The 246,069-nt window shown below is 45.0% G+C and overlaps 3 protein-coding genes and 1 pseudogene across 14 annotated transcripts; 2 read left to right on the top strand and 2 right to left on the bottom strand.

Moving 5' to 3' along the window:
• Positions 1–21,220: 21,220 nt before the first annotated feature.
• On the bottom strand, positions 21,221–21,847 carry IFNK (interferon kappa). The gene has a single exon (XM_036262115.1). The coding sequence runs from the start codon at positions 21,845–21,847 to the stop codon at positions 21,221–21,223; it is 627 nt and encodes a 208-aa protein (XP_036118008.1).
• An 11,411-nt stretch (positions 21,848–33,258) lies between these two features.
• Positions 33,259–201,090, top strand: MOB3B (MOB kinase activator 3B). Of its 12 annotated transcripts, XM_036261890.1 has the most exons (5): positions 54,061–54,300; positions 54,392–54,434; positions 79,251–79,866; positions 168,000–168,202; positions 201,046–201,090. In XM_036261890.1, exons 3-5 carry the CDS (start codon positions 79,449–79,451, stop codon positions 201,073–201,075), a joined length of 651 nt encoding a protein of 216 aa, XP_036117783.1. In that variant the 5' UTR covers positions 54,061–54,300; positions 54,392–54,434; positions 79,251–79,448; the 3' UTR covers positions 201,076–201,090. The 12 variants fall into 12 exon arrangements, with proteins under 12 accessions (XP_036117792.1, XP_036117789.1, XP_036117791.1 ...); XM_036261899.1 differs by lacking the exons at positions 54,061–54,300; positions 54,392–54,434 and adding an exon at positions 33,259–33,277; XM_036261896.1 differs by lacking the exons at positions 54,061–54,300; positions 54,392–54,434 and adding an exon at positions 35,250–35,395.
• LOC118630162 lies at positions 70,432–70,922 on the bottom strand (annotated as a pseudogene).
• Positions 201,091–227,770: 26,680 nt separating the features above from the next.
• EQTN (equatorin) lies at positions 227,771–236,563 on the top strand. Its single transcript, XM_036260374.1, has 6 exons — positions 227,771–227,855; positions 229,709–229,795; positions 231,260–231,310; positions 232,525–232,584; positions 235,797–235,947; positions 236,413–236,563. Exons 1-6 carry the CDS (start codon positions 227,771–227,773, stop codon positions 236,561–236,563), a joined length of 585 nt encoding a protein of 194 aa, XP_036116267.1.
• Positions 236,564–246,069: the final 9,506 nt, after the last annotated feature.

The raw sequence follows: 246,069 nt of genomic DNA, 5'->3' as shown, positions 1-246,069 counted from the left end.
TCCTCCCAAATATCCAGTATAGGTGTCCAAAATGAATGTGGGAGGATTCTAAACCCTTTAATTCGGAAAGCAAGTAAGATTTGGCAGTTTTACATCAGGAAAAAGAAATTCATAGATACAACAGTTGAGTTGAAAAGTTTCTTTAAATGAAGATATGATTTGTCACATAGCTAAGATTCTCAAAGAAGAAACCAAACCTTATGATTTCATTTTTTCTCTTTTGCTGGCTCATTAGCTGTAACTCTTTGTTTTGTTATTTTAGGGATATAGCAAGTGATATACCACTTGTCATATTCTCTTAAGTGTATAGTATAAGAACCTTATCATAGTATACTTACATTTCTCCCTTCTCATCTGTGTGCTGTTGTGACCTCACATTTTCCTTCTACATATAAGCTCCATACTTTATTTGTATTTTTGCTTAAGCAGTCAATTATCTTTTAAAGGGCTTAAGTATAAATACGCTAAACGTCCCAATGAAAAGGCAGAGATTGTCAGATTGGATTAAAAAAACAAAAACAATATCCAACTATATGCTGTGAACAAGAAACTCATCATAAAAAATAAAGGGCAAACATTAAAAGTAAAAGGATGGAAAAAGATATTCCATACTAACACTAATCAAAAGAAAGCTGGAATGGCTATATTATTAATATCAGGCAAAGTAGATTTCAGAGCAAAGAATATTGCCATCAATAAAGATAAGTTTATAATGCCAAACATCTTGCTGATGATCTGCAAGAGGCCATAACAGTCCCCAAGTGCTTGTTCATCTAACAACATCTTCAAGAATACACAAAGCAAAAACTGATGGACCTGTAAGGAGAAATAAATCTACAATTACTGTTTAGAGATTTGAATATCCCTCTGTCAATGTTTGATAGAACAGGAAAACACAAAATAGGGATAGAGAAGACTTAAACAAACTATCAACCAACTTGATATAAGTGACATTTGTAGCACACATCAGTACCTGACAATAAGCAATTACACATTCTTTTCAAGAGCATAAGGAACATAGTCCAAGACAGACCATATTCTGAGCCATAAAACAAGTCTCAATAAACCTAAGAGGATTCAAGTTATATGAAGTATAGTCTGATCACATGGAATTAAATTAGAAATGAATAACATATCTAGGGAAACCTCGAATGGCTGGAAACTGGCACATTTAAAAAATTAGATAATTTCTAAGTTGTGTGTTGGGGATAAGGATGGATTGGAGATTAGAAGGGAAGGCAGTCAGTATTATGGCATGATTTTTTTTTCTTTATTGACTTTAGAGAGAGAAACATCAATGAGAGAGAACATCAGTTGGCCACCTCCTTCGTGCCCTCACTGGGGATCAGGCCCACAACCTGGGCATGTGCCCTGATCGGAAATCGAACTGGCAACCTCTTGGTGCATCGATCACTGCTCAACCGCTGAGCCACACCGGCCGGGCGTGGCATGATTTTTATGAGTGGAACTCATCCTGCTTTTGATGTCTGCTCCCCTGTACTCATATTTCACATGGATAACAGCATGATCCTTGTAAAGTTAAATCTGATGATCACTTCTGTGTAATGGCTCTGTATCATTTATGAAATTAAATCCAAAATCTTTGCACCACAGTTTCTGTTCATTCCCGGAACTTCACTTTTCACTTTCTCAGCCCCACTTCCCAGTACGTTCTTCTGTTGCATCTGTTATACTGTGCTGCTCTGTCTCCACCAGCACTCAAGAACAACATCCACGTCCTTTTCATTTCTGTCCAGTGCCTACTGTGGTGCCAGGCACAGGGCAAACGTTGAATGAATGTAATGAGTGTATTAAACATTATTTTCTTTATCCTCTCCAAAAAGAGTTCCTGAAAATTAAGGAAATTGCTTTCTTTATGTAATCAGGAACTCCCCCCCCCCCCAGAAAGTCCTTCATTAAAATTGAGCCTATGCACAACCTAGCTCTAAAATTTCAAAGACTTGACGGCAGTGATTTTCAGTCTTTTCCAAGTAATAATACCCTATCATTTTCTGTTTCTGCATTTGTGCCTCACTATCTCATCTCTTGCTGAAATATTTTTTTAATTAATAGCTTGATAAATTGCTAAGCAGGCTTTCATCAGACCAATTAGGACAGTTGCAAGTATCTATCTTCAGAGTGTGGACATTAAGAAATTTGATCCTGTCTTTAGAAAATCATTCCCGAGCTCAGAGTTGGCTCAGACTGGCACCTTCTGGCATTTGCTTGTGGGTGGGGAATGTGGAATGCTTTGAAATCTGAATGGATTTGTCAAGTTTCAAAATACCCTTATGGCTAAAGGAAAACAACATTCATTGTTTAAAAACACCATTGTTTGTTTTTTCTGCTTTTCTGTTCTTTGGAGCCTGAATCAGTAAAAACATTCACGCCCAACATTTTGCTTCATGTACTACCTCTCCTTGTACATTTCTGGAGACATGAGAGGCATGGAAACCTTTTTTGTGATTGTTTCAGAATGTTCTGAACAAATTGAAAAAGTTCTTTTTAATGCTTTTGGTGAATTTTATGGAGCAGGAACATATTTCTATCATTGTAGGCATACCGTAGAGTTGATAATTTGGGTCGTTGGAGTCAGACTTCCAAGGCTTAAATCCCTGTTTTTCATTTAGCTCTGTGACCTTGGACAAGATATTCAACCTCTCTGTGCTGCCTGAATGTCCTCATCTATAAAATAGGAATAAGAATAGAACCTACACCATCGGGCTGTGTGAAGAATAAGTGGGTTAATACATGCAGAATGCTTGGAAGGGCAACTGGCACAGAGTAAGAGAACAATAAAATTTAGTCATGGCTGTGATCATTTTATCATTGTCATTATCATTAAGCAACTGAATGTAGAGTTCCCAGTATCTGATTATTAAACCACAACAATTCCACAGTCGTGATTCTAGGTGATGCCATATCAGTAGCAGGATTATCTTATTACCCTGTACCCATCCCTACATCATAAGCAGAGAGTTTTGCTTTAGGAGAAAGTCATTCTAGGGAATGAGAGAGAGGGCTGGTGAGGTGCTATCCAGAGGCCTCCCCCCAATTTTCAAACCTGTCCACTCTGTCTCCACTGCACTATTAGAGCTGCATCGCTTCTCATCCAGGTTAACTCGACAGCTTTCTCCCTTCCAGCCTCCGTGATTCCACCCACTGACCACTGTCACTCCTCTTGCCAATCCATTTCTTCACGGAAGGCAGTGTGAGCTTTCTAACATAGTCTCCCCTTTGATGTCCTCACTCACTTGCTTTTAAAACCCCCCCAGTGACAACCTTTGACATGACATAAAGCCTGCAACCCGTGGTGAAGCACGGGGCTTAGGGGTCTGACACCAGCAAACCTCTCCACCCTCTTCCTCACCATTCACCCCGTCATGGGAGCCCTGATGAACTACCTGCAGTTTTCCTGCTCACAATCCACTCACCGCTGGCCGATGTACCCCCTTCCCATGGGTAAATGTGCACTTGTCAGTTAGGATTCACCTTAGGTTGGTGCCATGTTTGTCCAGGCCCCTCCCTCCACTTCAGATCTAAAGCATTCCAGACTTCAAGCTCCACAAGGCAAGGACCATGTCTGTGCACGAGCTTTTACCTAATTGCCTGGCACATCATGTTTATTAAATATATGTTGAATTAATTACCCTCTATTCAGGGCTCTTGTAGGTTTCTGTGCTTATAGTCCTAACATACCAGTTAACTCACTATGCATCATTATTATAGGTTGCTCGTTACACTGAGCACCACAAAGGCTGGTTCTTGGGATTTACATCATTGTGTGCCCAGTTTCCACCACACTGTCTGCCGTGAAGCAGGAACTCAGGAAGTTCTGAAAGGATGAGCAGTATCTACATATCATCCGTCTCTGGTTTAAAATGTCCCCAAATTCTGAAGCAAGAGGATTTATGGACCCCCTTGGCAGTTCATGATGTTATCCTGATGATACCCCTCATAGTGTAAGCCAAAAGTTTGCATGTTATGTACATTCTTCTGGGCAGAGGGTTCATAACTGCCTTCAGATTCTCAAAGGAGTTTCTGATTCCCCCAAAAGATAAGACTCTATGTCCTAAAGAGTTATTTAAAAAAAAAAAAAAGTGAAATAAAGTGTTTACAAGGTAGTTTGATAAATCAGCCCATTTGATCCAGATAAGGTAGAGTGTTTCTGTCTATAACCTGACCACCTCCAGCTGTCTGTCTGCTGCTGGACTGACAATTGCAACTGGCTGCAGTGGGTGTTTCTCCTGGCTGAATGTCTCTTTGTGGTGCCCTGTCCCACACACACCTGTAAGAGCAGTTTGAGACTCATTTGCATGGCTTTGGTTCTAGAAGCATCAAGGATTTCAGCCCTGAGATGAGCATGACAGTGTTTTAACCTAGCTTTCTGTTCAAATTGAAAACTGTGACCCACTGTAGCTAGACGTATTGAGGCTTCCATCAATACACATGACATTTTTTGCTGGCCTAGACCCACACAAACAAGGAGACTAGAGCTTCTCTAAGAAGCTAAAACAAACACATTTTTTAAATAACTTAAGCAAATTAATTCATTCTGGTGAAAGCTACCCAGCTACATAAAATAAACTTCTTTAGAGTTTCGCAATAATAGGTCCTGAACACGTAAACAACCCAAGGTCCACATGAGCTGAGCCACTTGCCTGAACAGAAAGAGTCCCTGGCCCCAATTCTGCTGAAATAAAGAGCACCTTGTAAAACTAGGAGTCAATGACCATCACATAAGAACAAGATGGAGATGGACAGTGGTACCCAACCCAAGAGCAATGAGAATTCCCTTGACTAGATACTCAAAATCCTGATTCTGCAGACCAAAGCTAGGATGATGGATGGGGAGGCCTATGCCTCACATCCTTGCTCAGACCCTACCAAACCCTCCTTTCCCCAGGGAAGTCCAGATGCTCGCTCAAGTCAGAGGAAACCCCTTCAGGTTTGTCCACATGTTCTGTTGACAAGATAATGGATTCATTGAAACTGTAATAACATACTTGGCCAAAGGAGTCCACACTATTATAGTAACTTTATACCTAGTCCTAGTTTTATTAACATAAGTTCTTTCTAATGAAGTCTGTGCTGTTCTAATGAACTTACGCTGTGTTTATCTATGTACTAGAATAATACTTGCTATAAATAGCAAACACAGTAATGATCATTTTATCTTTGTATAGTTCCCTGTCCAAACAAAGTATTTTCTTTTTTCTTAGTAGTATCCTCTCTATGCGGGGAGCACTGTGCTAGAATCCATATCTTAGAATGGACAGAACTTGGAGAAATTCAAAGAAAGCGCACAGGAAACATTTTTTTTTAAAAAAACAAAAACCTAGAAAATACAACTTATCGAAAAGGGTTAAAGAACTTGCTATTATTTATCTCAGAGATGTGGGAAATCTTGGGGTGAACCTCAATATCATGTTTCAGGTACACAAAAAATCATGGTCAGATTAGCAGCATATATTGAGCATTGGCTATGTGCCAGGTGCATCATGAGCAAATTCTCACTTGACCCTCACAACAAAGTTGTAAAGCAAATACCTCCTTGGTCCAAAAAGAGGACACTGAAGCATATGTTCAGTGGGGTGGACGTTTTTCACACAACTATCTGCTTTTTTTCTCTTTCTTTCTTTGTTCACCTGGAAGTTGGAACTCAGGCATGACCACATGACTCTCTTTAGCCAATGAAATTTCAGCAAGTGATGCATAGCTTTCATAAAGAAGGTTAGAGCCAGTTTCAGCTTTGCCTCTCTCACTCTGCCGCAGTGATCATTAACATGCTCAAGAGAGGCTGCTCCACAGCCTTGGTCCTGCAGGGGGAGCTACAGGAACAGAGACCTCTTTCCCACCCCCATCAATTTAAGATGAGAAAAACATTAACCTTTGTTTTAAGCTTTGAGGTTTGAAGTTTTCAGCTTTAAGTTTTGAAGTATTAAACCTCAGCTTTAAGCCACTGAATTTGGGGGATTGTTTCTATAGCAAAACCTGACTGAAGACCAATTTACCCAGTGGACTAGAACTTGACCTGCCTCTGTTGCCCACAGCGTATTCTTAACTAATATGCTGTGCTTTCTTCCAGGTGCCGAATGACAGCTTCATTGGTTCTCCACCCTCCTAATGCCTCGACCCTTTAATACAGTTCCTCATGTTGTATGTGGGCGTGTCTTTATGTGGGCGGACCTGCCTGGAAGTGGATAGAGGAGCAGGTGTCTCGGTTCCTACGACCATCGGAAATAAATGTTTCCCGATGGTCTTAGGCGACCCCTTTGAAAGGATCATTCGACCCTCAAAGGGGTCGTGACCTACAGGTTGAGAACCACTGGTAGTGTCTTCTACCCAAGTTTAAGGAGCAAGAGAAATAGGTATTATCACCAGAGATAAGAACTGAGATTCCCCAGGAGGCAGACAAGACTGGTGGATAAAGAGAAGTGAGGAAGATCAAGGGAACTTCCACCAAAGATTTACTCAGCAAAGCTCAGCTGGTGTGGCTCAGTGGTTGAGCGTCAAACCATGCACCAAGAGGTCACTGGTTCGATTCCCGGTCGGGGCACATGCCCAGGTTTTGGGCTAAATCACCAGCAGGGGGTGTACAGGAGGCAGCCAGTTAATGTTCTCTCTCATCGATGTTTCCATGTCTCTCTCCCTCTCCCTTCCTCTCTCTCTAAAAATCAGTAAAAAAAAATTATAAAAATAAAAATTTTCTCAGGAAAAAAAAAACAACAATTAATAATTTTGATGCATTTTCTTTTAGGCATGTTTGCTGAACACTGCATATATTTCCTCAAAGAGAGTTCTACAGCACATATGGAAAAATTTCTTAATAGAGAAACTCCATGGCTTGGAATTGTTTTCTCTGTTTCAAGGTCTCACTCTGGTTTAGTCTGAACATATCTTCTTACAGACCTTACCAAAAATAACCTTCTTCCCTACTATTCAGCACCCAAGATGTTCTGTATTTCCGGTCTACTAAGAACCCAGTTATCTTGCTTTGGATTCCCCCAAAATCAGAGCTTGAGACAAGAATGTGAGTGCAGTTAGTTTATTTGAGAGGTGACTTGAAGAAGCAGGAATGAGAGAGCAGACTGACCAGAATAAGGAGAAAAAGCCAATATAAGAATGAAATGACAAGTGGCTGCTTCAGTCTTAGATCTGTAAGACACATCAAGAATGCCTCCTGTAACTGTCCACCCCAAGGACAAGAGGATAGAACGTTTACTCGGCTCTCATTCCCACTGGCTATCCCTGGGGGCTGTAACTAGCCCTCCCTGCTGTACTACAAACACTGCTCACTCCTGGGCTGAGTGGACTCCTGCAGCTGTGGAAACAGCCTAGAGCCAGACAGTGAACTGATACCTGGTCTATGATGGAGACACGGGAATCCAGCCGCCGTAAGTGCACTGGAATCAGCCCTGGGTGGTTTGGCTCAGCAGTTAGAACGTCAGTGCGTGGAAAGAGTCTCGGGTTCAATTCTGATCAAGGGCACGTACCTCGGTTGCAGTTTGGTCCCCAGCACCGGTCAGGGTTGTGTAGAAAGCAACCAATCCATGTGTCTCTCTCACACGATGTTTCTCTTTCTTTCCCACTCTATCTGAAGATAAATAGAAAAATATCCTCGGGTGAGGAATGAAAAAAAAAAATGCACTGGAATCAGAGATGTGTCCAAATATGTGACAAGAGACACCAAGTATGTCTACCAAACCCTTTCCCTAAACTCTACTCTCAGTTCTTATAGGGTTGATGGATGCAGGGTGAGAAAAAGTTGAGACTAAGAACATCCAAAAAGGCCTGTGTGAACCCTGGGTAAGTTTCCTAATCTCTGTGAGGATTAGATGAGCTAATACCCAGCACAGTCCCTAGGACATAATAAACACTCAATAAATATGAGTTCCCTGCCCTCCATCTCCTGTAACCATCCTTGAGCTGTGCTAGATGTGGGGCAGATGGTCTAGAGGGACCTCCCCACTCTTACCTCGTGCTTTCCTTTGGCTTCTGGTGCTGACTGTCCACAGTTAAGCAGCAATGAGGAGGAACTTCAAATGAAAACTTGGTTTAGCATCTACTGAGAAAAACAGAAAACACAGGAAAGCAGAAAGACAAGGAAAGGGAACGATAGTATAATTCAATTTTGTTAAAAAGGAGAATTGTTCTAGTAGAAATATTGATGAGTTACCTAGTTGTCACAAGTCCTCTTTCAGACAAAGTAACAAAGGAAGGAAGATAAAAAATAAAAAAATAAAAGAAGGAAGGGAAGAGTGAGGGGTGGAGCGAGGAAGGGAGGAGAAAATGAATAAAAGAAGGAAGGAAGCGAATTATCCATTCATCTCTGTTGAGCATTAGGCAATAAGACTTGGGGGCAGTTTTAACAAGCTTTTCTAAAAACCTTTAGGGAGATATTTTTTCCCCCAGAAAAGTGTCATCAGGGTTGTTCAATACCCAAGGCAAGCCTCTTTCATGTTACTGGACATGAAACACTATCACTTTTGAGATCTGCCAGAGGCCATTTGGAAATTCAATAATTATTCCACCCAAGGGGCTTTCCAAATGGTGTAGTAGCTTCTGAGGAGGAAATTAATATTGAGCAGTGTATCAAATCTAATTGGAATCTTGAGAAAATAGGGTCCTGAGTAGGTAAATCAGCTGGAGGCTAAAATGGGTCAGGATGAGTGATACCCTCACTTTTGTGTCTTGACTTAATTATGATGGGAAAAGAGAGATCTTGTTTATTTTTATGCCAGGAAGGCTAAGGGTGGTTTGGAGAGGCTCCTCATTCATCAACAGCCACCTCCAGTCTGACAGTAGAAAAATTCACTTCTTCCATTGCTTTCCACACAGACCATCAAGGATTGCTGAGGAGGCACAAAAGACTTCTCTTGGTTTGCCATGCAGGTCAGTGGAGGGTTCGTGACTGACTGATAGGCCTTGGTAGTAGTAGGCATTGATCACAGAGGTGGTCAGGCTGTGTCCCCCACCCCCCTTCAGGAGAAAGTCCATTTGAGATCCTCATCGTTTTCTGTGTGGAAGAGGGAGGGTTGGGATCCATCTTTGATACACCATTCTCTTCTCTGTCCTCCTATGGTCTGAACTTCCCATTTGAGAAAGGTGATGAAGTCTCACTCTTAAACTGATTTGGGGCATCGGGCTATGATGTCTTTAGATGAGACTACCTTAGACTGTCCTCCTGGCAGCTAGCTCTCCTGGATCACTGCGAAGCTGCCTGGTTTTGTGGTGAGACAGTTCCTCTCTACTACTGAGGACACCGCAGCTGACCACAAGTGGGCCCACCTGGCCTGGGTCAGGCCTGAGCAAAAGCATCAGGATCACCTCCTGAGAAGAGTCACTTATTACACAAACGACTGAAACAAAAAACACCCACAATCTAGTAGGGAGATCTGAAGGGGCTTTGGGTCACTATGAAAAATTCAAATGGATTCTAAGAGCAGGAGAAAAAATCGCAGTCTTATTTCAATAAAATTAATTAAAAACAACTTGGGGAAGAAAGTTCAACCTTATTCTTATAAAACCGAAGTGGATAAATGTCCATTATGACTTCAGATGGCACCGTCGTGTTACAACCTGGAACAGTGTCATGGGTTCAGCCCTCAAACCTGTCTCCTCCCTGTGCTCAGCTCCACTCCTCAAAGTGGGATTGATGTCATGTGGGTTTCAGAGAAAATGTCTAGTGTCATGATAAATGTTAAGAATTATGCTAGCAGAAAACATGCTTTAATATAACATATGGATTATGTAATGGTTTGAAATGTCTAAAGTTATATATATATTATATATATAAAGATACTTATATATGTTTTATATATTTAGTGTATATATTTTATATATCTATATTTTTATGTTTATATATCTAGTACATATATAAAGATACTTATATACATGTTTTATATATATCTAGTGTATATATTTACTTTATATTTCTATATTTTTATTTTTATATATCTAGCATATATATCCTTTGCTTGAATTGCCATTATTTCAGTGCTTAGCAGGGAGCCGTGCACATTCGCATCCAGGGCCCAGAGATTTCCTATAAAACACTGAGACAATCTCTTCAGCCTTCTGACTAATCAGGGTTTTGAAAACAAAATCAAAGTAAGGAGGAAGTGTGTCTTACTTCAGAAACTCTGTTAAGTAGACACTTCGATTTGGTAACTCTCATTGCTCGGGATAGAAGGAAGGGCTCTGAGAATGTCTGCTGTCAGCCGGTAAGTGCCTGTAACTGTTGCAGTTAGCGCACAGTGACATGGGCAATCAAACTCAGTCAACATAAACAGGAATGCCCTCTCACCAAATCCATCTGAATAGCCCTTGAACTCTGAGCAGTGCCCTCCAGAGCAGTATCGCTGTGGGTCTGTTTGTCAATGACTGCAAACATGCTTTTCCACTTTTACTCCACTGTAATCTGTTATGATGTTGCCATGGTGACCCCCTTCTGATATCCCTTTGCTCTTTGGTGCCCTCTCAGAGGAAGCTGTAATGAGGTGGTTTGGCAACAGAATCTTTCTGAGATTTTTCTTATATACACTATTGAAGACCAGCATGACTTTCCTCTTACAGGAAATGTATAAACCATTTGAAATTGATGAAAAGTAATTTTCACTGACTTGGGCAAAGAAAGTGAATGTTATTCATTGTACATCAAACTACCCAGAAATATTCTCTTTTTGTTCCCAATTGCAGGAAATGACATCCTAAGGGACGGTGAGGCTTTTGAATTCAGTGTGGAATGTAAGATGTGCTGGATTCTGGGGATTTTTACCTTCATGAGGGTTGTATGAGATGTGCTGCAAAGAGAAAGATGTGGTGTTTCTTGAACATGTACCATGTGACAGGCACTGTGCTAAGCACCATACATGCCTACCCTCATCAATCCATACAGCTACCTATATCATTATCCCCACTGTGTAAGATGAGGTAGCTGAGACCCAGAGACATTAGGCTGAGCTAACATGAGCCTTTCAGAGTCTGAAGCCTGTTCTGTTAATCACCATGCACTCTGTCTTCTGTAAGGCATCTTTCAGGGGATGATGATTCCTCTGTTTCCCTAGAAGAGCTTGGAAGGGAGATTCATGAGTGCTCCCCTCCAACGTTCTCATAGGAATCTGGAGAGGCTGTCTGAAGCAGTCTAAAAGCTGACAACTCTGCCATTATGGAACAAATGCACCATTGTGGCTTTTTCCACTTCAATATATGGATATGCAGAGCACCGATGGTCATGAGACTCAGAATCTATGTCCCAACCTTACTAGTTTTGTAATCTTGGGCAAGTCACTTAATCCTTCCTGCCTTAGTTACTTCACCTCTGAAATGGTGAAAAGCATTCCTGTCCAAAGGTCAGAAGTAGGCAATTGTCTCATTGTCTATTTTTTGTCTCCTTTAGAACCTTTGAGTCTAAGATATAAGAGCGTGTGCCCTGGACTCAGAATCAGAGGTCCATTGCCCTTTTATAATGTGGCAAACAGAGATAGCAGTCTCTAAAACATTTTACCCAGCAAGTAGGTCATGATTCTTTTCTACTCATTGCCTTTTGAGTTACAGCTGCATATACCACTTGACAGCTCCCTCAGGTAGTTTTTCTCCATTAATAACTGTTGACAAGAATTATTAAATTTTGGGTGGAATCCTAGCCCTTATCATCTAACTACACATCTAGTCCTCATACCACCTAGATTAATCTTGATTTCCAGAACACAGCTAGCACTTTTCTACCTCCCTGTATTTTTATTTTTGTGGTACATCTATCTGAAACAGACTTTGCATCTAACTCCAACAATGCCCACCATCTGTAAGTCCAGCTCAAATACCACATCCTTCCTGAAGCTCCCTACAATCAACTTACTCCAGAATTAAACTTTCCCTTCTCTATGCTACAGAAATGTGTTGGCCTCTTTTATATTAACCACAGCCCCCCCATAGTCTTCGTCATATTATAGCTATTTGTGTGTTTCTTGTCATTCTTATTAGATTGTAAGCATTTTGAGGACAAGATCCAGGATTGCCCATTGCCACATGAGAATGGTAAGGGAGTATCAGGGTTGCAGTCATGGGCTTAAGGCACACTGCCAACTCTAACACCTGCTTACACAACGTACTAGCTGCATGACCTTAAGCAAGTTACTTCAGTTTTCTAGTCTATAATTTTCTCACCTATACCTACCACAGAGGGATCTTGTGAGAATTCAATGAGATATTCCATGTAAAGTGCTTAGCAAGTGTCTGGCATATTATCTGTGCATAATAGATGTTCACTATTTACAATGCCTATGAATGAGGTCTCTTCATTAATCATTCAATAAATATTTATTGAGTACTGCAGTAGTCTGCACAAGCAGTTATAAAAAATATGTACCATTGCCCGGCCAGTGTGGCTCAGTGGTTGAGCATCAACCCATGCACCAAGAGGTCACCAGCTCAATTCCCAGTCAGGGCACATGCCCAGGTTGTGGGCCAAATCCCCAGTGGGGGGTATGCAGGAGGTGGCCAATTGATGTTCTCTCTCATTGATGTTTCTATCTCTCTCTCCCTCTCCCTTCCTCTCTCTCTAATATCAATGAAGAAAAAAAATATTTTTTAATATACTGTAGACTGGATGGCTTAAACAATAAACATTTGCTTCTCACTGTTCTAGAGGCTGGGAAGTCTAAGATCATGGTGGCTGCCCATTAGGTTGCTGGTGAGGATTCTCTTCTTGGCTTGTAGATAGCCACATTCTCCCTGTGTCCTCGCACAGAAGAGAGAGACTGAAGAGAGATCACTCTTTTGTCTTTTGTCTTATAAACCCACTAATCTCATCATGAGGGCCCCACACTCCTCAATTCATCTAACTCTAATTACGTCCAAAGGCCCCATCTCCAAATACAATAACAGTGAGGATTAGGGCTTCAATATATGAATATGGCAGGGGGCGGGGGGCACATTTCAGTCCATAGAAAGTACCTATACATTTATTGAGCTAGTCTAGGGATGGAGCAATAAGCCAACAGACAAAAAGCCCTGTCTCGTGAAATCTGTATTCTAATGGGAAGGGTAAGGCTGTGTGGCAAACAAAATAATGGTACCCAAAGATGTCCATACTCTTATCTCCATGACCCATGAATGTGTTACAATACGTAGCAAAGAAAAATTAGATTGCAGATGGAATTAAGGTTGCTAATCAGCTGACCTTAACATAGGGAGACAGTCCTAGATAATTTGATGGTCTCACTATAATCACAAGAGCCCTTATAAGGAGAAGAGAAAAGCAGAAAGGCCAGACTGATGTAATATGAAAAGGACTCAACCTACTGTTGATGGTTTTGAAGATAGAGGAAGGGGACTGACTGTGAGTCAAGGAATGCAGGAGGACTCTGGAAGCTGATAAAAACAAGGAAACTGATTCTCCCCCTTTTGACTTCAAAAGGAATGCAGCCCTGCAGACACCTTGATTTTAGCCCTATGAGAACTGAGACTTTTAACCTTCTGAACTCTAAGATCATAAATCTGAACTGTTTTAAGCCACTAAGTTTATGGTAATTTGTCACAGCAGCCCTGGAAGGAAAGGCAGTATATATATCAGATACCAGATGCAATAAATTCTATGGAGAAAATTGGAGCAAGGAATGTGGATGGGGAGTGTTAGAAGGGGGTGATTGTCATTTTAAGTGGAGTTGAAAGGGGAGGCCTCTGGTGACTTTTGAGCAAAGAGCTGAAAGAGGTGAGCTAGTAAGTCATGAAGTATCTGAGGAAAGAGGGTTCCTGGCTGAAGGCACAGCAAGTGTGAAGGCCCTGCAGTAGGAGCCCCCTGTCCCTGGGGGGAACCGCAGAGGGCGGTGTGGATGTAGTGGAATTTGTGCTGAGGAAGGTGGTAGGAGACAGGGCAGAGACAGAGAGGTGCCTGTTTGTGTTGGTTTTGTTCTGAGTAAGGCAGGAAAGGCGAGGAGGATTTGAGTCGCAGACTGACACAGGGTGGAACCGCACTGCTGCTGCACTGAGGACAGGACACGTGGGGCAGGGGAGAAGCAGGGGCGCTAGTTAGGAGGCTGTTGGTACTTGTGGCTTAGACCGGGGTGGTACCTACGGAGGTGGTGAAAAGAGGTCTTCTCTTAGATATTTTTTGAAGGTAAAACCGCCAAGGCTCTTATCAATGGGATTAGTGCCTGTATAAAGGAGGCCGGAGAAAGCTTCCCCGCCCCCTCCTATGTGAGGATATAGCAAAAGGATGGTGATGAGGGAATCTGCTGATGCCTTGGTTTTGGACTTCTCAGGCTCCAGAACTGTTGGGAAATAAATTTCCCTTGTTTATAAGCCACCCAGTCTATGGTATTTTGTTATAGCAGCCTGAACAGACTAAGACACAGGAGGAAAAAGGAGGGCTTGAATTTTAAATGCTGGCCCACCCTCTAGCCACCAGGGAACAGGCTGAGAAGCTGCACAGAGTTGGTGAGAACTGGAGCGCCATTCACCACACTGACCCCACTCACCGGTGAAAATTATCCAGGAAATACCCAAGTCCCTCCCAATCACCAGCTTTACCATTCCTCCCCAGGGAAGGAGCTGCTAAGGGCTAAGGGCGTAAAATTGGGATACAAGTTTTCTTTTCCCTACAAGCAAGGTGAAACAGGAGAGAGGCTGAGACAGTTCCATTGGTGTCCGTGATTAGACTCCAGTGCCCTCTTCACCCTGCAAGCCCTGCTCGTCTGCACCCTGGAGGGCGATCCTGTCTCTAAGGGTAGAAGTTGGATCTCAAAGTTTTGCCCTAGTTTCTGAGGCAAGAAACTTTATTTTTCCTCCATTCTGGACAGGACAGAAAAGATCATGTAATGAGAATTCTTGGGTAGGCAACAGCCTCTTCCTAGTTAGGGACTACTGAGTGACCATTAAAGGTCAACTGGAGTAATTAACGACACTTCTTCCTAATTGTTCCGGATGATGAAGTTCACTGATTGCTATGAGGCTAAAAGATTGAAACACTTTAAAAGCAGTGACTGAGATTTGGGGCAGTTAGGAAATGGGATTGCATTACTCACTGGTGAACAGAGACATTGCTTAGTAGCTAGATTTTTGTGTCTGGCAATTTTTTCTTCTTCTCATGTTTGAGTTTTGTATTCACAATCTCTAATATCTTTGCACTGCCCAAATGACACAGAATTAAAAGGAATCATTGAATTCAGGGTTGATGTTATTAGACCATGCCTATATATTAAATATTTCCTGCAATACCAGATAAAACTTGACATTGCAAAGGATGTGTGTGGTTTTAGAGGGTCTCATTTACCAGTAGTGGAACCACTTTGAGGGGTGGTTTTGAGGGGAGGGATACTTTCTCTATATATCCCAATTTCTATTTAATATATTTTCACAACTCTTTAAATTGTGTAGTAAGAATTGCAAAATGCAGTATTTGGTCATTTGGTACTCCTCAATTAATATGTTTTAAGATGCAATCATATGGGAAATAAAGAGATGTGGAAGTCTCATTCTTTCCTTTAGGAAACTTAATACTTAATGACTCCTAATATGAACCAGGAATACTTTCCATGTTTAGTTTACCCCTTACCACCACCTGCAGGTAGACAGTGCTCTCTCCAATTTACAGAGCAGACTATTGAGGCCTATCAGTCATAGACCAAGATCACACAAGTAGAAAGTGAGAGGTTGTGGGTTGGCCTTCAACGTCAATGCTCATTTCATTACTCCCAGCTTGTTCTAATACATCCAGCAGAATCTCAAAGTGTTTCCCAATGATTAATGCTCCCCTTTGTGAGGTAGTTCTTGGCATTTTTCAAGTCAGAAATTCTTGGAGAAGATAAGAGATTACTCCCTCTCTAGGTCCCTTTGTGCCTTGGATGTGGCCTTGCGGACCCAGAACCATACTTTCTGATGTGGTATCTTCCTCCTCGCCCTGGTCAGAAGGTGAATGGCTTTTCTTTAAGGCTGCGAGTCCGGGTAGACTGTCCATTCCCCACTTCTTTCCCAAGGGAAGATGACCCGAAGGCGACCTGACATCTTTCTCCCACCGAGCTGCCATTCCGCGAACCGCCGCCAGGAGGTCCCCGCTCAGCGCCCCCGCGCGACAGCCGCGCGCTGAGTGCATGTGGGGGCTACTCTGCAGCAGCGGCGGCGTAGCTGGAGCCCAGCACTCGCTCGCTCGCCCGCGCGCCGCTGGCCCCGCAGCCCCCGCAGCCCCCGCAGCCCCCGGCGTGGATCCGCAGGAGTCGTCCCGCTACCTCTCGCGTCGGCTGCAGCTTTCCCCGCGCAGGAAGCCGACAGGGCCCCGGGCTGAAGGTAAAACCCCACGGTGAGTGAGAACCGGCTCCAGGCGAGGGAGGTGGCGCCGCCCGGCAGCTGCTGACTCCCGGTCGCGCCCAGGCGGGCAGAGGTGCCGGGCGCACCTGAGGGCGGGTGCAACTGGGGGGCGGGAGGTGGCGACCCCGCTTCCTCGCCCGCCCTCGCGCGCTTCCGGGGCTGGGACGCGCTTCGGACCCCTGCCCACGGCTTGGTTTCTGGCCGGCTCCTCGCGCGTCCTTCCTCGTCCCCACCCTGGACTCCGGGGCCTTGATTTTAAAAGACAAATCAGTAAAATCCATCTTCTTTCGGGACATAAGTCTGTCCCGGAACTCATCCCGAGTCGCAGATGACTGCAGGGTGCGTGTTGGGCTGTGGGTGGCGGGAAGACAAACTTTTACAAAGTGCGCTTGGGCAGGGGGAAGACGGTTGGGGCGTCTGGATGGTGGAGGAGGAGGCTGGGCTTGGGCTGCGACGGGGAACTCCGCTCGTCGGCCAGGTCGCCCCCTGAACTGTTGACGCTTCTCGGGGGGAAAGGGTGTGTAAAGGACACACAAATCCTGCTGAACCCCGGGGCGAACAACTGTCAAACATCTGGAATCCCAGCCCTTCCCTTTCCCTCTACTGAGGAAAAAGGTGAAAACCTTTTAACTTTCCTTTGATTGCTCCCCGGTGCCGGAAGGGTAAAGGGCCGACCCCCGGCGCTTGCCAAGTAAGTACCAGAGACCCCGAAGTCCTCAGATCTCCCTTCACCCATCTTCCTGATCCTCCCCCGCCCCCCAGACGTCCTTTCCTCGGGGACCACGCGACAGAGGCCATTGAGATCGTAGCGAATGGCCTTTTGTTTCTCCGCGTTCCCCCTATTGTGTTCCTTCCCAACATCTGGCGGGGCTTGGGGCGAGAAAGAAGCCCCTAGCGTCCCCCACCCCCGCCTCCCACGCGAGCCACCCAGCCTGCCCGCCCGGGACGACCCCAGCGAGGCAGCCCCACCCAGGCCTTGCGGTTAGAGGGCGGAGGGAAAGTTGTTCCTTCCCCGCCTCCTCGGCTGCCTGTGGCCCGGGGCGCATTTTTCAGATCTTATCCCACACGCGCCGCAAAGGGCGCAGATCCTACAGGGGTGCGCTTTCGAGAGAGCGAAAGCGAGGTTCCGCTGCAATCCAGGGTGTCCCTTGGTGGGTTCCAGCGGATTGCAATCTCCGCCTACAGGCGTGTGGCTGGGCCGCTGCCGGGGCAGCCTGAGGGCATCAGGGCCCCTCTGGTAAGCAGAAAGCCGAGGTTCTTCAATCTGCGAGTTTCCGAGGACTGGGGAGCAAGTGAGCCGTCTTAAAGAGAATGATAAGGGAAATAACCTAGGGAGGCTCAAACCTTTGCCAGAAGTTATGGTGAGGTGGCCCCCTACAGAGTGAACGTGGAATTCTGACTTCGCGAAGGGTTCGGAGTTTAAACCCCAGGTCCCCTCTCCGCAGTCAGAAAAGGACGACCTGGACATAGCGCAGACTCCGCCAAGGCAGTGTTCAAGCTTCCAAGTCCCTGCGAACCGGTGGCTTGGGAGTGGCCCAGTTTCCCTGTGGATGTGTGCCTGTTAGATTATAGGTGGCCCTGTTGCCCTGACTTCCTTCACAAGCCAGATGCTTACAGGCATGTAGTGCTTGTTCTTAGTGAGTGTGGAGTATTTATTAAGGAATGAGGGCAAAAGCAAAACAGCCACTTTGAGAAGGCAGGGTCCTCCTCAGATGGTGCCCAGAAAGTGGCTTTGCCTGAGAGGGAAGACGGAGTCTGTACACCTGTTGCTATACCTACTGATAGCCCCACATAGACTGGTGTTGCAAGCTTTTTCTGTAGGACACCCAGTCAGCCCCTCTTCCAAGGAGACTCGGTTACACTCTGTTATCCCCCACCTTTTAATCCTGCCCCATGCCAGGGGAAGGAGGAAGTTGTCTGAAGGCTTGCCACCTGTGTACCCACTCAGGCATTGTAAGTGCACTTGGCTCTGCAGTTCTAGTTTTCCCTTTACCTAACCTAACAGAACTTGGGAGCTTACACTTAATAAAGAAGAACAGAGGAGCCTGCAAATCCGAAAGGTTGGCACATAGAGCACTTTCTTCAGCACTTTCTGGATATTACCCGTGGGACCAACAAAAGAAAAAAGTAAAACCTTCGAAGCACCTGAAGACACTTTACAAACACTTCATTATGAAAATGATCCCCAAGGAAGGATTCCTTTGAAATTTAGCGGCAGCGGCTGGGGAGAAGTGGCAAGAAGGACCTTGGTAGCTCAAGAAGTGCCCAAAGTCATCCTTCAGGACATGAAAGGGCACTGCTGGTCTCCACTTCCCCAGTAAGGAAAACAGGGTAACTGTAGTGGTAATTATAGATAAGGTAATTGTAGATAAGTTTCTACAGTTTTTAATTTTAGAATTAATACACCCCCCCCCCCCAATTATTGCAGAAAATACAGAGAGGTGACAATGAAAATCAAGGGAGGAGCAATATTATAAACAAGGCTCCACTGAACAGTCTTATTCAGTTATTTCCTTGGAATAAATTTCTGGAGATAGGACAGCTAGGTCAAAGGAATTACTGCCTTTTTAGGATGTTCTAGAGCCTTATGGTCGTGGAGGAAGCGTGTGCCAGTTTACCTTCTCCCCAACAGTAGACAGGATTTTTTCTCATATCCTGTACCCCACTACACTCTCTAGTATCATTCTTTTTCATCTCTGCCGGACAAATGGGAGGGGAGTATCTTACTGTCTCCTTTTGCATTTCTTCAATCATAACTGAGATGAAACACACTTTGTCCGTTAGCATTTCTTCCTTGGGGAAGATGCTAGTGTGTGTCCTTATGTATTTTTTCAGTGGCCATGTTCTCCTTTTTCCGCCTAGAGGTGCTCTTAGTAAAAGCATTCTGTTCTGACTTCTGCCCCTGCCTTTACGATCAGATGATCTTGATTGACTTGAAGTGCCAATTCTCTTCCTTCTTGGGAAGCAAACATTTGGAAAGACTCCAAACATAAATTGCTAATGTAACTGACATGATCCCAGTAGAGTTATTAGAGAGGCCACACAAAGGCATTATTATAGAAATTCATGAAAAATACTAAGTGTATACTTTCTGCTTAGTAGCTTGCATGCCCCAACTCCTTTACAGCTTGTAATGCTGTTGTTTGTTTGTTTTCCATGTAGAACAACTCTGTTGATGAGTTGTTTTTACTGCATGGATGATACTAACTCATTTTGCGGTCTGATCCTTCCTCTGATAACTAGCGTATCATGATCCACAACTTGTTCTTTTAACTGAAGAAATTTGCCTCAGTTTTAACATAAGACTTTCTCTGTATGGCTGAACTGTTTGAGTCCTGTACTTGGATGAATCTTCAATCTAAGCACTTCAGCAGCACACTGTTAAAACAACCAGCAGGAGATGTCTCCAAGGGGCTGACCATGTACATTTCACCCTCTGTTGTGAATTTGTCTAGTCACAGTCTCAGTGTTAGGTCCTGCTTGAAGGAGGGCAGATGATTCTGAAATGGGTTGAAGGAGAAGGAGGAAGAGAAAGTTCATTTCAGCTAGATGATGGATTAATATAGAGGAGAGGCCACATGGAAACATTTTAGTAAGTAATCTAGGTAATCTGGGTACAAAATAACTTTTTAAAACATAAAATATATTAAAGCATCATATGTTATTAGAATAACTAATTTACTTAATAAGCTGAAAGTGATCTTCTAATTGGGAACATTCAATGTGAAATTCTTCCATAGTATGATGGTAGACATTTCGTTTCAGACACACAGGACAGTGAAAGCAGAATCTACACTTTTCTGCATCATTTTCCATACCTTTAAATGTAGAAATCAAGTCATATGAATTAGGAATGAACAGCACTCTCTGCATGAGAATCATAGGCTCTTAAAGGTTGAGCAAGAGCTTAATGGTCATTTAAGTCAAAAATCCAATACCAGAAAGTGGATCTTCACTCTCATAAAATAATAAAATATCAGCCCTGGCCAGTTTGGCTCAGTGGTTGAGCATTGGTCTGCGGACCAGACATTCCCGGGTTCGGTTCCTGCTAGGGGCACATACCATCAAAATAAAATAAAATATCATCTCACAAATTTTTTATCATATAAAACAAACCAATATGAGAAACAAATGGGACAGAAATTTCAACTTCTTTTTTGAGTGAGTGGAGAGAAAGGGAGGGTTTTAACTCTATGGAACTTTGTCCTCACCTGAGGACAATTTTTCATTTTTTTGTTCAGATAGAGTGGGAGAGAAAGAAAGGAAGAGAGAGAGAAACATCGATGTGAAAGGGACACATCAAGTGGCTGCCACTCGCACGACCCAACCAGGGCTGGGGACAAACTGCAACTGAGTTACGTGCCCTTAGCGGGAACTGATCCCGGGCCTCTTTGGACCACAGGCCGATGCTCTAACCGCTGAGCCAAACTGGCCAGGGCTATGGAACTTTGTATAAGCTCTTTAAACAAGCTGAACTTTAGACTAAACAACCTTGTCAGCAAGACGGTTAAGTCATTGAGGTGTTACATTTTGAAACATTCTCTGATCTATATTCTCTAGTAGCTATTGGCTTGGTGAAGTTTAAAGGTGAAGTTCAAAGCAAGTATAAAATAGAAAAAGGAAAGAAAAACAGAAGAGTAGAAGATGGAGAGGGAATCTCAATCCTTTCCACTGTCTTTAGGGCTTTGTAAGAAGACTCTTGGTCACCCAGGGGATGGACGGCATCACCTTTCTTAAAGAGGTAAATGCCGCTGACGTTGGAAGGCCAAACTTTGGAGACAGTGAATGTTACATACACCACCACCAATCTAGCCGAAAGCAGGCTTAAAGGACAGCACAGTAATTCTAAAAAAGAAAATAAAGGGAAGGAGATTTTGGAGAGAAATGGAATTTTAGTTTTAAAAAAAAATCTACCTTATTTTCTCCTGAGTAGTGCTATGAGTTTCTGAAAGTAGTAGAAACATCTTCTGATTTCCACTCGGACAATCTTCCAGGCACAGTGACTGTATTTCTTGTCTTTCAGGAAACTGCTTATCCTGTGGAAATATCTCCTTAGTTCTAAGTTGCTCAGTGGGGGGACTTTAGCTCCAGGGAGCTGTGTCTCGTCCTCGTCTGTCTCTTCATTGCCTTCATTTCCCTTCCCCTCTTCTTTCAAGCATTGTTCCAGGTACTGCAACTGCTGATCAAGTCCAGTTTGGATTTGTTCCAGGTATTTCTCTTCCCAAGTGGACTGGAAGGTGGGCTGAGTGAAGATGTTGAAGGCCAGCATGAACACTTCATAGAAGACCTCCTTGATGTCTCTTTTCAGAGGCTGGGTATATGATAGGACCTCTTGGGGCAACTCAAAAGCTTTGTTCTCTCTTAGGCACTCCACAGGAAATGACTTGCTCATACGGCTCAGAAGTCTCAGATTTTGCCAGGTGACTCTGTGCAGGTAAACATGCAGCAGGTTACAGTCCAGAGAGAGGGTGCCAGTGATGAACAGACCCACTAGGCACGCAGGCCACAGACACTTTTGAATCACCTCGGGCTTGGTCTTCATTTTTCTTTCGAGTCAAAAGATTCACAAGAATCAAGGTTAACGCCTATGTTCTAGGTCTTATGTACGACTTTGTGTGTGCCTTTTATACGCCTGAATATTTTCAGTGGGGAGGAGTTTTCTCATTTGTCATTATCTGATTCTCAGGGTTTCAGCCCCTTCCCTTAACCTCTGAGGCTTTTCCCTTTTTTTTTTTTTCACTTTGGGTGACTTTGGAAATTCTCAGATACCTGGATGATCCATCCCGATATTATAGAATCATCATAACGAGACTGATGCAGAGTCTTTCAGAAATAACTGAAGGCTGGGTGACTCTACGCACTCACTCATCCAGTATGATTACTTAATGAAAAGCGATCCTCCAAGAACTGAGTTAATCATAGACATTGGCCAAATGACTGTGATTATTTGATTGTGAGGCATATCTTGTTAAATTAAGCTTTTATATTTGGACATTTTCTCTTTTTATTTGATTTTTCGGGGTCTCAGAAAAGATAAAAAACAGAGTTGGTCAGTTGATCATGGCACTTATCAAAAGCCTAAGCCAGCTTGGTTTTCTGTTGCCCATAAAAATGTTGACATTTGCCAATTATCCTTTACTTTACTTTTTACAAACTGAGCCAGCATGTCTGTCTGTCCCCACCTAGCATTTCACAGGCTTTTGACATCTTTCATAGAGTCCTCTACGGGGTTGTATATTAAGGAATATTTTTCTGCTTCATTGACTTCTCTCTTACAGTATCATGCATTTTCTTTACTTTTAGACATGGTATTTTAAATTTAGATACAGTATTTTAAAGCTTTTGCCTGACGATCTTTCCTTCTTCTTTGGAAGTTCTTGACACTGTAAAGGTTTTTGTTTGTTCCCATTTATTTTTCACCGAGGAGGTGTGTGAGCAGGTGATGAACCATTTTCGCCAAGCGGCATTACACCTAAACCAGTGTGTCTGTGGGAATGGTGACTAGCCACGATTGGGGTTATTCTTTGTTTGCTCAAATAACCTTCTTCTGTTATGGTCACGGCAAGTGGATCCTTTCTCCAGGAACATGAAGTGGGATGTTTTAAACAAGGCTAACTTAATTATCATCTTACTAAGAGAAATACATTAATTGTTAATAAAGTCATTTTAAGATGGTAAGCGACCATGTTTCCACAAATATGACAGACTTTGATTGGAAAATTGGCTTAAATTTTATTGTTTAAAGCAGTTGGTTGTACCAAAGGCTAACTGTGGACAAGTGAGATTTCTTGAAATCCTAATTTTTGACTAGTTTCCAATGAAAAGAAAAATTACTACATGTATTACTCTAAATGCTTTCTCTCTATAAATTCTGACTTCACAGATTTTGTGGGGTGACTACCTTGGAAAAATAAGTGGAGAAAAGGGATCTTTTATGTAAGTTGACACAACCTTTGTAGAGAACAAACTGGTGATATGTAGCAAAAGCCTTAAAAATGTACATAATCTTTGCCTCAGCATTTCTCTCTCTAAGAATTTATGCTCAAGAGATAATGATGAATGTCTTGAACGACTTAGCTGTCAGGAAGTCTTTCACAGCAAAAAATGGAAAACAATTGACATTTTTAGCAATAGGTACTTCATCAGTTAGAATTTCTGCACAAGCATTAAAAATGTTGTTACAGGACTATATTTGGTCACTTGAATAGGTTCACTTTGTAGCTTAAGAACAAGAGTATATCGTAGTGTATAGAGTCGGATACCATATTTGTTATATATTTACATATGTTATATATTTAACAAATATGGTTATATGTGCAGAAATATCTAGAACTGTATATGCTATAAACATGGAGTCATTATTTCTGACTGATTTTTATTTTTTTTATTTACCTATGTTTTTAAAGTTTTTTGTAGTCAGCAAGCATTTCTTATTTAATAAGGCAAACTACTTTTATTTATTTTTATTTATTTTTAAATTTTTTTTTCTTTATTGATTTTAGAGAGAAAGGGAGTGAGAAGGAGAGGGAGAGAGAAACATCATTAAGAGAGAACATCTATTGGCTGCCTCCTGCCTGCCTCCCACAGAGGATTTGGCCCACAACCTGGGCATGTGCCCTGACCGGGAATCGAACCGGCATCCTCTTGGTGCATGGGTCGATGCTCAACCACTGAGCCACACTGGCTGGGCAAGGCATACTACTTTTAAAATAAGATACATTAAAAAAAGAAAAAATATTATACATCTTCAGTGGGACCAGTACTACGTTAGTTAAACGTTTCCATTCTAGAGAAGGAAATGTGGATGTTCTCTCAGACTCAGTTCCAGTGTAGTTGAATATAGAATACATGGGTGTTCAATTTACTGTTCTTGCAACTTTTCATTTAAAAGCATAATGTGTTTATTTATATATACACATATATTTATAATCACACACGCAGCCTCTGTAATGTGCAAAGCACCTTTGAGGGCCATACCTTCTTATATACCTCAGGTAACAACGTCTAACTAATGGCTGTTGTTGACCATCTTTAAATTCCCTGTATTTTCTGCCACGTATAGTTTTGTTATTTTATTTCCTTCACCCCAGATTTCCTGCTTTTATAATCATTCCACATCATATCCTCATTTACTCAAAACTGGATTTTTAGCACCTAGCATATGCCATTCACTGGGTGACATCTTGAAGAAGAAGGAATAAGAATAAGGTTTAATCCAGGAGCTCAAGGGGTCCGTGATGGAGAAAGCAGGCACATTGTGAGCATTTCAGGTAGCAGGAGTAATTGCTAGGCCCTTCCTGGAGCATGGACCTCACTCCCCATGCCTTGTAAGTGTTCATTGATGCTGATGTTAACAACATTCATGAGAAAGAGGAAAAGGTGATTGACATGCATCTCTTCCCCTCTTCCACTGTTAGGATTGCCTGATTGGGCAAATAAAATCATGGAACACCTGTGCAATATTTGGGATGTACCTGTGAAATTATTTATTGTTTATTTGAAATTCACATTTAACAGGGTTTTCCCTATTTTATCTGGCAGCCTTGTCCATCAGCAAGCTCCCATTGACCTCTAGAGCAGAACTCAGATATGAAGTCCTCTGCAGGAAGCTTTTCCTCTGAGCCACCTACCTCGTGCAGAGGTGCATTCAGTTGCTTTTCTCTGCACTGGCGTTACTTGTGGACATATCGCTAACAACCATGCGCACTCCAAAGAGGGAAGCTGCCATACTGAAACGAAATTGTACACACACACTCACACACACACACACTCACACACACTCACACATCACACACACTCACACACACACACATAATGGTACTGATCAGAAGCATTATTGGGTGATCAGTCATCAGTCATACCTCTGTTCCTGAAAGCCAGACCATCTGAATATAGCTCAAAATATAATCGGAAAAGTGAAAGGAATGACAGTATAAGGAAACATTTTTGTCCCAAAGTTTGTCACAACTGCCCAGTCTGTCACAGGTGGCCAATGTGAGGACATGGCTAATGTTTCCATGATGTTTGTTCTTGAGATTATTTATGTGCGGTCAAGCTTACCTCAGAGGGGAAGCTGGTTAGCAGGGCTGCTGTTGTCGAAGAAACCGTGGGAAGTCCACGTGGATCACATGGTTAACAATAATGGGCAAGACACAATTTGACAAAATAGTGATGAGACATTTCAGTCTAGACGCGGTAGCTGTGATTCAGCTTAGGGGCATTTGGCATCATCTTCTGGTAAGACTCATTGCTCTCCAAGTAAAGGCAGGTTTCAAACCAGCATCGAGAGGAGTACATCGATCATGCATGTCACTCATGCGGAGACAGCAATCACTGCAAAGTGGGTGCAGCTGTTAGCTCCCAACCAACCCTGATGCTCCATGAACTTTTCGTTTCTCTCCTGCCTCCCACATCAGGCTCAGCCTCTCCCTGGCCCCCTTCTTGGCTCTTCTCTTGGTGATGTACCCTGGTGTAGAAATGTATAATGACTACACAGGTAACACATGGATGTGGCCATATTGTAAAAATTCAAACACTTCAGATAAAGTGAACGCTTGGCCAGCTCAGCCTCGCGTCATGCCCGTCCTCCCGCAGTGGGTACAGGCGTCCGTGTGGTACACTTCCTCATTTGACATCTGTTTCCACACCAAACACAAAGTTTTGTGAGTGCAAGAGCAACAGCTGGCCTGTTTTCTGCTCCCTGTTGAGTGCCCAGCAGACCCCAAAGAGATCAAGACAGACCTGGATCAGTTCCATGAGTGATGTGCAGCCTGGGAGTCGGGGGACTTGTGTGTATATTTTTAATTGTTCAAACAGGATTATAAAAATTGTAATGTCCTTTGAATTTTAATCCTGTAAGTGTATCTCTGTGACTGTATGTATGTTATCATTTGGAGAGGATATTTTTTAAAATCTATATTATAAAACCCTTCATGAATATGAGGCTCAGGGTAAATCGGTCACCAGCCTTGGAGCAGAAGGCACGTAGTAGGTGCTCAGAGATTATTTGTTGGATGACTAAAGGAAGATAAGGAAGCCATGTGTTAGTAACAGGGAAGTTAGTTCGTGGGTTAGTTATTTTGGTGTAGAGATACAGGGAGGACAGTCAAGTGTTGGGGATAATCATTGAGTTCACGGAATTGGTAGGTGGCCGCACAAATATCCATTCAGTGTCCCTCTTATTCCCATTGCTCTTCTCTGGGATTCCCTGAGGCCGCTTAGGTTGTGAGCACCTTTAGTCTAGTCATAGTTTTATAATATTTGGTTGACTCACATCTCTTTCCCTCCAGACAAGAAATGTGTGTTGTTCAGTTTTGTTTCCATGGCATCCCTTACAGAAGACACTAACTGCTTGTTGAATGAAAGACTGCCTGGGATTTCTTATGGTTCTCACATTTGGGTATTAACCTGTGAGGCAAAACTGCTGAGGGGTTGTAAGATCCCCCCTCCCCTCCTCACCCCCAGCACTGTATTAGATGCTCCCAGTAGCTGTCATGTTATCACGTCACCCTTAGGGAGACTCTTTGGACAAGCTCCCCCTTGGTTTATTTTAGAGCCCAGCTTTAGGTTATATCCATCGTCACTTCCTACGTAGGAGTAATTTGAGCTCTTAGAAAATGATCCCCGATTAAATAAAATTTACCATGGTGGAATAAGTATTTAAATAAATAAACACACACCATCAGTAAAACCTACCCTCAGCTTTTGGATGCCCAGACAGCCTCCATCCATGTGCTTGTCCCACTCTTGTTTCTTCCGGTCCATTTGAACCCTAACGGAGCTTCCTTTTCTGGAGCATGGGAAGTGTTTCAGGGGGTGGCAGTGAAGGGTGTTGCTGATGGAAATTCTCCTCTTTACTCACTGGGTAGACGTGGACTTCTCCCAGGCTGCATCTGGGAGTGCCTGTGGTCTAGAAAGAGACGACGAGAGTAGCGTGGGTGATGCACAGGATGGCCACTCGTCTAGGACAAACACTTTGAAAGGAGTTGCTGCCATTGCACAGATGAGGACAGTGTCTTCTTTTAATTACTGTCAGCTTGCACGTGGTCATAAGGTTTCTTGACATTTATAAAAAAACAACAACAAAAAGACATTATTGTGGAAAAATTTAAGTGGGCGTCTTTGAGACTGACAGAAGTCTCACATGCTCCAAATTTTAGGATTTTTTAAGTGTTTGAGCAATGCCTGAGTGTGGGGGTGTTGTCTGGGAAAAGGAGCTGTGGAAGGTATTGGTTTCCTAGAACTGCTGTAGGAAAGTTTCCACAAACTGCGCGGCTTAAAACAACAGAGATTTATTCTCTCAGAAGAAGGCTGTAATCAAATCATTATGACCATGTTTCCTCAAAACCTTTGAAGGAAGAATCTCTCCTCACCTCTTCCAGCTTCTGGTGATGGCTGACAATCTTGGGGTTCCTTGGCTTGTAGACACCTCTCTACAACCTCTGCCTCCCCAGTCACCTGCCATTTCCACGTGTCTGTTAACCTGTGTGTTCTAGACATGGCCTGGAGGTATTCTTTGGTAACAAGCTGCATGACTATTAATAATAATAAAGGATACTATTTACTTAGTAGTTACAAAGTACCAAGTCTTTTTTTTTTTTTTTTTAAATCCTCACCTGAGGATATTTTTTTCCATTGGTTTTTAGAGAGAGTGGAAGGGAGGGAGAAAGAGAAAGAGAAACATCGTTGTGAAAGAGACACACCGATTGGTTATGCCCCAACTGGGGTGGGGATTGAACCTGCAGCTCATGTTCGCGCGCTTGACCTGGGAATCGAACCAGACACTCTAACCACTGAGCTGCTGACCAGGGTGAAAGTACCAAGTCTTTATATTAATTATCTTTAGTTCTCTCAGCCACTATATAATGTAAATGTAATTATCCTCAATTTAAAAAGGAGGAAATGAAAGCTTGGAAATATTAAGTGACTGAATCCACAGACTCAGGACTCAAAGCTAGGTCTGTCTGAGGCCACAGTGTATTTTTACAGGATCTAGGGTTGTAAACGCTTTGGTGGAAAACCCACTGTGTACATCTCTGCAGTAATAGCCTATTTCATTCCCAAAAGGATTTGAAGCAACTTATAAGAGAGACTCTGCTCGAGAGGATGCAAGTAGTTCAATCAGAGTGGAGGGAAGGCGAGTGCAAGAGAAGAAATGGAGCCAGGGTACAGTTAGAGCCGAGAATGCTGTCGCGTGCTGCAGATCTGCGGCCCAGAAGCAAAGAGGACATACGATCTGTTAAAGTAATCACAGTGTCCAAAAGATAAAACAAACCAGTCACACAGCTACATCCTCAATAAAAGCTATTTTTCTTGGTATTCAGTCCTGGAAGGAGTTTATCCTGTGGGCCTTCAAGAAGAGAGCACTGTGGGGTTTCTTGGGCAATGGCCCCAGCAACTTCCTTATAGAGGTAACACCACCGCCGCTGCCACGTGGGGGGCAGGGCTGCGCCTTGTAACGTCCCCCCACATGGCCAGCGCACAGCTCCTTGGCAGGCATGCTGTAGGGGCTTGTTGGTTTTCTCATGTTGAGCTACGGAATGGAGTTCATAAGTTCGGCTGGATCAGGAGAGCGTTTCTCATCACGGCTCAGAGTGGGGAAAAGTGTGGTCACACATGTTGGCATTCTCAGAGGTGTTCGGTGTGGACAGGCTGCCTTGACATTTCCAGAGCCCCTGCCCAGATTCAGTTCTGGACTTCCTATGATTTGTGCAGAACAACTTTTGGGAAAACTATTTGTAGGCCTGACTCTCCTCCATTTAGTCAGAACAGGAAAAGCTAGCTGTTCTATCATATTGACCCAGTGCCATCAACAAAACTGAAGTGTGCGCTGGACTTCCATGCAGTCTGGGCTTCATTTACTTGTCCCCTCTGAGGGCCACAGCCCTAGAAGTGGAACCTCAAGGAGGTGGCTTGTGGTTTTGCTCCACATTGAGATACCCCTCCCACCCTGAAAGGGCTTTTTCATAAGTTGAATAGCAATCAAAGCCAGGATAGCCTTGTGTCCCCAAATGTTATAATGAAATATTAAGGCACATCCTCTTGGGATTATCAATTTTGAAAACTTGGGTATTCTTTCTTCAAGGGGAAAACTAGCTGTGTGAAAAGGGCCGTATGAATGCCCCCAAAGCTACAACTTTGTATTCCCAAGAGGGATGAATTAAGAGAGCAGAAGTTATATTGCCTTCTTCTGGGGACAGTGTGTACAGACATTCACATGGGTCCAACATTGGACACATCCTTGGAGGCTGTCCTATAACACAGCTCCAAGATTACAAGGCTGTCCTGACCCCTTGGTAACAATTATTTATCTTTATACCAAGAAGCTTGGGAAAACACCGACATCCACATGTGATATGTGCGTAGGCCGACTTCACAGAGTCTGTGCTGTGAGACCTACAGTTCTAATAGGGTTGTCTAAAACGAAACAAAAAACACATCAGCAGTCCTATGGTGGACCCATTGTGTTAAATGTGTCTGCAATAGGATCAAACATGCTTTCTTTATTGAGGAGCAGAAAATCATTGTGAATGTGTTAAAGGCACAAGTACAGAGCACAGCAAGCTAAATACAAAAATTTTTAAAAAGCTTTTTGAGTAATGAGAACAATTAAAAGAGAAAAAGAAATTGGGATTGCCCTATAACCACCCTCACCAGGGCAGGGGGATAGGGCCGTAACACTTATTGCCAAATGTGATAATACAGGTTTTTATGGATGGCACATGGGACAGAGAATCTACTGCCTATACATTGCAACCACCCACCATTTATTTATTTACCCACCTTTTTATCCATTCATCCATCCATTCATCCATCCATCCATCCATCCACCCACCCACCCATTTATCCATCCACCCACCTGTTTATCCTCCCATCCACCCATTTATCCATCCATCAATGTATCCATCAGTCTCTGAGAATATGGTGCCTAAAACAAGGTAGTAAAAAATAAAAAGTTCATGTCCTCATAGAGTTTCCAGATTTTCAGATCATAAAGACTAAAATTACAGAGTGTTATAAGTGCTATGAAGGAAATAAACAGGGCAAGAGGGTAACTGAAGAAGGTGATGGCTGAATTGAGACTTGAAGGATGAAGACAAGTCAACAATGTAAAGAGGTGGAGGGCGGGCATTTCAGGCAGAGAGAACCGAAGGTCCAAAAGCCCTGATGGAAAAGAGCCTGGAATATTCAAGGAACATAAAGGAGATTAGCTGGGTTGGAGTGAAGGCAATGGGGAGGTTGGTACCAGGATAGGTTGGGATTTGGCAGAACATGGCAGGCCATGATGGGGTGTCAATTTTATTCTAAGACCAATGAAGACACATGAAAGAATTTTAAGCAAGAGAGTGATGTGATATGGCATGTGCTTTGAAGAGTTACTCTGAGGATGCTTTGCAGGGGAATAGTTTAGGGAAGGGACAAGAGTGGAAACATTGAGCTCAGGTGGAGAGCAGATATTTCAGAAGACTCGGTGAGTGCGGTGACCTAGATAAAGGCAGGAGCAGTAGAGATGGAGAGAATAGACTTGTTTGGGAGTATTTTTAGTAAGTTACTCATGATGCATTTGGGTCCAGGCTCACATCTGTGATGATCACAGGCAGTTTTGCAGAAGTGCCATTGGTAATCCATTTGATTGTAAGGTCTTTACTGTATTAACGCTATCGTTTTTGGATAACCAGTAAATAACCTCATTTGGCATTACATCTTTAACTCTATGGTCTTAAACTAGGTTAGGTCTCTCATACTTTGAGCAGCAAAATAAATAATTTACTTAATTGGTCTTAGATTGGGGTTGAGGCTTGAATTTCCCAGGGTTAGGCTGAGGATTAAATTTCTGAGAATGTCCCCTGGTGTATTTCCTGTGGGTACACAGAACAAATGCATATCCCTGTACATTTTAACAGTGAAATAAAATAATGTATTTTGCGATCAATTTCAAGCATGGATTACTATCCATAGTAATCTCATAATGGAATATAATCATATAATTCTGAAGTTAAGAAAGCGGTGCTAATCTGTTATTTACTAAATACAGATGAGAGCCTATAGCTAACAACTCCAGTTCTCTCAAATTGATTTTTTTTAAATCTCAGAAATGTCTGATTGTCAGAAATGTTATATGAATTAATGCTCTGACACAAACTATGCTCCCCCAAAACACTCTTGTTTAACAGGCTGAACCAAGATGGTCAGTCACTGAAGTCCAGCAATACCAGACTCCCCTTGTGCCACAGAAAAATTAAATAAATGAATTGAAGCGTCTATATTTCAAGGTCTTCAACTACATTTTTCTTAAACTTTTGGCACCTCTGATGGTTTACCTAGTGTAGATACTAGTCTTCTTGGTTCTAAATTATTAATTTTTTTTATGAGCTAGTGCCTGATTTGGCACACTCATACTTTTATAAATAAGCTATTAGTACTTCATAATTTTGCAAAAATCTCAGGACTTCCAGGTGCTTCAGGTACCGGCTACTGTAACAAACAGTAACATGGCTCAAGCATGATGGAAACATGTAAAGTTTGGAGCAGAGGTACTTGAGCTGTAGTTGGCTTTCTTCCAGGCCATGATCAGGGATGCAGATGCCTTTGATCTTGTGGCTCTGCCATCTCCTGTGGCTTTCCAGGTGGGGTAAAATGGCAGGAGCTGGAGGGTTGTACATAGGAGCATTATTTGGGCTAGGCTTGAAGGGGCACACATCACTTCTAGTTGTATCCCACTGACGGGAAGGTAGTCACATAGTCACAGCTAAGTTCCAGGGATGCCAGGAAACTTAGTCCAGCCATGTGCCCAGGAAGAAGAGGGGATAGTTTGATGAACAGCTAGCCCATCTCTGCCAGCCTCATCCATTTGGAAAAGAGTCTAGCGATCCAAATGTATTGGCTCTGGTGCGAGTTGGCTTAGGGTTTGGGCTGGCAGGATAATGACACAGTGTAGATACACAATAAAGATTTTTAAAAATCCAGTGGAAGAGAATTGAAGTTGTCAGCCCTAGGCAGCTTTCTGTTGGGGTTCTTCTCTTTTTCCGAAGAGTAGAAGAAGAGGTATTATTGAAATAACAGAAGTTCCATTTATTTTTCAAGGCCATACAAATAAGAAGAGAAATTATTAATTTGGTGTCTTTTTTTTAAAAAAAAAAACCCTTTTCTTAAAAGAAATCTATTTCTGTAGAAAGATGCTTTCTTTAAAAAAATAAAATAAAATAAAAACAGAACCCATGGTATTTATTTCCCATGGGAACCCGCACATAGAAGAAGATGCTTTAGTACCATCCAGAACTCACACTGCCCTGGTCATTAACCACACAGCAAGCTCAGTATCACCAAGGCTGCATACATTGTTTCACTTCATCACCAAAAGACTCCTGTGAGGAACCAAGGCTGCAAATGTTGTATAAATTGGCCAAAGCCACACAAAACTAAGGTTTGCCCGATTTTCTGTTGAACTGTTACTAAAGTGTAAAATAAGTGTCTCATGTAATTTTTTTTTAATAGAGACGAAAATTTGTTACTTAATAACATCACAACAGTAACCTCACAAAAACAGCTTTCTCGAGAAAGATTGTAAAGATTCCGCTGGCTTCTGACAAAATAAGTTGAACACACTCGGGTCCCTTTTTCTGCCCGTGGAGAGCGAGGGCCTTTTCCTCTTCATGAAGTCAATTTAGAGGCTGTTTACCAGTCCCTGCAGCTTGACCAGACACAGGGGACCAGGCCAGCATGATTCCAGGGTGTGGCTGGAATTCACTTCTGGCCTCTGTGCCGAGGGAGGAAAGTCCTGCTGCCCTGTGAGAGGGCTGAGCCGGGCCTGCCGGTCTGCCCTGCAGCAGACCCAGCACCCCAGGGGGCCTGCGCGGCACGGCTCCCAGCTCACGTCAACCCGAGGGTCCTGCTGCAGACCCGCCTGTGGATAGGACCAGAGCATCATGCAACACGAAGAGGCCACAGAGCAGCTTCAACGCAGCATCTTCAGGTGCAGTACTCAAATCAGTTTCCCCAGACTTTGTTCCAATGAAACACTAAACTTCTTGCTGTCATGAAATGAGTCGCTCGAAATTATAATATTTACTCTTTTCAGGAGACGTCTTAAATTTCCACTGAAGGAAAAATACAGGTATCAGTCAAGTGCATATTATCAATTAAAGGTATTACATACACTTACTGAGTGGATCGTTTTATTTGCTGTTTCTTTAAATTTGAGAAACTTGGAGTATATCATCTCTCCCTCCCCCTTTTCCTCCCTTCTTTCCTTCTTTCCTTTGGCAAATATATGCTAATACGTAGGCCTGGCATTGAAATCACGAAACTCAGTATCTCTTAATGTGTGTGTGTGTGTGTTTATATATTTTTTATTAGATAAATATATATATATTTGTGAATAATGAACATTAGCAAAACTAAAAACATTTATATTACTCGGCAATTCTGACTGTGGACTTCAATGGTGTGGCGTGGCCTACCGGGCAGGTGTGGGGAAGCAGCACGTGGACGCGCACCCTTGTCATAGCGCGTGGCAGGTGCACTGATCCCAGCACTCGCGCTCGCTAAGCCCAGACCCGCTGCCTCCTCTGATAGACCGGCCAGCACCACAGAGCGACTGGGACGAGCCGCTTGCTCTCCCTGGAGTGATGGAAGGGTTACAGGTGTAGGAGACCTGCTCTGATGAGTTATCTGACCTTGGGAAATGGTCTTGGTGGGTTCTGTTTTCATTTCCTTCATATATTTAGACGAGGGGATTTACTATATTGTTTTGAGCATCCACATTAACTTTGTTCCTCTGTCTACAAAGAACTGTCTCGGTGGCAAATTTAATTAAATGAAGCACATCAACATTTGGTATTGAGAGTTCAACAGATTCGATCAAAAGACAGCGTGCTTCAGCTCAGTGATTTTTCAGCCTTTTGCATCTCGTGGCACACATAAACTAATTACTAAACTTCTGTGACACACTAAATATATATTTTTTGCTGATCTGATAAAAAATAGGTATAATTTGGATTCATTCACACTAGACCGCTAACGTTGTATTTACTGTTGCCATTTTCTTATTTGAGAGTCTAAGGGAGAAGAGGTCAGTGCCCCTGACTAAATAGGTTTGCACGTTTTAGAAGTTCGTGCGGCACACCTGGGTGTCCGCTGTGGCACACTGGTTGAAGATGGCTTTAGCTGTAAGGTATTTATTATGATATGGGTGAAATAGTTTCTTCACAAATTGCTCACAGTATTTGAACGTCCTGGGTGCATATTACAAAGAAAGTCATATCTCCCAAGTGTATTCTTTTGTTTCCCCCAAATGGTGCAGGGCTCTTGGTTGGAACCAGCTCATAGTTACCCATGGGTACCCTTTTTCTTAACACCCTAACAGGTGACTTTGAATTCTTAAAAACAAAAAAGCAAACTCATCAGCTTGCCAAATTTATCCCCAAAGAAAAAATTATTTATCATTATTTATTATTATTGACTATGACTACTTAAAGAACCTAAAGCTTCTCCTGGATCAGTTATTTCTAAGAATTACTTTAGAGGTAAAGGAGGTTATAGTTTCTAAATGCTGAATCTGTAGGACAAGACTTTGTTTGTAATTGGTCATTATTTAAAAGATATTTGTTGAACCCTGACCAATGTGGCTTAATTGGCTGGGGGTCGTCCCATGAACGGAAGGGTGGCAGGTTTGATTCCTAGTCAGAGCACGTGCCCAGGTTGCAGGTTTGATCCTCAGTCAGGGCGCATGTGGGAGGTGACCAAACAATGTTTCTCTCACATCGATGTCTCTCTCTCTTTCTCTTTCCCTTCCTCTCTCTGAAATCGAATTTACAAAAAAGAAATTTGTTGAGCACTTTGCTAGATGTTGGAGAGTCAACTCTAACTTAGAGGTTCTGTCCACCTTGGCTTCACCAGTAGACCTGAGGGGTTTGGTCTAACAGCCACCCTCTCCCATGGTAGCTCCTAAAACAACCGCCAAGGACACACTGCTCAGTTTACGCACCAGCACTGAATGCCACGTGTGGCTGCTCCCTGAAACAACCAAGAAATCAACCGAGACCCAGGAGCCCTTTCTGAACAGCAGGCTTTCTTGCCAGTCCTGATCGCTGTAAGATTTATTCTAAAACACTTATGTTCTTACATGGGTGTTATGAGCAGCATGCTAAGGGATGCAAAGTAGTGTAAGAGATGCCCGGTGAGGAGAAAGCAAGCACTGTGCAGAACATGACGAGGAGCAAGAGTGGGATGAGGAACAAACACTGTGAACTCAGAGGTACACAGAGGACCCCCCGGCTGCAGAGACCTCAGCAGAATGAGGGCGTGAAGGGTGAGTAGAAGATACTCATAGGTGTGGATCCCAGCCCTGCCTCTGACTAACTTTGTGACTGAGGGCGAATTTCTTACCAGGTGGAAACCTCAGTTTCTTCATTTGCAAAAAGGAACCGTAACATCTGCTCATAGACGTGATGGTAAAAATGGAAGTGCCTAGATTAGCACTTTAGTGTTTGAAATGGGGAAAACACTCAGTAAATCATATCAGCAAATTTAGTAAAACACTCAGTAAATAGCTTTGTGCATGTATTTGTGTACACAGTAGCAATATTACATCCCAGGGCGGTGGTCAAGGTGAAATAAGGTGACATACGGAGAAGGCCTGGCATAGTGTCTACCATATGGTAGTCATGCGGAAGTATTTGCCGCTGTTATTAATGAAAATAACAGATGAGAGAGGACACCTTGGATGCAGGGAGGAGGCACACAGCCTGGCCTGGGCTTGGCAAGTTACCCGCGGCTCTTGGACGCAGGAATTATTCAGTTGAGTAGTCATTGAAACATACACGAAGAGCCTCTTACTTTGGGAGATTGATGGAAGAATCCAGAATTTCCAAAGAAAATCAAATGAGCAATCTCTACGTTCTTCTGGCCCTGAGACTCTGTGGTTCCTGGGAAACTGTTAGTGATTCCTGACAAGTGCGCTAAATATCCCTCGCCCTGGAGATCCTGGGCGAGGCAGCGAGCGCTTGCTCCTCTGTTTTGACAATAGCAGCCCATGTGCTGAGCGAAGAAAATGTTCGTTTTCCTGTGGCAGTCTGCCCAAGTATTTGATTCGACAGGTAAGAGAGGAAAGCAACGCCCATGAATGTGTTTGATAGCTTGTTATTTCCTGGTCATTTTTTTCCCCTTTAGTTTGAGATCCAGAGTCAAGGAGAGAAAAAAGCGAAGGAAAACCCCAGCTCTCCGGAAATGAGTCTTCAGGCAGAACTGAGACACACGAAGAATATGCCCTTCCTATACTGTGTGCGTGCGAGTCAACAGGCAGGTGCTGGGTTTGCCGCAGTGCCCCCGCCAGGGCCGGTGCGGGAGAGGCCCCCCCTCCACGGCGGGGTCGCGTCACACACCTTTGGCTCTTAGGAGGGTCCAGAGAGGTGTGTGGACTTCCTGCAGAGCTGTTTCCAAGGCACTGGCCAGACTCAGAGGCAGCCTCCCACAGTGTCCCATGAAAGGTTATGTGAAAAACAAATTGCAAAACTCAGGGCTAAACAAGTCAAAGAAGTTTCTTAGTTCAGGACTTGTCAGGGCCTCTGATAGGCAGTGAGAACTGTGGGCATCCAAGGAGGGAGACTATGAGTACCCTCCCCACACTCACCGGAAAGGTGTCCTTTTTGATGGGGAATGCATCTAGGGACTGGGGGGCCTGAGCAGCCACGTGGGCAAAGTGGACTCAGGGTCAGGACCACCAGTGGAGGTCATTTTATTTATTCATTTATTCATTTATTTATTTATTTTTGTTACAGATGTTTCTCATTTTTCTCCCATTGACTTCCTCCTCCTTTCCCCACCCTGCCCCATCCCCAGCTTTGTTGTCTATGTTCATTGGTCATGCATACATGCATGTAAGTTCTGTGGTTTATCTCCCCCCCCCCAAGCTCCCATTCCTCTGAGGCTTGTCAGCCTGTACCCCACCTCCATGTCTCTGGGTTAATTTTGTTCAGCAGTTTTTTTGGTTCATTATATCCCACAAATAAGTGAGATCATGTGATATTTGTCTTTCTGTTTGGCTTGTTTCACTTAGGATAATACTTTCCAGGTCCCTCCATGTCGTCTCAAAGGATAAGAGATCTTTCTTTCTTGCAGCTGCATAGTACTCCATTGTGTATATGTACCACAGCTTTTTTATCCATTCGTCTACTGATGGACACTTGGGCTGTTTCCAGATCTTAGCTATTGTAAATAGTGCTGCTATGAACACGGGGTACATACATTCTTTCTGCTTGGTGTTTCGGGTGGAGGTCATTTCTTTATCCTTGCCCTCTCCCAGGGGGCTCCAGATACAGACACAGATTTTTGCAGGCATCTTAACCTTTCTAGTAGCCAAATGGGGGTCACTGTCCAGGAGAACTGTCATTGGGGAAAACATGATGACGTTGGCAGGCAAAATAATGGACTTCCAAACACGTCCACATTCTAACCCCCAGAACCTGTGAATATGTTACCTGACATGGCGGCAGAGACTTAGCACATGACATTCAGTGAAAGATCTCGAGATGGGCGGTTATCCCGGTCGTCAGGGTGGGAGCAGCGTGATCGTGGTGGGGAGGAGCTTTATAAGGAGGAGGCCGGTGGGTGAGAGTCTGAGCAGATGCAGGGACTGAGCAGAGGTCAGAGTGATGGGCCCAGGAGTCAGGGAGCGTGGGCAGCCTCGAGGCACTGGAAGAGGCAAGGACATGGGTTCTCTCCTGGAACCTCCAGGAGGAACACAGCCCAGCCACCCATTTTAGATTTCTGACCTGCACACTGGGAAATAATAAATTTGTGTTGTTTTGAGCCACGAAGTTTGTGGTAATTTGTTACTGCAGCGCTAGGAAACCAATGTATGGGTCTGATATTGGTTCCACCTTTCCTGTGCTTGCAGGTGGATGGGTTAACATACCTAGTACCCTTCTAAAACCCTGTGCCCTCTCAGGACACTGACCCTCAGGGGCGGCCTGCCAGTAACCATCATCTGGCCAAGCGCGCTCTGCCTTCTGGCTGTGCCCCCTCCTCCCCTCCACCTCCCAGGGCCCAGCATCCCTCCAGCTCTTGCTTGTTCTGCTCCCATGTGCAATGACTGTCACCGGCAGCCTTTGAAAGAAGCAACTGGATTGGTCACTGGTCGTGATGCACACCTGCTATTTACACAGTGATCTGTGGACTGAAGAGCCGCCTGTCGAGTCCGTAGGCCGTGCGATTACAAATGTCCGGCAGTAACTGGAATCTGAACCGGCTGCTGCAGGGCTGGTGTTATTCACTAAACCCTGGTGGGTGACATGCCTGCGTGTTAGGACTGTGCGACCCTGGGGGAGGACTGCATGTGCTCAAAGTGTGGCACGTACCCTGCAGTGCAGTTGTGATAACGACGGGAGGGCAGCTGGCCGGGGCTCCATGCATCTGCTGAACACGAGTCTGAATACGGCCAATGCAAGGGTCAGGGCTGTCAGGAAACCGTGTGTGTCATTTCTGATGATCACAGGTCAGCTCCCCAGGAAACAGGCTCCGGAATGCTGAGATGTGTATGTAGCAGGAATACGGGGACCGCTGACAGCAACAATGTCTCTCAGGGAAATGAGAGCAGCAGAACTGGGCAGAGGAAGAAGTTGACTGTGACCCACAGTCAAGGGTTGGGAGTGGGGTACTGGAACTGGGAGGGCACTAAGGCAAGGGGCCAGGCCTTTATGTGTGTTCCTCCATCAGTCAGATACTGGATGTGAGCTGTTTAAACCCCAGCAGATACCGTCCTCCAGCCAGGTGCCTCTGTGTAAGAAGTATAAGCCCTGGAGAGGCACTCAGCCGAGAGCAGGCAGCAGCTAACACTCCCAGCAAAGGGGGGGCGGGATTTCCACAGCACATTCCAGGGTCCACTGCCCAATAATTCTATGATTCCAGTACTGCTGGACAACCAAATTTTAGAGGGGTCCAATGACTACTTCAAGCAAGGTTCAAGTCAGAATCTGGGGCGATGTAAACAGGAAAATAGACAGAGGTGCAAGAGCTGACAGGTGGGGACTGCCAGGGGAAGAAGACGGCTACCTTCTAGCCGCCCCCCCCCTCGAATAAAGAGCAGCAGCTCGCTGGGCCTTGATTGCCTCCACATTGTCACTCAGGATAGCATGTTAATTCGAGAGAACATGAAGGTCTTGTGATTTTGTCTTTTCTTGACTTTGTAGGGCACCTGGGCTCTGAATGGGAGCAGATAGAGAGAGGGACAGAAGTCAGATGAAAAGGTGCTGGGTTTGACATTTGTGGTTGATTTGTTCCTCAAGTGAAATACAGGTATCTTATAAAGAAAAAATTAACTTGTTTTTCACTCCCTTCTCTCCCCACCCTCCTTTATCCCATTGGTTCTTAGATTTTATGCATACATCAGGTTTGCTGTCCAATTTAGTCACCCAAACTTTTTATTTCTGAAGAATTAGATGGCTGGAGTCTGGCCTCTGCGTCCCTGTTGGGAATTAGTAGGGTCAGCACTTCTGATTCTTTCAAGTGACTCATCAGCTCACACTTATGGTTTTGAGAACCCCACAATCACCAAAAAAAGGGGAGGGTCAGCAGATCTCTCAGGGAGGCTCCCAAGAAATCAGCAGGGCGATGAACAAGGTAACGGAGGGCTTTGTCGCAGAGGGCTGTTTTGGAACTGCTGATCTCAAAGCTCAGGTTAAACACTAAGTAAAAAATGACTCCTGTCTTCTACCCTGTCATATTCTCTTTCAAAAGTCGGAAGATGCTCCTGCCTGTAAGAATTTAGTTTTGGCTTCCTGGTGGACTGAGGGTTTGGAGGCCGCCTGACAAAGGCCTGGGCCCAGCAGGAGTTCCTGCCTGGAGAGTCTGAATGAAGAAATAGTCTGAAGGCAGAAAGAGCTCTGATTGGCTGATGGCTGCCCCGCCTGTGCGCAGGGGGGGGTGGGGCACACACACACACACACACACACACACACACACACCTGCTGTCTATTGGGTCCTTTCTGGACCAGAGTTTTCACCAACAGTCCTCAGTTGGCTAAAGGGTGTTTTGTTTTTGGTGATATCCAATGCTTACCTTTTAACCCAGTGCAGTATGTATTATAGTATTTGTGTTACTCGTAGGTAAAATACTGCATGTAGGATGATACATTAAAGAGATAACTCTCTAGTCCCTAGACTTTAGGGGAAAGATTAAGGGTAATTCAGTCCCCAAATGAGCATTTGAATGGGAAAGAGATAGTGGGATTAAAATGAATAAGTATTATTTGGTTTTTATATTGCATAGGAGACAATGATTTGTGCCTCCAGCAAGATCGTTCTAGGTCTTGTGAATCTGAAGCTGCTTGTTTGGGTTTGGAATGGAGAATTCTCTCTTCATCTCAGATCTGACAGCAGACAGTGGAGAGTGGAACTCCTAGCACCTGCTTAGCAAGTCATGATTGGACACTGGAGATCTACCCAGCTGGGAGGAAGAGGGACGGTGTGTGTTCGGAAGAAATAAGGTCGCTGAACTGGCGGCACAGGAGCAAAGGGCAGACAGGGCTGCAGTTCAGTGTTTGCCTCTTTGTTGAAGATGCTGTTCCTGAAAGAGCAACGAGGACTGCGGGTAAAACGAACTGGGGTGTTTCCACTTCCTTTTGCTCAGTCACTTCTCTTCTGGTCAAGCAACAAACCCATGGGCTGCCCTTTCGAGCCTCTGACACTGTCCCATGCTGGAAGTACATTACTTTGCTCAAGTCCTATTGCTGTAACTGAAGTTTCAAGCGAGCATTTTTTCATCTGTCAAGTAAGGACACCTGCTTGTGCTTCCTGCAATGTGGGTTGTGTAATAAGGCAGCACTGCAAAGGAACTTAGTATCCCTCACAAGACACTTTGTAGGTAAGCCGCAGTGTTGTTCCAGTTGGAATTTGAGACATAGATAGAAAGAAACTGAAGAAGGTGAACCAGACTGAAGGAAATGTGTCTCCCCTGTCTTGGGTTTCTGGTTTCTGGTATGTTCACGTTAATGGTTATTTTTCAATCCTTATTTGGAAGTTCTCAGCACTTCCCAAGTCTGGTCAAGTGTGCCCCAGCATTTTAAGAACAAGATTCAGTTAAGTTAGGTGTAAAAAACATAAATTTAACTCAAGGTTGCTTTTGACTAAGACTAAGTAAAAGGTGAATTTTAAATGAAAAAAACTCATAAACTTCGAGTATTATAAATTATTTCAACATAAAACTTAATGGTAAAATTATAATTCAATCCAACATAAGATAAACAATGTCTAGAAAAAATGATGCCCCAGCATTGAGAGCCTTTAGTATTCTAGTACATATATTGTTTTCCTGTACACACACACACACACACACACACACACAGCCATACATTTCCTGCTTTAACTTGTCCCTCAGAAGGTGGGATAGTGACATGGTATGACTCATTTCCCTTTCTAACCAGAAATGGCATGGGTGGAAAGAAAATTAGTAAATATTAAAGTGTCTGCCCTCTGAAATGTACATTGGATTAGATGTGATTCCAGTTATTAGAGACAGAGATGTCTTAGCCTGACACATTTCCTTCTTGTGTGTCTGCACTGAGGGCCTGCGTTCATCTTGCTGGGACTATTAGAATAGTAATTTGTGCCCATGATGACTTGCTTTGTAAGCCTGAAGGGTTAATAGGCCTGCATTCTCAGTCATTTTTTAGAGGAGGTTCTTACTTCACTGTTGAATCATAAAGAGACAGGACTCCGCTTCCAGACTCTTCCTCTGGCCTCCGTGGACTTTTCCTTTGTTCCTCAGTTTTTTCTTGCATGAAAGAAGTAAATCATTAGCAGTGTCTCTGAAGTATAAATATAAATGCACTTGCTCTTGTAAGTCCTCAGATAAAATGTATAAATTGTAAAACAGTGGCATGTGATTTTTTTTTTTTTTTTGGTTAGTTCTCACCTGAGGATATTTTGTCCCTTGATTTCTTTTCTTTTTTTTTTCGTATGCGCCCCTAGCGGGAACCGAACCCAGGACTCTCTGGTCCGCAGGTTGATGCTCCAACCACTGAGCCAAACCGGCCAGGGCTGTTCCTTGATTTCTTTAGAGAGAATGGAAGAGAGGGAGGGAGTGGGAGAAAGAGAAAAAGATCCATGTGAGAGAGACACATTGATTGGTTGCCTTCCGTATGCCCGCCTCCCCCCCACCCCCTTTTTGGGGCCAAGGATGGAACCTGCAACCCAGGTATGTGCCCTTGACTAGGAATGGAACCCTTGACCCTTTGGTGCTCGGGCTGATACTCTAACCACTGAGGAACACAGGCCAGGGCTATGATTCCTATTTTATTTATTTTTTTACTTTATTGATTTTAGAAAGAGAGGAAGGGAGAAGGAGAGAGAGAGAGAGAGAGAGAGAGAGAGAGAGAGAGAGAGAGAGAGAGAGAGAGAGATTGATCAGAGAGAACATCAGTTGGCCACCTCCTGCATGCCTGCAACTGGGAATTAGGCCCACAACCTGGGCATGTGCCCTGACTGGGAATCGAACCAGTGACCTCTTGGTGCAGGGATCGATGCTCAACCACAGAGCCACACCGATCAAGCTATGATTTCTATTTTAATAAAAGAAGGAAAACAGACCTGAAGTGAATTTAGGAACCTGATTGTAGTAAATTGGTCAGGCAGTTTAGGATTTAAATTTACGATTCTTTTCTAGTCCATGTGTTGGATGGTAATTTATGCATATGCCAATGAATTTAGTAACACCCACTTTGTAAATTCCAGGTTAAGATCATGTTCTTTTGAGTCAGAGGTTGCAAACTGGCAATCCATGGGCCTGCATTGGCCCTCGGAGATGTTTTCTGGGTCATTCTTTTGACATTAGTAACTGTTGCTAGTGCCAACACCCCCTCTAATGGTGTGGGTGCCCCAGCACCGGCTCCCTTTGTCTGCAGCGGCCAGAATCATGAGTATGAGACCCTGATTGCACATCAGGGTTTTCTGTTTGTCTAGATGAGGAAATTCTGGCATTGAGCAGAAGTAATTTAAGCATTAGTAAGTGGTTTTTGTATTCAAAGAGATTAGGTACCTGAACAAAAACTTAGGGTATGGCTGCCTTGAACTTCTAAAATAAGACATAAGTTCTCCCAACTTCTGCTTTCTCTTAAGTTTGTCCAAAGGAGCGTTTGCAAGTGGTTTTCCAAGGCCATGGCAGAACCAGCCTTCCCCTCTCCAACATACATACCACATACTTAATTCCAACATCTCCTCTAATTAATGGTCCAGCACAGCTCAGAAGATTCCCAGAGCCAATTAAACGGCGTTCACCCTTGTACCTCCCAGTAGATTGAGGAGTAGCTTGGCAAACGCTGTGATTGATATGAAAAGTAGCAACGTCTTCTTAAGCACTGTGAGCCCTGTGGTTATTCTATGAGGCACTAGCTTTCAACACAGTGGCCTTTTATCCTCTGTGATTTCTGAGTGTGAGAACAGCGTGAAGGCCACGTGCCCCACAGGGACCCTGGGGGCTGGGAAAGGGGGCGGCAGCAGGGGAGCATGGGAGAGGGAGCTGGCAGCTGTCTTTTGAATAGCATTTCCCTCTCCCATTATCCTGTTGTGCAAAAGCTCCATCCATTCCTATTCATGGTCGCCACCTCTCTGTATACCGCCAAGGCCGGCTTCCTTTGCACATTTTATTTCCTTGTCTCCCTTGGATATTCATTCAGATTTACTAAAAATCATCAAACTGCTTCAGAAAAAAGGATCAGCTAGTGGAAATTGGAGCTAGTTGGTGAGAATCTACCCAGAGGAGAAATTTACTTAAATATAAGAAGTTAATGCCAAATCTATATAGTAAGTTAACTTTACGTTCACTAATCTTTCTTTTTCCTACTAATCTAGTAATTAATTAGTTCTCTCTATATAAAGACAATATTTTTGCTGATAAGAGGGGGAAAATGAGGAAAACATTTTACATCCTAATTATAAAAGTGGGACATATTTAGTGTAGAAAACATAAAACTTGAAAAATTCAGGAAAATAAAAAAGAAGAAATTGGAAAATTATTCTATCTAGAGATAATTATCATTCACTTCTGATTTTTTTTCAGTCAAATATAGTTTTTAGAAAACTGAGATAATTCTAGACATGCTGTCACATTCTACACTTAATTTTGTAACACTAAATCATAAATATTTTTATATCTTTAAATTTTGTTAAAGCTTTTCAAAGGTCTCTGTAGAATAACATTATATGGATCCTTCGTGATTAATCTATTTTTGAAAGTGGTTTCACCAAATTTGAGTGATATACATTGTTGTAATACAGACACTCATAAGTTTTCATTTGTGCACATCTATGAATTTCATTTGGAAAAATTCTCAGAAGGCATCTATGAGTCAAAGGTTATAGTTGGGCTTTCCGCCGACCTTCAGAAAGGTTGTAGGAACTGACTCTCCCAATAGTATTTTAGGAAAGCCCTAAATAGGGAGCTTTTCTAAGAATATCTTTCTGGGAAGCTACTCTGAATATTTGTGGACTACTTTTACCTCGATATTGTTACCCCACGAGGAAGACTCATCATTTAAGTTTCCTGGGTTATAGGAAGAGGAAGTTGAGAGCTGCCAGCTTTGAGAATATCTGGGGAAAATCTGGGTCATCTTAACCATCATCCTAATCAATATTTGTGGTTTTTGTTTTTTAAATATTTTTTATTGATTTTTTTTTAGAGAGGGAGAGAGAGAAACATTGATGTGAGAGCAAAACATCGATCCGATAGGCTGCCTCCTGCACACCCCTTACCTGGGATCCAGCCCACAACCTGGGCATGTGCCCTGACCAGGAATCGGACTGGCGACCTTTTGGTGCTTGGGACAATGCCCAACCAACTAAGCCACACCAGCCAGGGCAGCATTTGTTTTGTATCATTAAGGGAAAACCAACTCTTCTGTAAGAAAACATAAATAAATGTCTGCTGGGGAACATGTCTTTTCTTTTAGAACCTTTAGGATTAAGAAAACAAAATGTAAAATGAGGCCCCAGGGGTGCCAAAAGCATTAATTAAAGAATTATTTCAAGTTCCTCAGAAGCCTTAGGGAGAGTGTGCTTTCCAGAAGGATTCAGTTCAGAAAAGGTGGATCCCTTTACTGACAAAAGGTAACATGTCTGACTGTCTGGGGTGACTTAATTAAATTAGAGCTGAATTTTTAAAACACATCTAATTAAGGTTTCTTCTGTTATAAATTTAATGCACTGTTTATCAAAGTCCTAGTATTCTATTGGAAAGATCAACCACAGCTAGCCACACTCATAGTTTTGAACATTTAGGCCACAAAACTAACATTTTAAACATATCTGGAGAGGTTGCGAAATGGAGACTATACTGTCCACATGCACAATATCCCTGTTTGCAACAAAGGAACCAGACAGACAGCCCTGAACTGACCAGTTGCATTAGAACTTGAGGTTCTGCTGAAAAGAATCATGTTATGGCCTAGCCGGTGTGGCTCAGTGGTTGAGTGTCGACCCATGCACCAAGAGGTCGCCAGTTCGATTCCCGATCAGGGCACATGCCCAGGTTGTGGGCCAAATCCCCAATGGGGAACATGCAGGAGGCAGCCAATAGATGTTCCCTCTCATTGATGTCTCTATCTCTCTCCCTCTCCCTTCCTCTCTCTCTAAAATCAATCAATAAAAATCATATTTAAAAAAAAGAATCATGTTATGTAAATAGATTAAATTTGAACAAGTGTTTCTTGGTGTTATCTAATGAGTTTAAGAGGTTTCTAACTCCTGGTAATAAAACTCGATTCTTCCATAGTAGTTTACTTAGCAAACAAATCCCCGTTGTCCATTCAGTAAGATGAACTATGGAAAGACTCACGGCTTGACTGTACAAGCTGAGGCTGATATGAAGCCCCAGTTGGAAAACTTGCTATATTTGGTCATAGAAGCAATGAATGGTTTAAGTGGCCCTATTACTTAGAAAACCTATGAACTGGAGTAGCATAGAGGATTAAATCTGTTCCATGCCTGAGAAGAGAATCTCTGCTAAGTCTAACAATGTGTTGCCAGCATGATTATTTTGTAAGAGACATTGTCTCTTTGAGGTGTTGGGAACTATAGTTACAGTTTCTCGAAAACAGGTGACTTCACTTGAGAGGAGAAGGAAGTTCTGGGTCTTTTTTTTTTTTTTATGCTATAGTGAAGGGAGCTCTTGAAACTTTGTATTTCTAGAGTGAATGTCTGGGATTGATCTTTCCTGATGGTTCTTTTGCCTGAATATCAAGCTCAGTGAAGAACCTAATCTCAGCAATACTAATAATCTGTGAAGTTAGCTCAGTCATTTAAAAAAATATAAAATTCAAACCTATTAGGCTTTTAACATTAGCCAACAGCCATTTCCCTGAATTTCATTCATTCACCACATTCATGGATCCATTCCTTCATTGACTTACTGACTCATAACTGAACTGAGTGTCTGAACTGGGCAGCAGCCACTCGGGGCCACGAGGATGGGCCCTTGCTTCGCAGATGCTCCCAGCCCAGCAGAGCAGGCAGGAGAATTCCAGGACTGTGAGAAGTTCTCCAAGTGGAAGTGCACCCAAAGTGTGCAGGCGCAGGGAGGGCGTGGCTAACCCTGCCTCAGCATCCATCCCACCTCCCTCAGCTTCATTCATTTTATTTTAATTTATAACTGATTTACCCTAAAGCTTTGTTATTCTGATTGAGGCACACAGGCCAGCAGCATCTGCATCACTAGCAGTTTGTAAGAAATACAGCATCTCGCCCTGGCCAGTTTGGCTCAGCGGTTAGAGCGTCGGCCTGCGGTCTGGAGAGACCCCGGTTAGGTTCCCGCTAAGGGCACGTACTTCGGTTGCAGTTTGTCCCCGGCCCTGGTTGGTCGTGTGGGTGGCAGCCACTCGATGTGTCCCTTCACATCGATGTTTCTCTCTCTCTCTCTCCCTCCCACTCTATCTGTACAAAAAATGGAAAAATATCCTCGGGTGAGGATTAAAAAAAAAAAAAAAAAAAGAAATACAGCATCTCTCCAGACCCATAACATCCCCAGGATCCAAATTTCATCACATGATTAAAACTCCTCATATGTGGATGGGGGTGGGGCACCATTACAAATGTATGTTCCTAAAGAGTGAGCAGAGAGGCCCCACTCTTGATCAATGGGTGCTGGAACGATGTTGTAATAACAGCTCCCTTTCTTATTGCTTGCCAGTGTGGCTGCCAGGTGACTTAAACACGGGCTCTTACTCACTTCTCTCTCCCACCGCAAGAAAGGAATGCCCGCCCCTCTTTTGCACGTTAGAAAAGCCGTGCAGAGGAACAGCGGAGGCGGAAGGTAATGCAGGACTCCTTGGTCCCATGCCTCACTCTTTTCCCTGAAGAGCTCACACAGACCCGCAGGACGGGGACACGTCTCTGAAAGCTCTATTTACGCTCTGTCAGTTTCATGTTAGAAATTTAGTGCACGAAACCCAAACAGTGTAAAACTGGAGTGAAGTTTCTTCTCCAGGTACAATTAATAAGTGCTAGCATAATACCTGACACCTGCCAGTTCCAAAGGCCGTTTCAGTCAGGGGCTGAATCCCATTGGTCTGCTTATTTCCAGTGCTTGATATTATTAGATAACTTACTTTTCTGAAAACCTTCGGGTATCTCCATCTTGGGCATCATTTGGGCAGCACGTGGCTGGCACATTACCTGTTGGATACCTGGGCCTTCAGAAACTATTTCTCTACTATGGGCTGTATTTTACTCAGGGAATCCTTAGTGAATCAGTTCTTAAAATATTTATTTTTTAACTCATGGGATCTATTTTTTCTTGTCATGTTTTTTCTATTCCATTAGAAAAAAAGTGTGGCATTTTATGATTATTGCAACAAGCGTGAACACTATGAGAATATATGAAGAAAGTTAACAATGTCTCCCCTCATTTTCCTTCCTACGCTTCCTCCCCAGACTGACTCCCATTGTTCCACACCTTCCTCCTTCCTCATGCAAACACTCACACAGATATGAGCATATACAGGGTTTTCAGTCGTACGAGAAATACTCTGCAATTTGCTTTGACCATGTCATGGACACCCCTCCCTCTATTCTCAAATCTCTCAAGGCTCTGGGTTTGAGTGGGGGAATGAGAAGCCTGCTCCCAGTGTAGGTATCGCAGAATGCAGTTTGGGGAGCTACGCCTCTAAAAATGGTGATTCCAAATAAAAGGTGCTTAGAAAACATGAAAGTGCCTATGTCGATCCTGAATGAATTAGTTTTCAAATCGAGATTAGAAAAAGAATGGTTGATCCTGACCTATGTCTTTACCCTCATTCTCCGAAATGAAGCAGTTTGACTCACACTGCCTGCCTTGGGCATGAAAACAAACCTTATTCTGACAAAATTATTGTAGGGCCTCAAATGTCCAAAAGCTATGCTGCGCTCGTTTCTCCACGCCTGTCGCTTGCTGTCTTACATAACTTCAAAGCCCTCCCATCATTTGAAAGCAAAACCGTTTCTTCCTGAATAAGCAGCGTGAATATACTTCCTTGCTCTTTTCTAACCGTCTGGTTTACAGGGAACTGTAACATCTCTCAGCACGAGGGCATCTGTTTTATGGGTTGACACCCATGATAGCCTCAGTTATAAATAATGTATCTTGTTCCTTTTGGTTACCGACTGCATGGGAATTTCGTCCATGCTATAGAATTCTCTTATCCTTGTGATGAAATAATATACATAACAGAGGATTTTAAAAGTGTCAAGTACTAGGAACATTTGTTGCAATTATTATCACTGCTGTTACCATCTTTCTCTGCCCTGGTATATTTTACTTTCTACATTAAGGAAAATGGGGCATTTGATGTGTTATTTGGGGCTTGGACAAATAATCTTTATATTCAGGCCATTGCCATTTTTTTTTTTATAATCACTTTTCCAAACCGGCCAGGGCATATAATCATTCACTTTTCTAGGCTTCCATCTGGCATCTCCTCGAGCCTCTCATTGTGCCACGGCATCTGAGGGCTTTCACGGAACATGATCCTGGTTTCCCATGGCTGCCTTTCATGGGCAATAAAGGCAGTGAGGACCCAGGACAAGAGCCCTGGAAGGAGGCTGAGGAGACCGGGTCAGGCGGCCTTGGCGCTGTGTTACTTTGAAACCTTAAGCAAGTCAGGTAACCTCTGCAGACCGCTCCACCCCTCACCGCCGTGCCTGGGCCACAGTCCTGTCTTCCCCCACCGGGCAGCGCCGGGCTCTGCCCGCCTCCGCGTGGGCTGCTGCTCCTGCCCCAGACACCCTTTCTCGGCTCCCAAACTCCTCCTTGTCTTTAAATGACCACGTTCGAATCTCATGTCCTGTGGGAAGCTTTTCTTGAGTTCCCGTCTTAAATACTGTTCCTTGCTCCGTCTTCTTTAAGCAAATTCATCATTCTGCAAACACTCAAAATACTATTTTTAATATGTCGTGTGTGTGTGTGTGTGTGTGTGTGTGTGTGTGTGTAAACCTCCCTCATAAACCATGAGCACTTTGGGGCAGAGGCTGTGTCTCATTCATGGTTGTCTCTCTGGGGCCTAGCACTTCCCCTGCTACAAAGTAGGTCTATGCATGTCTGTTCACTGAAGGCATGGGCCTCAGTTTCCATAAAGAAAACTGATTCTTCTTTTTATTTGGTGTGACGACCTCCCTTCCCGGGGGCCTGTTCCCAGCCAGGGAAGTGTGCGCTCTGCACCTTGCAAGCTACCCTTCAACCCTCACCCCACCACGCCCTCCCCCCCAAATTGGTGTTCGTCTCCAGGTTAGGGAAATCTGTGTCTCGCCAGCTCCGGCGTATGCCGCACCCTGTACCAGCCGCTCCTTCCCGTGGCGACAGAAATGAGCTCAGTGCTCTGGGGAACTGTCAAGGCGAGAGTGGCTTGAGCTCAAGAGGAGAGAGTTAACACCCACCACACTTGTTTTTTGACTTAAGTCTGTTTTACTGCTTTTGGGAGTAAGAGCCCAGGATTAGCAGCTGCTGGGTACAGGTCTAAGGTCCAACCGAAGCCTCTGCACAGGCGCCTGCTGCTCTCAGAACAGCCCAGCGGTGAGGAAGTCCCCACTTGCTTGCATAGCTGAGAAAGCTCCAGTGACAAGGGAAGAAAGCCACACCTGAGAGAAGGGGGCGGGCTGGGAGCAGTAAAAGGGAATACCGTGGGCAGAGGCCGTGCTAAGGCAAAGGGGTATGTGCAAGGACGAGACAGCCGAGAAAAGCTGAAAAACAAGCCTCAAATGGCTGGATAGAAAAACTTGCTGGCAACATCCAAATGTCCAAAAACTACGGTGGGAACCATAAGTATCTAAAATCCCTACCCCACATTGTCATTTGAAACATGATGCCTCACCTTTTAATCCTACAATTTACCAGTCCTGCCAGAATAAGAGGGAAGAATTCTGAGCCCTGGCCATGGGGTGGTTGTAACCCTATACCAGTCCTTCCCTTTGCCCCCACAGAAGCTGTCCAGATATGCGGGCACAGGCAGCCTTGAAGTGTGCATTGTGTAAGCAGGCCTCACTTCCTCCCTGGGCTGACCAGGATGCCAGGGCATTCTACTGGGCATGCAGATGTGATGCCAGCCTTGAATCTCAGTGTGACAATTGTGTTTGCAGTTCTCCGTGGTACCTGCCGGGCTCGATGCTGAGCTGAGTTAGGCAGTTTGGTAAGAGTTCTCAATCACCCGCTCTTCGTGCTACTTCATCAGCTGCTCGCTGGGACTGCTAAAGGCAGGAAGACTGTGTTTATCCTTCCTGATGCTCTCCCTCCTCTGCCTCCCAGCACTACAACACAATAGGAAACCTGTTGGTAAGAGAGCTTGAGAAAACCATTTGCAGACTTCCAACCCCAGGGGCAATAGAGAGCAGAGTCTCAGAAGGCAGGTGTGAGGCTGAGAGACCGCAGACACCCTGTGGATAACACGGCGTACTTCTTAGGACCTGTGAACAGGATCTGAAAGAGCTAGAGCGATGGGGAAGGCAAGGCCTCCACAGTGCACACGTCCGTGTGGTGCAAGGGGTCACCGAAGTATCCAGTGTGCCTGGCTCAGCCCTTCCCACTTGCCAGTCCTCAGGATGAGAAGCTCTGCTTACTCTGACAAGCTGTCCTGGATCCCTGTGGTCTGTGCCCACAGGTACCTTCCTCCGAAGGCATTCCTGGGCCACCATGTAAACTAGCCTTTGTCCTATTGTCCTCTCTTGTAGCACAGCCTTTTTCATTCTTAGTATACAGCACAATTGGTTACTGTATTTCGTGTGTGTGTGTTTAACAGCTTCTCCCCCACCAGACTCTAAGCTCCGTTAAGATAAGAATCATGTCTGTTTTGTTCACAGCAAACCCAGCCTGATGTGGCAGGTGCCCAAGAAATATTGATTGGACACATTAAATGTAGGTTTTGACCCTTTTATTGTAAAGAGGCTTGAATATCAATCATCTCGTCGAGTTTGTACTTACATAGCAAGCAATAGCTAACAGTAATGAGTAAGTGATACAGAGGAATATTTGCTATGACTTATTGTTATTGATATTTTTTTCCAATATGTGGGCTGGATGCTAACGAAACATCTGCAGAGCTGTCCAGCTGGCAATGGAACATGCTGTTCTAGAGTGTGGAAGAGCGGTCTGTCTAAACCTGTGGCAAGTCCAGTTCTCCAGGGTGGGTCCTGCGTCATCAGAGTTAAAGACTAGGACTCATGTTTCTGTTAACTGAGGTGTAGTGGTCACTGTGACTATGTCTCAGAGTCCTAGGCTAGCCCATCCCAGGTGGGCACCTGCACCTGGCCGTGTGGATCTAGTTGAACCGCTGGTACCCTAGTGAGCCTGTGCCTGGATATGAGTGCTTGCAGGAAAACCCCAGCCTGCGTGGGACCCTGAGGGGAGGGAAAGAGAAGAGGGGTCGATTGAGGCAGGCGTGGAGCCCACAGAGCAGGTGCGTGGCTCAGGAGGTGGGCAGACCTGAAAGGCAGCAGGAACAACCACTGGAGCAAACGAGGGAAATCATCCTGGGCAGCTGCCCAAGGAGGCTTCGTGGCGACTCTTCACCGAATTTGGGTTCGAGCGATTCCAAAGTTGAGGCTAAAAGCAGATGTTTGTCAAGTTCTTTATACTTTTTATTTGAAGTAGAAACAAGCCCCAGATAATGGACTTTGCTCTGTGTTTACCGCTTCCCACCCATGGGCTTTGCTCAGGGAGAAATGTGCACTTCCTATGGTTTCCTGTTCCACCCGAGTTCTTGTTTTGTTTTTAATATTGGTTCATTTTAGCTGAAGTACAGATCCTCCCTTCCCAGCCCCACCTGGTGGGCAGCAAGCTGCTGGACAACTGGGAGACCTGGGTGGACACGGTCTTCAGCGCAGCCGTGCTAGCCCTTCCCTTCTCTCCTGCGGGGTCTCTGGGGGCAGCCCTGGGGAGCCCCAGCCTTTGGCCCCACACAGTCCTGGCAGGTTGCATGTTTTCCAAAGAGCATCCATTACAAATGCAGGTAACATTTCTCACTTTGGGGCATCCTTGCCCCTCAAAGATTTAGGTAGAACTTGGTCTGAACCCCAGTTCCTGGCACTGTGAGTTCAATATAGCCTCTCACCCCTTTGCTGAAATGCTTTTGCTCTCTGTCCCCCTTGCCCCTGCTATGTCCCCCATTTTGCTCTCTGCACCCCCACACCTGCTCTGGCCCTCCTTCTGCTCTCTGTCCCCCCCCACTCTTGTTCTGGCCCTTCTGCTCTCTGTCCCCCTTACTCCTGCTCTAGCCCCTATTTTGCTCCCTGCACCCCTGCACCCGCTCTGCCTCCCCTTTGGCTCTCTCCCCTCCCCCTTTGCTTTTCTGTCCCTTCTCCTGAATTGTGCGGTCTCCTCACTTCCACTCAGAATCTGATCTGGTCTCCAACCCTTATCCTTTGCCCATTTCTACAAGAAATATAGTGGAAACAGCATTCTCCTGGGTCTGTAGTTTTATTAATGATTTCGTGAGTGTTGGGGAGTAGAGGAGGGACCACCTCAACCACAATTCTCTGCCTTGTCCACCTGCACTGCTTTGGCTTCCGCAAGCCCTCCCCGCCCTCCAGCTGCACACGGGACCTGGTCTTCACGACCTGCGGAGGCCCTAGGTCCTCTTGTGCCCACACACATAGCGAACATGTCAACGTGCGCCCACATCCCACGTTATATGTAAGTTTTTGCTGCAAGAAATGAAAAGCATTTTTATAATTTGGCATTTGAAATTTACTGTCAATATTCCTTCATTTTTGATTGGCTCTGATTTCTCAGGAGTGTTACAGTTGCGTGTTCTTAAAAAGAGAAAATTTACCAATTGTTTTCACATAGAATAAACTATCATTGAATATTAGATTTAACAATTAAGAAGTAAACATCTTGTATTTATAGACATTTACTTAAACAGTTGTTACATTTTATGTTTTTCTCTTTGCAATCTGGACACTCTTATGCATCTCTCTTAAACCTTCAAATATTTGTGTGCACCCATGCAGGGATTAGACCGTAGGCACTGGAGCTATGCTCAGTGGGTTGACTCAGCTTCCGCAGGAGGCCTGTCCACAGGCAAGGCCCTCTGGGGAAAGAGTCCAGTCCCCACCATGGCTGCATTCCTTGCCGGGAGCGGGCTCCATCCGGCCAACCCATTTACCCCTCGTGCCTTCTGGAATTATGATAAACACAATTTTCTTTGTCTCGTTACACATATTTTTGCAGAGCCCAAGTAAGTTTAAAAATAGCCATCTGGTGCATTCCTCATACAGGGATTTCATCAGGAACCTTAAGCAGCCTTCAGAGAATACTTCACCGGGGAGTGCATTTGATTTGAAGTGGGGAGGAGGAGATGAAGGCTTCCGGCAGGGGCATGAGCCTGGGCACAGGTGTCTGCTGCATCCTGTCACGCGCTGGGCTGGGTCGGGTCTAAAAAGACCCTGGAATCCATGCTGAACATGTGGGAACTTACCTCCTAGACCATGGGGAGGGGCTGACATCCCAGGACCGGCTCAAATAACAGACTCAGAGAACAGAAGGTGAATACCGCTGATTCTTTTCCCATCTCCACTTTCTCCTCTCTGTCCTTTCAGGCATTTTTAACACCACTATTTTTATTTTTATTAACAGCTAGATAAACTCAGGTGACCAGTAAGCCCTGGAGGAGACTTGGGTAAGCAGAATTGATGGAACAAACATCCAGACATTATTTGGAGTTTTGAGTGACCACTGGGGCTCCATGTACTTTACGTCTGGATTATGCAGTGTTTTTCCCATCCGTTAATGTTAGGTCTCTTCAGCCAAATGATAAGGTTGAGCAGGGTGCAAATTACAGGGTGTGGATCTCAGTGGTGCTTTAGGATAAGACATCACCTCCATTCATGCTGCAAGGCTTTGCAAGGGTTGTTCTTTTGTCTTTCATTTTATGTTCTTCCGTTTGCATTTTATTTACCACGCTCTTTGCAGCTTTGTTTCATTTTATCATTTACCCTCCTCTCTAGTGGATTGACAGCATTTTCTTTTCCTTTTTTTGGTGTTCATTTTCAAAAAAATTAGTAGCTATGTTTAAAAATCAGATTTCCCACGAAATACTGAATTCCCAGCTTTGTTGACATACATGACACTGGGTTTGTATTCCTACATGGCAGCAACTATCTGTGAGAGTTACCTTCTTCAAACATAAATTTAGCAGTTTGCCCCAGGCCCCACTATACTCTATTGTCTCCCTGACCCTGAGAAAACATCATTTACCATTTCATTTGAGCTGTTCCTTTCCTAGATCTGCTGCTTACACATTCATGTGACCTAGTCTTCCCAGAAGGTATTTGAATCTGGTACCATCTTTTGGCTGGAGCATTTGGCAAATCTCCATGTTATCATTACTGATACATTTTAATTTATGTCTGCCATTGTGCTTCCTATTTGCCCCATAATTTCTATGTTTCCTCTCTCCTTTCTTGTTTTCTTTTGGATTGACTGATTTTGTTGTTGTTGTTGTTGTTGTTTTTCTCCACTTTTTCTTCTGTACCACTCCAAAAATTATATTGTCTATTTTTATTCATTTGTGGTTAACCTGGTAATTTTAGCATGTATTTTCAGTTTACCCAATTCTAAAGTGATCAATATCTTTATCGTCCTCTGAACAACACCCTTCCCACTTATGTCCCTTCAATTCCTATGCTAGCTTTTTTGTGTATTTTAAAACTATGTCATTTTTTAAACTATGCATTTTTTTAAAAAAACAACAAAAAAACTATGGATCTTTTAAAAACCCCACAAAGGCATTGTTTTCATTTATTTTATAGCCTCAATGCTTGTATTGATTTACCTAGATATTGGCCATTTTCTGTCCTCTTAATTCTTACTTGTATTTTAGAATCTTGTATCTTCTTATATCCTTGCAGTTCCTTCTTATATCTCCTCCTATATGCCTTACATCTGTGATCAATTTCCTTTTGCTCGAACTACATTCTTTAGTATTTCCTTAGTGAGGATCTGCTGGCGGCAAGTTCTGTCTGGGTTTATTTGTCTGTACATGTCTCATTCGAGTCTTCTTTTCCCCCCTTTCCCCCTCTGCTACTACTTTGAAAGTTATACATTCCACTTCATCCTCATTGCCCCTAAAATTTCAGTATGCATGCTTAGCTTTAAAAATTCAATACTTATTCAAAATTGCTATTCTCCTCTCAAACAACACAAAGGACTTCAAATATTTTAAGGTAGTGACCCTTCCATATTATTTTTGTCTAATGTTTTAGCTCCAAGTTGCTTATAACTCCTCCCCCATTAATCTTAAACAATTTTTAAACAGTAGGGGTGTTTATAAATCGACTGTCATGTGTATTATCACTTTTCATATTGTTGTTTATCTTACTTTTTCTTAGTTTAATTTACTTCATATGAAACATTATTATAGTTTAATGTTGTAAGGACTGTGAATTGGATATTGTCTTCTTTTTGTATGAATAGGTCTTTATTTCACATTCATATTTTTTCTTTATTGACTTTAGAGAGAGAGGAAGGGAGAGAGAGAGAGAGAAACATCAATGAGAGAGAACACTGATGGGCCACCTCCTGCATGCCCCCCACTGGGAACTGGGCCCACAACCTGGGCTTGTGCCCTAACTAGGAATCAAACCAATGACCTCTTGGTGCATGGGTCAATGCTCAATCACTGAGCCACACCAGCCGGGCATCACATTTACTTTTGAATAGTAATTTAGTTAGATATTGAATAGTAGTTTCACAGTTTTCTTTTACCACTTTGAATATGTTGTTCCAGTGTCTTCTAGCCTCTATGTCCTCTATATCATTGATCAAAGTCTGCTGCTAATCTGATTGCTATTATTAGGTTGGTAACCTGTCTTTTTCTCTGGTTGCTTCCATGACTCTGTCTTTGGTTTGGTGTTCTTCAGTTTACCACAATGTGTCCAAGTGTGTGTGTGTGTGTGGGGGGGGGGTGTCTTTGTAGTGTTTTGTGTTTTTTAAAACCCTGCTTGGGGTTTGTGATGTTTCAAATGAAGAACACAAGTATTACTTTAATTACGGTAAATTATCAGTTATCTTCATTCCAATATTGCCTCTTTCACAATCTTCTACTCCTTCCTCCTAGAACTTCAATCAAATATATATTTTATCTTCTCAATCTATTCTCTGTGTTTCATGATCTCTCACTTTTTCTATCTCCTTTATTCTTTTTGTGCTATGCTATGAGTAACTTCTTCAGACCCATCTTTTATGATGCTAATTCTATTTCCAACTATATCTAATATGCAATTTAACATATTTTTAATTTTTAGTATTATATTTACTTTTTTCCTCAAATCTGAACTTTCTTTCTTTGTAGAAGTTGACTTTTTCATTGAAAAAATACTTTTAAACATAATTAGTTTTAGATTCATCAAATTATTTTATTACCATTAGTTCCTGGAATGCTAATTCTGATTGTTGTATATATGGCCTCACCCTCTGATTGGCTTGGTTCTTTGTCTGATTTGTCAACAGGAATTGTTTATTCTGAGGATGTCTTGTGAGTCCTGAGTTATGAAAATGTTTTTTTTTTTTTTATTATGAATTTTTATTTATTTTTTTGTTACAGATATTTTACCTTTTTACCCCATTGGCACCCCCCACCCTTCCCCCCCTCTACCCTGTCCCCGGCTTAGTTGTCCATGTCCATTGGTCATGCATACATGCATATAAGTTCTGTGGTTTATCTCTTCCCACCCACCCCCCATCCCCTCTTCTGAGGGATGTCAGTCTGTGCCCTACTTCCATGTGTCTGGGTCTACTGTATTCCTCAGACTGTTATGTTCATTATATTCCGTATATAAGTGAGATCATGTGGTATTTGTCTTTTTCTGCTTGGCTTCTTTCACTTAGGATAATACTTTCCAGGTCCCTCCATGTCGTCTCAAAGGATAAGAGATCTTTCTTTCTTACCGCTGCATAGTACTCCATTGTGTATATGTACCACAGCTTTTTTATCCATTCGTCTACTGGTGGACACTTGGGCTGTTTCCAGATCTTAGCTATTGTAAATAGTGCTGCTATGAACATGGGGGTACATATATTCCTCCTGATTGGTGTTTCAGGCTTCTTAGGGTATATTCCCAGCAGTGGGATCACTGGGTCAAATGGAAGTTCAATTTTTAATTTTTTGAGGTAGCACCATATTGTTTTCCATAGCGGCTGCACCAGTCTGCATTCCCACCAGCAGTGTATTAGAGTCCCCTTTTCTCCACACCCTGGCCAACACTTGTTGTTTGATGATTTGTTGATGGCGGCCATTCTGACAGGTGTGAGGTGATACCTCATTGTTGTTTTAATTTGCATCTCTCTGATGATTAGTGATGTTGAGCATTTCTTCATATGTCTCTTGGCCATTTGTATGTCCTGTTTGGAGAGGTGTCTATGAAAATGTTTTTACAAAACAATTTAAATTTGCTTCTACAGAGGTTACTGTGGCTCTAGAAACATTTTTATGGTGATTTATCAGCTCAGGATTCTTGCATAATCTAAACAACGTAAATTTGAGCAACTTGAGCATGGCACAGGCTTGGTGTTTTGTTTCTTTCGCTAGATGCATTTTTTTTTTTTTTTTTCACCCTGAGACTGGGGCAGAATGCAGACTTATTTGTCTCTTCCCTGAGCTACCAGTGAGCAGTGGTAGTTTTTCTAATCTCATTTTCATGTAGAGGGAGGTTTTCGATCATTCTAACTATGTGGCCTTATCTCAGTTCCCGTCTCCTACCTTGCATGGGCTCAGGCCGCAGCACCCGACCTAACCTGGTCGTTAAAAGCTCAGCCCCAGGCCCCGAAGCGGCTCTAGCCAGATTCAGCCCCACTCTGGTGATGCAGCACTTGCTCTCATGCCTACTACTGGCTTTGGGTTCTCTATCCACTTCTGGCCTGTATTTATTAAGTTACATTTTGTAGGTCTTGAAGTATATTCTTCAGATGGTCAAACTGGGTTACCTTTTATATATGTTTGGAACTGATGGAAGATCTGGTGAACTTAATATGACATTTATTTTTTTTGATAAATTCATTTACTCACAATTTATTGTCTACCTATCAGGTGACTGGCTTTGCTGTCGGTACTGGGGTTCAACAATAAACAAAACAAAGTTTTTGCCTCTGTATAGTTTATCCCCTCAAGAGGAAGACAAGACCAACAAAAAATAAAAGTACACAATAAAGTCAGATGGAGCTACGAAGAACAGTAGAGCAGGGTTGTGGGAGAGAGAAGACTGGGATATGCTTTATTTTTAAATTAATTTTTTTTTTATCCTCAACCGAGGATATTCTTCCGTTTACTTTAGATAGAGTGAGATGGAGGGAGAGAGAGAAACATTGATGTCAAAGAGACACACCGACTGGCCACCTCCCCCATGACCTGACAAGGGCCAGGGACAAACCACAACCGAAGTATGTGCCCTTAACAAGAATCAAACCTGTGACTCATTGGTCAGCAGGCTGACGCTTTAACCACTGAACCAAACCTGCTAGGGCTGGGGTATGCTTTATTTAGGGTGGCAAAGGAAGCTTCTCAGAGGAGATGACCAGAGGCTACAGGATGAAGAGCCATGTTGATATCTGGGGTGTCAGTGTGGGTTCTCCAAGAAGCAGACACTAAGACCAGATTAGTGATGCAAGAGATGTGTTAAGACAACCCCTATAAGCAAGACCGATGTCCAGTACACATTGAAAATGTGGGTCCCTTTGTTCAAAAATAACATTTCAAGATGGTGCAGCAGAGTTCCACCAGGTGCAAAGCCCTTCTGAGTGCTCTGCTCCGGCTGCCAGGGACATGGGAGCTGGCGGAGCCTGGGAGAGCATCAGATCACAATGCGAGTCGGACCCCAGGTGAGGAAAAGAGGGGCGAAGGAAGTGCTGTGCTGCTCTAAGGGAGCTTGACAAGGCTGTTGGACAGTCCTTGAGTCAGACACCTACCTGTCAGGTGAACTTTTTATCTCCCAGGAACAGGCTTGCTTGGTACCTCTGTCATTCTGTCACTGACTAGGACCAGGTTGCGGATAGCATGGCTTTGGCACAAATGCACAGGGATTTCCGAGCACAGCAGCTGTGACTCCTGGTCAGCTATGGTCCTTGTAAGTTGGGTGACTACAAGGCACAGCCTGGTGGCAAACACACTGGGTGAAGAGCTTTTCAGGAAGAGGGAACCGTGATTGCAAAGGCTCTTGCTATGGGTTAAAGCATATCCCCTACCCCTCAGTTCATGTATAGAAGTCCTCAGCTCCAGTGCCTCAGCATGTGACCTAATGTGGAAGTAGAGTCATTGAAGTTATAATTAGTTAAGATGAAGTCACACTGGAGTAGGGTGGGCCCCTAATCCATGCAAACTGATGTCCTCATTAAAAGGGGAAGTTTGGAGACAGGCAGGCTCCTGGCAAGAGCACCAGTAGTAGGGTGATGTGTCTGCAAGCCAAGGGGCGCTGAAGATTGCTAGCAAACCATCAGAAGCAAAGAGAGAGGCATTGGATAGATCCTTCCCTAGAGCCTACCAAAGACGTCAGTTGCTCTACCAACAACTTGATTTCAGACTTCTAACCTCCAAAACTGTGTAACAATAAATGTCTGTTATTTGAGCCAGTCAACTCGCGGAACTTTGTTATGGCAGCCCTAGAAACTAACAGACCCCCTCGAATGACAGTGAACTTGGTTGTTATGGCAACACCAAGGAGGCCAACGTGGATAGATAAGCGAGAGGGAAATTGTAGAGGAAGAGGTGTCCAGGGGCCAGATCTGTAGATCACGGCTTTGTGAATCAACAAAGCAACTTTGGTTTTTATTCTGACTGGGATGGAAAGCATTTCCAGGGTTTAAAGAGGGACTGACCTGATTTTATTTATATATTTTTAAGTACCACTTGATCATTATCTGGAAATAGATCGCAGAGGAGCAGAAGTGAAGCAGGGCGGCGAGTCAGGTCCACTGCAGCTGCCCAAGAGAGACAGGAGGGTGGTGTGGACGAAAGGAGTGACCGTGCAGGTGGTGAGAGGTGTGGAATCTGGTGGCGATTGGAAGGTAAACTGCATAATTTACTGATGGATGAGATGAGCAGTTTGAGGGAAAGAGGGGAAGTCAAGAATGATCTCTCTTTCTCTTCTTTCCACTTTTTTTTGTTATTTATGTTTCTTTGCCTATAGCAACTAGATAACTACAGTTGTTATTTTCTGAGATGGAAACACTGGATAGGAAGCTTGTCTGGAGTTTACAAGCATGGGAACTAGCTATCTGGTACGTTTTAAAAGTCTCACGTTGTTTCGCAACTTTTTCATTGTCAGGGACTTATTTCTGTATCGGTACAGATATATCGACCTCACCGCATTTTGAGGGCTGCCCGATATTCCTGGTATGGATGTGCCCCTCTTGACTGAACTAACTCCCTCTGAATGGACTTTTGGGTTTCCCCCCTTTTTTGTATGTGATTATAAACAAGGATACTTGAAAGCTATTATGTCTTGCTAGATAACAAAATACCCCAAAACTCAGTGGCTTCAAAATAACAAGGTGTTTTATGTCAGTTCCTCCGGTCAGGAATTGGAGCACAGCTTAGCGGGGTTCTCCAGCTCAGGGTGCCACACAAGGCTACGACCGAGGTGTAGGCTGGGTCTGCAGACATCTCAAGGATCAGGTGGGAAAGTATCTGATCTTAGTCAGTGGTTGTTGGCACGACTCGGTTGTTGGTGTCCTGTTGGCCTGAAGGCCTGGATTCCTCCCTGGCCATAGGCGGGAAGCCACCTCCAGTTCCTTGCCAGGTGGCCCTCTCTGTAGGAGAGCTCTGGCTACATCAGACTGAGCAACAGAGAGAGCGGGAGTGTTTGTGATTAAGACAAATGTCACTGTCTTATAACCTAACCCTTTTTTCTGTATCCTGTTCACTAGAAGTAGGTCACTAGGTCCAGCCCTCACTCAGGTGGAGAGGATTATTCAAGGGCCATAGATACCAGGAGGCAGAGATCATTGGGGACCATCTCAGCTGAACACAGTAGTTCACTACCTCTGTCCTTTGATAGATCGTTAAAGGTGGGTTTGCTGAGGGAAAGGGTATGCAAATTCTTAAATTTCAAGTATAACACTAGAATTCTTTTTAAAAGCCTCACTCTTGATTTCAAAGTTCATTTTGAAGGGGTTATTTGCTGTACAGCCTGAGGGGAAGAATGTAGATCCTCCAGGAGCCTTTACCGGGTTTTGTCATGAAGATCTCTTTCCTTCCTGTCTTCCTTTTCCTGGCCCCTTCAAACCCCTCGGAACAGGAAATAGCTGTGTGTCTCATGACAGAAATGATAGGAAAGCTCTAACTAGCAGCCGCATGCCATCCCTGTCGTCACGGCAACTAGTCTAGGGTATGCTGACCTGGGTTGTGCCATTCAGTGTCCCTGCCTCCACTTGTTTGCTGGCTTCGGTGAGGTTTATTCAGCCAGCTGTCATGAGAGGGGTGGAAAGGTAACAGACACGGGGAGAGGCAGGCCGGGCTTAGAAGGACGAGGGGAATTCCACTTGGATCATTTCTCCTAAGCCCTCAGTCCTCAGGAGATTTTGGAAGGCCATGGAATGATGAGGTGTACATTTATTTCATCGTTAGTCAGAAAGCACCTGTACGTAAAAGGCCCCTCTTCTGTTTACCGGGATATGGTTGAAGGACATGCAAATCATTATCAGAATTACTTTATCTCCTTCCCACACAATTTTAGGTGGCTCTATAAAATTAAATACACCCTAAACCCAGGCTGTTATAAAAATGAAGCAGTTGGTGCTTTAAGTGTCTAAGGCTGCTCTCAGGTGAGTTGCCCCAGGTGAAAGCTTAGCCGATCTGGGCAGCTTCCCAAGTGAATGCCAAGTTCTTACTTCTTGGGGTGGAGTGAGGAGCTGGGGAGAGTGCATGACCTCTGATGACCTTGAGGGAACATCTTCATGGGGTCCATCCTCACTTACCCTGTTTGTGGATGGAAAACTGGAATTTCCTCGCACTCTGTCCCCACGTTCCGCCTGCAGGTCCCCACATTGTCCCCAGAAGCCACAAGACCCTCCTTGCGTTGGATGAGTTTAGAGACCTAGCTCTCTGGGCAGCCGATTCATCTCTGCTTGTGATGCCAGCGTGGAAAGCTTCTCCTACTGGACATCTTCAAGGCCAAAGCCCTGCCTTCTTCCTGTCTGGGTCGTTCTGCGAGCCTGGTGCCAGGGATCAACTCCGAGTGACTCCGCGTCCCAGCGTGACCCCGCCCTCCCCCTCCGCGCTCCCCCAGGCGCCTGCGCAGGTTGTGCCCACAGCTCACAAGCTCTCTGCTAGATGGGAAAAACGTGTCTGTGATTCATGACAGCGAGGCCAGGCGTGTGGATTGCCTTCCGGGCACTGGCCTTTCAAAGCTGAAACAAATCAGGGCTCCTTGGCCATACTGCCCTGATCTGTCAGGTTTTGTCTTTTTTCGGAAAACATGCTGGGTTATGGCAAATTAGGGGAGACCAATGGAGGGACCAGCTCATTGTGTAATAACTCTCAGTGCCTACAGTCTGGGAATAGCCACCTTAAGATTTAAAATATAAAGATTTGCAGCCCTGGCCGGTTTGGCTCAGCGGTTGGAGCATTGGCCTGAGGACCAGAGAGTTCCAGGTTCTGTTCCCGCTAGGGGCACTTCCAAAAATATATGTGTGTGTGTGTGTGTGTGTGTGTGTGTGTGTGTGTTTGCAAATGGTGTATCTTGATTTGTTATATAAAGGTCTGCATTTGAGATGTGCCGAAGAGGCTCAGATGGGTATTTTTCTTTTTTTAATATGGCAGCTTTGCTTGTCTCTGTGGAACTCTGTAGTTTTCTATCTTCAACTATATTAAGCCTTTAAACTTTTTTAATTGACTAAAGTTGATGGGAGAAATGTTTGTGGTTATATGCTTATCAGCCCTTTTATAGATTTCTACATCTTCTAAAAGGAATTTGAGTCATCTGGCACTTATATAAAACTAAACACAATCTAAACTGAGGGAGCTGCTTGCTCTGTGTGTGTGTGTGTGTGTGTGTGTGTGTGTGTAATAAAATGCAATTTAAAGAGCGAGGAGGAGACAGCACACACCTGTTTTGGACTCTTGCTGGACGGGTGCTATTTTCCTAGGAATCGTGTCTGTGTTTCTATTTTTCCTGTTCTTTCTTGGAACAAATAGAGGAAATCTCTAATGAAGGCTTTCTCAGCAAGGCTTACTGATGAATGTATAATCTTAAATGAAAAAGAAGTCAGTAATGTGGCTTCCTGGACTCTGTGCTGGGACCAAACACAAAGCGAGCGCTCACCGCAGGGGTTTGGGGCACAGTGCCCGCGGAGGCAGCTGTTTGTTTGCCCTGCTTTGCTCGAGCACAAGTATACTTCTGGGCAAAATCCCCCAGGCCTTTGGAGGCTGGTAGGGCTTTTTTTTTTCTTTCTTTCTTTTCTTCTGTAGCATTTAATGTTTTTAAGAAGAGTGATGTCACCCTCATTTGTCATTAAAAAATAGTGTGGGAATAATAAATAAAACTACCCAAAGAAAACAACAGAAGAAATAAAAGCCACTCCCCTAAATGAATGAAAAAATTAACACCCATCATGCTTTTGTGGGGTAACTGTTTCCATGCAAGTTGGTCTAGAAATGATGAGAAGATTTTTCTGTTTGATTTTTTTTTTATTGTCTTCTATTTTTACATTTTTGGCAAGTCTACACATTGTGGTTACATAAGAAAATCAGAATTAAAATACTGGTATTAAAAATGCACCCCTTGCCCTGGCCAGTTTGGCTCAGTGGTTGGAGCATTGGCCTGCGGACCAGAGAGTCCTGGGTTCGGTTCCCGCTAGGGGCACATACCAAAAAATAAAAAATAAGTGCACCCCTTGACCCAGGATGAGTTTTTCTGGCACTGCTGTGAGAAAGCTCGAATTCCCATCATAAAACTATGGGTGCAAATGTCCAATCAGCACAGGCTTTGTGGCCAGCGGCTGCCCCGTGGCTCCTGTGTTTGGAAGGGCTCCTCTGCCCAGTGGCTGGAGGGAGGTTGCAGCCATTCGACTTGGTGAGGGAAAGTTCCTGCTGTCCCTGGTGCCCAGGGCGTGGCCCAGGTGGGTCAGCCTCTTCAATACCCACTGATATTACCAAGTGCTGGAGGGTGCCAGACCCATTTTAATGACTTTCCACTTACTGTAATCTTTTTATGAATTTATTTTACAATTACAGTTGACCCTTATTTTTACTAGTTTCAGATGTATAACAATGATCAGGTATTTTTATCCCTTATGCAGTAAGTTGTCATTCTGATCAATCCAGTACCCATACATAATTATTACAGTACTATTAACATATGCCCTGTGCTGTACTTTCATCCCCGTGACTGTTCTTATGACTGTCATTTTGTACTTTCTTAATCCCTTTCACCTTTCTCACCCATTCCCCCGGCCCTCCTTCCATCTGGCGACCACCAGTTTGCTCCCTGTATCTAGGAGTTTGTGTGTTTGCCTGTCGTCTAATTCTGTCATCACCACAACCCTGTGAGGCATAATAAAGGAGTGTTTTTATAAGGGGGAGAAAGTAGGAAGCCTGTGGAGTCCCCTGTCCACAGGGGGGACACACATATAAATGAATAAGTTCAAGAAAGCGTTATGTGAACGGTAAGAATTAAAAGCTAATACTTACTACACATTCACCTTGTGCCTGGGGCTGTGTCGAACGCTTTATTTGGATAATGTCATTTCATTCTCACAACAACACTACAAGATAGATAATTTTATTATCTCCATTTTATAAAAGAGGACACTAAAGTTGAACGATGTCACGTAATAAGCTCAGGAGGCTGCAGCTGTGAAAATGATCGACCTGAGCGTTGCACCCAGGCAGCCTGATCTCAGACCCACTGAACCAGCAGTCTGAACAGTACAGGGGCCAAGGGACAGAAGGCAGCAGGGGTGAGTGGACCAGGCTCTCCCTTCGTGGTGCCACAGGTAGACCAGTCAGGGAAGGGCCTCTCTCCGACCTCCAGCGTGATTCAGGCTTGTCTTCCTTTTCCCTGAGGGCTTTTCTTCATTCTCTCTGCTGGAAATTCAGCTTTTCTGAGGACCACATTTCTATCTACCTGTTCTCCTCAGTAAATGACCGTTGGTCCTGGGCCCATGGACGTGCCAGGCCTGGAGTGTGAAACTCCCATTTTGGGGAGTTCTTATACAGTGGAATGCATCAGAGTCAGTCCCCAACTCTGAAGGTGAGGGCGGGACCCTAGGGGTCCGCATTTTAAACAAGCACCGGGGTGATCTTGGTTCTCTGGTCATTGCTGAGGCAGGTCCAGGGCCAGCTGGAAAGTCGTCAGTGGGATGGTTCAGGGTGAGGAGGGGTCTTATTTTTTCTTCAGCGGCCAGCCACCTCTAGCAGAGACTCCAGAGCTCAAGAGGGGGAAATGAAAGAGAAAAATGGGAGACGGAGTTGGGGGAAGAGCGCAGAACTCAAGAGGAGTAAGCCAAACCCTACCCACGGGTTTGTTGAGAAGCAAGGGTTCAAAATGAGCGCAGTAAGAATGAGCAGAAACAGAGCCAGATTAGTGGGGGTCCTGAGAGAAGGCGCCGGGGTGGGCCGAACCTTCACCCGAGGGGCAGTCGTGTCACGTTTGAAGCCTGCATCTACACACCTGCAGCAGCTGCCACCTGGGGGGTGCCTCATAAAGGGGCTGGAAGGTGGGGGTGAGGCATGAGAAGAACAGTGATTACCACTGTTTGGGTTACAAATTCAGAGCTTTGGAGCAAAGGAAAGACAAGTGTCACCTCCTGGCCACAGTCAGGAGAGCTGCTTGGAGGTGGTGGCAACTGTGCAGGCCTTGAAGGTCGAAAGTCGATGGCAGGTGGTGGACGAGGAAAGGGCCAGTCACTGGTGAACGATGTGGGATTGGGATCCTGAGTTGTCTGATTGACGGATCCAAACCTGAAGGTCCTCAGGGGGGTCTCAGTGGCTATTGGGAGTGGGTAGGCAAGAGTGAGGGTCCTTCCCCCTGCCTCAACCACAGGGGAGAGAATTTTTATCAAACTTTATATAATTGAATCCTGCATAAGATTTCATTGTGGGGGGAAGGGGAGATTATGTTGCTTAAAAAAATAAAAGCTTGAAAAATACCCAGGGGATGAAAATATCTATATGTGTATGGTTTGTGTTGAAAGTGATAGTTAAGTTGAGGGCCCTTTGATAAGCGTTAGGTGTCAGGTTCACTTAAGCATTTAAGACAGCAGTTCTCAACCTGTGGGTCACGACCCCTTTGGGGGTCAAACGACCCTTTCACAGGGGTCCCCTAAGACATAACAGTAGCAAAATTACAGTTATGAAGTAGCAACGAAAATAATTTTATGGTGGGGGTCACCACAACATGAGGAACTGTATTAAAGGGTCGCGGCATCAGGAAGGTTGAGATCTGCTAATTCAAGAGATTCTCGGGCTGGTGGAAGAAACACCGGCCCTGAGGCCGAGGCTTCGCTCTCAGCTCCAGTCTGCGCTGTGGGCCTCACCTCACTTTTCTGAGCATGGAATGTGGCTGCTTCTGGTTTTGTATTTACTGTCCTGAGAGGTCGAATTGATTGAGTGATGTGCCAGGGTTCCTCCTGCTACGAAAGGCTCTCAGCGTGACCTTGCTCAAGGCCTGCCCTACATTCACACGAGGATGGTGGCAGGGCCGTGGCTTAGGGAAGATGCATTTCATGGTATTGTGCAGGGTGACAGAGGGACAGGTTAGGGCCGGGGCCCTGCTGACAGGTCCCGGTGTGAAGGGGTACACAGGGGAGGAGGGTGACTGCAGCAGAGGCAAAGGCTTGGGGGTAGGCAACAAACTCACAGACGTCGAGTTTGCAGTCAAGGAGGTGATGCGATACACCTGCTTCTCATATTAGAGAAAGAAAGAAATGTCCCAAACTGAATGACCTCCTTTCTAACCCATTATTTTTCCTCTGAGGCATATTTTTAAAACTTATTCTTTTTTTAAAAAAAAGCACACAGGTGGGAGTCTTTGCAGCACCATGCAAAGATGTTCCAAAGATCTATCATGAATTTTTAAACATTTTTTTCAAGCTGGGCTTTCTTCTAAAGAAGCTGGCTTTTCAGTGAAGGCTGGAAAATGAAAATGTGCGAGCTGTTCGGATGGGCCCAGGTTGACCTGTCAGTGGCCGCTGCTGGTTTTGTGTGAAGTGTCTCTGTTTTCTCAGGTTTCTTTTGTCGATTATGTCTCATCACGACTGCAGGAGTGTGGCCCTCTCAGCCGGGGAAGGAGCTGTTCATGTGTGCAGTGTTTGATTAGAAATGATTTGGATACCTAGTTCTATCACAGAACACGAGTTCTATGTGTGCTGGTCCCTGGGTTAGGACGGTGCCTCGGTGACGTCCAGGGTGCCATCTGCCCTCACAGGCTGATGGAGTGGAGACATGTGAGCAGAAATGAGGCCCCGGTGTGAGTGTGAGACAAGTGCAGCCAGGAGTGATCAGCCCCCCCTTCCTCCCTCCTCCCTTCTTTCTCTACCTCTCTCCCCTTACCTTACCAGAGATTTGAAGTTAAACTAGAAGTTGGAGACAAGGAGGCGGGTGAGGGAGAGGCCTCATCTGGGTGGACGTGTTTAGATTTCCCCGGAGAGCCCCGGCAGAGCGTGAGGCAGTCACACCTTATGCTCCCTGACGGTTGTGGTCGGATTCGGACCACCTCCCAGATGAGGGCCCCTCTGTCCTGAGCCTTCTCACTGCTCGAGCGTGCTGGGCCGTCACTGCGTCTCTGTTGTCTGAAAAAGGTCTTGAGACACCGTGCGGGCCTGGTAGGTAGACAGAGCTTCTGCAGGTAAGTAGGCTATTTGAACTGATGTCGCAATGAAGCTCTAAAACATGGCTAACTGTGAGTAGGATTGGGGTCTCTAGGAGGGCTTCCAGTAAATGAACACCACTCTCTGGACTGCAGGCCGACACTCTAACCGCTGAGCCAAACTGGCCAGGGCTCGAACACCACTCTCTACATGGCTTCGGAAGCAACAGCAGAAACAGACCATCCTGTTGCCTGTCCTGAAGCCGGTCTGGAGGACATGGCACTAGGTCTTTTTGCCAAGTGAGTGTCCCGAGTCTAAATGCCAGTTTACCCACCGTTGCCCAGGTGGTGCCAGACAGAGCAGGCTGCCTCCCTTCAGAAGGCCGGGGAGGAGCAAACGCGCTCGTGGGGGGCAGACACCTACCGGGAGGTCAGGCTTGCAGCTGAGCGTGCCCAGTTGGTTCTTCTCAAAGTCACCAATTAAATGAATTAATTCCTCCACTTCCCCCAAGGCAGCATTAGTAAAAGGACAAAGAAAGGCCAGTCATGTATTTAGGGAAAATTCTTCCTCATAAAAACCAGGAGTGAGGGCCCGCCCGGTGGAGCCTCTCATGGACTGAGAGGTCCCGGTTTATTTCCCTGTCAGGGCACAAGCCAGAATTGTGTCCTCGATCCCCAGTAGGGGGCGTTCAGGAGGCAGCCGATCAGTGTTTCTATTTCTCTCCCTCTCTCTCTAAAAAATCATTAAAAACAAAGAAACGACCAGGAGTGAGGAAATGGAGTTGTCCTCTAAACATTTCTAAGATTTTATACATTTTGAGGGTCAGATGCTCAGGTCTTGTGGGAAAGAAGTCAAAGAGCAAACCAGCCCTGGCCAGTGTGGCTCAGTTGGCTGAGCGTCTTCCAGTGCACCAAAAGGTAGCCAGTTCAATTCCCGGTCCGGGCATATACTGATTTGGTCTCCGGCTGGGTACGTGCAACTGGTTGATATCTCTCTCTCACATTTCTCTCTCTCTCTCTCTCTCTCAAATCAGTAAAAACATACTTTAAAAACAAAACAAAACAGACCAGGTATGATTGGGATCCCTACAGACCATGAAGCTAGTGAATAATATGAGAAATAACCCAATAATATGAGCAATAGGGATTAATAAATAAAGCACTGACATTTGCCCATCTTTATGTACATTATCGTACTCATCTCCCAAACACACTGGTGTTCTTATTAGTACTTTCATTTAACCAAGGAAGAAATGGAAACAGAGATAAAGTTTAGCCCAGGAGGGTACCTATTGAAGGGTAGAGTCTGGACTCAAAAGGTAGATCTCTCTCCAGTTTTTTGGGTGATCACATCGTTTATAAGTACGTGTTTGATTCCATTTTGTGTCAAACCTCTTTGGTCACTGTGGACATGTTCAGGAGGGCAGAGAGGATAGCGTCATTAATTATTTGTCTCAGCGTTATCCTCTTTGTCCATCTGTCTTCACCTCGGCCGACTGAAAAGCTCCCAGGTAAATGGTTGTCTTTTCTCTCTTGAGAGTTCCTGGGGACGCAGCCTTAATCCTCCAGCCAGATAACTAATCAGAAAGTAATTCCTGTGATCAGAACACAGAGATCATAGCTGAGTTATAACCTACAGTATTGTATTAAATGTAAAGTGTTTAAAAATTTAAAACAAGAATTTGTATTCTTTATTTTTATTTGTTTATTTATTTTTTCCTGCCAAAAGCTTTATTGTTTCCATTTGGTCCAGTGCATGGGAGAGGGCTCCAGGGTGGTTAAAGGAATGGCTAGTGGTTTCAGGGAGAGGCTCCGGCAAATGCCAGACACCAGGGGATGCAGAGGGGCCCGTCAGAGGCCTCTGGGCTCCAAAGGCTCCTAGTCGTGCTTGAGGGTGAGCCTTTCGAAGGGATACTCGCCCAGCCAGCCTTTGGAGGTTAGTCAGGTGGTCGCACATCTTCTTGATGAGTGTCGCCTCCTCCTCCAGGAAGTGGTTCTCCAGGAAGTCACAGAGATGAGGGTCTGCAGAAGTAGAACCCAGGGCGTGCAGATCCAAAAGGGCTTGGTTCAGGTTCTTCTCCAAGGCCAAACCGGCTTCCGTGGCATCCTGTGTGTCACCCCACCCATCCTGGGAAGAGAACGCGCCCACCGCACTGGTGTTGCAGCTCTGAGAGATGCTCAGCACCCTCGCACTGCTTCTCCGCCAACTCGCGGAAGAAGTGACCCACGCCCTCCAGAGCCACATGGCCACGGTCGAAATAGAAGCCCAGAGAGAGGTGGGTGCGGGAGGGCTGCAGATGCAGGTTGGCCAGGCAGCTGACCTCAGCGTCCACCTCGGTGGAATAGTTCTGACGAATCTGGGAGCTCATGGTTGTTCCGCAGTAAGGTGTTAAGGTCAGAAAACGGTGTTGGCTGGTCTCGGAGGCTGAGGCGGTTCCGAAGGTGGTGCTTGGAAAAGAGGTTGGAAGGTGGTTAAAGGCTGGAAGAGGGGGCGTCCCTGGGTCTGTTCCGTTCAAACACTGTTGAAGCAAGAGACAGATCTGGGGGACCCCGAGGGCACTGCCAGAATTTGTATACTTTATTCTAAAAAGTGTTTGCCCTGGTATATCAAGATTCACAAAATAATATTGCAATACATTTTATTACACACAAAAATATTGGCATTTCCTCACAATATTAAGCTGAGTTATCAATGTTGAGGAATATCTACTCATTATCAAATTACTAAGATTAATATTGTTTATTTTTGCATGTGAATGAGAAGTCCATCCAAAGGAAGCAACAAAGAGGTATTGATTTTATTCATTCCTTCTAGCCGGGGCTCCATTGTCCCCCCTTCCTCTGCCCTCTCTCTTGCTTATAAACACATATTTGCATTGAAATGAATTGTTTTTCATTACTCATGTTATTTCTTGGTGTCATATCAAAAGTTGTAGTTCATTTGTTACCCAGCACCTTGTTAGTAACTGTAGAATGGTTTTCCACTTCTGCTTTCAAGGCAGTGTCTCTTCAAATTCTCATAACAACCTTGAGAAATAAGTACTATCATCTTTAAAGAAGTCAAAACCGAGGTTCATAAAGGGTTTCTTGTCCAAAGACATAGCTAGTTGGAGTCATTGCTAGGACCTGAATTCAGGTCATCTGACTACATCATAAAGGTTCAAGAAAGACATGTCTTTAGGAGCTGCGTGTGACTATGTACTAGGTCTCTGTTCCTCCCGTCCCCTCCTCTAACCCCTTGGATGTGCCCTAGAAATTCTCCTGGGGTGTGTGTGTGTGTGTGTGTGTGTGTGTTTGAACTACCCAACTAACTAAAGAGGCCATCTGAGCCTGGCCAGTGTGGCTCAGTGGTTGAGCATCAGCCCATGCACCAAGAGGTCACTGGTTCAATTCCTGGTCAAGGCACATGCCCAGGTTGTGGGCCAGATCCCCAGTGGAGGGCATGCAGGAGGTGGCCAATCGATGTTCTCTCTCATCGATGTTTCTATCTCTCTCTCCCTCTCCCTTTCTCTCTCTTTAAAATCAACAAAGAAAAAATATTTAAAGAGACTGTCTTAATTGGGGTTAAGAGTTTTGGAGTCAGCTTGGCTACTTAACTGATTCTATTACCTGGGACAAAGTTTTAATCTTGTTGTGTCTCAAGTTTCCCTAAGTGTAAAATGGGGAAACTAACAATACCTAACTCATTGGGTTGGGTTGTTGTGAAAAGTAAAATAAATAGCACAATACATGTGAGTTACTGTTACTTTATGTAATTACGTTGAGTGGCATTTCAAGCATTCTGAGGTTCTCGGTGGCAACAGCACAGTGCTCAGTGCCGACAGTGTTGCACGCATCTCACGGACATCCTCCCGATCTTCACACGGCCCCGCGGACGCTGTGCTCTCGGCTACTTGGCTCTGTTGCTTCCCAGTCTTACCTGCAATCGGTGTCAGTTTTACCCACCGCCCCCGAGCTAGAAACAGTGCCCTTTTGAAAACGAGAACTATGTTTTCTAAAGTGCAGTCTTCTAGCCCATTTTGTGCTCCCTACTCCCCTGCAGTAATCTCTTGCAGTGGTTCCAGATGTCATACCTAAGTTCCCACAGTGCCAGGGATAAAAACTTTCCAGACCCTAAGACTCAAATTCACTTAGGGTGGCTAAGATTAAATAAATCTGTTGACAGTTACAGGAACCAACTTCCTTGAATGTGAACATTTTTCCTTTAAAGTGAGACTTTTCCAGGAAAGAATCGGCATACCCTATCTCAGAGAGAAAGAAGGAGACAGTCTCTGACAATGACCTGTATCCCAGTATCAGCAGAGGTTCTGAGTGACGTCACAGTAGCTAGTGTCCCCCGTGCTTGAAGAAGTAAAAACACATTTATTTCTGCCTTCATTTCTTAAAGTTTAGCTATTATATTAGCTCTGTCTCTAGTTCCCTCTCCATTCTCCATTCTCCTATTCTCACCTGCCTTAGGTATTCTGTTCTCAAATCATGTGTCTTTTTTTTAAACCACAAAAATAGTTTCTAGCTAGTCCAAAGATCTATAAGTAATAGAGTAAGTGGTAACTGACGTGGAGTTGTTTATTCTTTGAAAAAAATATTAAAATAATTAGTATGTCTTTCATAAATTATAAGTGGGTCAACTAAGCAGTTATCTTATATATAAAAAAAAAAAAACTGCCTTCACTGTTTATTTTTAAAGCTATGGTAAGGTTGGATCAATCCTATCCAAGCATGGGCCAAAGGTTCGCCATCTGCCTCACTACTGGGAATCCAAGCTAGGCTGGCCTGAGGAAGGCCTTTGTTTAAGAGAACTCTATTCTCTTTAAGAAAACATTAAAAAAAAAAAAAATCTGTGTTTTCTTCAGCAGAAGATGAGTATGTGATGAATTAAACCACACCAAATAAATCCCACCCTTTTCTATCCTTCCCCGCTGAGTGTCCTCTTCTGAATGGCAGTGTTTTGAGTCTGTGAAACGGGGAAACGCTGTGGGTCTGTGCTCTCACGTCCTGTGCACTGAGCAGTCACTCCTGTATCTAACACTAAAGGATCCTGCTGAATAAATGCACAGACGCTACAGTGAGAGCGCGACTCGAATGGACACTGAGGAGCTAGAAAGGGTGGGGGGTGAAGACGTCTGCGCGAGACGGACTTCTGCAGGGCTGCACCTACCTGTCCTGACTTTGTCTGTGTTCAGAAATAACTTAGGCTTTTTAAAGTTCTTCGATCATGCCTGTCTTTGAAGATTAAAATGAGGCCCCGATGTTTCTGCTAACTAATCTAAAAATCACCAATACGGCAGCTCAAAGTTGAGGAGGTAGATTAGTTGAACAGAAAAAAAAAATATATCAAGGCTGCTTGTCAGGCAGGATCTGCCGTTCAGGGATAGCACCTAATGAATAGGCAGGAATAAAATAATACATCAATGTTGATAGAATCCTATTTTTAGGCACATCCTTTATTGGAACCTCGGAAGGTCAGATGATGTTCATTTTATTCACACAAACACACACACTTCTTTAAAATAAAAACCTTATCTACTTGTATTCATATTTGGGGTATGAGAGGAGGGTTCCATGGATGATTCCAGCCATCAAGAGAAAAATATAGTGGGAAGATGCGAAATTGGACTAGTCATTCTTCAATTCTGAAGAGCTGGACTTTTAGGAAACAGGGCAAAGGAACAGCCCATTTGAAAGAGATGTTGGACAGATGTCTAGGTCTTTCGGAAAGGGACACTTCAGAGTAGCCCAGCATCTGGTAATATCCAACTTCAGTGAGTTGGCAGAGAGTTACAGGTGGCGATAGAGCCCCCAGAGAACTAAAGACAGAAAGGTCCAGCTTGATTTCACTTTTGTGGTTTGACTTTTATACAAAGGGTTCTTCATTCCCTATCATTTACTCATTCATTCAGCAAGTATTCAGTGAAGTTGGCTCTGTGCCAGGCACCACCCTAGCTCCTGGGTCCAGCAATGACGACAACACAGTACCTCGTGGGGTACTTATTGGGGCATTTCTCTACGGCCGTCCTGTAGTGAATTGCCCTGCCAGCCAGTCCTGCCAGGAGGAATTCTTCATTTCACAGATGAGGTATTGCTCCTCTTTCCTCCCAACCTAAGTCAGCCTTAGCCCCTCTCCTCTCTGGCCTGCCCACCTTCTGTGCCGCCAAGGTCTCTTTCGAGAAGATGGACCTCTCAGGACCAAATGGGAGATTTGTTTGATTTCTTCCTTATCCTTGGCAAGGACTCTGAGTTTTTAACTAATAAGGCAGAACGCATCAACAGGAAAAGAAAAAGAAGAACTTTCCTTTGCCAGTGTTGCTTAGTGACCTTGTCAACATTCCCTTTCAGCCCGGCGGAATTCTCTCTGTATATTTTTATAGCACACATCATGTTTTATTGCTATAATTGATCTACTAGGCAGAAAATATGGAGAACACATGGAGCTCCTGTCAATTTTATGCTGTTTATTTGGATTTCCATTTTTCTCTTTCCACAAGACCTCCTTCTTTATCCTCGTTTTTCATCCCTAACCTGGAAATACTGTGAAGGAACCACATCACTATTCATATCGGTGCATTTAACTTAGTAATTTAAAAAGCAAAAGCCAGTAAACTAACCTCAAAACTGGACACCACATTGTGGACTTTCTCAGAGGCGGGACCAAGTTTTCAGTAGCTGTGTATCCTTTGTGCCTCAGCCCCGTGTCTGGCATATAAAAGACCTTTAGTGAGTGTTTATTGGTTAAAGAGCAATTGGTTTCACATATTTATCGAGAACGAGCATCGTAGTGGGTGCTATTCACAACAGAATTTGCTTGTCGTTTCCACCCAGGGGCAAGGCTCATGACTTGCTCTTTTCTTCCTGGAGACGGCGAGGACAGAGAACAGTGCCCGTGTTGTTGCCAGCACTACGTTTCATTGAGCCAAAGAGGCGCGACTGCGTGAGGCTGCGCAGCCACCTTCCAGCTGGTACTTGTGAAAAGGTCTTCCTGGGCATCGCCCAGCTTCTGGGTGCTGTGCTGTCCAAATGCATCAAGATCCAAGGACCCGGTCATTGTCACCATCTGTTAAAGCCATTGTATTCAAAACACTCAGTCTCTGGCCATTCTTTTTCTCAAACGCACATGCAAACTCTACTGAAAATGTTTATGATACCCACAAAACAACACATGGAAGTTCGTTTAATCATCTCTTTACCCAGCCTGTCAGGCTGCCCGGCAACCTAGGGTTCCTCAAAGCACGTATTTCTCCTTAGATTTTATTAAAACGCAGACTTGGATCTACCAAGTGGGAGGGGGCCTGAGAGTCTGCATTTCTAAGATCCCTCAGTCAGATCAGGCCTGGACAGTTCAGCGTCATCCACGGACCAGGTTTGGCACCACAGGGGGCTTGTTAGAAACACAGGCTGTTAGGTGCCATTTCAGAACTACTGGATCAGAACCTGGGTTTTAACAAGATCCCACATTAACATTTGAAAATCATTATTTTAACCATTTAATATGCTTAAAATGTAAATTATAGGTAGGGATCCCAGTGGGGCTCTGAGTTGGAAAATAGGGCCAGGTGTACTTCCTGTTCCCGTTTCCAATTCCAAACTCTTGGGTACCCACCCCAGGGCAGCACTGACACGTACATAGAGACCCAGACAGATGCCTCTTGGTTTAGTTGTTCAGTGCATGATAAGCCTGTCATTCTCCATCCTGGATTGCACCGGCCCAGCGACCAGCCTCACCCCCTTGCCAGAGAACATCATTCTAGACAAAAGGTTTGACCAAGAGAGACGTCCTCATGTCTGAGCATGTCAGAAAGATAACACATTTGGAACAAGTACCAGCCCCTCAGGGCTTTGCGACAAGGAGGACTTGCTCTGACTGTTCCGTCTTGTTCACACACACACATCAGAGCCTGGCTTGGCGTGGAGGAAGCTGTCCACGTTCGTGCCTGTGCAGCAGGCCCTCAGGCGGGGGGGAGACAGCACAGCTAGTGATGCCAGGGGTCACGTATGGAGAGAAGATTGCTCTGAGGACCCTGACACTGATGGCACCCTCATGATCGGAACAGCAGGACACGTCTGATTGGCTGGAGCCGTGCGGGGGTGGCTGCTGGTTGTTGCTGTTTCACTGTCAGCAGTTACGTATCTGGAATACAGAAGGACCACTGTCTCTTTTAAAAGAAAAAAAAACAAAACAAAGGCAGGGTTCACCATCTTTTCTCTGTCTTCCCAACCCCCAACTCATATTTTTATTTTGCAAATGCCCTTTGAAGGCCCTGTTTTCTTAAGCTTCTTTTGAGGTAGGCCAAACCTTTGGGAAGGTATGGTTTTGAAAAAGAGATTAGCATTTATTTTTCTAGTTTCATTGTTTGTGTGGTGATATTCTTCCTGGTGATACCCCCACGTACCCAGGGGTGGGATTTCACATTCGCGGGCAGAGAGTGTCATGTGACCTTCTTTCCCATCTGGGTCTTTCTGTGGGGTGTGTGTATGTTCAATGCCATGTGAAGAGGGGGACAAATACCTCATCATGTGGAATTTCAGGGAAAACCTAATAGGAAGAGGGTGGGGATAAGAGGAGGAAGCACACGAGGCTGCGGGGAGTGGCCAGGGAAGGCATTTAGCTGAAGGTCAGCAGTTCTGAGCAAGAGCCGAGCTATGAGAAGGAATCTGAATGTCTCAGCTATTGCTTTGTTTTGCTTTATTTTGGGGGGTTGTTTCGTTTGACTGAATAACGAAGGTAGAATATGTCACCAGGCCATGTTTGAGTATAGTAACAGAAGCCTCCTAGGTAAGGAAAGAGTGCTTCAATCCACTTTAACTTGTTTAACTCCAAGTCCGGATTCCCCCGTGGGACCTCTGACTCTGGCCACAGCCCTCGGCTACTTTGCTAGCACTTGACCCATGCATGGATCAGTCTATTTCCTCTCTGCTTCTAGGCCTCAGGACACAGTCTTTACCTCCAGCCAATCTATACTTGTAATGTTTGGGGAGTGTGTGGATGGAAACTCTGGATGGAGCTTCATGAACCAGCAGAAAAAAACAGGTTGAAGGGCATCGCTTTTAAGAATATAAGGCCACTTGCCTGGCCGGTGTGGCTCAGTAATTGAGCATCGACCTGAACACCAAGAGGTAGTTGGTTCGATTCCCAATCAGGGCACATGCCCAGGTTGTGGGCCAGATCCCCAGTGGGGGGCATGCAAGAGGCGGCCAGTCAATGTTCTTCTCATAGATGCTTCTATCTCTCTCTCCCTCTACCTTACTCTTTCTCAAAAAAAAAAAAAAAAAATCCATAAAGAAAAAAATAAAAATAAAGAATGTAAGGCCACATGGATAGAGCATTTGCTAGGAGTCATAAAACTGAATTTTAATCCTAACCATGCCCCCTACTAGCTATGGGGGACCTTGTTGATCAAGTAATTTTATCTCTTGGAGACCTAGAGCTAATGACACCAACTACAAATCTACTATACCTACTATAAATCTAGTATAAACCTCACCAGAATTTGATGTGTCAAATGAGGTCATGGAGAAGAGAACATTGAGTTCAAGTCTATACTGTCCAATATGGTAGCCACCAGCCATATATAACTATTTGGATTTAATTAAAAGGAAATAAAAGGAAACATTTTGTTCCTCAGTTACACTAGTCACATTTCAAGTGCTCAATGGCCACACGTGGCTTGTGGGAACCATGTCAGACAATATTCAGAGATATAGAACATTTGCATTATCACAAAGTTTTATGACAGTTCTGCCTTTAAGTACTATCTAGAGTGTGATATTAAGGACATAAAAGATGTCCGATTTTAGGGGTGATAAATACTGTCATAGCTAAGGATTCTTGGAAAGAAACAGGACCCACTCAAGTTAGCTGAAATAAAAGAAGGGACTTATTTGATTAATTCAGGGAAAACTTACGGATCCCAAGGGTTGGAATCATAGCTAGGCTTCAAAAGGGATTAGAAGCAGTTCCTAGAAGGTCATTAGGAACTAAGGAAGTCTCTCTCCTTCTCACTGTCTCTTTTTCTCTAGCCTTTTTCCTGTGGTCACTTATGTTTTTGTCTCTTTTCTCTGTATGTTGATAGCTTTTCCCATCTCCCCTTCTTTTTTCTCCTCCTCCTCCCCTCCTCCGTCCCCTCTCTGCAGACCAGCTTTCTCAGCTGCACTATACATGGTCCAAATAGGGCTCAACTAGACCCAGTTCTCATCACTTCTCAGGGATAATGTGTAACTAAGGCTTCGTCCTGATTCCAAATTCCCAGGGCAAATATTCTTATTAGCCAGCTTGGTGTGATAGCCACCAATCAGCTGTATTCAGGAGGATGAGGTGGTGGTCCCATGCTAGCTCATTAGGGGCAGTGGTGGGGGGGGGGGTGCAGTAGATGCTCTCAAAAGGAGCATATGAGGGATGGGTCATTGACTACCATACTCATCCTTAACACCTTGGAGAGGTCCATTGAGCCTATGGTCACACAGGGAGAAGTAACCAGATATTTGACCGAGGTCATGAGGAAAAGGAGTATGATACCTTTTCTTATTGGTTATTTGCATGGCTTGAATCACCAATACAGATTCCCAGGGGTTTGGCTTAACTTCTACATCTATATACCTGAATGGAAGTGGGCACAGCCAAATGCAAGGTGGAAATCTGGTCTAAGCCTTTGTCATTTCTTAAATTCAAACTGGGCACTTATGAGACCCTTTTCTCTCCTTAGGAAGAAACATGAGCTGCCCCTGGAAATCACTCAAGAGGAAGATGGAAGAGGCCATTTAAAATAGATTAGAAGCTGCAGGCCGCAAGACTGGGGCCAGAGGGCTGTCAGTGGAAAACTCTGTTGGGTTGTGATCTCTTACTGAAAAATTCCAGGTGCCTTTTTGCTTCCTGCAAAACAAAGGAAGCAAAGGAGAAGACCATGTCCATAGCTCTGAAGCAGGTGTTCAACAAGGACAAGACCTTCCGGCCCAAGAGGAAATTTGAACCTGGCACACAGAGGTTTGAGCTCCACAAACGGGCTCAGGCATCCCTCAACTCGGGCGTGGACCTGAAGGCAGCCGTGCAGCTGCCCAGCGGGGAGGACCAGAACGACTGGGTGGCCGTGCATGTAGTGGACTTCTTCAATCGGATCAACCTCATCTATGGCACCATCTGCGAGTTCTGCACGGAGCGGACCTGCCCTGTGATGTCAGGGGGTCCCAAATATGAGTATCGGTGGCAGGATGACCTCAAGTACAAGAAGCCAACTGCACTGCCTGCTCCCCAGTACATGAACCTTCTTATGGATTGGATTGAGGTCCAGATCAACAACGAAGACATCTTTCCAACATGTGTGGGTAAGTCCATGACCAGCTTCTTGATTATTTTGTCACATCCCACCCAAGCTCAGAAAGTTTGCAGAACTTTCTTCCAGGACTGCCTTTGAATGCTGGATACCACACATCCTCAATCAATGTTTCCCCAAATTCCATCTCTCACATACCTGCCGTTTCTTTTTCCATATCTAAGAACCTCATTGAAATTTTGAAAAATATCATTTGTGGACCACTTACAATGATTTCACGGACCTCAGTCATGAAATTACACATACCACAAGCTGGGGAACATTGACTTGGTGAAATGTTAAATTTGATCTTGCCGGTTTCCTTAGGACTAGACTCCAAACCCACCCAGTCATTCTGGTAAGGTTCTTATTATTTGACTAATTAACTAGTTAAAGTTACATTACCTCTTGTGCAGTGACTGGTTCTCATCTCTCAGGTTAAGAAATCCTAGTATAAGAATCCATGGACTTGTTTGGGGAATCAATCAAACAAGGGGTAGCATTCTGGGAAAATAAAATTCCTTCTCCTGATCATAGGTTATTAATCCTAGGTTGTGCTGTTCACTCTGGACCCTTGTGCAGTTGCTGGACCCACCAGGATATTACATGTTTTTGCATTCCTAGTGTTGCAAGTCACACACCTTTTCTACCCCTTGTACTTCTCTGTGCTTCTGATCATTGGATTTTCCATGCCCTACCAGGCTGGATTTAAAATTCCGTTCTTTGGGCCATAGGTACAGTGGGAAAAAGCAGTCTCCTTACTTCCATTGTCATATGGCCAGTGTCTAGCTAGCACGGTGCCCTGGAACCCTTGTAGGCACTCAGGAAATATTTGTGGAATGACTGAAAAAGTACATGTGCTGTTGGAAAGTATTACTAACAAGTTCTGAGATGGTTGGGGTATAAAAGAAGCATTTGAAACACATCGTTGAAATCACCTCTAGTTGGGATGTGTGTCCCCAGGTGGCATATGGAAAGTCGAGGTGGGGTGTATGGAAGTAATTAACTTAATACCGGGGGGGGAAGTGTATAAATTGATTAAGGCAACGTGTACACCGTGAAGTATGCAGCACACAAACCAATTTGCTCGGAATCATGGTGTTGCCTTGACTTGCCCAGTCCCCTCATGCTCCTCTCTGCTGTCCCTTGTTAGGGAAGGAGGTGGGGGTGGTACAAACCCTGACCAACCAGAACAGGAGGCAGAAGGCAGGCTTCCAAGCCCCCTCGCCAGCCATACCATAGGCACCTCCAAGGGGTGGGAATTTTTTAGGTTCATGTCTTTTTGCACTTTCTTGGACTGTCAGAGACTTCTTTTTTGCCGGAGAAATATTTCTTTTCCAAAATCATTACAAGCCTCTGCCAATGCTCTGCGGAGAACATCTGCTAGCAATAAAGATAAATAAATATGGGCAAGGGGACTCCTCTTGGTCTTTTCCCGTCTGCTTCTGCGTCTTGGTGCTTTGAACTTGGGTACTTCTGTTCTCTGGCATCTCTGTTAACCACACGGTGCTGGTGACCAGAAACACATCACAGAGCCATGGTGTGTTACTTGAGAATGAGGAAGCTCCTGGAGGTGGTTTTAGACTTTGCTTGGAGGAAATCAGTGGATGTTGCCATGTCCCCCACAGTAATTGACTTGGCTGTTTTTTTCCTAGTCATTTTTATAGCCATTCATTGTTTTTGAGGAGTATATTCACCTGATCATAATCCTTCCCAATTTATGCTCCATAGGACACCAGTGTTCTAAGAAATCTTAAAAAAGAAATGATTTTTTTTTTCTCCATGAAAAACAAGTCTGGGAAGTACTGAGTGAAATTGTTTTCTTTACAGCAGTACTTTTAATATGTTAGTATGCATTATGCATCTCCAAGAAAGGAATAAGACTTTAGTATGTGATGTTTCCTCATTTGAACCTGCTGGGTTTTTCGTTTTGTTTTTTTAATGGAACACCATTAGCCTCTTTTGGGAAATGTGGATCTTTATAAATTAGACTTGTCAAACTTTTGTTTATATCAGAATTGCTTGGGCATTCTGTTAAAAATCTAAATTCCATGGTCCTTCCCCTTAACAACTAAATTAGAATCTCTTAGGTAAGACCTAAGAATTTGCGCCTTTTTTTTTCTTTTCAGTTTATCTCATGGTTTATTCTCATTGGTGGCCACATGGAGCCTATAGAGTTGAAAACTCATTTGACATACACAGATACACTCTGGGTGTCTCCTAGTAAATACTGTGTACCCAACACTCTCTCCTCTGTTTACTTTAACTGCCCAGAATGCTTCTCATTCCCCAGGAACAGTCTGTTTCTTACCTCTCTGTGTTTATCCATGTTGTTTTCTCCTGGAATCACCATGTTCTCTCTCTAGTGAATTCTCATGTCTTCTCCCACTCATTGAGTGTAAGCCCCTTAAAGTTATGGGATATGCCTTTTTCATTCGACTAGCTCAGCACTGATCCAGTCTCGGTGCCTTATAAGTTGTTGAAGGGGTTGGTGGATGGATGGAAGAAGGAAGGATGGAAAATAATTTTTAGAAAGTCCTAACATGTGTATGTTGCTTGGATCAAAGTGCAGTTAAACAAATGTCTCTGAATTCCTTTATTCTCATCCTGGGTATTTTGTGCACCTTGCATCCACAAAGTTTAATTTCCCCTGTTTAACTTCTCCAAGGTGAAATGTTAGGGTTCAGTAAAAACTACCATCACCCTGAGGGTCTTCATCAGCATCCTGTTCACCTGTTATTTGCTCCTGGACCATATTTTTGCCATCTTTTGAAGTAGCTCATCTTCACAAAGCACTTTCTGTGTTAGAGTTCACTTCCTCCTCTTCCCACCCTGCCTCTCCCACCAGTTCCAGCCTCCTTCTCTTCTTTTTTATCTCTGTGCTGCTATGACTCATCATTATCATGGAAATGATCAAGACATCTGTCAGGATAGAGTAAAAGGAGAATTCTCAGCAAACAGCAGACCCTGGGTGGATGAGAGATGGGAGCTTCTGCTCAGCATTACAGCTTTGAATCCTAGGCCTACTTCTGTGTTCTTGTCTGGGAATTGGGAGGGGTTCAACCTTCATCTCCTCCCCACTGTGATCCAAGGAAATAGAACCGGAAAATACTGACAGATGTGAAGGTTTCGCCCTCGGTTAGGTATTAAAGGATACAAACAGCTGTTGATCAGCACCGCTGAAATGCGGAGGAAAGAGAAGCTTTCATCTGCTCCCAGAGTCCGGTGTGACTGGGAGCCCCGTGCTGTTTCAGAGCTGAGCCTGCTCAGTGGGGAGAATACCAAACAGATGTGGCTCCCTTGGGAACCACAGTCTCCTGCGCTTTCCCTGGATCCTCTCCAGTTCCTTTGTTACCAAGCCAGCAGATGTCCCGGCTAAAGCTCCTGAGATAGCAGTCACTTCAGAAGCAAGGGCCTTCCTCTCTTCGATTGTGTCTCCCTCCACTTTCAGAGACGATGACAGAAAATCAGGAAGCCTAAGAAGCCACAACCTCGTGCCCCTATTGTTGTCTAATGACAATAATTTTTCTGTTCTAGCCCTTAACTTCCCATTGCTGTTTTTTTTTGTTATTATGTAATAGGATTTACTCTCTTAGATCTGACACTCTGAAAAAAATGGGTAGAAAACTTAGAGCTCCTCCAACTCATGTTTTTAAAAAGTCTTTGAACAGGAAGAATAAGAATGTTTAAAAAAAGAATTGCATGATCTCACCTACCTTTATGGTTTTAGGATAAATGGGTGTCAGGAAAGGAAAGATGAGGGAAATGAAGGGAGGGATGCAGGGGAGGGAGCTCATATTTATCGAGCCTGCTAAGTGCCAGGCACTATTAATCTTTCTTAATTCTTACAATAACTCAGTGAATTAAATATCTCATTTTACCAATGAGGAAGTTGACATTTAAACAAGTTAAGGGGCTTTCCAGTTATACAGCTAATAAGTCATGTAGAAGTCAGCATTTTAGCTCAAGAGTGTCTGGCCAAAAATCTATGCCTCTGTCACCCACTACCATTCACGGCATGTATCATTATTTTGTAAATTTTCCTTCACATAACTAAAGACTTCAATGGTTTTCCGAAGTTGTCTAGGGTGGAGAAAATTTCACTCCTGTTTACAAAGTTACCTCTGGAATGCCTGAGAAGTATACTACCATGGTAACCGTTCCCACGCTGCATCCCAAGGTTGGACACAGGGTGACTTAGTCTTGAGAAAATGCTTTGTGAGCTCAGGGCTACCTGTTACTGCCCTTCGGTCATTCATTTAGTCAGAAAACATTTGTCGAGCCCCTGCTTAGAAGCAGGCCCTATTTGAGGCTCTGAGAGAGAGCAAAGCAGACAGAGATCACAGCCTTGAGCTGTTTCCCTAATGTCCAGAATGTCAGGTTGCTCCAAATTGCTCTACATGTTTTTCTAACATGAGTGTGTGTGTCGGCCATGTGCATTGTGCGGAGTCGCATCCCTCCGCCAGCCCTTCCCAGGAGACTACAGCTGAGTTTCATCCGCTCTCAGAGTGTTGTGGGAGGAAACACGAACCTATATAACTCTCCACAGAGATAAGCTTCTCAGTCGTGGGGTGTTGGAGAACTGAGTTTATAATGAGCCTTTACATTTTAACTTTTTATTTTCTGTTGCAGGTTTCCCTCATGGTTTTTTAAAAAAATTTTGATATGCATTTATATAACACTGGTGAGACAGTATATACATCAAATAATATGCTGGCGGCGTGGTCGGCCCAGCACTGGGCTGGTCCACACACTTGGGTAAGGTCAGCTGGTTCCACAGGAACAGTGGTGCCGGTGGACACTTGGCCTCCAGCAAGCAGTTCTCTGTGAAGAGGGGCTGCTGGAAAGATGAAATGAGGCAGTGGGACTCAACGCTGCTGGCCCAGCCCTGGCCGGTCTTGCTCAGTGGTTAGAGTGTCGGCCCTTGAACTAAAGAGTCTAGGGTTCGATTCCGGTCAAGGGCACGTACCTCAGTTGGGGTTTGGTCCCCAGGCACTGGTGGGGGTCGTGTGGGAGTCAGCCAATCAATGTGTCTCTCTCTCTCTCCTTCCCACTCTATCTGAAGGTAAATGGAAACATATCCTTGGGTGAGGATTTAAAAAACTAAAATAAAACCCTGGCCCAGAGCCATCAGCACCCAGAAGAGGTGCTGAAACACAAACGTATTGGTCACCCCTCTCTCCACGTACATATCTACATAACTATTAACTGAGATCCATGTAGCCCACTAGACGGTTTTTGAACAGTATCCCCAGAAGAACATAATGTGTTGTAAAAGACTCAACAAGATGTTTAAATATTAGCTGTCTTCATTGCCGAATCATCTGTGATGGGGTTATAAGCACTTCAGATTTTCATTACTTCAGAGACTTGGGGACACTTCAATGTTACTTTAGGAGCTAGACCAACTCCTGGTTTCAGGGATGAGCACCTAACTCTTTAGAGAGAAAGCCAGGATGAGTCTTCTTGCTTGGTTTTCAGAAGACAGTATTAAACCTGCCCATGTCTGTGTCAGACCAGCAGGTCAGCTGGAGAAAGTGGGGGGTTGGCCTCCTAGCCACCTCTAGGACAAGCCGCTCATTAAAACCAGTGCTGGGCCAGGTTACCTGGGTTTGACCTCTCAAGAGGATGGAGAAGTTTTCCCAGACAACTCCAGGAATGGAGCCCCAAGCTAGCACCGTGGACTGCTGAGTTTTCCCAAGGCTCTGGAAACGATATTTGCCTTTGGGGTCCAGTAAGCTGGCTCCCTGAGAATTTGCTAGAGGGCATACTAGCAAAGCTGCCATTTTCTGAACATGTACTCCCTACATGCACTGGCTGCATTGTGTCCTTTAATCTGTAAAACACCACCATGAAGGTAGGTAGTGTGATCTCCACTTCACGGATGAAAGCGAAGAAGCGCCGTTCCCGGGCACACCGGCGGAGCTGGGATTCAGACCCAAGGCCGCCAGCTCCACGGCTCAAGCCCAGTCCTCCTCCAGCATCTCATGCCCCAGAATCAGCAGAATTCCTACCCTCGATTTACCCCTGCCTGTTGCTCCCGTGTTAAATCCTCTCTAAGCAAAGTGCTCAGACAAACCCAACCGTCACAGCAAGGGATGTGGAAATGGGCAGGCCCTGCATCTGAGGCCAACTGCACTGGGTCCTGAGGGGTAGGAACACCAAGGTCCTGCTCTTCTTACATCCAGCCTCCTCTAGATTCTGAGGCTATTCAAGTTTGTCCAGTTGTCTAGTCATAGAAAACATACGGGGACAGCTGAATCCACTCATCCCCACCCCCACTAGCCACTGGAGAATTGATGGTCTATTGTGATGGTCATAACTCCCCACCCCCACCTTGTTAACCCAATACTGCAGTGACTTGGTGGCTGAGTTAATGAGAACAGTGTTAAATAACCATCGCCACTCAACAAATCGCAAAAGATATCTCTGAGAAATGGTGAGGGCATCCTTGTGCTGAGAAGCAGAGAGGAAGGGGAGTGGAGGCAGGGAGCCCAGAGGGCCTGGAAGCTGCCCTGTAAGTTAAGGCTAATTACCTGCTGTCCCAACCTGCACTGAGTTCTCCATTACCTGTGCTATGTAATTTTAATGGGCCATATCTCAGGTGACAAGTTGTTACATCTCAGCGTCAGCTGGGCAGGGACAAGGGATATGTGATACTCCGTGGAAAGCAGAGATGAAAGACAAAGGCTGCCTTTGGGGGTGTGAGGGCCTCTGCTGCTTTGGCTCAGTTGGCGGCTGTAGACACAGAGCCGTCCTCAGCCGAGGGTGGTTGCGGGTGGCGTCAGTGCCGTGTGGAGAGGCAGGCTGCTCGGTGCCAAGCTGTCAGGGACGTGGACATGTATCCAGCAGTCTGGATGTGCATCGGGATGAAGAAAGAGGACTTAACCAGAACTCTTGCCCAAGCCAGAATATGGAGTTGAAAGGACCATTGTATAAGCTACTTCAAGTAGGGATGATGTCCCCAGGAGCACACTGGAGTTGCCATTGAGGTCCCGACTGAGTTCTAAAGAGAGCACAGGCGTTTGTTTTCTGAGCAGGGCAGATCTGCAGGGCCCAGACAGCAGAGCCCTCTCTCTGCTTCCCTGTAGATAGAGTGTCTGGAGACTGAAATGATGTCACTTTGAAGGAAGGCCACATGCTTCACCTACCGTATATCTCTATGGGTGAAGAGTGATTCACAAGCTATTCCTTTAAAATACCTGCCCTGGCTGGTGTGGCTCAGCGGTTAGAGCATCGGCCCTTAGACCAAAGAGTCTCTGGTTTGATTCTGGTCAAGGGCACGGACCTCGGTTATAATTCAATCTCTGGCCCTGGTTGGGGTCATGTGGGAGGCAACCAGTTGATGTGTCTCCCTCACATCAATGTTTCTCTCTCTCCCTCCTTCCTTCCCTCCTACTCTACCTGAAAATCAATGGAAAAATGTCCTCAGATGAGGATTAAAAAATAATAATAATAATAGTAAAATACCTTTGTGGGGCCTGGCTGGTGTGGCTCAGTAGTGGAGCGCTGACCCATGCACCAAGAGGTCGCCCGTTCAGTTCCCAGTCAGGGCACATGCCTAGGTTGTGGGCGAGGTCACCAGTTGGGGTGTGCAGGAAGCAACCAATCAATGTTCTCTCTCATTGATGTCTCCATCTCTCTCTCCCTCTCCCTTCCTCTCTCTCTAAAATCAATAAAGTAAAAATAAAAATTAAATTAAAAAAAATTAAAAATAAATACATAAAATACCTTTATGGGTCCGGAACCTGGGTTTTCTATAAGGCCTCTGCACACTGGAACTTTCTGGTGTTTTATCTTTAAATTCCATGTTAAATTCATATTCTAAATGATAATTTTATCCATGTTTTCCATCACATAATTATTTTCTTCTCCCTTAAGTCTTCTTCGAGTTAAATGGATGCTCTGGGAAGATGAGCGAGTTTGGGAAGGAGGGGTGGTAAAAAGGAACAGAAGCTTAGTCTAACACCCAAGTTTGAATCCGTTATCAACTTCTACTAGCAAATTTTCAGTCTCTCTCACCCAGTTCCTTTTTCACAGGATTGTTGACAGTGTAAAATAACATGCTACATTTAAAACACTGAGCACAAGTTGGGTGTGCTCAGCGTTAGTTCCCTCAATGTCACACAGTACAAGTGTGAAGAAACAGATGGGACAGGCGAATTGAAGTGAGAAAGGAGAGAACCTCAGATGAAAATCCACAATTACATGAAAACACTTGGCGGTGGAGTTGACAATCCATGTTCTCCTCTTCCTTGCTATATCTTACGGAACCAGCTGAAGGAAAGGTGATGTTCAGGAGATGAGATGAACTTTGCGTGGCCTTGACACCAGAACCGGGACGCGTCCCCAGCGGGACTTCAGATGTTTTGCACAGGTGGCCTGCAGGAAGCCAGTTCTGCTGTCTCGTTTCTGTGGCGGGATGCGGCGCCCCGCATCGCGCTGTGCAAGAGAACGCGTGTGGGTGAATCACTGCTACGCACGTGTGCATCGCTCCACCGATTCAGTGTAGTTCATATTGCAGGGTAGATGTGTCCTTAAAAATTGGAGGCAGTTGAATTTTTTGTCGCTTGGCTAATATTTTTATTTCTCAGAGAGAGTCCAATAAAGAAAGACTGGTGAAACACCAATCAGAAAGAATATATGTACCCCCATGTTCATAGCAGCACTATTTACAATAGCTAAGATCTGCAAACAGCCCAAATGTCCATCAGTAGACAAATGGATAAAAAAGTGGTGGTATATATACACAATGGAGTACTATGCAGCTGTAAGAAAGAAAGATCTCTTATCCTTTGAGATGACATGGAGGGACCTGGAGAGTATTATCCTAAGCGAAACAAGCCCAGCAGAGAAAGACAAATATCACATGATCTCACTTATTTGTGGAATATAATGAACATAACAGTCTGAGGAATGGGGTAGTCACAGAGACGTGGAAGTGGGGTACAGACTGACAATCCCCAGCAGAGGGGGTGGGGGGGGAGATAAACCACAGAACTTACATGCATGTGTGCATGAACAATGGACATGGACAACAAAGCTGGGGACAGGGCGGGGAGGGTGGGGGAGGAGGTATCAGTGGGGGAAAAGAGAGAAACATCTGTAACAAAAATGAATTCATTAATTAAATAAAAAAATTAATATCTAATACCTTTCAAAAAAAAGACTGGCAAAGAATCCCTTCGTATGTGAATACCGCTTTAACAATGTATCTAATTGATCCTTAGAGCCTGGCTTCGGAAGTTAAAACGTTAAAATGTTTGTCTTGGTGGAGTACAAACTGAAGTTGTTAGTTCTCTATCAGGAACAGGAAAAGTCTTTCTTCAAAGGAAGCAATAGGTTTTCGGTGTTTCGACATCATCCAACCCCCGGGGATCCCAGGCCTGGAGAGCAGTGATGAAGGAAGGAAGGAACTCCAGCCACACTCCGTGTTTTTTTGCTGCTCATCACCGTGTCACACTCGCCGGAAGGCTGCCCGCAGCGGCCGGCTCCTGCCTGGCTTCCAGTGCAGCTGAGGTGAGGGAGCCCTGCTGCCCTGCGGCAGCACAGGGGAGCTCCGGCATCGGGGGACAGTCACTTGTGGGTGGCCACCTTCCACATCCCCGTGATTGCCTGACCCAGCCAGGGAATCCTCCCATGGCCAGCCGGAGCAGAGGGGAGAGAGCTAGTGAACAGTTGGGACCTACCCGCTGTGGCCCTCAGATACATTGTTTCTCTTTGGCCATCCCAAAGTGGGAAAGAAAAAAACTGTGGCTGAGGGCATCTGCCTTTCTGTGCCATTGAAGGGAAATAAGAGCAAATATGTGCGTTATAGGTACCAAGTCCTGTGGACAGCAATCTGTAAGCAGTAACTATTAGATGGCTTTATTTTTGTTTTCCAAAAGTAGGTTCCAGGTGAGGGCTCATCTTCAGTGCAGTCAAATCTGATCCTGTCCTTCCAGGCTGTGTGATATTGGCAAGCTCCAAACCTCTCTGAACCTGTCTCCTCTGCTGGAAAGTGGGGGCGATCATGACAACGTGCACCTTGTGAGGTTATGAGAATTAAGTGTCATAATGTGTGTAAAACTCTTAGCGAGTTCCCAGAAGAGAATGAAGTGCTGACTACATTTGAGCTTTATTTCCTTTTCACAGTGATGTGCAAGGGAAGACCTCGGATTTACTGCGGTTTGTAATGCTCGACTGCATAGGAGGATTTCTCTGCACATGCTTTCCCCACTGAAGTAAAAGTGGAGACAAGCTATTGAGTGTGTCATAATTACAGTGGCTCTCTTGGAAAAAATAATTCCCACATCCATTAGACTCTCAGTTAATAAGCAAAACTTTAGCACCAGCTGAAAACAATAGATTTACTTTTTCTATAAAGAAAGCACTAATTATAAAGTTTAAAATACTCTAACATTAACTAACATTTTTCTCTGTTCTGGGCCAAGCAGTGTGCCAGGTTCTTTATGTATTTTTCCCCCCCTAATCCTCACAGCAGTTCTGGTTGACTTTAATTATTATTCCTATTTTCAAAGGCTGAAGCTGAGATAAGTTTCTCTCCCCAAAGTGTAGGGTAGCAGAAAAGCCAAACTGGGATGGTGAAGCAATCAGGTGGTAAACCAGAGCTGCAGCCACTGCGGCCCAGGATTAGACAAACACAGGAGGAGAGGGGATTACTGGGGCCTGGAGCCAGGGTGCTCAGCAGGGGCTGAGCCCAGAGGAGAGGCTGAGCCCAGAGGAGAGTGGCGGAGAAACACCCGGGCTCTGCTCGCCTTTACGTTCTTGCCTGTGCTCCCATTGCTTTCGGCAAAGGATCCTGGGGAACGTATGTTGCAGAGGAAGGACAGGGACTGGATCTGAGAGCAGATAGACACATGACTAATAAGTGAAGAAAACAGATAAAGAGAAATGTATAATTTGGGGTAGTGACAAGCCCTGTGAAGACAAGTAAAATTGGGAAAGGGAATTGGGATGCTGTAAGATTTTTTTTCATCCTCACCTGAGAATATGTTCATTGATTTTATGAGACCAGTGCTCTAACCCTCATGTTCATTGATTTTAGAGAGAGAGGAAGGGGGGGGGGGAGAAAATCATCAATGTGAGAGAGAAACATTGATCAGTTGTCTCCCGTACACCCCCAACCTGGGATTGAACCTGCAACCCCAGGAATCAAACCCAAAACCTTTGGTGTACAGGAGGATGCTCCAACCAACTGAACCACCTGGCCTGCTGAGATGCTGTACGATTTACATGTGATCGATGTAGAACAGTGATTCTCCATCTTTTGGTCTCCAAACTCCTTCCCATTCAAAAATTATTGAAAAATCTCAAAGCTCTTTTAAAAAAAAAACCAAAAAACAGGTTATATGTCTATCAACAGTTACCATATTAGATATTAAAACAAGAAATATTTTTTAAATGTTTGCTAATTAATTTATTGAAAAAATACTAATAAACCCATCATAAAGTATCAAACATAATTTTTATGAAAAAAAGCTATATCATCCCCCCCCCCCCAAAAAAAAAAATCTAAGTAAGTAGAGTGGCATTGCTTTAGTTTCTGCAAATCTTTTAAAGTCTGGTTTAATAGAAGACACCTGGACTCTCTGTGCTCTTGTATTTCAATCTACTGTGAGATGTGTTTTAAGTTCAAGTCCGGGTTCATACAGATATGCAGTTGGAAAGGGGAGGACTTTGGGTATGTACCCCTGGAAAGACCTCCAAGGGTCCCTACAGTACTTTGAGAACCACTGCTATAGGAAGCAATGGGGAGGCCAGTCCTGCGCACCTAGTAGGCACTTTCAATTTTGGTTGAATGAACACAAATTAAAATTGTATCAAGGGTTTCACAGTGACATTGGTGACACCTTGGTAGTAGAAAACAGACATCACTATTCTTATGGCCCCATTGAGCAGTTGGGCACAGCGTTGTGGTATTTACTCGTTAGTACTGATGGTTTTTTTAGGAAGATAGAAACATCAATGTGAGAGAGAAACATAGATCAGCTGCCTCCTGCACTCCCCCTACTGGGGATCGAGCCCGCAACCCGGGTATGTGCCCTGGCTAGGAATCGAACTGGGGGACCTCTCAGTCCATGGGCGGACACTCAGTCCACTGAGCCACATGGGCCGGGTGATACTGATGGCTTTTAACCTCAGTGTTTATAGCCATGCAATTCCCCTCTCACAGATTTTTGTAGGACCACCAACAGAAAGATGCTAATTAGTGTCTGAAAAAATGCACCCTCTGATTTCCTTAGCACGAGGTTCACACTAACCTAATGAGCTAATTCGGACTAGGCAGTGAAGTGATAGTACTTGATGTGCGCATGGGCAGTATTTTAAAATTTGAGTGGAATCGCTGTGATATCACTGTCATGCCATACAACAGAGAGTGGTCGACCACCGCCAGTTATTCACCTTGCAAATGATGTGCAACAGTGTTCACATTTAGGTAGCTTTCTACCTGGGTCAGAAGGGTATGAGTTTCTTTTCACCATCAGTTGATACATGTTCTTGTAGGCTGTCATAGCCAAGACCAAAGTCATGTTGTAAGGTAGCGGTTATTAAAAAGAAATTGAACGAATAATTTAGAAAGTGTCTGCCCATTTGGATTATCTGTCCCTGTTCTTTTATCAGCATTTCTGAGTCCCACGACAAGGTCCACTGTGATGGAGTCAGCTTTAGACGGGAATGGCCACATTACTGCGACCTGCAAAGGAGACGATATGGACAGGCTAGTTTTTTGTGTTTTTTTTTTCATTCCTCACCCAAGGATATTTTTCTACTTAGTATCACATAGAGAGAGAGGGAGGGAGAGAGAGAGAGAGAGAGAGAGAGAGACAGAGAGAAACATCAATGTGATAGAACCACAACGACTGGTTGCCTCCGGCACGACCCGACCAGGGCTGGAGACAAACCGCAACTGAGGTACGTGATCTTGACAGAATTGAACCTGCAACTCCTCTGTCTGAGGGCCGACGCTCTAACCACGGAGCGTAACTGGTCAGGGCAACAGACTAGTTTTTGAATGGGGTTTATAAAAATCTTCTGCCGAATGAAATGTGTCTTTACTGTGGGTGTCAGGAGTAAACCTCACACCTACATTTTTCTAAGTGGATGATGTCATATCTAGCTTGGATTTGATGTCATTGCTGTAAAAACAATGTCTACTCTTCAGTGAGTGTCTACAATAGCTTAGGTGCTTTACAAAGCTCAGTTACTTTTCAGAAAGGTGTTTTTTGTTTTTGTTTTTTTACCTCTTTTCCAAATAAGGAAGGTGAGTCTCAGAAAGGCACAGATCACGCAGCTTGTAAAAAAACGCCTGTGTATTTCTGACACCACTGTGCTTTCGCACTGAGCTATGGACCTCTGTGATGCGCGCGTTCTGGGCACATACATGCACACCTTCGCACAGACTCACAGGACAAACAGATTCAAAGACTGAGAAAGCAAAAATCAAAAGAATACTTTGAAGAAGCAAAAAGTTTGTCTTCTTACCCTGGCTGGTTTGGCTCAGTGATTGGAGCATCGGCCTGTGGACCAGAGAGTCCCAGGTTTGGTTCCCGCTAGGGGCACGTACCATAAAAAAAAAAGTTTGTCTTCTCTCTGAACATGAGGTCTTTGCAGAAGAAACCCTGCCTGGATGAAATAAGATATTTTCCATCATGGCTTTGTGACTTTCTCACTGTGCCTTCCATACAGTCCTTACGTTTCGACTCATGGTCTGCGGAGACTAGGAAGACTGGAGACAAACCTCCCATTAATCAGTTGAGACAGAGGCTCCTGTGCGTGGTGAGGGCTGACTGTGTATCTTTTAAAGATAAAAATCTCAGTCATTACAAAGAAAAGGAGGAAAATAATAAACAAAAGATCATGAAAGTATGTGAACCAGCCACCACCAGCACCTTGTGGTTTTACATTAAACAAATGAGCAGACCAATGTCACTCAGAGTCTTCACTTGTAACTTCCAGTCCCTGTGACCCTTGTTGCCTTCCCTTCTCACTCCCTGGTCTGTTAACCCTATTTTTTCTGGGGTTATTTTCTTTACCAGGGGACAAGGGTCACAAGGTTGCCGTGAGGTCTTAAGATGATAATACAGTGGCTTGATATGTACGGAATGTTCAGTAAATAGCAGCTAACGTGATCACTAAGATCATCAATACTGCGTTTCTGCAAAGTAGCTGCTGTATTTGAACTAACAACTTCAGTCTGTACTGCTCCCACCTGAAAAGCTGCACAGGCCCACGGGTGATGACGGCTTCCAGAAATGAAGGCCCTGGAGGCCTGAGCCCCTCGACAGGCGGGTCAGAGGCAGGTGTCTGGACTTCCTGCAGAGGTGGACTTCTCAGCCATGGTTTCTCAGTCATCCCTCAGACATTTGAAGCTTTGAGGCCCTTGACATTTTTTCACCTTAAACTGTTGACTCTTATAATAGCCATGGACTGTGGCTGCCTCGTCGGCCTGCGATGACTCCCCATGGGGCTGATGGGCTCTGTTATTTCAGGTGCCACAGGTATGCATTTCAGCCCCTGTGTCCGCAGCCTCCGGCAGAGACCCAGCAGCTGCCCTTTGAGGGAGGCCCACGGGGCACTCCGTGACCTAATGAGAAAAGCAAGCCAAAGTGGGCCTCAAAGTTTTCACATAAAACAGTTTATCCTTTTCCAGGACAATTTGAAAAGGGGGTGTTTCAAATAGATCCATCAGGATAGGTTTCTTAAGAAAGCTAGATTGCAGAACTAAGTGTTATTAATTCAGAGTTATTGATTCAACTACTATTTATTAAGCACCTACACATTCCAGTACTGTATTGAGCACTGGCTACAAATCCTGCCCGACCTTTGTGCCTGCCCCCTGAGTGCCCCCTGTAACCCTGGCCGTAGGCTCAGACCAACCAGAGGCTCTGAACTTCGCAGGATGGACTCTCCTGGTACTACTAATATTGGGTCAACCTCATACCCCAAATTCTAAGACCAGGAAATGGATTCTTGTGTGGGATTCTGCTTGGTACCCCAGTCACGTAAGGCAGGCACCCCGCCTCATCCTCCCATTGTGCATATTGGAGTCAGACTTCTGGTGTCCAGACCAGTGACAGGTTCCACTGTTTGATGCCAGACCCTTGCATGCTGACCACTGGCCAGACCTGGGCCTTCTGCCAGCCCCCACACTCTTGCCCTGCATGCTGCCATCCTTCAGGGCTCCTCGGTCGTCTCCTACTCACCTTGCATCCGCATCTGCCTCATCCTCATGGGTCGGTCAGGGGTCCAAAACTTGTCACCAGTGAGGGCCTCCTACCACCAACCCAGCAGCAGATGTTCTGAATCCAACCACCGCCTCAGGCAGGGCACAGTGCTCTCAGTGGGGAGCCAGTGAGGTTCCCAGACTCGGGCAGGAACGGGGCTCTGATTCAAGCTCCCCAGCAGCTAGGGCCCTGAGTGTACTGCTCAGGCTATTCTAAAGTTAACGCTCGGCTCCTTTGCCCAAGCTGAAGCGGTGGCGAAAGGCAGAGGGACGGACGGTGGTGCTGCCCCTTCCTTAAAGGAATTCTCACCCTGGCCAGGGAACTCAGCTTCTTAGAGTGTCGTCCCAATATGCCAAGGTTGCGGGTTCGATCCCTGGTCAGGGCACATACAGAATGAACCAGTGAGTGCATCAGTAAATGGAACAACAAATTGATGTCTCTCTTTCTCTCTCCTTCGCTCCCTCCTTCCTCTTTCTCTAAAACATAAATATGATATATATGACTTCTCAGTGCACTTGGGTGTACAGTCACTGATACTGCTGTCTGTGAATGTGGTGTCTGAAAGGTAGGCTGACTGGCTTGCATCACAGTGTCTTGATGATATGGCAACTGGATCAGAAAAGAAGGAACGCATCTGGTGTACTCCAGGAGGCCTGTGGGGAGGCCCCGCCCATCTAGTCCAGCAGGCCACCTCCTCATTTTAGGAAATAGCAACGTAGCTTCTGTTCTTCCACAGCTTCTAGATTGTTTCAGTTTCCAGTAAGGTTTAGCGGAGTCGTTTTTCCATGCGTTCTGAAGACGGCTCCAGACTAAAAACACCGCAAATACATTTTTTAAAATGACACGATGAAAAACTGCTCTCTTTCTTCCTTGGGTGATAAGCAGTTTCAGATGTAAGACAGGCAGCTGTGTCCATGAGGACGACTCCCCCTTTGTTTGCACAGCTCACTGCCCATAAATGATGAGTTTGACGCGTGTGAGGCGCACGGTGACCCTCCACGCACCTGCCGTGCACTCGGTAGCTGCTGAAGGAAGACACTTACCAGCAGGCACTCTGCAAGTTGTTTTTTTAATGTCCAGCAAATGGATCATGTTCATCAATGATCGGTAAATAAATAGATCTCATATAGTAAGCAAATCTGATAACAGAGCCACAGCCCCTTGACTGACTAATGTCCAGTAAAGTGGAATGTTTGTCTCCCAGCTGTGAGTGAAGGCTCAAACTCATCAAAAAGGACTAAGGCCGTCAAATGCCTTTATAATTATAGAATAGCCCCAAATGGAGTTAGACTTTTGATTGCTGGATGATTTCATCTTTAATATTCTAAGAGGTTCTTAATGCCAGGAGGGGCACCTCTCATACCCACTCTTCGCAGAGCAGAAAGCCATTCTCTTAACAACTGTAAATGAGATCTGTCCATTCTCTGCCTAAAAATCCCAAGGTCTTCTCACCGCAACCAGAAAAATGTCCTCAATTCTTCGCTTGGCCTGCTGCCCCCTTCAGGAGCAGGCCCTGGCTGCTTCTCTGACCTCCACGGGCAGAGTAGGGGTGTGTGGCAGAGGAGTTGGAGGAGAAGTCAGTTGGAGGAAGACCGGTGTTCCAGGAGCAGAGGGAGGAGGGTGCTACTTGAAAGGTTAAGTAAGATGAGCCCAGGAAAGACAAGCACGCCAGAGGTCAACCTAGCGAGAGGGGCAGGGCGCCGTCCAGGAGAGGCGAACACGGAAGGCAGCATTGTCCTCCCGAATTCCTGTTGTGTCTACGTCGGCTCCCATCAGAGCCCACCCAGCTCCTCCGGCTCCGAGTTCAGAGGGTAAACGAGGGCTGTGGGTGTTCTCAGCCCCATTTCCATTCCCTCGGGACACTGGGTGACATTTCCCGCTTTGTTTTCCTCCACCAAATTGCCCGAGTTAGCTTGTGCTCACTCAAGTGGCGTTCTCTTTGTTCAACAAAAGACTCCCGGGGAAGCCAAGAACTCTCTGACAGGCAGAGAAGAGGTCGCGTGACCTCTGCAGGCTCTGTTAGAGGTTACCCTTGGCAGTGATCAGCAGCTTCGCGGGTTTACTGCCATAGCCAGCAACTCCTAGACCATAAATTAAGACTCCCATGTATCTTCCACATGCGCGGAAAGGCTTCTTTCTCACCTATAAATCACAGGAATTCTAACGGCGCCGACAATGCACAGGGCAACCTCCCTGGGCTGTTCTGTTTCCAGGAATTTATTCGGACTTGATGAACTGGAAGGGCGGAGACGGGCTCTGCCGGCCCAGTGTCGGTGTCCTTGGCAAGGAGGGAGAGGTATGCTTCTTTTTTCCAGGCAGAGTCGTGGGGTTGGTTTTCCTCCGGGATTTTTTGCATCTCTGATGTTTGGGACAGTAAGTGAGGTTTGCACCCCCATTTTCACTGAACACCTGACAGCGATTTCACCTCTGTGTGCTGAAGTCAGGGCTGTCTCTCAGGTAAGAGTCTCTTGTTGCCCAAGGTGGTGAAGGTAGCAGCTGTAACATGGGACAGATGTGGGTGAAAAATGCATTTGGGGCCAGAAACGAGGGGACATTGGGACTGGAGCAATTTCTCTCTCTTTTTTTTTAATTGAACTTATTGGGCTGATACTAGTTAACAAAATTATACAAGTTTCAGGTACAAAATTCCACAACACATCATCTGTACACTGCACTGTGTGTTCACCACCTGAGCAATTTCTGATTTAAAATTTGGGAGATGCCTGGTTGATAATAATGAAATCTGCTTTAGCAAACAATTTCCTGAAAGGGCAATGCTGATTTTCATTAAGGTCTGAGAGAAGAGAAAGGGGTGTTTCTGAGCCGATTCCTGGGCACCACCCTTCCTGTCCCAGATGAACTGAGTCCAGTGTCACTGGGAAATGTTTCTGTGTTTCCAGCAAAGGTGGGGAACAGCTTTCTGTCTCTCCTCCTACTCCACCTCAGCCTGATGCCTTCCTTCGACCCCCTGTTCCTTCACTAGGGGGCAGAGCTGAGCGGGCGGAGGAAGATCCCCCAAGGACACTGTGTAAAGCATAGTTTAGAATCCAGCCCCACCCTCATTTAAAGGTTAGGAAACTCTGCATTTCCAATACTGTTTTTTGCATAGGCAGGGATGGAGTTAAAGACTTTGGAATTCTCTTCATTGTGAGCACTCTATGAATGGAAAAGATAGTCAATGACAGAAGAGTTGGCCCTCTGTATCCATGGGTTCTGAGTTAACCAACCATGAATCGAAAATATTCCGAGGGAAAGGTCATATTTTGCAGACATGCCTACTAAACATGCACAGACTTTTTTTCTTGTCATTATTCCCTAAACAATACAGTATAACGTCTGTTTACATAGCATTTACATTGTATTCGGTATTATAAGTCCTCTAGAGATGATTTAACGTCTATGGTGGGACATGCATAGGTATCATGGAGATACTGTGCCATTTTCTATGAGGGATTTGACCATCCTCTAGGGTGTGGCAGGGTCAGGGGTATGCGACCCCGGCTGGGGTTCAGTCCAGACTTCCTGCCTGCCTCGTGCTGGGCATGGGGTGAGGCTTTGCTGCGCACAGAAGGAACAGAAAGAATGCTCCCTGACCTTGAACTTACCATCTCCCAGTGAAAAAAGACCAGGAAAAATAAAAGCTTTACCAAGATAACAAAACTAAATGGAGCTTTTCTACTAAGCAGATCATTCTAGTACATGGTGTGGCAATAATCATGTGCTGGCGTGATCACGCAGGAGAGGACATTCAGTTCACAGGAAGAAAGAAATCTTCCTGAACAGCCAGAGAAGGAGAGTCCTGTCTGGGTGGGTGATCAAAATGAGTCTCGTAGAGATGACGGCAAGTGAAACCGCGGGTCCTCGGCTCCTTCCCATGGCCACGTTAATAAGAGGCTGCCTGCTCCCCCTCGTTCGTTTCTCCCTCGGTTGTGCTAGTCCTGTGTCCTTTTGCTGCAAGTGGCAGCCGACTGCCTGCTGTGCTTCGCTTGGGCAGCACGCACCTCACGGATGCTGGGCTGCTTCCACCATTACCCCTTTTTTCCAGGCCAGTGCTTACTTATTCCAACCTTCAAAGGGTTATTTAGCTCGGCTCTACTCCGCCCTGCACTGTGATGCCCGAAAACTCAGCTCGTCCGTTCTGAGTGTGACACATCGGCCTGGTACCCAAGAGAGTTGGGGAAATGTTTGGCGTGTTTCGGGTCTTCTGGTACATGGAGCCGCGCTGACCGCTCGCGGGGCCCTGTTGAGTACGGCTCTGAATGGGAAAAGCGTGACTTTACTGACCTTTCTGAACACATGAATTTACTTAAGGCCGCTTGGTGTCATTTGGAAAAGCATGTTCTTTCTCTCCTTCCTCTAGGGCTGCCTCAAGAGTTTTCCATTTCAAAATCACACCTCCCCAGCCATGGGACACAGCCACTGTCAACGCAGACTAGACGGGGCCCGGGAAGCCAAGGAGGGTGGGGAGGGGACAGGCGGAGTTGTGTGGCTGTCAGTTTTCTGGGTTTCACTTGGTTTGCAAGAAAGACTGACGTCCGTGGTCCCCATGTACCCTCGCAGTAGTTAGCTCCTGTTGCCCCCTGAGGTCAAGCTCTCCTTCCCAAGGGAAGTCTTGTCTTTCCTGGAAGAACGCGAGGTTCTCCTTTTGATGGGGCTGGACTCCTGAATTCCGGGAAGATGGGGGAAGGAGTGGCCAAGACGATGAATCTGTCCCCTTCCCTGTCTTCATTTCATCCTTGGACAGCCTCTCACATGTGGTTATGAAATCACTTAGATCTCAAGGAGCTCTGGAGGGAGAGGTAACCACTAAAATAAAATCACCCATCTCTGGTGATGTGAAGAAAATGATGAGTTAACTTTTGATTCTTTGGACGTGATTCCTGGGATGTGTTTGTTTAGGTTTTAATTGTACGGCAGCCCAGCATCTCCTCCTCGGGGAATATAGAGAATGTCCTTTCCATGGTGCAAACATCATTTTGAAACATGGAATTTTTTTCCTTAAAAAAAAAAAAAGGCTGAAATTCCCACTAATCGCGGAAATCAGTGTTTTTCTAGCTATGCACAAAACCCCAGTCCTTTGTAAGTGGAGGGGCCTGTTTAAGGAATGGCCAAATTAGCAGGGGCCAGATTCTTGGGGCTTAAGAGTCTGGTGAAATCTGATCCTTGCCCCGGAGGTTTTTCTGGTGCGAAGGCGGCTGCTCACCAAAGTGTGGGGCAGAACCTTGCGGTTACCGTCCGAAGGGGAGGGTTCGGAAGGTTAGCCCTGCGGTAGGAACCAGGCGTGGTTGTGCCTACTTTTACAGAAAAGACTTCAGAAACGATACCACAAAAAACCTCACTTAATAGGAAAATAATTGGCCCAATGAGCTTTTGTGTTTCGTGATGACCTCTTAGGAATTTTCCATCTCCTTTGAATTCCACCTGGACACACACTGCTTTTCTTTTAATCTTGGCTTCAACCCTTCAGTTGTTTCAACTATAAAAATATAGTATGATGTTATTGATACAGACACATCCTTTTACTGATTTTAAACTTGTTTATATTTTTCAAACAAACAAAGACCTGGAACCTCACATAATTGTAACCTACCCACGTGTTTCTGTGTGGCTGCAGTGGCGGGCAAAGGACTCAGTCCTGCCCCCGCGCCGCCAAGGGGGAGCACTTTCGTCACTCATAAAGTGGAACCTTAAAGCCTCTAGGGACATAGTTTGAAAACCATTGCTCCCTACACATCTGTCACTTATCATTTCCCTTGGGAGCCTGCTTTCCTTCTTGTTGTTGGGGATCATGAAGGAGTCACAGACCAAGAGAGGCTGCTTAAGACAGAAAGGAAGAGGCTGGGCACTTGGGCACCTGTCCTCTGTGGTCTCAGCGATTCTTCCAAGTTTCCCCATCTACCTTGAGAAGGTGTGCCTGGCCAAAGTGTGGATGGTGTAACAGATCGGGGAGAAGCGATGTCTCCTTAAATCCAGAAAGTTGCCCGGGCAGGTGCGGTGAAGAACCACACTGGATATTCCCCATAAGGCAGCTAACGCCGCGGAGCCCATCAGGGAACTCTGAGCAAACGTGCTCCGGGAGCTTTGTTGCATTTACTCTGAGCTTCAAGCACCAGTCTTGCTGCCCCAGACGCTACCTTAGATCTAATCCTCAGCACACCCTCCTCCCTGGTACCTGGTTTCACAGTAACCACGAGAGACATCATCTGCACTTTCACCTGGAGACGGTGCTTATTCCTGGAACGATAACCTTGAAACTCATGGTTATGAAACTTCAGACTCATGACCTTGAATGGGAACCCCCAAGCCCCTGGGATGACTCAAGCTTCCCCTGCAGCATCAGGCACAGTGCCCCCCTGCGTGGTCCTCTTTCCAGATTTCTGACTCTCCAGTGCTCAGCCCAGCTTCCTCCTCCTGCACAGCAAATAAACAAACAAATCATGCTCTGGCTCCCAAGAGTATTCCCTCTGTGTACTGTGATGGTTTCATGATATATTTTTCTCTTAACTGTTCCCCATCCTCTGAAAAATTGCTCTGAGTGGGATTAGAAGTTTTGAGGAGAGTTTTTCTCCCTTATTCTCTTTTCCAGTGACTCAGAGATCAGGTTTTGGCGGGTGTCCACTGTGAGATAGCATCATTCGTTCTGCAGGTACCCTCTCCTCCGATGGGGGTTCGTCCAAACAGCATGCATTTCACTGTGGGGCGGTGCGGTTCACTGGTGCATCGGATGCTGTAATTAACTATGGTTCATCTTACAACATCATTCTGGAGTGGTAAACTAACTGAAAACGTATTAGTTGAAGTGAGTGTGACAAAGTGCTCCTAGGGCTGGTGAGAAACACTCCAAGTGTTACTCTTGGCCTTTCCCCTCATGCCCTGGCGTCTGGAGTGTGGACCCAGGGCCAGTGTCTCCTGACGTCATCTACAGACTAAACCATGTTGAAGCCCTTAAGCTTCTGAAGAGTGTGTGAGTCAGGAACACAAACTTGGGTGTGAGTGGAATGTCTGTTTATTTTCCTTAAATCTTTAACTTATGTGTGAGTACAGTCCCCATCCCACCAGGTGGTGGGAAACCCCGCCTCGGGCGCCTCTGAGGCTCTCTGTCCTTCCTGGGAGTTTGACAAAGCTTCCAGGACTTGACTCGGTGCCAAAGCCGGCCCAGCCAGCCCTTTTCCTACACTGCTCACCACTGAGATGCCCATTGCCCCAGTCACGTGGTCCTCTTGAGTGTGCTGCCTGTGTGCCAGTCCTGGGGCACAGGAATCTTTGGCAGTGCTTGGGGCCCTGGCTCCTGCCAGCCAGCCACTTTAGATACACCCTGAAGCCATCATCTTTGATGGGTTGCCATCTCCCCTGGCAGGGAGTCATCAGTAAATGAAGTACTTCCTTCTGTTCAGGCTCTGGGACTTCAGTGAACAGACATTCAACATTTTTACTTTACCTTTGGCCTCATTTCCCCATACAGACCTCCCAATCTATTTCTGGCCGACTCTCAGTCACCCTCTGGGTCTCATCTGCAATATCACTGCCCGTGTCACACCCTCTCCACCTGCTTGCTCGTCAGCGTCCCTGCTACCTTATAAGTACAATTTGCTCTGCAACCACATGGGGAACTGTTTAAATGCAGAATCTCAGGACCCAGCCGAGACCAGGTCAATGGAACAGAATCTTCACTTTAATCATGTTCCATGGTGGCCCACATACATGTCACAGTGTGGGAAACACAGACCTAGTAAATAATGAGCTCCTTGATCACAAAGACATTTCCACTATAGCCCCCTTCACAGTGCTCGCTCCATAATAAATAAGTAGCTGCTAGATGCCTGGATAGCCTATAATAATGATATAAACCAAACATTCAGTTTGCAGTGGCTGTTAGAGGAGGGACTGTGCCTAAAGTGTGACTTTGAAGCTATGAGCTAGACCACGCTGGAGATGAAGGTGGGCTGAGACATCACTGGCGGAGCCAGAATGGTGGGCTGGGCTCAGTCAGGTAGCCAGGCCCTCAGGTGTGATCACCAACATCATATACATGATGGGGTTGGGGACTGGGTTGGGGAATCTATTGGAGAGCCTGACCCAGGAGGGATGGGAGAAAAGACTGAACCAAAGAAATTGAAGAATGGGTAAGGCAGTCTCGGTAAGGGTTCCTGAAGGGCATGATGGGAAATATGTTTGGACAGGTAGACTGAAATTTCAACGTCATTCATTTCCCACCCAATACTGAAACACAGATTCCAACTAGATCAAGACAAGACCAAAAATATAAACAGATTATTGCGATTATTGCTCTGTGCATTTCTTTTTTTTTTTTTTTTGAGAGAGAGAGAGAGAGAGAGAGAAATCCATGTGAGACAGACACATTGAGTGGCTGCCTCCTGCACAACCCCAACCAGGGCCGGGATGGAACCACAGCTGAGGTATGTGCCCTTGCCTGGAATCGAACCTGTGACTCTTTGGTCCATGGGCCAATGCTCTAACCACTGAGAAAAACTGGCCAGGGCACTCTGTGCATTTCTTTTATGCATCTGAATTTGAGGTTGGGAGAGAAGAGCCCCAAATTGGATGAAATCCATCTCTCAAGTTATCCAGGAAATCTGAGGTTTTGGTAGTGACTTTTACACACCCCCTTATACAAACACAACCGCCTGGACTGACATTTGGCACCATTAGAGTAGCTGGGGCAGAGAGGCAGCAGGCTCTGCAAAGACTTGCTGTCTGTGCAGACTGTTCTCTCAAACTGCTCACTCTGAGGAATGTCTGATGTTGGCCACCTGGGAATCGTCGGGCAGGTAAAGCAGTCGGCTCGTCCTGGCATGTCCTTTTCCCTGGGAGATAACCAGATGCTCTTTGGGGATGCTTGCACATTGGCGCCTTATCAGCTATCGACATTTCTCCCGTGGGAGAACACAAACTGTGTGGATTGTTCCAAGGAGGTTGAGCACTGGCTCTAGGCTGAGGGACAAATGGAAGCAGTATGAAGGGGCCCCGAACTCCACAGCAGATGCACAGGAAGTCAAGCCTTGGCAGTCCCTGCACGTCCTGCTCCGGAGCGTCAGGACCTGCTGTTAGGGGTGCATGGAGCACTCACTCCGCCTTTGCTGGTGGCCAACTTGGATGCCCTCTGCTGGAGTTGGCACCTAGGATAATCCCACGTGTGCTTGCAAATTCCACCTTGCCTACACAAGCGCTGGGTTCTGCGAGAAAAACCAAGTGTCTTTGCCTGCTCCATTCTCGGCTTGGAGTGTATTCAGTTTTCTTCCAAAGCATCCATGGGGGAGGGGCGTCTATTCTGCCTGAGGCCAGGCCTCTGAGGCCAGGCAGCCGGAGGCTGCAGAGAAAGGAGCTGGAGCAAGCTGGGAAGGGAGTCCTGGGAGCCTGGGCAGATCAGTTTCCCCTGACTTCTGAGTTGGCAGGGGCGTGGCATGTATGATTCTGAGATCAGCATCCAGCTGAGCTGGGGCTTTTGAAGAAGCGGCAGCTGCTGCCTGGACATGCACTGGAGCCCCGTGACCGGCCCGCACCCGCATTTCCAGGGCAGCCTCACAGGTCCCCGCGGGAATGGAATCATGTGCCCAGCAGAGGCTCGCTCCACAGCAGCCTGGTCACCTGCCTGGACCTCCGTGTGCACCGATAAGGGCTTGAAAACCTGTACTTCTCCCCAAGACTCCTCTCACCTCTCAACACACACACCTTCCTGTCCTGACCATGCGAAGCAAAACAAAAATGACAACAAAACATGGCCTTTTTTCCTCCCTCAGGATGCTTGTAACTGAGACAGTCGGGATTGAGTACCACTCAGAACAGATGACCTTACTGACACCAGCTAAACAGATTAAATGTGGCCTCTGGTGTAAACACAGTCTCTTTAGAATTGCAATCTTGTCAATTACCAGCAAGTTACTTAACCTTATTGAGTCTCCCCGCCTTCAGATAAAGTGGGGATGATAATAGCACCTACCCCCTAAAATTTACCGAGAGAGTGAAATAAGACCTTATATTTAAAGACTTAACACAGTCCTTTGAGGCGGACTTTTTTTGTTTTTGTAGAGGAGCCGACATCCTCCTCCTTCTGCTCAATGAATCAGCGCTGTGCTGTCCAAGAGACGGAGCAGTTTGCAGTCAGTCTTCCTTACATGTGCTGTGCCGTTCCTAGTCCCACATTTTGAGCGCTGTGGTTTGATTGATGAGCAGATGGTGAAGTGTATGCTTGAACTACATTAAGTTTGGAAATACCTTGGGGACAGGCGTGCGAGGAAAAGAGAAGTGAAGTGAGGAGAGGGCTGATGGAAGGCCCCAGGCTTTCTGTGGACAGGCTGAGTGCTGTCCCCCCCAACCCCGACCACGGCCACTACACTTGGCTTCAGGTTGTAAATATAGGTCTCAGTCCATCACCGCCCATTCTGGAGTCCAGAAAAGGTCTGAAAACCACAACTGTTTTCTTCTGATATAAGGCTGTTTATATTCTTTATTGATTTAACTTGGTATGACCATTTTTTTTTTTTTTAATTCTTATCCAAGGATATTTTTCCCACTTATCTTCAGATAGAGTAGGAAGGAGGAAGAGAGAGACATCAATGTGAGAGAGACACATCAATTGGTTGCCTCCACACAACCCGGACCAGAGCCGGGGACCAAACCGCAACCAAGGTACATGCCTTTGACCAGAATCGAACCTGTGACTCTTTGGTCCGAGGGCCGACGCTTGAACTGTTCAGCCAAACCAGCCAAGACGGTATGACCATTCTATGTTTCCCTAAAAACATTAATTAATGTGTTTGATTCCAAGATGCTGTCACTGGTACTGCTGGGGGTATTATGTAATAGAAAGTATATGTTCCATATTACTATTCTGGTTTCTGAAAAATCCCAAATTCAGGAACTAAATTTGTCCCCACTGACTTTGAATTGGATTTTTCTCCAATGACAACTAACCTGAAATAGTCTGAGCAAACTAACACTGAATTGGAGGGAGCAGGCAAGCAGTTCACTTCAAGGATCATGGGCACAGGTCCCAGAGTCGCGGGCAGAAGCACAGAGCCTGGGCAGGGCATGGAGGTGGCCTGGGGGACCAGCACGCCCCGTCGAGAGTTCTGGCTCTGTGGGCACAGGCATGATGGCTGCCACTGATGCCGTTATAACCTTGGAGACCTCATCCATAGCAAGTGTAGGAACCTAGCATGTACATGTAAATGGATTGGCTTTCCAGTCTGATACGTTCCTCACTTGATGCTTGACAGCCAACACAAATTGCACTTTCCCATTAAGCCCATCCTTACAACTGGCCTTCATTTTTTTTCTATTTTTTTAAAAATCCTCTCCTGAGGATATTTTTTCCATTGATTTTTAGAGAGAGTGTAAGGGAGGGAGGGGGAGAGAGAGAGAGAGAGAGAAAACAAATATCAGTGTGAGAGAGACTCATCGATTGGTTGCTTTTCCACATGCACTCCGACCAGGGCTGGGGATCTAACCTATAACCCAGGTACGTGCCCTTGACGGGGAATTGAACCTGCAACCCTCCGCTGTGCGAACCAACGCTCTAACCACTGAGTCACACCAGCCTGGGCTTAATTTTCTTTTTTAATTCTCACCCAATACATGCTTAGAGAGAGGAAGGGAGAGAGAGAAACAGAAACATGGACGTGAGAGAGAAACAGTGGGTTGCCTTCGGTCAATGACCTGATCGGGGATTGAACCTAAATCCCAGGCTTGTTCCCTGACTGAGAATTGAACTGGCGACCTTTTGGTGCATAGGACGACGCTCAGCCAGCTGAGCCACTCTGACCGGGCACCTCTGGTCCTTTGCAGGCCTCGTGGTGGTCGTCCAAGGCTGTCCTGAGCTCCCAGGCTTCTGAGCAGCCGCCTGCTAACAGAGCAGCCATGGTTCCCACGCAGTGTATGGGTTCCTCACTGGCTTTGGCAATAGCAGGAATCACCCAGAGTTGATCTTGCCCACAGTTGTGGGTTTGATTCACATAATAGATGGGAAATGAAGTAAAATGGGAGAAAGACAGCAAAAAGCAATTGATTCAGCACGAGGCTACCTACCTTGATGCTCAGTGTTTCTTTGGACCGTCCCTTTGAGCTCCTCCCACGTTAGTTCTCTTTTTCCAGGCCAGCAGGACTTGAGACGAGGCTTCACTTGGTCATGACTATTGAGCATGTTTGGGATGAACGTCTAAATCAGTCTAATTGTTATTTTTCTACGTATATTGTCTTTAGTCTTAGTGTCTTTAAGAAGCCACCGAAACCTCTCTGAATGTCCCATTTCCATCTTGCTTCTCGTATCAGTGTCATAAGTAGGCATAGGGATGTCAAGAGGTAAATCAGTGTGGGTGACGGTCCACTGCCCGGAGCTGGAGCTTTGAGATGTACACAGACAGTGTGCATAGACTTGGACCTGTGTCAGTGTAGTGAGGAGAGGGTACAGACTCTGGAGCCAGCCTTCCTGGTCCACATCTTACTTCTTCCACTTACTAGCGGTATAACCCTCAGAGGCACCTAACCTGTCTGTGAGTTAACATGTATTATTTATGCATTTCTTCAACTTGGCAAGTGGCCATACTGGCACCTACTACATCCAGGTGTGAGGTTTCAGTGAATTAATATATGTGGAAACACTTAGAAAGTACCTGGCATATAAGTTTTAGGTAAACATTTGCTACTTTCCTCTTATAAGCATAGAGGCTCTTATTCATTCATTACAGAGATATTTTGTGTCTACGATGTGGAGGTACTGTGCGTGGGCGAGCGATTCATGCGTCTTCTAGTCTCGTGGTGAAGACAGATGTTAAACAAGTGATTACACGTGATGAGTGCTATGACAAGCATTATGCTTTCTAAAGAGATGAACAGAAATCAAATTATAGTAGACCCAACTTATTGTCTTTTCTCTTTAAATGTTCCACCCATTCTCCAAGGATCAGGGTGTAAGTAGAGGTGAGAGGGTCTTACAACAACAGTAATATCAATAGTTGCTTGCTTGGGACAAGGAATTATTTAAATCTTGGATAATTTTTTTTTAAGGAGTTATTACCCTGCTTTATGGGTAGGGACCAAAGATATCTACAGACAGGTGAAATTATTGTATTTACTTGCAATAATAATATTAACGGGAAGACGTGTAATAGTTAGTGGTTCAGTGGTTCATTCTTTACCCTTGATTGTCCCAGCTATGACGTAAAGTCAGCAGGGCAAGATTTATGCCCAATTTATAGACAAGGAAACTAAAGCCCGAAGTGGTAAAATGACTGATGCCAAGTCCCAGGCAGGGTGAATTCCAGACACAGAACCAGCAGCAGGAGCGCTTGCTGGAGAGAGTGGCGTCTGGGCCCCGAGCCTCCGTGGAGTGGTCTTTCTGGTTCCCTGTGCAGGACACAGCCCAGACCTCCACTCTGCAGTGGTTTCAGGGTTCATGCTCATCTAATTTTTAAAATCATTTTTTATTTTTCAATTACAGTTGACATACAATATTATATTAGTTTCAGGTGTACACCCCCGTGATTAGACATTATATAACTTACTAAGTGACCATCCTGATAAATCTCCCACCCATCTGACACCGTACATAGCTATTAGAATATTATTGATTGTATTCCCTATGCTGTACTTTACACCCCACGACCACATGCTTATTTAATTTATGAGGATGGTTGAGGCTGCAACTTTGCTGATAACAACTGAACAGCACTTTTTCCCTGACCCTATCAAGTCCCCGAAGCTATTCGTCTTTATTGTTTCCTGTCTATAGATGCAGGACATGGAAAACTAATGTTCAAAACACATCTTTTAAAATTTTATAAGTACATTTAATAATTTTTAAAAGTCACGTCGCACTGTTTTCTGACAAATTGTTTCTGTAACAGCAGTTCACAGACAAAGCACAATGCGTGGTGTACATGTTTCAGCCCGTCCTGGGATTATCTCTTCCAGATGCGATCCTTTCAAGGCCATTAATATTCATCAGATGGTGACCTCATAAGGATTGTCATACAGAAAGCTTACGAGCTGCATCACTCCCCTGAATTTTTGGCAAGATATAAAACTACACATTGCAAAGGAGTGAAAACAGAAAGATAAAATCTGTCTGCGGCTGTCTTGGTTCAAAATGATGGCTCGGCTACATGCCACCAATATCTTGAACTTCTACAGGACGCCGAATTTTAACCTCAGTCAGACTACATCAGCAGTATTAGAGAAATGACCCCAAGGTACATGTTCAGCACTGTTCACCTTCACCAGACCCCTCCGTTGGAAGTCCCCTCTGAAAGTGAGTGGCAACGCCGGACTCCATTTACGCATGACATGGTGGCCGCTCGGTTTATGCTAACGCAGATAAGATACAATGAATGAACTCAGGAGACACTGGGAAATGAAAGTCCAAGTGTACATTGCTCAGCCAGCCTCTATTTGAAAAGTAGGATCGGCCCTAGATTTGTAAGGTGAATTGAATATTTACTTCTTACTGTTTTCCATGTGTAATTTATTGCCCAGAGGGGAGAGGGAGGAGCCAGTCCCTACATCAGCATTTATTCATTCACTCACTCCGGCACTGTCTTGACTTTTCCAAGGGTAAGTCCTCACTCTCATTGAGCTGGTGTCTGAGAGGATGGGGAGGCAGACTATAACCGATACACAGGGCGGGGCAGAAGTAGATTTACAGTAGTTATATGGAAAATAACACAATGATGAATAAACAGTAATACAAGAATAAACCCGGGGTTTCTCATTCTCACAGTAAACCTACTTTGGCCCCTCCCTCTACAATGTGCCAGGTGGCGATCGTGTTATGAAGAGAAGTAGCTGAGAGTGACGGGGTGCTGGTCTATACGCTGAGGGCGGGAAAGACGCTCTGAGAAGCTGGTGTTGGAGTAGCATCTGGAGAGGACATCTGGGGAGGGTCTGCTCCGGTGGGAGAAGAGCGAATGCCAAGGCCCTGGGGCAGGACCCTGTTTGGGATGCTCCAGGAATCGCAAGGAGGCCGGTGCACTGGAGTGGGGACCTGGGGAGGGTTGAAGGAAGTCAAATTATGGAAGCCTACATTTAGGCTCGGGGGTTTTATCGTGAGGAGATGGGGATCCCGGAAGGGCTTTGGGCAGAGACGTGAAGCAACCTGCCTTGATTGTTAAAGAACCACTCTGGCTGCCGGGTAAGAGCAGTGTGGTCTGAGCGGAGAGCTGGGTGTGAGCAGCAGGGCTTGCTTGGTTTGTGCTGCTGTCCACTGTCTTTGGCCGACAGCCTCCACTCCTCTCTGCAGAGTGAAGGTGAGACCTGCGTCTGCTGGGAGGGGAAGCTGGACTCAAAGTTACTCCTCACAGAAGGTGAAGGGCTCACACTGATGAGATTATGTTATTGTCCAGCTCTGAGTCAGTGATCTATGTTGTCCATCTTCCTATTGTTTCAGCCCAGATGGTTGATGTAAAGATCACATGAGATCATACATGTGAAGTGCCCCTTCACCGTCCCTTCACTATTGGAGTCCAAATTACTGGCTTCTTTTTTCACCCCAGGACACTGAGCTGGAATTTACAAGTAGAGGGTGTTTTGTAAAATCCCGAGGAAGAGAATTATTAAATCCTTGAGCTGGGGCAGGGGCTCCGAGCAGAGGAGCTCAACCCTAACTATATCACTTCATTTAAAGGAGGGGATGTCTGTCTGTCTGTCTGTCTGTCTGTCTGTCTGTCTGTCTGTCTATCTATCTATCTATTCATCCATCCGTCTGTTCACCCCTTCCTCCCTCCATCCCTTCCTCCATCTCTCCCTCTCTCATTCATTTCAGGCTTTTGTGTTGCAAAAGCAAAACATCCCTGTGGTAATAATTTAAGCAATACCAGGAGTCTCAAGTCTCAAAAAAATTAAGTTTCTTTTACCCCTCAACCCACCCTGATTCCAAACTCCAGATGTAACCGAAGATGAAAACTTAGTTTTCCTTTGCTTATTCTAACAGTCATAAACACATGTACAGATTTATGGTGGTCCTTGCCTTTTGTTTTATTTTACAAAAATGAAGAGAAAAAAAGACTCCATGGGTTCTGTACAACACTTCAAATTAGATCTAAAGTGTGTAAGAATGCAGCTTACAGGTAGAACATCGATAGCTTTATCAGATTGTCGAAGGAATCTGGCACCGCACCACAACCTCGGATTCAATAGCAGTCATTTTAAAACTCAGAAAGTCCCGGATTATGGGGATTAGACCAGATGTTCTCTCGGGTCCTTCTAGACTGCCATTCACCGCTTTGCTCATATGCAAACCCAAGAAAGGATTTTTCCCTGACAGTCTTTTTACTAGATTTCTCTTATTAAATGATCCTTAAGCACACCTGTAATCAAGTCACAGGTCCTTCAAGGTTATGAAGAAAAATCTTAATGCTTAATTGAAATACTTGATTGTTTTCCATGAGTATAATTTATTAAATTCTAATTATTCTTAATCCAATAATACTTGTACATTGAAGTCCAGCCGATGTGGCTCAGTGGTTGAGCATTGACCCATGCACCAAGGGGTTGCCGGTTCGATTCCTGGTCAGGGCACATGCCCAGGTTGTGGGCCAAATCCCCAGTGGGGGGCATGCAGGAGGCGGCCATTCGATGTTCTCTCTCATCATTGTTTCTATCTCTCCCTCTCCCTTCCTCTCTCTCTAAAATCAATAAAGGAAACAAAATTTAAAACAAATACTTGTACATTGAAAACTATTATGTATAACAGTTTTATCAGTCAGAATAGTATTAAACCAAAATACATTTTTTTGTCACATAATAAGAAGATAAAAACACATTGTGACAGTTTAAAAACTAGAGATACCTCAAAGGTGATAGCGTATGGAAAGCAAATCTGGCCTTGTGTGTGCGTGAGTTAGCTAAATAAGTGCACCAAGCCCCGAACTAAAACCCACCTGAGTGCTGATAGGATCCACTCATCATGCAGTTGAGAACCAAACATGATGAAGCTGTTTTCCTCGGCAAGGCAGCCCTCCGGGAAAGGAGATGCACGTCTGTGGCTGTCCCCAGATGATGCCTGGTTTACAGATCTGAAGCCCGCTCCCTGTGAGTCAGCCGGGACTTTTCCCAGCTGAAAGTGAAAATGAGGATTTTTCTCCCACAGCTCGTGGTGCTCTGTTAGTTTGTAGGGTCAACAACTACAAAGTTTAGATTGATATAAAATATAAGCACTCACCTCATTTATTTCTTTTAATGCTCCCACTTCAAATAAATTAGATACATTTTTTTTTTTTTAACCAGTGGGAAAGAGCACTTTTGGAGAGAAAAGTCATGGATGGGAAAATGCAGAGACCAACAAACTAAGCCATAATTTTAAAAATTTATTTCATAATTTGACATAATTTTATTTATTTTTTATTTTTTGTATATCAATGCTTTTATTATTGATTGATTGATTGATTGATTGATTTTTGTTACAGATCTTTCTCCTTTTTCCCTCCATTGACACCCTCCTCCCCATCACTCCCAACCCCGTCCCCAGCTTTGTTGTCTATGTCCATCGGTTATGCATACATGCATATAAGTTCTGTGGTTTATACCTTCCCTCTACACCCCTCCCCCTCTTCTGAGGATTGTCAGTCTGTACCCTACCGCTAAGACTCAGGGTCTATTTTGTTCATCAGTTTGTTTAGTTTATTATATTCCGGAAATGAGTGAGATCATGTGATATTTGTCTTTCTCTGCTTGGCTTGTTTCACTTAGGATAATACTTTCCAGGTCCCTCCATGTCGTCTCAAAGGATAAGAGATCTTTCTTTCTTACAGCTGCATAGTACTCCATTGTATGTATGTACCACAGCTTTTTTATTCATTCGTCTACTGATGGGCACTTGGGCTGTTTCCAGATCTTAGCTATTGTAAATACTGCTGCTATGAACATGGGGGTACACATATTCTTTCTGATTGGTGTCAGGCTTCTTAGGGTATATTCCTAGAAGTGGGATCACTGGGTCAAATGGCAGTTCAATTTTTAATTTTTTTGAGATAACACCATATTGTTTTCCATAGTGGCTGCACCAGTCTGCATTCCCACCAGCAGTGTACTAGAGTCCCCTTTTCTCCACACCCTCTCCAACACTTGTTTGATGATTTGTTGATGGTGGCCATACTGACAGGTGTGAAGTGATACCTCATTGTTGTTTTAATTTGCATCTCTCTGATGATTAGTGACTTTGAGCATTTTTTCATATGTCTCTTGGCCATTTGTATGTCCTGTTTAGAGAGATGTCTCTTTAGGTCCTTTGACCATTTTTTAATTGGGTTCTTTGTCTTCCTTTTGTTGAGTTGTATGAGCACTCTATATATTTTGGAAAATAACCCCTTATCTGATGTATTGTTGGCAATTATGCTCTCCCATATAGTGGGTTCCCTTTCCATTTTGATGGTTGTTTCTTTTGCTGTGCAGAAGCTTTTTAGTCTGATATAGTCACATGTGTTCATTTTTTCCTTTGTTTCTTTTGCCTCAGGTGTTGTATCAGTGAAAATTCTGTTGCGTGTGATGTCTGAAATTTTGTTGACTGCATTTTCTTCTAGGATTTTTATGGAATCACAAGTCACATTAAAATCTTTTATCCATTTTGAGTTTATTCTTGTGTATAGTGTAAGGTGGTGGTCTAATTTCATTGTTTTGCATGTAGCTGTCCAATGTTCCCAACACCATTTATTGAAGAGGCTGTCTTAACTCCACTGTATGCTCTTGCCACCTTTGTCAAATATTAATTGAGCATATTGTCTTGGATCAATCTATATCCTGTTCTTGTGCCAGTACCACGCGGTTTTGATTACAGTAGCTTTGTAGTAAAGTCTGATATCTGGTATTGTGATCCCTCCTACTTTGTTCTTTTTCTTTCAAGATTGCTGTGGCTATTTGGGGCCTTTTTTTTTTTTTTTTTTTGGTTCCATATAAACTTTTGAAGTATTTCTTGTAGTATAGTGTAAGGTGGTGGTCTAGTTTCATTGTTTTGCATGTAGCTGTGAAGTGTATCATGGATGTTTTGATAGGAATTGCATTGAATCTATATATAGCTTTGGGTAGTATAGTCATTTTAATGATGTTAATTCTTCCAATCCATGAACAATGTATGTGCTTCCACTTTTTTATATCTTCCTCTATTTCTTTTTTCAATGACCTTTAGTTTTCTATGAAAAGACCCTTTACTTCTTTGATTAATATATTCCTAAGTATCTTAACTTTTTGCTGTGTTGGTAAGTGTAATTGTTTTTTTAGTTTCTCTTTTGTGAGTTCATCATTGATGTATAAGAATGCCATCAATTTCTTGATGTAAATTTTGTATCCTGCTACTTTGCCAAATTCATTATTTAAGTTTAGTAGATTTTTGATGGAGTCTTTAGGGTTTTCTGTGTAAAATATCATGTCATCTGCAAATAATGACAGTTTCACTTCCTCCTTTCCTATTTGGATCCCTTTTATTTATTTATTTTTTATGTCTAATTGCTGTGGTTCAGACTTCCAGTACTGTGTTAAATAAAAGTGCCGAAAGTGGACATCCCTGTCCTGTTCCCGTTCTTAAGGGAAATATTTTTAGTTTTTGCCCATTGAGTATGATGTTGGCTGTAGGTTTTTCATGTATGGCTTTTATTATGTTGAGATATAATCCCTCTATTCCCACATTGCTGAGCATTTTTATCAGAAATGGGTGCTGGATTTTGTCAAATACTTTTTCAGTATCTATTGATATGATCATATGGTTTTTATCTTTCATTTTGTTTATGTGGTGTATCACATTTATTGATTTGCAAATACTGTACCATGCTTGCATCCCTGAGATGAATCCCACTTGGTCATGGCGAATAATTTTTTTGATGTATTGCTGGATCCGATTTACTAATATTTTGTTATAGATTTTGGCATCTGTGTTCATCAGGGGTATTGTCCTGTAGTTTTCTTTCTTTGTAATGTCTTTATCTGGTTTTGGAATTAAGATTATGCTGGCTTTATAAAATGAGTTTGGAAGTTTCCCATCTTCTTGGATTTTTTGGAATAATTTAAGGAGAATGGGTATTAGATTGTCTTTGAATGTTCGGTAAAACTCCCCCGTGAAGCCATCTGGGCCTGGGCTTTGTTTGCTGGGAGTTTCTTAATTACATGTTCAATTTTTGTTGTTGTTATTGGTCTGTTCAAGTTTTCTATCTCTTCCCAGTTCAGTTTTGGGAGACTGTGTATTTTTAGAAATTTGTTCATTTTGCCTAGATTTTTCAATTTGTTGGCATATAATTGTCCATAGTATGTTTCGATGATCCTTCGTATTTCTCTGCTGTCAGTTGTTACTTCTCCTCTTTTGTTTCTGATTTTGTTTATCTGGGTTCTCTCTTTGTTTCTTGGTGAGCCTGGCTAAAAGTCCACTGATTTTGTTTATCTTTTCAAAGAACCAGCTTTTTGTTTCATTGATTTTTTTGAACTGTTTTTTTAGTCTCTATGTAGTTTATTGCTGTTCTGACCTTTACTATTTCTTTCCTTCTACTTGCTCTGGGTTTTTCTTTTTGTTTTCTTTCTAGTTCTTTAAGTTGTAGGGTTAGAGAATCAATTCAGAATTTTTCTTGTTTCTTGCGGTAGGCCTGTAGTGCTATGAACTTCCCTCTCAGGACTGCTTTTGCTGTGTCACATGGATTTTGTTTTGTGTTTATTTTCATTGGTTTTCATGAAGTTTTTAATTTCTTCCTCAGTGTTGTTGGTAACCCTTTTTTTTGTTTAATAACATGCTATTTAGCCTCCAAGTGTTTGAATGTGTTTGTGGGTTTTTTTTGTAATTGAGTTCTAGTTTCATGCCATTGTGATCCGAGAAGATGCTTGATATGATTTCAATCTTTTTGAATTTGTAGAGACTTACTTCGTGTCCTAACATGTGGTCTATCTTTGAGAATGTCCCATGTGCACTGCAGAAGAATGTATATTCTGCAGCTTTGGGGTGAAATGTTCTGTAAATATCAATTAAATCCAACTGATCTAAGTTGTCATATAAGAACTCTATGTCCTTGTTAAGTTTTTGTCTGGAAGATCTATCCAGTGGTGTCAGTGGGGTATTAAAATCACCCACTATGATCATATTACAATTCATCTCTTTCTTGAAGTCCTCCAGAAGTTTTTTAATATACTTTGGTGCTTCCATATTTGGTGTGTATATGTTTACCAGGGTTATACCTTATTGTTGGATTGATCCTTTTAATATTATGCAGTGACCTTCTTTGTCTCTTATTATGGCCCTCGTTTTGAAGTCTATCTTGTCAGATATGAGTATTGCCACACCAGCTTTTTTTCATTTCCATTTGCTTGGAAAATTTTTTTCCATCCCTTCACTTTCATCCTGTGTGACTCTTTTGTTTTGAAGTGGGTCTCTTGTAGACAATATATACATCAGTTGTGTTTTCTTATACAATCAGCTACCCGATGTCTTTTGATTGGAGCATTTAAGCCATTTACATTTAAGATTATTATTGATAGATAGTTATTAGTTGCCATTTTTATTTTATGCCTGTGTTCCTCTTTCTCTCTCTCTGTTTATTCTTCTTACAGCAGTCCCTTCAGCATTTCTTACAGTGCTGGTTTGGTGGTGGTAAATTCTTTTAGTTTTGTTTTTTTTTTAATCTGTAAAGCTCTTTATTTCTCCTTCAATTTTGAATGATAGCCTTGCTGGATAGACTAGTCTTGGATTCAGATCCTTGCCTTGCAGTACTTTTTATACTTTATGCCACTCTCTTCTGGCCTGCAGTGTTTCTATTGAGAAGTCAGCTGACAGTCTAATGGGAACTCCCTTGTAGGTAACTTTCTGTCTCTCTCTTGCTTCCTTTAAGATTCTTTCTTTGTCTTTAATGTTTGCCATTTTTATTATGATGTGTCTAGCTGTGGGTCTTCTTGGGTTCATCTTGCTTGGGACTCTCTGTGTTTCCTGGACTTTTTCCTTCACCAGTTTAGGGAAGTTTTCTGTCATTATTTCTTCAAACAGGTTCCCTATTCCTTTCTCTGATTCTTCTCCTTCCTGTACCGCTATAATGCTAATGTTGTTATGGTTTGTATTGTCCCACAGCTCCCTTAAACTTTCCTTCTGCTTTTAAAACTTTTTTTCCTTTTGCTGCTTTATTTGGCTGTTTTTCTCTACCTTGTCTTCTAATTCACTGATTCATTCTTCAGCTTCTTCTAATCTGCTTTTGAACCCTTCTAAGGTATTTTTTGTAACTATGAAAAATAGCTATGCTGTTCCTTATTTCCTCTGATTTTTATGCCTAGCTTCTACTTCTTAATGTGTAGCTTTTACCTCTTTTTTTAAGCTGAAGTAGTTCCCAGTGAGCTCTTCATAATTCTTATTAAGTTGCTTGTAGTTCTCACCAAATTGTTTGAGCACCCTTATAATCATTGCTTTGAATTCTCGCTGGTATTTTGGGGAGGTGGTGTATCATGCTGCCTGGTGGGGCTCAGCTCCTGATCAGTCACTGCTGGGGGCCAGTGTCAGCTCCTGATTTGCACTGCTACTGCTGCTGCTGTTGCCAGTGGGTGATCTCAGGTCCCAATCTTTCACTGCTGTTGGAAGCTGAAGATGCTCCACACCTGGGACTTTGGAAGGGGCTGCTGGAAGGGGCACCTCTCCAACTATGCTGCTGCAGTTGTTAGGGGCAGGCCTCAGCTGCTCTAGCCTTGCTGCTTGGACTGGGGCACTGCTCCTGATCAGGCTTTGCTGATGCTGCTGGGGATGGGTTTCTGCTGCTGATCTGAGCTGCTAATGCCTGTTGGGGCTGAGGCTCTACTCCCGCCCAGTCACTGTTGTGTGGGGGGAGGTGCCCGGCTCCCAAGCTAGTGCTAGTGCTGCCCATGTAAGAGCTGCCAGGAGCCTGGGCAGGCTACGCCCCTGTGAGCCTGACCCAGCTGCCACCGCTGTTGGGGTGGGGCTCTGGCTTGTGGCAGGTTTCGGCTATGCACCTCGGTAGTGTTGCTACTGTGCGCTGACCATGTTGACACAGCTGAGTCTATACTAGACCAATGGTGCCAGGTGCTGTGGTGGACTCAGGTCGCTGGGCCCTAGCCACTCCCTGTTTCCTCCTCCCAGGAAAGACACAGGCTCTTCCAAAATTGTGGGGCCTCCTGGCCATGCAGGGGAAAGTTCACTGACGTGCTGCTTACCGTGGTAGCCGGCTGCTCCCATCCACAGCACAGGAACCTTCTGCCCCATGTCTCTGCACTGCTCAGGGTTAGCTGTCCACACTCACACTCACTCACACTCTCTCATGCACTCACCCTCGCTCCGGTCCTGCCCGCCGCCATCTTTTCTCCTCTTGTCTCAATTTCACATAATTTTAGACTCACGGATAAGTTACAGAACTAGTGCCCTGAGTTTCCATATAGCACTCACCATCCAGCAGACACCTCCTAAGGTGAACATGCTGCCTCACAGCCGTTTTCAAGCCCAGAAAGTCGACACTGATTAAGTCAAAAATTTTTAATAATTTTTCTGAAAGCAAATATTTAAAATTTTACTTTTACTTATGTTTGAGAAAAAAATGGGTATTTTATCTTTACAGATTGTGTGTACACATAAGGCCATCTTATAAAGTTCCTTTATTCCAAAGGATTTTAAAAACCGTAGAGTATAGTTCCACCCAGCTCTCCTACAGAATTTTTTCTCATTTTGATTAAGAATTTGAAGTTCTGAACAGCAATTCATACAAGCAGCTGCTTGGAAGGCCAACATGCATTTGACTCAGTGGGGAGAAAAAAACCCTGTGACCGAGTCATCTCATGTTTATGTTGCTGATGTGAGTAGTGAGGCAGCACTTTGAAAATTACACCATGTGTAACCGGTTCTTTATCACCAGATCCAGGGCCAGAGGGAGTATAACCTCAGTAGCAGGAGCCAAGAAAAACTGCCTTTCGTTCAAGACTCTGCCATTTTAAACCTCATCCCTGTATTAGTTCTGCCGAGGCAGGAGGTGGGTCTTGCCTCATGTGGGGAATCCTCAGGGTCACCCTCTGCCTAGCCCTGGTTGAACCGAGTCCATGAATTTCCGAATGGGCTCTTGGCAGTTGCAAACATCTGTAACAATCTGGTGTCAGGATGAATGAGCCCCATGGGTTTGCAGCTGCCTGCATCCACCCAGGCTTTGTGGCTTTGGACAGATGTTTCTGCTCTACACACTGGGAAATGAACTTGCAGTTGTACTGCCTATAGTCAGGGATGATGGCTACTCACAGTCACGCTCTCAGGCCCTCTAAAGCCTGTAAGTAGTACCTGTACAGGTTGGCAACAGTAGGCAAACATTTGGTGCTTTGAAGAGCAAGGCCTCTCCTTGGGAAGCAGCAGCAAGAGAGAGAAAATGCATTTCTCCATCAGAACCCTACAGATTTATAGAGCTCGGCATGGTGGGGAGATGTCACAGGATACTTTGTTGCTCCCAAGCTAACTGAAAGCTTGACTCCAGCCAACACATATGTCAGTTTTAAAAATACATCTCGGAATCCAGCATTAGCCTTTTGTTCACTGACACACCTCAAAGAATCCAAAGTTCTTTGGACGGTTGTATTAAATAGCCTCCGCAACTTGCGAAGGCTTGAATTTATTAAGGTACCCCTCCCCTTCTCCTGCAAGGTTCTGCCAAGGTCTTCTACCCCGTTGCTCAAGCCAGAAACCTAGAAGAGTCCTTGATACCACCCTCTCCCTCACTCGCGCTTTCAGTCTATCCTCAGATCGTATTGCTTGTACCTTCTGATGCATGTCTCTTTTTTGCCATTTCTCTAACTCTCTCTCAGATGCAATGCTACAGTATGCTCCGTATTCTCTTCAAAGTAGCCAAGAGTAAGTATCTAAAACAAACTTAGCCATGTACATAACTAGTCCATTAGGAGATATAAGTAAAGTTGCAACCAAAATGTAACTTGATTCTTTGTCTCCTACTGTTTCTTTACAAAATGTATTCAGGGTGGTGGTTCTCCCCACCCCATTGTACTCAGAAAATATTCTTACAGGCTATGGCTTTTCTTAGCCACTCTCAGGTAATAACAAATAATCTGACATCAGGTGAAATCACAAAAAAAGTCAGAATTCAGTAGTGAGAACAAATCCAATCCAAGGTAAGGATAGCATTTCAAAGCTAAGGCCCCTCCCCCTCCCTCTGCCCCTACCTCTCTGCTGTGCTTAGATGCACAGTTGGGCTGTTTGCCTCAGGGGAGTGGAGCCGGGAACAGGGCAGGAGTCTGACCCTGTGCCTCGATTTCCTTCTTCTCCCAATGTGGGCTGCTACAGAATTAGGTGGCTGTGTACTTTCTGGCCCAACGCCTGGCTAAAGGCTAACTCTTTCTCTGGACCGCAGGCCAACGCTCTAACCACCGAGCAAAACCGGCCAGGGCAAGGCTAACTCTTTAGAGGGAAACTTCCAAAGGAGAATCCATTGAATAGACAATCCAGCTTGGTCCCCTCGTGGTCCAGTCAGCTGTAGCCATGGAACGATGATGTCTCAATAGCTAGGGCTGCCTTTGGGGGTATGTACCAAAGGTGTGTGTGTGTGTCACCAGAATTTAACTGAGAAATGGGCAGCTGCACTCAGATGACAGCGGCTAGCTGTAGCAAGCTGAGCTAACCCGTCAGTCACCAGTTCTATGAAAAGCAGGACGGCATGGCCCTCCCCGTCCTCCTCAGCTGATGCTGCAGAAACCCTCGCCACGGAGCATCGTCATGCTCATCCCAGGACAGAAACTGAAAGGTTGGCCTTTTTTGAATAATGCTTGTGCATCCAGAAGACCTCTGGGACAAGTGGAACTCAGTATTTTAATCAAGAACAAAGGAAGGAAAGGAAAGGGGAAGAGGGGGAAGGAAAAGGGAAAATGTCTGAAAACTACAGAAACAGAAAGGAAATTGATGCGCGGGCTGTCAGTGTCCCCCTGGCCCTGAGGTGTAGAAGAATCAGTGTCAGGATGGCGTGTTGAGACAGTACAGCTTTTGAATCTGGAAATGAAGGGGCTTTATGGCGGAAGCCCACTCCCTCCCTTAGGAGAAGTCAGCTAGGAGTTTTGAAGATATTACTCTGGAAAAGAATCTCCAGGTGAGGACATGAACCTGGCCAAGCAGCCTGTCTTCATCCCCTGGAATTTGAGTCATCCCTGTAACCACTGCACTGGACGGGGAGGCAACACTGCCCCGTCTTGTTTTTATTTTATTTTATTATTATTTTGATCATAAAGGCAGATTTCAAGACAGAGGTGGGTTTTTGTTGTTGTTGTTGTTTTTTTATCCTCACTCAAGGACATTTTTCCATTTTTTTGCTCAGATAGAGTGGGAGGGAGAGAGAGAGAGAGAAACATCGACATGAAAGGGACACATCGAGTGGCTGCCACCTGCATGACCAACCAGGGCCGGGGACAAACTGCAACCGAGGTACGCGCCCTTAGTGGGCACCAAACTCGGGTCTCTCTGGACTGCAGGCCGATGCTCTAACCATGGAGCAAAACTGTCCAGGGCAAGACAGAGGTGTTTTTTATAGCCTTTGCCCATGTTATCCTGCCGTACACTCTCTGAATTGATTCATTTCACATTGTTTGACTGTGCACAACACACCTGCAATAGATGGTTTGGGGCTAACCCACACCCTCTATTTCTCTGAATTAACAGACTGTTCCTTTAGAGCAGTTCAGGTTTACAGACAATTAAGCAGGTAATACAGAGCTCCATTATGCCTCTTCCCCTCACCATTTCTCCAACCGCTCACATCTCACACTCGTGTGGTACAGTTGTTACAGTGGAAGAACCAAAGTGGATTCATCATCATTCACCGAAGTCCGCCGTGTACGGCAGGGTCCACTCTGTGTTGCACAGCCTGTGTGTTTTGACAAGGGCACAGTGTCATGTATCTGCCATTACAGCACCATGCAGAACAGCTTCACTGCCCTAAGACGCCCCTGCACTCTGCCTTTTCATCCCTCTTACTTAACTTGTTTGGGTGTGGGTGTGTATATGTATATAATCGTTGAAAGTATTACAGATGCCCCCTTTTTTCCCCATGGACCCCTCCTTCCCCAGCCTAGTGTCTGTGTTGATTGCTTGTGCATATATGCATAGAAGTTCTTTGGTTTATCTACCCAGTGATCCCATTTCTTGGAATATATCCTGAAACACCAGTCTGAAAAAACATATATTTGTTTGTGTGTGTTATGCCTCAAGTGTGAGCCAGGCCCCTTGGTTCATTCAGGACAGCGGGCACTGCGTCAGGTCTCCAGAAGACCGCCGGATCCCGGGGAGACCAGCACGGAAGTACGCAGACAGCTGAAATGTCTAAAGTGAGGCTCAGTGTGCTCTGATGATGGCTGTCCTCCAGGTCCCCAGCCTGGTCAAGGCTAGCCTGACTTCCGAGCTCCACACTGATCCCAAGAGGTTAGTACGGAATCTGCAAGGCTCTGCTGGCAAATATACAGGGCACCGGTCCACCGCCTAGATGCTCCTTCCTAGAAATTTTGAAACTTCCATGGGATGAAGAGAGAGCTGGATTCCCCCACTACAATCGTACTTTCTCCAACCCCAGGACTTTTCAAGGTATAAATCTCGGACTGAGAACAAGGTGCCTTTTCCCTAGAAGAGACACATCAACCAGGAGAGAAGTCCTTACTGGTTAGAGAAGACCCCACCTACTAGATCCAAGGCCCTATTCCTAATACATGCCCTAAATCATAACCCAAACTCTGGTATAGATATAGCATCCGTATAATAAGAATTCCATGCATATAAGACAAGAGGATTATGCTCGCAGGTTCACAACAAAACCAAGTTTCTACCAGGCTTCTGCATTCTCACTCATAATATTAAGTCACATATTCATATGGTATAATTTTAAACAGCCATTAAAAATCATGTTTTCAAAGAATATTTATGCAATATAATGTTAAAGAGAAATGGGATACAAGCTTTAATATAGTATAATTCGTGTCTATGTAGTATAGTTTATGTATATGTAGGATAATTCATATATATCTAGTATAATTCATATATATATATGAGAGAGAGAAAGAGAAATTTGATCACTAAGTTGATTGAGCAACTTACTGATGTGATTATGAGCAATATTCCATCTTTCTTTTTATGTTTCTGCATCTTCCAAATTTTCTACAGTGATCATCATTCATTTATAAACAGGAAAAAAGCATAGTAACTTTATTTTTTAAAAATATTTTTATTGATTTTTAGAGAGAGGGGGGGAGAGAGATCAATGTGAGAACTAAACATCAGTCAGCTGCCTCCTGCACGCCCCCTACTGGGGATTGAGCCTACAACCCAGGCGTGTGCCCTGACTGGAAATCGAACCAGCAACCTTTCAGTGTATAGGATGACGCTGCACCAACTGAGCCACACCAGCCAGGGAAAAGCATAATACCTTTGAAGAAAGCAATATTGGTCTGTGTGCTATTTCTAGTGGATGTGCCCACCTAGCCTGAGACCAACCTGCAGCCTTCTTTTCATTAGCAAGTCTCACTGAAAATAATGGGGATGCAAAGTCCTGGTCAGAGTGTCACCCTTGAGTGATCGGCTTTCCTGTGTTTGACTCCAGAAAGATGCAAAATATGTGTTCATCACTGTACTCTTAAACAGAAACAAATTCCAGAAACTCAAGGCAAAAATCTTTTTTAAGCAATTTCCTAGCCAGATGCATCTAAACACTCCTGATCTGGGTGACTGAAATGTGCCCATCTTTAATATTCCCGTAATTACACCATCTTCATCAAACTGTGTTCATTTCATGTGTACTATACGGCTGTGAATTCAGGGATAAATGACCCCACTGGGTGGAGAATGAGCTGGGTGAGGCCGTGTGGGAATCTGGCATCTTTTCTTCCCTAAGTGTCTTGGGGCAGAAATGTTTGTTTACTTTGAAATCAAGTGACAGAATGAATAGGCACTTGCTTCTCATCCTGAGGGCCCTCAATAATTGGCTTCTGAGTTCTAGTTCTTGTGCTCAAACTTTTTTAAAAAATTGACTTTATCGTAGTAAAATATACATAATAAAAATCTCCCCATTTCAGTGTATAATTTAGTGCATTCACCATGTTGCACATTCACAATATTGTTCAACCATCACCACTATCCATTTCCGGAACTTCTTCATCACCTCAAACATAAACTCTGTACCCATTAAACAATAACTCCCCATTTCCCTCTGTCTCCCAGCTCTTGGTAACTTCTATTCTACTTGGTTTCTTCAAATTTGCCTATTCTAGTATAAGTGGAATCATATAACATTTGTTCCTTTGTGTCTAGTTTATTTCACTTAAAATATTTTCAAGGTTCATTCATAAAAACACTGGAGCTTATATGAGAATTTCATTCTTTTTTTAGGCTGAATAATATTCTACTGTATGTGTGTACCACGTTTGTTTATTCATTCATCCATTGATAGGCAGTTGGGTTATTTTCACCTTTTGGCTACTGAACATAATGCTACTCTGAACATTTTTGTACAAGCGTCTGCTCAACTCCCTGCGTTCATTTTTTTTTTTTAAGTATACACCTAGAAGTATCATAATTGGATCATAGGATAATTCTGTGTTTAACACTGAGGAACTGCCAAACTGTTTTCCACAGCGGCTGTACCATTTTACATGTCCACCAGCAAAGTACAAGAGTTCCAGTTTCTCCACATCCTTGTCAACATTCATCATTATGCATTTTTAAAATAATTGCCATTTAGTAGGTGTGGTGTGGTAACTCGTTGTGGTTGTAATCAAACATTTAAAGCAAATCTTTCTCTGTGGTTGTGACCACCTTTGAAAAATTTAACCATTGTTTGACTCCAGCTCCGAGGGCAAGCCACTTTGAGTTTAAACCCAGTTGGAAATCAGCTCCATGAGGGCAGGAATTTCAGGCTGTCTTGTTTTCTCATATACCCCCAATCCCTAGAACAGAAACTGGCATATAGTAAGAGTTTAATAAGATCTGTTAAATGGATGAATTCCAGCTCCATCTCTTACTAGCAGTGCGATCCAACTTAATAACTGAAGTCTGTTTCCTTAACCGTAATATCGGAAGAAAGATATACCCTCCCCCAGGGCAGTGTGAGGGTGAAATGCCGCCGTGCCCATGGAGTGCTTGCACCTTCCTGACACACAGCGAGTGCTCTGTAAGTGGTGGCTGGTGTGCTTCTTACACAGGCTAGTGCCGAGCCCGTGGTGACGAGTTTCCAGAGGCAGGCGGGTGCCATGAGTTCAGGGATCTGGGTGTCTTTCATGCTAAGCCAGAGCTTTATAGCAGGAAGGAAGGGGAAGTGCTGCAAAATCCATTAAGCCCAGAGCTCCCCAGAGCATTCGCACGCCCAGCAATGACAGGGTAAGGGGGGGGGGGGGAGGCAGGGGAATAAGGAGGCTGCTCCGCCTGGGCCTGGCCAGCAGAACCGTAAGCCAGAACTGGACCGTGAGGCTGCTGCAGGAGGAGCTCTCGAGGGGGATTCATGACCAGTGATTGACATGGGTCTGGTAGAGACAGCTCCCTGGTTCTTTCAGGATGCATAATAATGCGCTGAGAAAACGTAGCTTCTTATAACCAAATGTTAATGGGATTTGAAGTCCAGGAGGAAGTAGACTGAAGGAGGGGAAAGCTGGGGATTTGCCCCTTTGTCCAAGTGTTGATAGAAAGTGCATCTCCCATCTGGGTGCAGAAATGTAGATTCCTGGGACTTCGGGCAGGAGGGACTGAGCCCCAGTCGGTCTGTCACAGGTCCAGTGAACAGATGCTAGACGGTGACAAGCAGATTTCTCTTAGGAGGAGGATGATTTTTACTTTCAGCCCCAGTGTGGTTTGTCAAATCAACTCTACAGAGCCTGCCAGGATATTTCAGAAGCAGTACATGCATTATTATAGCAGCTGAGTCACCTCTATATTAATCTTTTCGGCTTTCATGGGCGGAAGTTCAAGAGATCCTACTCTGTGCTTTCCACAGTCTCTGAGAGGGTCAGGCTCCAGCCTGCGGGTGTACCCTGGCTGGACAGCAACAGGACACCCTGAGGCACCAGACTGAGTGCCCAGAAATGGTCCCTGGCGATGGAGAGGCCTGTGAGGACTCAGGGAGGGTAGCAATGAGGACAAGCGAGACCAAGGCTTGGGTCCCTAGAGCTAGTGATGGGTTGTCAAAGACTATGGAGCCCGAGTTTCGGGATGTGGGCCAAAATCGGGAGAAAAGCCAAGGAAAGAAGTTAAGAGGACACAATATTGGATACAAATAGATATTATAAGGATTCCTGTCTTGTAGAGACAGCCCCTGAGCCCTTAGATTGCCCAGTTCCCTGGAGCAGAAGGAAGTCCCCATGGGTGGGAGAGCTGGCTGGGTGAGGGCACAGGACCGCGCGGCCTCCTGCACCTCCAGTGCTTCTCTAAGAAGCGGGAGAGGCGGGCAGAACGTGGGCCCTCCTGCCCCAGCGCTCAGAGCTCTCGGCCTCCAGGGCCGGGCGCTGGCCTGGATCCAGGCAGACCGCTGGAATCCCAGAGAGCGTGTGAGAGATTCACTCCACACCTCCCAGTGAGTCGTTTCCTCGTCCTTTGATGGAGGATTCAGATTCTCTTTATAACTAAACAAAACCCATAATTATAATCCAGTGGCAACGCTTCTGTAAACAGTAGCTTGAGTTGAAAAGACCAGCTCCGAATCGTGAGAAATGGCAGGCGTCATCAGCGTCCCCTGGGAATGGTTCCCTGACTTCTGCTCTGTGCTTTTCTTCTAAACTCAGCTGGTGACCCGCAGGTCATGTCAGTCCCTCCCAGACCTGCCAGATAACGCAGAGAGGGGGCGGCAGTCCGCAGGGGTGGAGATTCTCGGAGATAACATGCCGTCGTGGTCTTTGTAGACCTCAGCCGTTTCTTCCTTCTTCTCTTCTCCCCGTGCACATTTGTGGTTTCCTGGAGGTTAAATAATTGAAAGTCACTGATTTTCTTCTAAATGTAACTACGTGTTACCTTTCATACTTTGTTCCTTCATTGTCGTCAAAACCAGAAAGTATATCCAGCTCCTCTAACAGCAACTTCGTATTAAAGTCTAGAGACATAATCTATCCATTACTTGAAATATTTTTTCCTTTATTGATTTTAGAAAGAAAGGAGAGAGAGAGAAACATTGATGAGAGAGAACATCGATTGGCCGCCTCCTGCATGCCCCCCACGGGGGATTTGGTCCACAACCTGGGCATGTGACCTGACCGGGAATCGAATCAGTGACCTTGGTGCAGGGGTCGATGCTCAACCACTGAGCCATACCAGCTGGGCCATTATGTGGAATTTTAAAAACATATGTGTGGCTAGGTGAAGTCTTCCTTTTTCACTGTAGCTTTTTTCCCCCGTTGTCTTGATCGGTCCAGACCCTCCCCTACTCTCCCAGTCGTCACCAGGGCCAGATACAGATTCCTGGCCACCCCCCTTCTTGTTTCCCAGGACTGTTTTCCCTTCTCACCTGTTTTTCTCTAGGGAAGATCTAGTGTTTGATGAGAGATGCAGGGAATCAATTAAGCAGGCTCTTTGGACAAACACTACACTAAGCAGCATGAACCCCACACCGTGCCTTGAGCCTGCCTTCCTCCCTCCGAAGCCTCATTGCGTGATTGCAAGCTGTGGGCTGTGTCTGGGCGGTGAAGTCGGCAGGCTTCTGGGAGCACATAGAACAACGCTAAACGCGCTGGCTTGTCAGGCTGGAGTTCAGCACTGTGCTTCTCTCATTGGCCCGGAGGCTCACAGGGCCAAGTGAACGCTGAGAGCGTCCACACAGCGCCAAAGAGCCAACTGGAAATGTGAATTCGAAGGCAAGCCTCCCCATGTTCTGTGATGACAATGACCAAAAGCCAGCTTCAGCGCTGTTTTAATGACTTGATAATCTCTTTGACTTTTTTTTTTGAAGGGGGGGGCAGGGGTGTCCTAACTTCCTGTCCTATAGTTGTTGTTTTTTTAATTTTAAAAAAATTTCAATTATAGTTGACATTAATATTATATTAGTTTCAGGTGTACAGCATGGTGGTTAGATATTTATATAACTTATGAAGTGAACCTCCCAATAGTCTAGTACCCACCTGACAACATACATAGTTATTATAATATTATTGACTATATTCCCTATGCTGTAGTTTGCATCATCATGACTATTTTGTAACTGCCAATTTGTACTTCTTGATCCCTTTATCTTTTTCACCCAACTCCCTCCTTCCCATCTGCCAACCATCCATTTGTTCTCCATATCTATGAGTTTGTTTCTGTTCGGTTTGTTCATTTATTTTTTTATTTTATTTTATTTTTTTCAGATTCCTCATATAAGTGAAGTGATAGGGTATTTGTCTTTTTCTGTCTGACTTATTTCACTTGGCATAATACCCTCTTGGTACATCCATGTTGTTCCAAATATTAAGATTTTATTCTTTTTTATGATCAAGTAATATTCCATTTTATATATGTACCACTTTTGTATCCAGTTGTCTATCGGTAGGTTGCTTCCATATCTTGTCTGTTGTAAATAATACTGCAGTGCACATAGGGGTGCCTGTATCTTTACAAATTACTTCAGATACCTACGCAGAAGAGACCGCACCGATTTGCAGTCCTACCAGCAGTGCACGAGGGTTCTCTTTTCTCCACATCCTCACACACACTAGTTGTTTATCGATTTTTAGATGATAGCCATTCTGACAGGTGTGAGGTGCCATTTCATTGTGGTTTTAATTTTAACTTCTCTGATGATTAGTGATGTTGAGCATTTTTTCACATGTCAATTGCTTATCAGTATGCCCTCTTTGGAAAAATGTCAATTTAGGTTCTCTGCCCATTTCTCAATTAGCTTATTTGTCATTTTGATGTTGGACTTTCTGTATATAGATTTGAAATTCATTTACTTTTGTTTAGTCATTTATTTTTAATAGACATTTATTGTGTTCCTACCCTATGCCCAATAACGGAATAAAGGACTATTGTGTATAATTGTCCCCAGATATAGGGTATCCAAAGAGATATCTCCATCATCATCACCATCACCACCACCACCACCATTGTCAACATTCATGTTTTTGAGAAATATGGATGAAACTCCTACTGTCTGCCAAATGCTAGGCCAGGCCTTGTGTGGGAAGCAAGATATGCGGAGTCTATATTCTCATTAAGCTCATAATTTAATGGTGAAAACATATAAATGCATAATAATAATAATAATAAAAAGTGATAAGTCCTCTGATAAGAGAAGCATATACTATTATTTGACCTACCAAAATGTCAAGTTTATATGATCCAACCTGCAACTGTGTATTGATGTTCCCTATATGCCAGGCATTCTATGTGCCTTTTATAAATCAGGATTAATATTCACAAGAACACTGCAGAGTAGGTTATATCATTTCCATTTTATAGATGAGGAAATTGACATAAAAGGGATGAACTCTTGGTCATCATACTAAATGGCAAAACTCAGTCTGTCTGATTTAAGCTTCTGTGTTCTCTTCTCTGTGGTACAGAAATGTTTGCACATGTGTACCGGCCCCTGGTGGAGGGAAGCAGGGGAAATTAGTATAAGATGGCCACCTGTTACATGGAATAATGAATAAAATGAAGTTTTGCTCCCCAAATTCTTGTGGTCGCCACGTTACAAAAAACTGCTATCAGATGGGAGATAGTTTGCTAAATTCACCATATGTTTCTAACTTCTGGTTTACCTGTATGTATTGCTTTTGCTTTCCTTGCTTTGCTGTTTCTTTAATGGTTTTAATTCTTTACTGTATTAAGGGGATTTAACTTTTGGCATCTAGATGTGTTCCGTCTGGCAGTGTTGGTGGTACGAGAGCAGCAGGCTGGCAAAGCTGCCAGTGATGAGGAAGAAAGGTGCGGGTCAAGTCTTTTTGGGGTGGGGGAGTGGGGTATTCATACCACTGGAAGTAGCTATACTGCTTGTGAGCCTTCTCGGATTATCCGTCATTGCCCCTAGCCCCACAGGAGATCCCAAGTGATCCCACTTCTCTTTGACCCAGGTGACTGCACCAGGGTGGACACCTGACCTGAGCCAGGCCCACCAACAGATGGACCTATGCCATATAGCTTGTGTGCCACCCAAAGGGAGAGCTGTGCCAACCAGAGCTTCTCTCTCACAACCTGGTACTGTGATTATTAAAGATAAATGGAGGTATGTAAGAGTTTATGTGAGCAAACACTGATTCCCACCGGCAGCACCAACCTGGGAGTGGTTAGGAGCGCAGTACCAGGAGGAGCCATGGGGAAGACTTTCATAGAGAAGAGGGAGGAGCAAAGACAGGAAGTGATTTGATTGACTGTAGCTTGAGCAGCGGCCTTATCTGGGAAAGCCTAGTTGGGTGTTTGTGACTGGTTGTCTTCAGGTTCTGGTTTCTAAACCTTGAAGCATTCCCGGCTTCGGTTTTGGTTTGTTTAATTAGTCAACTAAGGCATTCACGCCACCTAAGTCTAATGGCCTCCTTTTTAAATTAATTTAAAAGGACTTAGGCCCAGAGGAAAGTTGTAACTCAGAGCCCTTAAGTTGAAAAGTCACGGGAGCCAAGCTGCGGGGACCGCGAGGGGCTGCTGTGCATGTCAGATGAAGGGAAAGTAAAGTCTCACTGGACACTAGAAAGAAAAGAGAGGCCCCAGGGACTAGGGTGAAGCCGAGAAGTGAAGCCACATGGCTCCTGAGAGAAAAAGAGCACCCAGGCCCCACCCTTCCGTTTCTCGGCCCAGTTCCATCTCTCTTGGGCGCCATGTTCTAACACAGTAAATTCCTCACTTGCTTGAATAGCTTGAAGAGGTTTCTGTTCCTCATAGTGGAAAGATTAAAACACAGGTTTCCAAAGCAGGTGGAGTAATTTGAGGAACCATAACTAAGAGGAACAGAGGACCCCCATGAGGTCCTACTTCTAGGTCTCGGGTGTTCCCGCCCTCTCCACAGAAGGCTAAGCTAAATATTTTATGTTATTCTCCCCAAGGTAATACTAAAAGAGGGAATAGAAAGTATATAAGAAAAACTGCCTCCTTTAAGTAATTATCTTCATCCATTTATCGTAACACGAGAAAACCATCATTACACTCAGGCCACTGGTCAATCCTTTCTCCACCAGTACCCAGACCTTCTCTAACTCGGGCTCTGCACTAGTTCGAAAAGGAAGGAGCAGACACCCCAGGCAAAGGGAACAGAATGTGCAAAGGCAGGAAGTTGTAACACGGCCTGTTGAGTTTATGGAACCAGGAGGAAGTCAGTGCGGTTGGAAAAGTGGCTGTCTTGGGTGAGCGGCGGAAATATGGTTAGGTCATGGCCAGATTTTGAAGAGCTGTATATACAGTTAACAATACAATTAATAATTATAATAAGTATTATTATTGTCTACCAGAGACAAAGTAAGTCACTTATATGTATTATTCTCATTTAGTTAAATGCCATGGGAATGTGTTGTGGATAATGTCCAACGAATATCAAGGTTTTAAAACTAATTTGGGGGGCACCCAGCTGGTGAGGCTCAGTGGTTGAGCACTGACCCATACGCCAAGAAGTCACTGGTTTGATTCCCGGTCAGGGCGCATGCCCAGGTTGTAGGCCTGATCCCCAGTGTGGGGGCATGCAGGAGGAGGCCAGTCAGTGTTCTCTCTCATCGATGTTTCTCTCTCTCTCTCCTTCTCCTTTCCTCTCTCTCTAAAAGCAATAAAGAAAAAAAAAACTTTTTTAAGGAATAAAACTAATTTGGGGGGGATGAGGACCCTGGGAGCCATTTTGAGGAGAGACTGGTGTGAGGGAAGATGAGAAAGCATCTGTAATTGTCCAGGTGAGAAACAAATACCTGATCCAAGGTATTGTCTGCAGGATTGAGAAGAACAGCTGGACCTGAGACACGCTTGAGGCAGAATTACTGAAATATGTAGAGACCATGACGGAAAACCTCAAGTCAGCTTTGAAGTCCTCCCTTTCTAGAGGTGGAGTCATAGTGGTGGCACTAACTGAGACAGATGCCACAGGAACGGGAGTAGGCAGAGGATGTGATTGTATTTGGGACATTTTAAATTTGAGATCCTAATGAGAGGGCAAGGTGGAGATCTGTTGGCTGTCAGATAAGGGGGGCTCGGCAAGGGAGTTAGGATTGAATATACAGACTTGGAAGGTTTTATCACTCTGTCTTTTTGATGAGTGGAAGGATTCACAGTGGAATAAAGACAGTTTTCAAAATTTTTATTAATGCAAGGGTGTAACTCCATGAGTGAAGGTATAGTCCAAAGCAGCCATCCAGGGATTTGCCACCTGGGAGGGTGCTCCTGGCACCTAGCGGGTAGATACTAATGAATACCCCCCACTGTACAGAAAAACCTCTTACTACAATTATTCAGCGCCAAATGTGAATGGTTCTGAGGCTGAGAAACTCTGGTCCAAAGAAACTCTGGGAAATAGTTCAGTTGCTCTAGAACCAAGTTAATTTCATGCACTAGCAAGTATTTGGGAAGCACTTATTTGCACATAAAGAATTACTGTAATTAGACATTACAAAATAACTAGTCATGAAAATAGTTCTCAGTAGGGACTATTTCTGATGTTAGATTCTTCTGAGGGCCCTATGAACTTTTCAAAAAGTATATTTTCACAACGAAAAAGATGTAGTCAAGTTTAAGAGACACTCATCGGAGCAAAGGGTGGAGGTAATCACTCAGAATTAGTGAAAACTTCAGGATATTGAGACATTATTGGTTTATTCCCTTGTATACATAGCTCTTGCATAATAATCAATGTAGACCTATTGCTTCGCATTTATTTGGCCATTGCTTTCTAGTGTTTGTTATAATCCTAGATAAGCTGTGATTCAAGAAAGAAAAGCCTTGAGTAAAATGAGAATGTAACTTTATATCAATCTTGACCCTTTTCAGGGGGCACTTCTGTAAGACTGAGTCACAGTGTCTAACCCTAGGACTGTCATGTGGGTTTTAGTTCTACTTTGACTTTGAGGAGGATATAAAATTGAAGAGATCAGGGCCTATGTCTTGAATAGAGGAAAAGAAATCCAATTTTGAGCTGAAATATATTTAAAAAATACTCCTACACACCCCTCCACCCCCGAATTGATGCTATTTTTACTTCCATCATAGAGGTATAGAGCAAAATGTACGGAAAGGGTAGATTATTGGATTGTATGGGGGTTCTCGGGGTCCAGCTGGACATAGTTGAGAAGCTGGAGAAATTAATAGCCCAGGCATTCTGCACATTTTTAGAACATTTGTAACTGATACATGTGGTTCTTCGTTATGAATTTAGTAAGTTCATAATTAATGAACTTATTAAATAACAGAACCATGGAAACTCTAGCTGTTGCATAAACAGGGAGGTTTAATGGAGAAATGGTAAGTGGGTTTGTGTGTGTGTGTGTGTGTGTGTGTTCACCTGTAGGTTATGGGTGTTTGTTGTGGTGTGTTGAGAAGATTCTGAGACCAAGTGGGAAAGAATGCTGGAAGTGTGGAGGGAGCCTGGTGACATGCCAGCCAGAGATTTGACGATACATTTGACAATTGTTTATGTGTGTAACAGTTAAGTACTATCCAAAGCCCCTACATGTAAAAGTTCTCTGAATTAGATCCTGTAAAAAAAACTCAGAAAGTTGTCTCTGCACTACCTTTTGTGGGTGCACCTGCCTTAGACAGACGTTTAATGCTATGGTTAAAGGCAAGTGTGAAGATCTAAGTTTATTTATTGGTAAGGCAAATGCAATACACTAGTTGCTATGCCAACCAACAACACCTGTGTCTAGAAAATATCTGCAATAAAGTGGATTTTTAGATCAGAGAAATTTGAAGCTACATATCATTGCTATGTGCCTTGGGTGCTCCTACCTGGGGATCACAACATTTCAATAGTGTATCCAACAAAAAATGTGGGCAACCATGCATGTATTATGCAGTGCATTTGTTTTTTTAAATATGTTTTTATTGATTTTAGAGAGAGGGAGAGAAGAAACATCAATTTAAGAGCAAAAGATCGATCGACTACCTCCTGCACACCTTCTACTAGGGATTGAGCCTGAAACCCTAGGCCCACAACCCAGGCATGTGCCCTGACCAGCAATTGAACTTGCAACATTTTGGTGAATGGGAAGGTGCTCCAACCAACTGAGCCACTCTAGCCAGGCAATGCAGTGAATTTCTTTTTCTTTTTCTTCTTTTTTGGTGGTATGTGCCCTTAGCGGGAACTGAACCCGGAACTCTCTGGTCCGCAGGCTGACGCTCAGCCGCTGAGCCAAACTGGCCAGGACCAATGCAGTGCATCTCTAATGCCTGTGTATCTCCCTTCCATTTCCTTCACTCAGTCACTCAAGGAGTTTTAAGAGACTATACTTGTTTGTTTCTTGGGGATAAAAGAAAATGAAAAATTTTTATATATGAATTTAAGATGAAGAACTCTTTTACTGGTTCATTGCTTTGGGTCAATTATCCAATGCTCTCTGGGGAGAAGGGAGACCCTCAAGGTTAAACCAGCTCACTGCACATAAGAGTTCATTATGCACTGGCTGGCGAACAACTTGAATGATCCTGTCTTGGAGGATTCCTGCACCTCCCTGTAGAAGAAACAACATCAGGCATTTTTTTCTTACCACGTATCTTCCTTCTTCCTTGATTCCTTTCTTCTCTAACTTCCTTTTAATTTGAACAATTCTTAGATGTCTTTGTTATAAGACTGTCTCGTAGATGTTACTGTCCTATGACAAAGGCTTTTTTTCCTACTTCACAAAGAAAATGTGCTTGGAGTTGGTCCAAAATAGCATTTCCTCATAATTGCTCGATAAGATGATGAGCACAACTCACCAAGGATCAGGGGACCACATTCTGATCTGCCGTCTATCCGGCAGTTCGGCCTCACACAAGTCCTTAAAAGTCTCTCCTCCTTTTTTCACACTGTAAAATGAGTGGAGTTAAAGCAGATGACAGCTACTTCCCTTCATGCATGGCCACTTTAAATCGTGACAGCTAAGTCTTAGGGCACTTAGGATGCTATCATTAACATTTTGCTCAGCAGCCCTGGCCGGTTTGGCTCAGCAGTTGGAGCATCAGCCTCCGGACCAGAAAGTCCCAGGTTCGGTTCCCGCTAGGGGCACATACCAAAAAAAATAAAATAAATTTGCTCAGCAAAAAAATCAGGTTGCCTTGAAGGTAACTGGATTTCATGGAGCCACTGTACTAGTGAAGAAAAGTACACTTACTAAGAAAGATGTGATGCCGTCCTTATTCATGGAGTGGAATAATTCTGCCATGTTTACTGAAGGAGGAGATTAAATTTGGTGGTAGACGGTCAAGGAGACATAACCACCCATGAAATTGAAAAGAAACATGACCAGAGAGGAAGGAAAAAACAGGACAGGTGCCCATTAGGGCCCTGTGGTTGCCAGCAACAGAAACTGATGGACTAACCTGAATGGGAAAAGGGATTTATTAGAAAGTAGCTAACCTCAGAGTCAAATAAATGATGATTCTGGGTGTATATGAATTGGGGTAGGTAGGGATGGGGGTGGGGATAACAGATTGGCAAACTCACGAGAATGGCAGTAACCGAGAGAAAAGTAGTCCTCCCGGAGCGGCAAGCTATGACAAGAGGAAGGAGGAAAGGAATGCTGAATACCAAAAACAATGCAGGAAAGATAAATATATCTAGAACAAGTAGAACAAGTAAAAATATAGGAAGAGAATTGGACAGGCTCAACCTGATGTCGATGATACATCTGTTTGAAGCAAAAGACAACATGGTTTACTATTTTGGAGAAGAAAAAAAAAAAAAATAGGGGAAATGTACCAGGAAAAGAAAGTGAAATAAACCAAGCCAAAATAATGTATTCTTGAGCCCATTTAAAACCGCCCCTCTCCCTCGGGTACCCCGGCACCATGTGCGGGGAATCTGAAAAAAGAGAGGCATGACCCCCCACCCTCAGAGAGCTCCCTGTCCAGGAACACAGTGTGAATTCCTTCACTTATCCAATACCCACTGGGTGCCAAGCTTCCCACTGAGAGCTTTAAAAATATGTCTCATTTAACCCCTAAATGTCCTTTGAGGCCAGTCCTGTGGTCTCTTTATTATGTCGCTCTGCAGAGAGGAGCAAGGAAGGACCTTATAGTTAGGAAGCAGGCACAGCAGAGGCTCAGCCTTTGGGGCTCCTAGGTCTAGGCTCTTGCTGCTCTGTGCTGTCTAAGGAAATGGAAGAAGAGAAATAAAACAGAGTAAGAAAGCAGAAAGGAGCAGCTCAGCCCTGTGGTATCACTGAGCGTTGTAATGTTTAGGGAATTGAATCACCTTTACTCCTGTCTGCAGTGAGTTCTGAAGGACAGCCACGTGCAACCCGTACGCTAGAGCAGGCTGCAGCCACTGCAAGGCGGGGCAGACTGCCTTGTCCCACTGAGCTTCCACAAGGTGACATTCTGCCTGACTGACTCCTCAGATGACCTCCCACCACCCCCAAAGTTCAGGTTTCATGTCTAAAACTTTTATCCTACACCAGGATAAAAACGTATTGTCTCTTCGGGGCCTGGACCTGTCTGTCAGCAGTGAATGGAAATCTCAGTGCTTTATTTGTATTTCCAATCTAGTAGCATCACGGGCTCTCGGCCACTTGTCTTGTGACATCCCAGACGTCAAAGCAGGGCTCTTGAGACATGAAGCGTGAAACTGTGTTCCCGGCTCTTACGGCGACGTGATCATTCCTCCCCCTTTTAAAATATATTTTACTACTATTAATTTAAAAGGATGTTTACTCTTTTTTTTTTTTTATCCTCACCAGAGGACATTTTTTTCCATTTTTTGTTCAGGTAGAGTGGGAGGGAGAGAGAGGAACAGAGAGAGAGAGAAACATCGATGTGAAAGGAACACAACGAGTGGCTGCCACCCGCACAACTGACCAGGGCCGGGGACAAACTGCAACCAAGGTACGCGCCCCCAGTGGGAACTGAACCCGGGTCTCTCAGGACCGCAGGCCGACGCTCTAACCGCTGAGCCAAACCGGCCAGGGCAAAAGGATGTTTACTTTTATCATAGAAAAAGTCACTTATTAAAAGGAATGCCCGATGTGCTATGGTCAATGTAAAACGAATCACTTCTCTGCGACCTGTGCCGTTTCATGAAGGACTCTGTCGCGGGTGTGACGGTGAGTGTTCCCCACACCAAACCTAAGCGACCAAAGAAGGAAAGTCTCCGCATGTGAGATGGCCCTGGCATCCTGCCTTCCTTCCTGCCACCATCCCCACTGCCCTGCTGTGGCTGCCGGGCCTTTGTCTCGCCCTGGGGGCCGAAGTCACCGCCTGGCGGTGCAGTGTGAAGCGTCAGCCTTTAGGGCCGGTCTGGGGCCACTGCTCTGGGAACTCCAGGCCTCTGCCTCTGTTTTCTTTTCCTTTAAAAAGTCATTGAAGTCCGGAGTGTCGGCAGTGACCTTTGGAAATGTTTTTACAGCTTTCGGAGACTTCCTGACATGTTTTATTAGCTCTTCGTGGTAGCTAATAAAGTGAGTCTTAGCAAAGCTGCCTAGCGTGACAGATGAGAGCTATTTCCAAAGTCGCCGCTCCCGCGCTGCCTCGGAGGAGGCTTGCTGACAGGACACTTGGCCACCACGTTCTGCCCAGGTCAGTGGGGCATGAGTGATTACTTCTGGAAGAAAGGGAGGGCATCCCTTTAGGAAATATTGGATCAACTCTTCAGAGAGAGCCTCAAATACAAGAGCCCCTGCCCCAGGAAGAGAGACACTGTTGCTGTAGGGATAGGTAAGTGAGTTATCCAAAAAGCTTTTTTTCTACCTTCACTAAGGTACACATAAGCCAAAGCTGGTCAACTGCCTTTTAAAAAGAAGAAAAAGATAAAACAACCCTCCTTTCAGGTTTATGAGTGTTAAACAAGATCTCTGTTCTCTGTATGTTGTCCCACTTAGACAGAAGGTTCAGCGAAGTGGTCTGGAGCTCGGGTTCCGGATTTCCACAGACCTAGACTCACATCCTGCCTCTGCCGGTGACCTGCTGGGTGAAACCGGGCAGCTGGCCACTTAAGACTTGGTCTCCTCATGTAGAAAGTGGGGATAATAGTGGTAGGGTGATGGTGAGGGATAAAATTGATCCAAGTAATGTGCTTAGTGTAATGCCGACACTTAAGCATGCAAAAAAGTGTTGGCTGTAAAGTTATGTTACTAAATTCTTTTTAATGAAGAATTTGTCTGTAGAACAATATTTATCTGTGAGCCTCTCTCTGCCTATCATTTCACACAGCTCCTTGGGACATGATTAACGGTGGGACATCATTCACATGGAATATACCTCACGCTCCACTATTCAGTCTCTCTTCTCTCTCTCTCTCTCTCACACACACACACACACACAAATACACACATACATACACTCACACAAATGCACACACATGCACATCTCTGCACCATTTAGAAACAATCACTTGGATTATTCTTACTGTGGGGAAATAATTCACTCATAAATAGGTGTAACAGAAAAATAAAAAAGGTGTTTTAAACGCACATGGGGGGGCTTTACTTGTACCCCTGGTATTTTGGGACAACAGAGGCAGAGAACTTGTTTCAGGTAGTGGGTAACAGTCAGGTACCAAAGGTCACCTAATGTGAAACTCCATCCAAACCCAGAGCAAGAAGAGCTTTAAAAGCCCTCTGGGGACAGTTGGGAAAGCGAACTTTTCCCTCCTCTTTATCTCAAGTCTCTGTCTCACCTCCAACAATTCTTATAGATTGCAAACCATAAGAAGAGAAAACCATGGAAGGAGGGCCTCTTTTGATGCCCTCTGTGTGACAGGGACCAATTCATGTTGGATCGTTAATGATTACAATGACAATTATTCTTATTTTGTAGATAAGCAAACTGAGATAAATTGTCATGTTACTGGTGCCCAAACTGCACAGCTCACAAGGAGCTTAGAATGGACTTTTGTCTCCAGGAAACCCTGGTCTCTCTACGACCTGAGAGCAACCCTGATGTCACTGCGGGAGTCCGTGCTCCCCCTCAGAATGAGGAAAATAAGGACGTGAACAAATGCCTCATACCTACTCCTACATTTATTCCACATAAAGGGCTGTCCTTTATTCCGAGATTATTTTTTTTCCTTCTTACTTATTTTTTTGGTGTTTAAAATGCCCTTTCTTTTATGAAATGATAGTGATAGTTGATGAGGCATTTGTAATTGTCCTTATTGGCAAAATAAAGGAGACAATTTATGTTCATCTCATTGCCCAATTTTTTTTAAATATGTATTTTTATTGATTTTTTAGAGAGAGGAAGGCAGAGAGAGATAGAAACATCGATGTGAGAGAGAAACATTGATCAGTTGCCTCCTGCACACCCCCTACTGGGGATCGCGCCCGCAACCTGGGGATATGCCCTGACCAGGGATCGAACCAGGACCTCTCAGTTCATGTGACGGCACTCAATCCACTGAGCCACACTGGCTGGGCTGTTTGCCCAATTTTTTAAATTTTGCTGGATTTTGAAACCCAGAAGTCCAGCACTACTATGGTACACGGCTCTGCTTCCCTCAGAATACATGCAAATGTCTTGAGCTCCCCTGTGTGCACTCTGTGATATCCTCAGACCGATGGGCCGAGAATGTGACTGTGGCCTGCATTTCCCATTACGTGTAATGTTCAAGAATTACCTGCTCCCAGATATGATAAAGGGATGTTCAGTTTCTAGTTTATTCAGATTCTACCAAAAATTGTTCTAATTAAGAATTCTCACCTGGCCGGTGTGGTTCAGTGTTTGAGCATCGACCCATGCACCAAGAGGTCGCCGGTTCAATTCCTGGTCAGGGCACATGCCCAGGTTGTGGGCCCGATCCCCAGGGCAGGGCATGTAGGAGGCGGCCAATCGATGTTCTCTCTCATTGATGTTTCTATCTCTCTCTCCCCCTTCCTCTCTCTCTAAAATCAATAAAGAAAAAATTTTTTTTTTTTTTTTTTAAAGAATTCTCTGGGAAACATTACAATTTCAGATGCTAGAGTCCTGCCCTCAGGGAGTGATTCAGTAGTCCTGGGCGGGGCCAAATTAGAGTTTTTAGGACCCTTTGAGAGGATGCCGGTGCTGCCCATCTGGGAAGAACACTGCCAGGCACTCCAGGGGAGGACAGCAGGGCTCCCAGAAAGACCTCCCCGCGCGGAGAGCTCCGTGTCGTCCAGCGTCAGGGCACCATGTCGAGCTCAGTTTGTGAGTTTTATGAGGTTTCTGCATCCATTGCTGCTGAAAATATTGGAAAGGGTCATGTGATTTGCGTTAGTGACTTCCTTCCAAATCAATTTAAGTAAAATTAATCTTAAGATTTCCTAAATTTGAAATCACTTTTGCTTAACTAAACCTGATAGCTCCAGGCGGGCTCCTGGGCGCGACATCAGTCCGTTGCCGGGAAGTGGAGGCTGCGCTGTGAATGGCCCTCCGCGCAGGTCCTCAGTGCAACTCGACGGACAGCTCCTTCGGTTTTGGATCAGACTCCGTGAGGACTTAGTGTAAACACCGACTTTTATTAAAATACTTTAATCATGTATGGTTTCCAAACATTTCCGGCCATCCCATTTTTCACATGAACAGCATCCTTCCAACAATAACATAACTCGTTGCATGTAAGGATTATTGGCTCAGGAGAGATTAATCCGATGAGCTGGGACACCAGTCTAGCTTGAAAAGCTCCATCTCCTTCCCAGGAGACCTTTCAAGCTCTGCTGACACCTCAGTATTCATTTATACAGTGACCTTGACAGAGATCGGAAATGCTGCCGACACTCAGAAAGAACGACTGTCGTTGGGGACTTCCCTGAGCTGAAAGGTAGGCCGCAGCATCACCTCTGAATAGAATGTGCTCAGCCAAACAGTCTATGAATCGAGCACATTTTACCAAAGTTCTCCTCTTCCCGCCTCTTTTAATAAAGGAGGAGGTGTGAATAAAGGGTTCATGTCTTTGCTTCCCCACTTGTTTGCTTCACGCACCTTTGACTTTCCTGCTTCAAAATGCCATCGGGATTCCCTCTGCCGCCTCCACCTGGGTGGGGTGCCCCGCCGTTAGTCTGTCCCTAATGACCTGGATCATGTGTGATTCCGTCTATTGAGTTCGGGAGTTGCAGTCGGACCACCCTGACTTTAGATCCTCTCTGCCACTTCCTGTGGGAACCTGGCAGATGACGTGATCTTACAATCCAGGTTTTAGTCTGTAAGTCGGAACAATAATTATATCTTCCACATAGGGATCACAGGACTGTGAAATAAGGTAATGTTTATGAAATGTTAGCAAATATCTGGCACATAAATAATTAGCAATTAAATTATTATTCAAATATTATCTAGAAAATTGATGTACTTGTCTCTTTCATTTCCATTACAAGTAACCACTGTGTGTGTGTGTGTGTGTGTGTGTGTGTGAATGCTTAGAGTGAATTATCATGAAAAATTCCCAAGGGCATATCTAGGCGTAAAGGGGAAACTGGTGATCAAATAGTTATGTCTGCCTCATTCAAATGCTGAAGTGGGGGTCTATAGCCCACATATTTTCCCTTCCTGTGCTCTACTGAAAGTACCTCAAGGATGTTAATGCACTCATGTACTTAATGTATTGATCACCCATGCACCAAGCACTGTCGCCGCCATTGTGTATACAGTAACAAACAAAACAGACGTGGCCCTGGCCTTGCGGAGGTGCCAGACTAGTGGAGCAGCCAGATAATAACAACTGATCCAGAAAATAGGGATAGAAAGCCACTAGCGATGGAGAGTGTTATGAATACAACCAGCAGAGTGTAGCCGCAGAGGATTAAAGACAGAGACAGAAGTCTGTATCAGAAAGAGTGGCCAGAGGTGGAATGTCCAGCTAAGACCTAAGTATGAGAGTAGCGATGTCCCTGGCAGCTGGAGCAGTCTGGGTAACATATTGAAATAGAAAAGACCTTGGCAGTTCAAGGAATTGGAAAGAGGCCCCTTTGGCTGGAATGTAATCAGAAAGGAGGAGAGCAGAGATGGGGAGGGACAGGCAGGCGGGAGCCAGCTCACACCAGGCGGTGGTTCCCTGCCTCCGGCGGGCGTCACAACGGAGGGCCCCTTAAACCCAGGCTGCTGGGCCCCACTCCCAGATGTGTGATCCAGTAGGTCCTGGGCAGGCCTGGGAGTTTGCATTTCTACACAAGTCCCAGGTGATGTGCATTCTGCTGGACTGAGGACCACTCTTTGAGAACCCCTACGTATACATCTTTTCAGGCCGCGGTAAGGGGTTTGAATTTTATTGGAAGCATTAGTGGGATGCCATCAAAAGACATCAAGAGTCATAGCCTCTAATTACTATCTGTAATGATGACTCAGAGCACTGTGAGAGAATTAATTAGAAACTGTCACCAATGAAAAGGCCATTATGAAAGTTGCCCATAGTGGTCAGGTGAGGGTCGGAGTGGCGGTAGAGAGAAGTGTTCAGGATGTATTTCAGCAGCGGGAGCACAGGGTCTGCCTGAGCATTACAGGTGATGGGTGGGAGGAAGAGGTAGAGAGTGTTGCCTGGGCTTCTGGCTTCAGAAAAAAGGGAATATGGTCAAGGCATCTACAGAGAAGGGGGAGGGGGAGGCAAGAGCGCGCTTGAGGAGGAGAGAAAAGTAATTAATTGGCCATGCTTTAGACACGCTGCATTTAAAGGACCACCACGGAAGCCTTGCGTATACACAAGCTTCAATGCAGGAACTAAAAACATTTAAAGCAATAGCCTCTTGGTCAGTGCTAAAGTGAAAACTAGGGACCAAGCCAACATCTCCGTCTTCCCTCTCTGGGAACCAGGAATGCTGGCAATAAATCTCTGCTGCACTGCGGGAGTAGCGTTCGGTGTAAATCATTTCAAGTAGGTCAGGCACCTTTGGAAATGAGCTTAGCTCCTGGATAGCTGAAGGTTAACACTACATCCAATCTAAAGTGTAAGCTCCTGTGAGACCACAGTGCTGTTCTGCCCGAGATCTTCCCTAACACAGGGACTGTGGCACTACTGACATTTGGGTTGGATAACCGTTTGCTAGGGGAGGGTGGAGAGGGGGCCTCTCCTAAGCACTGCAAATGTTTAGCAGCATCTCTGGCCTCTGCCTATCAGGTGCCCGGAGCACCTTCTCCTCCCACCTATGACAACCAAAATGTCTCCAGACTTTGCCAAATGTCCCCCAGGGAGCAAAATCACCTCCTGCTGAGGATCACTGCCCAACATGTTGATCCCCCCTTGCCACAGACAAAGTGTATTCCCCACTGAATACGCCTGCTTTTAATCCCAGCCTCTCAGAGCTTCAACAGGAGCAGCAGAGAAAGTTTACCTTTAGGAAGTCACCCCCACCGGAGTCACAAGTGAGCTGATGCCCAAAGCCCCTGGCTCCCAGGTGGGGTACCCAGGGGCTGGGTTAGGGTCATGGTCTCTGCCGATCGGTTGGCACCAGGGCAGGGGGTCCTGGCATCAGCCATGGCGTCATTTCATCTGGTTTCACCACTTCTCTGGGTCTAGAGCTGAAATACATCTGAGGCCTAGATGTTATCTTTAGTTTGAAGGAAACTCTGTCTCTGTGGTCAGCAGACCCAAGGCCTGGTTTCTAAGATTATTTAATGCTGACCAGGGTCTCATTGTCCTGAGGGCTTGATGACTGAGGGAGTGGACTGAAGGGAGAAGGAGGCAGGTGAGTAAGGGTGCTGGGTGAGGCCAGTTTGAATCAAAAGGCAAAAAGGTAACAAGGTCATAGTAAAGAAATGGAGTTCCTGCTAGGGTGCACCGTCAGTGTTTTTGATGCAGGAAACTTTGGGCTACTTCTTCCTGCAGGAGGAACAATGGGAGAATCTAATGATAGTCAGGAATAATAACAATAATGGCAGCTGCTAACATGTGTATAGAAATGTGCCATTCACAGATCTAAGTATTTCCAAAATATCACACTATGATGTTGGTAGTAATACTATCAACCCCATTTTTCAAAGGGGGGAACTGAGCTGTGGAGCTGTCCCCTAGTTCACAGACAGTTAAATCTCAGCTGGTCCAGACCCCTGCTCCCCCTGCTGATCCGCAGTCCCTCCTCGTAACTTTACCGCGTTTCCGAAGGAGGGGGGCATCTCATGGGAGAGACTGGGGGCAAGTGGGTGTGGACATGATCTGCCTGCTGAGATACATCACCTTTAATAGTTGATCAGACGAGCACATTTACAAAATCTCGTCAGTAGAAAATCCCCATACTCATGAGTATTTTAGAAATTGTGATTTCCCCCTGATGATCGACGTTTTACGCAATCATTCATTTATCCATCCACTCCTCCCCTCTCCTTCTGTTTGAAGGAGGCATTTAACTTCACTTTTTTTTAGCTAACAGACATCTAGGTCACAGGTTTTGCTGAGTCACAGGGGTTCACCTTCTCAGGCTTGAAGCCTTCGTGTCGGTGCCCAGAAGCAACTGCGCCGGGCGTTGCGGCCCCTTCCAGATGGCAGGGAGAACCAGCACGGACATGCCCGCGACCGAGGCAGTGTGCCCAACCGTGTGCGAGTTCCCGTGACTTAGGGCGGAGCTCACGCTCGTCCCCAAAGCCCTCCAGGCGCAAGTGGATTGCAGAGGGAAGTGGTTCGGATGAGGGACGCCACAGAGTCATGAGCCGATTCTTTGGGTGCTGCCTGCTCCCCGGAAAGATAAGCTCAGGACATTTCCTTCCGAACTGCTCTGAAATGCAGTTCCTGTAGCTAATAAAATGTGACTGAAACTCAGTCTGACTGGGCCTGAGGAGCCATCGAGAATGTGATGACCACTGATAGAGGGCTACGCTTGGCCCCGTTTTTACATTTTCAGAGGTGGAAATTTCTTTACAAGAGCTTCCATCCAGTGGAGTTCTACGAGCAGTATCTTGCATTTATGCAGTCTGGCACCTGAATAAATGTTTTCATGGTGTTCTTGAGAAGATAGAAAATTGCCCTCAACACAGCAGTTCCTTCAATCTGCTTTAGCTTTTTGTCATGAGCCTCACTTCCTGGTCCAGGCCACCACCCGGGTGATTGCTGTGAGGGAGGGGACAGCTCCCTGGGCTTGGCTGAGGCTTCCTCTCAGATGTGCCAACCATAAATGATAACACTAAAAATTGCTAAGCTCTATCGGGTTCGTACCTAATGTGCTTATCACGTTACATTCATACTGGAACCCCTTCTCCCCATGAGGCAGGCACAACCACTGCCCTCTGATCAGATGAGAAGACACGAGCTGAAAGAGAGGTGCCACCTGTCTCAGGTCCCAGGCGTGGCCGCGGCGGGGCCAGGACTTGAACTTCCCACTCATCCTTGGGCACCGTGTCCTGTGAGCTGCCTCCCACCTGTGAACACAGCACACCACAGGAAAGGCGGCAGCAGTCGGACCGTCCACGTGCTTCTTGCGCTGGTCCGGACAGCATTCCAGGTGTCCAGAGTGTGCGAGGTTAAAGCCACCCAGACATGTCTGCAGGGGCATGGCTGAGGACCCTCCTCATCCCCGTGCATGGGGCCCAAGGCGCGCATCACCATGGTGGTTGGCACCAGCAGCATCCCAACCTCAAGGCATTCCAGGGCTTGTCCCAGCAACTGCCGTGGCGCTGTCAAAGGCAGCAAGAGATGCCTGGGCTGTGCCAGGCCATGCTCAGAACTGTCAGCAAGTAATTAACTCGGAGTGTGCACCCTCTGCCAGAACCATTAGGGCAATCAGGACTGGCATCTGTCTTTGCATGCTTAATGAGAGCCATGCTTCTCCACCAGTCCTGCAGAAACACCTTCAAATGTCCCCAAGGGACTTATAAACATCAGGAAATTAAGCTTCCCAACAGCTCTCACTGCAAAGAAGCAGAGAACAGATCAAAGTAGACCTGCTTAAGCTGGAGGGGAGGGGGGAAGGAAAGAGAGGGCAGGAGGGCACCCCGCGCTCAGCCGCTCACCCCCACACGCCCCGTCTGCAAGGCCTGCAGAGTGCAGTTTCACAACCGCTGCCCCGTCCCGCCCCAACTTCTTGTCACGCTGCCCAGCACAGGCCCTGACACTTAGGTTCTGAATACATTTTCCATTGAGTTGACATGAATTGGGGAAAAACAGTCTGTTCCTTTGCAGACCTTTGCTTTGCCTTAAAATGCATTATTTTATAAATTCAGTCAAGTATGTCAACCCCACAGAGGAAGGTCAGCAGGAAAATGCCTTCAGGGAAACATATTCTGCAGACTCTCCGTTTTCTCCCTCTCCTCCATGTTTGGGTTTGACGCTAATTTCTAGGCACGGTGCCTATCCCTACCCCTTCGCGGTGTCCGGTGCTCAGCCTGCTTCCCCGCACAGGGACTGCCTGGCCAGCCTGTGGGTCCCGTGAGGCCTGACCTGGGTTCCTGGCAGTGGCGGCCGGAGGCTGGGGGCTGGCTGAGGACCAGGCTCACCTTCTCTCCCTCGCCCAGCTCCCCTTCCCAGGTACAGGCTGGTATCACGTGGCCAGAAAGACTAGTCTGTTCAGTGTTCAGCTCAGCCGGGCTGGGGAGCGGTGGGGGAGGCTGCTGAGGGCACTTGGCAGGCCTGGGGGAAGTGCTGGCGGAGGTGTTGATGGAGACGGTTGCTGTGGTGTCCCCACCCTGGTGCACATCCACCGAGCTCTCGTTTCCTATGGAAGAGTAAGAGCCTGCAAAGCAATGGTGTCAATGAGAGCGAGTTTACTTGCCAAATGCCCAGGTTTATTTTCATGAGTCCAGTGAGGTGTGTGCCAGCCAGTTGTCACGATGCATGGAACCGACCCTCACCGCCCAGAGGTCAGCGGCTGGCGTTTCTCGGCTCAGGCAGGTAGGCACTCAGATCATTCATGACATGATCATAGCTTGTCTCTCTGTTTATAGATTTTTAAGTTAATAAACGGAGGCCCGGCCCCTGTTTCACTCCTAACCAGCTCTGTTGTTTGGGCCAAGTCACTTAACTCGACTAATACTTAGTTTTACCTGTAAGTTTTAAAAATGAAAAGCAAAAGACCGTCGCTAGGATGGTGGCGGAGAGGATGCAGTGTTTTGGAAATACGAGGCTTCTTATTCTGGAGGCAGAGTTAGGTGTCTGGAGGGTGCGTTTTCATTTTCTCACCAAGTGGCAATAGTATCCCTTGCTGGCAGGGAAGTCAAATTTAATCAGGGGATTTCAATATTCCCCAGTATTTCTATTTATATAGAAAAGGGTTCTTGTCCAAGCAGGTTTAGGACACATTGCATAAAAAGTAAGCAGGTTTTGCCCAGATGGTGTGGGTCAGTGGTTGAGTGTTGACCCATGAACAAAGAGGTCATCAGTTTGATTCCCAGTCAGGGCACATGCCCAGGTTGAGGGCCCGATCCCCAGTGGGGGGCATGCAGGAGGCGGCCAACTGATGTTTTCTCTCATCGATGTTTCTATTTCTGTCTCCCTTTCCCTTCCTCTCTCCCTAAAATCAATAAAGAAAAAAAAAATTTTTTTTAAGTAAACAGGTTTTGTCCTGGCTGGTTTGACTCAGTGGTTAGAGCATTGGCCCACAGACCAAAGGGTCACAGGTTTGATCCCTGGTCAAGGGCACATACCTGGGTTGCAGGTTTGATCCCCAGGCCTGGTTAAGGTTTGTGTAGGAGGCAACCAATCAATATTTCTCTCTCTGCCTCCCTCCCTCCCTTCTACTCTATCTAAAAGAATCAATGGAAAAATAGCCTTGGGTGAGGATTAACAACAATAAAAAAGAATAAACAGGTTTCCTTACTTTCGAATTTCTTACACTTGTTTATTATGTTTATACACACTAGGAAATTTCTTGTAAAGGGCTCGACTAAACATTTTATTTAACTTTGATTCCCTTCATTTTTTCTCAAGTAACATCTAACCCCACAGAAGCAAACTCTGGGGAATGCTAGACGATGCATGTAGGGTTATCCTCATGCCAGCAGAGTGGTGAGGAGGGGGAGCAGCCTCTGGAGACTCCTGCTGCTTCAGTGGGGTACAGAGTAAGTACAAAGCAGAGCAGTGGGGGACCTGGGCAGGAATTGCACACAGGCATGTGTTTCCAGACCTTTTCTGAAGGTGCGGTTTCCGTTTTATAGAGTTGCTCTGTCCTAATGGAAAGGAAAATCCTCTGCCTCCACAGATGGAAGCCATTCCACACCACGTCCACGTATAAACAGCCTGCTTGCCCTTCTAGACTTGAGTCGGGGGCCACCCCACAGCTCCCCCGTCAAGCCCTGACAGGTGGCCGGGGCCTTTCTCCTGTAACCTTCACGGACCCGTGTTGTCTCGGAGTCTTTTGAGCCTGAGCTTGTATTCCCAAACCTCCACTTACGGCCACATGACCCTTGATACATACATTATTGTGTCCAGTTTCTCCAACCATAAAACGTGGACCGCACCCGCCACGTAAAGGTGCAGGCGAGGTGAGAGACTAAATGAGAAGCCGTGGGACTGGCCGCAGGTCTTCCGTAGCATCTCCTGTGGACCCGGCTGTTGTGAGCACCAACGCACAGAAATCTGTTTTATCCTCCTACAGTCCTGTGGGTGGGTTCTGTTATGACCTCAGATGGAGGCACAGAGAGGTCACAGAACTTGTCCAGGTGACTGTGTGCCAGGACGCAAACTCGGGCCAGCTGGGTCCCAGATCCTCGCCCTTCCTGCGAGGGACCAGGAGAGTGCCTGGCACCGTGAGTGTGCACTGATGGACATTTTCTTCTCCCTCCACACCGGTCCCCTCTGTTCAGCTGTTACCTCTCATTGTCTTACTAGTCAGTGTCTTCTCCGCTCCCCCAGTGCCTTCTTGCTTTACAAGGTTTCGTTTAATCGTGTGTGTATCTGACACCGAGAGGCACACAGCACCAAGTCCTGCCGGTCCGAGATGTTGCTGTAGGGCCTTGGGTGGGACCGCGGGGAGCTGGTGACGTCATGGCGCTGGGGGACCTGCGCCAAGCGCCCTGCCTGCCAGCCCCGCTCTGCCGTGAAGCCTCTCGGGCACACTGGAGGGCCAGCCATCCCCACAGACCCGCACGCTGGGGTTTGCACTGTGCCTGGGAGGGCAAGGTCCCGGGCATTCTTGGTCTTGTCTTTCCTCAGCCCGGGTAGGAGCCCAGGAGCCACCTGTGCGAGTCAGCGTGACTCCGAAGGTGCCTTGGTGGAGTAGGTGGTGTTCCCGCCGAAGGCACGACAGTGGGGGCGGGGGACTCGGGAGCGGTCGGCCTTGATCTCCCGAACCGTGCACAGACTTCCCAGCTTCCGCGCGAAGACTGAGTCAGGGCACGGGAATAGCTGGGGACATTGGAATCTGCTCAGTGGGTTTTGGGGAGCCTGGGACTTTCGACAGAGTTGATGTGGTGTCTGAAGCGGTGGGTGTCTGCACGGCTGGGTCACTTTGAGCCCCTTACATTTTGGCTCCTTTGGTTCCTCGTCTCATGTTACAGCAGTCCAGGCGTTGGCCTCGTGCCAAGTGGCAGCCGGATAACAACTCCTGACGAAGTGCCGGGCGCTGTGTGTGCACGGTGTCCCCTCAGTGCCCGTGGGACCGATGATGTGCTCGAGGCCGCGGAACCAGAATGAGGGGGAGTCAGACTAGAGAACACCCACTCCTGTCAGGCGTGCCCACCCTCCTCAGCCTATACTACCTTCGCACATACTTGGAAACTCTGGGGCGATACCTGAAAGGAAAACACCTTTAGTTCCCTCAGACATCAGTGAGGGCCGGGCCTGGCTGTGACGCTGGCAGTGCCATTCCACCAGACCCCTGCCGTCCGCACCTGGCTGGGTTTTCAACGGCACGTGGCAGGAGTCCAGTCTGAGCATCCGGTCTGATCCCAGCTGTGCAGAAAACGGAGGCCGCTTCTCAGTCATTTGGCAGAGACAAAGGTGTAGCCCTGAGGGCTTCAGGGAAGAGGTGTCAACCCTTCAGCAGTCCTCAGATGGGCATGGGTCGGGGAGGCAGCACCAAGAGGTGACAGCTGTCTGCTTCTGTGGGAGACAGAGCCTCAAAACCACAGAATGTTAGGTCTGGAAGAGACCTTAGAAATCACCGAGGCCAGGAGTTTTCACACTAATTTTGTCAAGTGAAATCCTACTGAGAACTCCAATGCCGACATGGAGAGATGGGTAGAAGAGGACACCCCCTTTCCTCTGCACCTGTGTGAAGGGTTTGAGACACGTTGATCTCAGCAAACCCCTTGTTTGTCAGCTGAGCAGCCCCAAACCTAGAGGGGTTAATCAAGCCCCGCCCCAAGTTCATAGTTCGTTAGCTCCGTGCGAGGTCGTGGACTAGGGTTTATTCTCCAGGGGCTTTCTGGGTCCAGGAGGCCAGGCAGGCTCTGCCTCTTCCCTCCCCAGGGTAACCTGGGCTTCCTTGGGTAGCATGTAAAACCCCAGACGTAGGACTGGTTGATCTCCTTCGGGCTGTCCCAACTCTCCTGTTTTAACCAACTTCACGAGGGGTTAGCAACTTTGAGAGAAGGACCATTAAATAGCAAAAATAGCTTAAAAGCGCTAGGCTGGAAGCAAGAACAAGGGGGACATGCAGTGCGGGGGCGGGGCAGCAGTGAGAGAGGGACCTCCTCCGCTCCTCCACTTTGGCTCCCGTCAGCTTTAATGAGAGGGTTAGCTAACACGGGAAGTCCGGTGATCTGAGCGCTCACTGTATGGAGATCCCACCTCTTTCTCTGTACTTGGTCCAGAGTGGAAATAAGAACGCATTTGGTTGAAAAAGCCCTGTGCTAAAGTTGCAGTCCAGTGGCAGCCTCTCAACCATGTGGTGGGTGAAGATTTAGACACACCTTGCAAGGTGCAGGGGGTGACCTAGCTTTTCCCAGAAAGTCCAGGGTGGACTCTGTTGAATTAGCATATCAGGAGTTTCACTGAGGTTAATGTTTCAACCACTGTGTCAATACACTCAATGCCATTTTGTTTGAACCTTCCAAGGTTTTTTGTTTTGTTTTGTTTTGAAATGAAGAAATGGCAGCAGGGATCACCTGGGTGCAGAGTGTGCCATACTGGAACACCAAATTTATTACATTTGGTCCAAAGAGATGTCTATGCATGAGAGTTTTACACCTTTTCAGTTCTTATTGTCATTTCAAGGTCTGTCTGTTTCACTCTCTTGGTGCTTTCTCTACTGTGCAGATTTTGCGATTTGGGAGATTAACTGCTGGTGGGTTTTATTCAGAACCTACCTCAGGTTAGGTCTTATTTGGTGCCTTCACCTCCTATGTGGCCAGGAGTGAGGCTCAGAGCCAGCTGCCGGGCTCACAGCCTGGCTCCTCTTAACTCCTTGAGGTGTGGCCGGGGGCAGGGCACTAATCTTCTGTCTCATTCCTCACCTGTGAAAAGGCAATGACAGTGGCGGCTGCCTCACGAGGACTTGGTGAGGTTGTGCACCGGTCCGGCCCAGAGGAAACACCCAACAGTCAGGTTGTATTGACACCCCACAGCTGGCCCTCTCCCACACCAGAGTCTCTATAGTCACAGAGCCTCAGACCTGAAGGAGACCCCAGTGATTCCCACAGACTGCACTTGAATCTCTGCCATCGATTTTAAAAATTAGCTGTTCTCAAGCTGTACCTGTGACCCAGGCAAGCAGAAGAGGGGCCTGGGAATCTATCCTTTTAACAAACAATGTAGGTGAGTGTAATGTGCAGCCGGTGATGGAAACCACCTTCTTTGCTTGGATCCCCTCTCCAACAAGACTAGCAAGGGGCCTCTATTTGGACACCTCCTTGGCTGGGGAGCTCACTACTGCCTGAGGCAATGAATCCCACTTTTGGACACTTCTAGCAATATAAAATGTGACCTAAAGAAGGAAGGGGCTGCCCCTGGCTATGAGGAGGCAGAATAGGGTAGAGGAAACAGAACAAGCATAAACCAGAAAGAAATGGGCTTGAATTCCATTGCAGTGCTTGTGAGCTTTTGGCGCTGGGTGGTGGCTAGCTAATTTCTTCTCCCTTTTCCACTCCAAATGACAGTCTTTCAGTATTTGAACCTTGCCTTTCCAGTCGTCTCCTGGCCTCCCTTCATGATGAGACCTCATTTTCCCTTATCATGTTAGTCACATGCCCAGGCTGTGCCCAGTCATATAATACAGAGATGTGTACGTCCCACAGGTAGGTTCTGGGCCAGGGAATGCACCAGCACTCCAAATCCCCAGTCCTCAACCCCAGTCATTCAGCTAAGGTTCTGTTGCTTTGGGGACTAAGCCCTGGCTGTGTCCCTTTGGACCTGGGACTAGGGGTGGACGTCTTCATTCCAGCCACATCCTGAGGGTCGTGAACAAAGAACTGGATGGAGTCTGGACCAACTCTCCCGCCTTTCCTTTGTCCAGGTGCTAAGACCAGAGCTTGCTGGACGGCAGGCGAGGAATATGGGCTGCGCCCCTTTCCCGGTGCCAGATGCTGAGCCCATTTCCACTACCTCCGCCCCCCCCAGCCCAGACGCAGGGTTGGAATAAGACCCTGACAGCAACAATGCCTGATTCATACCCAACCACACACACGGTACTTTTAGTCTTGAACCAAGAACACTTCTACCTATGGTATGGCTCAGAAAAAGAAATGCAGAGGTTTCAAGATCTGATTTCTGATCTTATTACCATGAGTCTCCAGAAAATTCAACCTCTCTGGGCTTCAGTCCTTCCTCTGTAGAACTGGGACACAAGCTCAGAAGCCCTCGCTTTCTGTCATTGGTGGGTTCTTAGAGTCCCACTGTAACCCGTTTCACATAGACCGACATAAAACAGCTCAGGTCTTGCAGCATATCCCCGTGCATCATTTAGTCCACGTAAGGTTGGCTTCCTTATATGTAGTTTCATTTCAAATTGCAGTTCCCAAGAACCTATCGACAATGTTAGGTGAGGACTTTACTGTAGAACCTTCCCCACAGCGCTGCAGGAAGGGCGAGAGGCATCGTGTGTGCAAACAGTGTATACTAAGTGATTGATATGTGTCAGTTTCGTGGAAGGAGGAAGTGCAACTGGGAATGATTGATTTCTCACCCGGCCACCTGCGAGCAGACGGAGGGCCCTGGCTGCCCCTCTCCGTTCCCCTGAGCAGGACCTGGGGTTCAAATGACAACACGGCCATCGGCACTCTGTAAAGTTGGCTAGCCCTGTTCTACAGCAAATGTGGAATTGGGATTTTACAGAGGAAGTATGTACATCTTGAAGAACATTACTTCCTTTCTTGTACTTTTATAAGTCCCAGCTCGGTGTTACATGAAGTTTCAGTTCGGCATGAGAGTGTGGTCCGGCCAGCTGCACGAATATCACCGGGGAACTTATTAGAAGTGCAAAACCTCGCACCCCCTGACCTCCAGACATGCTGAAACATGCAGCCCAGCAATCTATGTTTTAACAAGCATCCAGGTGCTTCTTAGGGCTCCTGTGAGAGAGCATAGGCCCCGGTGTTAGCAGGGTCCCTCTCCCTGCTCCCCTTCTTCCACCCCTGGCAGCTCCCAGGTCCAGATGACCAGCCCCTGCCTCTAGTCCCACAGTCGCTGCTCTTCCACGATTAGAAGTCAGCTCCTGGGAGCCCTGTCTGTTCATGCCAACAGCAAGTGCAAGCTAAACCCAGGCCTGTGCTGGAGAAGATTCAGGGAACGAGCATCTGCTGTGTGCTTAAACTCAGCCGGCTTTTTCCCCTTTCCAGCCTTCCTTTCTGACCTCCTGACCAGTAATAACGGTGTCTCTGATGAGTAATGATCATTGCAAATATTTATCAAGCTCTGCCTGTGTTTGTAAATACTTTTTTTGTTATTTTTTTCCCATTTAATCCTCATAATCACCAATGAGGGTAGGCACTACTAATGTCACCCCCATGTCCTGCTGGTGAAACCAAGCCTCAGAAAGGCTAATTCCGTTGCCCGGGGTCATGTGGCTAGTTAGTGGCAGACAAGACACTTGAACTTGAATCCGTCTGACACCAGATTCTGGTGTCAGCAAGCCTCCCTGCTTGGTGAAGCAGGCTAATCCTTGAGCCAGGTTTATGCACCAAGGAATACTCTGGGCCAGTGTTCTTTAAACTTGAGCACAGATCAGGATTATCTAGGGGGCATATTAGAGCACAGACTGCCGGTCCCGATCCCAGAGTCAGATGCAGTGCCTCTAGGCTGGGGGTTGGGAATCTGCGTTTCTAATAGGTCCCCAGATACCGCTGGCGCTGCTGGTCCAGGGACCACACTTTAGGGGTCACTGCTGTGGACTGCCCCTTCCCACCCTGGGCCGCACATTAGAATCATCTGCAGAATTTCAGACTGATTTGCTCTAGTGTGGGACACTGCCATGCTTCTGTTTTCACATTTATGCTCCCCAGATTGTCCTAATGTTGACCACCTCTGCCAACAAAGGAAGACTAACAGCCGTTTGCAGCTTTGGTTCTAAAGCCCAGTGTCAGTGCGTCTCCAGCCGAGGGCCGCACTGCGCGGGGCTCGGTAGTGTGCCAGGGAGCCAACACTGCAGGACAGACAGAGCCCATTCATTCTATTTCAAGATTAAGGGAAATGCTAATATTCTCTATACAACAAACAAATCTACTATGCAGTAAAGTGCAAAACGTGCATAACTATTTATATAAATTATGGAATTCAACACACTTCTAACCAAGGAAAATTGTCAGAGACTAACTTAATTGCCAAAGATATGCTCAAGGAGAATCAATCAAATGTTATTTTGTCTTGATAATTTTTAAATCAGTGTAATGGACATTTGGCAACTTATTGTTCAAAGAATATTTACGACTAATGACATGATGATGATACTTAATAGCATTTTCTAATTCTTTAAACATTTCTTTTATGATTACACCCAAAGAAGTTAGGTAATCACCTACTTTTATAAATATATGTTCCCAAATACCTTAGAAGTTTTTTTCAGAGAACTGGAAAGCATTTAAAAATTGTGAATTACCATCCCAAAGTGTGCTAATGCCTCCGGGCCCAGGAGTGTGACAGCCTCATGGGAACCTAGGAGCAGGAGGGCTGCTGGTGCGGGACAGGGCTCAGTGCTCTGCAAGGTGGCCCCCTGGAGCTCCAGGGGCCTCTGCAGATGCATGCAGTGGGGAGGTGGGGGCGGGGGCTTTTCTTCCCTGCTCCAGTGAGCACAGCTGCCGATGGTGCTTCTGAGTGACCTCACCAAGGCACCAGTGTAGTTAGTTAATGCAGAGTAGACGAAATGTGCCATACTACAGAGGGTACAGCAATGTGCATGTATACTGCACAAATAAGCAGGCGGTGAGAAAGTCAAGCGGATACAACTTCAAGACTGCCCATGCATGTGAACAAAGAAAAGACATGGGGAGAAAATCCCTGTGCTGCAAAGTACTGAGCCCATTAGCCCTCATCACCCCCTGGAGCCTTCAGTCACTGCTTCCCCTGGGGTTCCTTCAGAAAGCAAGCTGTCTGCACATTTTGTCAAATGGAGCACGAGAAAGAAGACTGTCCCACGACAGTGCTCACAGGTGCTTGGAAGGAAGACGTAATCTCAGTGTTGCACACTCAGGGATGGTGTTACTAGGGTAGTGGTTTTCCAGCAGGTATTTTCTATGCAACTAAGCCTCACCTGGTTTTGCAAAGCAAAACCACCTGCTTCCACAACAGCTGTGCTGACGGCTTCACCTAGAAGAGCAGGTGACAGGCCCGTGGGCATCACTCTGGGATGGCATCTTCTCCTCGAAGGGCAGAAGCCCCGTCCTGAGGAAGGGCACCTAGCCAGAAGTGCCCCTATTTACTGCAAGCAAATTTACAGCCACACACAACATGAATGAATGAATGAATGAATGAATGAATGAATGAATGGCAAAACAAATGAGTGAAATGAATGGGGCGCCTCCCATTTACAGGGAGACATCATTCTGCTGTTGCCATGAGGAAATTTCAGTGCAGTGGTGCCAGGTCTTCCGAGTTTTTCCAAGAGAAGTCAGAATTCTTGATCTTTGAATTATCGTTCCCAATATCTAAGCGTTGGCAGCATTTCACAACTACTATGTAGTCCGAAGAAAACATGCCTGCAGGCAGACGCTGGCCTGCAGCCCTCGCCTCTGCACTGAGGCCGAAGTCCCAAAGGAGCTATTGCTTTAGCCACCTGTGTCCTCTCACACCTTGTCCCACCCACCTCCACCAACTCTCAGACTCTTCTCCTCAAAAGTCACATTTCATGGAGAAACATAAAATGGGCTAAGGGTCTCACAGTAATTTATTTCAGCTGAGGGGTTCTAAAACTAACTAGAGGCATACCTCCTTATATTACGTTTCACTCTATTGCATTTCCCAGGCGCTGCGCTTTTACAAACTGAGGGCAAGCCCTTTGCCAGCTGAAAGGTTAGGGCTCGCTTTGTTGAGACACTCATTTTCTTCAGGGGGTCTGGAGCCGAACCTGCAACATCTCTGAGGTACGCCTGTACTGAGAGGCACTTTCTTGAAGATGAGCTTAATTTTTAAAATACTTTTAAAGGAACGGTCTTAATATCTGAGGCGCAGATGGTAGAGAAATGTTTGCCTCGGAGGGGATGGATTTGGGTTGAAATTTCAGCTCACCATCTCTTACCTCCATCACTTGGGGAAAGTGATTCAACCTCATTTAGCTTCCCATTTCTCATCTGCAAAGCGGGAGGGGGCTGGAGGGGGGGGTCATGGGACCTCAGAAACCCATACACAAGACACTCCTGGGTTTGTTGATTTAGGATAATGAATGATATTCTAATATCTGGTGCCAGTTAGGTACTCAGGAAATGTTACGCTTCTCTGAGCAGCCAATGTAATTGAAACTTACTTGCAAATGTAAAACGAGCCTCATAAAGCTTTTACACATTTAATGTTAGAAGTTTTAAAATCCGCTTTCTGCAGAAGCCCCAGTGTAGTAGGTACGTTACAACTGAGATGGGAGGAAAGGGGAAATAAAGAGGGGGAGGGGATGAACCTCAGGGACATCTGTACCTGGAGGAGGTCCTAGGATCCACTTTCAGTGCCCAGGTTCATTTACATATAAGGTGACTATGGTTTAACTGTCCAATTTAACTCCTTTGCTTATTGCTGAATCTCTTGTGTCTAGCACATTCCAAAATAAGTAAGTGTTTGCTGGTTATTTAAGTTAATAATGAACAAAGAAAGAGTGCATGGTGGGAGTTTTATCGAGCGAGGGTAACACCTGACTGGACAGTTCTGACCAGATGAGGCTGCTGTTGGAGAACTCTGGCTTCCCGGGTGGGGCCTGCAGGGTCACAGGGACCTGCCAGCAGAAGGTGCATGGTTGTAGTGCTCTGCTGTGACCATATTGAGATTCTTCATAATATTTTTAAATATGTTTTTATTGATATTTTAGAGAGAGAGGAAGGGAGAGAGAGAGAGAAACATCAATGTAAGAGAGATAAATCTATTGACTGCCTCCTGCATGCCCCTACTGGGATCGAACCCACAACCAGGGCACTTTCCTTGACCTGGAATCAAACCGGGACCTCTCATTCCATGGGACAGGCTCAATCCACTGAGCCACACCGGCCGGGCGAGATTCTTAATAATTTTTGAACTCGGGGCTCTGCATATTATGTAGCCAGTCCTAATTGGAGAGTTTCATCAGTAAATATAGAAATGTCAGTACATAAACTGAAGGGTACAAACTCATGGCCCCTGGACTTGATCAAATATTTTTGGCCCAGAGAGTGGTTATTTTTAATATAAATACATTTTTATTTAGAATAGTTTTAGATTTACCCAAAAGTTGACAAGATCCTACAGCGAGTTCCCCCATATCCCTCACCCGGTTTCCAACATCTTAATTCATATTTACACTCACGATACATTCGTCATAACTAAGGAACTAACCTCAGCACGTTCTGTGAATTAAACTCCGTACAGGATTCAGATTTTGCCACGTTTTCCCAGTGCCCTTTTTCTGTTCCTGGACTCCATCCAGGACACCACATGAGGTTCAGCCCTCAGACCCCCTTAGGCTCTCCTGGGCTATGCTATTTTCTCACACGTGCCTTGTTTAGGACGACTTGGACAATTTTAGGTAGTACTTGTCAGATAGTTTGTAGACTGTCCCTCGATCTGGGCTTATGGGAATGAGACCCCAGAGGTGAAGTAACGTCTTCATCACAAGTATCAAAGGCATAGGCCATGAACATGACTCATCCCTGATGTCGTTGGCCTTGGCCACCCGGTCAGTGCAGTGCTTACCAGGTTTCTCCACTCTGTTCTCCCGGCCTCCCTGTCCATGCTGTACTCTGTGGAAGCAAGTGCCCTGTGCCCCACAGCCAGGGACGGGGAAGGGAGCCTCACCTCCTCCTGGCCGGCACTGCAGGGCGCTCCAGGCCGTCTTGTACATGTCCTGCCCAGCCCTACATTCTGCCGTCTCTCCACGGAGCGGCGATTCCGCTGACTGAAGAATGACGCTGCCAACAGATCTGGGTGTAGCACGTGCCCATTGCTACCAGGGTGTTTTTTATTTTCCCAACGTACATTAAAATTTTCAAGAATTAAGCTGTCATCTTATGGAGAGTCAATTTTTCTTGGCTGAGTTAACTATACATAAAAATAAATAATGTTCATAAGTAGAATGTTTTCAAAATTTTCTTAATGTTTTTGAATTGCCAACATTTAACGAGGAAGAGATTTCACACTAGTACCTAGACGTCTGGACTCCCTTGAAAGACCAGAAAGTCCAGCAGTCCTGGCCCCATCCTCCTGCTGGACAGCAGGAGTGAAGGCAGAGGCTCTTCTCCTTTCCTGCACGAAGCACTCTCCAGGGCGCCACAGTCTGCACCACCCCCTATTGCCTTCCGCCCAGCTTCCTTGACTCTTTTCTGTTCCTTTGTGACCCTGAAAGGCATTTGAATCCGCGAGTCCTGGTTCTGACATATTTGAGTAGGTAAATTACAGACACAGAGGTCCCCCTTTATTGGCAGTTTTCTTTTCCACCGTTTCAGTTACCCGTGGTCGACTGAGGTGTGAACATATTAAATGGAAAATTCCAGAAGTAAACAATTTATAAGTTTTGAGTTGTGCGTCGTTCTGATTAGTGTGATGAAATCTCCTGTTGTCCACTCTGTCCCACCTGGGACGTCCATCATCCCTTCACCCAGCAAATCCACCTGTAGATGCTCCTGGCCTGTCAGTCACTGAGTAGCCATCTCCAATAGCAGGACAGTTGTCAGAGAGAGAGGCCACATTGACATGACTTTTATTCCAGTAGATTGTTCTAATTGTTCTGTTTTATTAGTAGTTCTTGTTGTTAATCTCTTGCTGTGCCTTATAAATTTAACTTTATTATAGGTTCGTATGAATAAGGAAAATCATAGGGTTTCATAGTATTTGAGGTTTTAAGCATCCATTGGGGGTCTTGGAACATATCCCACGAATTTAGCTCTACATTGACCCGAAGTGAGCCAGGGAGAAAATCTTCTCTCTGGAGGGCAAGATGGGAGGATCCAGAGATGACGATGGAGAGAAACACATGTGTGAAACCGAAAAGGGCCTCGCCTGCCGGTGAGACAGCTCTGATTCTACCTGGACGCAGCAGGAAGCAGCTTTAGAATTTCATGCAGGAAGACAACTGTCTCGTTAGGTTTGCCTGTGGGAAGAGCCGGGACCTGCCAGGTGGAGAGTGGGGCAATCTCTGCGTAGAGGGAGGGAGCCCAGTTAGGGGGGAGCTGCAGCCAACCAGACAGGAGGTGACGGCAGCTTCGGAGAAAGAAGCGGCAGTCGGGTTGGAGAGAAATCTCTAGATTAGAAATTCTTCAGATGAGACTTAGAAACTGTTCAGACAAGACTTGGTGTGGATGGCCCTTCAAATAACGGAGGAAATATTCTGCTGGTGAATAAAGAAAAGTTGTGTTTGTTAAGATACTCACTGTCTGTCATCCACAGCAAGGAGGCTGGGTCATTTTCAGATTCTGACTGGGGCTCGTGATCAAAGTCCTGGCCCTTCTGCCTCTCTTTCCGGTGCCGAAGAAGCGCACTGACGTGTTCTCAGCTCCCACATCTCATCTGCCCATTGGATGTTCAGCCAGCTCTGCAGGTCTGAATGAGCTTGAGTTCGTGTTTATGGCTTTTATTGTCAATCCACAGTGAATACCTTTCTCAGGTCGTATTGGGCCTTTCTTCATCCACCACCAGCTCTGTGCGATGATGGCAGAGGGCGAAGGCAGCCATCCGAGAGGGGATGGAGACAGGAACAGCCTCCCAGCCGAGCAGGGGCTCTGGGGGGCGGAGGGAAGTGTGACAACGGCCAGCTGACTGTACGCTCCTCCTTCCGGTGGCCGAAACCGCACTCCCCTGCCCTGCCGGCACATGGCACGTCGGAAAGAATTAACAGTCTGCTGAGAACATGTCGTCACATGCTGGTCTATTTTTCTTTCTTTTGGTCTAACCACTGATAACAGGTCAGAGGGCACCCAGGGGGCGCGGGGGCAGGGCAGAGGGACCTGGAGAATAGAGTAGTAGCCAGTTTATTTCTAACCAGTTGCAGCTGTCTGCTTGTTTGGGGACTTTTTCTAGGCAGAGGAACAAAGTCTTGCTTCACGGGGTTGTTTTCCTTGGCGTGATGAACGGGCTCTTTCTTGAGGAGCGCACTGACATAACACAAAACATCTGCTTGGAGGAAGCACAAGAGCGTGAGGCTTCTTTAGATAAACAGACATTTTACAGGAGGCAAGACGATGTGCGTGGAGTGGGCAGGACAGTGAACTAAGAGAGAGGGGGGTGTTTCTTTTTATCCTCACCCGAGGACATTTTTCCTTTTTTTTTTTTTTTTTTTGTTCAGATACAGTGGGAGGGAGAGAGAGAAAGAAAGAGAGAGAAATATCAACCTGAAAGGGACACATTGAGTGGCTGCCTCCCGCAGGACCCCAACCAGGGCCGGGGACAAATCGCAACCGAGGTACGTGCCCTTGACCGGAGTTGAACCTGAGACTCATTGGTCCACAGGCCGAAGCTCTAACCGCTGAGCCAAACGGCCAGGGCAAGGGGGGTGTGTTTGTAAGAAACAGATCTGTCTTAGCTGCTGTCGTTGTTTTTCCCTTGTGATCCAGTTAGTTGCATTTTGTTTTGTAAGTGTCTTGGAAATGGTATGTTCTCAGCTGCCAGAGGTCTGTTTTCTTTTCCCATGTGGGTGGGATGTTGTTTTTATTCACGAGCTCTTGAGAATGAGAGATTTTTATGGCCTGTGAGGGGTTTTCACACCTGCACTCCTGTTGTTGAACTCCAAAGACAAAGGGACAGCACAACCACTCTCCGACATGAGTGACAGTTTTGAGGAGAAATGTGGGCATTTGGGGTTGTTGTAGCTGACATGCCATCCGGGGTCCCCCAAGGACTGCCCGGGGCCTTAGGGTTCATTGTGTGTCACGTGGAAACTGCCTGCACAGCTCGGGATGTTCCCGTAGATCACATTGGTCCAAATCCACCTTCCGGGAAAGCGTTTGCCCGGTGGAGACCGGCAGCTGCCCTGTCCTTCCCGTAGATCACATTGGCTCCAAATCCAGCTTCCGGGAAAGCGTTTTCCCGGTGGAGACCAGCAGCGGCCCTGTCCTGCCTCGCCTGCCCCTCCCCACCCGGCCTTGACCAGGAGGAGCCCACCTTCGCACAACAGGAAGGTCAGTGACATCGCTGCCTCACTGAAGGCCTCGGGCACTGTGCTTCCTGTTGAGTCCTCACAATCTCCCCAGCACTGGGTAGCACTACCCCCATTCCTCAGATAAGAAACTGAGCCTTTTATTTTATTTTATTTTATTTTTTATTTTTATTGATTTTTTTTTTAAAGAGAGAAAGGAAAGGAGAGAGAAACATCAATGTGTCGTTCCACCTGTTTATGCATGCATCGTTTGGTTCTTGTATATGCCCTGACCCGGGACCGAACCTGAAAACTTAGTGTATCGGGACAGTGTTCAAACCTGCTCAGCTGCGCGGCTAGGGCCACGGCCTTTTAGAGGTGGGCAGCTCCCCAAGGGCACGAAGTCCCACAGCGGCAAAGAGAGCCCAGCAGGATGGCCCCAGTGCCAGACGCTTCACCACTGTCCTCACCCCGACGACACACGTCTGGGGAAGTCACCAAACCTCCCTTCTCCACTTTCCTCTTCTAACAAGTTCTGCCTCCCCAGTTCTGCCAGCTGGATGAGCGACACGAGGGGCCTGTGAGCGCCCTGCCAGGTGTCCTGGCCGAGTGTCCAGGCGCCCGCGCTCCTGCCCTGCGCGGTGCGCGGTCCTCGGGGAGTGCCAGGCCCGCATTGCACAGATAAGTGTGGAGTTACCATCCAGGATCCGTGCTCGGGAAAGTTTCCAAGCAGAGAGTGGACACGGAGAGCCCGGGTCGGGGGATGAGGGACACGTTTGAGCTGAGCTCCTAAGGAAGTGGAGGCAGGAACCAGGTGTATGACGAGGTGGGATGTGTGCCAGCTGCTGTGACCCTGGGCTGTCTGGGGACGGGCCTCTGGCACCCTGCAGACAGCCTCTTAGCCCCGGCTGTCCACACCACCTGGCCTTGTTTGACTTTGGGACCTTGGTCGCAGTCTGTGCCCTCTCATTCGGAGCATCCCTGCACTCTGAGGGCTTCACCCCTTTGCAAGCCTCTGTACCAGGCCAGCAGGGAACCTACTTTCTTTCAGGGGTGCTCAGAACGGGGCATCTGAGGGCTCTGGGGAAAGGAGGCGAAAGAAAGAGAAAGAAAGAAAATGGACTGAAGCTCAGACATTACTGGAATTTTTATTAAATTTTGTTTGGGAGAAAGGAGATTTACTGAGTTAGAGATGAAAGGGAAATCAGCATGGGGCCCCAGAAAAGTTATGATATCCCACGCTCGATTTAGCTCTCACACTGCCTGTGGCCGGGCGATCAGAACGCTGCGGTTAGACACATTCATAAACTCTGCGGCGCTCTCGCCGACGCTGGTTCTGGCTGAGCACAGGGGGAGAGCCTGGGCTGCCTTGTCGGCTTTCAAGAGAGACTCCAGGCCCCCAAGGCTCACTTCCTTGGCGGGCTCCACCCCAACTTTCTGGTCTGCCTCCCCCTTGGCCCCAATCATCCCACAAACCTTAGTCCTGCTTGGAGTCTCATTGTTAAGCAAATTCCTGGTGCAACCTCATGAGTGAGCAATTGGGGATTCTGACCTCTGTCTAGGCCTCCTGCCTCGGCTCCTGCTGGACCTGAGCTCAGCCTGGCCCTGTTCTAGGTTCACTAAACTCCATTTCAGGACTGACCCATTTGCAAAAACCAAGCCCCCTCCCCTGACCCAAGGCCATCCCGGTCCCAGGTCGTCCCTGATGTCTGTCTGTGCAACACTCATCTGAATACATTTCCTCGTTTTGAGCCCACTTCTTGGAGCCTGAAATTTCCCTGCTTGAATCTGAGAGTCAGACTGTGGCTGAGGGTGGGATAGACCAAGGTGATCAGAGTTGAGTTCATGCCTGCAGATCACTTAGAACCCTCTAATCAGAGGTTGTTTTCCATGTTGTCAGCACATGGCTGTCCGGGGTTATTGTCGGATGGCTCGTCTGGGTTATTACAAGACTAGTTAAACTTTAACTCCAAACTCTTCAAACGTGTGATCTTTTGAGACTGCTGGTTAACATTTTCTGGACTCACTTTCTAATTGAATACAAGGACTGAAAATTAACTATCACCATTTGGAAAAAAAGGCAAAGGGAAGTTTTCATGATAAAAAGAGAAGAGTTTCAGATTCTTTCTTCCCACACCCTAAACTAGATCACGCGGTGGCCAGGCCAAGACCACATCAACACCCTGGCGAGAAGCTATCATTTCTTCTGTAGTCTGTTTTCCTCCCCCAAATAGGAGATGATGGATTCACATCTTGACTAAATAAGATCACTGCTCTTTTATGGTTCAATCTTGATGGATGAGTACTCCCTACCTAGCCCTGTGCCAGGTGCTTTTAAAGGTGGAGAAGTATAAACAGTTCCTTTGTTCAGAGAACTTAAAGTAATACAAGACGTAAGTATGAGGAACTTGTAGAAAGTAATACAAGGCCGAATGTGACCCCGTGCTTAACTGAATACCTGCCAAGCTACGTTCTTTGCAAGTTCAGAGTTAATGTGCAATACCAAGACCACTGTCCCAAAAATAAATACACAGGAGGAGTCTGATTCCAACAGGTGTTACAGAGAACGTTTGGTCTCCATGGGATACTTAAACTAACAGTTCACAAAAGAGTGCTTACTACCTGCGAGGCATTAGCAAAGCCTTTTATGTGTGTATTGAGTCCTCCCAACAACCTCCTGAGCTACTGATAACGTTAATATTCCTGTTTCCTTCAGCTGGGGAAACTGAGACTTGGAGACACTAAGCCATTTGCATATGGCTGTACTGTTATCGGTGGTAGAGCCAGAAACGGAACCTGCGAAGTCTGAGTATAGCCTGTGTTTTAAATCAGTGAATGTTATGGGGCAGGGACCAGAGTTACATAGAACTTTTTCCTATAGAAATTCTCAGAGCCTTTACTGTGTTCAGGAATACTGTAAAACCTCTATGAAAAAGTGACATTTTTGCAAATGTATTTGACCTCATGATCCTCTTTTTTAGCCAAGGATCTCCGAGGATTAGTGACCGTGAAAACATACCTAGAGCGGAGCATCCACAGAATCTTATGTGCTTGACAGAAGGAGGGTGGCTACGGTCCTGAGCTAGGTCAGGGCTGCCTTGGGGACCACACAGGCTGCCCTTGGCCCCGACCCAGACATGGCATCGCCCCTCAGGTTCAGGCTGCTATTTGTAACCAGCCCAGTGTCCATTTTAAACGGTTCACTAGCCTTTCACTCTCCTCCTGCTGGACTATATTCTCTTAAAGCAAACAGACGGACTAACGGCATCAGACCTGCACCTCTCAGGCCTCACGCCAGTTCCCCTGTCTGGGGCTATTCAGTGGAGACTGGATACTTCTGAGTGGTGTCATAGAGACAAAGCCTCTCGTGTCAATTCGTTTTTGTGATCTGGCCCTCTGGGTCTGTCAGGGGAGGGAGCGGTCAGCAGGGCTGAATCTTGCCCTGTCTGGCTCGCAGGAGGTTAGTGACACAGGGTAAGAGTTCCACTGCCCACCTTCTGAAGGTTTAATGAAAATACACACACATATACACACATAAACACACACTCATATACACATACACAAATAGACACACACATGCACACATAAACACACAGACACTCACACATATACACACATGCATACATACACACGATGCACGCTGAACATGTCCTGACTCGAGCCATTTGCAACGTGTGCTTTTGAAGAATGGATCCCATGTGAGGGAGACAATGATGGGAGAGTCAGGCCAGCTGAGCAGCCAGAGCAGAAGGGTTCTGAGCCCAAGGTCCTACCTGCCCGAGGAGTTCCGGTGGAAATAACAGAAGTGGAACTCCGTCCCGAAGCTCCCACTGAGGGCCAGGCAGCATGCAGGTGCCATTCTGAGAACACGGCAGAGTACGTTTCTCTCCACACTGAAGTGGAGTGGGGAGGCGTTTGCCTGGACACTGGTGAGTTAGGGTTGCGGAGCTGGGATTTTAAACGAGGTCTTCGGACTTCAAAACCAGCTCCTCTAAAGATAATTCCCAGCCATAGCCTCAAGAGGAGAGGCGAGAGCAAACCAAGATCAAGGCCAAAGGCAAGGTCAGAGTCCAGAGGTGGAATGGAGGGCAGAGCCAGGAGCTCAGGGCTTATCCGAAGTAGGGATGCTAGTCTGTTTCCTCACCTGTGAGGTGGGAACAGTAATATCCATCTTCATGGTCATCCACGTAAAGCACTTGGCACAGTCCCTAGAGCACAGTAAGTACTCAGTAAATGTTGGCTTTTACTCTTCGTCTCAGATCCATGGTCTAAAGGTACGGACAGAGAAAGCACATTCTCCCTGAGGGCTGAGATCGTCTGAGCTGACCTCTCTCACCTCAGTTCTGTGGCTGCCTAGGGTGCAGACATTTTTCACCCTTCTTGCCCTTTTCTTTTCTAAATTGTATTTTTGTGCCAGTGAAGTGTAACCTGTAGATGCCTCATTGGGCTGATCAGCAGAGCTATGTCTCTGTCCTTGGCAGAGAGGGTCGCCCTTCTCCAAACACATCAGCTCTTTTGGTTTTAGAGGCCAGCTGACTTGGCCCAAATCCAGGCCCTGCTGCCAGCTAAGTGGCCTGGAGCCAGTGCAGCCACGGAGCCTCAGCGTCCCCGTCCGTGACGTGGGAGGAGTCAGGCCTGCTCCACACACAGCTGCGAAGGTAACACATGGCAGCCCCCTGGCACTGTGTGGCTGCAGGCTCCCCTCCTAACGGAGCACACTTGTCTTCGAGGGAATTCTATCCCCTTTGGGACTCAAGCTTCTCAGAAGACTCCAGTCCCCTTCCAGCCTGCAGCAGGGGTTCTCACCGGCCCCCCTTCAGCAGAGGAAACAGCCCATAAACTCTTTGAGGGGCACCCTCCCCTCCCACTCAGTTTTACCTCCCCCCACCCTCACCCCCAGCTCCCAGCATCTGTTGCCCAGACAGTCAGCTGCCAAGCTGTGCCCAGGTCTCTCCCTGGGTTCATTTGATATGTTGTCACTTGGTTTTTGAAGAAAAGCCGGTATCAGTGCTGGGCCCTGGGGAGGCAGATTCCGCCTCTGCCAACTGCCAGCCGTGAGCCGTCTCTCGTCTTGCCCTGGGAGTCCCAGGTGATCCCGTGACAGAGTGTCTCTTACCAGACAGCTGCCACTGGGACCCCGCGGAGGCACAGGCAGCAAACCCCAGGCTTTGTGGGGACTAGGGGCATGCCCTGAGCACAGCTCTGCAATTCTGTTGAAAGGCTGCTGGTCATGTCTACCTTTCGTGATAAGGGCAACTGTTGTCTCATAACAACAGCTAGGTGCTGCGACCTTGCCTTGCAGAGAGAGGGGGACCATTCCCCCTCAATGAACGCTCGCTCTGTTCTAGGCACTGGAGGGGGATTTGCCCTGGGTCCCCGCCCCCCCTAGCCATGCCAGGAAGGCCTTACCATGGCACAGGCGCCACTTCTAACCCTCACAGATCTGCATCCTACACACAGAAACACGGCGGTCAGAGGGGCCCACTGCGGCTGGAAAGGAGCAGAGCAGGAATTCAAAGCTGGTTCGCTCAGGAACCGGTAACGTGTCGTCACCGGCAGGCGGTGTAACAAGAGCTGCAGAGTGTGAGAGAGAGGAAGCTGCTCGGGAATCTGCTGCGCGGCCTGACCAAGCGGGAGGTCTGTGTTCGGAGGGGATGTGGGCGCCTGTCCGACCACGCCTGCCTGTGTCACGGAAGGCGGCCCTGGGCTCTCACCCTCCTCCAGGCCGTGCAGTGCGCAGTGCTCCCGAGCCTGCTGCCTTTCCACCGCAGACTGACCCTCCGCGGCGACTGCATCAGAATGTGCGTCCTGGAACCGGCCGGCGAAGCTCATCCGGAAAGATGCTTTGTTTGGAGCGGTGGTGTTTTTAAAAATTTCAGATTAATTGCTAACTTTTTTTTTTTTAATGCAGCAAGTCACATAGAGCTCCAGATTATTTAATTACCTCGAAAACTCCCGAGCTGTGATGGCCCTGGGCCTCCATCCCCACAGGCCGCCACTGGTCGGAGTTGGTTTGCCACAGTCCCCACACCCAGCAGTCTGTGCCGGGCCGCCGCCTCCGGGAGGCATCGCCCTTCTCCCACCAGCTTCTCACCCTGGAGGGGAGAGGGAATGAATGTCCTGTGCTCCATCAAGTGGGAAACAATTAAAGGGCCGTAAGGGAGACTACGTGTTTCTGTGTAAAAATAAATATTTCTGCACATGTATTTCTACCAAATAAAACATAACCAAAGAAACAGACCAGGCCGTTTTTTTGGGGAGGGAGGGGGGTCTCTTCCTGGCTGTTTGGGTATTTGATTTTAACACTTCTTTAGGGGCTGTTGGACCCAGTTGCGCGCCTGCAGGGTGGCCTGGGACCCCAGGCCCAGAACTGCCCCTCAGCCTCCTGCACAGCCCTGGGGAAGCTGAAGCTTTCCCCATCATGGTTCTGATCTTTTATTTTTTTTTCCTTCTCTAGGTGTTCCCTTCCCAAAGAACTTCCTCCAGATCTGCAAGAAGATCCTGTGCCGCCTTTTCCGGGTCTTTGTCCACGTCTACATCCACCACTTTGACCGGGTGATCGTGATGGGCGCCGAGGCCCATGTCAACACCTGCTACAAACACTTCTATTACTTCGTCACAGAGATGAACCTCATAGACCGCAAGGAGCTGGAGCCCTTGGTGAGTGGCACCGTACAGGGATGGCGCCCGGCCCCCGGAGCCCCGCTATTTGTCACGGTGCCCTTCCAGACCCAGGCCAAATCCCCACTAATAAGCACTTGTTAGCTGAAGGATTGCAGAATTGGATAGGCTGTAGAGGTCACTTAAAGGTCAGAGGGTGCCAAGATGTCCATGGCCACCAAATAAGGGTCTTAGCCCTGACCAGTGGCTCAGTTGGTTGGAGCATTTTCCCTACACCAAAAGGTGGTGGGTTTGTTTCCTCGGGGCACATACCCAGGTTGCAGGTTGATCCCTAGTCAGGGCGCTTATGGGAAGCATCAGATGGGTGTTTCTCACATTGATGTTTCTCTCTTACATCTTTGTCTCTCTCTTTCTCTCTCTCTCTCTGTCTCTCTCTCTCTCCCCCCTTGCTCTCTCTAAAATCAATGAAAAATAAAATAAAATAGAAAAAGTAAGGGTCTTAAATTCCCCTCAGAGAGGTGGCAGAATATAATGGGATTGCAATGGTTCGGGCCGAAGGGAGTAGCTTTAATTCTTAGCTCCAAACCAGTCACCTAATTACTTAATCCCTGAAGTGGACACCTTTGATCTCTCCTGTCATCTCTTACACTGTCATCAAAAGATGATCAGAAGCATTTTTTCAGTCGGTAAACAAACATTGAGTACCTACTGCTAGGCAGACAAGGTCAAGTACAACTGCCTTTGAGTAGCTTTTACTCCAGAGATGGAGACAGAAGTGAGCCTGGACAAGGCCTGTGATGTGGTTTTAATAGACTGTATTAGAACCCAGAACGTTCGATACAAAACTTTGCTGTATCGTGTAGGTGAAGGGGACTACGCTCATCTCCTTTGTAAATTATTTTTGCAGTTGGACTTAATCTGCACTTTAAAAATCAAAGCCCAGGGGCCTGTCATCTTTGTGACATGTGGTATCTTAATGTGAAGCCCCATCACAGCTATTTTAGGCAGCTCTACGGAGTACTTTTTTAGCCAAAATAATACACTGTTTTATGGTAAAATCATGCTTTCTTCTTGAAACATTAAAGTGGCAGTTTTTCTAAATGTAGCTGGTAGAGCAGCTAAATTCCATCCAAGTGCAGCTGAATCGTGGCCAGAAGGCAGGGGCCAGGCTGTCATCCTTCGAGCTACCTTATCATCCTTTCTCTTTATGTGCATGTTTCTAAAATATAGCTTTCACTGTTATTTATGTATGGCGAGGCCTGCAGATCCAACTATCAAAAGATAGTTTGTTATGCTCACAAACCCCAAGAGAAGGGGCGCATTCTTCACGGGGGCCACACAGGGAAGCAGCCGGGCCGGTCAGAGGCAGAGGGAGCAGGGAAATGTGGGCATGAGTCTTTATGGTGGTTTCCCTGGGGAGGAACGGGTACGGGTACGGCGGAGGGTGAGTGAGTTTAAGGTGGATTCCTTTGAATAATTGCAGTGGGCTCTGGGCCTCTGGGCTACCCTGGTTGTCTGGCACCTGGCCCTGGGGTGAGGAGGGCAGGGCAATGTTAACCTGTGTGAGAGGAGATAGGGAAGGGGGTTGGGGTGTGGGTTCTGTTGGTTTGTATTGATTAGTGAGTAAACAGCTTGAGGGTGAGTTATTTCCTATCTCCAGGAATTGGACTGCCCCTGGGACCTCCACCATCAGTAAGACCCCAGATGTTAAAGGAGTCCAAATACAAAAAGTAAAAGACTTGTTTAACACAGGGCCTGCATCTGGCAAAGAAGGTTTGGTGAATTCATTGGTCACCTTTAGAGTTTCTGAACTTGAAATCGTTATAATGCTAGGAGAGTACCTGGTAAAATATTTTTCTTTGCATCACTCAAGAATTCTGGGAGACAGAAAGACTTTCTGGGTACAATTGAGATATGTCATTGGCTAAAGAAGTGCTCATTTTCTTCATTTTTATTTATAGCAGCTTTTTAGAAAGCTCGCGGGGGCAGGAAATACGATGTCTCTAAATTTGGTGGAAAGAAGCTGAAGTGCATCATGAGAGTTTTGCTAGTTGTCCTGGGTAAAGCCTGCTGGGGAAAGAGCTACTTCCGGAAGAAAAGGTCGTGCGAAGAGATCAAGGCAGTTAAGATGCAGGAGAGAGCGATAAAGCTAATTCTCGGAAATGTCAAGGATGAAGGAAAGCGTGGTAGGGGCCATGTAACCGAAGAGAACAGAGAACTACTCTGATCTCACGGAGAATGCAGTTCTGCTTTTGGAGAGTTTTGTCCTCTTCTGTTGGCACGTTCGGGTGGAGGGGAAAGACCTTCCTCTGACAGGGGTCCCCAGGAGGAAGAAGCTCTCCTAAGCACGCACTGTTTGGGTTCCACTGAGCTAAAGGAGCAGAAACATCAGACAGGTAGATCTGAAAATCAATTTCTACCTGTACGGAAACATAACGTCCATTGCTGGATGGACAAAGCTGATGTAAGTCAGCAGGCAGAGAAAGTCCTTTCTTTGCCATCAGACAACTTTGTTATTTTCTGAAGAAGAGGCCACAGGCGTTCTGTCACCTGGCCATGAGGAGCTGGCTGAAGTCTCAGAGTCACAGAAAGGCCCCCCAAACCCTGTATTCTAGATAAGAACTTCTTTGGGGAAAACAGAAATGTAGTTGGATTAATCAGGAATTATTAACAGTGGAAGTGAGTAAGAAGAGCATCAGGGTTTTCCCCCCTGAAGCTTATATTTCTTGCTTCAAACAGTGTCCTTCCTACCCTTATGCTCTGTTAATTATATTACAGGGAGACTCATTTTAACGTTTTTACATAGTAACAGCAGTGTTTTTAATGCTTAATTATCTGAAATTATGTATTTATTTTTACCCAAACCAAAACCTATAAAGTAAAAGAAAAAACATCGGGCTCCGGATACTTAGCATAGCCCAGCGTACCTGTGAATTGTTGTCACTGAAGGGAGCTCTTTTAATAGCTGGCAGCACCGAACACCTGACATCTAAATCTACTGTTGCAATGTCACATATCAGCATTAGTCACAGCGTATCAAATCACACATTTTGATTTGATTTGAATATATCAAGTAGCAGTACATGCAAAGTAAGTGGTTCAAATGTTCTAAGTACATAAGAACGATATATTTTGAGAATTTACAAATGCACTCTTAAAAATGCCCTCTCTGGTATAGTTCAGTGGATCGAGCGTGGGCTTGAACACTGGAGGGTCATGGGTTCGATTCCTGGTCAATGGCACAAAGGGCATGTACCTGGGTTGCAGGTTCAATCTCCAGCCCCAGTTGGAGACCCGTGTGGGAGGCAACCAATCGATGTTTCTCTCTCACATCAATGTTTCTCTCTGTCTCTCTCCCTCCCTCTCTCCCTTCCATTCTCTCTAAAAAAATCCGTGAAAAAATGGTCTTCGGGTGAGGATTAACAACAAAAAAAACCCTAAAAGTAAAATAATGACTGCTGCTCATCTTCAGCCCTTGAAGGATGACAGCGAAGTCAGGCATTTAGCTTCACAGTCTAGTCGTACATTCTTTAGACTCAAATGCAGCTGAGGACCAAAGGACAGACTTTTCCGACCAGTTTCCCTTGGCACATCGGCCTTTCCAGCATTCCCTCACCTCCAGTGGGACAGTCCTGCTGTCGTGCCTGGGGATCCCACAGTTTAGAATCAGGGACCCCACCTCCTGTCTCTCTCCACCATGCCTTCATCACGTGCACCCACACTCCCCTGCCCCAGAGCCACCCAGCGGTGTTTGTGTGGTGTTGACTGGGTGTCTAGCACACTATGTTGAGGGTCCAGCTCCCCACAAGGGTACAGATTCCGTTTCAGACAGTGCCGGGAACAAAGCTCAAGTCTCTGGATGCAGACCCTGGAGACTTCTATTACTAACTTGCAATCCTGAACAAGACAGTAGTTGACTTTTCAAAGCATCATTTCCTTCATTCATAGAATGAGTATAATAATAGAATTGTCGTAAAAATTAAATGGTTTAGTCGCACAGTAGGAGCTCAGGAAATGTTAGCTGCGAAGTGGGATGATGAAGGTGAAGTAGCTGGCGTCTGGTAAGCAGACGTCCCCTCAGGCTCCCTTCTCCAGGTCCGTGGCCTCTGCCCTCTTAGTGATCCCTGGGTAGCCTGGCAGCAGACCCAGCTCGCTGTGTCCGTGTCTCCCTCTTTGAGGGCTGGGAGTGTACATGACGCAAGCTTGCATTCCTCTGTTTGCTGGTACATATGTATGCTAACAGTATTTTCGGATTGCTCTGTCCTTACCAAGAGTACTTTGTGGGTGGCACACCTCCATTCAAAGGGGTTACACACGAGACATTCATTCCCTGGGACCTCCCGCATCTCAGAACGTGCCTGCAGACCCGCACGAACCCACTGTTGGAAGTGATGCTTCGTCCTGTCGGATTAGCAGAGGAGACGAGAAGCAGCATAAAGGTGCAGAGCAGTGAAGGGATCCGTTTAGGCCTGGCAGGGAAACATGGGGCCCTGGCTCCAGCCGGTTCTCTGTTCCAGATTCCAGCTAGATCACCCCGGGAATGTTAAATGTTCTCGCACTGCCTGTGCCGTGGTGTGCCGGGCATAAGGGGACCGACCCTCCAAAGAGTTAGCATTAAAAATCTCACGTCCTGGGAAAACTCAGTCCCTGGCACACTGGGACCATTTTCAGAGTCCATCAGGCCTCTGGGTGGGAATACAATTTGGAATTCAGGAGCGGGGAAGAGGTCACCCTGGCCAGCGTCCGAGGAAGGCCAGGGCGGCCATCCGCCCCCAGGGCTTGCCTCGTGGCTCCCGCTGGGACCTGCGCTGGCCCGCAGCAGCTGGGAACCCGGAGAATCACGTAGCACTTCACTCGGTCTCCATCCGGAGGGGAGGCTGGAGGGCTGACGCAGGCACTGATGTGACAAAGGACCCACTTCTCATGTCGATGCACGTTGAACTCCAGCAAGTTCACAGTTGGAGGGAAGGAGTCCAGATGATCTGGAAATTAGAAGACGGGCCAGGCCCTGATGGAGGGAGCAGGCCGCGCCGGCCTCGGCAGCCTGGGAGTCAGCTGGGGAAGAAGCTCACTGGAGCCATCGTCAGCGGAGCAAGCAGCCGCCAGCCTGTCGGCCTTTCCCAGAAGACAAAGGCAGGCTCAGAGGGGCTGTCAGCAATGCCGCGGCTGCTGAATGAGCAGCTGATTAGGGAGGAGGAGAGAGGTTGTTCACCCTAATGTACCTGCTGACCCCGGGGTGACCTTGGTCTAGGGCCTTCGCTTCTCTCTCCAGGGCTTCATTCCTTAGTTCTAACAGTGAAGGTGGCTGTGCCATCTCCTGGCTGGTGGAGGTGCTGCCGTGAAACCAAGCGTCCCCGTGGGGCTGTTCCGTTACCTCGCGGCAGGCGCCTGGGCCAAGTCAGTGCCTCTCAGGAGGGGTCTGCACACCAGCTGCATCAGACTCCCCTGGAGATTATTTTCAGATGGGCACACCTGGGACTCCCCACAGAGACACAGAAATCTGAACTATTGAGAATAGAGCCTGGTACCTAGCACCCTCGGTCTGCGTTCCAAACGCAAATGTGCCACCTGGACGTCTTGCCAAAACGCAGCCTTCGCTTCAGGCCCGGGCCCGGGATGGGACTCGCACGTGTGCATTTCGCTCCCAGGTGATGCTGATGCGGCAGGTCCCCCGACCACATCCTGAAGGGCAAGACTGTAGATGACAAATACGCTCGAATTTGAGAATTACTCTATTTCGCACACGTCACCGCTTCCCCTTTTCTAGCACTGGGGGGTTGTTAGCTCAATGAGATGGGAAAAGAGAGCAAAGAAGAAAAAATTAAGGATCAGTGTTGGCTGAGAGTGCTCCTCAAAATGTCAGTCCTGAGTAAAGCTCAGGGGAAACAGGCTTCTCTTCCTTGATCAGGTGAGTTTACAAAAGGGTGTATCAACTCCACGAAGACGCACAAGGAATAATGGCATATTAATGGCATTGGGAAGCCCTCCGGGGAAGAAATGGGTTCGATTTTGTGCAGCCCACCCTATGTAACAGCATTTGGCTCCTGAGATCTCATTTTCTATTGCGATCACTCAGTAACACCTCACAGCGATCAGGACCCATGGACAAGGTCCGCAGGTTAGGCAGCACCGTCGATCTTTGTGATGTGCCCCTAGAGTCTGAGCGTTGCCCTCCTGCCTCTGCTCTGGCCCCGGCCACGCAGCCCTGCCCCTGAGGAAGAGACTAAGAGGGACGTGGGAGGAGTAACACATCTGGAGGGCTTCACAGGGAAAAGGAACCCGGCCTGTTCATTCTCACCTCCCGCACGACTGTGTGACCCCCCGTCCTGGAGTCTGTCCTTACCATGTGCAAGGCATTTCCAAGGAATAAGCTCTAGCTTCACTTCTTGCATTCCATATGTTCTATTAAGCTCCTTACATACATTATTTCATCGTTTCCTCACACTTCATACCTTTACTTCAGACAGATGTTACTTCTCAACCTCCAAACCGTGTTTCCCTCCGTCCCTGCGGACTCTCGTCACTGCCGTTTCGTCTGTCACACCGACGTTCGTTCCCCTCCCCCCCAGCCTGCCGACCTTCTTGCACCACATGATTTTCAGCTTTAGCACCCAAACCCCTGCTTTAAAGATGGAAGAAAAAGGTTGAAAACCAAAGATTTGGAAAGCCTTGGCTCATAAAGGCCCAGCACAGCCTGTTGAGGTCCAAGCATATGCTCACCTTGCGTCCACTAAGAGGTGGCCGGGTCACACCTGCACTTCCCTTGGAGACACTTGGGTCAGTGCCGTCGCCAAGGTTGTCCTAATGGCAAGATCAGGTTAGGACTGTGAGTTTCTCACATCAGCCACAGCTGCTCCCCAAAATAGCCAGCAAGGAAGAGCCGTCGTGGGGCTTTTGAAAGGACCTTTTCTTTTGAAGCATCATCTGTGCAAAGGCCTCTGGGCTGCTCCTTTTCTGGCGGGTTCCTTGCCTTCCAGCCAATGGCTCGGACAGGGACACAGGCGATGAAACAGCAGGCACTTCAGCCTGTGGGCCTGGCAGCTGAGCGTTTGTAATGATGTTTCCACTGTTTGGTTACGACATGTTGTCTGACCCTGAGCAAGGCATGTGATGTCCGGGTGCCTCAGTTTGCCCAGGAGAGAGCCTATCTAGAGCACCCCCCGCCCCCAGCTTGTCTCACTGGGATTATGATCGTTGACATGGTGTTTCACCAACCTTGTCATCTTTCATTCAGCGTGACCGTCTCGCTTTGCTTAGAGAGGCCATCATGAATTGGAGCTCACCATGCCAGCAGAGGGGGTGCGCCCGGCACAGAGAGTAACTGGAGACGACATTCAAGGGACTTTGTCCATTTAGATGGTGTGTGCGTGTGCGTGCGTGTGCGTGTGTCCAGCATGGCATCAGCCGGTGGTAGCTGTTTGGGGCAACCCAAATGCCCAGAGATGAAAGGGGGGGCCTGCCAGAAACCATTTTAGGAGGTTTGGCAGACAAATTGTAAAGTGTCTGTTTGAAAAACAGCAGAAATGTGGGTTGTTTTCAATGAACTGCATTGTGCTGGGCTGTTGGGAATGTGGCAACATGATTCACATGCCTTTGTCAGTCCTATTTATTCGTCCTTTGCTGACCTCCTGACAGCTTTTGCCTCTGGTTTGTGGGATGGTCGGTGCTTGGTGGTTTGGTTTTTAAAAATGGCTCAGGGTGAGATGTGGTCTGGCTTATCTCCGGGCCTTAATTTGATTAATCAGAGTTGAAGATGATGATCATGGGAATATTGTCAGCACATGATACTAAGAAATGAAAGCAGGGTTTGAAACTGTATTGGAAATCACTCTACTCATATACCTATGTATTAGTATTGTGTCAGTGTCGTCAGAAATGAGGAAGGAAGAACAGCAACACGAGTCCAGAGAGGTTCTCTCGGAATAATGAGCAATACTTCTTCTTGACGTAGGCCTATTTGGGCTTTTCAAGTTTTCTATAACAAACACGTATCACTTTTGTAATAATCAGAAAAAAACAAACCTGTGCTGTGAAAGGCCTTGACCACCAAGACCAAGGCGCTGAGAGGCCTGCGTGCCCAGGACCACATGTCTGAGGGCTCTGTCTCCTGTGTGTGGCCATGTCCCCTGCTCCCCTTCACAGAGCTGTGGTGACAGAGATGCCCACAGAGCAGCCAGCGGTTGCACAGATCCCTCTGTGACTGCAGGAGGCGATGTGTCACCTTGGACTGAAGGGTTCGTTCCTGGACCTGGGGTGCGCCCTCGTAGAGAGGGGAGTTTCGAGGCCCCTATTCTAGGTGAGCGGGTCTCCATGATTCTGAGGCATATGATGAAGTCTGCAGGTCACCCACACGTGACATGCCGAGCCCTGCAGCGACAGGCTTCATTCAGGCGCCTCGCTGCAAAGGAACCATGATCTTGACCGAGGGTTTCCGTTGGCGGTTTTCCCATCCAGATTTCTCTACTTAACTGGATCTGAAGATATTTTTGTGTTTTTCGAACTTCAAGTTTTAAAAGAGAACAAATGAGATTTGTTGAAAAAAAGTTAATTCATACCATGGAACAGTCTGTATACTTTATTACACAGACGCATAAATGTATGTACAATAACTACAAATAATTTTTAGCTGAAATTATAGCGTGGGTGTGGAGTTAATTCCATTCCTTCATTACTAAGATATTAACAAAAAACCAAGACCAGAAGTGACTAAGGAATATGTCTCTGCCCTGGTTTCAATCATATCCTTTTTTTTTTTTTTTTTTAATTTTTTTTTTCTTTATTGATTTTAGAGAGAGGAAGGGAGAGGGAGAGAGCGATAGAAACATTGATGAGAGAGAACATCGATTGGCCACCTTCTGCATGCCCCCCACTGGGGATTTGGCCCACAACCTGGGCATGTGCCCTGACTGGGAATTGGTGCAGGGGTCGATGCTCAACCACTGAACCACACCAGCCAGGCATCAATCATATTCTTGTTTTATTATTTTTCTTCTCAAAGAGGACTATTCTCTTCTACTATTCCCAAGGACCCGTATGCCCTCCTGGTTTATACCACCCTGTATCTCTTGACTTTGATTCCTTTGCATGGGAATGGATATTCTCGTCACAATAAATTCTCAGTGTTTAGCTGCTTGGTTTAAGTTTTAAAATACCGAGTCTTCTAAAACAATTAAGGTCTCCATAATTCTTATAATTTCTGTTCCAGTTTGCTATGGCATACCTTCACCTGAATCTTACATGCCAGGTTATGTCCTCGCTCTGCAGGAATGACAACTGACAAAGGCAGCCACACACTGCCCCTCTCTTCCTGGTGGGCGTGCTTTATAGACTGCCTCTGGTCTGGACTGACAGCTATTTCTAGGGCATCCAGTAACATATATTACTTGCTGACCATGTGCTGAAAATCGGGTCCCTACTTTCAAGGAATCCACTGGCAGTTTCCCTCCTACCCTGTCTTTACTGCAGCATCTCCCAAAGTATTTTCCCCAGAATCTACTAGTTCTAAAGGGTGTCAAAAGGGTTATGTGAAAAGGGGTTCCATGGCAAATAACTATGGGGAATAGTGAGTTAAAAAAGGTACTCCGGTTTTTTTCATACCCTAGTGGACACCCTAACCCTCCAAGCAAATCATAGAACTTGAATATATATTTGCTCAGGGAATCCTTTCTCTCCAGAGCATTTCGTGGGTCTAAGGTTTGAAATATCCCTTAGGAGGTACTCACTACATAGTCTTATACAGTCTTCCTTCTGTATTATAAAGTCAGTCCTCTCCTGGCTGATAAAGGTCTGCTGAGCATTTATTGAAAACCTGTACTATGTGTCAGGTATTGTGCTGAGTGCCAGAAGGACAGTCAAATAAGATACATCTGCATTGCCTAAGAAGCTCAGTTTTAAAGAATTATATTCTTGCCCTGGCTGGTTTGGCTCAGTGGTTGGCGCATCAGCCTGTGGACCAGAGAGTCCCAGGTTCGGCTCCCACTAGGGGCACGTACCAAAAAAAAAAAGAATTGTATCTTCCACTCATTATCTAAAGCTGTGCTGTCCAATACAGTAGCCAGTAGCCTTGTGACTACTTAATTTTAAATTACTAAAATGTAAAAATAAAAACTATTTTCTTTTCTTAAGACAATTGTTTATTTGTTTTGCAATTAATTCCTTTATTGTTGAAAGTATCACAGACGTCCCCCTTTTTCTCCTCCATTGACACCCTCCTCCCTGCTCCCACCCTGTCCTGCTTTCCCCAACCTAATGACTGTGCCCATTGGCTGTGCATATATGCATATAAGTTCTTTGGTTTATCTCTTCCCACCCCCACCCCAAGTCCCTCTGAGGTGTGTCAGTTTGTTCCCTACTTACATGACTCTGGATCGCTTTTGGTCAACAGCTTATTTTATTCATGATGTTCCATAAATAAATGAGAGTATGTGGTACTTGTCTTTCTCTGACTGGCTTATTTCATTCAGCATAATACTCTCCAGGTCCCTCCATGTCATCTCAAAGGATAAGAGATCTTTCTTTCTTATAGCTGCATAGTACTCCATTGTGTATATGTACCACCGCTTTTTTATCTACTCATCTACTGATGGACACTTGGGTTCTTTCCAGATATTAGCTATTGTAAATAGCACTGCTATAAACATAGGGGTGCATATAGTCTTTCTGATTGGTGTTTCAGTCTTCTTATTCCTAGAAGTGGGATCACTGGGTCAAATGGCAGTTCCATTTTTAATTTTTTTAAGAAACACCATATTGATTCCCATAGTGGAGGTGCTAGTCTGCATTCCCACCGGCAGTTTGCTAGAGTCTCCTTTTCTCCACATCCTCTCCAGCACTTGTTGTTTGAGGATTTGTTGATGGTCGCCATTCTGGCAGGTATGAAGTGATATCTCATAGTTGTTTTAATTTGCATCTCTCTGATGATTAGAGATGTTGAGCATTTTTATATGTCTCCTGGCCATTTGTATGTCCTGTTTGGAGAAGTGTCTATTCAGGTCCTCTGCCCATTTTCTAATTGGATTGTCTTCCTTTTGTTGAGTTGTATGAGTACTCTATATATTTTGGATATTAACCCCTTATTCAATGTATCATTGACAAATATGTTCTCCCAGAGATTGAGTTCCCTTTTCATTTTGATGCTGGTTTCTTTTGCCTTGCAGAAGCTTTATAGTTTGATGTAGTCTCATTTATTTATTTATTTTTCTTTTGTTTCTCTCGCCCTAGGAGATGTATCAGTGAAAATTCCGCTACATATGATGTCTGAGATTTTTCTGTCTACATTTTCTCCTAGGATTTTTATTGTTTCACAAATTACATTTAAGTCTTTTATCCATTTTGAGTTTATTCTTGTATATAGTATAAGTTGGTGGTCTAGTTCCATTGTTTTACATGTAGCTGTCCATTTATTGAAGAGACTGTCTTTTCAAATCCATTATATGCTCTTGCCTCCTTTGTTGAATATTAGTTGTGCATACTGTCTTAGGTTGGTTTCTGGGTTCTCTCTTCAGTTCCATTGATCTATAATGCTGTTCTTGTCCCAGTACCAGGCTGTTTTGATTATGATGGCTTTGTAATATAACTTGATATCTGGTATTGTGATCCCTCCCACTTTGTTCTTTTTCAAGATTGCTGTGGTTGTTTGGAGACTTTTTGGTTACATTTAAACTTTTTGAGTATTTGTTCTAGATCTGTGAAATATGCTGTTGGTACTTGAATAGGGATTGCATTTAATCTGTAGATTGCTTTGGTAGTATGGACACTTTAATGAAGCTGGTTCTTCCAATTCATGAATATGGTATATGTTCCCACTTTTGTATATCTTCCTCTATTTCTTTTTTCAATGTCCTGTAATTGTCAGAGAACAGATCTTTTACCTCCTTGGTTAAGTTTATTCCTAAGTATCTTATTTTTTGTCATTGTTGCAATGGCAAATGGTATAAAAATTAATGTTTTAATCTCACTAGCCACATTTCAAGTATCCAAAAGCCACATGTGTCTAGTGGCTATTGTATTGGGTAGATAGTGAGCATTTCCATCATCATGGTACCATCTCTCAGACACCACTGGACTAGAGGCTCTATCTGCAAGAGTTACTTCCTAAAATGCACTATTGGTACCTTCTTCCACTATCCATGGCTGCCAGATGTGTTCAAAATTGCCCCCTATGATGTCTCAATGAAGCATTGCCATTTAGTTCTTTAAGCTCCTGGGATGATCTGCTTCTCTTTGCTAGGCTGCTTCTCTCTCAGTTTACAGATGAAGAGTTGGCTCAAAGCCTTATGTTCAGTGTTTCTTCTTAGATCCCATGTCAGAATTCCTCAGGCATGCTCCTGGTCTCTGGGGTACCAAGTCGTCATCACACTTCACTGTGTCTACAGTATTGGAAATTGCTGCAGAATGTCAGTCACAGCAGGAATTAATTCGTCTTCATGAGCATTTACATGAAAATATGGATAGTCAGTATGGCTTGATGCCCATATATAAATAAGCCTGCCAGATCTGGGCTGCCACGTGTGGTCTTGATTAGCTCAAATTTTCTGACCAGATAAGAGTAGATTTTTTGGCTCCAAAAGATGTAAAATAAGTTTTAACTTGGGACTTAAATGTGGGAAGGTTTCCCTTACTAAAATATAATAGTACATCTTCTCTCAGCACCCACCTGTCCCACCACAATAAAAACATAACCTAGGGATTTGTGGGGTCACTTGAGAATACCTCTTCCCGTGGAATAGTTTCATACATAAAGATCAGATATACAAGCCACCAAAAAATCCAGTTCAGCCATACTTTGGACTAGAACTTTCTATTAATCAATATTAGTTCCAGGATGTTAGTACTAATAGCTTCCTATACATTGTGAATCTGAGTGTAATTGGGCCAGTAAATGAAAATAAATGCATACAGGTAGGTCTAGACGAAGATAGACCCAAGGGGAACTTCATGGAGTTCCTCAAATGGGCCATGTCCTCTCACCCCCTGGCTAGGGGATCTGCCTGTCCTTCCACCTCCGTGTTCTCCTAAGTCCTGAAAGCTCAGCCCAGTCACCCCTTCTTCAGAGATGACCTCACTCTACACCACGTGAGGTTTCTGCTGATTGCTCTCAGAGTCCCTGATCCGAAAGAAGGCACCTAAGATGGCAGTGGCAGCGTCTTCAGGGAATGATGTCAGAAGTGATAAACCGCACTTCCTCTATTTTCGATTCACTAGGTGTGGTCTCTAAATCCAATCCACACTTCAGGGGAATGGAATGAAGCTGTATCTCTTGAAGAGAGGAATATCAAAGAATGTATAGACATATTCTTAAACCACCACACAGACAAAAGAAAATATAAGTGGTAATGTTTTGTTAGCAGCAAAAAACAGCACCAGGTGTTAGACTTCAGTTCAACAACCTTGGTTCTGGAGTTCTGGCTAAGAGAAGAATTCAGAGCCAAGATTCAATTATAAGAGTAAGTTTATTTAGAAAGTCACAGAGGTAAAAGAAATGAGCCATAGAAAAAAATGGGCTCAGGTCCTGGCTGGTGTGGCTCAGTTGGTTGGGTGTCATCCCATGCAATGAGAGGTCGACAGTTCAATTCCCAGGCAGGACACATGCCCAGGCGGTGGGCTCAATCCCCAGTAGGGAGCGTGCAGGAGGCAGCCAACTGATGTCCTCTCTCTCTCATTCTCTCTCTCTCTCCCTCCCTCTCCATTCCTCTCTATCTCAAAGATCAATAAAAACATATTTTTTAAAAAAGAATAAATGGGTTCAGGAAACAAGTTACAGCAGAGAAAGAGAGAGAGAAACGCCTTGCGTAATGAAAGAGGGAGGGGAGGTTTGGGCATGCTTCAGAGAGAGAGCTGGGTCTTCCATCAAAGGGTATTTATATGGAGGTCTCAGGGGAGGATCCCAATGGACTATTCATCAGCTGTCCAAGTGTGTCCTTTCAGGGTTGTGGTCTCCTCTGATTGGTTGGCGCCAGGGCAGGTTATCAGCCAATGCAGTGAGTCCTGATGTCACCATGGCATCATTCCGTCTGATTTTGCTGCCTCTCTGGGCCTGGAGCTGAAACCTAGATGTCATCTCCAGGGGTTAACAACTTAAGGAAGTGGTCATGCAAGTTTTGCCCATCGCTAGACACCCGGGGTTCTCCACCCTGCATGCTCTGCGCCTGGCCCATCATTCTTGCCCTGCCCGTGCCTGCCTACCTGCCTAATACAGTTCATCTTTGATCCCTGCATTTCCCATTCCTCTCTCACTTCCCCCCTCCTACAGCTCAGGTCAGCTCTCTGCAAAGTGCTCGTGGCTCCAGAAATCACCTGCCTCCACGAAAACTCCCAGCACCTCCTGTGGTCACGTCCCCTTCCCCTTCCTAGCTGAGTTCCTGAAGAAGGCAGCCTACCGACTGTCTCTGCATTCTCGCTTCCCTTTCAATTCACAGCCCCCGCCCTCAGTCCCTCCGGAAACCTGCTCTTTCTCCTGAAGCAGTACCTTGAGAAATCGAATTCACGAATAATTCATGTTCTGAATAAATTTGAAAAACATTGTGCCGAGCCAAAGAAACCAGACACAGAAAGTACACACTGTTTTATTTCATTTATATCAAATTCTCGAAGAGTCTAAATGAATTCACAGTGTCAGGAAGCGTATCAGTGGCTGCCTGGGGCCAAGGCTGGGGGGAGGGGATTGGTGGCAAAACAGCAAGAGGGAGTTTTCAGAGATGATAGAAATGTTTCCTAACTTAATTGTAGTGGTTTCATGGGAACATATATCTGTCAAAACTCATCAACTTGTACATTTGAAGAGAAAATATATCTCGATAAACTTCATCTTTAAAGTGTGCTTGGCAAATGCTTTCACCTTTTCTTACAAACAAGAACAATGTTTTGACAGGCCTTTGTGGAAAACTTTTATCTTCCTGCCGCCTGGGTGGTTAAGGAGACAAACTGAAAAGGAAAGTAGCAAGTATCGCTAAAGTCCAATTAGAATATCTCTATTTTCGGTAGGTTATAATAACAAAAGTAATCCATACCACAGGGACAGGTTGTCTTTCCTGCCCCCCCCCCCCACAGTCTGTTGTGAATGGTTATAAATCATCCTGCTGCACATCACCTGAGGTGATCTCAGAAATGATCTCAGTCCTCAGGCCTCATCCCAGACCTCTTCAATCAGAATCTCCAAGGGTGGGGCCCAGCCCAGCCAAGCTCCGGCCACACCACAGGAGAGCCCCCTGAGACTGAGTGTCTGCTTCTCAGACTTTTCCTGCACGGGACCACCCGGAGAGCTTGTGAAGGAGTCAGTGCAGGGGTCTACTGCTAGAACTATGACTCAGCAGGTCTCGAATGGGGCTCGCGAATCTGCATTTTTTTTGTTGTTGTTTTTGTTGTTGTTGTTTTATCTTCACCCAAGGACATTTTTGCATTCATCTTCAGATAGAGCGGGAGGGAGAGAGGGAGGAAGAGAGAGAGAGAAACATCGATGTGAGAAAGACACATCGAGTGGCTGCCACCCACACAACCCCAGCTGGGGCCGGAGACAAACTGCAACCGAGGCACGTGCCCTTAGTGGGAACCGAACCCGGGTCTCTCTGGTCCGTGGGCCGATGCTCTAACTGCTGAGCCAAAGCAGCCAGGGTGTGAATCTGCATTTTTAATATGCTCCTAGGTACTTCTGATGCATGTGGTCAGGCATCACACTTTGCAACTCCTATCAGCTATGCCCATATTTCTAAGAACTGGATTTCAATGAGACACCTGGATGGAAGAGTGGGCCTTCCATCTTGGATTTTTGACAGCATCTAGTGCCACCACTTTTCTTTGCTTAAGCCCAGGCTTGCTCCCCACCAGCCCAGCCTACCCCCAGAATCAACCCTACACCTAGTACCTTGTCTAAACCATAACGGTCTTCATCATCCCCGCCGACAGCAATTAGCACAGTTCTCCAGGAGCCTCCCCCACCTGTTCAGCCTGATGCCTCACCTGCCTGAGAGCCCCCGTCACAGCAACCTGAGTGCTGCGGGGGCCCAGGGCTCCGGGCACTGGGCTAGGTGCGGGGGATCCCGTGACTGGCCCGTCTCCATCTTGGCGTGAGCCTTCTTATCAGTGCCAAGGTATGAATGGCCGTAATCCTCCCGCTGGCAAAATGAGAGGCCGTGGCCCAGATCAGTGCTCTTGGCAGCAGCTCTGTGACCGTGCGGGTGAGGCCTGAGCCCGGGTGGGGACCGCACCTCCTCAACCACAGCTGTCGCATTTATCCCGTCAGTGGCTTCTGCCGCTAGGGTACATTGTAAACCCAGGACCAGGGAAGGCGTAGCTTCTGTTCGGCTCTGGCACATTGTGGATGCAGAATGTCACTGCCTGTCCTCTTTCCTCCTTTTCTCTGCAGTAAACTTATTTTAGAGCAGAGAGTGTGGCAGAAGTGCAGGTCTTATCCAAGGATTTCAGCACAGAAGAACTTTCAATGGTTGGTAGTAACTATGCCCTTTATTAATTTGACATGTGCAGCTTCTGAGGGCATAGAGGGATGTGTTTTGAGTAAAGCTGTGGGCTGTCTTGGGCCGTGGACTGGAGGTGCTGTAGGAGAGGTGCTTATGTACCACCTCATTTAATCCGCACACAGTCCTGTGGGAAATGCGGTCTCTATCCTTACCTCAGAGAGGAGGAGAATCGGCGGGAGGCCAGTCACTGCAGCGCCAGGCTCCCTGGAGGCTGTCTGCCTGGGTCTCTGCTGGGAAGTTCCTTTGAGGTGGGTTTTTGCTCAGATGGGTCCTGATGATCTACAGGTGGTTCCCAAGCCCGCCCCTCCCTCAACAGCCTCTGGTGTGAGGCCAGGCCATGTCTACCAGCTGTCTGCACCCTTGGAATGTGCGCCGTTGAGGAACTCGATGAGCTGAGTGTGTACGGTCTCATGCTAAGGACAGGGGCAACCAAAGAGACGTGCCCTGTGCCTCCAGAAGTTGAATATCTGTAGATCCGAAGACCCAAACTCAAAGCCTGCAGAGGCCAGGAAGCTAGCAAACATGAGTTAGCAAGTAGGCAGCGGGAAGGGGGGAGCTGCGGGAGAAGCCAGCATGCAACCCCAACTAATGTTTCAGTGGGGAGTGGGGGCCCAGAGTTTCCAAATCAAAGGAAACTGGAGCTCTAACGTTTTAGGCGAACTCTCCAGAATCATAAATGATGGCAACTGATTAGAGTCGTCGTTGCATTTTATTTTATTTTATTTTATTTTATTTTTTATATCCTCACCTGAGGGTATGCTTACTGATTTTAGAGAGAAAGGGAGGTGTTGGGGAGAAACATCAATGTGAGAGAAACATTGATTCCCTTCCTCTCACGTGCGCCCTGACCAGGGATCGCACCCGCAACCTGGGTATGTGCCCATTCTGGGAATCGAACCCACAGCCTTTTGATGTAGGGGACAATGCTCCAACCAAATGAACCATCCAGCCAGGGCTATTATTTTATTTTTAAATCTGCAGGTAAACAAGCTCTTTCTGGGAGGCGCTTTGCCCAGGGGCGGTGGTTTTGCCGTCTGGCCTCACGTGGAGCCTGTGATGAGCCGCAGAGGATCTCGCCCCCGCAGACCGGCAACACATCCACCGCGTCTGAGCTTCAAGTGCTCTCTGCAGAGTTCTTCCTTAATTTGAAAGCCCAGAACATCCAAGCATTGGAAGCGAAGCCGCGGTGTGTGTGTTGCGGGGTGCGCAGGGTTCGTATGCACAGACAATCCGGGCCATTCCATCCAGCCGAGGTCGGGTCACACCTGCGCTGTCGCCGTGGCTGGGTGCAGGCTCCGGGAGACACAGAGCATGTCTGTCCTTTTGTCACTGGCTTCACTTGACACGACCAGTGTCATTGCCAGTTGGCATTCAGATTGTTGACCCTGGCGCTGCCAGCCCTGGCCCATAAGCAGCGGTTCTCATTGTATCGCTCACTCCAAACAGTAGAGCCTTCAGAAACCCCGCCACACACCACCCCTGCTCCGGGGAACGGGGACAAAGCACCAGGGACCCACAGCACACCCTTGAGGGCTTGCACTGGACCTTTGGAAAACACTGGCAAGCGGACAGGAGGCAAATGAGACATTGCCCGCATCCAGCTTGTGCTGGTTTTAGTTTTACGACCTAATGATTGCAGAGGGAGACTTTTCATTAAGGCATTAAGACCGGCAGTCCCTCTCATGTCTAAATTCCACATATAATATATGGGTTCCACTGTGGTTTCCTCTTCTTTCGGAACAAACTCTTTCTCTGGTGCTGACAGAGCCTTTGAACGTAGGCTGTGAGGCCTGTGGATAGGCGCCCTCTGGGTGTGGCCATTGTCTTTGTCTTTGGCGCCGCTGCTGCAGGACGTTAGTTATAAGAGGTGCTCAGACATAGTGACTTTTTATTTTGGTTCCCGTTGCTGGTGCAAGGGCGTTGGATATTTTGCATCAATAGAGAAAGATGATTTCAAATGGAGAAACTCTTGTAAACCTTTTATTTCCAATATTGAAAGTAATAACAGGGAATGTAATGAATTGGACGTGAATATTTTCTGGAAAGCACGTGAATGAACACACACACGCACATGCACACACACACAGCAATGCTCACATATTCCTGATAAGGCTTCACATCTCTCAAAACCCCTTCTCTGAGAGGTGGGTTTTCTTGTTTTGTTTTTCATTTTGTTAATGGAATTGTATTTTAAATTTTTTCTTTCTTTTCCTGAAGCTTTTCACATTGTTTTGTCCAAAATGGGGTCATTTTTAGAAAAAAAAATTTTTATAAATTTATTTTTGTTATAGGTGTTTCTCTTTTCCCCCATTGACACCCTCCTCCCGTTTCCGCTCCCCCCCCCATCTCAGCATCATTGTCCATGTCCATTGGTTATGCTTTGGTTTATCTCTTCCCTCCCCCACCTCCCACCCCCCCCCCTCCTCTGAGGTTTGTCAGTCTGAATCATGCTTCTATGTCTCTGGCTCTATTTTGTTCATCACCATATTTTGTTCACTATATTCCACAAATAAGTGAGATTATGTGATCTTACTTTCTCTGCTTGGCTGATTTCGCTTAGCATAATACTCTCCAGGTCCCTCCATGTCATCTCAAAGGATATCTTTCTTTCTTACAGCTGCATAGTATTCCATTGTGTATATGTACCACAGTTTTTTTTATCCACTCATCTATTAATGGACACTTGGGCTGTTTCCAGATCTTAGGTATTGTAAATAGTGCTGCTCTGAACATAGGAGTACATATATTCTTTCTGATGAGTGTTTTGGGCTTCTTAGGATATATTCCTAGAAGTGGGATCAATGGGTCAAATGGCAGTTCTATTTTTAATTTTTTGAGGAAAAACCATAGTGGCTGAACCAGTTTGCATTCCCACCAGCAATATAAGTAGGAGTAATCACAATACCGGATATCAGGTTATACTACTAAGCCACTGTAATCAAAACAGCCTAGTACTGACACAAGAACAGGCAGACAGATCAATGGAACAGAACAGAGAACCCAGAAATTGACCCAAGACAATATGCTCAATTAATATTTGACAAAGGTGGCAAGAGTATACAATGGAGTAAAGACAGCCTCTTTAATAAATGGTGTTGGTAAAATTGGACAGCTATGTGCAAAAAAAAAATGAAGCTAGACTACCAACTTACACCATGCACAAGAATAAACTCAAAATGGATAAAAGACTTAAATGTGAGTTGTGAATCCATAAAAGTCCTAGAAGAAAATGTAGGCAACAAAATTTCAGACATCACACGCAGCAGAATTTTTACTGATACAACGTCTAAGGCAAGAAAAACAAAGGAAAAAATTAATACATGGGACTACATCAAACTAAAAAGCTTTCATATAGCAAAAGAAACAACCATTAAAACGTAAAGGATACCCACTGTATGGGAGAGCATAATTGCCAACAATACATCAGATAAGGGGTTAATTTCCAAAATATCTAGAGTAATCACACAACTCAACAAAAGGAAGACAAAGAACCCAATTAAAAAATGGGCAGAGGACCTAAATAGACACCTTTCCAAACAGGACATACAAATGGCCAAGAGACATATGAAGAAGTGCCCAACATCACTAATCATCAGAGAGATGCAAATTAAAACAACAATGAGGTATCACCTCATACCTGTCAGAATGGCCGCCATCAACAAATCATCAAACAAGTGCTGGCGAGGGTGTGGAGAAAAGGGGATTCTAGTACACTATGGAGCCTTTTTGTTGTTATTTTCTTAAATTTTACCGTCCATTGTGATAAAATACACATAAAATTTACCATTGTCACGATTTTCAGTGTACAGCTCAGGGGCATGAAGCAAACGGACACTGCTGTGCAAGTGTTCACCACCATGCGTCTCCAGGACTCTTCACCTCAACAAACATGCCTTTTACTTTTTTTACTGATTTTTTCATATGTGAGTCGCGCCTTTAGGATGTGCAGTTGAGAACAGGGAGCAGAAAGCATGTGCAGGAAAAGGGAATCTGCTCTTGTTCGTCTTCAAGAGAAGCAGTGCTGCCCACTGCCAGTGCGCTGGACACAGTCCCTCAGGGCCAGCGCCACACTCCGTGGCCGCGTGGCGCAGGAGCTCTGCGGCTGAGTCCAACCTTGCAGCTTCAAAATCAAGTGTCAGCGACAAGTGAGGGAGGAGCCCAACAGGGAAGCATTGCTCTAGTCCTATGAAGCACGTTCCCTTTGTGTAAAATGCAGGCTTTTAGGGTTCTTTCATTGGGACTCCACACATAAGAAAATGGGTGGGCCTCCTTCATACTCTGAAAGCCACCAAGGTTTAGTTTGAAGGGAGGCAGGCAGAGTTTACTTCTTTCCTGTCCTACATGTTTTCTTGCTGACAGGGCATCACTGCCCTCTGGAGTTAGGAGAAATGTTGGACTATTGATGGTCAGGTCAACTTTGGAAAGGCAGTGTGGGGACCCATGTATAACCACAGGGTGCAGAGCGGGATTAGAAAACCTTTTCTACAAAGCTTCTGATTCTAAGTGCTCAGCCTGTGGGCCATGAATAGCCTCTGTCACACTCCTCGATTCCACCACTGGAGGGGGAAAGAGTCGTGCGCACACACACACGCACGCACACACACACACACACACACACGAGACGTACACACAAGACATACACAAATGGCTGTGTCTGTGTCCCAGTATACAACTTTATTTAAGGAGCTTGAAATTTGAATGTCATATAGCATTTATGTGTAATGAAATTTGACTCTTCTTTGGATTTGTTCAACTATTTAAAAATGTAAAAATCATTCTTAGCTTATGGGCCATACAAAACAGGTGTGGGCTGGACTTGGGTCCATGGGCTACAGTTTCAAGGTCCCTGATGTAGAGGAAAGACAGGATCCCAAAGCCCATTGACAAGATCCGAGTGGCAGATCTTGGTTCACGTTCTCTTTGTGCCCAGTACTAACCATGTAACCTTGGGTAATTCACTCACTCTCCAAGTTTCACTTTCTTGAAGGAGAAGCATAGTGAGGACCCCGTGGAGATGACAGTCAGTGACGAAGTGGGACACAAAATGGTGATCGGCCCCTAAAGCTCTGAGGAGGCTGCATGTCTGTCTATGGGGGCCTGAGAACACATTTCAATCGGCGGTAGTCAAACTCCTAGCAATAGATGGTATTTTATTCAAAGGAAGTTCAGTTTGCCTTATGTCTCGGTACTCCATCAACATAGCCCTTTGTTCCTGTCCAAGTGATGAGACTGCTAAGAAACTACAAACTTCCTAAATTACAGGCTCACTGAGAAAGAAAAATCTCCCCGTGTTTTCATCCGATGCACAATAGAGATCTTATTAAGTGATGGTGAGTTCAGCTAGACTGACCGGTTTCTGTGGAATTCTTTGCTTTCCCGGGGGAGGTAAATTCTTCCTCCAGGGACCCGTGCCCTGAAAGTTCATGGTCCACCCAAAGCAACAAATCATGTTTCTTCAGGATTTCTTGAATGTCATTAAGAGTTGGATCCATTAAGCCTTTTTGGAATCCAAAGACGTCTGTACCTGCAGCCTAACCTGGAGCAGAAGCCTGCTCTGCCCGTCAGTGCCCCATGACAAGGCCAAGGGACAAAAGCAAATGAGAGAATTCCTTACCCTCTCCTCCCTCATCTAGTTTTCAAAGAGCTGGTGGGCCCTGGACCACGTTGAAATCTGTCACATCTTGCTGAGGGAGTGAGTGCGTTCAGCCACCCTTTGCTCACCCCCGAAACAAGGGGCATACGGAGCACCTGCCAGAAACCAGTCCAGCTGTGCTGACAAATGCAGGGAAGGAAGGAGTCAGACCCTTACAGCTGTGTGGACCTCAAGCCAGGCTGTGCAGGAGATGGGCAGGCTGAGCGAGGAAGGCAGAGGCAGGCTCAGCTGCCACCAGGGAGGGCCAAGACTGTGCCAGGCTGCACTGTGGATGCTTCGCTTTGAGCAGAAATCAGGTTGGACCCACACACTGTCATGGTCAGGACCTAACAGTGTGCCGAGGAGAAGGATGGGCCCGGGAGGACGTGGTGGGTAGATCTGCAAAGTCAGGATGTTGAAAAGCACAGAAGGGGGGACTGTGGGGCTTTGGTGAGATTCTGAGACTTGCAGTGACGATAAACGTTTGATTCAGGCTCCTGCTTTCACGATGCAGGGTCAGGCGGCCCGCCTTGTGTTCGTAACCCGTCTTCTGTGGTTAACGGAGAGAGCTTCAAAAATGTGCTGCCTTTATAATAACCCATGTGAATCAAGAGACTGAATATGTTTACATAAAGTGGCTTATTTTTAAAGTTTGCAGGATTTGGGAAATGACGAGCAGTGTGATTGGTGTATCGTCTGAATAAATAGTCTCAGTGGGTGGCAGGTCTGTGTTTATCCATCCGTTCATATGTATACATGTACTCGGGCATGCAAATATGTGCACACATTCACACACCCCCTTCAGCGGCAAACGCCCTCTGTGTCAGCAACGTGGGCCGCTGTTTAGGAACAGAATTAATCAAATAAATACTGTTTTTTTCCTGTGGAGGGAGGGCTCGCCTGCCATGTTTCTATTTTTATTCCTTTTGGCCTATTTGCTGCCCACATTCCTAAAGGAAAGCAGAAAGGTCGTTTTCAGTGCCTGTGTGCTGGTGGGCTCCCGCACGTACTTTAAGTTGGGAGGAATTTTTTTTAAATGTTTTGTAGTTTGGCTGCCCTGCCTGCCTTATAAGAAGAATTCAGACTGTGGGATGTTGGCAAGGAGAGACAGCAGCCCCGCTGTGGGGCGCCCATGAGTGGGCCCACCAGCCACGTCCCTGCTCCAGGGTCCCCGGCTTCCTGTGGCCGCTGACTCGGCCGAAAGCCCACAGGTATAAATGAAGCACTGGACACCAGGATGCCTTAGGATATAGTGGGCTGGCCAGGGAGACGGGTTTTCACGTTTCAACCGTAACGACCCTAATGAGTAGCTGTGTGCCTTCGACCACAATACTTAACCCCGGTTCCTTCATCTGTGAAATGAGCATAGCACCCCTCCTGACTGAGGCTGGGAGCACCGCGTGAAGGGGCGCGTGTGCCTGCACAGGGACCAGTGAGGGGCAGGCACGCTCCCGCTGGTCGTGTCGGACTCTTGCACCCCTGCCCCATCTGTTCTCGCCATTGCTTGTCACCTGACGTTCATTCCCTCATTCGTTCACCAAGTTATCTGTATGTATAAAGCCTTGTTCCAGAATTCCTTTAAAGTGGCTGGCATGAGAATCCTACCCCAGTTCTTTCTCCCAACTACCATTGAACAGAAGCAAATACATGAAGAAAAATAGTCCTGAGCGTCATGTTTAAGCCGTGTGCTTGATCCCGCTCAGGGCACCTGCTCTGGGCTGGAGCCCTACCCCCTGCCTTCAAAGCTCTGAGGACAGGAACCCGGTCCTCTGAGCCCCGGGGGAGCAAGGCACAGGGAGTCTCCACGCTGGCTCGCAGAGCTGCGGACCTCCTGTAGGATCCAGGGGCCGGCCGGGAAGGTTTGATCCATCGGAGGAGGCAGGACGGGTCCACCTCCTGGGGAACGTGCTGAACGTGGCCCTGCTGTGGCAAAGGCAGAATCAGCCTCCTCTCTGGGCCCTTCGCCGTTGTTGGACTGAGGGCTCCCGAGAAAGTCATGGCCCAGCGGCTCGGCCCACAGAACCACTTGCCTAACCAGGGCCTGGGGTGGGGGTCCTGCCCCTGGGACCGTCAGGGCATTTGGGGAAAAGACCAGTATTATTTCCTCTAATACGAGCAGCTCCTGGGGTTCTAGAAAGTGAGAGGAGAAACACCGCCTCGAGGGGAACCCTGGCCTCCGGCAGGCAGCTGTGGTCCTGAGACACAGGCCTCCCTGTGCCCCAAGGGCAGGTGGCAGCTGCCCCCCTGTTATTCCCGTCTTCAGTGGTTCCAGCGGGGGAGTGGTTGGCGATGTTTTGTATTTATTTTTATTTTTTTCTCTCTGCATTTCCCTGCAGCAAGCAGCCTGCTGTGTTTCCTGAGCTGCCCCTTACAGGGAGGCACTGCCCATCGGAGCAGAACCGCACTCCCATCGGAGGGACTGTTAGCTGCCAGGACCCATCTCGGTGACCAGCTCTGGGGCCCGAGACCTTTCCCTTTCTCTGGGTCGCTGTCTGGCGTCTCTGTGGCTTGTACCCCTCACAGTCGTGTAAGCAGGGCATGGGGGGGTGCCCAGGAGTGCTCTGGCCACCTCAAACGGACCCACGCGGCTACGTATCACACCATCCCTTGATGCCAACCTGCATTTCTTTGGTTCCCATTGTTAGGGAGAAAGAACCTTCACCCTCAGGGCTCTTCTGGCTGGTCCAACAATCAAATATGCATGAGACAGATTAGCAAGAGAAAACCACCAAATTTAACTACATGTATGTGTATGGGAACCCCACATACGTGAGAGAGACAGAGACCCCACATGCATGAACAGAAAAACAGAAAGGGCCCTGGACAGTTTGGAGCATTGGCCTGTGGACCCAAGGGTTTGATTCCAGTCAAGGGCACGTACCTAGGTTTCAGGTTCCATCCCCAGCTCCGGTCAGGGTCATGTGGGAGGCAACCAATCGATGTGTCTCTCTTACATAGATGTTTCTCTCTCTCTAAAAATCAATGGAAAAATGTCCTTCAGGGAGGATAAAAAATAACAAAGACAGAAGGGAACATGGTTATTTATATGAGACATCCTGAGGTAGGGGTGAGATTAGGTGCTTTGGGGTCTTCAAAGGGTCATTGCAGGATGATAAGAGCAGGTGTTTAGTAAATAGATCAGAAGAAGTTATCTCTGAATATTGCTTATTATGGGCAAAGCCCCTGATTCAAGTTCTTCCAGGTAGTTCAGGGAGGGGCAGACGTTTCTCTTGAGCCTGGTGGCTAAAGTTGCCCTTAGCTCAAAACAATTCACATACCACAGAGGCACATCTTGGGGTGACTCTTCTGGTTTCCAAAGGGACTTGCTTTTGCTACCAGTGAGTGAGATCTCCAGGTAAGGAAATAGTGAAATGTCTGCTTGACCTCCCGTGTGGAAACATGGCCACAGGAAAGTGGGTGTTGGCAGGGCTGAGCACTCCTGAGGGGTGAGTGGATGGGGTGGTTCTGATGATATCTTGGCCAAGACATCACCCGCACAGTTGTTTGGAATGGAGGAGGGAACGGGAAGACTCGAGGGAAATGGAATTTTCAAGATGGTCAACATGTTCAATCCACACAATTTTAGGGATGGGAAAAAAAGTAGTCAATAACAAAAGAAACAGGTGGAGAATACAGATACAAATTGATGGTCTTAAAGTCTCTTAAGAAGTGGAATTTATAGGACGGAAGGTACTACAGAAAGCCATCTTTCTGAGCTGGCCCCCACCCCCAGAGAGCCTAGCTTTGCTGTTGGGAAAGAAAGTCTTCCTGTTATGGGGCTTTGGCGTTACCCACACCCCTCCCCAACCCAACTGGAAATGTCACCGTGCCTCATACGGCATTTCAAAGGGACATCCCCAAGTCTGTTGCTGTCTGAGGCGAGGCAGGCCATGCTCCAGCTGGGGGTGGGCCCAGTGACTGGTTGGTGGCAGGGAAGCACTTTGTCTAAGAGTGCCACGCTGACTGCCTGTTCTGGGGACTCACTGTTTCTCTTTCGTGTCTTTTCAGCAACTGTTACCTTAACATTTTGCCTTTAAAATGTGTTGGCAAAGTGCCCTTATTGAAGAAAGTGTGTGCATGTTTGTGTATGTGTGTGTGTGCATGTGTGTGTGTTGTGTGTATGTATGTGTGTGTATGTGTGTGCATGTGTGTGTGTGTTCTGACCATGCTGCTACACCTTCCAAACTGCCTTCCATCATTTCTTCATTTCCAATATTCCTTCTTCTCCTTTTCTCCTTCCTGTTTCCCAGAATTAGCAGACAGTTGGTGAATTAAGAAAAAAGAAGAAATGGGCTATAAAATGCTATTGTAGCACCACTAGTCCTAATATGTGTTAAAAACACTAGAAAAATAAAGGGCCTCCTCAATCTTTTCTTGTATTCCTTTCCCCAAGGGACAATGGAAACAGTATGTGTTTTGTTTGTTTTTATGCTCGAGTCAACCAAACATTGGTGCTAATCCTTATTCTTTCACTTGTGAAGTCAGGAAAGTCCCTTCAGTTCTCTGGGCCTCAGTGTCCTCTTCTGTCAGTTAGAAGAAGCAAAATGTAGTTTGCAGAGTTCTGAGAAAGAACTACACAAAACAAATTCACATGCCTCCACCACGGTAGGTCCTCAGTGCGTACGTCCCTCCACCTCTCATTTTACTGGGTCTATAGACCTAATAACTGCTCTCCATTGGATTTAGTCTAATTAACAAATATTTTTTAAGCAACTGATATGTGCCAGATCTTTTGCCCCAGGGTGCAAACAGAAACAAGAGCGATCTTGGGCTGGAACCAGGCAGTAATGAGCTATCACAGGGAAACCAGACAGGAATGCCTAATACTTCTCCGGGAGGTAGGAGGGGTGGTCCCTGAGGAGGCAACCCTGATCAAGAGCCTTGAGGGAGGTTGGAGTTGGGAGAAAGGTGTTGTGGGAAGACAGGAGCAAATGCAAATATATATCTCTGAATTGCTGTCAGTTTCACGGGAGAGGAGAGTTGGGGAGCGCTGGGCTATGAGGCTGATATTTGAGAATAGTCCAGATCAAGAAAAACATTGTATGCTAAGGTTGAGACTCAGTCTGAGAAGGCTCAGCCAGAAGCACACTGAGCCAACTCTAAGAAAGACTTGTTTATATTATTGCTTCTCTCAAAGCAACATAAAGTGGATAGTTCATACGCCAGGAGTCTCGTCTGCCATTAATTAGTTGCAAGTCACCCACTCTCTCGTCGTCTGAGTTTTCACGCCTCTGGTGAAGATGTTGGACTCGATAATATCTGAGTGTCCTCTATCTTTTACAGCAGTCTGTGATTCCATAATTTGTCATTGTTGTTTGGAGCTTATTCTATCATTTCTAGTGTTAACTTGTTAAAATTGCTATGCTAGTTACTAAAGTGTTGCTGGAGTGGTGCCCTGATTCTCAACTGGCGTGCCACGAGAGTTCCTAAACCACGTAGTTCCTGACTGTCTAGCAGGGCCACTGACCCCCTTTCCCTGAGATTGTCAAATAAGAAAATGACAATAGCCAACACAACAACAGCCATCCTGTGTGAAGGAATCAAAATTATACTATTTTTTGTCAGATCAGCAAAAATATGTATGTTTTGGTGTACTGCAGAATTTTAGTAATTAGCTTCTGTGTGCCATGAGATGAAAAAGGCTAACAATCACTGGTATAGTGTACGAAACTGAGAGTCAGTTGGTTACTGTGTAGTCTTGGCTGCGTCAGGAATTATTCGAGTGACTTAGAATAAGTTAGTTTACTTTTCTAGACCACTTTTTCCCTGCCCTCCAATCCCAGGTCTAAAAATGAATAAACTGAGAGACAAGAGCAAAATTTGACTCTTAAAGTTCATGCAAGCTTGTTCTACCTCTTGGGATGACTAGAAAATATCTTTATTTCCATTTTAAAGTGTTTAGATTAGAACAGAAGAGATTGAGTATCCTATGCAAAAAATATACTGATTTCATCCACCAACACCATTCCCCACAAAAACTAAACAAAAATTATTTTAACTTGATTTTCTAAACTAAATATGATTTCAATTTAGAGATTTGGTTTACTTCTCTTCTTCTATTTTAAGTTACTGGAGCTTATTTTCCTGGAAAAGTTACATATGTATTAAAGATATCTAAAAATCCAAAGACTGCAAAGGGCAAAAATATCAGAAATAGAAAACATAATTTAATTCACCCAAAGATAAACTCATCATGTTTTGCTCATATTTTGTTTCTACTTTTTCCGAAAATAATTGTATCAAACTATATATACTGTTCTGTGACTTCACCGAAATCTCCCACGTCATACACTCATATACCACAAAGTGTTAAGTGTGTTCTCAGTTTCAGGCAAAAGTGAAATGCCGAAGCCCAGTGCCAGTCAAAAATGTGATGTGATGTGGGGAACCCAGAAAGAGAGCTAATGAACCCTTTCTGGGAGCTGATGGTTGGAACTTGCAGGACAGAAGAAAGCATTTCCCAAAAGACATAGATCATGAGAAACTACTAAAAACCTCGGCAGTCATGGCCTGTTGGAGACCGGGCAGGACTGAGTTTGCCTGGTGTTGTGATTGGGGGGTGGGGTGGGGGGCGAAGGGTTGGGGGAGGTCCCGGTTTTAAATTGCTTTGTTTGCCAGGTGGTGGAGCATAGAGTTGCTTCTGTTGATAGTGGGGAGCCAGGGGCTGCGAATCAATTACTGCCTTAGTGAAAGCAAATGTTACTGAGGGGGGACAAGCAGAACCCGGCTTGACTCTTTTCTCAGGGTTAGATTTTTCCCCCAAATCCGGTGCTTAAAAAAATCTTTATACAAGCTAAATGCAGTCCTTATGAGCATTTCTCAGAAAGAGCTCAGAACCCTGCAGAAGCCTTTAAGCACCCGAGCGGCACACCTCACTCATTCTGACCCTTAGAGAGCAACCGGGGACGCTGCTCTCCTCCCGGGAAGCAATGCGCCGGTCCTGCTGGGGCCTGCCCTGGGCTCCGGGGAAGGGGAGAGCTGTGGATCCCCGACTTGGCTGGTATGGGGTTTGCGAGTTTCTCCAAGGGAACTACTTGTTCTTAACCAGCTCATCTGCGCCACCCAGTGGGAAAGTGTTAGGATACAGCTTTGAAGGCTTTCGAAGGGGGCATCCAAGGAGCCTCCTTCCTTCCTAAGTCTCAGAAGTGCTGTTTCGACCATTCTTGCTCTACATGAATGCTAGGAGACACCCCAGGAAGCCGTTTTTCTCCTGCGTTTTGAGGCTGCACGGTGTGATGAGGAAAGCTGGTCCTGGCTTTTCACAGACTAACTCGGAGGCTTTAGAGAAGTCTCATATTCTCTCTCAAACTGTTCCCTCTTTTGATTTTTTTTATCCACACTTCTAGTCTTTTAGTGACAGAATTGTTTCAGTACTTACCATTGCACCTGTAATGCAAAGAGGCATTAGTCTGGGCGATGAAACCATCTCTTTGGTATTAAATTCACGATGACTGGGACCATCCATGATTCATGTATGTGTAAGTCAGTACAGAGTCAATAACATCTGAATGCATGTGCATAGGAACGTCTCTGATGCTCTAACTGCACTCACACTGTGGAGGGCAAGAAGCTGGCCTTTGCACCCAGACCTGAGTTTAAATCGCACCCCAACCACTTCTGCGTGACTTTGATAAGTTGCTCTCAGTCTCTGAGCCTGTTCCCTCCCTCCAGTGGGATGGCAATCTTACTTCACAGGGTTAGGGTAAGGGTGACATGATGTATCAACTGTGGAGCAGTGCCAGGCACAGATGGAGGGACAGCAGACCTTTAAAAAAGAAGAAATGGGCTATAAAACGCTGTTGTAGCACCGCTAGTCTGAATATGTGTTAAAAGCAGCAGACCTTCATTTGGTGGAAGCAACTGTTACCTTTGGTCTCCGTAGCTACCTGTTCACCGGGCGCCAACCACCCTTGCTTCGAGGCCCCGATCCCTCTTCTGCCAACCGGGGTCTTAGTTCCTCCTCTCACAGTCGGATGGGTGCAATGACAAAACACCGAGGAACCTGGCACCTCATGGGCACTTAATAAATGCTAGTTTCTTTCTTTCTAAAACCACTGAGCCATTGCAAATAATTACAGAATTAGTTATGAAGTCAACATTGTGTTCATCCCATGATCTCTCTCTCTCTCTCTCTGTCACTCTTTCACACGCATAGACACACACTCACTTTGCATTCCCACCTTATTTTTCCTACCTCTGTCATCAAAACTTAACCAAAACACAAGAACTTTTGGCAGCTTGAGAAAGGAACAGCACATTCCCTTCAAGATCGTCATTATGTATTTCCTCCCTCACACCAGGTGCGTGGATCCTCATTTGAACAGCTGTGCATTTCCCCGCCTCCTGCCCTGCTGGCCCAGGCCGCCAGGTCCCTCTGTCCAGCCACAGCTGGCTCCACCTCAGCCGCTCCCCCACTGTGGCCCTGTTCTCCAGGCCCTGTCCTCCCACCTTGACTCTCCCTCCGACATTTCGGAGTCCTTCTTGGTGGGTGCCCATCACCGACGTGCTCTCAGCCCCAACCCCCAGCACAAGCAACCGCTGCCAGGTTTGTGCTGGGAAGAGATCAGGAGAGGGGAGACAGGCAGATTGAGCCCATACGCATTAACACTTCTGCTCTTCACGACCACCTTCTCAGGTAGGTATCACTGTTCCATTTGGATGAGGAGGCCGAGGGCCATTGCTTGCTTGATTCAACAAATTTTCACTGAAGGACAGTTGCCGGGAACTGGGAATGTAGCCTCAAACAGCAGACACAGCCCTGCCCTTCGGGGCACTTACAGGATCTGACAGGACGAACTCGGGAGTAGAATGAAACAAATGATAGACTGTGTGAGGAACGGTGCCCCAAAGGGGTAGAAGGGGCCATGCCCTGTCTCAGAGGTTGGGGAAGGCACCCTAAAAAGGGGGCATTTCAGCCAAGACTTGAAGGTGCAGAGAGGTCACACACAAGGGTAGTGAGGGCAGAACTGTCGGCGAATTCAGTTCTACTGTGCCTCATGGCCTCCCTGCCTCTGAATATTTGCATTTATGTCATTTTATTTTAGTTTAGTTTTTGTTTTTTATAATCCTCAGCCAAAGATATGCTCCTATTGATTTTAGCTTTAGCAAAAGAGGAAGGGTTTAGGGACAGAGAGAGAGAGAGATGAGAGAGAAATATCGATTGGTTGCACACACCCTGACCAGGGGATCGAACCCACAACCTGGGTATGTGCCTGATCGAGAATTGAACCCATGACCTTTGGGTGGATAGGATGGCGCTCCAACCAACTGAGCCACATTAGCCAGGGCATGTCATTATATTTCAGCTTGTGACCTGATAGATGCTGCTCCTTGCAAACAACAACCTCGTCTCCCAGGCACCTGCTACATAGCACAAGTAATAAGTCTAAGTAGGTGCTCATTTAATTTTTTCAATGTGTGTATCTGTATGTACTTGCCTGTATTTAACAAGAGTCTAGGGGTGCAAACGTGCCTACCTTCTTTCGTGTATGTTGGTTATTTCTTTAACCAGCACATCGGTATATTTTCTAAGAGTCTCTGTGCACCTGGGCACTCCCAGGCTCAAGCGCCTTTTACTCAGAGGTGTGCTATTTTATAGGCTGGGGTGATCTGGGTCAGTGTGCAAAAGATGTAGCAGCTGTCATTAGTTCTGCAGCAGGTAGGACTTGGACACAGCTCACTCATCTGATAGAAATGACATTAAACGTGTCTCCCAAGTACTGCATGGCATAGGGCTCCTTCCAGCCTGCTTTCCAGGCTGTTCTTGAGGAGGAAAGAGGAGCCACTATCCTGTGCCAGGCACCATGCAGAGGATGAGGGATGCATGGTGAAAGCACACGCAGTGATTGAAGGTGTGTTTCTTTTTCCTGACTCTTGGTAGCTCACAGTGGAGAAGGGCTAACAGACATGCCCACAGCCTATGCACACACACAAAGTACCTGCCAGCTCATTGCATGCATGACTGCGGGGGGCACAAGTGGAAGGAGTGGCTAACTTCACAGAGGGTTGGGCGGGAGTTTTGGAAGGTGTGCCAGGCAGGTGAAATGTCTCCTGCCTGATTGGGACAATTAATGGCAGCTAGCCAAGGAAAGAAGGCGGGATGTGGTAGGAGCAGGCTCAGGTTAAAGCCTCAGCCTGTGCAGAGGCCCAGAGACAGAGAGCAGGCAGCACATTCAGGACCTGGGAAGACCTCAGGGGCCAGGCAGGTGGTAGAAAGTAAAAGGCAAGGTAGTTGGCTGCATGTAGACCCATTGGTATACTTTTTGTTTCCATTAAGAAATGTCTTCCCTCCTGCTTCTCTCGACTTAATACCAACTTAGACTGTCCTTTAAAAAAAAAAAATCTTTGATGGAAACTTAGGTAAAGAGAAAATATTTTCTAAGAAACACAGCAGTCTAAATCCACTTGTCCTGTCCACTTGTAAGTGATGCTTGGTTCCTGTTGGAGAGACAACTGGGAGTGGTGAGGCCTGAGGTATTCTGCATCTGAAGAGGACAGTCGTTAAATCCAGCTGCTTAGTGGCTTCAGATCTTGCAATATTTCAGGAAAAGCAAGCCAACCTGGATTTTCAGCAAGTTAGCCATGTTTTTAAACATGCTTTGATTTATTAAAAAAAAAAAAAAAACAAACAGAAGACATCTGCAAGCTAAGTCTCATTCAGGGTCCATGCTTGCAACGTCTTGTTCCGAGGCTCCTGAGGTTGAAAGGGTAAGTCAGATCCTTCAGCAGTCAGCCCTCTGCCTTCAGTGTCCCTAACGCCCTTCTCCCCTGCTTTCCAGAAAGAGATGACGACCCGGATGTGTCACTAACGCCCACCTTGCCCTTTGGAAGAGAGAAGAAAGCCGTTTGCTCCTGGAGTCCAGGTGGGCAGGAGGGAGACCTCGAGGCTGAGATGGCGCATGGACTTCCAGGAGCAGGCGAGGTGGAGACCAGGGGTGACCCCTGACAGACGTTCCCCCCACTGCCTGTGTCTTAACCCTGAGTGCTGCTAGCCACTACCTGTGGACCTGCCGGTCGCGGCGTTGGAGAAGGACCACCCCTGCGTCCTCCTGGCTCTGGAGGAAGCCTCCTATGCGCGTCGCAGTTCTGCCTGGGTCCCGAGCCCAAGCTGCGTTGGAATTCAGGCTGCAAGACTGAGATACTGTTTGTCTGTCCACCTCTTGTCTTGTCAGCGGCAGACTTTTCTGTACATGTTTTCTAAGTGCAGAGTGCATTTGAAACTGTGGATGCAATTTTTTCCAAAACAAAACCTTCTTGTCCCTTTCGGGTCCCTGATCCCATGGCTCAACTTCCCGCAGGGCTGGGGAGCCCGGAGAGGCCCGCCGCAGCGTCCACACCATTGTCCTCACAAGCAGTTTTATCAGGGACACTTGGTGGGTGGCTCTTCTCTGCCCCCAACAGGGTCTGTCCACTTTAACTGCAGGGAAGAGACTGGTTTCTAGCAAAAGGCTAACGAGTTACCAGCTCGCCCTGAACTGAATGTGTTTTTTTTATAACATTGTTTCTTCCATTCAAGATATTTTGCCCTGTTTCTCAGAAGAGAGAAATAAAAGGGAGTTATAAATGACCAAGGATGATCAGCAGAAGCCCTGAGCCAGAGTAGTGCAGTGTTTGTTCGTTATTCAGGGGTGGGGGTGCGTGGCCATCTCTGTGTAATACTGAAATCGCAGTGAAAACAGAAGTATGACTGGTTATCGGTGGGTGCGGCTCCGACTCCGGGGCACCGCCGGTAACCTCCCAGCCGGCCCTCATTTTCCTCCTCCTCCTCCGCGCTCTCCCCTCCTCTGCCAGGTTACATTATGGGTGAAATTAACTTCGGCCTCAAGGATTGTGTCACAGTTGCCAAGGTAACTGTGGAGCTGAGCCAGCTCCCTCCCCCCCCCCCCCTTCCCAGGTTTCCCTTCCCACGGACAGAATAGCGCCCCTGCGCTGCTTCCTGCCTGGAACCCAGGTGAGTTGCTTGAAGAAATGTTGCCTTCTCTGATTCATTCCTGACACTGTGGCGGCCCCCAAGGCCTGTGACTGACTAGGTAGTAATGGATACTTCCAGTAACCATTTGAATATGACAAAATAGCAGTTGGTGGAGGGAAATAGATAAGAATGTATTCGCGCATCTTAATGTAATACTGATTAAAGAATAACAAACAACTCTGATTTTGTTTCATTACATGCAATGTATTAAAACCATTTGTGGCTGCCACAGAGCCTAAAAGCATGCAATATTTCTTTGTCCAAACCAAGAAAGGACTGACTGTCTGGGCTTGGTGGCGTTCTGCATGGACCCCACCCAGCCAGCCAGCCCTTGCTTTGCACCGCGTCAGAGTTGTCTCATGAAATCCAAATGCTGCTGCTACCTCTCTCCAGACTGTTGTGCTCTGGTCAACAAAAACCACGCCCCCCCCCCTTTATTTTTGAGAGGACAAGATAGGCAAAGAATTTTTTAGCATCACTTTTGGCTGAAGGAATATCTGACTGTCCTAAGGGTCCAGAGAAACAGAAATAAGAACCCCTGAAATGCAGTCTGCAGTCAGTACCACGGAAGGCCAAGCTGGAGCAGGACAGCGTGGAGCCCCAGCCCTAGGAGGAAGTCGGAAGCGCTGTACCATGGGAGCCACAGGAGTTTTACATTAAAAATTGACTGTGTTCCTGCATTTCAATCACCTAGGATGCTGGACTCAGAAGACATTTGTTATTAATTCCTTTTAAGGTTTTTTCTGTTCACTGTTCATGCATATGAAATTTCCATTCAATTTAAAACTCCAAATATTGTTTCAGCTTCTTGGAATATTTTCCTCCTGGTTATATTGCTAATTGCACTAATCAGCTACTCTAGGAGAAGTTCTGGGACACTACTCTTACTTCTTAATTACAGAGTATTTTTATTACAGAGACCCTTGTTTGGCAAATTCTAAAGAAAATCAATTACAGGAGGTTTTTGTGTTTTTCATCTCTTTGGCCAGACTACATCACAGGTACATCCCACTGGCATGGAGCACCTGCTGGCAGCTCCTCCGGAGTCTCTGGCTCTGGGCTGGGGGCTGCCACCTGGCCCCTTCCTCCGAACTCGCTGGCTCTCCTTCATGTCCCACTGTTTTGTTTTGTTTTTGTTTTTTTAAATCTGAATTATACATGTAGCCACTATTATTTCCTTTTGAGAAATTTTAAAAAGGAAAGATTATAATGAACATCCATATACCCTTCACTTACATGCATCAGTTGTTAACATTTCTTTAATTGTTAACATTTTCCTATTTTCTTCCTCTGTAAATATACAGTCTTATTGATGAACCATGTCAAGATGTGTTACAAACATCATAAAACTTTAAAGTACTGTATCAATTGTCCCAAAAATGTTTATGAATTTTGTTTTAAATCCAGGATCCAATTAAGAGTTCTATACTGCACTTAGTTGTCATTCCCTTTAGTTAATGGATTTGAGTTCTCTGTGTGTGTGTGTGTGTCCCTCATGATGCTCATTACAAACTTCAGGCTGGTTTGTTTGTAGACTGTCCCACAATCTGAATTTTTTTTCTGATTCTTTCCTCCTTATTAGATTCAGGTTTAAAAAGAATGACTAGCAAACATACTACATACGTGATGTTGTTTCTTTCCTATTGCTTTACATCAGGAAGCATCTATTGTCTAGTTGTCTCTTTTACGATGTTAAGCTTGCTCAGTGGGTCCACTCCATTCATTCTAATGTCCCATAATTCACTGGGAGGCTCTGAAACTCAGCACACGTCCATGTCAGAGAGTGTGAGGCTGTGCATGTGTGCATTCCCTTCTCACTGCTCTCAGAGACCGGATCCCCAGAAGACTGCAACCACTGTAGCTGGAAGACAGAGCAGTGACAACAATTCATCTTTTCCCATTTAACAGAGGAAAAGGGAAGCGGACAGGCTCCCGGTGCAGGCGGTGCACGAGTATGCTGGCCAGTGAGCCTTCGTGTGGTCCCTGGAGCCAGAGTGGAAATATATGTAACTTCCTTTTTTCTCCCACCCTCAATGACCTCCCATTCAGACCCATGCCTTTTCATTGAAGAGAATGTATTTTGTGCCAAAAAGCACAAAAATTGATGGGTGTGGTGTAGATATTACAGTGGGTCATGGCCCTCCAAAGGGACAAAGTACAAACACAGATATGAAGTGTATATGTGGTGTTAAAATTTCATGGGGATAGTGGGATGATTTTGAGTGAAATGTCTAAAAATGCTCCTTAGAACAGTAATAATGGGAAGCAAATAGGCTGAGAAATACTCATCTAGAGTCAGTTACTGCTTCCAAGGGGGTTGATTTTCTCTTCCTGGGGTGTTTTCTCATTTCTGAGGGCCAGGATGAATGGAAGCAACTTTGAATGATTTCTTAATCCATTCCTTCTACCCTCCCAAACCATATCAGTAACATTCCAGGAAAACCGGTGATACTCTCAAAGGTCTCCGGGCAAGAAATTCTACAGTGTCCTTTAGTATAGTCCACTGAACCTTTCAACCTCTGAAATCTTCCATTCAGCTTGAGCCAAACCACGATCTTTGAGTTTCAGTTCACCTTTTCAGAGTCCCACATCAAGAAAGAGCCAAAGACATATAGAATAAGTAAAGACGTAATAAATGAGAGCTTTATCTGCATATCCATTAAATATTTGAAGACCGTTACCATTCGCCCTTCAATCTTTTTTCCCCTCCCTTTGGCGTCTCCCATTGGCAAAGTTCTCATGGAAATCTTGCTGCCCCCTTCCTAACAGGTCCGTAGCCCACTGTGAACCTTCCCAGAGCTCTCCTTCTACCTGTGCGCGGGGACGGAACCAGCAGTGAACATGCAAACAACCACTGCACATTTTCTACGAACGATACTGTGCCTTTGCTAAATCCCGACCTGATTTTCCTACCTTTATAAACTTTCGATTCCATTTGCCCATGCTAAATTCTTATCTATATTATATTCACCCATTTTGATTTATCTTCTTGAATTTCCTTCCTTTCTACTTTAAACATTTCTCATACGAATACACTGTTTTATTTGCTTTAAACACCTCTTGAATTGGCAGGGACTTGGATAAAATGCTTCTCATCACATTGTGGTGATGTGTGCCAATCCATCATTCTGACCATGGCTGGAAGCACAGCACTCCCTGGGGTCTCCAACCTCCGTCATGCCACCGCTTGGGCATCCCACCGTGAGAAAAGAAACGCCGTAGGAAACCAGGGCCACATCTCAGAGGAGTGGGTGCAAAGGCAAAACCACTAAAACAGGTCGGGTGTGTCACTTGGGTAATACTGTTGTCATTCATTCTTGGAGCCTTTTGGTCCTTGATGAAGTAGGTGGTTCTTTCTTAGAATTAGCCAAACAAAGTGTGTTTTGGAAATAATAGATATTTTTTCCTGCTTTAAAAAATTATATCAACAAAAAAATTTTTTATAACTGACTGTTTCTTTCGGGGCAGTTATTAATTGTGGGTAAGAAGTTTTCAATGAGTAAATAAGGATTTTTGTAACTTTTAGAGGGAGGGGTCCAGTTCTAATTTGACAATGAGGCTGTTTTGCTAGCTTTCAGTGTTCTCATTCCAGAGTTTTCCAGTGTCTTTTCTAATTGCATCAGAGAAATATGATTACCATATTTTAGCTCCATTTGTGATTAAATTAAGGGTTTGACTATAAGAACATGCACAATTAAATAGAAAAGCAAGATAAAGCTAAAGGACATCTATGAAATCAATTCTGTGTGACCTTAGGAAATGTCACAAATAAAGGACACATAATCATCATTTATTCTGTCTTTTCCTGTGTGTGTGTGTGTGTGCTCAGTTTATTTCTTCATCTTGCAGAGGTCCTGGAACAGCAAAAAGTGATAATACCAAAAAAAAAAAGAAAAAGTACTTCCCATAGATCACTCAATGTATCCAATCTTACAATTGTCCTGAATTCTCAGATCCTCAGCACTGCTTCCAGCAAACTTCATTGCAACATTGACCAAGATGATTTTTTTAAATGCCATTGAAAAGCAACGGTACTGTCATGTACTACAACCATAATGTATTTTATCTGACTTTTCTTCTTCGGTGTGAAGTGGGGTTTAGCAGAATACATTGTCATTATTTTAATACAGCATTCATCATCTGGGTTATCATGATGACAAAAAACAAGCAAAAAATCACCAGGACTTAATCCATTGATAATTATGTGAGGGAATTCAATTCAATCTAGCTGAACTTTTTGATTGAGTTCATAGAGGTATGACTGCATACTCAATTAAGCTGCCCCAGAGGAAATCATCTCGTACGATGGAGACACGACCTCACATATTATCAAATCAGCAAAGAATAGGAGTCTCAGCATTTTCAAGAAATATAAAAAAACATAGAGAAGGTAGCAACAGAATCCTAGGTTTGTGAACTCAGTTACGGACTGTGCACATGTGTCTCTCCAACGACGTGTTTGGGGTTGCTACAAACTGCATGCTGACTGACCGCCACAGGAGAAAGCAACATTTAGGAAATTCATAAATTGTGACTTGTTTATTTGTCTAGGGCTTGTTTGAATCAGAAGTATAATCACATGGAGATGCTCCAGGGACATGTGGCCCACATCAGTCTGTGATTAAGGCAAAGCCTTGGGAAAGATGCGGAGGCTGTTTAACTTTGGCTGGAAATGAGGAACGGAGCTGCCCAGCCCTGCCCTATCAGTGGGTGAGAACACAGCCCGTTCTCTGCTCAGAACCCTGCAGTGCTACTCTTTACACTCAGATGAAAAGCCTCGGCTCCCCCTTATCTATCCATTCCAGCCTCCTCCCTCAGCCTCCTTGTTGGCCTCCCCACACCAGGCAGGCTCATGTACACGGCCTTCCCACTGGCTGACCCTGACGGGATGCCCCTCCTCCAGATAGCCTCAGGGCTTACTCCTTTTCTCCTTGACATCTCTGCTGAAATGTCGCCTTCTCAATAAGGTCTCTGCTGATTGCACCTGCCTCCAGGACATACAATCCCCCTTGCTCTGCTCAAGTTTTCTTTCCCCACAGCATTTATATTATATAACTTGTTTATTAATTAGGCTTTTGTTTATTATCTATTTCTTTCCATTAAAAATATAAACTCCATGGCTTTGGGGATAACTGTCTATTTTCTTCATTGATGTATCCCAAACATCTAGAAGAGTCTGGCACACTGTAGATGTTCAATAAACCTTTGATGAATTAACGAGTTAATGAATGAATAGCAGATAGGTACCTAATTAAGGTCTGCCATCAGAAAAAGATTAATTAAAAGCAATGTATAATAATACTATCAATTTCATGATACACCAAAAGCATCCATTTGTTGAGTGCATACTACAGGTTAGGTACACGCTAAACATTTTACATGGATAATCGTCTAATGCTCATGACAACTCCATGAGGTTGGTTATCTATTTTTATCCCATTTTATGTTCAGCATTAAACAATCTTCCAAGGTCACAAGGAAGAAAGTGATGGAGCTGGATTCAACGCCACACAGTGGGCTCAGGAACCCACACTCTGAGCTGTAGGAATCACCTTCCCCCACTAGGCTCTGCTCTCTCTCCAGTCGTTTCCCTTTCTGTGGACACGGGCTCCGCGGGGTGCAGCAGCCCAGCTTTCATTTGCTCTTCTGGATATTTGTCCCTGTGCGTGCGTCAGTGCTTCTACGATCATAAAGTATTTCTATTCACAGGTCCAGGTGGACCCCGGGCCAGAGACTAGGTGGGACCGCAGCTCGATCCGGGAAGCCGAGGGGTCGGCGCGGCCAGTGGGGAGAGCTGTTGAGCAGTGTGAGGGTAATAGCAGAGGCCAAGGCGGGGTTCCTGAGTGGGAAGGAGACAGGAGGCAACCTGAAAGCCCAGGAGGGAGCAAGGTGTCCTTGTGAGCAACCGAAAGAGAACATAGGTTCTTGGGTCTTTTTCTTTGCTTTGAAGTGAGAAAGAAAGCATGCATTTTATTCACCCTTATAGGAGAACAAGCGGACTTTTAAAAACTAATAAACAGAAACACCCCCAGCAGGAGATCTTAGCTTTGACAATAAGAGGTTTGCAGAACCGTCACAGTTAATTATTTTGTTAATTTTCTTTCTCTACTAAAGAAATGAACTGGCATTAATTCTTCAGCCTTACTATAAGACACGTGGGTACGTGAACAATTAGCAATAAGCTAATTGCCGGAGCCACGGGCAGCTGTGAAATGTATTCATGCACATATTCCGTAAACTACATTTAGAAATGACAGGAATCCCATCCCATTTTAAAAGCAGCATCCGTTTCGCCCTGCTGACTGGTGCAGTTTCTTTCACCAGGAGTTATGCCGACGGTGAATGTGCTCCAGTTCCTGGTTCCTTCGGGAGATCTTGCACACGTCAGGATGTGATGCCAGCCTGTTTTAAAGTGGATGAAATATGCCCTGGCCGGTTTGGCTCAGCGGTCAGAGCATCGGCCTGCGGACCATAGAGTCCCGGGTTTGGTTCCCGCTAAGGGCACGTACCTCAGTTGTGGTTCGTCCCCGGCCCTGGTTGGTGTCGTGTGGGCGGCAACCAGTCAATGTTTCTCTCTCTCTCTTCCTCCTTCTCTCCCTCCCACTCTATCTGAAGATAAATACAAAAATGTCCTTGGGTGAGGATTAAAAAAAAACACATTAAAGTGGATGAAATAAATATGCTGTGATAAAGTGAATGAATTTTACCTTCCCATTCCTGGGGCTCCGTGGATCTACTGTCCACAAAATGACTGAACTGCAGACCATAGAAGGAGGCAGCACTTGTTAAGAGAGGAACAGGTAAGAGTGCTGTTGTATTTCGTTTTAATAGTAAACCATTAGATGCAGCGACTATAGCAGCCCCATTTCACACTCCCAGGAACAATTTTGTTTTTAATATTTTTTCTTTATTGATTTTAGAGAGAGAGGAAGGGAGAGAGATGGAAACATCAATGAAAGACAACATCAATTGGCTGCCTCCTGCATGCCCCTCACTGGGGATCAGGCCCACAACCTGGGCATGTGCCCTGACTGGGAATCGAACTGGCGACCTCTTGATGCATGGGGCTGATGCTCAACCGCTGAGCCACACCAGCTGGGCTTAGGAAAACTTTTTAGCACATCTCCACCCTTAGCATGAGCTTCTTGAGGAAGTGTGTATAACAGAAAGTACAGCTTTGAGACTGAGTACTGGCTGGGCATTATCTAGACATGGAATTCAGCAAAACTCATGGGTTTGAAATAAGAGAAATAAAGAATTGCAAGTAGAGAGAGTTCCTAAGAGCCGCAGACTAGTGATCGTTGATGTTGTCTGTTTACATTCAGAAGAAAGATTGTGCTTGGGCTCCTGATGTTTCATCGGAATGTCATTCTCTCTCCTAAGAGGCTGCATAAAGTCCTGGGTGACTTGGGTAGAGAAATGCATAAGGGAGGAACCCCAGGTCCTCCAGCATTGCCAAGGGGAAGGGAACATGGCCGTCCTGCTGGCTCCCAGGTTCCTGAGTTACTGTATTCTCCCCTCCCCTTCTCACAACTGTTCATCGAGTACGTGTTGGTGACCGTGGCTGTACCCTAACCTGCCGCAAAGGGGCGGTGGTGAGTGCACCGCGGAAGTCCCTGCTCTCGTTCGGTGCTCAGCACCGTCAAGTGTTTCACGTGGATCATCTGAGGTAAGCGTCACCACAGTCTTCTGAAGAAGGTAGCATTGTGATTATTTCCATTTCACAGATGAGGACACTGAGGTTTAGGCACAAGAGTCACTCAAGGTCGTGCAGCTGGTTTGTGGTGGAGCTGAGATTTGAACCCAGGCATCCTGTCTCCTGAGCCCCTGCTCTTAATTACCATGTATGTCCGCTTCGACACACACACTTTATTTATTTTAAAATTATCCCTCCTGCCCTGGCCAGTTTCCTCAGTGGTTAGAGCATCCGCCTGAGGACTGGAAGGTCACAGGTTTGATTCCCAGTCAAGGGCACATACCTGGGTTGCAGGTTCAATCCCCAGCCCTGGTGGGGGTCATGCAGGAGGCAACCAATCTGTGCCTCTCTCACATCAGTGTTTCTCTCTCTCTCCCTCCCTTCCACCCTATCTAAAAAATATCAATGGAAAAATATCCTTGGATGAGAATTAACAACAACAACAAAATTATCCCTCCTTTTACACTGTTCACCTGGTAACAAGGCTACTTTCACCATGAGGATCATACAGCTGATTTCCCCAGAAAAGCCCAAAGGAACCTTGGGAAGCAGTGATGAGGAAGTTACACAGATTAAACGAATGCTACCTTTACAGTAGAGAAAGGGTGAGTCCGGTGAAAATGCTGCTGAAAACTAAGATGGTCAAATTGGTGGGTCAAAGTGGGGGAGCCGTGTGGGCTTGCTGCCCCTGGGCAGGTGCTGCGAAGCAGGCCCTGCTGGGGAAGGCAGGCTGGACGGCTGCCCAGTGTCCGCCAGCTCGCGGGAGCAGTCACGCTACAGGAGGGCTCCTGCGCCTTTGTTCAAAGGGATTCACACCTTCCAATTACCCAATCAAACAGTTTTCTTCTAACCAGACTTAGTCTTCCACAGGAGATATGTTCCAAGACCCTCAGTGGATGCCGGAAACTGGGAATAGTACTGAACCCTATAGTATAAATTAAGATTTTCCTCTGCATAATCCCTATTGCACCCTTGCTGCCAATCCTGTTCTGATTCCTTTTCCTCTTACCTTGTGTTTTCTCGTTCAGCTTGGAGTGATGATCTGTGTTCGCATCTTCTAAAAGGCCAAAGACATCTGTCTTATAATGAAACCCAGAGGCCTCTAACTATACACTGAAGTTAAATGGTTTGCCCTCCAGAAAACTGGGAATGTGAAGGTCACCTTCAAATGTAACTGGGAATTTGGGCACTCACCAAGACAGACCGAATGAACAAGATCTCATAATATTTAGATTTATTTTATTCAATCTTTAGCTCATCTTATCCCAGAAAGGACTTTTTTAAGTTTATAAGAGATACAGGAAATTACTGGATAGCATAAATAAAATATGGAGGGTGGGTTAGAAAAACAAGTTCAGGGACCCAGTTAAGCAGGATTAAGCTTAAATAACACAACTGCCAAGTCCCATGGTCACGTTCCAGGTTGTATAGAATCGTGTCTATCCTTCATAGCAAGTAATACAAAGAGGAGTATCTTGTTAGTTACACACCCCAGGTTTTGAGGAAAACAAGGAACTCTTTCTCGTGGGATGAACACCTATTCTTGACATGGAAGCAGACAGGTTCATTTTCTGTGTGATCTGACCTGCTTAGCTCTTTATCCGCCTCTGTGCCACCTGCCGCAGGCTAAATGGCATAAATCTTAAAAGACAGTATTTCAGAGCAGGAAAGTCAAGATCTTGAAGCAGCAAGAATGCCAACCCCACCGGAAGGATCCGAAACCCCGGGGCACATGAGATGGAGGAGGAGAGGTTCTAGAAGCTGCAGTAAAGGCCGAATCTCAGCTCAAAGCTGTGTTCACACTGGATCTAGATTTTTCATTTATAATTTAACATTATAATATAAGCATTTTTATAAACTCAATTTTAATATCTATTTAATATCCAACTTAGTGAATATTCATAACATTTTGGTCAATGACCCTATTGTTTGTTATTTAGGTTGTTTCAAATTTGTATTGCTATAAACAATGAGCGTATTTTTGCCTAAAGATTTTTAGCATTCATGATTATTTTATTTAGATAGCCTCCAAGAAGTGGAATTTCTACCTTAAAGCATAGGAACATTTTTTAGGCTCTTGCTAATTATTTTTCTGTACTCATCTTGGATTCTTCCTGCCCCAGCCCTGGAACCAGCCATTTCTCCAAAACTTCCTGGTTCCTTTTAGTAGAGAGTCATGTTCACATGCCTGGATCTTGGGGCTAGATGTATTCACTAAATTTGAATATCACTGCTGTGAACAGAGATAGGCAATTTCCATATACATGAGTGTATATGTGTATGTGATATATGTGTCTATATGTATACACACATCTACACCTATATTTATTTCTGTATCTGCCCACATATATCAAAGATCATGGGTTCAAAAATTACCTTTAATTTCAGGCCAACCCTCGTTTCCATATTTAGAACCCCCTTCTTTGACAGTGAGAAAACAGGCTTTCGTTGTACATAGTGTTTAAGACCTCTGCTTTCCCTCATCCTCTTATCAATTACACTCCCTTCAGGTTCATTCCCTGAGTCATCAGGTATGTAGAAACCACAGGTTGGACTTGATTAGTGAGCCTTCATCATACTGAAAAAACTTTCAAGTCTTTTTATTTTTTACTTACTGATTGATTGATTGATCGATTGATTGGTTGTTAATCCTCACATGAGGATTATTTTTCCATTGATATTTTTAGACAGAGTAGAAAGAAAGGAGGGAGGAGGAGAGAGAGAAACATCAATGTGAGAGAGACACATTGATTGGTGCCTCCTGCACAACCCCTGACCAGGCCTGGGGATCAAACCTACGACCCAGGTACATGCCCTTGACTGGGAATCAAAGCCAAGACCCTTCAGTGTGTGGGCCAATGCTCTAACCACTGAACCACACCAGCCAGACCTGATGTCTTTTTAAATCCATGCTTTTTTTTTTTTTTTTTAACTGATGTTTGTGTCATTTTAATTGCAAATGTTCTCTAATGCTGAGAGGCTATTCATCAACAATAATTTAAATTGAGAGAAAGTTGATTTTTTAATATCATGGAGAGCAATACTGGGGATAGTGTCCATTTGGTTTCCTGCTTTATTGCTTATTATATGAGTTGTATATGAGAAATATATGGATAATATTATCTATGTGAAAGTCCTCTTTGACTAACTAAACATCAGATAATTTTATCAATCTTTATATGAGGTAAAAGATGGGTTTCATTGTAAAAAAATTAAACAAATACTTTATATTTTATAAAGAAACCCCCCCCCAAAAATGAGTTTTAAAAGCTTTTCCTAAAGAGCTATAGTTAAGATAGCCCATGAACCAGACCTTGCTGGGCATTTGGATTGAATCTTGGTGTCTCTGATTAGTTTTTAACAGACATTTTCATTTCAATTATCCAAAAGACGAGATGATGTTGTAATGATTTGACAACCAAACAGGTGTGTTCTCATTTTATTCTCAATAACATTAATGGTTCTTTAAAATCCACAGGACCTTCAGGAGATCATTTCGTAACTTACATAAATGTCTAACCACTCTACTGTACCCCCGAAACTATTATAGTATTGAGTGACAACTATAATTGAAAAATAATTTTTAAAAAATTAAATAAAATCCAAGGACCAATCATTCACATTATTTCGTGAATACATATTTCTTAATTTTCAAAGAAAATCTTATAATGGTTTATTTTTAAAACTAAAGACCATTAGAATACCAAAAATAAAACAGAGATCAGACTGAGCCACAAGGCATTTGGAATCTCCTTCCCAGCATTCTGATCTTTGGGCAATGATGTCATAATGTCCCAGCTAGTTCCACACCCTGCAGGGCACCGGAAGGACACTCTGAAGAGACGCAGCACACTAGCGGATAAAGCACATCGTCTCAATGAATCTTATATTGTTTATTTTTTTATCTGGGGTTTTCCCCTCAGATATTAATGATGTGACCCCTAATATTGAAGGTGGGTAAGCATTTAAAGCTTTCACAGACAACAGATAAGAAAGATGACCCATCATCCTAGAAAATCAATATGTAGCCATTTTCTATGGGATGATATAACATTTATTGTGGAAATGTGGTATAATTTAGAATTTAAATCTCTGCCTCAAATCCTTTGTGAAAAAAATGAGGTTAGGAAATGAAAGTCGTAAAAGAAACATATGTCTGATCTACAGTGCATCATACTTCTTTTCAGAGGTTTTCATGGAACTTGTAACTGGTGACGAACATCATGAGGAGGAAATTAAGGAAAGTCCTGAAAATGATAAAAATGATCATCATTATAAAGATACAAAACAATGTAAGTTTTTAAAGTTAATAGTAATATATATACAAAAACTAATATATTGGTTTGATTTAACCCTTTTTAAAACTACAGTCATCCCTGGCTGGTTTTGCTCACAATTAGAACATTGGTCTGCTGACCAAAGAATCTTGGGTTCAATTCCAATCAAGGGCATATAACTCAGTTGCCGTTGGGTCCTTGGCCCTGGTTGGGGTCATGCTGACATTTAATATGTAAAATGAAATTTTTGTTTTCTGCAACTTTTTCGTGAGATACTATGAAGCTATAATTAACAGAGGTTTCGTTGTAGCATTGTATTCATTCACATGAGTAACAATCAACTTAATACTATGGTGACTTAACCAAAATGTATTTGGAGTTGTGTATGAGTGTCCGGGGGTTGCTGAAACAAAGCTGCACAAACTGAAAGGTTTAAAGCAACAGCAATGTGTTCTCTCACGATTCCAGAAGCCAGAAATTCAAAACCAAAGTTTCGACTCTACCAGGCTCTCCCCTTGGCTTGCAGGAGCTGAACTCCAACTCATTTGCACAGGACATTCTTCCTTTGTCTCTGTGTCCAAATTCTCCTCTTCTCATCAGAATACTGTTCATATCTGATTAGGAGCCCACCCTCCTCCAGTGTGACTTCCTTTTAACTAATTGTATCTTCAGTGACCTTATTTCTAAATTAGGTAGTATTCGAGGTTCTGGGGGTTAGGACTTCAACATATTTTCTTTGGTGGGGAGGTGGGTGCAAAATTCAACCCATAAGAAGATGACTTTAAGGTGTTTGAAAGGCCATTAAATTTTATTCACCATTCCTTATATGGCTCTCTTTCCATGTTCTTATAAGGTCCACCTTTCTAAAAAGTGAAAAGTTCATAAGAAACTCTTCTTAAAAAGTCTTTTAAATTAAGATAGTTATTCTGGGTTCTTTATGAACATTAATCAAATAAAAAATAGAAATACATATACACTGAAGTACTTTGAAAACTATATTCCATAAGTTGTATTTCTTTTTTCTTTGATGAATTATTAAACACTCACACACACACACACACACACACACACACACACACACAAAACCCTTTTAAATGTTAAAAAAAAACAAAAAAAAAACAAAACCATCAACCTGATATTCAGAGAAGTCAATTGTCAGTTTTCATAGCTACCACGGAGCAGAGTAGGAGTGGGGTGGACTCTCTCCACCACCAGGCTGCCTCTGCTGTGTGAGAAATGGGGCGATCTTTCCTTTCAGGGTATACCTCTATTTGAATTAACCAGAGAGCCTGATGATTACTTTGAAAAGGAAAAAGGTTTTCTCACACACACAAACACATATACACATTTATATAAAAATATAAATGGAATCATAATAAAGGCTTGTATAATGACTGATTTTTCTCATTTAACAGCTCTGGAACTCTTTTTACATCTACTTCATTATTATTTTTTGTTAAATATGCTTATATATTTTATTTTTTTTATTGTTGAAAGTATTACAGATGTCCCCTTTTTCCCCACTGACCCCCTCCTCCCTGCTCCCACCCTGTCTTGCTTTGCCCAACCTAATGTCTGTGCCCATTGGTTGTGCATATATACATATAAGTTCTTTGGTTTATCTCTTCCCATCCCCACCCCCAGTCCCTCTGAGGTGGGTCAGTATGTTTCCTACTTACATGACTCTGATTCTATTTTGGTCAGTAGCGTATTTTGTTCATTATAGTCCATAAATAAGTGAGATCATGTGGTACTTGTCTTTCTCAGACTGGCTTATTTCGTTCATCATAATACTCTCCAGGTCCCTCCATGTCATCTCAGAGGGTAAGAGATCTTTCTTCCTTACAGCTGCATAGTACTCCATTGTGCATATGTACCACAGCTTTCTTATCCACTCATCTACTGATAGACCCTTGGGTTATTTCCAGATCTTAGCTATTGTAAATAGCACTGCTATGAACACAGGGGTGCATATATCCTTTCTGATTGGTGATTCAGACTTTTTAGGATAGATTCCTAGAAGTGGGATCACTGGGTCAAATGGCAGTTCAATTTTTTATTTTTTTAGGAAGCACCATATTGTTTCCCATAGTGGCTTCACCAGTCTGTATTCCCACCAGCAGTGTGCTAGAGTCCCCTTTTCTTCACACCTCTTCAGCACTATTGTTTGATGATTTGTTGATGGCCGCCATTCTGGCAGGTGTGAAGTGATACCTACAGTTGTTTTCATTTGCATTTCTGATGATTAGAGATGTTGAGCATTTTTCATATGTCTCCTGGCCATTTGTATGTCCTGTTTGGAGAAGTGTCTATTCAGGTCCTCTGCCCATTTTTTTATTGGATTGTTTGTCTTCCTTTTGTTGAGTTGTATGAGTACTTTATATATTTTGGATATTAACTCCTTAGTGGATGTATCATTGGCAAATATGTTCTCCCAGAGATTGAGTTCCCTTTTCATTCTGATGCTGATTTCTTTTGCCATGCAGAACCTTTTTAGTTTGAGGTAGTCCCATTTATTAATTTTTCCCTTTGTTTTTCTTGCCCTAGGTGATGTATCAGTGAAAATTCTGCTCTGTATAATGTCTGAGATATTTCTGCCTATATTTTCTTCTAGAATTTTTGTGCTTTCACGGGTTACATTTAAGTCTTTTATCCATTTTTAGTTTATTCTTGTGTATGGTATAAGTTGGTGGTCTAGTTTCATTTTTTTGCATGTACCTGTCAAATTTTCCCATCATTTTCTGAAGAGACTGATTTTCTCCATTGTATGCTCTTGCCTCCTTTGTCAAATATTAATTGTGCATACTGTCTTGGGTCCATTTCTGGGTTCTCTGTTTTGTTCAATTGATCTATATGCCTGATTTTGTGCCAATACTAGGTTGTTTTGATTATGATGGCTTTGTAGTATATGTTGATATCTGGTATTGTGATCCCTCCCACTTTGTTCTTCTTTTTCAAGATTGCTGTGGCTATTTGGTGTCTTTTATGGCTCCATATACATTTTTAGAGTATTTACTCTAGATGTGTGAAATACACTGTTGATACTTTAATAGGGATCACATTGAATTTGTATATTGCATGGGTAGCATGGACATTTTAATGATGTTGATTTTTCCAATCCATGAACATGGTGTATGTTTTCACTTTTTAATATCTTCCTCTATTTATTTTTTCAGTGTCCTGTAGTTTTTTGAAAATAGGTCTTTTAGCTCCTTGGTTAAATTTATTCCTAGGTTTGTTGTTGTTGTTGTTGCAATGATAAATGGGATTTTTTCTTTTAGTTTCCCTTTCTGAGTGTTCATTATTGGTGCATAAGAATGGCATTGATTTCTGGATGTTAATTTTGTTTTCTGCTACTTTGCAAAATTCATTTATGTAATCTAGTAGTTTTTTGATGGAGTCTTTAGGATTTTTTATGTTCAATATCACATCATCTGCAAATAATTAGTTTCACTTCTTTCCGATTTGGATCCCTTTTATTTTTTCTTCTTATCTAATTGCTGTGGCTAAGACTTCCAGTATGATATTAAATATGAGTGGCAAAAGTGGGCATCCCTTTGTTGTCCCTGTTATTAATGGAAATGTTTTTAGTTTTCGCCCATTAAGAATGATGTTGGCTCTAGATTTTTCATATATGGCCTTTATTATGTTGAGATATCATCCCTCTACTCCCACTCTGCTGAGTTTTTTAATCAGAAATGGGTGCTGGATTGGGTTAAATGCTTTTTCAGCATCTATTGATATGATCATATGATATTTATCTTCCATTTTGTTTATGTGGTGTATCACATTTAATGAGTTGTGAATATTGTACCACCCTTGCATCCCTGGAATGAATCCCCTTGGTCATAGTGAATAATTTGTTAAATATATTGCTGGATCTAATTTGCTAATATTTTGTTGAGGATTTTGGATCTATGTTTATCAGGGATATTGGCCTGTAATTTTCTTTCCTTGTAGTGTCTTTATTTAGTTTTGGAATTGGTATTATGCTGGCCTCATAAAAGTAGCTTGGAATTCTTCTTTCCTCTTGAATTTTTTGGAATAGTTTGAAGAGAATGGGTGTTCTTTGAATGTTCAGTAAAGCTCTCCTATGAAGACATCCAGTCCTAGGCTTTTGTTTGCTGGGAGTTTATTGATTACAGATTCAATTTCCTTGGTTGTTATTGGTCTGTTCAAATTTTCTGACTCTTCCCAGTTCAGTTTTGGGAGACAGTGTGATTCTAGAAATTTGTGCATTTGACTAGGTTGTCCAATTTGTTGCCGTATAATTGTTCATAGTATTTTCCAACCATCCTTTGTATTTCTGTGGTGTCAGTTGTTACTTTTCCTCTTTCATTTCTGAGTTTGTTTATTTGGGTCCTCTCTATTTGTTTCTTGGTGAGTCTGGCTAAAGGTTCATCAATCTTGTTTATTTTTTCAAAGAACCAACTCTTTGTTTCACTGATCTTTTTAATTGTTTTTTGTTTTGTTTTATTTTTTAAGTCTCTATGTCATTTATTTCCACTCTGACCATTACTATTTCTTTCCTTCTACTTGCTCTGGGTTTTCCTTTTTGTTTACTTTCTAGTACTTTAAGTTGTAGGTTTAGATAGTCTATTAGAAATTGTTCTTATTTCTTGAGGTAGATTTGTAATGCTATGAACTTCCCCCTCAGGACTGCTTTTGCAGCGTCCCATAGATTTTGTGTTGTTGTGTGTTCATTTTCATTGATTTCCAGGAAATTTTTAATTTCTTCCTTAATCTTCTTGGTAACCCATTCATTGTTTTGTTTTGTTTTTTAATTCTCACCTGAGGACATTTTTGCACTTATCTTCAGATAGAGTGAGGGGGGGAAGAGAGAGAGAGAAACATCCACGTGAGAGAGACACATTGACTGGTTGCCACCCACATGACCCGAACTGGGATGGGAACAAACTGTAACCAAGGTATGTGGGAAACGAACCCAGGACTCTCTGGTCCACAAGCGGATGCTCTAACTGCTGAGCCAAACTGGCCAGGACCCATTCATTGTTTAATAATATCCTATTTAGCGCCCATGTATTTGAATGTTTTGAGTGTTTTTGTTTTTTGTTTTTTTTTATCCTCACCCGAGGACATTTTTCCATTTTTTGTACAGATAGAGTGGGAGGGAGAGAGAGGAAGAGACAGAGAGAGAGAAACATCGATGTGAAAGGGACACATCGAGTGGCTGTCACTGCACGACCAACCAGGGCCGGGGACAAACTGCAACCGAAGTACGTGCCCTTAGCGGGAACCGAACCCGGGTCTCTCTGGACCGCAGGCCGATGCTCTAACCGCTGAGCCAAACCGGCCAGGGCTGTTTTGAGTGTTTTTATTGCAATTAATTTCTAGTTTTATGCCATTGGAATCTGAGAAGATGCTTGATATGATTTCAATCTTCTTGAACTTGTAGAGACTTAGCATGTGGTCTATTTTTGAGTATGTCCCATGTGCACTTGAGAAGAATGTGAATTCTGTAGTTTGGGTGCATATATGTTTACCAAGGATATATTCTCTGTTGGACAGATCCTTTCAATAGTATGTAGTGGCTTTCTTTCTCTCTTCTTATGGCCTTCATTTTGAAGTCTATGTTATCAGATATGAGTTTTGCTACCCCAGCTTTTTTTTTTTTTTTTTCATTTCAATTTGCTTGGAAAATTTTTTTCCATCCCTTCTCTTTCAACCTGTGTGAGTCTTTCGTTGTGATGTGGGTCTTTTGTAAACAACATATATATGAGTCATGCTCTCTCGTCCATTTTACTACTCTATGTCTTTTGATTGGAGCTCTTAATCCATTTTCATTTAAAGTTATTATTGATATGTACTTACTTATTGCCACTTTTATTTATTAAGTTTCTCTCTCTCTTCTGCTTATTATAGCAGTCCTTTTAACATTTTTTGCAGTGCTGGTTTGGTGCTAATATATTCAGTTAGCCTTTTGTGTGTTTGTGGGGGAAAGCTTTTTATTTCACCTTCTATTTTGAATGATAACCTTGCTGGATAGATTAGTCTTGGATTCAGGTCCTTTTTTTTTTTTTTTTCATTAACTTGAGTAGTTCATGCCATTCCCTTCTGTCCTGTAGTGTTTCTGTTGAAAAATAAGCTGATAGCTTTATGGGGCTCCTTTGTAGGTAACCTGTTGCTTTTCTCTTGCTGCCTTTAAGATTCTCAATTTTGCCTGGCCAGTGCTGCTCAGTGGTTGAGCATCAACTCATGCACCAAGAGGTCATGGGTTTGATTCCCGGTCAGGGTACATGCCCAGGTGGTGGGTCTGATCCCCAGTGGGGGGCATGCAGGAGGCAGCCACACAGTGTTCTCTCTAATCAATCATTCTATCTCCCTCTCTCTTCCTCTCTCTCTAGAGAAAAAAAAAAGATTCTCAATTTGTCTTCAATTTTTGTAATTTAATTATGATGTGTCTTGGTGCAGGCCTCTTTGTGTTCTCACTTGGGGCACTGTGTGCTTCCTCCACTTGTACACCTTTTTCCTTCACCATGTTAGGGAAGTTTTCTGCCACTATTTCTTCAAATATATTCTCTAACCCTTGCTCACTTTCTTCTTAGTCTGGCACTCCTATGATGCAGATATTGTTACATTTCATTTTGTCCCACAGCTTTCTTAAAATGTCCTCTTGTTTTTGTTGTTGTTTGTTTGTTTGTTTTTTCTTTTTTATCCTTACCAGAGGACATTTTTGCATTTATCTTCAGATAAAGTGGGAGGGAGAGAGGGAAGAAGAGAGAGAGGAAAACATCAACGTGAGAGAGACACATGGACTGGTTGCCACCCACATGACCCCAACCAGGGCCAGGGACAAACTGCAACTGAGGTACGTTCCCTTAGCGGGATCCAAACCCCGGATTCTCTAGTCTGTAGGCTGACACTCTAACTGCTGAGCCAAACTGGCCAGGGCTGTCCTCCTGTTTTTTTCTTTTTGGTTCTCTGATTGAGTGATTTTTTTTCTACCCTGTCTTTTAATTAATTGATCCAATCCTCAGCTTCCTCTAATCTGCTGGTTTTTTCTTCCAATGTGTTCTTTCTATCTGCTATGACATTCTTCATTTCTGTATGGTAGTTTTTCACTGCTAGTCAGTTGATTTTCATTGTTTCTATATCTTTACTCATGCTATTGAGCTTCCTCATAATCATTACTTTGAACTCTACCTCTGATAACTTGTTTAACTTCATTTTATTAAGCCCTTCTTCTGTAGAATTCTCTTGTTCTTTCATTTTGGATTTGTTTCTTTGTTTCACCATTTTGGCTGTCTCAGCAGAGTTTGAAGCCTATGTTCCCTGTGAGTGTCAATGTTCCACTAATTGTGGCTCCCTCGGCTGGGTTTGGGTAAGTATAGAAAGGACCATGCTAAACACCAATGCCTAATCTTACTTTCCTGGGTAGAGTTGCAGGCCAAGCAAAGATTCAATTATCCCAGAGCTTTTGCCTTCAGGCTATTAGTCTCAGTTACTTAATGAGCCTCAGGTTGTAGCCCTCAGCTGAATGAAAAGTCCCACAGGTGGGCAGGGTAAGAGGATTTCCAGTGGGTGGGGCAATGCTTCCTCCTGTGCTAAAGTTGCTTTGAGAAAAAAAGTGGTTTCTACAGTGTGTGTTAATGGCTCAGCACAAGGACCCAGGCCTCAGCCTTCACAGCTCCATCTCCAGAGCCATGACACCCAATACTGAGAGCCAGGTTCCAAGCACAAAGACTTCAGAATCTCATCTCTGCCTACTGGCTTGCTGGTAGTGTCTGGCTATTAATGAGCCTCAGGTTGTACTTCTCTGAGCCGGGTGGTATTAAATTGCCAAGGGAGGGGCAGTTGCTTCTCCCCCAAGCTGAAGCCACTCTTATGGGAAGGGGCTTCTTGAAGATGATGGTTACTGTCCTGTGGGGGAATAACTCAGCATAGGGCTCCTGATGGCCTCTGTCAGAGATGGGGAGTGCAGGGGAGGTTTCAGCAGTGAGATACCCAAGGTAAAGAAAGCTTGCAGAGCCAACATCAGGAGGGATCAGCAGCAGCAGCAGCATCTTTATTCCCAGCAACAACAGCAGTATTCAATACATCTAATGGCTTTTATAGACTCATGCAATGGGATAATCTACATGGGGCTGTGTGTAGCCCATGCATCCTAGGCCTTTGCTGTGTCATGCTTATGTAAGAAAGCAAGGTCTGTGCCTGCACAACTAGTTATGGGGTCATGTCCTGAACAACAGCTTCTATCAACAGTAGGTCAGGTTCCCAGGCCCTAACACTCCACCCCCTAGGGGCTGGGGTGTTGGGACTTGACCCATAAAGCATTTCCCTGTGCCTAGAGCCCAAAACAGTAGTACAGGGTGTAGCACATAACTAAGAGACCTCCAGCGGGGCCTACTTCAGACCCCATTCCCAAAGGTCCTGCTACATATCTTTCCCCCACAGGGTCAGTGACCTATAAACCACTCCTGGGCTGCCCAGCACAGCAGCCATAGAGTTAGGCCTCTGCATACTGCCCAGCTATCGGTGCACACATGCCCATGGCCAGACTCTTTCATTAACACTATCCACATAGTTCTCAGTTCAGCCCACTGGCTCAAATGTCCAGCTCCTGTATTGTACCAAAAGGTATCTGTAGCCGGTTGCAGGGCCACTGCCGCCCATGTCAAGAACCATCAGTATACCAGGTATCTGCCGGAGGGGGAGGCTTTCTCTCCTCAGAAGGGCTGGGCTTCCCTCTGCTTCCTAAGAGGGCTCCTCCCGTTCTGCTCCAAACTTTCTAGGTCCCAGCAAGGAGGCAGCTCCTGGTCAAGGGGCTGGTAGAGAACTGAGCCCTCTGTTGCAAGTAAGCTCCCCACTTTGTCAAGGTGGGAGTTTGGGCCCATGCCCATGCGTGGTAGAGTAGCCCAAGACCCTAACCACCCTTCTACCAGGTAGGTGGTTTGCACTGTGACAGTGTTGTAACCCAGGAGATCGACCAAACTCAGACGCCGAGATGGGGTTTAATAAAAGGAGTTTATTGAGCTAAGTCCGGAGGCACCTTCAGTATGTCCCACACAGGAGTAACTGCGGCCGCGGAGAGCTAAAATGGCTCCTTTTTATAGGATTTTGTAAGGGGGGTTGCTACGTGTAAGCAAGCATGTTACAGAAGCGGAATTTAGCAGTTAGTTAATTACCTGTTACTCAGTTTCCCAGACATCTCAAAGGTCAAGATGTTTTCAATAGATTATCGCTGGTGCCGCCCAGGATTACTCAAGGGTTAGTTATTACCCCAGGGTTAGCGATTACTTAGGGATTAGTTAGTGAAGAATGTTCTTCAGTAAATGAGTAAACTGACAACCCCTTTGGTTGTCGTGAAGGCCTCTGGGAGTTTGGGTCAATGGCACTGAGTTATAACAACAGGACAAGGACCAGTGATACTTTCAATGGCCAACAGGGCTGTGTACACCAACTGCTTCCCAATAAGGGACTGATGACTCTCAGCTCCCTTCCACAACTGGGAAAGAAACCCAATAGGACTCTTCCCAGGTTCTTGTTTTTGCCAGAGACCCCAGCCAAATCCTGAATCGTCCACCTGTACAGTGAGGAGGGATGGCAAAGCTGGATCCATGACTCACAGCGTCTGTATCTGGGCCACCACCTGTTTTGTGGCCAGAAATGCTTGCTCCACCACAGGAGACCAGTCCCAGGCCTCCCCATTCCGGACCTTGCAGTGGAGGGGTTTCATCAGCATGGCTAAATGGGGTATAAAGGTTTGCCAGAACCCTAGCAGTCCCAAGTGTGTCTGCACCTGTTTCATTGTTTCTGGTCAAGGAGAGACTTTTATTTTATATATAATCGCCTCTGGCATGACCTTCGTCTTACCCGACCAAACAACACCCAGCAACTTGACAGAGTATCTAGGGCCCTTTGTCCTTATTGACCGCCAACCCCTGGCCGCCAGGGCTTCCCAGAGGCTGCATGCTCCAGCTTCTAGCTCTGCAAGAAAATCAGAAGTCAACATTATGTCAACAATATAATGGAACAATGTACTTGTGGAGGTTTGCTCCAGGAAACTAAGTCCTAGTCTACCAAACATGACAAAGCATTGGACTGTGTCATCGCCTTGGGGTAACACTTGAAACGTCCATTGCCTTCCTTCCCAGGTAAAGGCAAACTGTTCCTGGCTCTCAGAGTCAATGTCTTACTCAGTTCCCTGTAGTCCACAGCCATCCTCCATGAGCCGTCAGGCATTTGCACTGGCCACACTGGGGTTCGTCTGTGTCGCCCTCCTCAGCCCCACCGCCCGCCCTGTGGGACCCAGCTTCCATCACCACATCCCAGGCCTGCTCCTCGTCTGCAGCCAGCATGGGGTGCTCCTGGGGCAGTGGCTGGGACAGGCTGGGGGTTGCACCAGCCGCAGCCTCCTTGTCTGCCCAGGGCTTGGCGGGTGCTTCAGGCCCTGGCCCTGCCTCCGCCTTCAGGTCCTTGCCCTCAGCTGCCTCCTGAGCGCCGGCGCGGCTCCTCCCCTCGGGGCAGGGCGGTGGTCCCTTGCTGGCTGCTGCTGGCTGGGCTTGGCCAGCTCCTGGCCGCCTGGGGCGCTACTAGGTTCTCCGCCTCTGTATGGGCCGCTGCTTGTGTCGAACCAAAGCCTTCCGCACCTCTCCAGGCCAGCGCTCCCAATCTTCAGCGGCTTTCAGGCCATCAGGCATGCCGCCACCGGGCACTAGAGGGATGCGGGGGGCTACATCCCCTCCACCCAGGGCTGCTGGGGTACCCACCTCATCCTGCCAGCTATACCAAGTGTCAGAGACTGGGGGTGCAAGGGAGGTTTCAGCGGTGAGATACACAAGGTAAAGAAAGCTCATGAAGCCGACATCAGGAGGGATCAGCAGCAGCAGCATCTTTATTCCCAGCAGCAGCAGCAGCAGCAGCAGCAGCAGCAGCAGCAGCAGCAGCAACAACAACAACAACAGTAGCAGCAGCAGTATTCACTGCATCTAACAACCCAGCCAGCCCTCTTGTACTTCTGCAGCTCCTACCAGTCTCAACTTGGAGTCCTCTTTATGTCCCTGATTATAAGGCGTCTCTCCAGCCACTCTTCCATTGGTTTTTCCAGACGAGTTGTCTTTATTTTAGTTGTAATTCCAGTTTGATCCCAGGAGATCGTCTGTGTAGCTTCCAGTCACTCCACCACCATTTTCCCTCTCCTCTACTTCATTATTTTTAAAGGATGCATAATATTGCATAAAATGATGTTCCATAATTTAGCCACTATCTTAGAAAAAATTAAATTATGGGCAGTTTTTCCCTTGTACTCTCTTCTCATACATTCTTGGGTATATCCCTCTTTGGATAGATACCAAGTACTGGAATTTCTTAAAATGTTGATAGATACCACAAAATTGCTCTCCAAAACCTATGTACCAATTTGCATCCTCCAAGAATGCTCCACAATCTCCCAATAAATAGTGTTAATCAGCCTGGCCGGTGTGGTTCAGTGGATTGAGCATCATCCCATGGACTGAGAGGTCCCAGTTCGGTTCCTGGTTGGGGTGCATGCCTGGGTTTTGAGCTCAATCCCTGGGAGGTGGGGGTGCAGGAGGCAGCTGATCAATGTTTCTCTCTCACATCAATGTTTCTCTCTCGAAAAAAAAATAGTGTTAATCATATTCTGTGAATAGTGAGAAATTTTCATTAGTGTTTTTAATTTGCACACTGGTTACTTGTGAAATTGAGTATTTTTCTCTGTATGTATTGAGCATTTAATTTCTACTTCTGTGATTCGTCTATTTTTATCTTTGGCCCATTTCTCTATTAGATTATATTTTCATTTGTTCGTAGGGGCTCTTTGTATATTTAATATGTTAATCTTTTCTCTATGGTAAAAGTAACACGTATTTTCTCCAGGCCGTTGCTTATCTTTAAACCTGTTTGATTAATTCGTTTATAATTTCTACATTTTGTATCTTGCCTAGATAGACCATATCCAATTAAATAGTAAATTATTTTCCTAGGGTTTTTAAAAAGATTCATTTTTTAAAAAATTCAGGTCTTAAATCTAATTATTTTTGTATACAGCATAAAACATTACATTTTTCAAGGGGAATCACAAAATGTCTAACACCAATTCCCTAATAATGTGAAACACATTTAATATAATCTAAATTCTCATTTGAAATTTAGTCTATTATTATCTTTTTGTTCTCTGATCTGTCTGCCCCTGCAAAAATATCACAGTATTTTAATTTTTATACTTTTATAACTCATAACATAAATATTTGGCTGCAATTTCCTTTTTTTTCATAGATCTAGCTCAGAAACTTCTCAAAACATATGATACATTAACAGCACTGGTGTGTGTGTGTGTGTGTGTGCGCGCGCTTGGGGGAAATATGTGCATGTATATTAAATACATATACCTTCATGTGTGTATAAAATTTTCTGTCATTTCATGAGATTTTGGAAAGACGAGACGTGTATGTATGTTTAGTCACTCATCTTTGTTCGATTTATTTTACTATGGTTGGGTGGATGTGTCCACTAGTTTTGAATTATTACCAACCCCACTGACAACAATTAAGAGCAGGATTCTTTACATGCACATGTAAATGTGAAAGTATATAGAAGACTTTGGTTGTTATTGAAGTATATGCCTTTTAAGCTGATCCATAGTCTAACAGAAGATTCAAGGACAAGTAGATACTCCTTACTTGGCTTTTTGATAATGTCACAGTGATAATATTACACATCTCCAAATCTATTTTGGCACCTATAATGCACTCAATATGTTTTCCCATTAATTCCTCAATAATTTCTTCTCAGAAACAGTCTTTTAAGCCCTGGCCAGTTTGGTGCAGTGGTTAGAGCGTCAGCCCACGCACCAGAGAGTCCCTGGTTTGGTTCCCACTGAGGGCATGTACCTTTGTTCCTGGCCCAGGTTGGGGTTGTGTGGGTGGCAACCAGTCGATGTTCCTCTTTCACACTGATGTTTCTCTCTCTCTCTCCTTTCCTCCTCTCTCGCTCTTGCTCTATCTGAAGATAAATTTTTAAAAAAATGTCCTCAGGTGAAGATTAAAAAATAATAATAAAAAAAGAAAGGAAGAGGTTTAGAAAGAAATAAAGATAAAATCTTTAAAAAAGAAATAGTTATTTAACAAAAGTATAATTATTTATTTATTTTTAAATATGTTTTTGTTGATTTTTTTAGAGAGAGAGGAAGGGGGAGAGAGAGAAATATCGATGTGAGAGAGAAACATTGATCAACTGCCTCCTGCACACCCTCTACTGGGGATTGAGCCTGAAACCTGGGCAAGTGACCAGGAATCGAACCAGGACCTCTCAGTCCCTGGGACAGTGCTCAATCCACTGAGCCACACTGGCCAGGCGAAAAGGATACTAATTTAACATTTTTTCCCCATGAATTTTATTTTTGACCTTTGCCCCACTTTTTACGTTGTAGATGAAGAATGTCTCAAATACTTTCTTCTTATTATTATTTGTAAAAAAAAAAAAAAAAAAAAAAATCAGATGAAGAAAAGTGTAAAGGAACAAAAAGTCTAAACTTCACTAGACTAGCAGTTGAAAACTTTTGTCTTATGTTTTTAGATATGTTCACAACAGTAAATCCAAATGGCAGCCAATCTGAAATATCTGTGAGAGCAACAACTGATCTGAATTTTGCTTTAAAAAACTGTAAGTATTGAAAGGCACCATTGCAAATATGAAAAGCCCTTAAAGCAAGATTTCAAAACAGCACTTGAGTATTGGGTAGGCACAAGATCTTAGTGGGGCTAAGGTCAGAAGTCTTAGTTCCTAAACAGGGAGACCCCATGTCTATTACATGGACCAATGCAGAAGGCAGGGAGGTTCTTACATTTCTTAGACTCCCCATTTTGGTCTGCATGGAAATAAAATTAAATAACTAAATTTAGAACTAGAAAATTGTGTGTCTTCTTAGACACACATTTTTACTTCTTTCTGCTTTGTACCTTCATCTTCAAATGTTATTTCCTATCCCACCTTTCCACCAAGCGTAACTATTTGATAGATGACTTTGGAGGCCATTAAAAGTCTCCAAAATGCATATAACACATCTTTTACCTTGGTGTGACAGCTCATTTGTATGAAACACACCAGCACAAAACAAATACAGGGAGAAGAAGAAGAAAGTAAATAGGGAATTGAGAGTGTTGCTGGCAATGGAGTTTCAACCCTGGTGAAAGACAGGCTCGGTAAGCCTGATAATGAGTAAAGCTACGTGACAATAATGGAATATTTTGTGCAGTCTCAAACCTTGGGACATAAATGAGATAGGGACATTTCAGGGGCATACATTAATTAGACAGATGACTCATGGGAATTTTGTTTGTACAAGTAAACAACCTCTGGAGTCATTTGGGACAGGACACAAATCCCAGAGTCTGTGGAAGAAAAGAGACCAGGTACCTCAGATTCTAGGAGATGGATGATTGAGGGCCCATGGAGGAGATCCAAAGCCCTCACTTCTGTTCCCACAATTCAGGTCCCCAAAGATTGTCCGAGAAAGTTGGATTGGGATCAATTGTTGCTATTTTAAACGGGGCTCTGACAGAAGGAGGCGGGCTGACATGGATGGAACATTCCAGAGGAATGAGCCCCTGGAGGAGACCGACATCTCCAGAATGACTTTGAATAACAATTCTGTTAGGCTCCAAAATTCTGAGGGCAAGTAGCTGAAGCAATCCAGACACATTTCCCAGAACAGAGTAAGAGGGTTGCACAGCAGAGGTTAAGGATTTCTGACCACTTGTTCTTGTGCTGCTCACTCCAGTAACAATCTCCTTTTCATCCTTTCTTGCCACCTTGTATTGGTGCTGTCTGTAGGCTCAGCCTGAATTCCTTCTGCCCCCTAGAACTCCGTCTGTGGAGGGATTGCCCGTACTGCTTACGGAACTTGATTGACTCCTGTGTTAAGCAAAGTCAACTGAAATTTCAGCCCACTTCATGGGGGAAGGTGTGGTCTTCCAGTCACAATTGTCCCCAAATCCACTCTTACTGACATAGCCTGAGATATGCACTAAATCAGGCCTGAAAAATCCTTGATTTGGAGCCCAAATCTTGATATCCAAAACTCGGTTTTGAGTAGTAAGCATGCATATTTCCAATTTACAAAGAAGTTGCTGCTGCCTCCTCTTCAGGTCATTACACTGACCAGCAACCAAACTGTCCTGGGCTGGTAGGATCACTGCACAGCCTGTCCAGGAGCCAGTGAGACAGTGTATCCAATGCAGTGATCTTCCTTCCCTCTAAAGAAAGCTTGTGCCCGGGACCCCAGCTTTTCCTCTCTCCTGCAAAATTACAGGCTTATGAATCCCACCTCAGGCAAAAACTTCCTTTTTTCTTTCCCCTCCTGTAAGTGATCTCAAAAAATTGTCAACATCTTTCTCTCTCTTTTTTTTCCCTCTCTCTCATTTTCTTTTGTCCATTTTTAAGCTTAAATGTATGCCTAATTACAGAGGTTGAGTCAATATTTTTATATGCTGATAATCCATTATCCCTTTTCCTAGATAAACTCATCAATGAAACAACTACACCTCCTACTGCAAAACCCAGTGAAGAATATTCTAAAGAATCCTCTGAAAAAAATCTTCCAAGTATTAAAGTTACTTTACTGTAGTCATACCTGGAGCATATCATTATATGAGTAAAAATTTAAGTTTTACTACTCTGAGCATTTCATAAAGTAATAACATGCTTAAAGAACTTGTACTGCTACAATTTCAAGTCGCTCTGAAATCTTTTAAACTGAAAATCTAAGGGTCAATTTTCAGATGTATCTACGGGTAGGAAGTGAGCTCTTTGTATAATACAATTTTATTTTAATCAAGTGTATTAAATTCATATTTATACATATTTATGCTATACATACATACATTTATATTTAATGTAAACTATAACAGAAATATATGTATAAATATACATTTATATTTATATAACTATGTAATACATCTTAATATAACTTTTTAAAATTGCATAAAAATTTCTATCTGCTTGAGGAATAAACTTTTCTCTGCATAGAGTCAATTATTAGTGTTTCCTAAGATTACCTGGGGTGGGGGTGCTGGGAGTAAGAGGTTGCAACAATCAAAATCATCGTTTACTTTCCTGTCAAGAATATTGTTCCTTATAAAATATTTGTGAAACCATAACAACCTGGAAAGGTTCTCCTCTGTGGTCTTGAGTGAGTGTCTAATTGAGGACAAGAGACCTGTTGTTACATGAAACCCTATTTTCTCCAGTTCATCTAACACAAGTATGTTCCTAATATGATTACTCTAATTTCATTTGCATTTTTAACACTACTAAAAATAAAACTAAAAACCTTCAATATCTTTAGTAATTTTCACTAAAGTTTTAATTTACTAAAAGTAAATGAAGAAAAAAATAGTAAAGAACCCTCTGGAAAAAAATATCGAAAAATTTAAATGGATAACAACGCAGTCATACCTGGATCATATCATTATATGAGTAAAAATGCAAGTTTCACTACTTCAGTTCGGGGTTACATTCTAACTTCTAACTAGGTATTCTAGTCTGACAGGGCCTGAACATTCAAGAACTTCCTGTCTTACCTCCGGCCCATGCCCCCTGCACATTCTTCATTCCAGACCACCTGAAGCTCCAAGAGCTCATCCACCCTGCTCAGGACTCTGAGTCTGGAATGACCTCTCTCACCTTGTCTGCTGGCAGACAATGTCTAGTCCTCTGCGCCTGTATGGAAACATCCTCTCCCCTTTGCAGGGTTTCCAGCTTTTGCAAGCTGATTTTGGTCCCTCCATGCACCCCCTGTGTGTTTCCTTTAACACCCTCCTTCTCCTGCAACACAAGCGCAGTGATACCTGTCCGCTTCCGTAATGGAGTATGTTCCTTGAGCATTAAGACTGTCTTGTTCATTTCTGTAACTTCAGTGCAACCACAAGGTCTGGCACGTGGTAGGAATTCAAGGTATGCTAGTAAATGGCTACACTGACAAGCGCATGAATGAATGTTCTATCACAAATTTACCAAAGCCAAATTACCTTAATTTGTCATCCTGTTCTATTTTGCTTTTTAACCAGGATCAACCCAGGGTCCCAATGAGCCTGCATTTTGGACAATGTTAGCTAAAGGTAAACTCATAGTTGTTAGGTAACTGGGAAATGTTTTGTAGTTCTGAAGCCCTATGTAAGAAATCCCAGAACAGTGTAAGTAATTCTAATTCTGAGAATTAATGTAACATTTGTGCCATCATCACATGTAACAGCAAATGCAAAACACACCCAGAAGGTTGATCAAGTATTTCACTTTTTCTGATTCTCCTCCCAAAAGTCTTATGCTCCTACAAATGTTGCGATCAATTTTTTGATGAATATAAATTTTAAATAAGGCTCTTCCTCACTAAAGTTCCTCTTTGTCTTAGGAGCAGTATGCACACAAGCACATGGAGATATGTGAATAAATGCAAAGTACATATCAAAATGTGCATGCATAACATTAACGTGTATATATATAATAAATATTTAAGCATGCATTATACATATAATATGCATATCATATATATACATATATATGCATGCACAGATGTAATGTGAATACCATAGATGCACTCATGTATAAATGTAATATCACACACACATGTGCCTGCAATATAAATGTAAAGTATACACCATATTCAGTTGATCTTCATTACTTGTATATTCTGTATTTGAAAATTTGCCTACATCTAAGATTTATCTGTAACCCCCTAAAGCAATACTAGAAGCTCTTCTGCGGTAATGTGCAGACACGCTCAGAGCAGCAAAAAAATGTTAATTGCCTGTTGCTCACATTCCCAGCTCAGATAGAAAAAGGCAACATTTTACCTTCTCTTTACAGCTCTCACACTGTAAATAAGTCTCATTTTTGTGGTTTGTGTATCGCTACACGTATTTTGTGTTTCCTGTTGGTGATTTTTCTATTTAAAATGGCCCCCAAGTATAGCAATAAAAAGCTGGTTAGTGTCCCCGAGCACAAGACAGCTGCGGTATACCTTGTGGAGAAAATGTGTGTTAGATAAGCTTTGTCTAGGTGGGAGTTATAGTGCTGTTGTCTGTGAGTTCAATTGAATGACTCTGCCATATATACTAAAATAAAGTGTCTGTAAACATAAACACGCATAAAACAAGGTTTTGTATTGATTGGTTGATGAAAATGCTGTGCCCTCATAGGAACCTAAACCTGTACTTCCCCTAGGGTTATAAAGATAACTACCATGAATAATGAGAATAAACTGTATATATTACACACACACACAGTTTCAGTAAATGAATTTTGTTTACCATAACGTCAATGTTTGTTTTAACAGTTTTAAACGACACAGCGGAGGAGGAAGAAACAAGAGATCAATTATTTGAAGCAATTCCAAGTAAGAAAAAATACTTCAATTAAGTGAATACATACATACTTGCACACATTTTAGTGTCTGTATGGTGATACACCTTGTGTAAGGTGTATGAAAGAGGGTAGCCTAGAGACTAACATTGTAGCAGAGAGGACATTTACTGTTTTAGGTAAGTTGTGGTTTTTAAACATTTTTCTCCAGTTTCCATATTGCAGAAGACTATTTCTATTTTCCTGCTGTGTGACTTCTGTTCCTGAAACAGATAAACCAAATGGAAGAGGAGGCAAGTGCTTAAAATATAGAATGCAGTTTGCTTTCTTAATTAATAGATTTTGTTTTTAGAGTAGTTTTAGGCTTGCAGAAATTATAGAGATTTCCCTATATCTTTCCGCCACTCAGTTTTCCCTCTTATTACCACCTTGCATCAGTGTGGTACAGTTTTTATAATTTATGAGCCAATATTAGTACATTATTAACTAAAGTCCATAGTTTACATCAAGGTCCCCTCTTTGTGTTATACAAATCTATGGCTTTTGACAAATGTCACGTGTCCACCATCACAGTAGCATACAGAATAGTTTTCCTTCCCTAAAAGTCCCTTGTGCTCCATCTATCCACCTCTCCCTCACCCAGCTCTGGACCACCACTGACATTTTCATTGTCTCTATAGTTCTGCCTATTCCAGAATGTCACATGGTTGGAAACATACAGTACATAGCCTTTTCGGAGCGGCTCCTTTTGTTCAATAATATGCACGTAAGATTCCTCCATATATTTACATAGCTTGACAGTTCATGTCTTTTCACCACTGAATAATGTTCCATTGTATAGATTTACCAGTTTATTTATCCAGTCACCTATTGAAGGGCATCTTGACTGCTTCCAAGTGTTGGCAATAACAAATAGATCTACTGTAAGCATCCACATGTAGGTTTTTGTGTGCCCTAAATTTTCAACTCACTTAGGTAAATAACCGAGGACCATGTTTACTGGATTGTATGTTAAGGCGACTATGCTTATCTTTATAAGAAACTACCAAACTATCTTCCAAAGTGGCTAAACCATTTTGCCTTCTTGCCAGCGATGAATGAGCGAATGTCTGCTGCTGAATGCAGTAATTTTTATTAATGGATTAATTATATTTATCTGAGCAAAAAAACTCCTGATTTAAATGGAAAATTTCATGACAAGGTAATAAATTAATGTCCCTCAAACCTCTGTCTTGCAAATAAGCCATTGAAAAAGGAATAGCCTCTGGTACTCCATGGAAGGCTTGTCACATCGGTCTGCACCTGAGTGTCAGACAAGAGCAGCCTCTTGCTTTCAGTGCTTCGAGAAGATGGAGTGAGGCGCCTTCGTTCGATGGAGAGCTAGACGTAGCAATGACAAATGCAAGGCCACTTGAAAAATGGTTTGCATTTTCACGTGATTAAATTGAGCATGATGGATTTTTTATCACACACCGGGCACATACTACATGCCAGTGCTTTACAGACGTTACTGTGTCAGTCCTCACAGCAACTCCATGAAGTTGGTATTATTTCCATTTTACAGATGAGAACACTGAGGCTTACAGAGAAACTCTGTTCAAACTTGTAATTAGAGTTTCCATAATTTCCAGTGGTTAGGAATTCCAAATCATCCTCTAGTACTATAAACACATCTTTTTTACAAAAACCCTCTTATGGAGTAGCTAGCAATGCAGTTCAGAAGCACAGAACATTTTAACATAATTTGTTTGATTAGTCCTGAAATAATCTGCCTCAAAGTCAAGATATCAGTCTTTGACGATTGTGTACGTTTAACTCCACTTTGACAATCATAACTTTTTATTTATTTTTATTTTTTTATCCTCACCTGAGGACACTTTTGCACTTATCTTCAGATAGAGCAGGAGGGAGAGAGGGAGGGAGAGAGAGAGAAACATCGACATGAAAGAGACACATCGAGTGGTCGCCACCCGCACGACCCCAACCTGGGCCGGAGACAAACTGCAACCGAGGTACATGCCCTTAGCGGGAACCGAACCCGGGACTCTCTGGTCTTGGGGCCGACGCTCTAACCGCTGAGCCAAACCGGCCGGGGCGACAATCATAACTTTTTAAATCAGAGAGTATAAACATGGGAGCATGTCATTGTTTATTACCAAAATATCAGTATGTAGAAAATAATGAAAGCCCTTGAAACTTTGGGGAACATGTTGGGAGAAAGGGGAGAAATGGGAAATGATATATTTAAAGTCATCATTACATAAGTGTCTACTAAGTCAAACATATATTTTAAAAATATGAAATTTGACAATAAAGATATATTTTTCATTGATAGAGTTAATAAAAAGACTTTTGACATCTCTGGTTCCAGACATGATTTTTATTACATAACTTATTTTAGGAAGTTAAATACGTTTCCATTTCTTTCTTTAACATCATGTACACTTGGTCTGAGCTCAGTAATAAAATGGCAAGTTCCCTCTTTTTCTAAAAAACTTTTTTTTTTCTTCATTGATTTTTAGAGAGAGAGAGAGAGGAAGGGAGAGGGAGTGAGAGATAGAAACATCAATGAGAGAGAACATGCCTCCTGCATGCCCTCCACTGGGGATCGGGCCCACAACCTGGGCATATTTCCTGACCGGGAATCGAACTGGTGACCTCTTGGTGCATGGCTTGAAGCTTAACCACTGAGCCACATCGGCCGGGCTCAAGTTCCATTCTTAAGCCTCATGCAGAAAGCATCTGGTGCACCATCCTTTAGCTTAAAAGAAATATCAGTGCATGTCCCAATAGTAAAACAGCATCTTTTTCTTTTGAAGGATATGTATAAATTTACACTTTTGATAGTAATCTCTTTAGAGTCTTGAACTGGTTTTGACTAGGCAGAGGAGAAATCTGCTACATACACATTCTAATATTGGCAACCTGGGTTTGAAGCAGATTCGGCCACTATGTAGTTCTGTGCCATGGCAAATTCAGACGCTTCTGTGATCCTGTGAAATGCAGCAGAGGCGAGCTCCTCCAGGATTACTGTGCAGGTTACGTGGAGTAAGTTACCAGACCTGAGGGGGGGGAGGGGGATTGTAGCCTATATAGCCTTTTCCTTTGCATTGACTGAGGGTAGGAGAGTGACTACTCCCGAGGATGGAAGGCCTTTCTGCGGTGGCTTTGCAATCCTTACCCCTCCAAAAAAACATGCTGAACACAATTACTCTCTTCCATTGCAATTTCTTCCTTTCCTCTCAGGCTCTGATCTGAATGGTACAAACGAAGATGAAGGGGCAGACACACAGGATGACAAGTTAAAAATAATGATGGGCATCTCACTGTTGACCCTCATCCTGTTCGCCTCCGTCTTGGCAGTATCCAGTGCCCTGCTGTACAAACTGAAGACGAGGTGAGTTTACAGACCTCGGAGTGTCTGTAACATACGTGATGGGAAGCTTCCACCCATTCTCTGTCAGGAAAACGTGACTCCCACATTTATCTAGAAGGTATTCAGTTGGTTCCATTTCCCCTATTCAGAAAGAAGCACGAGCTGACTCTCAGGGAATATCCCTCTTGAACATTTCCCCAATATTTTAAATAATCGTCTGGAAATAGAAATCACCCTAATCGACTGGAAAGGACAAAGAGAATCTGGATAGGCATCCTTTCTGGATAGCCCTGGAACAAAAGGGCTGGGAACGCTGTTCTAAATAGCACATCTGCTTAGGGTCTAACAGTTTTCATTCATTTCCATGGCGTTCTACCAAGTGACAGATATATTGGACGGAATCATACACTGAACTTTTGTGATGCTGTTTTGAGTTGAGATGCAAACGTACATAAAACAAATCTTGATGTGTGTTTTCTTTTTCAGTTATAAAAAGCAGATTGGGAGCGAGTACACAGTCAACCCGGAACTGGCATCTATGTCATACTTTCACCCAACAGAGGGCGTGTCAGACACATCTTTTTCTAAGAGTGCAGAAAGCAGCACAATTTTGGATCCAAATCCCCCCATAGAATGACGGACATGACTTCCTCAGGTTGGAACGAAGACATGAATGAGATTTCAAAGGGAGGACGTTCCTACCGATAAATAGAGAACTTGAATTTTTTTGTCATAAAAAATATCTTTCTTTGTGATTCACATAAATGTCATGATTTTGAAAATCTGCTGAGACATTTACATTTTTTTCTGGTGTCCTAAAAGGAGGACATGTTCAATAAAATTATCTCAGCTATAAAGTGATTTAATGGAAAAATTAAAAAAATAATTTAAGGTATGGAAAACTCATCAAGTAAAAATAATCGTAGAAAGTGACTTACGAAAAGTATTCACTAGAGGCTGTTTCAATTTTGATCCTCACCCGAGGATAGGTTGTTTTTTCTGTTTTGTTTTCATTAATTTTTAGTGAGAGAGAGAAAGAGAAACATCCCTGACCAGGGATCAAACCTGAAAACTTTTGATCTATGGGTGATGCTCCAACCAACCGGGCCAGGCAAAACTGTTTTGTTTTTAATTTTTTTTTCTTTATTGATTTTAGAGAGAGAGATAGAAACATGATGAGAGAGAACATTGATTGGCCACCTCCTGCATGCCACCCACTGGGGATTTGGCCCACAACCTGGGCATGTGCCCTGACTGGGAATCTAACTGGCGACCTCTTGGTGCATGGGTTGATGCTCAACCACGGAGCCACACAAGCCAGGTGTAGGCTGTTTCATTTTTAAATGAGGACATAAATATTCATTTACCTAACCTGAGGGCATTTTGAGGACTTTCCTGGTAATCATCATGACCTACACCCCTCCCCACCAGCAAAGCAAAAAGAATACACCTGTTCATGTTTCACTAGCAAAACAGCTGTGCCATATCAAGACATGAAAGCAAATTAATACTAAAGACTCCCAGCATCCTTGAATTGTTTAACCGTCATTAGGACTGGTCTCACAGGACAAACAATAAAAAAGATTTTTTTCCCATTTCTAAAGTATCCATAAACATTTGCAATAACATGATGTTCCAGAGAAGAGAAAGAGAGAAGGGGCCCAAGCACATAATTCTGAGAGTCTTTTCAAGCTGAAGGGTCCTTCCCTCTCTCTTCCCCCACACATCCAGGCTCATTACACTCTATTGGAAGAAAGCAAAGCATCTCAAAGACTAATTCAAGTTATTAGTGACTTATGAGGCCATCCATCCCAGGAATATTTCAATTTGCAAAGAAGATCTTTTATGACTTAGTTTCATTTGGTAGCATTTTAGGGACTTGTATTATAGGTGGATGGGTGGATATGTGTGGATGGGGAAGAGGATAGAACTTAGGACAGGTTTTATCCTCCTCAGTTCTCACCTACTTTATGCTAGGCACTTTGATACATCATATCATATCAAATTCTGCTACCCTATGAAAGGCAACTTTCTTTTACAGCTCAAGAAACAAAAACTTAGATACCTTGCCTAAGATCACGATTAGAGAGAGACACAGCTAAGATGTGCTTCCATACTGAGGTTCTTCCCATGATCCGTGAAGGTTAAGTGTCAAATTATTAGCAAAAGTCAAAGGAGGTTGTTCTAGGGGCGAGGTAGGCCCTGCCTCCACGAGGCAGGAGGGTCCTTAGTTCAGGGGTTCCTTCAGCTCCTGGGCAATTGTTCTCTCTACCTCTCACTTAGGTCTCTGTGACCCTGCTTCCCAGGCTGGACAGACACAGTTCACCCTCACGCGCCCTTCACTCACTCCCCGTTCTCTCCCTGACTGCACCCCAGCTTCACTCTCGCTTGGGAAAGCTCCGAAGCTCCGCCTTCGAGCAGCCGTGGACTATGTAAGATGTTACCCTGAGGTTCAAGAGGTGTCAGGGCGGGAGCTGGCTTTCGCCTGGTCTCGCCAATAATACCATGATTTCTGAGCCAGTGGGAGCAGCCTGGACCCATAGCCCTCTGCGGGTCCCTTTTGTCACTTTCCACGCCGGTTTGTGCTGCCCGTTGGGCTGAAAATCAGGGAGAACTGAGTGAGGCCAGTGGCTGCAGCCGCCTCCAGGCTCGGAGGTGCCACGCGGAGTCTGTGGGTGAGAAAGGGCCGGGGAAGACTGCTGGGAGGGTGGGCAGGCAGGGTTTTCATTGGATATACGTGTAAGAGTCACTTTTGAATCATGTAACTTGTCTGCAGTACTCAGCATTAGAGTGAGAAAGTTCATCTTTATAGCATCACTCCGGCCAAAATGGCTAAAAGAGATGATGTTAACAGGATTTTAAAAGTTGGCTTGTTCTCCTCAGTTGGCACAGCTGGCAGAGACCACCGCAAAGTGGCGGGTCAGGGAGTGGGTGGTGAAGATAGTCGGCCCTGGTGACCACGTTCTGCTCCCCTTCGCTAGTCTGGAAGTGAGGGGGGCTCTTACTGCCCAGGCTGGGGCGGGGGGGGGGGGGCAGGTAGTCTCTTTGGTCCCTGATCTTTGCTCAGTTGCTAAGCCTGCTTTTCTGCAGCAGGTTCCTCAGGCCTCTGATCTGTTTCCCTTGAAAGGACAGTGAGCGTCCTTAAGCCGACTCTCCGGGATTCGGATGGATTCCCATCCACCTCGTGTTTCCTTGCTCCGATGCCCACACCCGCCTCTTCCCCGGCCCTCGGGGACCTCGCTGTTTTCCTTCACCTTAGCTCAAGGGCGGTTCCTATAGAGCGGCAGTTACGGGCCAGAGAAAAACAGGGGCTGGCCTTAGAATTAGCAACCAAGTTGTTCCGAGTCCCCAAGAGTCCACCTTGGGTCTTAGGCCCTCTTTCCTTGTCCTTCCCGTGGGAAGTGAGTTCTGAGATGCTCCCCGCAGGGACGGTGCTATGGGGATCCTGTTTAGGGGCATGTTTTGCAGGTGGTCACACAGTCCCTGAAACCCGGGGAGGGGTCCCAGTGATGTTACGAAAATGGTGGGCGCAGGCTGTCTGCCCCCAAAGCAGCTCTTTCTTCGGTTGGGAGGAGAGGGCTCTTCCCCCCTACCCCCCGCAGCATCTGAGAGCGCCCCGCGTGGGGGGGCCCCGCAGGACTCGGGTGGGGTGGGGCCGTGCGGTGAGCGTCGGAGGGAGCCTGGAAGGGTGCACAGGTGTGCTAGTGAGAATCAGGTGTGTGGTCTCCTGTGCTCGTCTCCTCCCTCCCTGTCACCCCTCCTCCCCCCAGCGTGGAACCATTATTGGGGGTTTACAGTGCTCTGGTGAGAAGTAGTGGGGTGGGACCCAGGTTGGCCAAAGAGTAATTACAAATCAAAAGGAGCTGTTCCCAGTCACCTCTAGCCTGAGTGAAGATTCTAGATGTGCCTTCCAACTTCCAAATTAACCCTCCAAATCTAGCTTCTGAGGAGCAAAAAAAAAAAAAGTTTAACTTTTGAAATGGAAGGAAAGTATAACCACTGTTTTTTCACTCACACCCCCCAAAGCACTGCTCAGGCAGCCCTCTCTGAACTAAATACAACACAGCTTTGGCCAAAAAGCAATTCTGGCTGGTTTTCCAGAGTTTAGCCCCTTCCCGAGTTTATTTAAAGAGAAATCAGATCCAGACGTTTACGTTCAGACCCTCGGATAATTGTCCTTAGACTTTCCCTTCCCCCGCCTCCATCAAAATGCCCTGCACCCCCACACTTTGCTCCGGATTTCAGTGGAGTCCGTTCCTCGGGAGAAAATGAACGACAAATTGCAGGCTCTCAGCCAGGAGAAAGCTCCCGGTGTGAAGAGAAGCATGTATGTGTTATCTAAACATGTACGTTATCTAAAACAAATTCAGAGTTTTAAAAAGGATAATTTGGACCACATCTCATATTTGAAATCTCTGTGTGGGAGAAGGGGAAAGTGTGAATGACCCCATACTTGATACAGGAAGGCGTATTTTAGAGAGGGAAGAGGTGCTGATTTCCTTATAGAAAGGAAGGAGCTGTCAGGTGCAGACAGCCTGTACTGGGAGCCTTCTCTCCTGTTTCCGTTTTCCTTCCTAGGGTGGATCCAGCCCTCTGAAGTTTAGTTTTACTGTTTGATTTTTTGTTTGTTTGTTTGTTTACGGTTGTGTGTGTGTGTTGGGTAGGGGGGTGTTTTTGTTTTATTTTGTGTTTGAAGCATTCTGTAGAACACCGGAGATCTTAGAATGTTAGGACCAACTAAAATAAGAAAAGACTACTGCTTTAAATAATAGTTTGGTGTAAGTGGCATTCAGCAGTTTGAATGGTTTCTTTTTTTTTTTTTATCCTCACCCGAGGACATTTTTCCATTTTTTGTACAGATAAAGTGGGAGGGAGAGAGAGGAAGAGACAGAGCGAGGGAAACATCGATGTGAAAGGGACACATCGAGTGGCTGCCACCCGCACGACCAACCAGGGCCGGGGACAAACTGCTACCGAGGTGCATGCCCTTAGCGGGAACCAAACCCGGGTCTCTCTGGACCGCAGGCGGACGCTCTAACCGCTGAGCCAAACCGGCCAGGGCAGTTTGAATGGTTTCTAAATTGTCACTCTTTGGTAAACAATAAGATGAATAGTGTATATCCAAACTTTGTCACATTTGATACCGTTTAATGATTATATCTAAACCTGGGCTGTCCCCTGATGTAATAAGGCATGAGGGTACTTGAATCAGTCACGGGAATGAGCTAGACATTTGAAAGACTTCAACAGTGATGATCATTGACTTCTCCTTCTGAGAGCTGATCAGTTAGTAAATACCCCCTGTGTTTAAAGCTGGGTTCAGAAGAGTTAATGATAGGCAACTACTTGTCCAGGGTATCCTGGAGCCTGCATTTCATCTTATGTGATTTTTAAAGGTGAAATAAAACTTGTCTCCCATTGACAGCCCTCAGCCAGCTCTGGAAGGATGGAGAGGAATCGACAAAGAAAGACTGAAGTTGGAGCCCTGACTGGTTTGGCTCAGCAGTTAGAGCGTCAGACCAAAGACTGAAGAGTCTCAGGTTTGATTCCAGTCGAGGGCATGTACCTTGATTGCAGTTTGGTCCCTGGCCCTGGTCAGGGTCCTGTGAGAGGCAACCAATTGATGTGTCTCTCTTGTGTGAATCTCTCTCTCTCTCTCTCTCTCTCTCTCTCTCTCTCTGTCTTTCTCTCTCTCTCTCCCTCCCCCTCCTCCCCTACCCCCACTCTATCTGAAGATAAATGGAAAAATATTTTGGGGGAAGGAAGGAAGGAAGGAAGGAAGGAAGGAAGGAAGGAAGGAAGGAAGGAAGGAAGACTGGAGTTGGAGAAAAGTAGAAGAGGCTCTGAGTTTACTTTAGCCCTTGAAGAGTGATCACAAAGCCCTCTGGTCTCTGAGTGACTCAAATGTGAGATGGGATTTCAAAGGAAAAGTGGAATGAAGCATCAGAGAACTAAGTCAGCAGAGTCAGCCTAGGAAGTACGCGGTGGACCTCGAATGCCCAGCAACTGATCCCGAATTATTCTTCAGAGCTGCTCGGGCATCTGAAAGCAGCAGGATGAAACTTCTCCCACTTGAAAAAAAAATCTGCGACTGAAAACTGCCACAAGTCCCTGGAGAGCCAAGGACCTTCTGTTTCACCAACATGAACTAAAATAACTCTTCAAAATTCTGATGACAGTGACCTTGTGGTAGATGCACCTCCCACTATACCTACTTGTAATAAATCTGAACCATGTAGAGGCTTCAAACATATGAGTGAAAGGATACATATAACGTCCCTGGAGGAGAGAAATGTTCAAATTAGTGGCACAGAAGAGGGAAACATAGATAAAACCCAACTAACCACACAAAGAGATGACGACAATAACAAATTAGAGCCACTAAAATTGCTCATGAAAACCTCTACTAGATATGAAAAGTAACGTAAATTTGTATAGTGTCAAACACATTTCTAAGATGGGAAGCTTTGGTGGTGATAAAAAGTATGTCTGTATTTCAGGAGAAAATGAATCTTGTACATCTCTCAGTGACAAAAAAATATATACAGAATAAAAAGCCTAATGGAAGTTATCCAAAGAGCATAAATCATGTAAAAACAATTCATGGTTCTCAGAAAGAGGAAACTGGACGCCGGTGTTCAGGAAGCCAGCCCCACAGCTCTATGAGAATTTGATTTTGATAAGAAGCTTACTGAAGATGCCGCTTCCTCTGATTCTGATGGAGTGTCTTTGAATTGTCAATGAGGTCACAGGAAGTGAAGTGAGTGAGGGAGAGAATCTCTAAGCAGGTTGGGTAGATTTTTTAAAATCCTTTTTCTAAATCTAAGGGAATTTTCCTTAAATGCATAGTCTCTAAATATTCTAAACTCCACAGAATATATTTTGTGTAACATGTGTATACAGTATATATATATATATTCTAATACTTGTGATCAATAATATACAAGGTGGGCAAACATAGATTTATAGTTGTGAGTACATGGAACAGTTTATTCTTGTGTTATTAGTTATTAATTATTGTATTATTTTCCACATGAATACCTGCAAACTTACGCTTGCACACCTTGCGTTGTAACAACAAGGCAGAAGCTCTGATGATGGCCAGCTGGTGTCTTGCAGACTTGACAGTTTCCAGAAACTGTGGTATTAAATACGGTAACTTCTGATTTCCCAACTTAGGGGAATCTTTTTTAGGGACCTATGCATGTCAACTTATCCAAATTAACTTGTATTTTGTGAATTATTTCTTAACAAGGTGTCCAGCGTTTTGTACCTTAGATGGCTGTGGCTCTCCACGCAACATGCTAAATTTGCCTTTACTCTGCTGACATGGGATAACTTGTACCTTTTCCCCTCTAGGCTTCAGGAAAGCAAATGACTTGGATAGTCGTATCACCAAAAGATTTCTGGACCAAACAAGAGAACTGCACACACTGCCAAGTTCGATGTAAGCCGTTTAGCCTCAGTGCCTCTGTCTCCGTCACAACACATTCTAGTGCACACCTTGTCGTTTCTAGCATTAACTATATTCCAATACTTATGCCCTATTATCCACCAGGTGGCGCACATAGGCAGTCAGTAAATTGATTCCTACTTCTCAGCATTTTCAGTGTCCTTTATTTTGTCCCCATTATTAAACATTTTCATTAAAAACAGATATATTGTTCTTGCATAGCCTTTTACCCATAAATTAATAAATCATCCCCATCATTTTCAGATTCTGTAGTTTCAAATACACCTTATCACTAAGATTTAATCTGTAACCTCAAAATCAAGACTTGTGCTTTTGTGGTCCTTTGAGGACATGCATAGTGGCAAACTGTTTGAATTGCCTGACGTGCACACCCCCAGCTAAGGTTGACAAGTCCCTGCCTTCTTGTTTCAGCTCTCGTACTGTGGACAAATGTCCTTTTCCCAGGCTATAACCACTTTTTTTGTTTGTTTTGCATATTTGTATTGTTTTGTTGTTGATTTCGCTGTTTTAAGTGGCGCCAAAGTATAGTGCTGTCTACTGTTTCTAAGAACAAGAAAGCTGGGATGTACCTCAGAGAAAATTGTGTGAGATAAGTTTTGTCCAGGCGTGGGTTATAATGTTGAACACATGGCGTGTTCAATATTAATGAATCTGCCCTATATACTAAATAAAGTGTCTTTAAATGGAAACACACACAAAACGAGGTGTTATTGGTTGACAAAAATGTTGTAACTGGAGACTCACCCAAGCCTAACTCCATATTTGCCCTAGCATCCTTGGTTCAGTATTCACAAATTCATTGTTTGTGGGACTCTATAAAACATAATTGTAGTGAATAAGGAAGATCGACTGTAGTTTTTTGAAGTAATTTGAACTTCTTGTAATTTATATTATAAATGCCAACATTCTTTAATGACACGTAAGGAAACTGAAGAAGCACTATGGTGAGTAGTATACCTTTAACACTTTTGTGTTGAAAAGTGCTTTAGCACAAACTTTCTCTGCTCTAGTTTCTGTATTATTTGTACTTAGCACATACTGACAGCAGAATCCTCTACATCACATAAAAAGAGATTATGCTTCCAAGTCCCAAATAAAAACCTGAATTTCAATTTTACACAGAGTGGAATGTCCTGGGAGAGTTATTTAATTTCTCTGAGCTGTATTTTCTTTATCTGTGAAATGGAGATATTGGGGATCTATCCCAGGGTCAGATATATAAGTACTTTTCCTTATGGTTTCTTTTCCTTTTTCTCTTTCTTAGGAAGAAAGAGCTAACATTGTTTCCCTTTAATTGCAAATGCTGTGGTCTTTATAGTTTCCATTTTGCTGTGCTATATAACTTCCTCTTCCCAATTCTTATATTTAAGTAATTGTTGGTTTCATCAGTGATTTTTTTTCTTAAAATAAATTCTCACAAATGGAAGATAATGGAAGATCAGAACATACGACACTATTTTTAAGATTTTAAAGTGTGGCCATATTGTTTCCAGAAGGTTGTGATGATGTGCAGTTCTACAGTGTCTCGGGCCTCCTTTCCCACAAACCCTTGCCAAAAATGGGTATTCTATTTTTTAAAAGCCTGTAACCCTGGGTGACATTTTGTTTCCTTGTTTATGTTACATTTCTTTGGTTACTAGTCCCGCTGATCATTCTCGCACATGTTCCCTTCGCTTCTTGTAGTGAAGCCGTAGTGGAAGCCGGACATCGGTCTGCTGTTTCCCCCTTCCTGACACACCTGACTCCTTCGCCTGGTCACCTGAAGAACCCGTTCTGTAACCTCAAAATCCAGTAACTTTGGTAGGGAAGGTCTTATTGTTAGCTGTTTTAATAACATTTTTACCTGTATACCAGGTGTCATTTTCATGAGATTTAATTTTCTCCCTATTTCAAGAAAACTTTATATATATATATATATATAACTTTATATATATATATATATATATGGGAAACTTATATATATAAAAGAAACTTTTATATATATATAAAAGAAAGTTTCTTTTATATAATTTCTATTTCAAATATATATATAATATATATATTTTTACATTGATTTTAGAGAGAGAGAGAGAGAAACATTGATGAAAGAGGAGATCAACTGACCGCCTCCTGCATGCCCCCCACTGGGGATCAGGCCCACAACCTGGGCATGTGCTCTGACTGGGAATCAAACCGGCAACCTTTCGGTGCATGGGTCGACGCTCAACCTCTGAGCCACATCAGTCAGGCAAGTATGCTTAAATAGTCGTTCCATTTTATTATTTCAGTTTATTTCTGGGAACAGTCCAGTTGTGTGTGAATTGGATCATGTGCAGTCTTGTAAATACAGCCAACTCCGATGAGCCTCTCAGCAAGAGGACAGTGAAGTTGCCACCATATCAATTTCTAAAATTGCTTTTCTTTGCTGTATGTTGATGCTCTGTAGGTTCCAACCAGTAAAGGGGTCATTAGCCCATTCAGGGGACCAGTGCCCCTCCAGTGAGTCACCCTGGTCCCCTGGGCCAGCGGCAGGCAGTACAATGCAGTTCACACTGCCGTTGAGAGTGGACAGGCCTTTGTTGCTGCCACTTGAGAGCAGAAGAAAAATGTATTCGCCTGTCCAGCCTCTCAGACCCAAAGGAAATGAGAAAATCTCCTTTTCTTGGTATGAGAAAATCTTTTTAAATCAC

Source organism: Molossus molossus, unplaced genomic scaffold (assembly GCF_014108415.1).
Source record: "Molossus molossus isolate mMolMol1 unplaced genomic scaffold, mMolMol1.p scaffold_m16_p_14, whole genome shotgun sequence".
Taxonomy (NCBI): domain Eukaryota; kingdom Metazoa; phylum Chordata; class Mammalia; order Chiroptera; family Molossidae; genus Molossus; species Molossus molossus.
This window is presented reverse-complemented; position numbering and strand designations above follow the sequence as displayed.

Bases quoted from the DNA above. Each gene is read 5' to 3' on its own strand.
- IFNK (XM_036262115.1), bottom strand. From the start codon at position 21,847: ATGAAGACCAAGCCCGAGGTGATTCAAAAGTGTCTGTGGCCTGCGTGC.
- EQTN (XM_036260374.1), top strand. From the start codon at position 227,771: ATGTTCACAACAGTAAATCCAAATGGCAGCCAATCTGAAATATCTGTG. The intron at 227,856-229,708 runs GTAAGTATTGAA...CCCTTTTCCTAG, and splicing joins GAATTTTGCTTTAAAAAACT to ATAAACTCATCAATGAAACA. The intron at 232,585-235,796 runs GTAAGAAAAAAT...CTTTCCTCTCAG, and splicing joins ATTATTTGAAGCAATTCCAA to GCTCTGATCTGAATGGTACA.
- MOB3B (XM_036261899.1), top strand. From the start codon at position 79,449: ATGTCCATAGCTCTGAAGCAGGTGTTCAACAAGGACAAGACCTTCCGG. The intron at 79,867-167,999 runs GTAAGTCCATGA...TTCCTTCTCTAG, and splicing joins CATCTTTCCAACATGTGTGG to GTGTTCCCTTCCCAAAGAAC. The intron at 168,203-201,045 runs GTGAGTGGCACC...CCTGCTTTCCAG, and splicing joins GCAAGGAGCTGGAGCCCTTG to AAAGAGATGACGACCCGGAT.